Here is a 236319-nt window from a genome sequence, read left to right as displayed (position 1 = left end):
TTAAAAAACTCAGTCTGTACCTAATTAATAGAAAAAATGAAAATAAAAAATAAAATATCTTAATAAAAGAATTTTTAAACCGGAAGTAGCTGTGGGAGCCATTTTTTAATTATGGCGTAAGCAGTTTACAGAAGAGCGTTTCAGAATTTAATATGTTATCTTATCACCATATAACTATAACAATATAAAAAAAATACATGGCCAGATAATAATTAACTGTAATTTAATTTAAAATACTGATGTATCATATTAAATAACATTTTATTATCAAAATGTGAATGTCAATCTCTAAGTTCAATTTTATAGGGATGTCACAGTAATTGACCTTAAAATTTCATCATAATTTTCAATCTTGGTAATAATTTGTTTGTTTACGCGAATATTTATATAATACTTTATAACATAATTTAAATTGTTTATATCTTATACAAAATTGTGTTGTATTAATGATAAACATTTGATATTCAAACTTAATATGACATAACCTAACAAATAATAAATCATTTTTATATAAATATCAGTGTCAGGCACTAGGCAAATGTCGGTGTTAGAAACTAGGTCTTCAAACATCACTTTTTGAAACATTTATTTAAATTATTAATTAGCTCCGAATAATTTTTTTGCGCTTATGATCTTATTTAAAAGTTCTAAACTTGTTAATTAGATGAAATACTGTTTATTTAAATGGAATTTTATATCAGTTATCATAGAAAAACTTCAGCTGTTTCTTTTTTATCAGAAACAGGGTCTTTTACGTTCCCTTATTAAAAGAAGCGATTTAAAGTAATTAAAAAAAAACTAATTTTAAATACTTTTGAATACTTTCGAATCGCTCTTCTTATGGAAATTTAACATTACAAATCATTTAAAATCACTTTTTTTAATATGGGTTACTTGGAAAAGGTTAATATTATTTTTCACGCAACTAATTAATTACTTATCAAGAAAATTGTAAATAAAAATATTATCTTCTTCACTTTTTTAATTTGTTTATTGATATGCCAACAATGAGCTAATTTGTATACATTTTTTTTTATAATTACAATTTTTTAGGAATCGCGCAACAAATTATAGAATTGCATACTAAAAGTTCGTTATTTTTTTTATTATTAATTATTTTTTAAAATTATTATTTTATACAGTACATAAAATTTATTTAAAAATTAAATGTAATTCAATTAAAATTAGTTCATCAGAAGATATTGACTGTTGTCGATGATTTAATTTGCGTAATTAAAATAATGGGTTAATTATTTTTTTTTACTTAACGAAAAAAAAGCAAAAGTTTATATTACACAAATTAATTTTTTAAAAATATCAATAGCAATTGCGAACGTTATACATCACAGTTTATTTATGTTTTTTGTTGCTTAACTATGCAGTAATTACGTATTTAGATTATTTATGGTAATATATTTATATCAATTACGTTTTTTTTATATTATACTAATTACAATCTAAACATTTATTTTTACACAATTTACATCAGTGTTTATTAAAAAAAAAAAAATTTTTAATATTTATTAATTTATGTGATATTAGTTATTGCTGATTTATTTTTAATGATTGCATTTTTTTTGTTAATTAACATTGAGAGATGTCTAGGAAAGACGGACCTCTAAATTATAAAAGTGAAAATTTTTTTATTGATTTTTGTTTTTAGGAGTAGCGAAATTATCCGATTACCATTTAGACTAAAATGTATACACTGTAAAAAATCGGGAGTGAATTCGGAGTGATTATGGATTTTATGTAAATCCGAATTCACTGTCACTCAGAGTTCCAAAGTTTTTACAAAAAATGAATCTACATACGGAGTAAATAGGAAGTTTTTCTTTTTAATGGAGTGATCTGGATTTTGTTTCAATCCGCATTCACTCTGATTGAGAATTTTGATATTACAAACTCCCTTTTGCATTAAATCTTACTTTCCCTGGCGGATTTAAATTACGGTAATTTACTATAAAGTACGGTACATCTACGTTAAATTTGCCGCAATTTACTTTAATACATGGCAATTTACAGTAATTGACTGTAATTTACAGTAAATTATGGCAACTTACCGTAATTTGCGGCATTTTTACTGTAAGCAACGTATGTTTTTTTTTATTCTTACAGTGTTTACAATGTAATGCTTTACTTTACGGTAAAATACCGCCGGCTTTCCACAATTTTACGTTAGGTTACCGTTCCCTTTCTACAAATTTACGGTAACAATTTCCTTCAATTACTTATGATCGAACGTAGCAAAGTTTTATTCATTTCTTTATATCTTAAAAAAATTCTTAGATGATCGATTTTTCGTAGATCTCTCATTAATTTTTTTATTAATCTAATTCATATTAATCGTTAATAAATTTATTAACAGTAACCTATCAATAGCAACAGCTTAAATTACATATATTTTTATTGCCGTGAGCACACAATAATAATTATAATTGTCATTATTATTAATGTTAATTTTTCATTATATATATATACGTACAACAGTGTATAGTACAAATTTAATAGTCATATTACATTACAAAGAAGTCAACAATTCATCATGAAAAAAGACGAAGTATATATACATAAATTTTTTTTTCAGCTAACCCAGTAAGTTATGCGAAGTATTTTATTTTTTACATACTAGGCTTTGACATTAACTAATTGATAGTAAGGGTGTGCGAATAGGGTTCGTCATGAGCGAAACCCCTAGTCACTAGTGTCTTTCTACGTATGGGTCTTGCGTAAGATCATGTAGCAAGAAATTGTCGTCAAGACTTGTGCATGACTTGCTCAAGATATTGTACAAAAGAATATTGAAGATATCTTAGATACGGTGCAGTTTAAAAGTTTTTGGTGCATTTCTCGCACCAGTAACTTACGCATGGCTTGCTCAAGATCTGCTCAAGGCTCAAGTCAATTTTAAGCCTTGCGCAGATCTTGAGCAAGCCATGCGCAACTATCTTCAACTATAGTCTTCCTCCAGAAGTGAGTTATAGTCTTACACGAATTTCTTGTGCAAGGCTTGCACTAGACTTGCTATTGAAATCCAGCCACAACTATCTGCAGCAAGACACAGGTAGGAAAAGACACTAACGTTTATCGAACTTAAGACCAGGCTTGCTCAGGCTTGAACAAAATTGTTGTATGGGAAACAGTTCGTAAATTTGATATACATACTCGCACATCTCTATTCAATACTTAATTCATTTTTAGTGATACATATTTTGTTAACGTTACGTAATAATTTTATTCAACTTTTTTGTTTTATTTTTTCACAAAGGGTATAAAAATATATTTACATCAATAAATTATTAATCACTAAGACATATTACATTACATGTTAACATTTGTCTCAGTGATTGTACTATTATTTTATTTTTTCATTCATTTATTTATAAGTTTAGTTATTTATTATACAATAGAGGCCACGAGATTGACATGTTTACAGAGTATTTATAAAATAACAAAAAAAAAATTAACTATGATTACTAATAAAAACACCCTGAAAATCCGGAATGCATTTTTTAATTCATAACAAAATATTCTTATCGATGCTCTCTATCTAAAAAATGGATTTATTTATAATTATCAAAAGTATAAAGACTTTTTCTTGTTATAGTGTAGGCCTCGAGTACAAAAAAAAATGTCAAGGTAAAATTTAATTCGTAGTCACAGACAATAATTTAATAAATCACATAAACGACATTTTTCTTTTTAAAAGAATAATCCTTACAATTAATAGACAATCATATTTGCTTCGTAAAATTATCTTCTTCAATTACATCATAACAATAATCACATTTTAAAAAAACATAATGCATTAATAACTTAGAGCAATAAATGTATTGTCAGCGTATCGTAATTTGAGCATCGCTTTTTAAGTCTAAAAATATTTGATAATATAAGCAAAAAAAAAATTTTGTATTCAAGGGGACCGCAAGTTTATAAAATTTTATACTCTTATAGACTATTAAATATACTCACTTTCTTTCTGGTAGAAAAAAAAGTTAATTTGTAACAGCATTCGTATGAGCGGTTCGTTAGTATAAACTTTCAGGTCACGACTCGAGAGTCCTTTTATAAAAATCCTTTGGAAATAATATAAGTAGAAAAGAAAGGAAAAACATTAAAAATTAAAAAGTATTACTAAATTTTATTTCAACAGTGTTGTATAATTGTAAAATTATTTAAATATATTATTAAATGTTTCTGCCGTATTTTTTTTTGTCATTGACGAACCATGTGCATTGTATCGTAAAAAACTTGTCGGAACACTAACCTATAATTGTATTTTGCTCTTTAGTTTAGGCGCCTTATGCATTGATTGAATTATTTTTTTCAACAACTTTTTATGCAATCGACTCTTCATTGGCAGTTTTTACCAACACGGAAAAAACTGAGAATAAAAAGTTAACTAATTTTTATTATGCTGCCAACCAAACTTAAAACAGGCAAATGAGTCTTCTAATAGTATATTTCGTAACTATAATTTGAATGTGACAGTTATGACGGTTTAAAAACTAACGGTCTCCTTAAACTTGAAAAATACATAAATATATTTTTTTACGATTAATAATTGATGGTTAGTGATTGTCATATTACTAAACCGCAATTCATGAAAGTCTTACAGTAGATAAGTAACGTTTATAAATTTTTTTTTCCACATTAGAAGGCATTTAGAAGTGAAGACATTTTTTTATCAATGGCTTTAACTTATTTACTATAAACAATGTTTTCAGCTTTAACTAACAATTTTTTATTCAAATTGACAATTTAATCAGTATAATTATTATCAAATAATAACCGATATATTTATTAAATATTTAGATTTTAATTATACGGCTCCTTTGTACAAGCTCGTTGACAATATTATTACAAAACTTCTTTCTCTCAAGGTTATGTTACATTATCAACGAGAACGAGTATATTGTCATCCCAACAAGAGAATGGACTTCGTGTGTCGTCGGTTTTTACTCCCACTCTGGATGTTTTATGTGTTAAATGTTCTCCCACTTTTTTGTGCGCATGCGCAGTTCATAAATGTTCGGTAGTGGGGACGATTTCCGAGGTCTATTCTCTTACTGGAACCATAATACATCTTTCTCACCCGAGAGAAACGACATTAATAACAAGACTAATTTTTTATAACAAATATAATTTTTCCAAACTATCAGGTAATATTTTCAGTCGTAATATAGATTTTCTAATTGCTATGTCAAAAAAAAAATTGCTTTGTTGGAGTAAAAAAATGAATTTTTTCAAAATTATAGTAAACAGGTTTCAGGATATGTGCAAAGAGGTTAAATAGTGTGTTTACAGGAAATTATCGACAATACGATTGTCCGGAGCGAAACAGTCATTCTAAAATTAATGAAAGAAATATTTTTCGTCATTATTTATTATGATAACAAAGCATCATTTGTTTTAGTAAAAAAATATTATTTGTTGTTGCAACGAAGGTTATTTGCTAAGACGACAAATGCTCTTTACAAAAACAAATTGAACTTTTTTTGTTTCGTCAAACTTGTTTGTTACTGTAAGCTATTCGATTTTGTTATAGTAAAACGATTTTTCATTGTCCCGTTATTCGTTACGTTGACGAATTTATTTTTTTCAATGCAGTTATTTAAAAATTACATTATCCCGAAATCGTAGATGTCAGGTTATCTTTTTTCCACACCGATCAAAGCGCTACCCGAGTAGCCAAAATTGGTTAATTTTGTGAAACAGGATAACTTTCTACTAAAACCATGTTATTTTTTGAGTTAAAAAGCCTAGTTATTTCCTAGTTATTGTATATTAAAAATGAGTTTCGAAAGGCTAATTGACTACTCTTCGGTAGGTGTCACTATTACATTATGCCTCTCGCAAGTAATTTTCATTGTTTGTTTCTTTATATAATATCTCTAACGCTCTTTGCAATGTACTCAGACAAAATGTATAAATCGTTAACTCGTTAACGGGTTGCATGATAAAATTCAATGTTACGATACGATGTTAATTCATACGATTTCGGGTATATTGAAAAATAACCCCTTAATGTTAAATCGTCATGGGTCACAAAAGTGAGTCAATTTTTTGCCTCGCCAAAGGCCCCAAGGGCTAAACCGTTGATAATATTCTCTACTATTACATATTAAAATTAAATTCCAAGTTATAAATTTTATAATTAGAAAAATTATTAAATACTTAATTTCATAATTAATTGAGTTTTTTTATTGTTATAAAAATTAATCAATTATTTTTTTACTCTTCAACATCAAGGACAATTTCATTGTCATCGTCACAACTTTTGTCGATGAATTTTATGGTATCATCGTCTTCATTAAAAATATTCGCGATTTTATTATTACTGTTACTATTATTATTATCATTATTATTATTGTTATTATTATTATTATTTTCTGCTGCATTATTTTCTAATTCGGGCTCCTCGACGAGGGTAAATGGCATATCAACGTCATTAGGATACTCTTCAATAGAGACGGTGACACTTACTTGATTTTCTTTGACATCAGTACCATGACTATTGTCGGAAACAGTTGAACCTATTTCGTCTTTGTCAAAAGAATTCGTGTCATAATACTTGAGCTCGTATTCTGGACTACAGCCTTCAACGACAATAGGTACATTTAATGAATGACGGCTGATTTGTGAATCACGGCGATTTCGATCGAATGATGTACGTCTATTATCATCGGATCTTGAATGATATAATTTTTGTCGCTGTCGAATACTGTCTGTTGTATTTGATCTTTCTCGTTGATCAAGTTCTTCAATAAAATGTCTTAAAAAAAAAAAAAAAAGAAAAATTATTAATGATAATTACTAATTTAAAAAATTATAAGCAAAGTTGTTTCCACGGAACAAAATTCGAGTAAAATTTACGGTATGAACATTGTAATCGTGAACTATACTTTCATTAATATTAATTTTCATGTCTTATTTTGAAATTTACTATATTTATAGGTTATATTTTTTTACTACTTAACATCGTAATTTCAACAAAGGCTGCTTCAATTAAAAATTATTTTTAAAATTACAATGTAAGCATCGTAACTTATACTAAAGAGCTTGAAACTTTGTGTTATTTGTCCGAAGTATTATTTCTTAAATAAATTTTACAATGCTCTATTGTAACAATTATGATTTTAAAGGTATAGTCCCCCGTATGAAATTAACATATATGGTCAAAATATATGATAAATATCAGAAAATATATGTGGCGAATTTAACTATATTTTCTGATATATTTTTTTTTATATTAAAAAATATAATATTCATCATATACATGTCCGCATATGTTTAGCATATTTTTGAGATGACTGGATTCAAGTTATGTACAGATAAAAATGTTTATATACTATAGGAAATAGTACTACCAGGCCTATGCACAGATGCCTAAGCATCTCTATAGGTATATGTATGTATGTATATATGCATATATGTTATAACCTGGTAAATAAATAGATAAATAAAATAAAAAAAAAAACATATATGTCAATCATATACAAAAACTATATTTTTGTCATACATACAAATATATATTTCTATCACATACGAAAAATATATTCTGATCATATATAAATACATATATTTATATTGTGTATGGAAAAAAAAAGTTTCTTATTCGTATGAGTCACTCCCATTAAATTAGATCTAAATTTTAATATACTCTTTAAATTGCAGATAAAATTTTCAAAATTAGTTAATTTGAAGCGAATATATAATATACCCATATACATACACATACACCGAATAAAACATATGCTTAAATATAACAGAAAATATATGGTACTGTATATAATATAAATTATATGCTACCACTACAATGATCAATAGGGAAAATTATGATATTAGCATCATAAATTTAACTGGAATTTTTTTCCTGTATATTTTAACAAGTAAATATTATTTGAAACAAACCTAACATCAAATCTCCGAAAATCAGGACTTTTTCTAAAATCGAGACTAGATTTTCGTAATGTCCGATCGGGACGGCGTTCGCTTCCACTCGTCCTGTCAAAGGACATATTTCGAAAGTTAGACGAGGATGACTTTCGAAAGTCCCGGGGCGAAGTGTTGCCACGACTTAGTAAGCCAGTTGTTCCATGCTCGTCGGTTAATCGCACATCTATCGAGGCTCTTTTACGTGACATAATCAGGTCCACGGGTAATTTCGTGCATGCACCCAGCGGGTAAGCTATTGAATCTGCAATATTAATTATTATATGAGTTACTTTGCGTTAGTTTAATATTTAATGTCTTGTTTGTATACATTTATGTCAATAACAACTGTACTCTTGCATCACAAACTGCAATTATAACTTTCATCATACTCAAAACAAATATGTCATCTTGAATTTTATATATTTAATAAGTATACATGAATATTTTATACTTAGTACAGCAGCTAGAGCAGACTATTTACTTTATTTAAAGGTTTGTTTCAAATGTGCTTTAAAAATGTATATCTTTAAAGAATTTTTGTATTTTTTGTTATTTTAATACCTTATCATTTTAATATTTCATTTTTTTCATCCGTGATTAAAAGAAACGATTCGAAACGATTTGCAATGTTAAAAACCCATAAGAAGATTGATTCAAAAGTTTTCAAAAACATTAAAAAGTATTTAAAATTTTTTTTCCTAATCCTTTTAAATCGTTTCTTTTAATAAGGAATTAGGAATCTATATATAAATATATATATAATCTATAGATTAAGTGATATAAAAATTACCAGAATGTTGTTTTCTTCTTGCGAGAATTCGCTTGGCTTCTTCTTCATCGAGATCCTCAATTTTAGTTTGCCGTAATAACTGATGTCGTCTAGCAGTATCTGATCTGTCTTTAACTTTGAGCGTAACAGGTCCTTTGTTAGGGATGTAAAGATCCATAGCCATTGAAACTTGACTGCCATTCATTTTATTGTGCTCGAGACTCTCTCTGCTGACTCGTGGAGGGCTGTATTGTGGATTGTCAACTGACAAAGCGTGTCTTTGAAGTAATTCCGGATTTAAAAGCGCACAACCAGAAAACTTAGAGGCTTTTCTTTTAGAAGGTGATTTCTTCATCACCAAAGACGGTGCACTTGGACTTTTTTTCAGCGGGTGAGTTGGCGATCCCTTGTCGTAAAGATTTCTTGAGAACCGCATAAATTCCGCTGTCAATTGTTTACGCGCTATCTCATGGGCACTTGGACTTGGGCTGCGATTCACGCGAAATAAACCTAATTGATGATCCCAACGCGTCGTTTGACATGACGTTGAACGACGTGGTCGTGGGTTCCGTGAATATTTTATTGATGAGGAACTTTGATTGAAGCGATATCGCGCCGGCACAACTTTTGCTGCGCTATCACGAGCTTCAAAGGTCATCACACATGCTGCCACTACTATAAAACCTAATGGGTTGAAAATATTCATAATTAATAATAAGTATTTAAAATTTTCCTTTGTTAATTAAAATTATTTAAAAATCAATTAAATTAACAATAAAAATTTCATTTTATTTAATTGCCCACAGCAGCTAGATTGTATTTATTCACAAAAAAAATATAGTAAAAGATATTACTTTTATAATGAAACAAAAAAAAAAATTTTTTTAAATTTCTCACTAAAATAATTTTGAAAATATTATTTTTTTTTGTCAAAAAATGTAGTCGAGGCTTATAAGACTTTTTTTTCGCCTCTAATTCCATGTCAGCCTCCATAGCTCAGGGGTTAGAGCACTGGTCTTGTAAACCAGGGGTCGAGAGTTCAAATCTCTCTGGGGGCAAACTTTTTTTTTTTTTTTTTTTTTTTCGATATGTAAATTTTTTATTATCTACAATAAGCCATCGCGTAATTAATGCAAAGATGAACTTGGTTTTGTATTTATTAACAATAAAAAAGCAGAGTTATGAATTTGAGTACGCGTTACATCGCATACTATCTGTTGAATTAAATCCAAAGAGAGACGGTAGAAAATCGATTATTCAACGCGTCCCAGTTGCATTTTCATCTTCGCTTTTTATATTTGATGTTTTTTTGTTTTAGATAACTGTCTCTCTGCCTGTCGATTTATGCTATTGATTTTATCGACAAAAGACTGTACATAATGCTCTATTATTATTTATACATACATTTACATATTCATCATGCTGTACTGCTGCACAGACAATGTAATTTATATCATTCTATACACTGATAATAGTTCATTAAAAATGATAATAATAAATTCAATAGACAATAATAACAATATATAATAATTAAATAGTAATTATATTAAAATTAAATGAGTTTTCTTTATTTTTTTTTTATCAACTATTACGACGTATAAATATGACTTTTATTATTTTAATTACATTTATTAATATTGTTTTAATGAATTTTAATTATTTAACTGAGATTAATTAATTATTATATATATATTTATATTTTGATTATATATTTATTTATTTGTATTTTAAAATCGTCGTTGTTTAACTCTAGTAAAAATACTTCTGCACATGTCTATTTTTTTTTTTAAAGGAAGTAGATTTTATTTCAGCCCAGATTCACTCCAATCCGATTTTTCAATGTTGAAGTTAACTCACTTCGAAAGGACTAAATAAAAAAGATATCTACTTCAGATTTAATCCGCGTTTATTTCAAAAATCTTTACAATGTAGTGAGATAATAATTAGTAAAGATATTTTTTCAAATAATCTGTAAGAGGCCATCTATAAAGTAGGTAACGCTATTATTTATACTTTTTGATAGTCCTCTAACCATTTGATTTGATAATAGATTGCGACCCCCTCCCCCATCTCCTCTATAAAAAAGCAAAATTGACTTTTTAAATAGAATAGTACTTAAAATACGTTTTTAAAATAATATTGAAAAGATCTAAATTGTGATAAGATTTCACGTTCAACACATAGTGGAATTTATATGAGATAACTTGGGGATTGTGATGGCATACTAATATTTAATTATTACAACTATTTAAATAAATTTAATAATGTAAGTCTTAGGTTCGTCAAGTTGTTACAGAATAAAAACACTGTCACTCAAATAGCTGCACTAGATTCAAATTCAAAAAATATTTTTTATATGCCAGTCGATAGAGTTTGTCAGCCGCCAATTTTTCTGTAAATTTTAGATCATTCGATTAAATAAATTCTGAGAAAATTAAGCTCAAACCCACTATTTATTATAAAATATGTCTTCAAAAAAAAATCTATATTAATATATAACTAACTTATTTTTAAAAATTACAAAAAATAAAATATGTTAAAAAATTTATTTAAACAAATTTTTATTATTCAAAATAAGTACGAACTGTTTAAAAAAAAATATATGTATATATAAAAAAATAACAAAACATTGCACCCGACGCTTTGGTTCGAACCCCGAGTGGTCAATGTGTACTACGAATTTTTTATGAAATCGTACATATACTTTTGGCTTATATATTGATATTTATTTTCACTCAAAAACGTAAACATTATAAAATATTTATTTACTTATATTTTTTGTTGATATAAAATATAAATTTAATTATTTAGTCAAAGTGAAAAAAAATTAACTGCAAAATATAACAGATAAAGCCTCTACTGGTATCAAAGTTATACTAAAATGAATAGTACAGACCAATAGGCAGCATGGCCGAGTTAAGTCATAGTGTACAAAACTATATAGATCCAGACCGACTCAAGCTTATGATTCAATTTTCATTGAAAGCATGCCTCCAGAATCATTATATATACACATGTATATTTACTACATATATAATTTAAAAAATACGTCCGTTTTAATTCACATGAATCGAGAAGACCAATTGATGTCAAAATAGAATACTGACGGTTACAAATCGAATAATTTTTTGAAGAAGAATTTTATGTTCATTTAGCAAACTGATGTCATCATCACCACAATAAAGTTTTAAATTGACCGTATTATTATTAGTTTTATAAATATATTATATATTTTCTTTGAAAACTTTATTTCTCCACCGTAAGCCCTCTGGCACAATAGATACCGACAACGCGGAAAAAAATTAAATTAGATTTACGGTGTCTCAATTCTTCACTCAACTTTTATTTATAATAGTTCTAGTATTATTCTACTTTATGCTAATCTTTGTAAATCTACATTGATCAAAGATGAAAGAGACAAATAATCAAATTGTGAAAATTGAGAAATTCAATTTCACCCACTGAAGAGAAATAAAACGAACTGGCGATGCTTAGGTTAAAAAAATTATTAACATTTAATTATTTTTAACTTAAACAGATACTAAGTACGTCAAGTTAACCAAAAACAATTCAAAATCAAGTGTGTCTGTTAAACATTTTTTACTTGCTTTTAGCTAACGACCTACTTTCTATCCATTTAAGTCAAAATAGTCGAATTTCACAAGGTTTTGATTTAGGCGATTCAAATTTAAGCCAAACAAATCAAATTTAAATTAATTTTTTTACCCGGATAACTCCTATCTTATCTAAGAAACTATTTTTATCTCTAAATATAAAAGTTTATCATTCTTTTATATTATACAGTAAAAAACGAATCGTCAAAGTGTAAAAATCTGCGTAACTATTCCTATCGGAAATCGTAATTTCTTTTGTCCAAGAAAAAAAAAATATCCTGACAGTACAATACAATATTATGATTCACGATACTCGATTACCTATTTGGAGGCTTGTGAGTAGTGCAGGTACGTACGAGGAAAAAAAGGATTTCTTGACGCAAAAAATTTTTACTCTCTCTAAGAAAATTTTCTATGTTAATAAAGTAAACTTTTTCTATTTATAGTAACTGAAATTCAAGATGTAGATCGCAGCAATTAAATATTTTGTATAAAATAAAATCTGTGTAAAATGCGCAAAATTTAATGAATAATGTCATTAAAATATTGCAGAGATTTTAATCAGTATTTGTATTTCACAATAAGCGAGGGTGTCTTTCTGATTTTAAAACTACTTTTAGTTAAATTTAAGTAATTAAATACGTTTCAATACCGGCACCAATTAAGATAAATCGATAGACTTTACCCGAGATTAAATATTTCGATAATGAATTTTCCGATATGCAATACAAATTAGTTATAAGCAATTTCAATCGCTTTAATTACTCTCACGTACATTTTATCTAATCTACTAAATTAATCTTAAATAGTAGTGAGACAATCAATTACTCATCACATACATGTTAATATATATCAAATATACTTATCAAGTACTAAATAAATATCTTACATTTCATATGTATATATATTTATCCAAAACAATAAAAGGAACAAAAAAATTAAAAATTTTTAGTGACTTATGATTTATTTTTTAAAACCTTTAAAGTATTCCATTTTACGCCTAATACTTTATTTTGTATTATATTAATCCCTTACAAACTCTGAATTGCAAAAAATTTTTTTTTTAAATTTTTGGGAGGTTCAAAATTTTAAAACCAAGTGCTGACCCACCCACTAATCAAGGTGTTGTATTCGAATGATGTTTTTGTATGTTAAAAGTCTATAAACCCCATAATTTTTTAAAATGTATTTCAATAGTGTATTTATTAAGCCTAATAAACCCTACATGTATATCTTTATTCATAATCGCATTAAAAATTCATAAAAAATAGTCTTTTTTTCGAGCGCTCAAAGTAGAATACTGCTTCAACATCTTTTCATAGTATAAATAGTTCAAAAGAGTATTTTTAAAACTTGAATAGTATTAAAAATTTATTTTCATAGTGAAAAATCGAATAAAGAAAAAAATTTACCACCAACTCCCATAACAATAGGTCCAGCGTAACTGAGATTATTGAGATGAAACCCTCTTGATTCATTCTTCACTCTTACCGTCATGTTACCTCTAATCTCTTGCGCTACGGATAACTGATCTGCGTAGTAGCCTGGAATAAATGTGTCACTGATATATATCTATATAATAGTATACATCGAGTTAATGTACTGTATCCTGATTACACTGACTAAAATTAATATTCTCTTTGTACCTATATATCATATATATGTGTATGTGTGTGACTGTAACAAATTATGAATATATATATATATACCTATATATTTTCATAGTTATAGAAACACTCACCGATAGTTGCCATACAAGCTCCTAAAAGCATCAGCAGTAATCCAATTCCCAAAGCTCTACAAGCGTGCCACAGACATCTTGTGGTCACTTTACCACGTACAACCTAATTAATTTTAACTTGATTTAAATAACTTTTATTATCGTTCATCACTGAATATTATTAGCGCACATCTCGAATACCAAAGCTTCGAGTGTGCTTTGCTGTTGAAAAGCCAAAGCAGCACAAAGCACTCTCGTTAAATTGATTCTTTTATTTATAAAGCGAAACTAATTCATTTGAGTTGGGCATTCATAACAACAGTAAATTCTGATGTGATGAATGTGTTTCTAGATTGATTTACTCTAATCTATATAGAAAAATGCGATTAAAAGTATAATTACATTTTATATATAGTCAATTTTGCCAACTTTTAATTGTTTTGGATTGTGTTTGAATTATTCCGAATCAGATTTTTGAATCAGGATTTCTACACTGAAAATTACCATTAAATTTTACTATGGGTGCATTGTAACACCGGACCATAAGAAAACTAGTACAAAATTTACAAGTGTCTGTAGTAAACGCATGCGCAGACGACACGATTGGGACCTATGCGCATATGGTTTACTATGGGACCCTAGTAAATTTTGTACCAGTTTTCTTATAGTTTGGTGTTACAATGCACCCATAGTAAAATTTGTTGGAAATTTTTCACCGTGTAACTAAAATTAAAATTACAACACTTCTAATAATATTGATTATTTTATATAACATTATATGTTATAACAATCTCTTTTAAAACTTCTGTCAGTATAATTATTTTTTTTCTTGGTTAGTTTCGCTTGTTTTCACATTCTGTCAAGATGCGCGCGCATATCTGATGCTCACAGTGTGATTCGTGTGGTTTAACCGTCCCCGAGAGTACTGGTTCAATTGACCCCTTATGATTTTATTGAAGTAATTAATTTGAAAAAAAAAAATTCAAGAACTATTTTACTAGAAGTAAAGTTAGAAATTTATGACTAATATATGTAAGAAGGTATTACAAAAAAAATTTTAAGATTACATGTGAAAATTAAAAAATTATTAAACAAAGTCAAGAGCTGAAAAACAAAGTTCAGATGCCTAAAAACACAAAAACTTGAATTTTTTAAAATTAAATCATCATATTGGTTCGAAATTTTGGTCAGACTAAGGTTTAGTGTATTAAAATATAATTCCAAGAGGACGACTCATTTGTCTATTTTTTTCGATTTTTTAAGCTTACTGGTTCAATTGCCCCATGGTTCAATTGACCCTACTCTCCCCTGCTCTTTTAACTCGAATATTAATTTAATGAAATAATAAAATACTTAAAATTGGTTCAAAGGGTTATTATGAAGCCTATGAAACTTTGATGACTTAACTTTGTCTCATTAAATCGAACTTCAGTAGTTAGATAAAATAAAAAAATTAATTAAAGAGAGTAAAAGGTATCATTAGCAAAATTGAAGTATTTGAAGCATTAAATAAAAAAGTGCATTAAGAGCTTTTGGCAGAGTATGCGGTGGCTGGATGGTTGAAAATAAATCTAATTAATTACATGAGCCGATGGAAGCATAGGGAGATATAGAGATGGATGGAGCAGTATATCGTGTTCCTGGCTGTGGCAGAGATGGGAAAAGATGACTAGTTTTATAAGTATGTAAAAGCCAGACTTAATTTACCTGAACATTCCACTGCGCACCAGGACCGCAGGCTCTCCTTTCAGTCCCTTGCCAGTGAATACTCCCCTGGGGCATCCTGGACGCTCCTGAAACTTTAATTGACGATCCACTGTTACTTGAAATAAGTCCAGTGATAAGCCAGCTTATTTATTTAATTAAACGTTGTAACTCCAGCGTGGTAACGAACTTTTAAGTGACTCTTCTGTACCTGTTTTTGTTTGTTATTTTTTTAATTAAAAATGTTTATCTAATTTTTTTTCATTTTAAACTTGCCTTGGTAGTTACATTTTATTTTTCCGTAAATAATAATATATTAATTAAAAATACAAAAAGTATGAGCGAGGTTTTTTTTTTTACTATAAACAGAACGAGTAAGCAAATAATTAGTTTATTCACAAAACTCATAAAACTTTTGTTCTAAGTTAGTTTTCTAAAAAAAATTTAATTTACAAATAATAGATTGTTTGCATATATTTGTTACGAGTTCAACTTTTTTTTTTTTTTAACAAAAACTTTTTGAAAATAACAAAACTGTTGCGTATTTGAATAATCTCATTATAAATATGTTTTTTATCATATTAAACTTTCTTTCCACATTTCCAAGTCTAATATAAATTATATGATTATTTTGCCGAGTTTCAAGTCGGTAAACGAAATTTTTTTTACATTTGTTTTGTCAGATTATTCGATTGAATAGTTATTGTTGCAATCGAAAAGTTTTATCGACACTTTTCTTATATGTATATGAATATCAACTAATAGTTTTCAGATTTTATATAAAATAATATATTGTGTGACAAGGGATGAAGCAAAATGATTTTAGACTAGGGTGGTTGGCTGCCGAGCCGTAGGCGATCACTAAATCTTTCATTTTATTACGCAAATTTTATTTTTTAAGAAATAACTTTTTTGAGAGGTCATTCATATCACTTATAAACTACAAATTGAATGAAATGTAATTATGACCATGACTACAGTGACACTTTTATAAAATCTAGCAAACGAATATCTGCACTTAATATAATTGTATTTAATATTTATAAAATATTACTGAATGCAAATAAGATTTTATTAAGTGCCCATAAAACAATCTTGTTCAAGACTTGAGCAAGCCTGGTCTCAAGTTCGATAGACGTTAGTGTCTTTTCCTACCTGTTTCTTGCTGCAGATACTTGTGGCTAGATTTCAATAGCAAGTCTAGTGCAAGCCTTGCACAAGAAATTTGTGTAAGACTATAACTCAATTCTGAAGGAAGACTATGGTTGGAAATAGTTGCGCATGGCTTGCTCAAGATCTGCGCACGGCTTAAAATTGACTTGAGCCTTGAGCAGATCTTTAGCAAACCATGCGTAAGTTACTGGTGCAAGAAATGCGCCAGAAACTTTTAAACTGCACCGTATCTAAGATATCTTCAATATCCATGTGTACAATGTCTTGAACAAGTCATGCACAAGTCTTGATGACGATTTCTTGCTACATGATCTTGCGCAAGACCCATGCGTAGAAAAAGACACTAGTGACTAGTGGTTATGCTCAAGGCACTGGCGCCAGAATCTTGCTCAAACATGAGTTATTTGGGTATGAATCAAATTTTAGCTGCGATAAATCTGTTATTTAGAAGAAATTAAATTTATTTGTATTTAATTAAATTTGTAGTTGTATGAAACAAAATTTATTTATATACAGCATGTATTTCTTCGAGCATCCAAATACGCCTTTGTACTTGTCGTGAATAAAGTTGTCTCTCAGTGTGTTAACTTACTAAAAAAACTAATTAACGAGTATCATAGTAAGTTTGCACGCTTAAAATTTGATTTCAACAAAAAACGAAATAAATAAATAAATAGTTATTATTTAAAAGTACCAGTCAAATCCAATCTAAAATGTATTTTGAACGATGTCAATTAATCACACTAAAAAAATTATTGTTCCTTAACTCCGACCATAAATCATTTGAATCTAAAAAAATTCCGCAGATGATATCTCATTTTTTATAGTTAAGAGTGTTGAAAAATAAGAGTTAAAAGAGGGATAACATCGAGAAAGAACGTTTTAAGCCAAGACCATTAATTATAAAACCGTGGCGAATTAACGTTCATGTAGTAAAACGCAAAAAATCACGAGAAGCACTTAAAAAACTTATTCTTCTATTCTGTTACAACTCTCGAGAACTCATTTAATTTCCTCCCTTATCCCGCGTTCATTTCCTTTATTTCTTATCATGTCTTTTATCTCATATTCTTGAGATTTTCTCATTTTTTTTATATACCTTTTCCTATGTAAGTTTTCAGTTTAACTCGGAACACATTCTTCCTCTCCCCACAGCTTTCGTTTATATATGTATATATATATATATATATATAATATATATAGTACATATATATAGTTACAGTAACATAGTTCCAGATTCTACTCAGGAATGTCATTTGCCGTCGATGTATTCGACATACAATGAAACTTGGATTGTTTTCTGTATATTTTACGTTCACCAATACTTATATAAATATATATAACTAAAATTACTAATACATTCAAAATAGATACAACAAGTCAAAAGATATTAGACTTTTCTTCATATATACATACATACGTATATATACTAGACTTTGTATAGAAATACAAGAGCTTAGTGTGAAATGCCGCTTCATTGTTTCTAATATTCTTCTCTTTCTACATACATATATACATGTGTGTATGTGTATTTTTATTTTGCTGGGACGAGTCACCAATGTAGTGGAAATGTCAAAAAACTCAATTCTTAGTTTGTTTAAATAAAAAAAATTCTACGTTTTATTGAATCATAAAATTTTTTCTGATTTCTTAACAAACTCTTTCTTCAGAAATATTTTTAATTGCTCGAGATTTAAAGTTTTATTAATTATTTATTGGAAAAAAAATATTAAAGTTAAATAGTAATTATAAATAGAAACTTATTTTTTATTGAAGAAAAAATATTAAAAGAGTTCAATAATTATCGAGTTCTTTTCAATTTAAATTTATGAAAGAAATTAATTATAGAGAAAAATATTTTGTTCGATGTTTTGAGGGTTAGCGTAGCGAAATAATTACATGTTTTTTAGATTTTATTAATTATTATTCGTCGATTAATTTTTAGTGAAAACAGTATTTTGTGATACGTTTTCATTTTTAGTGGAAAATGCTAATATTTATGTTTTATTTCATGTTTTTTTTTTTTTTTATTTATTTTATTATTAAATCGATACAAAGGTTATTGATAATAAAGATAATAATTAATATGAACAAAAAATAACTTAAAATTTTTCCCAAAATTAAAAATTTTGTTTTATGTTGTGAAATATGTTGTGAAAAAAAAAAAAAAAAAAAAAAAAAAAATAAAAGAACGGAAAAAAAATTTACATTTTACAAAATAATTCATTTATAAATTTCAAAAAATTAAATTTAAATCATACACAGAAAAAAAAGATTTCTTGGTGCAAAAAAATTTTACTTCTCCCAAAAAAATGTTTACGCGCCCTAAGAAACTTTTTGTATTCCCTGATTAAACAACTGAATTCAACCGAATTCAAAATTTTAATTCTATTATTCTGTCGAATTCTGCAAAACAGAATTCAACTGAATTGGAAACTTGAATTTGAATTAAACAGAATGAAACCGATTTAAAAATTTCAAATTCGTTTTAATTCGAATTTAGAACCAGAAATTGGAGAATTATTTTCGAGTTAATCAGAATTAAACCGAATAGAATTATTTAAATTCGTCTTAATTTGGAACAATTCTGGTTTTCCTGCCGAATTAACAGAATTTATCTGAATTAAAAATTTAATTCTGTTTAATTCGATCGAATCCAGTTGTTTAATCAGGGTTATGAATTATCTGTTTAAAAATATTGATTGAAAATAATTAAAAAAAATTCGAATTCTTTTCAATAATTTTAATTCTTTTGTTTGTATGTATAGATATACAGTTTGCATGGAGTTTCCGCTTCTAAATTATTTTCAAACAGTATTTTTAACCAGGGTTGGAATCGAAAATTCGAGCCAAGAAATTTTTATTTTCTTCGCAGTAACAACAAATTGATTTAACAGCTCGAGATTATTATATTAAATAACAAAGCGGTATTATTTCTAGAAAAATAATTTAATATTTAAATCATAAAATATTCAGTCGAAAACAACTGAGAGATAATATAAATTCGTATTCGTGACAACGAGCGTATTTTATAAAATATAAGCATTTGTTTCCTAATTTATAAATTGCTACTCATGGTTATACTACTAAACTAATTGAAATTTTTTATTTTATATAACCAGAGAAGAGACAACGTTATTTAGTAATTATCACAGTTACGTTGACGTTAACCAGGCAACATTCTGTTTGTCAAATTAAGGAGAGTGGTGGCATAAAGTTCATTACTAATAACTTTATATATATATATTTATATATATATATATACATATATATAGAAAGAGGTCTTATATTGATTAGAGTGAATTTATTTCAGTTAATTGAAAAAAAAAAAAATTTAATGTTTGAAAAATTAAAATTCGAAGTGAAAAAAATAAAAAGAATAATAACATGGATAAAACATTATTAAGCAATTAGTATTTTTTTTAAATTTTGTTTTATGCTATTTTTATTGTAATATCAACAATGCATATATATGAATAACCATATGAAATCTTTTCTGAAATAATATTAATATTAACACTCAGTTTTAAATTTTTTGTCTCAACAGAGGTTATTATTTTCGACTTGCAAAAATGTTTTTATTATGCTGACATGACTCCACTTATAGCGGCCTCTAAAAGAACTTTTATGAGAAATGAAAAAATGTTAGATCGCTTATTTTTATTCGTTGGAAGGTTTATGTATTTTTTTTAGTACTGAAAAATACTTTATCAAACATATTTATGTGATCACTGAAGTATTTATTATCGATAATTTTTATGATTAATACACGGTAACAAAAACCGGGTTAAGTACAGCCGGTTTAGGTCTTAAAATTTTCGGTGTTAAATTTCAACCCTGAAAGCAGTGTTAAAATAATACCGCTGCTGATGTAAATATTCATTATCAGTGTTAAAAAAATTTCACAGTGTTAAAATATTTTACTTTGTAAATATTTTTACTTATTCGATCACTACAGTTGAACAGTGTTTTTATTAATTACAGTTAGAAATTTTGTGTTAAATTCAACACAAATCGTGTGTTGCAAATGGTCTACACAATTTTTGTGTTAATTCAACACATTGCCTTTGTATTGATCTTTCACACGAATTTTATGTCAAATAATTGAACACATAAAATCTGTGATTTTAATAGAAAATTTGTGTAAATTTAACAGGCTTCGTGTTAAAATTAACTAATAAATATAAGCACATAACCTAACCAACTCAAGTATACTGATCTAACCTTAGTACAACTTATATCAATTTAGCAAACAATTTGTTCGATTTTCATTGATTTTTCTAAAAAACGCAGCTATGAACTATCCTCCCGTAAAATGAGAAGAAAAAAATCATTGAACCTGATCATAAAAATATTCAAGTTATCTATGGTTATATTTAATTGTAACTCAATTACAATCCAAGTTTTCTTGTAAACAATGCTGCTACAATGCTTTGCTTGGTTATAGTAATGAAGAAACGCGCGGGAATGTTTAGCTAAACAATACAAATTTTGTATTAATTTTGGAATAACACAAGAAATGTCTTACATTCCATAATTTCTAATTTAACATAAAAAATCTGTTACAGTAAAATACCACAGTGCATAAAAAATTATTATTTGTTAATGAAAATTATTATTTTTTTTTTGGATTACATTACCAGAAAAGTGGATTTATATTTCCGTGTAATTGACAAAAATTATTAATTTAAAATACTCAATAGCTGTCTAGACTTGCTTTAGAGAAGACGAATAAAGTAGTACAGTTACCTTCGCTATATCGATTTGAGAGCGATATAATTTATTCACACGGATTTTGAAATTTTACGAGATTTTCCTAACAATTTGGTTTACTTTGCTCTAACAATTTAATCCCGTCGTTAATTTAATCTGCGTTTTCCATGACCCTTCTAGTGAGCTCATGAAATCAAACCCCGAAAGGTTGGAACAACGATTTTCAGTATTTCGTTATTTAATGATACTCGGCGATTGATTTCGGGTATCATTAAAATTTAAAAAACCCCATGCGCAATGTAGTTTTAAATTTGACTGAATTTTTACTTAATTATTAAACTCTTTTTTTTTATTTCTTCCCAGTTTCATTTCAGTAGATTCATAATTAATTAATTCTCTTACCGTAGCACAAAGAAATAAAAGTAAATGAAGAATAAAATTCATTATTTAATAAATAATTTTATTCATCGTAACTTTTTATATTTAAAATGTTAATTATTAAAAGATCAATTTACAAACGAAATAAAATATTTACCTTCACAATTATTTAACAGTTCTCCTTTCCTCTTAAAAACCAACTCAATAATAAAAAAAAACTTTTTAAGCACAATTAATACGTGTCACAACATGTTACCCATAAAACTATTTGCTGTTAAAAAAAATTCCATCAGTTCCAATACCAGCATAAATTCCCTTTGAACTTTTCTGTCAATAAAAAAAACTATCCAACTTTAGCTCTTTTTTTTTTTTTTTTTTTTTTCAAAAAAAATTTACTCTCGAAACTTGCAACTTAAACCAAAAAAAAACTTTGTAGAATTTTCATCTCTCGCATTCGTTTTTCACTATATACATGTATAATAACAGCTCACTAATTAACATAATTACATCCTCTACAGTATCATCTACGCACACCATAATAATAATTAAAATAAAATTATAAAAGTCGTTATCATAATCATAATTATCATCATAAAAAAAAAAAAAAAATAAATAAAAAAGCGTTATTTAAAATAAATATTTTTTTTTCTCTTCAGACACATATTCATCATATAGAAGCTCAATCGTGATATCTTCATAAAAAAAAAAAAATGCCTCTCATAAAAAACTTCGCAGTACTTGACTTCAGTTTTACTACTTTTTCATATTTTTTTTTTTTTATTCATAAAGTCCTGCACAAGCTAAAGCGCGGTACCCTTGGGAAAATTAAAAAGGATCTAATCCCACGTGGATCGATTCTGTCTGCAGAAAATATTATTATTTTGACTTAATCTATGATACTTAACAATCAACCACTTTAATAAATTAACAGTCATCTCTGTATAAATATATAAATATATTAAAATAAATGAAACTAATATATAAATCACTTGTCACATTTTTTATAAAATAATTTCGTCACGTCTAAATGCTTGATCACTTAAATATATTAACACATAAATTATAAGTAGTAAAAGTTGGACATAGAGTTGATGTAAAAAAGCAATAAAAATGTGGGATAAACAGGTAAAAAATATAAAACAAGGATGCACTTATTGAGGATGAAAACACGCGTGACTTTTGGTAACCTTCGACAAGAACCGTGACGTTGGTGTTCAAGAAAGAAACAAGTCCAAGGGAGTGTCTCTAGCATCACCTGTTGGTTCGTATCCCGGTCGCGACGACGCTTACCCACCACGTTATTTTTGTCTCTCTCACGCGATCACCCACTCATCTCGTTGTTGAGGTATATTAAAGCTACGGTTGTAGAGATGCTGGTTAGTATAAAAGAGATGAGGGTGGTGGAGATCTGGAGGTGGTTCAAGCTGAAAATTTTAAACCAAAGCGCAGAATCCGATTCACAGATCGATGTGTATGTTATATCGTTATTATTTTCATCTGGAATACTACAAGACAATTTTACGCTAAGGCTTTACTTTTATATTTATTTTTATTCTTATTATTATTATCATTATTATTATTGTTATTATTAGTATTATTATTATTTCGGTTATTTTGTGAGTACGAGTGTTAAAAATTGGTTCGTAGTAAGATGAAATAAGAATGAGAAAAAGGAAACAATATTGTCATATATTTTTATCGTGGAAATTATTTTCATATATTTTATTGTAGAACAATAATTTTTTTTTTGTTATAGCCAAATGAATCACTGACTGTTATTAATTATAATGAAGATGATGCTAAATTAATGGTCGAGTTTAATGTATGATTTAATTGCGTAATAGACCGTGTGGTCAATTATTAAATATTGATTAATTGTTAGCAATGAAACTTTTTTTATTTATGATGCATTAAATAAATTTGATAAATACATTGTAAAAAATTGAGAGTGAATTCGTAGTGATTATGGATTTTAATTAAATCTAAATTCACTCCATGACGGAGAAAAAAAAATTACTCCGAATCAGGGGTTTGTTTTTGCAGCGGAGTAATTTCGGAGTGATCTGGATTTCATTTGAATCCGCATTCACTCCGATTTTGAATTTTAATATTAAAATGAACTCCCCTTTGGAGTTAATTTTACTCCAAGTAGATTAAATAAATAAACAGTCATCCGCTTCGCATTAATTCCGCTAATTTTCATAAAATACATTCGCACTTATAGGGGAGAAGGGGTGTCACCTACTGTGACAAGGGGTAGGGAGTCTGAGGAAATGTGGCGTTCGCAGCTTATCAAACAATTTTGAAAAATTTTTCTCCCGGGTTTTTTTAAATTTTACTTTTTTGTTACGATAAGAAGTCATTTGTTACATATTTATAAATATATCTATCATTTGTGAGAAAATATTGATAGAGAGTTCGCAGAAAATGTGACATAGCGTGACGAAGGGGAAGAGGGTCTAAAAAGGTAAAATTTTGCATGCCGTATTTTATGAACGACTCCTATTTAGTAAACTAACTAATAAAATAAATAAGATTAAATAAATATATATCGGAGTACTTGTAATAAAATTAGACATAATTATTTTTTGTAAATAATATTTATTAGATAAGTGCTTACGTATTATTTAAATAACATAAAATGTAATCTAAGGTCCTTCATAGAAGGTGTACAAATCATTGTTCCAGCAATGTCCACGTGGTAACACAGATATCCCCATTTATGCAATTTTTATATTTTTATTTTATTTATTTATGTTTTTTGTTTATGATTCTGTTGTGATTTAAAAATACGCGCTAAATATAAGCGTATAAATCCCATGGTTTTATTTTTATATATATTTTTTTTCTTTTTATAGGGATGTAAAGGATGTGTCGAAATACTGCATTACCTCATCATGATAATTGATTATCTACTGCGTTCATGATAGAAAATGATACTCTAATTATTTATTGATAAATATAAAAAAAAAATATATATATTCCATTTAATTAAAAAAAAAATATTTTTTATTTATCTAGCAGTCTTTAATGACTTTACACTAACAATTTTATAAATTATTGTTTATCAAGTAATTTTGTACTCATTTCTACTTTGATTTATAATTAATTACTTTAAATATTAGAGCTGTGATTTTATTCAAATTATTTTAATGATTGTAAATATTTTATTATTTAAATAAATTTAAATAATTGTTTGTAAATAAAATATATTTTAAAATCATGAACGCTTGAGAGTTAAACATTTCAATTTCAGCTGAATTAATTACTTTTATATCATTAATATATCATTTCATCATCATAATTATTAATTACAGTATGTAATCATACACTCCCAATTTATTTGCAGTTAATACATTTTTTTTTTACAATTTATTACTTTAAGATTTTATAAATTTAAATATTATCGACATACATTTAAGTTTTTGACAGCGTTATCGTAGATCAGATTTAACGATAGTCGTTAGTCATTAAATATCTGTGATTATGAGTGATTTATACGGAGCAGTTATAGATAAATTTATCTGATAACTTTTGAATTATAATTTTGAAAACAATTATTTTCCAATTCATTTTTAGTTCGACAGTATGAGAGTATAAATGAGATTCATAGATCATTGACATTTTATTTATTTATTTAATCAATGATTAATTAGTGTTCAAGTATTACCCATATTACCCATTCATTCATAGAGTATTTTAGTATCATTTATTCACAAAAATTGTATAAAAATTTTTTTATGTTTTTTAGTTTATTCTTTTTACTTCACACCAGTTACTGATTCGTGATTATGAAAAACACTTTAATTATTGGTTTTTTTCATTTTATTATGCATTCAATTGTTTTATACAAATCACATTCAATTGATTATAATTCACATTGATTTCGTTCACATGATATTTTTTTTATTTATTGTTAAATAAAAACAATTACTGTAATATAATTAATTTTTGTAAATAATTGAATACTTAAAATAATTAATTTTGTTTATATCATGTGCATTATTTTTCACTTATTATTAACAGCAATAAAAATAAAATAGTAATAAATGTCGACATGATTACTACTCAATTATCACTTTTTTAATAACAATGCGTAAACACCCTAGAGGGTCTGAATTACGGCAATACAGTATTTTACCGTAATTTACGGAAAATACGGTAAATTACAGTAAAATATTGTAATCTAATGTAAAATCTTCGGCATTTTTACCGTGAAAGTACGGCAGTTTTACCGTAAATTTGTAGTAAGAGCGGGGGTACTTTGCTTACGGTAAAAATGCCGAAAATTACGACAAATTGCTGCGTTTTTTGTTGTAATTTACTGTAAAATACTGTTTATTATGGTTAATTACTGCATTTTACCATAATTCACCGTAAACACGATATTTCTACGGAAAATTTTGTCGCAATTTTCGGTAATTACAAACATTACGGCAATTTACAGTAATTTACGGCAATTTTACCGTAAAAGTTTTACGCCTATTATTCTCACAGGTTTTACAGCGTAATACTTTTTTACGGTAAAATACCACAGGGTTGTCGCAATTTCGAGATAAATTACCGTTGTTTTATGGAACATTTATAGTAAAAATACTGTACTTTTGCCGTAAATACCATTCGTTTACCATAATTCTTCTGAATACCGTAAATTACTGTAATTATTGCAATTTACCGTGATTCGAAACCGTCATGGTCGGAAGAAGCTAATTTCTGACCAATAGAGTTGCAAAAAATGATGCTGTATTTAAAATACGCGTATTTAATTAATTTAATAAAGGAAACAATAGTATTTTATTAATATAGTAATTTTTTTTGGAATTCGTATCGGTTTTTAAATTTTTCAACACATTATTGTCAGTTTGGTTGGTAATTACAATGACATATATATTTAAAGGTTTGAAATAAACAAATGTCATGACAGAGATGAAATGAAGTCCGGAAGTAATTTAGCGGGCAAAAACTAATGAGTTTTATCCCTACGAAAGAAACTGATCAGTGTCTACCCACTAAATCACATTGATCTGAAATTTGCTTGTTTTGACCGGCAAAATAGACGTGGAAATTCGCATTTTGAAGTCGGTATTATTAAACATTTATAACTTTCGATAAAAGAGTAGAATAACATCATTAATTATTAATAATTAATAAGCAAAATATAAAATCAAAACCCAGATAAAACGAACAATTAAAAACTGAGTTAAAACTTAAACCAAGAACATTGTCTTGTTTATTAATAATGAGCATCCATAATGCATTACTTTATAAGAGATTTAGTATGTCGAAAATTTTAAGATAATGCAGTTTCTCGTTTCTACTGCCTAAATAACTTAATTAAAACTTTGTCTAGTATCTTTATCTTTGTTTTCCATACAATATTCTTCTTCATCCTCTCCACCCGTACTTTCCATGCTTTTCGTCTTCACCTTCTACTCCCTTTTCTCACCTCCTCATCGTCATCATAAAGTTACTTTCACTCTCTACTCACTCACGTGATACACATTCACGACGTACCAAATAACGTTCATAATATGAAAAGTCATAATATAATTCAATTTATATTTTTCTTCTCCTATTCAATAATTCATTTAATTTAATAGTTTTATTAAATTTTTTATTTAAATTTAAAATTTAAATTGACAAATAATATTCATCACACTCTTCATCATATTTATTTATTTACTTATATATATATATATATATATATATATATATGTATGTATATATGTATATATATAATAAATGTCTCAGACATATTTTAATAAACAGCAGCATTGAATATTTGAATTAATTAAACTTTTGAATTTAATTTCTGTTGCTAAGTTAAATTTTACTCTTCACGACTCATTGCTAACTTTGTTTTATTTATTTACTCATCATACATATATATATATATATATATATATATATATATATATCCCAGTAACCCATGCTTGAGCAAGATTCTGGTGCTAGTGCCTTGAGCATAACCTCTAGTCACTAGTGTCTTTTTCTACGCATGGGTCTTGCGCAAGATCATGTAGCAAGAAATCGTCATCAAGACTTGTGCATGACTTGTTCAAGACATTGTACACATGGATATTGAAGATATCTTAGATACGGTGCAGTTTGAAAATTTCTAGCGCATTTCTTGCACCAGTAACTTACGACTGGTGCTTACGCATGGCTTGCACAAGATCTGCTCAAGGCTCAAATCAATTTTAAGCCTTGCGCAGATCTTGAGCAAGCCATGCGCAACTATTTCCAACCATAGTCTTCCTTCAGAATTGAGTTATAGTCTTACACAAATTTCTTGTGCAAGGCTTGCACTAGACTTGCTATTGAAATCTAGCCACAAGTATCTGCAGCAAGACACACAGGTAGGAAAAGACACTAACGTCTATCGAACTTGAGACCAAGCTTGCTCAAGCTTTGAACAAAATCGTTATATGGGTATATATACATGTATATATTGTTTCTTTTCCTTCGCTCTTACTTTTTAAAGTTCAATTTCAATATCTAAATGAATTATTTATTAACCTATTTTATTATTAACTTTTTTTGTTTTCTTAAATAATAATTTATATTTTTTTTTGCCATCAGTTTGATTTATTCATTTTAAACAGTTATATTTATTAACAAAGTAAATTTATATTTTCATTTTCTAAATAGTTATAAATATAAATGAAGTATTAACAAGAACTAATTTGCGAATCAACAAAAACTTCGCACTTATCAACATTCTACTTTCACTCGTACTCCTAAAAATTTCTATTTTATTTTAATAATCATATTTATTTATTTATTTATTTGTTAAGTTAAATTGTTTTATTTATTTCATATTTTTTTTTTTTTTTTCCTAGTGAGGAGTCGTCTATTGGTTGAAAATCCAAAGAGCGACGTATATAAAGTGTCCTAATAATTGTCTTATTATTATATATATATTTATTTTATTTATATCATATAATTTATTTTTTTTTCTATTTTAATTATGTTCAATGGCTCTCTGTACACACTTAGCCATTAAGGTATGCATATGTATATTATATATTCATATATGTATATATTAATTTATCAATTTTTTATTTATTTATAAGTGGATATATTTAACCACAGGAATTAAAATGCAATTATGAGTGCATGGTAATTATCGTACACCAATTAGAAAACATCATTTATTTCAATATATAATTTATGTTTATTTTATTTATATAATTTTCATTATTTATTACTCATATTTGCATTATTAATTCGGGGTAATAAGTCTCCAAACTTGACTTTTGTGCGTTTGGACTTGTTAATATTATTTGTTTAATGTTTATTCTGAGATCTAGGCAGTTGTTTGTTGTTATTTATTTTTTTGTTAATTTTAAAAAAAACATTAACGATAAATTTGTATTTAAATCATTGCACTTAACTGTTAAATAATTTTTTGTTAATTTTTAATCAGACAAATAAGAGTTTTGTTATAAAAATTTCATTAAAAATTTAATTTAACACTAAAAGAAAAAACTTAATTATTATAATATTTTTAAAATGTTTATTTAAAATTTTTTTTTAATCCTAATATCAATGATTCTTTTTTGGTTTTTTATTGGCACTAGTGTTGAACGAAACAATTATTTTGGGCAGTTTTTATTGCGTGTCGGCAAGTGTGTGAAAGCTTTTGTTTAATCGTATTTTTTTAAACTAATTGATTTTGGTTCAAGTGGACTGCTACCTTTTTAAAAAACAAAATACATTCTTTTTTTTACATTCACAGGAAATTTCATTTGCAACAAGAATATAAATGTATTACGTATCTTTAAATATCTTTTAATCTCAAAAAATTTTTTTTTACGCAGTTAGAAATTTTGTGTTAAATTCAACACGAATCGTGCGTTGCAAACGGTTTACACAATTTTTGTGTTAATTCAACACATTGCGTTTGTGTTGATCTTTCACACAAATTTTATGTCAAATAATTGAACACATAAAATCTGTGATTTTGACAGAAAATTTGTGTAAATTTAACAGACTTCGTGTTAAAATTAACTAATGAATATGAGCACATAACCTAACCAACTCAAGTATACTGATCTAACCTTAGTACAACTTATGTCGATTTAGCAAACAATTTGTTCGATTTTCAGTGATTTTTCTAAAAAATGCAGCTATGAATTATCCTCCCATAAAATGAGAAGAAAAAAATCATTGAACCTGATCATAAAAATATTCAAGTTATCTATGGTTATATTTAATTGTAACTCAATTACAATCCAAGTTTTCTTGTAAACAATGCTGCTACAATGCTTTGCTTGGTTATAGTAATGAAGAAACGCGCGGGAATGTTTAGCTAAACAATACAAATTTTGTGTTAATTTTCGAATAACACAAGAAATGTCTTACATTCCATATTTTCTAATCATTTAACATAAAAAATCTGTTCAAGTAAAATAACACAAGCGGTTTGTGTTGAATTAACAGATTTCTGTGTTGAAAATCAACACAAAAACTTAACCAAATATTTTTTCAACACAAATACACAAAATTTTTAACTGTGCATGACAGCCTAAATGTACATGTCGAGTTGTGAATTTCAACTTTGCCACCTATTTTTTGAAAGCAATATTTTTAAAAGTTTAGTTACACTTCCCTCGAAAATTAATTTTGACAATGATATTCATTATTTATCAATCGAGTGTAAAATTATGAAAAGTATCTAATGGCCATTTAATTTTAAAAAATCTTGTTTAAAGAACATGGCCAATAAAAATATAATCCTGAAGTTAGCAAACAATTAACTATTTTCGGATTTTTTTTTCAACACATCAATTACGAAAAAAAAAAAAAAAAACTAAAATTATGCACTTGGAGAAAATTGAAAAGGCTACAGGTGCAATTTGTTTAATATTTTTTTTTTTTATAATTTATTGTCTTTAAAAAATTCGAAAGTCGATAGACGTCAGTTAACTTCAGTATCATAATAAAAATTTAAATTTATAACATTTTGCTTAACAACAATCTTTTGATCCCTGTATGAATTATTAACAATTAAATTATAAAAATTACATTGAGCTTGTGTTGTCAAGGAATTTTTCAAAAAAAATCTACAACCCGAACAGAAAACTAGAGCTATTTTAATTTCTCAGAAAAGTGTAACCCAAGTTAGCGCGAGCATCAATTGCATAAATTTGAATATTAATTCTCAAGCAATCATTTAATCGAAACTAATTATCTTATATTAATAAGCTGGCGTTAAAAGTACGCAATTAATAATCTTAGAATGCATATTGTTAATTAATTATATTAACGCGTTGGTCATTAAAAAAGTACTCTTAAGACAATGCACGTGCTTTCTTAATTTAAACTGTTCAAAAAGTAGCGGTCCCTCAATTTATGTGTTAATTTCATCAAACAACAATATATTCAATGTAAATAAACAATGAAATCTATAATAATAATGATAATAATTATAATTTAAGTCTATTAATCTCTAATATTTGTTTATCCAGTTTTATAACACTGTAAAAAATTGGGAGTGAATTCGGAGTGATCATGGCTTTTAATTCAATTTAAATTTACTCCGACCCGAGTTTTAATATTCAGTGTCTCCCCTTCTGGACAAACGGATCCTGACGGATTACCTGATGGATCCGAATTACCGTAAAGTACATTAATTTACCGCATTCTTGCATGATTTACCGTAAAATACAGCATTCCTACGGCAAATTTTCCGCAATTTACGGCCATTTACAGTAATGTACGGTATTTTACGGTGAATTACAGTAGTATACGGCAATTTACCGTAATTTATGAAATATTTACCGTGGATACCACATACTTTTTTATTTTTACAGTACAACACTTCATTTTACGGTAAAATATCGTAGGCTTGCTACGATTTTACTGTAAATTGCCGGTAATTACTGCGAATTTGCGGTAAAAATACCGTACTTCCGTTTACCATAAAATGCTATATTTTATCGTAGATTACAGCAATTAGGATCCACCAGGATACTCCAAATGGATTAATTAAATAAACAGTCATCTACTCTGTATTCACTCCGCTAATTTTTTCCAGTGTAATTTATGTTATCTCATAAATATCTTATTTATTCTTATTATTGGAACTCCGGCCGTTTAACATACTTTCAATTCTACCTCTATGATCGTAAAGTTATACATTACTTCAGATGTCTAACATAAACGTCCTAAGCATACCTGAGGAATTGATGTAAAGCAAATATTATTTCAGAAAGTGATTTCAATTTTTTTTTTTATTATTATAATTTTTTTCTATTATAAATTTTCCTCTATCATTTTGTTTAACTAGAGTCTAGAAAGAGTGAGCTTGGAAAACACCTTTTATCAAGTTTTAAAAAAAAAATTTTTTTTTAAATTTTCCTTTATTTATTTAATTGATAATTAATAGATTTAAATTAATAATAATAATTATAATTAATTATTAATATTATGAATGTCTCGTTGCTTTTTCCACGTGAATTTTAGCATTAGGATCTGGCGGACCGCGATAAATTTTGGGAATATGTCCGAGATCAAGGAATCCTGGTACTAGTGTCCTTAAAGAGGATCAAGACGCGCCGTATGCACAGGCTGAGTTATCTGGTGGGCTTATTTTTTCAATAGGCAGCACTGCTGCTTTATGCCATTCGTCACGTACCTAAAAATAAAAGTTAAATAAAACTAAGTATATTGGCTTTATATAAAGTTAGTTAACAATTAAATAGATTAGTTTAACCTCTTCGACTCTTGAGAAAACTCTCAATAGATTGAGGCCAGCGAGTTTCTTTATGTCCTCTTCAGTCCACGTTGGATCCTCGAGTAAGGTTGCCAACAGTTGAGGATATCTTGAAACATCTTCCAGTCCAGTTGGTGTACTGCAATGCCAATAGTCGCATAATATAAAAGATATCCAATGAGAGATAGTTTGAAAAATCAATTGCTATTGTTAACTATTGATAAAGTTTGTTGAATCAAAGTGAGTAGTTTTATATAAAAGAAATAAGGTCTCGGTCTTTATCAATATATCTATTAATGGTTTTTCATTTTCCCAATGGTAACATAAGAATAATTTAAAGGTTTTAAGATTTACTTTGCTAAGTATTTGAGTTTTCAAATTGATCTCAATAAAAGAAACGTTGAAAAAAATTTTTCAATCGAGTGCGATTGGATTTTAATATTTAGATTTTAATGTAAATTTTATTTTATATTTTAAATAACAAAAAGTATTCGAATTAAAGTTATGATTATGATTATTGGGTTTTTTTTATAATGGAAGTAATAATAAATCAACTTACAAATTTATTCCATCAAATCCTGCTCCAATACCCACATGATCGATACCTGCTACTTTTCTTATATGATTGATGTGTGCTGAAATATTACAATGATTGATTTTATATTTTTTTATATAAAATACGTTTATTGTTGTTGTTATTGTTAGAGTAGAAAAAAATTATGATAATGGCGTTGGTTTATAGTATATGGAAAAATTTTCTTACCAATCACGTCTTTTATTGTTGCAGTACTGTTGCATGTTATGAAGTATGTGTAAAAAGGTACCATAGCGATTCCACCGTTTTTAGCCTGGAAAATATTAAAATAAATGGGATTAAAAAAATTTTATTATATTAATTTTTAGTTTTATTTTTATTGGACTTTAGTTGAAGAATATTGAATTTTTGTTTTGAATTTTCAAACGATTCGATTTGATGGACACGACCTGAAATTTTCAATCGAAAAATTTTGAGAAATAAAATTCTGTTTTTGATTTTTTTTTCAAATGTGTTTTAAAATTTTTTTCATATATTTTTTACTTTAAATCACGATACTGTACACGTATATTTTATTCATTTATTTATTTTTTCCATTTCAGACAGTCAAAAGGCTTCACTAGCACTCTAACTTTTTCAATATTATAAAGGCGGCAAAATATATAATTCAAATATTCATAAAATGTGATCTATGAAATGAACTTTGAAGACTTACATATTCACAAATAAAAAAAAAAATTTTTTAATAATTTAGTGTTATTCAAAAAGAATAATTAAGTTTTATTTTACTTTCGAGCATTTCCATGACGCCCGTGTAAATAATTTAGATTTAAAATTTTTTTATGTAAAAATTAAATGAAATTACATGAAAAAAAATAACTAAGTGATGGAACATGATTTTTTCATGTTACGCCAACATGAAAAAATCATGTCAGATCAACATGATTTTTCATGTTGTAGTAATATTACATGATTTTTTCATGTTACTATAACATGGATGTAATATTACTGCAACATAAAAATTCATGTTGTCTTAACATGATTTTTTCATGTTGCTACAGCATAAGCGTCATGTTCGGACAACATGATTTTTTCATGTTCGCGTAACATGATTTTTTTATGGTGACCCACCTAGACTTATTCATGTTGCACCACCTAGTTTTTTTTCTGTGGACGAAAAAATTATTCTCGTTTGAAATGCTAGGATGTCTTAATAAAACTGGACCATGTCTATCTGCAAAAATTAAACAAATACTAATTTTACTATGGTCACAGTAATTTCTTCACGCGTTTATTTAAATGTCCGTCAGATGGCCACTACGGTCCGGCTCTACTGTGATACCATAGCATTTCAAACAAAAATAATTTCTTCGTGTATAAAAAACATAAACTTTCTTAAGTCCGATTTCTAAGAGAGCCCACTTTCCCCCACATTTTGAGCTTTTAATTCCTATGACTGGGTCATACCGATAATTACATATTCAGGAACTAAAAAAAAGTATAAACAGTGAAAATAAACTCATGATTTGAATTTTTTCTTAAGAGACCCATTTACCCTTCCCCCTCTCTTCCTCAAGAAAGTTTTCACACCATGTTGACAAAAAAGCATCTTAAAAAATTTTTAAAACAGAATAAATTTACGTAAAAAAAAAGTTCTTTATACAGCAAATCCTTTTTACGTCTGACTAACAATCGATTTATCTACTTACTATTCCTCGTCTGTCTACTCACTTACAAATTTAAAAAATATTTCCTCCTAACTTATATATATTTTTTTTTTCCACCAGTACTTTTTCAATATATTTACGTCGGTTTCCAAAGTATTGAAAACTTTTTCACCGCGCTCGTACAAATAATAATAAACAAATAAAAAAAAATAAAAAAGGTAAATAAAAGTAAAAATCCACGATATGTTAAAATAAATAAATAAATAAATAAAAAAAAAATTATTTGGCAATGCGCATATTTGATGTACAAGAGTTTGTTGTCTTCTTTGAAAGCTTGTGCACCGGAATCGAATAATTCTCATGCCAGCCGGATGTCCGACGAAAACTTTCGACTAACCTTCCTCCGGAGGCTTTCCGTATTTGCATCCGTCGATTCGTTTGGGGATAGTACGGGTTTGAAACTAGTCAAACTACTATACCGCGTTTGTACCAAAGTCCTATAACTACACCACTATATATACATTCACACACATATCTATATATATATGTATATATAGTATATATGAGTTTGAGTAAAATACCTAAAGTAAATCGGCACGGGAAGTGCCACTGAGAATTCTATTCTATGGTATTAGTTCACAGACAAATATATATAGTGTGTATATAATATAAATATATATGTCAACAATTGAATAGTATAGATAGTAAGTCTAAATTCTACTAAACACGTTACAAATCTAAATTTCCGACAGCATAGATCATTGATCCCTAAAGGATATTGTTATTATCGAATTTATCACAGTATTATAACAATTTAAATATATATGCAAATAGATAGTTAGAGAGTGTGAGTTGTTGACAAGTTTAAACGTCATCTGTGTTGGGTGAAAATTTTCAAAGTTTCATAATAGCTCATAGGAACGTGCCACAGTGACCACAACCGCAATTTACTAATCACCCACGGTCATGATGATGATGATGACACTGGAGGTTTTCATACCAATTTGATGCTATAAATTTGATTATAGATTTATCAATAACGCTTTATATGCAGACTCTATTATATTACAATTATTATATGGTTTTAGATAATTGCTTCAGGGATAGTTTCATTTTGCTTATGAGTAATTATGTTTCATTAATTTGTATACTTTGGGTTTTTTTCTTAAGATTTAAATAAAATTTTAAGCAGAGTCTGGTATATTTATGAAATGAATTTTTTGAAAAAACTGGACAACCAGGTGACATACTAACAATTGTACGTCAATTGATGTCAAAAATTTTTTGGTCAAATTTTCAGTCAGTTTTTATAAAAATAATTGTCTGAACACCATTCAATATAAAAGTATTTATAATTTAAAAAAAAAAATGTGTAAGAAATTTTTCTGTCAGTTTTGGATAAAATACTTTCTTTGGCAGGGTTGTCATCGCGAAAATTGTCATTTAAATTAAGAATAATCATTGTCAATTTTTTGATGGTAAATTGACATCAATTGTATGACAATTGACATCAAATAAATGACAATTGACATCAATTATATGACAGTTAACAAAACAATTCTTCTGCCTCATATCATCAATATAAATACTAGAGATGTGAGAAAAGTGTTCGAATAGAATATTATTTTCCAATCCAAACATTTATAAACTAATTAACAAAAACTGTTTTCTAGCTGAGGACATTAATTAATTTCCCGACAGTCCTAGAATGGAAACAAATCAATAAATTTGTCAACAAAAACAAAAATTAATTAAATATTTAAATGTAAATTAAATGTAATCCTTAAAATAATGATTTAATCTTCACCTGATAAATAAATTTACTCATCAAGTAAATAGAATAATGTGATTTTGATGGATAATAACGACAATAATAATAATAATGAAATACTTGATGCCATTGTAAATGTGTTAATGAGTGACTTTGAGTACTTTTATATCAATCGTCTATCAATGGCACCTACTCGACCTTTCATAAAGCTCGAGGGTGTCTAGCAACTAGCGGTGGATGATCGTATTGACGATTTAACCACGCTCGACTATTTCGGTGCATAGCTCGGCTAATTGGTTCGGTTTGTTGGCTGATGTCCGATAATTACTGGGCACCAATCCAATTTCATCTTTTTTTTTTTCATTCTATTATTTTTTATTTTCTTTATTTTATTCTATTTCTGTTTCTACCTCTATCTCTTCATGGTTTTTTTTTTTTTTATTTTTTTCAGCTATACTATTACAATTAGTATTTACACCAAGTTTTAATTTCAGATTTATCAATAATTAACATCAAAATAATTTTTTTTTTATTAGATGATAAATAAGTTTACTAATAAAAGTTTATTATTTATTTTTCATTGTCAATTTAAGTTTATAATTAATGACTTAAATAAAAGTAATTTTTGTTAAATAATTGCAAGTATATATATATATATATATATATATATATATATATATATATATATATATATATATACTATTGCTTTATTGACATTAAAGTTTAACTGAAAGTTCGTCACTGTTTGAAACTTTTAAAAACCACTTCAGCTAAAAGTCTTCGAAAAAGTTAAAATGAACAGAGGGAAAGAACGAACGAAAGAATAAAGGGTAGAATGAAAAAAATATATAAATTTAGTGACTTTAATATTTACCTTATTTTACTCATAACTAAAGTTTATTTTATTTTTTTGTTAAATGGATAATTTAATTTTTTTACCAAAAGTTAATGCTCATATTTATATTTTTATTGTATATTTATATCGAAAAAATATGGTTGAAGATTAATTTCAAAGTTTGTTATGCTCTCAATTGACTAACTACTCGTGTAAAAGAAGAAAAAAAATGAAGCTTATATACGTAATGTAAATTTTCCTAAAAAGTTGCCTAAGTTGCTCTTGAACAAACAATTGAAACATTTTCAATAGCGCTCGAGTGCTAGCTAATGATGTCAAATTATAGTTAAATGTGATTTTAAATTATTCCAACATTCATTAGTGAGATAATTTTGCATCAAGACTGCTTTAATTTTCGCTTACTTGCTTATCATCAATATTTTTTTTTTTTTTTTTTTTTTCAAGTTTTACTTTCTATTTAAAGTGAAAATTTTTCGCTTTAACAAAAAACTAAAATTGTTGAAATCAGTAGTTCAATTTCTTGTGGAGAAATTTGACTGGAAGAAATTATATAAAAATAAAAGTCGTTAAGAGGGTGGTAATACTCTTAGTTTTAATGTCAAATTTTATTTTACGGTTAACCGAAGATCTCATTTCCGGTATTAATTACAAGCGTCATAAGAAGGCTACAAGACTCCAGAGTCTTTGCACACAGCAGCCTACGATAATTTTTTAACCTTCTTAATATTTAATTATTCTGACTGCTCAATCGGCTGAGTCAATCAAACTATTGAATGAAAGGAGAAAGAAACGCCAGGAGGTATATTAATGGACTGAAATAAGTGAAGCAGCTTTTGTATTATAATCCAGCAGTTTTCTACTTGAATAAATGAATAAAAATCGTTTTTTATTATCACCATCTCGTAATAGGGAATGATGACCATCTGTATGTGATAATCATTATCATGCTTTTATGTTAACTATTACTATCGGAGATGGTAAGCATTATTATCTAGATAATAATCTATCTTAGTAGATTCTATCTAAGAAGGCAAAATAAAAAAATTTTTCAGACAAAAGAAATATCACTATCAAGATGGTAACTATTACTATCGGCAATAGTACACGGAAAAAAATAATCGGTAGCTGCTACCGATTACTTTTTTCCGTGTAATTATTACTGTATGAGAAACAAATAGTTAACATAAAAGCATGACAATGATTATCACATACAGATAGTAATCATCCCCTATTACAAGATGGTGATAGTTAGCATTTTTTTTCAGCGTGTATGATATTGAATGTAATTAATATAAATATTAATATAAAAACCAAATTACATACACTGTAAAAAATATACGGAAAAATATAAATGTTATAAATTAGTGTTTGAAATTATTACCCGGAACCCGGATGTCAATATGGGGAATTTTGACATCCCGTATAATAAATTTTATAATACATGTTGTCAAATTTCTAAGTATCCATTACGATTTTTAAAGTTCAAATAGTAATTTTTCTTGTGTAGACAATAAATTTTCATTCTTATCCTGTAATTATTAACGTTTTAATCATAAATGAAAAAATTACCATTTAGAATGATAGTATTTACTAATCACTTTATTAATACATTACTTGTCGTACTCAATTTATGTAGTTCATTTTTTTTCGTGTAACTGGGGTAAGTTCAGGCGGTATATTTTTAGGAAAATTGTGTTTTTGGAAAATTGGATTCTCTACAAAAAAGGTCCTGTTTTTTAAGTAGCTTAACTTTTTCGTTCACGAAATATAGGGATATTATTAATTTTTTTTAAAATTCCATCAATTAACATCGCTACCGATGCTATTTTAACACCGTTTTGGGGTTGAATTTGACACCGATTACCTTAACATCCGGACAGCGAAGACTGATACCCATTTTTTTGATAGTGAACACCGTAAAAAATCGAGCATACATTCGGAATGAATACAAATTTTATTTCAATTCAAATTCACTCCGGATGTAATCCGTGTTTACAGCGCGAATTTTTAGCAGTGTAAGTAAGAGGAAAAATATATGTAAAATATTAGTGACATTTATTGTTTGTTTGCATATAAATACATATTTTTATATATTTATAAATCGCACATAAATGTCGACATGAATGTCTGCATAAATTTTTCTAGGTTTATCTGATTTAATATGCTAAGCATATATGCATAATTTATGATATATTTTATATTTAAAGAAGTATATGCACATGGATGTTACATTTCATTACCACAAATATATTTTCATGCGGGTGGAGCTTGCAAGCAATTAAATCAGTATAACTTTATCGTAAAATATTCAAAAACTGGTTGATCCTGCGGGTCAGGATCAGTAGAGTTCTCGTTGTCTGTGGTCTCAGAGAGAGATAAAGTTATAAATAAACATACATGTTTTCGAGCTCTCAGATTTGAAAAACAATTAGTAAAATTTGTAATTTAAGTTTATCCCTGATGGACGGAAATTTTGAACTATATTTATCGTTGCAAGTTGAAAATAAAAAAAAAAAAAGAAAATTCTTCTTGTGATAAAAATTTTCAATTAAGTTAAAATTGTTAAATTTAAAAAAGCCAAATAAATGATAATAATAATAATAAAATCTAAGTAAGGAAATAACAATAAAAGTAACATTTATTGTTAACATAAAAACACTCGACATTGAAGAATTTAACTTACCAGATTTTTGAGGACGTCGTCAGGCACGTTTCTGCTAGAATTGCAGAGAGCTCGTGCAGCACTGTGAGAGAAAATGACCGGCGCCCTCGTGGTTTGAAGCGCAGCTCTCATCGTTCTCGTTGATACGTGAGAGAGATCCACCAGCATACCAAGTCTGTTCAGTTCTCTCACGACTGCCTGGGTTGTTGATAGAAAAATACATTAAATGTATATATATATATTTATAGAGCATATCGACTATATATACGTCTATATAATCGTAAAAATAAAATCCATATCAAAAAAAAATTTAACTGTCTCGTTTTCGATTTTCTATCTATCTATATATATATATATATATATATATATATATATATATATATATATATATATATATATATATAGATAGATATATATATATTATATATATATATAAATAATAAACTCCTCGATATTTATAACTATCAATAAATGTCAATATTTTAATACGTTACGTTGAACCTTTAAAAAAACACTTTTCTTTTTTTTATGTAATCATACAACCGGTATATTAACTACTACACTGTAAAAAATTTTTGGATTCGGTGTAACAATTTCAGCAAATATAGTGTTAAATTTAGGCGGTGTGAATTAAAAATTTTTTCACTGTCAATCGTGTAAATGTCTAACTTATGGTAATTAAGAAAAATAATAAAAAATGTTAAAATATTCAAAATACTATTTAATATCTAAATAAAATCAATTTTGTTATTGACTAAGTAGATAAAAATGTTCAATGCTCATTTGTTGATCATTGATCAAAATTATACAGGGTAAAAAATTTTGCTGTGAAAATGGTTCCCGAAGACTTTGTCTGCTCGGTGTGAAGTTTTCTTAGTGTGAAATATTAAGCCGTGTACTTTTAACACGGTATGAGTTTTTTTTTACACCATTCGGTGTTATTAGTTCAAATATTGTCCGATAATATTATTTTCAAATAATATAGCAGAAGGGGAGGGGGAGGGACAAAATGGGCCCCTTAAATTTTGGGGGCCCATTTCGCCTCAGTCATTCGAGTCACTTCAAATTTTAAGCCCCCCTATTAGGGGAGAGTGGGGCAAAATGGGCTGACATTTATATTACATATAAGCCTACATTTCTTAAGGGGCCCATTTTCCCACTATCTCCTTTCCCTATAGGTTACAGCACTAGTATATCATTATTACTAATCATGTAGATTATTATAAAATAAAAATTAAATACCGTGTCGAAGTAATCGAGAGTTTTAAATAAATAACTCATACATTTACACCGTTGGTGGTGTGAACGTTCTAATTCAAACGGTTCATAATTTAACACCATGTGTCGTGTAACTTTTACACCAGCAGTGTTGAAAATTTAAACACTAAATCATTTACACCACACCACAGACTCAAAATTTTTTATAGTATAACGAGTAACATGGAATGGTGTAAAAAAGTAGGTTACACCATTTTTAAATTACATGGATAATTTATCTAGGATTTTTTACGCTCATTTCACGCTACGGCCGTATAAAGTTCTCGGGAACCATTTTTACACCAAAATTTTTTACAGTGCACTGTTTTAATGATTTTTCAATGTAATTTTTCAATGTAATTTTTTTCACCTGGAAATGATTTTTACTGATGTTAATTTAAACAAAGACACTCAAGATTTAAATTCTTACCACGCACCATTAAAGTCTCATGGTAAACCATCTGCATTTTTGTGAAACACGTTTTTTTTTATTTTCTTTTTACAATTTATATTTTATTTAAATCAATTATTATTCATCGCACATTTCTCGATACAACTTAACCATTAAATTCAATATTACAGTTGATCTAGTATAATAAAAAATAAAAATTCAATTTAAAATGAACCGGATACAGATAAAATAAAAATTTAAATTTATTCTGCACTTTTACATGAAAGAATATAATTACAATAGTATACTTTTTAAGAATTAAATTATGTTTCTGTAAATTAAGTCATTTATTAACATATTTATATTGAAATTTAAATAAATCAAATGTGTAGGCGTTTTTGTAAGATTCGTTTTTTACATCGTAATAATTCTAACAGAAAATTCTGATCTATAAAAACTTGCATAATAATTTCTGTATAAAAAATGTCTATAAAATTGTGTCCCTTGTGTAAATTATTGGAAAAATAATTTCTGTACAGTGAAACATTTTCACATAAAAAATCCATCATAATAAAATATCTACATTGTACAATCTTTTTATCTTTTTAGAGCTATATTCATGTTTTAGCTTTTATGAACTCATTCAAAAAGGATTAAATTGTTAAATTACAGTTAATTTTTACTATCAATATTGTTTTCAAGTACAGTAGGACCTCGTTATAAGACTACGCGTTATAAGACTCTTCCCCTCAATTTGTTAAAACTCGCTCGGAACGCTTCCCCTACCAATAACTCAATAAAAGTTTTGCGCCGAAACCTCGCTATAAGACTCACGACCAGTCCGACTAAAATCGAGATAAAATGTAAATACATAAAGATTTTAAATTAAATAATTTATTTTCATAAAAAATTCTTAACATCTCGTGGTATCACATAATTAATTAACAGAAAAGAACGACAAAATTCTGTTTATTTATAATTATACATGAAATAGATTCACTGTATATTAAAGTAGAGTTGAACCGAATACATAAATAAAACGCAAAACGGCGATAGTCTTATAGCGAGGTTTAGGCGCAAAAGCTGTTAAGCACAATAGTGGGTGTACCCCAGTTCCAAGAATTTTTTCTCCCACAGCCTCTTTCTAGTCTTATAACGAGGTCCTACTGCATCACTAATTGGTTTAAATATAAAAGAAAATGGGGCAAAATGAGACACTATATTCAAAAAAAAAAAAATTGGCCAACGGTAATTTTTTCGAAGATTTCATAAAAATCAAACCATTGTATTTGTCTTTATGACGCAACTCCAAAAATTTTACCATTTTCTGTATCAGCTAGTCGAGTGGATTCCAAAAATACAACTGGTTTAATAATTTATACATGTATTATTCAGAAATGTTTTAGGCTTTAAAATCTATAAGAAATGTCGAAAAAAAATTCTCCTCAATTCAATCTTATTTGAATTTAACAGCGGTTTTCGCGCCGACTTAATTTTGACCAGAAAATTATTTTATAAAAAAATGCCCGCGAAATATTTTACTATTTCTTTGTCCCAGTCTCCTCTACATTCAAATGAATAGGGTTAATTTTTAAAAATATAATTTTGATGATTCATTTTTCTTTCTATATTTCTGATATTAGTTGCAGTAACAATTATTGATAATTATAATTATAAACTAATTGTTAATTATTTGAATCAGTGAACAATTTAAAATAAATATTCAAGTGACATTTTTATTTGTACAAGCATTAAAATATTAACACTTAGTAACATCAAAGTACAACTGTAGACGAAGGGTTAATTCTCATTAAAATTTCATTAAACCATCAATTGATTACATTTAATTGTATACTTGATGCAATTAAAAGTTTTAATTTAACTCATTACTAGTATCTCGAGATAATAATTGTGATTTTTTTCTATTTTAATTAATTTGCCTCGTGAAAAAAATAATCAATTTCATCAGGATTTCTATTTTATTTCCATAGATCTAAACTATTTTTTTCAAACATAGAATTCATCATGAATTATTACTTTTTTCACTCGACAGTTATAATTTATAAGTAACTAAAGCTTGTTCTTTATAAGCATTTTTATGAGAAACTTTTCACTTTAGCTAAATTCTACTAACAACTCATGCAAAAAATATTTCATATCTTTTAGTAAAATTATTGTACAATAATTGTATGTAATTGCATTGTCTACAGTTGAACTTTACTGTAACCTTATTTAAAATATTTAATAATATAAAATCCATAAAAATAATAGAATTAAATAAATAAAAATACCTTGCCAAATTCACTAAGACCTGGAACATTGTCTTGTGTACCATTGGCTTCGCCAACTGAACAAACTGCCCTGCCGAGAAATAAAAAGACCGTTTTATTAGAAATATTTCTTTACATTTATTCATATACATATATATATATGTATTTTAATATTTTTTATCTCAATTTAGACCTTTGTACTTTTATTATTTCTTTTCTTTTTAATGCTATTAATATAATGAAAGATAGCGGACAGGATAAAAAGAAGAAGAAGACAAGCGAAGTAGAATTTTATAGAACAAGAGTAATAATAAAAAAAAAAAAAATATCTAAATAAAGAAATAAAATAAACATGAGGGTTATTTTATTGCATTACACTATAAACTCATAAATGTCATTTCAATGTAATGGAAAATGAATAAAAAAAAAAATTTGCTCACCTTTCTTTAAAAAATTTATTTAATACGAAGAAATAAAAGACTAGGGCTGCAATAATTTGCGACTTGATTCAGAAAAAATTTATGTGTTACGTGAGTCGATATTCACGAGTTAGTTATATTCTTTGTAACGTGTGCACGTATTTGAAAGAAAAAAAGTTAATAAAAGAAAAAAATGAAACACGAGGTTACAAAAGAGTTAGTAAAGTTATATATATATAATAGAGAAAGAGAGAGAAGTTAAAATAGTCTTGACACTTTATTTACGCAGCTGCACGGCCCGCCACGATCGTCTAGAAAGACGTGTAAAGTTCAAAGGGGGTTGTAAAGCTTGCTTGGACTTTCTGCTGGACAAGTAATTGCCTTAGAACAAGCTGAGCAACACGTAAGCCGCGCAAAAAGCTCATACGTTTGAGTTGAAAAATAAAATTAAATAAAAAAAATATATAAATAAAATAACAAGTGTATGTATCACACGTGCTGGGGAAAAAGAGCCTAAGGTTAAAAAAATTGTCCAATGAAACGTTTTCGTTATTTATTTATTTTTTTCATGATATTGCATTACTTTTTTTATAAGATTATCTCGAAAATTACATGTTGTTCTGTTATTGTTATTTTTTGTTCGACTTATATAGATTACAGAGCTAGTGACAGCACAAATAATATTATTGCAGTAAAAGGAAACATGAGAATAAATGTAGAGACAAGATGGATGTCAAAAAAATTTTCAAGTTGGAAATAATTTCAAATTTTATTATACTTTTTTATTCATGAAATGTAAAATTTACTAGCAGAGAAAGGTTTCGAGATGATACAGACCTCTAAAAATTTATAAAAAATTAAATTTTGAAATTAACGTTTTTCGAATTTTATGTCAATTTAAAATAAGAAAGATTATTTTGAAAATTTTTTAACTTTCATTTTTAAGGAGGACCACTGGTGTGAAATTTTGGAAAACTAAATTTTTTTTCCATACTTCGATAGTCTATATCTTCAAAAATTACACTACAATTTCAACTGCATATCTCGAATAGTTTTTGTGAATTACAGCTAATTGAAGAGTAGCTGCTTATCGGTTCTCGAAAATGCATTTTTCAAAATCGCTGCAGTTATGACTCGAAGAAAAATCATCCGGTCGATTTGATTCGAATTGCAGCTTTTTTTATACATGTTTGTACCATAGACCACCAGTTTTCCGATCGAATCAAAAATGTAATTTTGGCAGGCCTAAAATCATCAAATTTTCGCGGGAAATTTGAAGCTTTTTTTAAAAACCGCCATTTTGTTAAGTTTCAATTTGTTTCTTAGCCCGAGGGTCAAGGTACGAAAAATAACTTCTAGTTTAATCAACTTTTCGGTTTTTTTGATTTCCGGCACTGTGAAGTCGCTATCACTGCAGTAGTGGTGGGATTTTTTTGGAGCTTTGGGAGATTGCCAATAACTCGCTGAATTTTTAAATTTTTGCTCCAAAAATTTTATCTTATATTCATTATATTTTCAAAAAAATATCCTTAGAATATTAAAACATTTCATGCAGTAGTTTTCTTCAAAAAAAATTTCCAAAATCATCTTTTTTTCAAGCGGTCACACTAATGGTCCCCCTTAAGGGAAGGCTCAGCTAAACTAACATAAGAAAATTATGTACTTTTTCAAACTTAAGCAGATCAAATCATTTACTTATATTTGAAAAAAATAAGATTGTTTCATCATTAAAAAATTTTAATTAATTTTGGGCCAAATGCCGTCCATTTTACCCAAAACATTTTTTAATTTTTTTCAGTCCACCATATGAATGACAAAAAACGTACTTCTGATGGTATCAAATAAAATATGATTAGTTTCTTTATAAACTAATGATATCTTCAGGTGGTCCTTCCTGTCCGTATCTGTACATTAATGTCTTAACTAATATAATAAAATATCAAAAGTTTTACTGTACGTTCATTTAATTGTCCATAAAAAAGTGATCATAAATTTCTTATTGAGAAGTTAATATTTACAAAAACAATAACAACAACATCAATAATAATGATAATAATATTAGTTAAAAATATATATATATATATATATATATATATATATATATAACGATTTGAGTATTATGAGTATTCACAAGGTATAAGCTGTGAAAAGTGGTACTAGAAACGGTAACAAACAGGTTAAATGATCTAAGGCGTGTGTGCTACGTACTGAACGATCCTGAAGCTCGTGAAATGGGAATTTACGATTTACCTAGAGTGGCTAGGTGATTTTATGTCAGACATCTGCACCAACAGTGCTCCAGCTGTTTATTTATGGCTCCTGTGCAACGTCGACTGAGGTGTCAGGGGAGGCGTAAAAGCGAGGCCGTTGCAAGGATTGAAAACTCGACCCTTTTTCCAACTAACTTTATATATATATGTATATAAACAGCAAGAGCAAGAGAAAAAAAGCAAGAGCAAGTGCAAGTGGAAGGATACAAGTAGAATAGTTGAACAAGTTACCATAGAAAGTGTAAAGCTACTGCGTCACAAGTTAAGGCCAATACTTTTTCCTGTTTAAGGAAAATGAAGAAGCAGCGGTAAAAGAATACGAAGAATAAAAAACTAAAGAGTAAGAGGGTAAAAATAAAAATAAAAACAAGATGAAGATAAAGATAAAGAATAAGAGGACATTGGAAAAAGATACAAGTTTGTATGAGAGACAAAAGAAATAGGAGCAAGAGTTTACTCAGGCGTCGGCTCTACATTCTCCAGAAAGTCATTTTTCTAACGCACGAATCCCAGCCAACTTTTCACTTGCCCACTAGTAGTACGACTATATATATATATATATATTTATAGATGTAGTACAATCCTGAGTGTAGTAGTGAGAAAATGCTCATGGGACTCGGGGATATGTAATCACTCGACTTCTCAAACTTTTTTTATTTTTTTCTATCTAATGTTTTTACGTTAAAAATTGATTTCATTGTTAACATTGTGTATTTATTTATATTTGGATCAAGGATCCAGAGTTGAGATGAGTATATGGACTTTTTGTGTATGGTGTTAATGGAAGGATTAAGATGAATTGAGTATAGATTAGGGGATAAATAATGTACGGAGTTCGAAGTGATTTATATTTTTTTTTATGGGGAATGAAAAGATTTTCGGCGAGAGAATGATATCACCTAGGGGATTTCTAATACTTACCACGATGTGTCACACGCATGTGTCAATGTTAGATAGCGTGCTCCGAGACCGTAAAATGTCCTGAGAACGCCCAAAGAATTTCCGAGGGAGTGACCACCTTCGACGCCGATCAGGCTTGCGATTTTTCCTTCGCGATGAGCATCGAGCAGACCTAAAATAAAATTGTTTTTTTTTAAAGTTTCATGAGTGTTAATTAAAACTTGACCTTAGGTTTTAGATTTATATTTATCACAGTTGCGGTGGGAAAAAATATAAATTGTCTAGCCAAGACATCTATTTGTAGAACGAGGTTACTTTGACCTGCAGTTATTTTTTCAACGATAATGTAAGTAATTAATTGGTATTGAACAGCTGAGATTGATAAAATTAAGATAAACTTTTAAAGGGTCACAGTTTTAATTTGATTATTAACACTTTAATCGATACTTTATTCCCGTTTTAATGAAAACAATATTTGAGGGTTTTAAAATAACTTGGAAATTTATTTTTCTGCATAACGAGCATTTAAATATTATAGTTGTAACAAGTAAATTTGTTACTGATAAACAAGAATAATTAACAATAAATAAGATGAAAATTGTGGTGCAGAGTTTGGTAGATTCATTAAGTAAATGGATTTAAAATTATGAAATAACATTAAAGATCTCAAGTTTATCAGTCATCACGATAATCAAGTTTGTGCAGTAGATAAATATTTTTGTTTTCACAAACTATTTTACTGACTTGGTACATCTTCTATACTTTTAGTGGCTATTATTTCATAGAAATTTATATTTAAACTTAATGTTAATATATTCTCATAAGTAAATAGTTTTTAATTTTTGTAATAAAAATAAATATAAATTGTTATGTTTCATTGATTTCATGGGTTGAATGTTACTCTATTTACTGTATATTGTTTTTTATGAAAAAAAAAAAAAAAAAAAAAAAAAAAAAAATAAACCATTTTCAAACAATAAATAAACTACACAGTTAGAAATGTTGTATTGAAGTCAACACAAATCGTGTGTGCTAACGGTCTATACAATTTTTGTGTTAATTCAACACATTGCGTTTGTATTGATCTTTGACACAAATTTTATTTCAAATAATTAAACACATAGAATCAAATTATTTTGATAGAAAATTTGTGTAAATTTAACAGACTTCGTCATAAAATTAACTAATAAATATGAGCACATAACCTAACCAACTCAAGTATACTGATCTAACCTTAGTACAACTTATGTCAATTTAGCAAACAATTTGTTCGATTTTCAGTGATTTTTCTAAAAAACGCAGCTATGAATTATCCTCCCGTAAAATGAGAAGAAAAAAATCATTGAACCTGATCATAAAAATATTCAAGTTATCTATGGTTATATTTAATTGTAACTCATTTACAATCCAAGTTTTCTTGTAAACAATGCTGCTACAATGCTTTGCTTGTTTATAGTATTGAAGAAACGCGCGGGAGTGTTTAGCTAAACAACACGAATTTTGTGTTAATTTTCGAATAACACAAGAAATGTCTTACATTTCATATTTTCTAATTATTTAACATAAAAAATTTGTTAAAACAAAATAACACAAGCGGTTTGTGATGAATTAACAGATTTCTGTGTTGAAAAACAACACAAAAAATTTAACCAAATAATTTTTTAACACAAATACACAAAATTTCTAACTGTGTACGGACCAGTCACCTCAAATTAAATAACTTGGATCTAAAATATTTTCTACCTCAAAATGCTACAAAATATCACAAGAGTTACGAGAAAACATAACCAAAAATAACATAAATCAAAACATCCTCGAATTTTCTAAGAATTACAATAATACCATGTTCCCAAATTGATTAAGGCATTAAAAACTGGCAACGTAATTAATCACAACTCAATGAATTTAACTAAATAATAATCATAAATTTAAAGTTTATCAAAATATTTTGATCAAGTAGAATTTTCAGTTATATTGTGTCTAATAAATGTTTTATTCAACCAAAAACTTCAAACGCAAAGTAGAGAACGAGACTCGATGTGTAACTCGATAATCTATATCTTACGCTTAAATTTTAAGTTACTTAAGAGAACCTGGAAAAAGTTTTCATTTACTGCAACAAGGATAATACCGTTCGTCCAGTTAAGAGTTATAAAGAACAAAATGAGAGCCTTCTTATAACTAAATAAATCAAACAAAATATTCAAATTAATTATTTATAATTAAACTCTTTGTCAACGAAGAATTTAATTTGAAAAATGGCATGGCAATAAATTAAAAAATATGTTTACGAAACATTGTATTTTCATATTTAATACGCTACGCTTTTAATGCATGAGTTTTTGTCAGAATACCAGACTTGAGTTTATAATTAATTTATATTATTTTTGTAAGTTGATAAAATTAATTAGTATAAATATAAATAGGTTTGCATCAAGTTGAAATGGCATATTAGAATAGTTATCCGCATTGCGGATGCATATGCTCTCTGAACCATGAAACATTACCTCATGTATTTGTACATATATCCATTACACACTCTCTCGAGTTAGTAGTCTATACATTTCAAGTTGCTTTGTGTCACTTGATAATCTCTCATTCATCTATTGCAATTATTCATATATATATATATATATATATATATATATATATATATATATATATATCCTACGATATATATTAAATTTATACATCATTTATGCGTGAGTATATGTGATACAAAGTACTCTATCATTTTGTTATGAAGTACGTGAAATAAATAATCCAAATAAATATATATATACTTATAGATACATATGTAGGATAAGCAGCTTTTGTAAAAGATTCTTATCTCTTCAGTATTTGCTGAGTTGGCAAATAAAAGTGTAACGCAGCATTAAAAAAAAACTAAAAAATGAGGCAGAGATGAAGGAAAGTAAAATTATAAAAAAAAAAAAAAAAAAAAAAAAAAACTGTAAAAAGAACAAGTATTGGGGAAGGAATAAAAAGTGCTGGGTGAGAAAGAAAAAGCAAATTCAAAAGTTGGCGCACTATTAAGAGGCAAGTTCTTTGTAGCATATTCTTTGGTTTTAAAAATTGTTACAAGGCGAAAAGTTTTTATTCTCTTTCATGTATTAATACATATATAGAGAAAGAGATATTTGTGTGCACCAAAAATATATAGTAGTAGTTTTAGCTAGTGGATGATGCTGTTACAAAAAAATACTTTCTTTCTTTTTTCTTTGAAACATTTCAAATTTTTCGGTGTAATCTTTAGCTATCTTTTACATAAAACTGCTTCGCTGACGTTTTTTTTTTTTTTAATTTTTTTATTTTTAGATCATAACATTATTGGATCTATAGGGATTATCTTTTTATTTTTATTATTATTTTATTAAACAACTTTTTCCTCGCTGGTAGATTTTGAATAGTTTCTCATAATACAGTTATGGTTCGTAAAGTTTTTTTTTAAATTAAAATAATTTCATGAATTAAATATTATTCTCAGGAATATATTGACTGTTTTACTCAATGAAGAATTTTAATGCTTTGTTTTTTTTATTATCGCATTATTTTATTAAATATTCAGAGTACTTTTGTTTGGAAAATGTTCATAAGATTGAAATAACAATTTGGTTTTACTGAAACATTACAATCGTTTAAATAAATCAATAAGGAATAGAACACGAATGTGCAGCGACGAGATTTAGTAAACAGTTCCTGCCATAGCCCGGAAAGATCCTGAATGGTTGGTCGACATGCGAATAATTTGTTCCACATAATTTTCCCATTTTCTAAATTAAAATAGTTGTCCCACATGTCACTTCCTTGAGGATTTTGAAAATTACGTAACGTTAATAAGTTAATTAAAATAATTACAAAAGGAATAAAAAATTTCTTTAGACGAAAAATACTTGAAATTTTTTTTATAATTTAACAATCTAATTAACGACTCTCCTCGTTCTTTAGACAAAACCCAACCACTCGTAAAAATAAAATGAACCTCTCAACATTTTTTTTCATCAATGTGCCAAAAAATTTCTTTTTAATTTTAAATCACTTTTATGAAAAGAAAAAAAAAATGTTTCATCCTAGAATATTCAATTATCAAGAAAAAAAAATGCTATTATAAACAACGAACACATACCTTGTACAGAAGTTACAAGAGTAAGATGTTGAGCATTCATCTCAGCAAGTCTTCGTATCACGTCAATTTGCTCAAGAGACAACTGTACAGCGTTAAGTTGAGCTGCGCCGCAGGGTACATAAGCTGACCAAAACTGAAAAAAAAAAAAATGATTACAAATAATAAAACCATTGATGTATGAAAAGAAAAAAAAATAAACTGATAGTCACGTCAATATAAAGATAAAATAAAATCACCTTTTTGATTTGAAATGAAAATAAAACAAAATAACAGTAAAAAATTATTTGATCATTTAATAAAATTGATATAAAAGCTATCATATCTTTCCTGTCTATCGGACTGCATCAAGGATCAATAATCGATCTATTGGTCCGTGAAAGTGTAAAAATAAAAATCAGGTCAGGTAAAATAAAAAAAAATAAAACTCAAACACGTTGATTGGTTTGTCACGTAATCGTTTGTTGAATTGTGATTGTTGATCAGCTGGCAATTTACATCCCTTTCAAAGACATATATATATATATATATATATATATATATATATATATATATATACTCTTTTTTTTTATTCTTTACACTTACTCTGACATGAGATTTTCGGATCAGCCTTTTCACAAATTAAACATACACATTTTCACCTTTAGTATTTGTTTTATGAACTTGTATATATATATATATATATATATATATATATATATATATATATATATATATATTAGAGGCAAGCAAATCGTGTCCGAATCGAATAGTTCGATTTTAAAATTTTTGAATTATTCGTAACTTTTCAAATGATTTACGAATTATTCGGTTCTAAAATCGAATCGAATAGTTGGATTCGATTCGGTACGAATACTTCGTGAGTTTGAATTATTCGTACACCTCTGATGTTTATACCTTCATATATTTTGTATTGTTTGTGTTTCAATTAATACATAAATGTATATAGATGAGCAATGGCAAGGGACTATCAGCAGCGTCGAAAATCCGGATCACGGTGATTGTCAGATCGAATGAGTTTAGAGGCCGGCAATCGAACAATCACTAGACATTCAATTAGTCAGCTACAGTTGTATGTATTGGCACATTGTGCAATTGGTACATTGCATTGGATTGCTGAAGCTGCCGAGTAGAGCAATATTATAAGGGCAAAACGGATCTTCCGATTATGTTGCCCTGCTTACATCGCATTTCCTTTATTTCATATATATATATATATATATATATATATATATATATATATATATAGGTTGTGATATTGATTTTTTACTCCCTAAAACTACGGTACTAATTTTTGTATTATGGTTAAATTTTTATTTATTGTATTCTTTGGATATTAGCTTGAAGGATGACAATTATTTTATTGTGTAAAAAAATTGGCGTTTGAGGTTTCTTATAATTTTATAATTTATCATGTGTTAAATTGCTAACAGTAGTACTATGAAAAATTTTCAAAGAAATTCGAATTAAATTCTAAATGAATGCGGAACGAGTTATTTTTTATTAATTCATTTCTCGCGAAGTAAACTTTACTCCGAGGTCGAGGTTTATTTATATTATTCATATTTATTTATATTATTCATGTTCATGGACTGAACGAAATTAAATTATTAATTAGAGATGACGAAATGTAATGAAATACCTGAGGTATAATAGGATCTTCACAACTTTCTAGAAAAAGAAAATTTTCGTTTTTATGGAAAATTATGAATTTTGAGGGCATGATGGGGCACCTGAGAAAATTTAATGAAAATTATTGTAAAATAATGACAGAGTGATTTGAAATAGATAAACAATCATTTCATTACTCAAAAAACTCAAAAATCATTTATTTGCTTAAGTATCTCATCATGCTCCAGTTTCTTACATTGTAAAAAAAAACCAATGCAAGCCCTCGCTATCCCAGTGTTAAGGTTATCGGTGTTAAAATAACATCAGCAGTCTTAGAATTTTTCCCAGTGTTAAAAAAAAAAGTAGTTTTTTTTTTTTTTGAAACATCAAAAGTCAAATTATTTTTCAGACACAAAAAAAAATTTTAATTGTTTCAAAATTTAATAATACACCATAGTTGCGAATTTATGGAGAAATCTAAAGACTATTTATCCACAATGGTATTGTATAAAATTTGTAAAACAGATTTTTATGATTAAAGTCTTTTTGTAAACGAAATCAGCGAGAAAAATAAAATAAAATTATCAATGATTAATTTATCATCATTAAATCAGTTATTACTTTATGAAAAACATCAAATTTATGATTGAAATAATTACAATATTGTTCATAAATATTTAATTTGATGTGATCAAAAATTTATGCAATTCGTTTCAGTTTAATAAAAATGGCATTGCTTATTTTATAGGTAATAGAATTATTTTCATTTCGATTAACGAGAATTCCGTAATTTTAATGGAATATTATTATTATTTAAAATTTTCTGATCCTACATATAAGTTATTAAACAAAAGTTTTGAGAAACAAGGACATGTACGTAGTATTGGTTACAAATTAAGGCAATTACAATGCAAAGCCCTCTCAGAGAGTAAGTCGCCGTCTGTTTTTACCCCCACTATTCGAAAACAAATTTGCTCTCACGCCGTTAGTACATATTAACATTATAAACCGAAAATTTTCCGATAATTCCCGACGGCGATTTACTTTCTGGAAGGACTATGGTTGGCGTTTGCGATATTTGAGGTCAGCTAAATATCATATTTATTATCTTGTTTACATTAAATTAATTTAAATTTATATAAAATTATGTACAGAACCTGAAGAAGTGATAAATAGTTACGAAACGTTGTTCAATACGTCATTACACCCATGTAAGTTGATTTTAACTCGATATTTTCTATACTGTATGAAAAACCAATAAAAAAAAAATATTCGAATAATTGCATGTTTTCTTGGAAGCAAATATTAAAAATGAATGTTTATTAATGTTGATATGAAGTTTATGAAATATGTAACTTCAAAAATATTTCCCGTCCATCTGCATCATTATTAAAAATTTTTCACGTTCACATTACTTTCGAGTGCCACGTATACTTCAAATACTTTAAATTTTATATTTAAAATACTTTCATAATATATTCATAAACAACAGTAATAAAAGTTATAAGTTCTCACCCTCTTTTGCATAAAATTTTTTCAATTTTCAATCAGCGGAATAATTCATTAATAGCATGGTAATAAGAATTTCTGTACATATTTGTCGTCACACCTTGTTTCTCATTGAATGAACAATAAAGTATTTGAAAAAATTTATTTTCCGATCGAAAAAATTTAATTCAACCTCCGAAATTGAAAAGAAAATTCCTTATTTGAATCCTAAAATTAAATTTCAAAGAAATCGAGAGATAAAAATTAATAAAAAAATACATCGAAGCTTTAAAAGGGAAAGACAGGGGTTTGCACTTTTGAAAAATCGAATTTTTTTTTTGTGTTTTTTCTTATCGTTAAACATTTCTGTAGGGAGTCTACTCGATGGAGCTAGAATCTATGATTCAGTTTATACAACTTACGTTGTATGAAAAAAAAATTTTTTTTTCACTTTTTAAGCTTCTGAAACTTCCAACGTGTTTTTCTCGAAACCACTTTTCACAGTCTGTGTTCATTGCCATTTGAAAACTACATGACCGATTTATTTCAAACTTGGTACACACTTTCTACATATAAAATACCTCCCCCAACAGCTAGTTTGAGATTTTTTTTACATTTACTTTACATGAACACCAAAAATTTAGAAATGAAAGAAAAAATTACCAAAGACAGGTGGCGGAGGATTTGATTTTTCTTCGACTGAATTTCAAGGGTAATTGATTTCAGATAACTTATAGCTGAGATACAGTGAACACCGAAAATAATGTTTTTCCAAAAACGTTTCTGGAAAAGCTTTGTCATCGGTTTGTTTGTGGATATTTTCGCGTACAAATTTCATGGAATGTTCTTGAAATGATACTTAACAATGTACAAAAGGTTTAAATAAATTTACTCTATCCATATAAATGAAAAAAATTCACAAATACACTGACACCCTGACTCCTTCCGTATCATACAATAAATGGCATTAAGTGATAATAATTCATTAATATCCTGATAACAGTATATTCCGTAGAGTAAATGAGAAAAAAAATACACTTTGTAATTATATTGAAAGGTATAAATGACAGCTTATTTTCTAGACTTTGGCATGTCTCGCTTTTAATCATACTATGAATTTTAATTAAACTTTGTTTTGATATTAATTAATGTACAATATTGATTTTTAAGGTGCTTATTTGTCATTTTTAAACGAGTTTACTAATTCCATTGAAAATTAAACGTTATCAAGTTATCCATGTAAAAGTAATAGAATAAAATTTCAGTTTTATCGGTAACAATTTACGGAAGGTAATATGATAACATTTTTACTATCTTACAATAATAATCGTTTTTTTAAGTCTCACTCTAATTTACATTTATTTTTATAACAATAAAGGAATTATTATTTTAAGGGTAATCAAGTTATTGGTAAAAGGGACACTCGTAATTTAAAAAAAATTTATAATTCTCTCTATTTTAACTTCATCGCTACTGATATGATGACATTCGCTTCAGCATTTATCAATTGATTTATTCATGAAAAAAAAAAAAAAAAAAAAAAAAAAAAAAAAAAAACTATTGGTATCACATCCGAGCATTTAATACATTTTCAAATACTATAGTTCTGTAATTTAAATACTTTGATTAATATAAATAAATAATATGTCCCTATTTAAATTTAATAACTACGAAATTAAACTTATGTATTAAAGTTAACTGTTAGTTACAATCTGACATTGAATCGAAATTAATCACTTTGTACCTTAATGAACATTGATATTGTTTACTTTATTCTCCATTCTGTATGTTGTACTGTTTTATATTTATTTATTGAACTTAATTTTATATTTAATAACTTTCCGCTACGAAAACTAAATATTTTCAAAAAAGATAAATTAGCTTCGGATTTTCAATAATCGAGTTTCAATCAGATGTCAACGTTCTGAGGTCCTAGAAAGCTATTCTGATTATTTCCAGATGGATGTCCATGTGTGTGTGTGTGTGTAAACTTTTTTTATCCGACGATATCTTTGGAACGAATCAACCGACTTGAACGGTCTTTGCGGCCATCAGAAGGGCTCATCAAGATTTAAAGTTAATTAGATTTTGAAATCGGTCTGCTGAGTAGTTCCCGAGCTCGAAAAAAGCAGGAAGTTTCGGAGATGGCCCACGAGAAGTGTGTTCGGAAACACTCTAGCTCTAGCTCTAGCCAAGTATTGCCATACAGTGAGAGCTAAAGCTAAAAAATTTCCGAACGCACCCAAGGTCCGCATTTTCAGATTTTTTGAATTCCTTTAATATTGCAATATAATATATTATTTTTTTACATCAAAAGTTTTTAAACCCAGCCGACTAATTATAGTATCATATAACGAAATTTCATAAAAGCTTTGTCAGATGAAAAATACAATTTTTAGGTTACCTATTAAAAAAAAAAATAGTTCGTTCTATTGATAATATGTAGAAAAAAAATATATATATATATAAGTTTTAATGAAACTGATACATTTAATTTATCATTGAATTTTACATTATTATTTTTAAAATCTTTTTATTTTTATTCTTACAAAGGAAAACAATGTTGTTTGTCAATCAATAGAAAAAGAAAGACGAGCCAATCGATTTGTCTTGTTTAGTGTGTTAGTTTGAAGGCGCTTACATCTAGATTTACAGATACAGATATATATATATATATATATATATATATATATATATTTTTTTTTTTGTTATTTATATAATCGCGTGTGTGTGTGGATGAGAAGGGGGGTTTATATATATATATATATACAGATATTTATCTATCTCTATATACCATTGAGTAAGCTTCTCAAGCTACTTTTGCAGGAGCAAGCTTTTATCTATGCATAAGCGCCATGAGCGTTGAACTTTACCAATGCGGATTTTCTCCTCACGGCCTCTATTAATGCTACGTCGGCTTACTAGCCTCCTCACTTCTCATTCTACTACTTTTTGTAAAGCCTGTTCGAGAAAGATTGCAATATATGAACGTTGTGTTTCTGCGTATACCAGTATTTGCTTTTCTCGTAAATCATTTCTACTATTCTTTTTTTTTTTTTTTTTTTTTCAATTTATTTATTTATTTTTATTCTTTTTTACAACATAAAACAGTGGAGTTGTTAAAGATTCATGGATGAGATTAAATTTTTAGATTATTTATTTTCAAAAAAACTCAAGCGAGAATAAAATTGAAAACTTAAAATAAAATTTCGTTGGATTTATTTTTTATTAAAGTAGAATTTTTATTTATGCTTTACTCACTGTGAATACACTGTAAAAAAATTTCGGAGTGAACGTAGATTAAATTCGGAGTGAATGAGGAGCGAATGACTGCGTATTTATTTACTCTCCTTAGGGTAAAATTTACTCCGAAAAGGAGTTTATTCTAATACTCAAACTTTGTCCGCAATGAAATTAACTCTTAAAGGAAATTTGTTTTGATGTTAAAACACCGAACCGAAATTAAATGGAATTTTTAAAAAATCCAGATCACTCTTAAAAAGAGTAAATTAAATAACTTAAAAAGAGAAAATTTTCATCATGTACCGATTAATTTTTTATTTTCAAATGGTTCAAGTATTATTACACGTTTTGGGATTTCATCAATCATATTGAGAGGAAAATGGCAGAATAAAAAAAACTAAACATAAATAAAGAGAGCAAGCTTGTGAATTTTTGATATTCGTATGTAAACATCATGACATTTTCTTCCGTTTGCTCCTGGACTTTCAGAAGGTGCACTTAAGTGGATACTCAACAGTAAAATGAAATAAGAATATAATGTTAAAGAATAATGCTTTTTGCTAGCAGTCGGTTGGCAATGTAAAGAGAGCTATTTTCATTTTTTTTCAAGAAAGTAAACTTTAATATCTTGTAATATATTGTTTCCTGCAATTTTTCTTTTACAGAATAATAGTTAAATTTTGATTTTTTTAAAAATAATTCATTTACTTTACTTTACTTAATATAAATATTTATTTTTTTTTATTGCTTCCAAGTTTATTTATGCAAAGGTGCCAGCCGTATGGAAAAACAAAAATACATTTTTGAATAAATAAGTTTTACAATTCACTCAATTCAGTAAGTTACAGATATTGAAAAATTTCTATTCTACTATTGTATTTTCGGAAAAATAGTATAAAGTGCAACCTATGTAAAAAAAAAATTGTGATGAACTTACGTATGAACATTAGACGACTATGAAAATCTATATCTTAAATTTTTCATTGACATTTCACAAGGGCAATTGTAATGAAAATTGAAAAATTATAATCGTATCGATAACATTATTTTTGTATTTTGAACGAGCAAATAAATATTGTAATAAAATTAGAGAAACATATGATAATGTTTATTTACCTATATTAAATGCTCATAATAGTTATATCGGAGTTAATAATAATTATTTAATGAGCTGAATGCTCATATGCAATCAAAATGCCCGAGAAATGATAATTATCATAAAATTTTATTTTTTACATGGGCCGCAGTAAATATCAAGTATTGATATATTGCATAATTTTTAATGAAACAATGTATAATTATAAGTAAATATAGAGAAAAAAATGTATGATAGATTTATCCGAATCATTAACAATTGAAGGGGTTAGTAGTGAGGGCGTATGAGTGAGAAAAATAATTCTTTGACTGAAAGTGGTTTCGAATGCATGGCATTTTGCTTTTTCAGAAAAATACCTAAAAAACGGTTAAACCTGTGGGCCAATCCTGAAACTTCCCGCTGTTTTCAAGTCCAGAGCGAGAAGTTAAAAACAATTATTTTGCCACTAATATTAGGTAAAATTTTGAGACCTTCGAGCTCAAAAAACTGTTAGACGACAGAACATAGATTTTGCTGAAAACAAGTAATTTTTGTTCGACGATATCTTCGGAACGAATCAATCGATTTGCAGATGCGTTGCGGTAATGGAAAGAGTTTGTTGAGACTTAATTTGATCAAATCTAGAAATAAATCAGTTTGAAAATTTTCATTTTTCGCATAACTTGTAAACTACTCTATTGATCGACTTCAAAATCTAATCAATTTCAATTCTTGTAGACCAGTCGAGTAAGGCCTGAAAAGCAACTTCTCCTGATCAAAATTCCTAGCCGACTAATTTTTTCACAGAATGATTCCGAATATGCTACAAATATGACAACCGAAAAAATCCAACAAAAAAGTGCGTTGCAAATATGTTTTTTTGTAACAAAACACATGTGCTATAGTTTGTTAAATATTTGCGTAAAATCAGAATTTTACCATTTTCCGATAAAAACACATATTTGCAACCCAATATTTTTTATTTTTTCGGTTGTCGTACTTTTAGCATATTCGAAATCATTTTGTGAAAAAATTAGTCGGCCAGGAATTTTGATCAGCAAAAATCTTTATCTCGGCTGGACTAATCGTCGGACAAAAAAAGTTTACATACACACACGAGCGTCCATCCTGAAATAGTCAGAATAGCGTCCTAGGACCTCAAAACATCGACATGTGATGAAAACTCGACTATCGAACATCGGACCCAAATCAATTATTTCCCTTTTTTTCAAGATTTTCAGTTTTCATAGCGGGTAGTTAAAAAAATGTTACTCTAAAATGACGCACCCTAATATATATATATATACTTATTAATATTTATATAATAAATAGATGAATTAATACGAAGGCAAATGAATAAATGATTTCCTCGTTTCAAAGTATAAATTTACGGTAACTTCATTTCAGCATAAAATTAGCAAAAAACATGCACTGAAATAAATAAAAATAGTTTTGTTATTTTTTGCGCTATATTTTATACAAAAAGAAAAAGTTGCTAAAACCAGCATATTTATTTCCTTGGGAATAATTTCGTTTCGAATATTAAATCATAACTGTTTATATGCGTATCCATGGATGTTATTTATAGATACATATGTATTCACATATATGAATAGATATGCATGTAATGTTAATTTCCGTAAATATAAGAGCGAGTTAAAAAGAGAACAAGTATATTAGTAGTTACAGATGTGGTTGATGTGGGAAACTTAATGCACTTTTTCATTTCACTAAAATATGGAAATAAAAAAAATGTAATATACATTTTATAATATAAAATATGTATCGTTATAATTAATACTCTTTATGTTTTGTTATTCATATTTCCAACTCCGATTGAATTTATTTTTTATTTTTTCATAAATATCTGACTGCATATTTTATATTTCAGTTATAAAAATAATTTTTCGAAGAAAATCAGTGATTTTAAGAAGATGAAATCTAAATACAAACATTTACCTTCCAAATGTATGTATAAATATGAGGTAAAAAGTATTTGGATTGACAAAACCTGTATGAGTCTACTGAGAGTTATTCACAAATCCCGATTTTCTAAAAGTAAAACAAATATACATTGAACTTTTTTTTTTTTTATTAAAAAAATAAATTTTTTTTCATATAAATAAATGAATAAATAAATAATAATATAAACATATACATATATATTTATCTGTATTTGCTTGTTTGAATTTACACACATGAAAATTCAGTTTATTTATCTATTTATTAGCTAACGAGTCAATCAATTTACGTTTGGTATAATTAAAATATGTACTCAATAAATCATGCATTGCAAAAGTTAATTAAAAAAATATCGGAACGATGAAAAATCAGTTTTTGTGATTTTTTAAACCGTCAATTTATTGGGTAAAAAATTTATTTTTCTATTGAAATCCCTTTGACAAAATAATAACAAGAGTTTAATTAACAATTTTTTTGAAAGCCACCCATGTTTGGGACCAAAGCAAAGCCTTTGTTTAAAAAACTAAAGGATTATTTATAAAACATTTTTTAAATAAAAAATGACATCAAAAAGCTTGAATTTTCAATTTTAAAATATATAATAAAATAAAAATACAGCAATCATTTTATATATTCCAAACTATAAGTTTTTCTATCCATAAAAATAATCTGATATTTTTTCCATCTCCTGCCTGTAATTCGAGGCACTCAACAAAGCAAAAAAAAAAAAAAAAATATTCAGCATAAAAAAAATATAAAATTCAGGTTGAAAAAATAAAAAAAGGTTTTGTCGAGTTGCCAAATGGGATTGAGTCTTTAAAATGACCGAGCGGGAGAAAGGGGAGGCCTGTCTCGTATGAGATGCAAAGTGTATTGAGGATGACCTAATTATGGACTGGCTGTAGCGTTCAATCAGAGGGACTGTCACCGGAGTATAAATATGGCGCATTAACTGATCCTGTAGTTCTGCGAGTCGGGCAAGTGCGAACCGGGTTCAGAGAGCGAGTTTAAAGCTATCTAGCCATCTAGCCATACCAGTTCTCCAGCTATCGAGTGAAATAGTGAGCTGGCTTATGAGCTAGTGAGCTCGCTTGCTAGAAAGCAACCGACTAACTAACCAACCAAGAGAACTAGTATCTAATTCATCCTCTACTCCTTCACCCTCTTCATCATTATATCAGAATTGCAATCATGAACTACCATCTCTAACACACACCCACACACACACACAGACTGAACTTCAGCAGATTGGTAACCCAACCGAACGGACCCTTCAACGATAAAATGACGACATCATACAGCTCAGAACAGTAATGGCGATACGTGATTGGCATATCGACACCTGCCACCGTCGTGCTTTAGACTATATTTTGTTAATTGTGAAGTTCAGAAACTCCATTGACGTTACGCAATGACCTGGAATTGACCAACTTTACTTACTCCTTGTCTTACCTTCTCCTCTTACTTGTATAGCTGTAGCTATAGCCGTTAAGTAATATACCGTTATGTTGGAAAACGCCGGCAGTTACTTGATACGAGGGGTATGAGAAGATTGTAGTCAATATTCACTTGGAGAAATACCGAGGGAGACTTATCAAGGTTACATTAAGGAGGTATTATAAACTTTTAAACTTTTAAGTTTCAGGCCTCTTAGCATTTGAGTACGTGCTTGTCAAAACTGATGTTAACTAAATATGACTAAAATAATAATGTCATAGATATAAAATTAATGAGCAGAAATTTCTTTTTTCTTTTTTTTTTCTTGATATTTTGTTGGCCGAGTTAAATTAACTTGGGTTGACTTGGAATTTATACAGCAAAACGGTGAAATATTATATTCAGTGATATTGTACTTGAGTTAATAACTTTTAGTTAATTTTCAGGATTAAATATACAGCCAGATTTTTTTTTCTCCATACTTTTCAATGTGAAGAATAATTGCAGATAAAAACTTTGCACTTTTCGTTGGAAATAATTTTAGAAAAGTATTTTAAAACTATTTTTTCGCCTGCGGTCAATGAAAATAATTATTATTCTAATTGCACACATATATTTGCAAAGTAACGATGATGGAGTTGCTTTAAAATTAATTAATAATGCTCATAATAAAAATTTTAAACGGATACGTTTTTATTTTTATTGACAATGGCTATTAAAAAATTATTCATCATTTTCATTAAATATGATAAATTTCAAATAAAAAAACCTATTTCCTACAATTTTCGCATGTCCACATTGCCTCTCGAAATCTCATAACATGATCAACTACTTCATATAATATGAATATAATAAATATACACATACATACATACTATGAAACTGAAATGTAAAATGAGGCCTCAGGTAGTTTAAAATTTTTTTCGGTGGTTTAGGGTTACGCAAAGGTTGAAAAAATGAGGAAATTCGTAATAGTGAAAGGTAGTAACTTACATGGGTAGTACTATATGTAGAAAAAATAATATTGTAGTACTATAATTTATTTTCTCATGCGTCTGTTAAAATAATACGATTATTTTTTTAGGTTGATTTCTTAGACGTCTGGTATTATGTCTGACCCTTAATGATAACATGGAGTCCAGACCCCAGGCAATTTTAAACACGAAATTTCTGTCTATAATTTCTCGAATTTTAAATTCTCGATATCATAGGAATTATTGAGTTTTACAAAAAAGTACAGGATACATTTTTTGTAAAGAATTCCATGCAGTACAAAAAAAGGGTTCTTGCAATTTTTTTGATAACAATATTTATATTTTCCCTATCAAACCATTTATTATGCACTTGAAAGTCTCACTTTTTCAGAAGCCCGAATTTCATGTTTTGATGCTCATTATAAGCATCGCTAACTTTTTGTTCAAAACAAACTCCTTGGAATACGTTTTTGCAAATACATGGTACTTCAAATAAATAACATTTGCATGCAATTAACTTTGTTTTGATTCAAATGTATAACGCGCACATGTAGAACGTGTGCCGAAAATCAAAATATAGGAAGAGCCTAAATTTGGGATTTTCTCAATAATTTTTTTCCTCTACAATCTCCGACGGTTGCTTATAACGAAGTCGAACTAACTAATTATCATTGAATATTGTTATCAAAAATTAATAATGTGAAATATCTGCAGTAAAATTTGTTATTTGAATTTAGCTACCAATTAAAACGAGACAATTTAAGATTAATAAATATAAAATCACTGTTATTATTTTTTAATTTACAATAAACAATTACAATCCCGATAAGACTGAAATTTAGTTAAGAACTAGTTTATCATGTACAAACTAAACGTTTTCCGCTGCAGGAAAGGAACTGATGTTTTTCAACTCTCTAAATCGCATTGGTCTGAAATCGAGTTGTTTCAGCTGGCTAAACAGGCATTGAAGTTTCACTGCAGAGGGTATGAAAAGTTATTGAACACTCCAAGCACGAAACGTTAAGTGCATTATATCAATCTTCCCCCAAAATTCGCTTACTACAGCCACCGCAGTAGCACCTTGATTTAAGTCAGAACAAATCAGCCCGTCATCTAAAACTTTCCAATTATTAGTAATCAAAATTACCGAATATATAAAGTAGCACTGCTTCAAAAACTTGAATGGGAAAAAAGAGCGAGTTTAAGAAATTTTTAATAGAACCATTACAAAAATCTTACACTATTAACCTTTCTTTTTTAAGGTACCTGTTTTGCCCCTCTTTTCTTTATATTGTAATACAAAACTAACATTGGCGTTTATGTAAATTTTATATAACTGAATTCTATGACGGGAAACCTCTTCTATTGGAGACGATCTCGCCACCTCTAGGGACTTAAAATTTAGGACACTACTGGAAATACTTAACTCGGTCTCCCAATACCAGAAATTAGATATAAAAGCTGGGTCGCGGAATAAAATTTATTTGGTGCAGTTATCACGAATTCTTTTAGCTAAATTAGCGTTCGTTGTAAATATTTAAAAATTTCAGTCATTAATTTGTAATTTCAATTACGAATAGCTATTACTGACTAAAAAATAATATTCATGCAATTTATTGAAATATAAAATTTCTCATTGTTGTTTTGTACATTTTGACTGATACTCTTATCACAATTTAAACCCTTTAGGTATGCATTTTTAGATTTTTCATACTTTTATTTCGGTGATTTAAATTTCCACAACGGAATTCACTATTATTCCAATTTCGTATCTTTTGGCAATATTCAGGATTTAAAAATCTATTATTTCGATATTTTATAATAAAAACATTTATTCTCAATATCGCTATTCATATAACAGTTATATATCATTTATACTTCCAATATATGAAGTCTTCTTCCTCTTGTTCAATTTTATTTTAACTCTCATTCGCTATTTATTTTTAATATTTTATAGCGAATATTATTTTCACAACTCATAACCATCATATATTGAACTGCAGTTCAAAATACCACTAAAATTATTCCCCTTTTCACCCATGCATTCAACTTTTAATGAGCGAAAGATTCAAAGCTTGATTTAAACCACGATGATACCTACACTGCAATAAACGCGGTGTTAAAATTAACTTATTTTAACACCGGTGTTAAAAGGATGTACATGTAGAGTAAATCATCCGATACCATTCGACTTTTAACACTTGAAAAATATAACTAATATTTTATTTAACACCGGGAAAAAATTTAACACCGTTTTCGGGGTTAAATTAAACACCGGTAACCTTAACACCAGGATAGTGTAGACTTACACCTTTTTTTAGTGTATACACTAAAGAAAGTTCGAGCGAAACTAGTGAGTCAAAGTAGTGTTTGAATTTTTCCGTTTATTGAATTCTCCTACTAGTTATAAAAATTAATTATTTTAATTAGTAATAACATAACCAATTCATAAATTAATAAATATTACTTATTTGATGAAGGAAAGTAATTAAATGACTTGATTATTTTCGACTCATGTTTTTATAAAAAAATGTGGCAACAGCGCGCTCTAACTTCTTAAACATCGATATTCAAATTAGAGCGGGAAAAATTTGATTGTAATCTCGTTTCTCTTTTTAAGGTATTTCTATCTTTGTTTTTTCTCTCAGCTGCTTCCATGACGTTGCCAAACCCTCAATAATATGTATCTCTATCGATGAACGAGATTAAAAAATAAAGTTTAACTTCAATTATTCAAATTACTACAACGGTAACACTATATTGTTAAAATGGTATCATATTCTACAAATATTCAAGTTTATGATCTATGGCTTTTTATTTCTTAAGCTTGGGAGGTTAGTAATGAAAAAAATAGAGTAAGTCATAACGGAAGCTTGTCAACTATAAAAATATGTTTATCATAATTTTGAAAGTGTCATTTTTGAAATTTTTTTTCTAAGAAACTAGACGGTGAATCGTTTTCAAATTTTGAGAATACTCCGATAAAGTACTCATTTATATATATACTGTTTCAAATCTTAAAGTCGGAAAATCCTTTTTGTATTAGATTCGCTCGAACTTCCTTAATACTTTTCAATGTCACAAATTAATTTTATACAAAAAATTTCACTGAATGACACCTTAGCATACAAATAGCCTTAAACTTTTTATTTTCAACCAACGTCAGCACTTTTATTGCATTGAATTTTTTATTTGATTAAATTTTTAATGAGAATCGATACAGTCTAAAACGTACGCTATTTTAGTACTTGATTATTATCGAGTATCGAAATATTTAAACATAGCCATCGTCATCACCAACATCACTGAGAATTGTCCGAGGTCATTAAAGCATGAAATGTCACAAATACCAGATCAATAATAATAATAATAATAATAGCAACAGCAACAACAATGATAATGGCGAATAGTGTTAGTGGTGTTGGTGATGCCAATGATAATGATAATGATAATGGCGATAGTAATGGTCTGATGGTGAATATAGTGGTAGCATTGACAGACGATTGCACAGTACATGAACCCATCTAAGCATCATCTACTGCCTTGATAATCGTCAAATGTTAAGGCCGGTGAACGACGATTGTGACGGTTAGAGTTCGCAATAGTACATTCTGTATATATTGAGCCATACCAGTACCAAATGTAGTTCTAAATGCTATATTACTACACTGTATAGACAGATAGTGTGTATGTGAGTGTGTATGTGTGTAGAATGGAGAATGAATCAAATGCAATATCGAGACGTGCTTTGTCAATTACCGACATTCATGCCCAATTAAGTTACCGCTGAGTCGGCTGCTTGAATCATCTGATGGTTTGCTTCAGTTACGAATTCATGCTAGCTCGATAGCTTACTTGCAGCATAGATTACTATGTACTCTAGTTCACTTGTACCAGCTCAAGTCTCAAGACTGTCGAGTTCTTAATTAATGACAATGACAAGTTCATCTGATACTTTGGTGTTTATTAAGACTCAACTTATTCAAACTAAAAATAGCCTATCATTATTAATTAATATTATAATATTAAGGAGCCATTAAATTTCAAAGAAACTTGAAAAAGCTTTTAATGCATTGCCGCGAGTTGAGTATTCTTAATGAGCTCGTCAAATAATTTAAGTTTAAATTTTTAAGGTTCTTCCTTTTGAGCGGAAAGATAAAATAAAGAGACATCTTTATTGTTATTTATTTTTACTGGAAATAAAGTATTTGGTTTCGATAGCAAGAGATAGTGATGACATGGAAGACAGGATTCACGTTTCGATAAGAGTTAACGCTCACTTGTTGACCCGTTTGGATACTCGTAACTTATCACGATCCCGGGACTTATGTTGGACAAATTTATCTTAGGATCTGGCTGAGAGAGGCTGTTCTGCTATTGGGAATATGTTCGTTGGGGTGGCAGAGGTTGTTTTTGTTTATGTTGTTGTAGTTGTTGTGGTATACGCCCCTGTGTATACTATAACAAATATCGAGTAGTCGGAGTTACTATCAACTATCGACTGTGAAGTGGTAGTGGTAGTAGTAGTAGTAGTAGTAGTAGTAGTAGTAACAGAACCAGTACCAGCCATCGCGTATTATACTATTCCACTGAGAGTTATCGAGCTCTAAGGACTTGACCCGGTCATTTTTTACGAGTAACTGCATTCGTAAATTACTATCAACACGTGAATCATTTTTAATGGTCTGTCTTTTAAGCTAAATTATTTACTGGATAAATTTTTAGCTTTAGTTTTCACGATATTAATACCGGTATAATATTTTTTAAATTCGTTGTGGAAATTGACAACTTAAAAAAAAAAAAAAAAAAAAAAGAAGAGACGGTTATTGACTTTAGTTAGATTTTCGGAAATCGAGTTTTTAATGTTTTGAGGTCGCAAAACTATATGTTGAAAAAGAAGTTTTGTTTTTTGTTTAATTTTTAAAACACAACTATCAGTTTAGTTGGTTACTAGACTAATATAAATACTTAGAGGGTTACATTAAACACATACTACTCTGACAGGAACCGAATCAAGCCAGAAACTAATTTACCGAGGAAACCTAATGAGTTTCTTCCCCAAGGCAGAAACAGATCAGTTTCAGCCCGATAACTCGCATTGAAACTTAACTTTCAATGCAGGTAGTACGAAAAAAATAATCGTTGAGGTAATTATTAATATCATCAGTTTGAACAAACTTCAATTGATTCAGTTTGTATTATAATTAGAAGTGCACAGAAAACAAAACAGTAACCATTGCTGCGCATAACAGTAATTCAGCCAATAAGCGTGTTTGGGCGAAAGATTAAGTATAGTAAAAGCATATTTTACGATAGTTATATTTATTCGATTGACTGGATTACTGTTCTGCGCAGTAATGGTTACTGTTCTTTTTTCTCCGTGTGTGCGAATCGAATAATTTGAATTTCCAAATCTGATAAATTCAAAATATTCGAAAATTTTTGAATTGGTTGTAACTTTTTGATCTATTCATATATTTTCGAATTGGTCGATTCAAATCCGAAAATTTTGATCAGCTTTTAAATGTTTAATTAATCAAAAGTAATTATCTCGTAGATTAGTGTCTGAGTTTTATTTATCTTCCACAAAAAATTATTTAAAAAAACATCACAATTTAAATTTGTTCAAATGAAAATTTTTGGATTATTTATAAGTTTACAAATTATTCAAAAACTTGTGAATACTCTCTAAACATGAATAAGTGAAAAAAAGTGAATATTTATGTTTAGAGAGTACATCATTAAAAAAGTTTCGGATAATTAGAAAATTTACGAATACTAAAAAAAATCGGATCTCGAATCGAATAGTCCGATTTGATTCGATACGAATAATTCATAAATCCGAGCTATTCGCACACCCCTATTCATAATTTTCCCAATAATTAAATTATTTAACTCAATAACTTTTTGTTTTCATTGAAAATTATATGACGTTAAAATAATTAAATCACTTAATTGATTCAAATAATGATAAATTGGCTAATCTCTTAATTATATTGGTTGAACCACAGAAATTTCGTTAATTGAATCTCGAAAAAGGTTTCAATTAAAGACAGTTCAGTTGTCACAACTACGCCGGTCATTGAAAGAAATCCTACTTCTAAAGGCGGCGTGGCTTTCAGAGAAGCTATTCGTTTTATTCCCTATATCCAAATACCAGCCATCTTTCAGCCAATGACGGGTTTGTTCCTAGTGCTAACTTTTTCTCTTAGTACGATAAAAGTCAATTTTTTTACACATATAAATTCACTGATGAATGTCGGAAACTTCTAAGCTATTAACGTTACAAAAAAATAAAACTTCAATGACAATTTTAGTTGGAATTGAATTCTCTACAAAAAAAGTTCACATACAAGACAAAAGTTGATAATGACATTGCTGAACAGCGGTAGCATTAGTTACAAAGTTTGATTGTTTTTTTTTCTTTAACAAAACCAGAATTAGAATCGATATTTTTTGCAATCACTAAAAAAGGATCAATGCAAATATTTTACTACTATTGAACCAAATTGTTTTTCAATTAAAGTAGAGTTTTTTTTTGCATCTATCATATATTTATAACAATAAAAAATGAATATAAAAAAATATGAATGGAACGTTACAGTTTCATTCAATTTTTATTTTTTTACATTTTCATCCGAAAACTTTGCCGCAATCTAATTGTAGCATTGAAATAAATAATTCATTTTTTCATTCCGAGGATGCTAATGACCTATATTATTATTATTATTATTATTATTATTATTTTCAAAAATTACGAAAAGTAACATGACAATAACAGTAACGACAACAAAATGCTATTTAGCTATAACAAGTTTTTGAAATTTAAAAAAAATTTTTCTGTTTAACTAAAAAAGTAATAATATCTAAAAAGTAAAAGAGGTAAAGCAAATGTCAAAATATTCGATATATGTCTGTATATGTATATATAATGCCTGTACCTATGTATATATAATCTGGCTTAAAAAAGAATAAAGTAATTTCACCGAGACTTGATATTGAATTTTCATCCAACTATCAGGCATAACGAAGTGGACATCGTCAGCAGACACGGAAAAGCAAAATTCAATTGGTAATCAACTCACCTGAGCTCCAACAAGTCCGGCGCGCAATCTCGGAATATCCGTGTGACTCCAATCTGACCTGGCCCATGGGTCAACTCTCCCCAGGTCACTACTGAGATTCACCTCGCCCAGTTGATTGTGCACAAATTTTCTCACATTCCAGGGCAAGTCATTGTGCCTTGATCACCATAAAAATTATACAAACATAATAACCATAAATTAACGGACAAATTTATTTAAACATCAAAGTTTCATTGAAACGTTACTACTGCCATTAATAAACTACAGTTAGAAATTTTGTGTCTTTGTGTTAAAAAATTATTTGGTTAAATTTTTTGTGTTGATTTTCAACACAGAAATCTGTTAATTCAACACAAACCGTTTGTGTTATTTTACTTTAACAGAATTTTTATGTTAAATGATTAGAAATTATGGAATGTAAGACATTTCTTGTGTTATTTGAAAATTAATACAAAATTTGTATTGTTTAGCTAAACATTCCCGCGTTTCTTCATTACTATAACCAAGCAAAGCATTGTAGCAGCATTGTCTGCAAGAAAACTTGGATTGTAATTGAGTTACAATTAAATATAACCATAGATAACTTGAATATTTTTATGATCAGGTTCAATGATTTTTTTATTCTCATTTTACGGGAGGATAATTCATAGCTGCGTTTTTTAGAAAAATCAATGAAAATCGAACAAATTGTTTGCTAAATTGACATAAGTTGTACTAAGGTTAGATCAGTATACTTGAGTTGGTTAGGTTATGTGCTCATATTCATTAGTTAATTTTAACACGAAGCCTATTAAATTTACACAAATTTTCTGTCAAAATAACAGATTTTATGTGTTCAATTATTTAACATAAAATTTGTGTTAAAGATCAATACAAACGCAATGTGTTGAATTAACACAAAAATTGTGTAGACCAATTGCAACACACGATTTGTGTTGAATTTAACACCAAATTTCTAACTGTGTAATTACTTAACTGGAATGGCAAAGTAGTTAACGGTATTTAAAAATAAATCAATTAAATGAATTGATTGAGTATAAAATAGCTGAAAATTGAATAGAATAGAATAGAATAAAATAGCTTACCCATCAATCAGAGGCACTTCAGTGAGGATTCTTCGAATAACATCGAGCCTCTGTTCGTGATTAGCAGGGGCAGTTTGTAGTATAAATGGGAGACAAAGTCCGCCCAGTAATAGAGCACTTATCAATAGTAATATCGGTGCGAGGATTCGACATCTCCGTCGTGGACCTTGGTCCCTCTGGTCCTTACTACTCCCAGAGCTTGGTGACTCCTCGCAGGTTGGCGGTAAACGTACAGTCCCGTTACAAGGCGCAACGTCTGGCAGTTCTGTTAGGCACGTTGTCTGTAATACACCAATAATAATGGCTATCAACGTTAGATATAGTCCGGCAGTCAATAATAATAGTCAATAGTAGTCAATAATAGTTGTAGTTATATAGAGTACAATCGATAAACTGATGAATAGCTTGATAATAATACGATCATTCGGAACTACGAACAAAAGCCCAACGGGATAGACGCGAGTTTAAAGGGGTAGAATGGCTAGTAGTGGTTGTTGTACTAGTATACTGGGTTGAATTGAATGTGGCGGTGGTAGTACTGGGTTTGCCAGACGTGTTAACTTGTTATACAGCTCATCGTGTAATAGTAAATAGAGCATAATAAAGTGACAATTGAACTGGTGATTTTAGATTAAATCTTAGATATAGTTGTTGTTAAGGCTAACGTTCAATGAGAAACACCTTGCAATATGGTTGACTAGATGGAGGAGAACTTTGCTAGCTGATTAGTGTACGGAAGACTAATTCAACTAATCTTGATACAAAGCTAAGAGATCTAGTGTTGGGTAGTGGTGAAGCTACAGAAGGTAAAGAAGGTGAATGAGGTAGAACTAGGGGACTTGAGAAACTGGTACTTCTGAGGGCTTTGTTTCTTCTGTCACTCTTGTTCAACTAGTCAGTTGTTACTGCTGCTGCTGCTGCTATTGGTTTTATACGAGACCCAGCGATTTAATTAGTAAGTTGGAGAATATTGTGTACGAGATTGGTAATAAGATGAAAGCATTAATCTTAACGGAATTATAGGAGCCGTGTTTTTGAGATTGTTTCTTGCCAGTGGAAATTTATTACCGACATTGATTTTATTGTTTAGGGTTTAGTTTTTTTTATTGATTGAAAAGGTGAGTGCTGTTTGATAACGGTCATGGAGCTTAATTAAAGGAAATGTTGAAACATTTTTTTTCATGTCTCATGTTCGGGTTTTTTATAAAAAAAAAAAGTTGCAATTTATCATAAATTTTATTTTGTTATGAATCGCAATAAATGATGTAAATAATATTATGGGCTTTTGTATTTTATGTATCAAAGAGAATGCCTGTATTTATTCAACACAAAAGAGAATTGTTTTTTTTTTTTTAATACAAAGAAGATTTTAATATTCATACTGTAGAAACTTCAATTAAAATAAATATACAAATAACTATATACGTTGAGGTAAATTGCCCGTTTTGACATTCGATTGAATTTCATTTTATATTCAACGATATATCTAAATTCTGAATTATAAATATTTTTAATTATTTAAAAAATTGTAATTTCGATATCGTGTCAAAAGTATCACAAGGGTGTACACAAAAAATAACGTTGGTTCATATCCATTTCAATAATAATTATTGAATTTAATCACAGTTACAAGAATATAATTAGTTGTCACTAATTGATCATCATACAACGTTTCGTTGGTTTCCCAACTTTTTCAAGTACTTAATCAATAAAACATCAACTGTTTAGTAAATAATTATAAATTGAAACAATATGATAACAGTTTTCCTTTCTTATATATAACTATCATTCAAAATATACTAATATATATACAAATATTTTGTCGCTCATCAATATAGGGGACGAGTACCATTTTTGGTCACTTTAGGGCCAATTTTTGATACTTCAAAAATTTAGATGAAATAATTGGTCAAATATGCAATGACATGATTAATGTCTTAAGTATGTTCGAAGATACTATTTATCACACTTTTGAATCAAAAGTTTGATTATACTTTTTCAAAAATTAAAATAAAGTATTCAGTATCCAAAAATGGAGTAGTGGCCACAAATGGTACTTCTACCCTACTTTTCGTCGAAAAGTATCAAAATCGATATTTACGAATTTTAAATTATTTTTTAGACGTCCTTATGATTTTCAAAATGGGTACTGGGAACCATAGTGACAAGGGCCTGAACCAAAAATTTTTAATGAAATTTTTTTGGTTTTTACATTGTTATACTTCTAGATGAAATGTACATCAATTAGTATGATTTTTCAATAATACTTTTTGCTAAAATACACCCTCATAGAATCTAAAAATTACAGAAAAAATCGTTTTCTATTTCAATACAATCTTCAATATAAAACGGGCCTGGTCTTCTTTTTGATACTTAGAAAAATGAACGGAACTATCATTGTTGCACTCGGAAAGTAAATGAAATTTCAAAACAGTTGTTCTCGGAGACAAAATAGAATTTCTGACAATACGAAATTTTCTAATCTCAGTTAACGTTCTAGAAAACGCTGGACTCTATTTTAGGTTTCCAATATTCGTTTTTGAATTAAAGGGGATTGAAATTCGGTTACTGTTGTGCTTTAAAATTGAGTCTTCTATAGATGACATTTCAACGTCTACAAAAAGGTTTCTGACTTTAAGTTAGCATCAAAAAGTGTCTATGTTTGAACGAAATATTTGTTAGATGAATTTTGAATTTTCGTTGTTATCAATATATCTTATTAAATTATGATCTAGTTCACTTTTGAAATTAATCACCAAAACAGTTTTTATAGAAAACAAGAAAAAGAAAGCATTTGAAGAAATTTTTTTTTGTAATTCGAACTAAACTATTAGCTCTCAAAATTTAATCAGATCTGAATCTTGATGAACCTTTGCGATTACCATGAGACGCATACAAATTAGTTCATTAGTTCCAGAGATATCTTACGTCGAAAATGACGTTTTATTAAATTTTATTTAATGATATCTTCTGAACAAACCAACAAATTTGATTGGTTTTTGCTGTAATTGAAAGAGTTTATCAAAGTAAAGATCTTATTTAATTCAAATCGATTAGATGAGAAGTTAACAAAACAATCGGTCTCAGAATGAAATAAGATCCAAGTGATGATAAACTATTTCAACTGCAGAAGGAAAAGTTTAAAACGATAATTCCTTGTAAGATATCTCACTACAAAAAATAACTTTCTATATATTATTGGAAATATTCTTGTAATTATTATTATTCGTAAACTAATTGAATAATTAACATCAGATGCAGTATTACTTTGTCAAAAGTCGTTTTTACTATTTTATAATTTTAAGCATCGACTTTTTACACGCAGAGAAGTTTTTAGTAAAATTTAGTCAAAAAGTTTAGTACTGTCAGGACATTTGATAAACATCAAACTTTTTGCCACATTATAAAATATCAAAACCAAGTTTTAAACAGACTTCGACATACTAAGGTAATGAAAACCTCAATTTTTTCAGATAAAGTAAAAATCTCCTCTGACCAAGATGAATTTTCTTAAACAAAGACAAATTCTCTTTGTTCAAGAAAATTTTAACTTGATTCCCGAAAACGTTTGTTTTCCAAAATATTTCCTTAATTCGATAACTTGTTTCCGTGCAGAGTCAGCCCTTTTTTCACGTTTTTTGTAAAATTTGCCGCGTGTATTAGTGAAAATCATTTAAAATGAATGCATCGCATAACCTTGCTTTGTGTTTAATGTGTCCAATACTTTGTATCAAAGGCAAAAATTTATGTAACAATAGCTATTGATATTTATTCCTGTTAGAATATAGTTTTTACTTACATCTATCTATTAAGTATTAATAATTTTTTTTATGCAATAAATGATTATGTTTCATTGAATTTTCCAATAGAACATCATTTGCAGTAATGTCTATATTTATTCTAAAACAATGTTATAGATTTGAGAGATACAATTGATTGGTGCGGATGCTTGTCAATAATTAGTACGATAGCAAATTAAGCGAGTCAATAATTAGTACATTGACGCTAATTTTTGAAGCATCTGTATTATAAGTTTCAACAAAATGTAGTGTTAAAAAAATAGTATTATTCCACAATCCGAAAAACCAACAAACAAGAAATGTAAACATTTTTTTCCATTAAAAGTTGTTTATAAAACTATAAATAATATAGCAAGTAAACTTAGTTGTTGCAATTTCAACAATAAGTACACTCGCTTTAAAAAAATTGTTTCTTGTATAACTTGGTTGTAAATTATAAATTTATTCAGTAAGTATATTTTATATATAATGCTATATTGATGAATTATTTGAGTAATAAATGTTGATATACATTGTCAATAAGTTTAAAGAAATTGTTTTTCCAAGACGACGACAACAATTGACTTTATACAAACGATACTTGTTCTCAAAAGTATCGTCTTTTGCTGAGTTTTTTTAACTAAATAAAACAAGAACAAAGTAGTAGAAAAGTCGATAATACAAGACTATATAACAGATATATCATGTATATATGAACAGTAAAAATAAAATTATAGTAAAAAAATAAATACCAACAAAATAAAATAAAATAAAATTTGAAATACACAAAGTGGATACCACATTTCAAAGTGTAAAAAGGCTATAGCCTTATCGCTTGCATCACTTTGATCTATCAAGTGGTGTACAGTATCCTCACTAGTTTCTATTTCAATGCTATTTCAAGAGTATGGAGATCTCGTTGCATTTTTTTGCTACTTTTATTCGTTCATATATACATAGATCAGTGTAGACATATGACTATACAAGTTGTAGGAATTGGAATGTGTGGTGTGTTTTATATATTGTATAGAGAGTCTGTCGGATTTCATTACCAACAATGGAGACAGCAGCTTGCCGCAGCTCAAGTAACTCGAGTTTCTCGATATGACTCTTATTATTTTTTTTTTTTCCTTTTATTTATTTTTGTTCCTTTCTATTATCCGCTTTACAGTTTTATTTGTTCATTCAGCTAAGATATTTTTCTTTTTTATTTCGCTTTTGCTCCACTGATATTTTTTATTCCTGCAATCTGCTTTAAGTATTTGCAGATTTTATCCTCAAATTTAACTAATCATTTGTCGTTAATTGATTTATCGAATTCATTTTTTCAGCAAATTTAAGTTAATTATATGAGGGTTAAAAAAAATTGTCGAGTATCGAATACAAATTGAAGTTAAAATTCTATAAAAAAAAAAAAAAAAAAACAGTACATAACAGTAATTAACGAGACAGACAGTAACGAGACGTGTGTCTGATTTTTCTCAATTTACGAGATCGAGACGAGAGTTTAAAATTCTCGCCTCGTCTCGCCTGTATGAAGCCCTAAATCAGTAACTAAGCCATCTATCTATAGAAGTTAGAAAAATAGGGTCAATTAATCATTACTTTCTCAAATTAACCTTATAAATAATTTTTAATGAAAAATAATACAATTTGTTTATTGCCGTGAGATGGACGATTAAATGTAAAAAGGTTCACCTTAAGTTTACAAAATAAATTGTATAGCTTTGAATAAGTTTGAATTGGCGTACTTTAGTTACTTTGATCCCTACACAACTCAACACCATGTAAGTAGATGCAGAGATATACGTTACTATCTGTCTCTGTTTGTTGCCGGGCTAGTACTGTGAATTTCACCAACGTGTTTCGGCTTCATTCGTACTAGTAAAATTGGTCTAAGGCAGGATACATCAACATCGGTCTAGCTGATGGATCCGTTAATGTACTCGGGATGGAACCATTTATTTCACAGTATTCATGGTACTTTAAAACTTTTTTTTTATATCACCTGCATTGAAACTCGGTTTCAATGCCCGCTTTGCCAGTCAAAATATGCCAATTTCGAACCAATGTGATTGAGCAGGCAGAAACTAATTAGTTTCTGCTCTAGGGAAGAAACTCATTAGTTTCTGCTCTTGAAATTAGTTTCTAGCTTGATTTCGTCTTTGGCCGAATTGAATGTGTTTATTGTAAGTGTCTAAATATTTGTATTTATGTCATTGTAATAACCCACTAAACTAGTAATGGGTTGGATCATTTCAAAAATTATATTTTTCTAATAGTCAGAAATTAGCATCTGTTGGCTGGTTTCAGATATTAAGACTCCCAGTATCAATGCAGGTAATGTGAAAAATCTAGTGCGTGACATGGGATATGAAACACGATTTTAGACTTCGGGTCATGTCAGTCCTCACATTCGACTCGGGCAGTCGATTTCACCCTCATCTGAAATCATCTTGTTTTATCCTTTGCCACACAATATACTGTTAAGCCTGGTGGTTGACTTACAAATCAATTTATTTATAGGTCAATATTCTGTCACATTTAGCATATCGAGGGTTCTCCGACGCAACCTTGTATTTTTTCTGAAATACGAGGTTTGAACAGAGCACCCATGATATTGAACAATAAAAGCTTTGAAATTAAAAAAACCTTGAATAAGATTTTGAAAAAAATTTTACACACAAAATAAAATTTTTATATTAAATCACCTGCTACGCATTTGCTGGAGAAATTTATCCAAAAGCGAAGCATACAAAATTGGATCATTGCTATGTATTCAAAAATAGGTGAAGCAATGCACCGAAATAATTGCCATAATATTTTTTCACAATGTAATTGTATGGTACTTAAATAATGTTTTGTAAAGGATAAGAATTTGAATAAAAAATTTCTAAAGGTATAGATTTTATAGCACTAAGATCCGAGCGAGGGTGAAAGTTAATAGTCTGTAAAAATAAATTGCTTAAAAAAGATTAGCGAAATGTTCGTTATGGGTAGTTGGCAAATTTGAGACAATTTTCTGTTTAAATCTAAATTATTCTCAACCATTTTTATATATTTTAGATAATCAAAGTCATTAAAAGTACCCTTGTAAACAGAAGTTTAAATGACATTAATAGTATATGAAGGTAATCAAATTGTATGTTAACTATTAGAGAGGTTTCTTTAAACTTTCTTAAAGGCTCTTTTATACTCATTTATTTGAAGATCATCAGTCGTTTATAACCAACTTTATACGGACATTGTGATTTTTATGTGAACAAACTCCATACTACTTAAACTTTGTTAAACTTCTGTTAACAAGGTACGTTTTATTTTATCTTCATGAATATTTGCGGTACTTTTTTTTTAAATCTTCCATTTTGTTACAAACAAGTTCAAATCAAAGTTTCAACTTGTTTCTATTTAGATATCCACTAAAACTTTGATTCTTTGATAATTTATTACAGTAAAAATGTTAATTATATCAGACATTAATCGATTTTTTGTTTTTTTGTGATAAATATATATAAAAACTACACAGTTTCTGTACTTCTCACAAACGTTCTTTAAAATTCTCTTCCATATATTCGATGAAAATATTTTCAACAGATTATACAATCAATTTTTTCATATTTTAAATAAACGTAGTATTAATTGAAGTCTTATACAATGTATAGTCGACAACTAAAAATATTATGTATGACACGGTGGATAATATAGATATCTAGTCACTCATATTGTGACATTAGTCGTACAAAAAATGTTAATTTTTAGTTGCATGTACTATAGCTCGCGTGCGAAAAATAGTGAAGTAACTCGGGGTGTCCTCTTGTGACGAAATTTGTCATCATTTTTCAAGCGCTTTTTTCCTACGTGCGGTCGGTAACCTGCCGCCTATAGATATTCATTGGCGTATTTCTCGAGTATTTCTCACAATCCCTGATAACACGAGTTGATCGTGAAAAAGTTGGTCATTCATTAATTTCCGACCAACTTGACGACAAGTTATCGACAACTTCAGCTTTTGCGACTTTTGGCTACAAGTTACCGCCAACTTTCTCAGAAAATTGGCGCCAGTATGGAGCCGCAACTGGAATGCAAGTTTCTGAGAAAATTGAAAGGAAACTTACCGTCAACTTATGATTGCCAACTTTTGCCACCAACTTTCTCAGAAAGTGACAGTCAACTTTTTGGATTTACAATTTGTGCCACCAACTTTCTCAGAAAATGTCTATCAACTATTGGAAGTACCAACTGTTGGCGGCCAACTTGGTGTCCAGTTGCGGCTGCAAGTTTCTCGTCAGTTTCTTACCAACTTGGCTATCAGGGATACTAATGAAAACTTCGAGTACAATTCCATATAAGACGCTCGTTGTGTCGGTAACGTCGCTGTGACTCAGTAGCCAATCGTCACTCGCGTCTTTTACATTATCACACTTGATATGTAAACTACTATTTCACTATTTTCGCATATTAAAATAAAAAATAAAATTTTTATTATTTTTTATAAAAAAAATTTTTCTCACTCTTACTGACAATTTTTTAATAATTGGATAGTATATGGAGTATAAAATAATTATCCAGTGATTAAAAAGAAGTAGAAGTAATGAAAAAAAATTTGCGTAATTGAAATGTTTTTTTTTTTTATTTTACAGGGCCCCTATTCTACTCTCATTCTATTTCTCTATGAAATAACTGAATATACTGAACTGAAATATAGCAACATAGTCAATATTTCAGAAAGAAATATGTTTTGAAAAAGCATTTATAAGATAAAAATAACCTCTGAAAGAGATTATAAGTAATATACCATAACTTTAAAAGTTTTAAATAGTTTCTATAGATTTTCTGTATGAATAGAACTATTTTGCAGTCATTATCATGATTTACTTGATATAGGAGTAAAATTCTAGCTTCCGCAAATTTAATTTATCATTGATTAATTTCATGCTCTATAGATTTATCCGATTCTATTAATGATTAATTAGCTACTTTTCGTTATATTGAGAGTTATTATTAAAGAATTAAATTATTTGCTGAGTAATAGATAGTTCATTAGTGAGATAAATAAGTCATAAAAAAAGTTATCAATTGACAATTTGAGCCTTCGTAAAAAAAAGTGTTTTAATGTTCTTGTCTATTCTTGAAAGTATTATAATGGTAAAAGCTTTTTCATTAAAATTTCAATTTTTTTTTTTACAATATCTATATTGATATTTTATTAATTTTTCCAATCTTTCCATTTGAAATAATTCTGGAAAAGCTTCTACGTTCATTAGTTATTGTAAAATTTTGTAATCATCAATGCTAAAACATGTCGACACATTTCACTTCACTGTTATCAGAATAAAATTTATTAAAAAAAAAAAAACTTTAGAATATATAAAACAAATAAAAACTCTAACCAGATTTTAAAAACTGTATGTGTAAAAAAAAGTTGGCAATGCAATATTTTAAAAGGGTTTTAATGAACGAATCCTCTTGAATAAAAATAAATGGCAACAAACAATCAATTTTAATACAATACGAGCGTATTTTTGTTGGTATCCATAGTAATAAATAAAAAAAGTGTAATAAATAAAAAGGATTTGTAAATAATAAAAAATAAAAAGTAATGAATTACCAAGTGTAAACTGTCGTACAGTAATTTTTCGAGTGAATAAAGTTTCGTAGGTTTTAATATCAGTCCACCCACAATTCAAATGCCCCAATGTACCAGAGAGTGTACAATCGTAGCGAGAGTAGTATAGAGGAAACATTGGATCAATGTTTGGTTAAAATATACGAGCTCGAATTTCGTATAGTTTACTGTACTGTGTTGGTGCAGTACCGGTGCTGGTAGCAGCAGCATCAACAGTTGCAGCAGCAGCAGTACCGTAACAGTGACAAACATTCGACACCGAGGCCGAAGCATTGGATTTTGCTTTACGAGGAGGCATCGCGTACTAACTGACGCGCAAAATTGCTATATCGTGGATGACGTCCTGCATGTTTGTATACACATATATATGTATATACATGTAGCGGTCAAACGTGTAGCAATGAAATTGCTGCAGAGCGTAAGGGAACGTTGTGATAAATCATGCGGTCGTTTGTTCAACGACCTAGTCTGATCTGGATATTTTTGCTGCTGCTACTCTTGTATCTGCGGCTCTTTACAACTGATATGGGTGCCAGGTTTTTTCTTTCACTCTTTCTCTTTCTCTCTCTGACCAATTTTTTTTTTTTTTTTTTTTTTTTTTTTTTTTGGTACAATGAGAAAAACTATGTTGCGCCAATGACTGGACGTGAGATAGACTCTCAATGGATACAGCTAATGGCAATGGAAATAGCAGATGTTCTGTTGTTCTACTACTCTAGTATACTACTCAGGCCGAGGTAGGTTACGACATAACTGTTAGGATAAAAAAAAAAAAAAAAGTAAATAAATAAAAAAAAAAAAAAAAAAAAAAAAAAAAAAAAAAAAAGATGCGAAAAGTAAATCGATTCTAGTGAATCGCATGTCAAGTGATTGGTATATAGAAATTGAACATGGTTATTTCAACTGTTCGTTTCCGATCTGTTACGTTGGTTGAATGTAAAGAAGGATATAATGTCAAATGAAAATATATAAGATGTGAAATAGAGTAAAATATAAGAAAAAAAATAGAGGATAGGCACTCGAAGCGTGAAATAATCTTATCCTTACGACCATATTCACCTCATATTATTTATATTTGTATATATATGTATATAGATATGTAGTTATAAAAAAATATGCATGTGTAAGTAGTTTTATATATTTTCAAATATATGTGGGTGGGATGCAACAAAGTTTCTTGAAAGGGTGGAAAAGGGGGGGGGGTAGGTTGAGACTAGAACAAAGACGTAAGATAGGAAGTAGGGACAAATGGAAGAAGCATAAGATTTTCACGTCACCCTCGGGGTGGATTCGGAATTTCAATTTGTCTCTGCTCCTTGGAAGGGAGTTTGCCTTTAGCTCGAGTCGTCGTGAAGCTTGGCTCATCGAGTCTAGCTGCTTGTAAGGTCTACGTGCGGCTTGCAAGATGCCCTAGATCATCTATGTGCTTCAATTTCCTTTAACGTAAGCTCGCTTTCATTTTTTTTTTTTTTTTTTTTTTTCATTACTATTTTTTGTGGATCTTTTTCTAGTTTCCTTTTTTTCGTTCTCTTGTTCTGTCTGTTGACTTTTGTCATTTACTTTCTTTTATCATAATTTTTGTGTAATGGTTCTCTAATAGTAAAGCTTTTCTTTGCCGACTAAAGAATCTCATTTGAAATTCATATATTAGATAAATAAAAATAATAGCTTTGTTTTATGTTCGTTAAATAATTTATGCTGTATTTGTAATCAATTTGCGATATTCATTATTTAGGATACGGTATATTGCATGAGACGTTTATCAGGTCACTTGCATGTCTAAGAATAATTTTTTATAAGGATTTATGAACTTCAGAAATATTTAATCGATAAAGATCAAATTTGGAACGGAAATCAAAGAGGGTTAAGGAGGATATTGTGGGTAATATGGAATACCTTAAAATTTATATTAAAAAACCGGTGTAAGTACTCGAGTAACGATAAAATCGTTACTCACACAACCTTACAACGAACTTCGATTGGTACCACCCTCGTAAAGCTCACACTGATACGTTTCGAGACGGACTTTTGGGAAAGGGTTAAACTTTTGATTTCGGTAACTTCTGAGCCATATTGTACACTTCGAGAAATAATCCAAAATTTTATTCAGATTTTTTGAAAGCCTACATGGAAAAAAATAGTACTGGTTACTGTTTTGCGCAGTAATCGATGACAAGTATAGCAAAAAATACATTTTTATATGACTGATTCATAATAAAAGTAAGTCATTGCTTGACATGTACAATTACTTTTTAAACAGTAACCTGTGCTACACAGTACATGAAACATATAACTGGTCACTGTTAAAATAGTCATCGCTCATAGTTCAAGAGTATGCAAACCTCTAATCACAGCTCTTGTTGCTGTATAGAATACGAGAACTTACTATTTAGTGACAGGAATGGTTACTTAGGTCTCGTAGTTCTCATTAACCTCCAGAACAGTCCTCAGTCCTGTTTTGACATAAACGGTTACTAACTTCATATGTGTCTTTACTATTCGTTACACTACACAGAAAAAAAAATTATCTTGAGTCAAGAAAATATTTTTGAAGACAAACGTTTTCGGGAACCAAGTCAAGATTTTCTTGAACCAAGACAATATGTCTTGGTTAAAAAAAAATTCGTTTTGGTCAGAGAAGATTTCTACTTCATCTAAGAAAGTTTAGGTCTCCAAGAAAATTTTCTTGAATTAAGAATATTTACCTTCAGTTGAGAATTTTTTTTTTCTGCGTACAAACACGATGAGAAGTAAAATATCTAGAGTATAGAGAATCAAAAAGTCCTTTTTTTTTTAACATTAGCACTTTACTCGACCTTCCTCTTCATGAAATTAATTTTTTTTTAAACAGGACATTTTGACGTTGATTAAAATAATATATAACACATAATTAGTGTCATCGGTAACTAATTGATTTTACTAATGAGTAATCATTTAAATAATAATTAACTGATAATTAAATATTAAATTATCAGACTAATGTTAATTACTTTTAATTAATAATTCGAATATTTTCATATTATTAATTGTAAGTACTCATAATTAACGATTAATTAACTACCATAAGTAATAATTTTGAGTATATGGTAAATTAATACCTTAAATACATAATCATTTAATAAAAAATAATTGGATAGTTAATAATTAATAATTCGATGTGTTTTTGCCTATTGAATTAACTAATTTACTTTTTATACATTACGAAGAATATACTAATGTAAAAATGAATATGTATAAGTCGTTGTATAAATTAACTGCGAAAACGCGTGCTCTACTCTCGCATGAAAATTTTTCATTTATTACGTACCCACGTTAAATTATATCCACGGTACATTTAGTAAAATTCTTCATTTATTAAAGATGTTTTTAAAAATAAGAGATTTCAATTTTCATAATTAATAGACTAGGTTAAATTACTTTGATATATTTTTAGAAAAATAAAATTCAAATGTTTGTTTGTAGTCATGTTGGCCTGCTCGCCTATACGGTAACATGATAAAAGTGGTAATTTTGAATAATATAAACTATCTTTATTTTTCATTATGCATAAATTCAGCTGAATTCTATAAATGAGTTTTTATTGAAGACCTTCAATAGAATTCTCTGTTAAAAACATATTTAAAAATAATGAGGACTTTGTAAAAGCACATAGACATTTTTTGTTTCTACATGGAAAAAAATAACTGTTGCTGCAACAGGAATAGGCTCTGTAGCATGAGTTGCTGCTGCAACAGGACTAATGTTGTAAATACGACAGGGTTTTGCTGTTGCAACGACAGTTATTTTTTTTTTTCCATGTAAAAATATGATCAAATCTATTATTATAATGTCGTTGAAATCGTAATTTTTTCCGTTTACATATCGATACTGCTTTTCTGATACCCCTGATTAAAAAACTGAATTCGATAAAATTGAACAGAATTAAATTTTTAATTCTATTTAATTCAGATAAATTTTGTTAATTCGGTACCTAACTTAAAAATGAATTCTGTCTAATTTGGCAGGAAAACCAGAATTTGTCAAAATTAAAACGAATTTAAATAATTCTATTCGGTTTAATTCTGATTAACTCGAAAATAATTCTCCAATTTCTGGTTCTGAATCCGAATTAAAACGAATTTGAAATTTTTAAATTGGTTTTATTCTGTTTAATTCAAATTCAAATTGTCAATTCAGTTGAATTTTGTTTTGCAGAATTCAACAGAATAACAGAATCAAAATTTTGAATTTGGTTGAATTCAGTTGTTTAATCAGGGATGTCGTATCCCACATTTGGGAAATTTTTCAGAAAACGATAAAAACGTTTCACGGTCGGCAAAGAAAAATTATTCGTATTATGTTAACATTGGTATAACCTACAAATTTATTTTCATGTTTTCATAAAATAGACATTTGTAGTGAATAAATTTTTTTGAATTATATACTGTTAAAAGAGTCAAAAATTATGCATTATTATCTCCTTACTCATGTCGTTAATTGCTTTCTTAAAATTAACTTCAAATTAAAAATTTTTAGCGTGACTAAACCTATACGAATATGGGATGACATATTAGAATGCGCGAAAGTATGCGTGCGGGATACGACATATTAGAATATTTATTTAAAAATACTAAGTAAACAATTTGACCTCTAAAATTTTGACATAAGCTGCATAATGTTGCAATGATTCCATTTTTTAAAAAAATTGAAAATGTGTTTTATGGGATATGATATATTAAAATAGCAGTATCGATATAGAATTTTTGAAACGTTTTTGAAATTATTTACCCATCCATTTTTTCTCACAAGTTAATAATACTTAAATAATAATATTAGTTTCACGCATGAGTTGATCCATTCATTTTTTACGTCAATCAGATACGTAAATAAATAATAGTATAAGAACAATAAATTTATCTGTCACATTAAATTTAAGGTTAGCTGTCGTCCATCAATATAGTTGGTTAAAATGTAAGATTTGTGTCTCTCTCTACTATTTATTATTCATATTGCGATTTATTTTAAATGGAAAAAAAGTTTTGTTTAATAAAATATTCAGGACGGACTGGGAAAACGGAGACATTAAAAAAATATGGTATTTTTAATGACTTGAATAGGGTGGATTTCTTACTTTTTACTTGTAATTTTTTAAAGAAAGCAAAAGAAATTTTTCACTGTCGTAAGAAAATCTTGAAAGTGGATGATCCCGCAGGCCAACCCTATAACTTTCCTCTGTTGTCGAGTACATTGAGCTTTACAATATACATATACATTTAACACAACTTAAGAGAAAAAAAAAATGATTTATGTTGAAATTAAGAAAAACTGACATCAGTTGGATTAAAAATTTCGTTGAAGATTATTTTTGCATAAACATTCTAATTTGGATCGCAATCGCAAAAGATCGTTAATGTAACGAGTTTTATTTTTTTTTTTTTTTTTTTTTTTGAAAATAATTGGATTATTAGATAATGTATTATTCGAAAAAAACGAGAAGTTATTTTTAGTAATTACCATGAAACGATATCCTTGGAACAGATCAATTGATTGAAACGATTTACGCGGTAATCAAAGGAACTTAATGAATCATAAACCTGACACGATTTGGATCAATTGGATGCGCGTCGACTAGCCTAATGAAGTTCAAATTTTGATTAAATTTAAATTTTGATTAGCCCTTTTGAATCCCATAGTCCGATTTCAATTGATTCAACTCTCGAATTTTTATGAATTATTTAGTCGCATGTACAAACAATCACCGATTTTTTTAAATTGTTAATTTTTTTTTGCAGAAAATCAAACCCTGAGACTTGAAAAATTTCAAAATTATTATTTTGGTACCAATTACCGATTTTTTCGGTAGCGGCTACCGATTATTTTTTATGGGTATAAATCTATTACTTCAAATCGTTAAAAAATGATTACAGAAATGATGAATGTTGATCTAAAACCACTGTGATGAAAAAATTTTTTTTTTTACTAAAATTTAAGGATTACTTTGCGAGGCGCTCCCCTAATATAATAAGAAATATAAAAAATATAACAATGAAAAAAAGTAATTTTATTCCCACATTATTTCTGACTCCTTCAGCGATAATGGTATTACTATATTAAAATGTCACAGTTTTCGTACTTGGAGATGCTATAATAATAAATACTTGAAATTTATCAATGGTATAAATTCCATATAAAAATATAAAACATTTTATCATTATTGTTATCTAAAGAAACAATATAGCTTCGACTTATTCAATAATATTACTAATACAAATGAAAATTGTTGAAACAACATAAAAATTTGTGTGAAATTTTGTTCTACACACAGTTTCGTGTTAATTTCTAAGAATTTTTTTTACCGTACATGCATGTCCCTGTTTAAGAAATCTAATTTGGAATGATTTGAGATTACGTAACTCTTAATCATTTTGAATCATTCCAAATTGTCTAAATTATTTTTCATCGAGTGTAGATTTTGGAATGAATCATATTAAATCATAATGAATTAAAAAATAACGAAATATTATTTTATGATCTAAAATTATTTGAAATAATTTAAACGCTCGAATCATTTCAAATTAAATTGAATCATTCATGATATGAAACGATATGAAATAATTTAGATTTTTCAAATCATTTCAAATTAGACTTCTTAATCAGGGATTCTAACCTTAAATTACCCTTTGACAAAAAATATCCTAGTAATAAATGAGTTTCAATGATTATTAATAAGTTAAACAAAAAATACCAAGACTTCAATCATCAAAGAGTCAGAGTATGACTTTTAAATGGACAATAATGACTTGAATAATTTATTACTATCTCAAATTTCGATGCAATAAATATAGTCGGGTAAATTATAATTATTGCCGTACATTATGTAGTTGATTATTTTGATCGTTAGTAGTGGCTGGTATATGGCCATGAAGATAGTTATTATCAGCAATCATTGTCAATTAGCATCAAGCTGAATAATTTCAAATTAACTATGCCATATAGTAACCATTAAATGTTTCTGATGACAATCACTACCACTAAATTTTCAACGTGTACTGGTATTCTTATAATAATGATACGCGTCGTAAAAATACTTTTTTTTTCGGTACATTAATCATGAGCATGATAAATGTTATCTAATAAATAACGTTTTCAGATCTTAATGTGACTATTCAAGTGACACAAATTAATAATTGCTCTTGTTAGTATAAAATATATGTTGACTAGTATTTTTTGATCTTCCCCTATTTTGGAAGAAAATTGATTTAGTATATGAGGGAACTTTAGTTTCGATAAAAGAAATTATTACTTAATGATCAATAACAAAAGATTTCGTCATAGGAAACATATTACGAACTATAACAGCACAAATACTCTTAGTATCTTGCTAAGACTTTGATAAATGTTATACATAATATAATATTTAGTTCATTATTAACAAACAATTGATTGGATAATGACAAAATTGTAGAAAGTTCATTTATAAATGAATTGAATATTAGTTTTTGTTAAGAAAAAAAAAGCGAGTAAAAATATTTATTTATTATTTTTTTCAATTTAAGAGGCGTTTAGAATTAATCGGAAATTGGGCATTCTATGCCCGAGGTCATGATACAGCATTTTTGAGGGTTATCATTTTTTTTTTATATATGTTTTAGTAGGTGTTGAAAACAGCTTTTATATAAAATACCAATCCATTTATTATGGGGGAATTTTTCAATATTTAAAGTCCTTAGAATTTCTTATCGCAATATTTTTAGGAAAAATAAATTTTACTTTGAAATTCACTTTGGTAAAAAGACGCACTGAGAGAATAATTTATGAAATATTAATAAAATTTATCAATATTTTGTAAAGGGTTTACTTAAATTGTTTCCAAGTAAACCACTATCAAATATTAATAAACAATTTATTAAGTATTAATAAATATGGACACAAATATCAAAATTAGAAATATTTTTGCAAGTCCCATTTTCTTAATAACTCTTTCATAGCATTTTATTCTATATCTCTAATTATTATTTAAACAAGCATGAAAACAATTTGTTAACTCTGTAACATGTCTGTCAGTCAGTATGTTAGATTAGAAGATACGACATCTAAAATCCATACAAATCTCTCATATCAATAATTAATAAAAGTTTTCCAAATATTAATAAACTCATAGTAATTATTGATCAGCGGCCTATCAAATGTTAATATGAATTTAGTTATATTTAGTCGATGTAAAAATCAATATTTAATATTTTTACATATTAATATTTCATACATATAATTTATCAGATGTTAATAAATCATTTTATCAAATGTTAGTAAAATTTTTTCTCACTGCGTATAAAAGTATAAAAGTGTTTTTGAAATTAGTAACACGTCATGTACGTATGTACAGACACATACATTCGGGCATCATCTTAAAAATAAGTCGGAATAGCTTCTTAGGACCTCAAAATCGACCTGAATTACGGTAAATTACGGTAGTTACCATAATTTACGGAATTCTGAAGAATAATAATAAAAATATAGAGTTTTACCGTAAAACACAGCATTTTACGGCAAAATGTGGTAATTTATGATAAATTGCCGCATTTACGGTGAAATTGCGGCAGTGTACCGTAAATTAGCTGCGATACTGCGCTATTTTACAGCAAAAGTGCGGGATTTTACCATAAAATGATGTACTTCTGGATAAAATACCATATTTTACGGTGATTTGTGGTAATTCTTTCGAATGTCGTAAATTACCGTAAAATACGGTAATTTACCGTGATTCGGATCCACTAGGGCAATAACTTCCCTATTGAAAAAAATTTTCAACTTTTTAGCGGGAAGTTAGAAAATACTTTGATCATAAATACGAATTGACATTAAATTTTTTTTTTTTTCCTAAATAATAATAAATCAATATTCATGCTTTCATAAAGTCAATTTTCTTTTCAATTTTTTTTTTTTTCGATACAAATTTTTCAGTAAATAAATTTATAAAAATGCAAAGAATAAATTACGATATTGATTACACAGGTGATCAATCAGTCACAGCAGATACATAGTAAGTATAGTATGTATATATAATAGAAACAGAGTAGCTAGAGCCGGGGTAGGAATAGAAGCTGCCTATGGGACTAGTCATACTACAGAGAAAATCGACATCATATACAGTAGGTTGGAAGCTGCTTTATCAGTTCGTAGGTTCCCTTGTGAGTTTGTAAGCTCTTGCGAAGCATAACCAGGTGAGTGAGATCGAAAGCATACAGTGGAGAAGCATACTAAGGAGACAGTACTGTGAGTAAGTGACTGACTGAGTGTGTGAGTAAGTGAGTGAGTGAATGATGAGTAAGTGAGTACAAGTGTAAAGATAAAGGCACGTAAATGAGAGTAAGAGTGAGAGAGAAAATATACTAGGCCCGTCAGAGACGAGGGTTAATTGGACAAGGGTGGTAACGGCCGCCAAGGGGGTGAGTTCGCTCTACTTCAAATGCGACCCAGGAGTACTCTCATAAATTGCTATAGTACAACGATTCGCATGATGAACATTCTCCTTGGATCAAGTGTCACACATTTTACTCAACACATGTGTTATCTCTGTTATTTATAATATTTCACGTAAGAAATTTACATTTACGTGCTTCTACTGTTAATTCAAAAATATTTATTTTTAAAACTCTTTAAACATTGTGTTTAATATTTAAAATTTTTTAAATTATTTACTGGTAAAAGTAATTTAATTTATTTATTAACATCGTTTTATTTGTGATTATATTAGTGGATGTTTACGTTAAATTGTAGTAACTGAGATGACACTGTGCGGTGTGTGTACACATAAACATTTGGAATAAGGTACTGTGCTTATAGAGGCGGCAGTAATGTGTCTACATGGTATGCGACATAATGTAATGACATTCACGAGCACTCAAGTGGCAACTGATTCCTTTGATTTTCGTTGTAGCTCCTGGTTTTCCTGTCTCTCCTACACTACTAGTCGTTCTGACTGCTGATGAAAGCCGTGTTCTCTCAGACACAACCAATTTAACAAAATGACCGAGTCATTTTAATAAAAAATCAAATTAACTTTTTATTTTTTGTACTTCAAAGTTATATTAAAAATTTATTTTGTAGAATAACTGAAACTGGGATATTTATCTACTGTAATATTTATTTTTTTACTATCAATTTTTCAAGTTTAAATTGAATATACACTGTGAAATATATATATACATTTTTAAATATTCAATTTTGATTTAATGGTGGGCTAATAGCCAACAGTAATTATTTCGTAAATTCGTGTCTATTTATCTCCGATAAAAATTTGAATTATTCGAAGAAACATCAAAATATTGAGTCGCTCGAAAAAAAAATTTTCGAATAATTTGAAAAGTTATGAACTATTTGAAAATTTACAAATAATGTCAAAAATTGGAATTGCTTGATTCGTAGTTATTTTTAAAAACACTTTCTTGAATTTTGATTAAAAAAAAGTGACTATGATAAAGTTGAATTAAACCTCTTAATGGTAACAAAAAATCTTATAGCAGAGTAGAATAAAAGCTTTGAAAATCACCCAAGAAAACCATAAAACATTATTTTTCTCAATGGCGCACAATAGCGATAAAATGAAAAAAATAAGTAGTTTGACCTCAACTATTAAAAGACCGTGATATAAAAAATAATCCATCTTTTATCGTTAAATCTATTAGTACATCATCAATAAATATCATAAAAAAGGTCAGAGGGTCAGTAAAATAAGTATAATAGTAGCAGTAGAGTAAAGCATAAGAGCAGCTTTAGCACGTGAATGACATTCCGTAGGGGTTGAAAGTGGTTAATGATAAAGTTCGATAGATATTTAGTATCTGATACACTCTTATATGCTTCCCACACACTTTGTTTACTATGTTGACGTATAAAATACAAGTATTATCGAAAACTCATCATCGGCTCATTTTCCAAGTATAGATACACATAAATATATTAAGGTGTGCTAAAAAAATCAACTATTATTTATATTCATAATTAATTTCAAAATTTTGCCAGAGAATGTCAAAGTATAGATTAAGTTAAAATTTGAGCCCTCAATATTAAACTTAAAAGCTTTATTTTTTACCTTGGTAGTAATCGGCTGCCCAATTTCAAAACACAGTAACTGAAAAATTTTTCAAAATCGATTTTTTGGTATTTTTAGTTCCAATTGAGTCTCGTGAACTTGATTCAATGCCTTTTTCAAAAACTTTTTTTTTGTCAGTTACTGTGTTTTGAAATTGGGCAGCCGTAATGTCATATTATGAAAATGAGACCAGAGTATATTTTTGAAGAAAAACAAAGGCTTCGAAAAAAAAGTTTCTCATTATTGTATAATAAATCCAATTTTTCAAGAGTTATCTAAGGTCACAGTAGAATTCATTGTAAATTTAACTATTATATGACCTTTGCACCGAAACTATTACAAGTGTCACAAAGTCTCATTAGACGTATTTTGCAGATCATTTTAGTTTTCTCAAATTATCTTTGACAATATTTTCGAAATTCTGAAAACTCTTTAGTTATTCAAATTTAAAAGTAAATTTTTTTTAAGAAATTGTATTCTGGCCGATTATAATTAATGATTTTAATATTAAGGGCTAAAATTTTAACTGGCTGTATGTTTTGATTATCTAGTTAAATTATGAGATCAATCATAAAAAAATTAGATCGTTTTGGCAAACCAATATATATATATACACATTAAATTGTGCTTATACCCAGTGTAGGTTGTCAAGGGAATGTCAAGAGATGCCAGAGAGTTTAGGTCACGCGTCTATCTAATCGTCATCTAAATATTTATATATATAAATATATACATGGTTTACTATTCATAAGCATCAATAGAATGTACAGCAGCAATAGATAGCAATGTATATTGTTATTATTGAAGGAATGAGTATGTGAGTAAGGTAAAAGGTACAGGGTACAGATTGAGTACATGGATAAGAGGCATGAATATAAAACGAAAAGAAAGCTTTGGTTTTTCCAGAGCTTCGAAAGAGCTTCTAGGAAAGACGTGAAACGACAAGTACCCTCATGGAGAATGTGACAGTCGAGTCATTTAATAAATTCACACCAAGTAAACGATCGTAAATATACCGAGCAAGTAAATAGAATCGGATTGGCAGAGGGGTGTAGAGAGGCTGGAAGTTTTGTGAGAAAAAAAAATAAAAATAAAAAATAAAATACTTGGCATTTAAATGGATAACGGAAAATAAAAAAAAGAGGGTAGTGGGTTGAGGAGTTGAAGACTGAAGAAGGTGGAACTAGAGGAGTTTAAAGCTGGAAAACGATGGCCATTGAGCCTGTATATCGATTAGAGTCGCTCTTCACCAAAGAAAGCGAGGAAATGGAAAAGAATGTGATGCTTTGAACAATATGCAACCACGATCAAAATATCTAATGTATTGCTTCTCAATGATATACGATTTTTACTTACTATGTTTTTTTTTTCTTTCTTTTTTATCAGACATTTTTTCAATGGCTTTCAAGGCATTGACATCGATATAAATTTTAGATTTCAGTTAAGAGTATATTTTTAATGGAAAAATTTAAATTTTCTCTATAAATCTCTTTAGAAATTCTACAGCATTCAGTTTATTTCGTTTGGAGATTTAACTATTGTAAGAAGCCTCATGATAGATTTCACAAAATTTTCCTCTGATATGATCAGTTTAATAGACTTTTATAATTTCGTAAGTTTCATGACTCACAAATAGTGATGTGAAGCTGACCGTCAGGTAATTTTTTTGATCGTCGCGTAATGGTCACAAGACCGTTCCTAAAATGACGGATCGTCAAAATTGTGGCAGCATCTTACAAACGTCTTTATAACTTTTATACAAATTCAAATTTTGAAACCGCCATTTTTTTAAAAATACCACGAGATAAAAATACGAAGGGAAAAATAAATTTTTCAATCATTTACAAACAATGATTGCGTCCAATCATCTAGCTAGATGCGACTGACCAAATTAGCGATAAAAAATTTTGTGACGATCCGAAATGACGGACCCTGACCGAAAAATTTCTGATGATCATTTGCATTTGAACAGGTTCATTTAGGATCATCGGTCACAAGACCTTCAGCGGACCGTCTTAAGATTGAAACTCAAAATGACGGTCATTCTGTATCACTATTTAACATACAGGGGGACCCGGTTCAATTTGAAAATTTTTTTCCATTTCAGTAATTTGTATCTGAATTATTTTATTGAGAACTTAAAAATATGTCTCTAAAGTAAAACGAGTCACTATTGAAGAGAAAAAAAATTTTTTTGCTGAAATTTTCAGAACATATTTTATGACAATAAAGTTTGAAACAATTTTTTCACATAAAAGTCCTTAATTACTCAATTAGTACTAAATACGGACGATTAAAGTTTTTCGTTAATAAAAAAGTTCATTTATTTGATAAATATAATTAGTTCAACAAAATCTACTTTCCATTCCGGCTGCCGGAAGGCTTATTATATTATTATTATTATTGATATTCTTTTTTTTTTTTGTAACTAAAGTTATTTTTTATTTATGATTATAAAGCTTTTGCTATAGCGATAATATCGTGAATAATATAAAGCTTATATATAAAAAGAATCAATGAATTTTATTTAAAATATTATTTTCTTGGGCTCTGTATCCATCAGTTTAAAAGTGATAAAGGTGAATAAGTCTCAATAAAAAAAAAGAACGGAAAAAAGTTACAGGAAAATCAAATGAACCAATCATCTGGTCTATGCACGACGAAGTGACTAGCAAAATTGTGACCCGTAAAATTCTAAAAAAAAAAAAACTCAACGAATTTTTTTATTTTTTAGTTCTAGGGGTGCTAGAACGAGTGAGAGAAGAAGAGTGAGAACTATTAATTTCCCACAGCGACACGGATTTAAAGGCCACCAGCATCGCCGAAAGGGTGTCGTGCTTCACGATTTTACTTTTTTTTCCCCTATTATTTTTTTTACTATTGTTTACTATTTTTATTTTGGATTTAACTTAAACATTTTCATTCTATGATTTTTCCAACATGTGTACTAGGTTGACCGACAGACAGATCATTTTTTTTTTTTACTTTTAATACTAATTTAAAACGTCATACAGTGAAAATAAATAAATAAAAAAAAATGGTTTTTTTAAAATTGAAATCCATTTTAATTAAAATTCTCTTTGTAAACTGTGGTTTATTTATTTGTCAATTGCATTAATTAAAGTGACAAGCTTAAATCAATTGAAAAAAAAAAAAAAAAAAATATATATATATATATATATATATATATATGTATATATTTGGAGTGAACTAGTTCAAATATGGCGCAGTTACCGTATGCTCGGTGATAGCAGTGGTAGTTAGTACTCAGTGAAGCTGTTTGTGTATGCAGACTGTCATGTGTGGGGTAATTATAGGAACAAAAATAATCTGCTGAATGTATTGAATCAATATATGATACATGTCTGATCATATTCATGATAATACTTATGCGTCGTACTCGTTGTAATTACAAAAAACGCTTATCACTACTACGATGTAATAATTTATTATTGTTCAATAAAATTGAAAATACTAAATTGTATTTACAAAAACAAAAAAATACTCGAATATTTAAATCGTATTGATTCTGTCACTGACAAGTATGAACTAAATTTTCTCTATTTATTTGAATCATTATGAATTTTGCAAGGTAACCGACCTAATGAACTTCGAAAATTGAACTTGACAATTTGAACTTCGGCAATTTAAACTTTTGTAAATTTGAACTTTGGTAAATTTGAACTTACCTTTTTTCTCAGGTTTTGTAAATTTGAACTTTTGAAAATCTGAATATTTTTTATTTCCACGCACACAAAACCTGAGAAAAAGCTAAGTTCAAATCGCTAAAGTTCAAATTTACAAAGTTCAAATTGTCAAATTCAAATTTTCGAAGTTCTTTAGGTATGGAATCATGTTGCAATTACAAAATTTGGAAATCGATTGGTTCTGTAGGCCAATCCCAAAACTTCCCGCTGTTTTTGAGCTTAGAAAGTTTGAGCGTTATTATTTATACTTTTGGGTTCTTTGTAGTTCGAAAATGTTTACTTTGTTGTTTAACCAAAAAAAAAAAATACAATTAGTTAAGAAAAAATTAATTTTTGTCGTATGATAACATTGGGATGAATCAACCGATTTGGACCTGCTTGGCAATTGAAAGGGCTCATCGAGATTTAGATCTGATTCGATTTTAAAATCGATCGTTCGAGTAGTTTATGAGTTATATGAAGAAAACCTTCGAAAAAAAAAATTTAGTTTTTATTTTTCGTGTTGCTCGTAAACTACTCGATTGATTTCAAAATCGCATCAGATCTGAATCTTGATGAGCCTTTTCAATTGCCAAGCACGTCCAAATCAGTTGATTCATCCCAAAGATATCGTACGATAAAAATGAGTTTACACAAATATCCATATGTACACACACACACACACACACACACACACACACACACACACAAACCTAGACGGACGTCCACCCGGAAATAGTCAGAATAGCTTCCTAGAATCTAAAAACGTCGACCTGATGAAAGCTCGATTTTCGAAATCTAATCGAAACCTATAAAGTCGCTTTTTTTGAAAATTTTTAAATTTCATAAAGGAAAGTTAGAATTAAAAAAAAACTGCTAGGAAATTTTTCGAGGTAACGAATGCTCGCATAATTTTATTAGAGGATTTTTTTTTCCTCTTATGAACTTCATTCATTTTCATGAATAAGATAGATGATTTTTTAAAAATATTTGTTCGGTGGGTGCATGATCAAAGCGTTTCCGTTAAACGACAAATTTAATCCTCTTAAATGAGTATGAGGGTGGACATTAGTTGCCTCATTTTTAAAATTTGTCGGTCTGGAGCTGACATTAATTCTAATAAAAATAAGTCTTTATAAATTTTAGCTGAATCAAATACTTTTAAAATGTGGCTAAACTTTTTTTATTTTATATAAGTGTAATATAGTTTTTTTTTTAATGCTTAATTAATTAGCATTAGCATTAATTAATTAATTTTTTAGCTTAATTAATTTTTTACTTTTTTGTAACTCTGGCTATCATTCTAATGGAAAATCGAATTATAAGTAAAAAAAAAGTTAGTGAATGATTAAAAAAAAATTTTAATGAAAATAGTTACAAAATAGAAAAAGAATCAACGTAAATTTATGGAGGTTTTTTATTGAGATAAGAATTAACATATTTTAGGTTGGAAACGATAAATTCGACAAAGTAGGGATTTTATTGTCACGCAAATGAGTCGACGTTTAAATAAGTAGAGCAAATTGTTAGAAATGTATTACAAAATCTTCTTACATACCATTAAATGTACATATATATGCACTAATTCAAAAAATTAAAAGAATTAAAAAATTTTAGTAATTTTTGGAAGGCTATGCTTCGTGAAAAATAATAATATCAAGATTAAAAAAAAAAAAAAACACTTTAAAGCTTAGTCTCTAATCATGTAAAATAGTGCGAGACACAAATTTTATATTTGGCGAATTAGACAGTGATTTTTCCGATCCAATTCTATAAGTTCGTCGCTAAATATTTATAAGTATAATATATATACACAAGTCCATACATTTTTTTTTTATTTTTACTAATTTTGATTAATCTAAAATTTTTATCCATTTCGACCTCTTTCTATTCATCCAGGGTTAATGACATACATGATTATTGTAACGTAATGCATTGAAGTACATATAATTCATATCTATATTTATGCTGCATTAGTATACAATGGTCACGGAAAAAAAGGTCCAATAGGAATTATTATTTGGCTAAGCAAACAAGAAACGTTTAAAAATACAGTGTTTTCTACGATCTCATAAGTTAAAATTACTGTCATGAATAAAAATTGATATAAGTAAAAAAATGAGCTTCATGAGTAAAATGTTACTTATGACTTAGTAATTTTTTCGATTTTACTTATTACATTCATTTTTTACTTGTGATATATATTTTGACTATGTCAGTAATTTTTACTCTTGCATTAGTAGGAAATAGTGTAGTTTTTAGCATTTTCAGTTTGCTTTGCCAAATAGTAGTTTTTGCCCAACTTTTTTACCAATTTATAAAAGGGAAAAAGTGATTAGTGAGTTAGTGCCCCCTTTATATTAGGCTAAAATTTATTTAGTAAATTCCGTTTAACTCCTAATTGATAACAACTGAAATTTTTTTCAAATTTATATCCCAACGAAATTTTAAGCACATTGTCGTTTTTATTAATCAATGCTTTAATTTTTTTTAATTATTTAATACATTTGTATTACGGTTATGCCAGTTTAAAGTCATACAATTAATTTTTGAAAAAATGGAGGATACTTTAATTTGTTCCAAAAAGATTCCAAGAAAGTTGGATGTATGGAACTTCTAAACTTGAGATAGATTCGAATTCCAAATGGAACTTTTTATTAACGTTTTTTGATTATGATCGGGATATTGGTTTCTAATAGGAACGTTTTCAAATCGACGATAACATTTTTTGACTTAAAATTCGCTCTTATAAAGTCCTTGATAAACATTTTTTTTATAATCAAAATGACAAAAGTTCAAAAAAAGTTTCACTCGAAATTCTAATCAGTCTCAAATTTAGAAGTTTCACATGTCAAACTTTTTTGGAATCATTTTGGAACCAATTTTTTTTACACGGGCATATCATTTTTAAGATCAAATTTCAATTATAATTCAATTGATTCCAAATTACGTCCCCTATAAACGTCTAACTCGATAAATCATTACAAATAATTTTGACAACACGTTATTCAGAATTTTTCAGATTTTCCGAGCTTTTAGTTTTAAAAATAGAGGTTAGGAAAGAAGGTACAATCGTAAGCGCCTTTGGGGTTTTCGAATCGTTAAATCTATAAAAATGAATGTAAAAAAATGTTATAAAAATCTATCTATCATAAGCTTTTATTTTATACCATTATGTTATTTTAGTAAAAAAAATTTTTATATTCTTATAAATCTGACTATACATCATAAAAACTCGGGTTTTTAAAAATTTATTTTATTATGAGGAAATATTCATAATAATCTATTGAATATTTTTAACGGATTAACGTCAAAGTTTTTATTTTTTAGTTAAATTTATTGATTACAAATGTTGGTAAATACTTTGCATGGCCCGATGAAATTAAAATCGACAATCTAAATAAATTTTTTACCGTACACTTCAAACACGAAGCGTAAAGTGAGTTCTATTTTCGACGAACCATCTCTACCAGTTACCGCACCCTCACGTTATGAAAAGTACACTAATTTCAAGGGATACTATAACAAACAAACCTGATGTTTTTATTATCTAGCTGAGTAAGAGTTAATGTCAAAAGGGCCAAAAAAATTTAATCCTCGGTGCCCGTTAATCTGTCGCAAAAAATTTGTAAACAAGAAATCTCTAGAAAGACTTGATTAATAAACCTGTCATTTTTTGTATCATTTTCACAATTGTGCAGAATAGAATTTTTCTTAACATCACTTCTGTAATCTGTTTTAATTGGTCATAAGAGAAAATGTTTGCGACTTTAACGCTCAATATTTCTGAATGATACGTCATGATTCAATTTCATTTGTAGTATGCTCTAGCTAAAACAATGAACTTCAAATTAGATTACTATGACTATATCTAAAAATGTCAACTTGATTTATGACGAAGTTCTAATAGCAACTGTATGATTTATTATAAACCAATCGAGCCTACTAGTCACGATAGCACCCACAGTTCTCAACGGATCTTATTAAAAACTTGGCACACAAACTTTTACGGTATGATATATCTTGATAAAGATAAAAAGTTAACTAAATCAGTCACACGGAGAAAAATGGAGACGAAAAATGGACGAATTTTTGTTATGCTGTCAACCAAACTTGAAACAAAAAGGCTCTAAAAATTTTGTATTTTCTACTATGATTCCTAATTTACACAAATAATATTCATTACAATTTAGCATAATCATTTTTTGGCAACTCAACTTCTTGTTTCAAATTTGGTCGACAGCATAATCAAAATTCATACATTTCTTGAGTTCATTTTTTTCCATGCAATTAGTTCGAAAGTAGAAATTTGAAAATTTACAGATTTAGGAAAAAAATAATTTTTTGCTGATTTATCTATAAAAAACTTTGAAACCAAAACCCATAGTGCATTACCATTGAAGATATTTTCAAGTATATCTAATTAGTTCGATTTTTGTTACTTAACTTGACATTCAGACTATTTCTTTATATAGTGAGATGGTCTTAAAATTGATGAAGAATGTCGAACAAAATTTGTTTTAAATTTGAAGTTTATTAAGAAAGCTTGGAAATAAGTGAATAAATAATGAGAAATCTACTTCTATTTCGGCTGACGAATGGCATTTTTTTCTTATATTGGAAAACCGGAACGTTTTTCTCGGAACGAAAATAAAAAAACGAAATGAAAAGTCAAAAATCTATTGAATCTAGATTTCTGAAATTTTTCGCATGGATGCTAGTATATGTTAGACGAAAATTGCAGTCGCCCCCATTACCCCTCAAGTCACCTTTAAGCGGTCAAATTACATAATTTTTTTTAATTTTCATTGCGCGAAAAACGTTCTGGTTTTCGGGTACGTTTGTTTTCTAGTTTTCTATCCTTTCCATTTGTACATTGTTGAGTTTTCTAAAATTCAAATCATCTCATAATTGAGACTAAAACGACTTGTTTTATCATAAATAATTCTAGTTACATATAATCGATATAAAATATGAGAATTTAAAGGTTTCTATCGTTCCCATTCTGCGATAAAAAAATGAATAAAATAAAAAATAAAATAAAAAAATTGAAACGACAAAAAGATATAGTGGACGGGGAAGTGATAGTAGAAAATCTAAAAACGTGACAATATGATAAAAAGAAAGTTAAAAAAGAAATAAAATAAAACAAAGTTGAGGTTTGGAAGCTGATGGTAACGATTCGATCCTATTGATTTCGCTTGTCGTCCACGACTCGACCGAGATGTAAGACCTTGACATCAATACCGAGCATAACAGCAGCATCCCCTGCCGATGTTCGCAGCACCAGCTTGTTCTCTTTCTGTCCCTTCCTCCCACCCTCCATCTCTGACCCCATCGTTGCCATTTCCCGCGGCCTCTGTCTTTCTCCTATTCGCAGTACACCAGCCCTCCATAATACAGCAGCCTCACTGCTGCAGCGTTAGTTATGCTCCATCGCTTTCTATGCGGCGACCCTCCCAATGGTCCCCTTAACCGACCACCCTCAGCCAGCCTTACCCGTGAATTTCACTCGCGGTACTGACGACCAACTTTCTCAAGAAAACTCATGCTCTAACCGTCCGTATATTTTTTTTTATTCATTTTTACTTTACCCCTATACTTTCTTTAACCAATTGCCAATTTCACGGCAACCGTTTACTATTCCTTTCACGGTTTTTCCAGATGCCCTCTCCCTTGGGTTAGTCATTTGACAGCAATCTGATTTCTTTTTATTAAATTACACTGATGAAACATTAAGTCATATATTTTTAATATTAATTAATTTACTTTCCATATTTTTAATTTAATCATTTACATTTGCTTCTACAACATTAAAAATTTGTATATTTTACTGTACATTTTATTTACATACCGATTTTTTTGTGACGTAAAAAAAAGAAATATTTATTTCTGATAAAAAATTTAAAATGTACTCATGAGTAGTGATAAGAAATAAAGCACGTAATGGTAAGAGAGATAAATATATAAACTTTGTTTTAAATAAAATTATTTTTTTAAATTCTAGTTTGTCTGATAGAGATTAAAATTTATAAATCATGAGAAAGTTGGAGGTGGGGGAAGGGGCAAAACGGGTACTTAAGGAAATACTAAGCTTTCAGGGACTCAAATTATAAATAGAAACAATTTTTAGCTGCCGTTAAAAAAAAAATTCGTTTTTTTTGCAAGCAAAATGGGATATCCTCTAAAAAGGTGAAAAAAAAATTTTGCGACAATGGTGAAAAAAAAAACTCAAAATAATGCTCATATAAATTTAAAAGAGTGATTTTTGAATGTTTAAAAAATATTTAAAAACAAAAAAATTTTTTTTTTAATTTTGGGGGGTACCCATTTTGCCTCACTCTCACCTATATTTGTTCAAAGTTTTTAATAGTGTAAAATTAAAGAGGGGAGGATTATATCACAGCGAAATACAGTTTTCAAGTTAAAAAAATATTCTTGTGTTAAAAATGCTTAGTTGCGGCTTGCAAAAAAAATGGATGTTGATCCGGGTAGTGTGCAGCCAATTAAAAATTTTTAGTGTTCGTTATCTGGTAATTAAAGGTCATTTTGATAATTAGATTAATGAAACACCAAAGTTTTAATAATGGCCTATTGTACCTCATAGCTTAATTTCTTAGTTTTCAAAAAATAAATCAGATTTTTTATTTAAAAAATTTTATCCCGAGGCAAGATGAAAATAATTTTTTTTATTTCCATAAATCTCTTAGGTGTCCCTATTTACCCCAAATAGTTTGTTTCACCATGATTTTTGGAGGATACGTAGATTTTATTAAACTAAGCAATAAAAAAGTTCTATTTAACGAAATTACCGGGGTATCCCTTTCTGCTCCAGACTTCGCTAATAAGCTAATTAAATTATGGTGAAAATTTTTTCCCAAACAAAATAACCCTCTTTGGCTCTCCAAAGACCGGGGAATGATAAAATTACATTCACCCAAGTAGTTATATCTTATTTAATTTAATACTATTTCGTTGCTTCGAAACATTTGATTATGCCCGAAAATATAAAAAAAGTCATTAAAAATTTCGAATATACATTTCAGGATAATGACAGCTATTACTAGCCTTAACAATTTTGGCACATCCTGAATAATTACATTGTAATAAATGAAGACAAAGTCACGGCTCAATAAGTACATCGTAAATATTGTAAAAATTCAATGACTCACATTAATCAAAGTGTGGACATTTTAAAGAACACTTAGAAAGTGCGTAATTTTTTAATTTTCAAATGGCAAGCAGGAAAATTATGTAAATAGTGATAAGATTAAAAACACGAATAATTTTTTTGTTTAGGTGACAATATCGTTTATGGTCTTTTCTAATAATATTCCTGTACTTTCTGCGTCAATAATATCAAGAAGTTGGAGAAAAAATGTTGATAATAAAAAAATGAAGTTAATGTTTAGTGAGCGATATTAAAAAGGTCCTTGCCAGATAAATTACATTCTTGGACGTTTTAGAATGTTTTATTAAAGAACATCCAAATTAATAGGTTTTCATTATTGTCACCCTCATTTAAGATATTATTTAATTTTTATTGATAATTTTTTTACTGCAACCCGACTTAAGACCCCCCTCCCCTTTCCTGACCCCTCGGTCCCTATATGCTTAGTTGCTAGGTTATTTAATATAAATAAATTAATTGAACCAACTAATTATGTTAAATAACATTGTGTTTATCGAACGACGTGACATAGTAAAGATAAAAAAAGTAATTCTGTATAATGCAAGAATCCGTGCTCAATTTCACTCGTAAGCGCTTAATCCATAATATCCCATACGAATAGGATAGAAAAGAAAATATAATAGAAAACCGATAATGATCGATCCGGCTACGAATATTGCCGAATAAATTGTCGATCGCAGTTTCTGTTGCATTCGCCACATACATACACTAATAAAAACGGTGCAAGTTTGTGCTATCGTGGTGTTAACACCGATTGGATAACACCGCTAAGTAGCATTGCTACACCAGTGTGTTAATTTGAACACCGCTTTTTTACAGTGTATATATAAAGTATCAAATAACTGGACTTGTAAATATTTTTGCTGTCATAGAAAGTTTAGAGGCACGAAAAGTTTTGATAAATTTCTAAATTGTTTTAAAGAAAAATAATATAAAACGAAAAATAAATTATCGTCTCAGTATTTATTGTTAAAATGTTACGAAAATATTTAATAATATCTTAAATATTTCACTCACGATGACACATAAATCAATATCCCATTTTAATAATAAATCATTTTAATTTTATTAAACAACAAAAAATCTCAACAATAAATTTAAAAATCACTGATGATTAATTTATAAACCACCGAGCTATAAACTAACGTTTAAAAAAAATATATATTTATCTCCAACTCACCCCCCGCAGAGTTTTTATTTGACGTAAGAAAATACTTTCCCGCCGAGTAGGTAGTGAATATTTGACACCCTCCGGCAAAAGAAGTTACTTTCCGAGACGAAGGGGGTCTCCACTTTTTATTCCATGTATATTTATATATACCAGAAAAAAAAAGCAGACATAGAAGTAGCAGACGAAGACGAAGAAGAAGGGTTGCAAACAAAAGCTTTACCTAAGAATCCTTACGAAATAGCATGTACTCTTTCGACCTTTCACCATCCACCAGGGATGGCTCTGGGTATTCTCACTCGACGACAAAAAATATAAAAAAAAAAAATCTAGTCATGACGTTATATACACTGTGGTCATGATAAAGATGAAAATGTACTGAGAGGTAAAGCGTGAGGGTGGACCGTAAGTTTTTTTTTTCTCTTTATTTTTTTATTCCTCTGAAGAATAAGTACTCTCGTCAGACAGTGTTTTCCTTTTTTTCTTTTTCTTCCTCCCTCTGGTTTATTTTTTTTTTTTTTTTTTTTTTTTTTTTTTTTTTTTTAATACGCTTTTTCAGGAGGCGTGAACGAGGGTCAAAGAGACCGTAGAATGGAACTGGGAAATTACTTTTTGCGACGGAGACTTTGATAAAAATTTATCGAGTGAAAAATTCATCTGCGGTTTTAGTTTATACAGATACGTACGCGTTATATATTTATATGGTAGTTGGTATATTACCGAATCGATGAGCTTGAAATATTTTAATTGGGTTTTACGTTCATTTATTTGTGATTGACAATGTGAAAATACGAATTTAATTTTTTTTTTTTTTATTCTTTTATTTATTACTTTTTTTTATTGTTATTTTTTTTAATTCAGTAAGCTTTTGTAGTAATTATACATTTTTAATTAAAGTTTGTGAATAGCTGAGCAGTAATAAATGCGATATTTTTGTTTATTCCGCGTTTCAATTTACTTTTGAATATATTACGCTGTATTATTACTCTTGCTACCGTTATTATTGTTATGTTCTTGTTTATAATGCCTGTATTTTACAACCTTCAAAGCTTTAATTTAAGCTCATTTAATCGTAACTCGAATTTATTTTGTACGTATATTTTTGTTTGGAGATATTCGGATTTATTTAATAGAATTAATGCATTAAATATTTTTTTTTGACAAGTTTAAAATTTTAAGTAACGAAATTTTATTTACATTTTATGAATGTTAATTAAGATGTGACTTCAGATTTTCAATTTATATTTATTATGGTCGGGTGGGAGAAAATATAAATTGTCTAGCCAAGACATCTATTTGTAGAACGAGGTTACTTTGACCTGCAGTTATTTTTTCAACGATAATGTAAGTAATTAATTGGTATTGAACAGCTGAGATTGATAAAATTAAGATAAACTTTCAAAGGGTCACAGTTTTAATTTGATTATTAACACTTTAATCGATACTTTATTCCCGTTTTAATGAAAACAATATTTGAGGGTTTTAAAATAACTTGGAAATTTATTTTTCTGCATAACGAGCATTTAAATATTATAGTTGTAACAAGTAAATTTGTTACTGATAAACAAGGATAATTGACAATAAATAAAATGAAAATTGTGGTGCAGAGTTTGGTAGATCCATTAAGTAAATGGATTTAAAATTATGAAATAACATTAAAGATCTCAAGTTTATCAGTCATCACGATAATCAAGTTTGTGCAGTAGATAAATATTTTTGTTTTCACAAACTATTTTACTGACTTGGTACATCTTCTATACTTTTAGTGGCTATTATTTCATAGAAATTTATATTTAAATTTAATGTTAATTTATTCTCATAAGTAAATAGTTTTTAATTTTTGTAATAAAAATAAATATAAATTGTTATGTTTCATCAATTTCATGGGTTGAATGTTACTCTATTTGCTGTATATTGTTTTTTATGAAAAAAAAATAAACCATTTTCAAACAACAAATAAACTACGGACCGGTCACAGCAAAACACCGAAAATCAAACAAGTAATAGAATCGAAATTTTTTTTTCTACTTCAGAATGCAACAAAATATCACAAGAGTTACAAAAAAAAATAGGTATACATTCATAACATAAATCAGAACGTCCAAGATTCCGAGAATTACAATAATAAATCGTACCCCTCTCAATCACATAACTTGATTTAGATTTTTTTGAATTAATTAACTTGATTTTGACTGCTATAGTTTTTTTGACTCACATTTGAATGTTAACTTGATTTTGGCTTCACTCACTCTCTTTAACTCGAATATGACTTTTTGAACTTAAAAATTCAAGTTAAGTCTGATGTGGATTTGACTTGAAAATTTCAGTCAATTAAGTAAAATTAAAGTCACGTTAACTTGGATTTTACTTGAATGACTTGAATTTAAGTTAATTAAGTCAAATCAATTCTGAAAAAAAAAATCAGTAGCGGCTGCCTATAGGCAATCAGTAGCCACTACCGAAATAATCGGTAGTAGCTACCAATTATTTTTTTCATTGCAAGACCAAGTGACTTTAATTTGACTCAGTTGGTGTAAATCACTAAGCAACTTGGTAAAAAGAAACTCAAAACCAAATATGTTTCTATATCTTAAAATGTTTTTTATTTTTTAAAAAAAGAACTTAAATTTGACTTGATATTTTTGTTTGGCTAAACGCTTTATTTTCATTTTTTAAAATTACGCCAAAAATCGAGTTATTTTTGTGACCCGGGTATTCCCAAATTTATCAAAGCATTACATTTGACCTAAAAAACGATAACGTAATTACTCACAACTCCATTATTGAATGAACATAAATTTTAATATTTAAATATTCAAGTGAAAATTAAATAAATAAATATCATCCAAGTTAGTAATCGAGTAATAAAAATTAAACCCATATTTTCCAGTACGTTTATAAATGATGATTAAATTTTTTGTTTGTAAATAACGTAGTTTAAAAATTATCATAGCAATAAATTTAAAAATATTATATTTATTATTTTATTTCCATGCTTAATTTTCTACGCTTTTAATAGATGAGTTTTTGTGGGAATACCAGACTCGGGTTTATAATTTATTTATTTTATATTCCAAAGTGGATAAAATTAATTAGTATAAACATAAATAAACTGAAAATATAATGAATAGTTTTTCCGTTAATTAATAAAGACTAAATATTATTTCTGCCTGTTAAATTTAAACTACTCGATTACTAAATTTTCAAATTATTGTTAAATAAATATTCTAGTGATTTCAATTAACCCAAAACATTTAACTCATCAATGAAACTAATCACAAACGTCCCGTCGACATATTAGATGTAAATTGAACGTTCTTAACGTTTTCAATGTTTTGAACGTAAATTGAACGTTTCGGACATTAGCAACTCAATTTGACTTTTTTTTTAACTTATTCAAAATGTAGATTGGACTGCCACTAATCCAAAACGTAATTACAGCCTATTTATACTTACAATAAGCAAATACACGGAGAAAAAATTATAGTAACTGTTCCTAGTACGTTTATAAAATATCATCCCATACCGTTGTGGTAATAATTACTTGGGATTATGGGATATAAACCCATAGTTTCTGGGAAAGTTTCCATAAGTATGGGAACAATTCCTATCATTATGGTAACAGTTCCCATATCGCATGTGAGAGAATCATGGTAATGATTACTATACTCATAGGAATAGTTCCTATAAGCAAATAGGAATCAATCCTATAACTACATTGTAACGGTTCCTAAGCGTATATGGTAATGGTTACCATAATACTATGGTAATCATTCCCATAATATTATGGTAACTATTCCCATAATATTATGGTAACTATTCCCACAATATTATGGTAACTATTCCCATAATATTATGGTAACCATTCCCATAATATTATGATAACTATTTCCATAATATTATGGTAACGATTACCATAATATTATAGTAACCATTACCATAGGTACATACTAACGATTACCATAATTCCATAGGAACTATTCCAATACCATAAGGGAATTATACCCATAATTATAGGAATGATTACCATAATATATATGGGTGTCGTTCCTATAATCAACATTTCAAAAAAAACGGTTACCACGCAGTATGGGAACCATTCCCATAATATATTGTTACTGTTACCATAATTTTCTCTCCGTGTATAAGCATACCAAAAAATTTTTTCATCAATTTTGTACTCCTGGATTATAATCATGTCAATTTTAAAATTTTTTAATACGCCCTTTTAACTCTTAAGGCACACTGATAGAAGAATTTATTTGAACCAAATAAGATTTATTAATAGTTAACAAATGATTTATTAAATGAGATTTATCTGAACCAAATAAGTATTTTTCAATAATTAATAAATGGCTTATTTGAATAGGAAATGACACATAAAGCTAATTAAGTAGGGTTATGACAAATAATTTACAGTCCAATTTAAGTTTATTTTTTTAAAGAAAATAATACGCACAGTAATTAATCCAAAACATATTCAGCATTTTTTTTATTTATAGAATAATATTTAGTTGACTATATTTTGAATTTGTTACACTAGATAATATACTGAAAGGTACTGTAAAGAGAAAGTGGCGCCGTACTCAAAAATCACAGTGATGTTCACTCAAATATGAGATTTATTAACTATAAATAAATATATTTGAGTCAAATAAATGCTTATTTCAGCCAAATAAGGCTCAAAAACTGTTTCAAATAAATACTTCTATCAGTGTATCATAATTAATTAATGTTATTGTTAAATTAAAATCATAACTCATTAACTTACCAGTTTTTTATGAATCAAAATAAAAACAAAACATTGAATTTACGTTAAAAACGTTTAATTTACGTCTAATATTTCGACTCGGGGTTTTATAATAAAAACACATTTCTAGCATCCGTTAACATTTATCATTAAACTTGTCTATGAAAGCAAGTTTGCAACAGTGATTATGAATAGCGCGCATAAAATAAACGTAGCGTTAAATAAAATTCTGAAAGCAACAACAGCAATTGTAATAGTAACAATAAATAATAATGTAATTCAGTGTGTGATGTATAATGTAGATCTGAGAGTACCGTAAGCTTGACAAGGATCAAGAAGTTGATGAGCTTACGAGTTAGCCGAGGAAAATATATAAAGTAAGCTGGCGACACTGAGTTGTATATGCATATTACGTAAAAAGACATAAAGCAACTAAACGAAGAACTGAGGGAATAAAAATGAAACATGCGCCAGAGGGCATCGAGCCACATCATTCTCCTTTTCTGTTCTCAGTACAGCATAGCTCACAAATACACAACATGTATAAGAGCCAGTGGATCCTTGCTCGGCGCTTCCAGTTCCAGTGTAACAAGGTTACGACTACTAGTGGTGCACACACCACTTTGTTAAATTTCTCACAACTGCAGTGCAGTAAAACCAGTTGGATAACCGTTCCCGTCATCTCCGCGCTTCTCCGAAACCAGCATCAACGACTACCACTATTTCTAGTTTACTCATACTCTTTAAGCTTTTCCTCTACTCATCTATACTTGGGTTTTCTCCTCACTCACTACTTACTCTATATACTACTCTCTGCTCTTTACTCTTTACTCTCTACGTTCTACACTCAACACTAGCTTTCGTGGTTTCATGATCCACCTTCTGTGTGTCAACCTTTTTAAACTTTTTAGTCAACGCTTTCTCATAAGCTTAAATTCGATACAACTTTTTTGTCGCTCAGCAACTTATATTTTGACTAATATATATATATATATATATATATATATATATATATATATATATATATATATATATATATATATATAATATCATTATTATTATTATTATTATTATTATTATTATTATTATTATTATTATTATTATTATTATTATTATTATTAAATATATGATGTAAATATCATAAGACTGAGACCGGGGTATGACGGCCTGACCTCAAAATTTGGTAAAAAAAAAAATTATTTGTCAATAATTTTTTCATGGTTTAGAGTTTACTAAGTATTCATGAGCAGAACAAAAAATTTGGAGTAAGATAAAATACCCAGAAATTCAAAAAAACTAAAAATATTTTTTATGAAACAATAATTTTTATTTCACACCTCGAACGCGAAGCGGAAGTAGTACTCTACTATCGTCAATTGTCAAAGCAGGATTGTCGTCAACTTAAATCATCTCTACTAATTTTATATAGCATTTAACAAGAAAAAAAATGCAGCAATGTCAAGAGGAAATTCCAATAAATGATTTTAATATAATTTGAAGTTCTTTTTTTATAATTTTTTTTTTGGAGGGATAAATTGTGCTCATGAATAAAAAAATATTTTTAAAAAAATATTGACAGATCATTGGAGAATCATTTGAGGAAAGTGAAATTCAAATTCAAAAAAGGTAATGAAAAAGAAATGAATTATGAAACTACAAATTTTTTAAAATAATTTTTAGGGGTAGGCTGTTATGCTCTTGAGAAAAAAAAAGTTATGATAAAAATTATTAAGTGATGATAAATTTGTTTGAATCAGATCAAAGCACTTTTATTCTCGAAGCTCGAAAGTCACAAAAAATAATCACTCGCTTAGGGGGGTTGTTATACCTCGGTATCTATATCTATGTATGTATGAATATTTTGTTGAAAGTATATGTGTATTTAAATTTAATGAGTAAATATGCCAAAATTACACAGCTATTTTAATTGGAAATTTGGTTAATATTATTAAATTCAAATATTTATCAATATCGTCGTTTGTATTAATTATTGCAATATGATCAAAACACAGTGTAATGTGCGTAATAGTATTAATGTTAATTTGTTATTGATTTTGTTCCAAAAATAAGTCATAATGACAATCATAATAATTACGTGATATAATAATTCGATGCCAAAGCGGTTAGAAGTAATATTTGTATTTAATTTAGCAATATGAATAAAAAAACATATTAGTAGTTTATCATTCCTCAAATAGTCTATATTGATTATTTTTGTTAAATAATATTAATAATAATAATAATAATAATATTAATGAGCGACCTACAGTCACTACGTGACTGCCAAAGTATTGCGACCAAATTTATAAAATATGATTTGAATTTAACTATTTATTAAAATCTATACTCTATAATTAACTTTAGAATCTTTTGTTTATTTTTGTTATCATTTAAATTTAATGAGACAAATCTCATCATTAACTCGCAAACTTATTGATTTCGATGATTGTATAATCATGGGATTCTTAAAAAAAAATCTACACACGGTCAAATTTTTTTTTATTAGTCATCTCATATATTTTTTTTCACTGATACCCAATTAAATCTGTTTCATTTTTATTATCATAGAAGACATGTCATAGACTAAATTTTTCTTATTTTCTCTTAACTATATATATAACAGTTATATATATTCAGTGATATTCAGTGACAGAATAATTAAAATATTAATTTATTTAAAGAAAATGAATACGATCGTCTTTTTTCCCGCGTAATTTAAATGTAATTCGAATGATATAGATAATTTTATTTATCTCGATACTCGGCAATATAAAAGAGTTTAAACCATGAAACGGCACAAATTCTAGTCAAGACCTTTCTAATAATTCCAAATTTAATAACATTAACTTATTCTATCATATATATATGACCGGAACACAAGTTTCCTTATTCTTTTAAAAATATCCATAATAATATAGATAATAATAATAATAATAATAATAATAATAATAATAATAATAATAATAATAATAATAATGACGACGATAGTGAAGAAGACGAGGATAATAATATATTGATAATTATGTATTGTGAATATATAATAATAGTGTCCGCATAATTATTATTATTATGATTATTATCATTATCACTCTAATGGATGAATCCAAAATCTATTGATAATTTGACCGTCGTTTTGTTATTAATCTGTATTTGAGTGCAATTAATTAATGAATTAACAAGACCATGGACGTGTTCCGATTATTGGATAATTACTTGGTAGAGGTTACGACGGAAAAACATTATTCCTTTTTGTTTAATTGGAAATAGAATAATGCGCTAGATTTTTTTTTTTATTCATTTCTTTTGTTCTATCTTTTTTTTTTTTTTGTTCATTTTGTGGATGGATTGTTATAGAATCTACTTTATCAGAGTGGAATTGAATTATAACAATAATAAAATGAATGTAGGGTAAAAAAAGTATTTTATTCGAGATGGATTATTTTTTTCCATATGCCAGTATTTTATTTATATTTTTTTAATTAATTAGCGCCCGCTCAATTATTTTTTTCAATTTATATGAAAGAGATTTTATCACAATAATTGGTGTAATTACGAAACACAGAATTTAAAATGTGATTGATAGCATTCTCGATAAAAATATAAATTTTTTATTTTTTATTTTTAAAATTTAATTTATTGAAGATTTATAAAATTCGTTTAGCATTTAATGTATGAGTGATTATGATTTATCTCATATCTAGTAATTCAAAATTTTTTATATTCATTATTTATTATATTTACCGACCAATGTTTATTCGTGGCATTCACTGAACCGAGTACTGGTAATTAAAGAAAAAAACTACATGCGCACAAAATAGAATATTCTGCACTTTCTTTTTCTTTTGTTGTGTCTTTTGTTTTGATAAAAACCGAGGATAATATTGTAGAAAAATATTATAACTTTTTCCAATTCAAACATCCCGACTGCAAACGATGCCACCAGAAAACATTAAAACTAGTAAAAAAAGGAAAACCAAACCAAAAAGCAAAGTGAAAATAAAAAAAAAAAAAATGTAAAAACGACGCCTAAAACTCTTTACGCTTGACTAATTTTTTAATATTTTTTTTGTGTTCATGGTTTGCGTTCGCATCGGTAGAACCAATTGAATCGACAAAACTAAAAAAAATTAAAAAAAAAAAGCAGGAAAAGAACGATTGCTAAAAAGAAATTCTGGAAAGCGGACAAAAAATATCGAACCAGTTATTGAATAAATAAATGATAATAGTGGTAATAAATACAATAATAATAATAAGAATAATAATTTCCTTACCTGATAGTCCATGTAATTTCCATAGCCCATGTGATTGCAGGTGCAAGCGCATGCTTGTATATGTCGTCGCATATCGAGCTCGACCTCTTCACCACACATGCCTCGGGCACTTGCCATCATCGTGTCACCCATACAATAGGTACCAGTACAGTACATCCGCGGATCGTTTTGGTCCAGGTAACCAACACCGCTAATGCCACCCCCGCCGCCTCCCCCACCACCGCCACCTCCGGTGTCATCGTAGTCAAGTCTACTAGGACACCTCGAGTCACTTGGGTACCCACCCACTCGTGACTGCGGACGATCCTCGAAACCCACACGAGACTGTGGCCGGTGCGAACTCTGTGGCACTTCCTGAAAAAACGTTTTTTAAAAATAGTTTGTAACTGAGTCAGCTTCAATAACGTCAACCATTTTTTATTTCATTTATTTTTATACTATACTTAACACGACACTCTAAACATGTATATAATGGGGATTATGGTCCAGCGAGTGGGTAGCAGACAAGTAAGTAGAAAATGAGTTGCAGCATCAGCCCACGCGGGACTTTTTATGCTCTGTTTTAACGGGGTTATGCTCCATTTTAGTCGGACGGTATTTTTTTTTTACGTTTTTTTTACACTTTACTTGTCTTATTTCGATTGTTTTGATTTTTTTTTTTTAATAAATAATTTATAAGTAAGCGAATGAATAAATTTAGTGATTAAAGACGGTTTTAGTCGGACATTTTTTAAATTAAATTCGTACCCTATAAAAAAGCGTTATATATTTTAAAAACTATGGTAATATGTATGATCATTATGACATTATATAAATTACACGACTAGAAAGTCTTACACTGCATTATTTGCAATGTGTGGCTTTTTTATAAGGGATATTATTATCAAGTGCCTTAATTTGATCTAATTAACAATATTATAATCATAATAGAAAATAGTATATTACACTACAAGGGAAAAAAGTTGAAATTCCCGCCCTGTGTGATAAGATGCCCGAGGCGAAGCCGAGAAATATGAAAATCGAAAATAATTAAAATAGTAAGGATTAAAAAATTCAGCAGATGTAACTTTTGTAAAACGTGAAATAATTTCAAGGAACAAAGTTTTAAATTTTTGAATAAATATTTTATCATAATTATAGTAATGGAACTTTGAATCAGTGAAGTGAATTGAAAATTTTCATTAAAATTTATCGAATTGAAAAGAAAGTGGGAAAAATTAATGATCAGTTGAAAGTTATTAAACTTTACAGAAAAGTCATACTCAATAGCCTTTTGAATGCTGAATAGATAATGATTGAAAATAAAAATGTGAGAGATTGAAATGGTATAGTATATACAATAGTGGTTGAATTAACGAATGAAATCAGAACTCCGTGATAATTAAAACAAGGTCTTGGTCCCAGCGGTACGTTACACGTTGAATAATCTCAGAGACAACGGAATCGATCGCTCTGCTAACAGAACTTGTGTAATTATGTTAATTAATGTAATTTCGGGCTAGGTAACACCATTGAGCGTGAAAATTGAACGCTTAAACTTGGCTAGTTGGATTTCTCAGTCGTCAACACCGTAAGATCAATAGTTTCCTAATTTACTTGTTAAATAAACTACAACTAATAATTACATAAGTTGTTTATTAACTTAATGATTATAAATATTGTAAATTTAATTAAAAAGAAGACAAGTCACTAATTTTCAAAAATTTAGTTCTCAATAGATGGCAATGTTTTGCGGAAGACAACGACCCTGCATCAAGTAGAAAAATGAATTACTATTATAACCATACGCATTGCTGCTATAGCTGCAAAAAATGACTTTCGTAACTGAATCCATTTGACAGTTCAAGAGATGACTTTAATAGTAATAATTTTTTATCCGGTAGTAAATCAGCCCCAGCTGTACAGATAAGTAGGATAAGCAGGAGAGATAAAAAATATGAGAGTGGGTGAATTAATAAAAAGCGAAAGTGTGGATATAGCAAAAACTCAAACTATGTTAGGCGACGTCAAGTTGATACTTAGGGTCTTGAAAATCCTAACCTATGATCCGAGCGAAATTACCATTTATCTACCTAACTTAATAAATTAATCTTTAAAATTTTTTTTCATCATTTTCAGTGGAAAATTGCTTAATTCCATTTTTATAAATTATATAGAGCTCAAAAATAGAAATCATTTTTTCAACTTTAAAGAAAAAGAAGAGATTCAAATAGACATGTTATGAAGATTTTCCTCTTTAGGATAACTTTTCCTCTACACTGTAAAAAAAATGGTGTTTAGAAAGCTATATGCCCTTTTGGTTTTCAAATATTTTTTTTTTTTTTTTTTTCAATTTTTAGCTATAAAATAAGTTTGCAAAATGATTGGCAATGAAAAAGAATTATACGCTCTTTTGGCTTTAAAGAGTTTTCTAAAGCCGAAAGGGCGTATAAAAATATGTCCTTTTGAAATTAGTGACGCGATATGTTTGAAGCTATTTTGAAACTGAAAAATTTTACAAAGTATATGGAGCATGTAAATTTTTTGGTTAGTGGTCATAAAATAACGTCTTTTCAATTTTTAATGAAAGAATAATTAATTATTAAATAAAAGGCAACATAATTAAATATTTGAACTATATTAAGGAAAATAAATGGAGTAATTTAATAAAAGATTCTGTTGAGCTGAAAATTAAGTTTAAATAGAGTTATTTAATAAATACGAGGAAAATGTAACTGCATGCCGTAATCTGGAATGACCCTCTCAATGGCCGTAGAATGCGGTACTCTTTGTCTTGCTTACTTCACTGCCATTAACAATAAACTTTCCTTTAATAGGATTTTGATGAGGCTATGGAACAATACTACAGCCATCTTCCAAATACTTGATAATGTTCCTTTACTCAGACATTCAATGTTTGCTCTTTAATATCATTATGTACTTGCTACTGTCGCTACTGTAACTATTGCTATTGTTCTTGTTTTTTTTTTTCCAATATTTATTTATTTTTTTTTATCCATTCGCTTTATTAGAAAACAGTTTTGAATGTAAGTTTATTAGTACTTATACTTTTTAAATGCTAGTATATATTTTTTCCGGACACGAGAATTTCGTTTCGTGGAAAATTTAAGTCTTAAATTTTTTTTTATTTCACTGTAATTGTTATTACCTTTTTTTACTCCATTCATTGAGGTAATATTTTTTTTTAAGAGTTATATAGCTACATAAATTACTTTTTTTACTAGTTAATGAAATTTTTTATTACTGCTGTTAAAAATACTTTCAGTTATTTGAGATTCAAATAATTAATTGTCGAAAAATTAATTTAACCTATTCAAGTATGAAAAAAAATTTTTTTTTTCCAGTTTCAAAAATTAAACTGCATTAATTTTTATAATAATAAAAAAGTTGTCTTAGATCAGAAAATAAATAAAAAACAATTTTCATTATCTAGAAAAAAATTTTTTAACAAAACTGATTAACTTTAGATACAAAAAAGAGATCATTACATCAATTTTCAGTGGTCAGCTTAGGATTTTTAACTTCTAGTTATGAAAATTGAAAATTTTCAAAACAGGAAGTTATTGATATCTGTCCGATTTTCGAAAATCGAGTTTTCATCAGATGTCGACATTTTGAGTTCCTAGAAAGCTACTTTGACTCTGTTTAAATGGACATTTGCGCGCGTGTGTCTGTGTATACATGTATATAATAGTACATTGTACAACTAGTGCGGTAAGTTGTCGATTGGCCACGAGAACAAAGTTGAGCTCACGGAGTGTTTACTTGTCTTCAAATTTACTTGTCGCACGCAGACAATCGTATAACACACACAACTGTCGTGGAAACAGTTGAATGGACAAACAGTTATTTGGCGAACAAAAGAGCGTGCGCTAGCACTTATATTGCATGAATCATAAAAACTAATTTTTGTCATACGGTATTTTGGAATGAATCAAACGATTTGAACCTTCGTTGTGGCAATCGAAAGGGCTCATCAAGATTTAAAGTTGAATAGATTTTGAAGTCGATCAGCGGAGTAGTTTTCAAGTTCAAAATGTAATCAAAGCTAAGTCTCAAAATATACTTTTGGTTCCAAAGATATCGTCGGACAAAAATTACTTATTTTCAGCGAAATGTATGTTTTTTTTTGTTCAAAAGTTTTATGAGCTCAAAAAATTCACAAATAATTACATTATCGAGCTGGCCTACAGGATCAACCGTTTTTTCCTGACCTTAACCTGTCTGACTATAGGCCGACGTCACTACTGCAACTGGACACACATAAATAGCCTATCATTTCTGTATTTATTGGCCTTGGCAGCACAAATTAGTATAAGAAATAGAATTATGGATCGAATGATTAATGATCAACTCTCATTTACAACCCAACTTCGCTATAAGACATCAGTAATGACTTTTCAATTTATTACAAATTATCTGCAACGTTTACCCTCACTAATTGCCTTAAACTAACTTAGAGTATGTACCAAGTAAAGTCAATCTCTCTTTTTCAAAAACAAAACATCAATAGTCTTATAGCGAGGTTAAACTGTACATTACTTCATGTTGGGGAAGTCGGGCATAATTTCTCGTGAATAATTCCTAGGCACAAAACACCTACTAAACAATATTGGATCGTTTACTGAAGACAAATAATCTCTCTAACGCTTTACGCTTTGTAAGCTTCTCAACAATAACAAATCCGGAACATGAGCTGTTAGATATTATCATAAATTTATTGAAACGTTAACTTGATAGTCCATTAGAAGTTATACTACAATTTTCATTCCATTTATGGTTGATCATCTTTATTTTACTGAACTATGGAAATTTAACGGATGTAGTCTTTTAAACGATCGTTATCACGCTTAAGTTTATTAAGGTATCGTGATAATTATATGTAATAGTTTTCATTAATAACTCTTTTCAGAAAAATAAAACTTTAAAATAACTTTAAAATACCAATATTCGCATGGTCAATTAAAGGGCGGCTTTAAAAACTTGAATAAATTTCCTACAAGTAGCTCGTAGGGGGTCAAGATTAAGAAGATGTTCCAAGTTAATGGAATTCGACTGTATTTGGTCTTAAATATAAAAGATGAATTGAAAAAAAAAACTATAGAAACAAAAAAAAAGATGCCTCATTAAATTAATTAATAATTCGTAATTAGAATAAAAACAAAATTTAGCCGTAAGCCTATACTAAGTGTCTAACTATATATTTCTGTAATCACGTTAACATGGCTCTCCTTTTACCACGTGGCAGTCTCTGACCATCAGCACTCTGACCGTACATCCTTCAAGTTACAAACCGTTGAACCTTTGAAGTGTATCGAAGCCATCGTACGGTATAAATTAATATTATACTTTGAAATAAAAAAAAATACACGTGTAATAATATTAGCATTAAAATCAATTCAAGTGTAAAGTGGTTGTGTAAAATGAATGTTCACATAAAGTAGATTATAGACTCTACTGTTTGATAATAAGCCAATAATAAAGTTAATTAGGTAAATTGAACTGGATAGAATTCAGTCATTGACTGTTCATATAAATGCCCGGAGCACATTAAATTTGTCGTTGGTGACAGGCTTATATATATATTTAGATATACATGTATACATAAAGTGAGATTTGAAGTATACTCATGTTCACATCATATGATACGAAGCAACGTTAATAGACATTTGCTCGCTGGAAGAGGAATTCGGTGTGTTTTGTACATCGACAGCAACGAGTGCTTTCGTCGTCTGCCTCGAAATAACCGCTGCAGAATAGGACGGTACTTGTCTCACTTGAACGGTGAAGAGTGCCTAAAGCTCTTGACTTCCTCATACCATTTAAATGCTACCTAACTTACTCTCTTTTATCCTGCATCCTTTATCCTTCATCCTTTGATCTTTTATCTTTTATACCCTTTTATTCCTTAACCTCCACTCTCCTACTTTCCACTTTCAAACCCTTTCTTTTCCAGCTATTTCTCTTCTCACTTATCATAATTACTACCCCATTATTTAATTAAAATGAAAGAAAAAAAAATGCTTCTTTACATTAAAATTTCGGCATAATAACATCAAAGTTAATTTAATTACTATTTTTAATAATATTTAATATTACTATTACTATTATTATAATAATAATTATTATTATTATTATATGAGCTTTGTAAAAAAATTTTATGTTAAATTTATGAGATTAATTTAATTATGCATTTATGAAAGTGCTGCAAATAGAGTTTCGAATAATTCTCACATATTGAAAATGATTTAATGACATTACATTTTTTATCATTGTTAATCAATGCTATTCAAATATATGAACATGTATATATATTTAAATGTAAATTTTTTACTCATTAAATATATATGTAATTAAATAATTATTAATTAATAATAATTATAATAGTAATATGGATGATTGTATTTGTTTTAATTAAAATATTTGAACAATTATCAAAGTAATTAACAACTAAATTAATAACTTTAAATCTGGCCATATTGACATTTACTTAAAACTTATAATTATTAATTAAATTATTTATTTTAAAAAAAATATTAATGAAAATTGAAATGTTTTTCACTATTGCGAGCAATCAGTATTATTGCACTAGAAGAGCACCTTCTTATTGGAAGAAAGATATATCTAATATACTAGTGTTTAATTTTGAGATGCTTTAAATTTAGGAAGAGCGTTAAATTTTCTACGAAATTATCTCCTGGGCTTATCTGTACAATGAGCCATTGCCGAGGTATAAAATTCCAAATTTAAAAATTTTTATCCCATGTTATTTAAATCAGAAATAAAAAATCCCGAAGCGACATCTCTTAGTATTTATATTAAGAGCTCAAACTATATATTGAGTATAAATCTACATAACATATTAATGAATTATTAAAAAAAAATTTATCTGCCCGTTCATTATCATTATATAACAATAAAAAACAGTACAAGCTGGAAAAAATAAATAGTAAAATAGTACCTGAGTATTTTCATCTGGATAAGGCGTTCTTATACGGCAGTCCTCAAAACATCTCGTGTCATAGCCACTAGGTGGTCGTGGGTATGGATCCTGAGCCGCAGCAGCTGCCGCAGCAGCGCAGCAATCCGGTATAGGTGCATGATAGCTCTCATACGGGCACTTAGCATCTACACTTGTGGCAGGGGTACCCGAAGCTCTCGACACTTGGTGGACACGTTCTTGTGGACCACCACCACCACCGCCACCACTATTCGAATAACCGCTAGTACTATGATGCATTCTGTTCTCCAGCACAAGTCTTGATCTCTGGTGTTTTCCCACGTCCTCCTTCTTCGTATATCTCCTCTTTCACTTCCCCCCTTTTCCTCCTCCTTTAACACACTCAGAAAATTAGGCAGGATGCTTTAGTGGTCAATGCATCCGCCCTCTATAACTCTGTCTATCGGTTCGGTAACTACCAATACTTGGCACGGACAAACCGAGGACATGATCGCATCCTCTTCATGTTGCTTTTCCATACCAATAGCAGCAGTTGTTGTAGCAGGAATACTTGCATCATTTCCAATTCTATCTGTAGTGGTTCCTGTAGTTGTAGTTGTACTTGTAGTTTCAAATGTAACAGTTGTCCTAATAGTAGTATTCATCGTCGAATCCTCCCACGCAATTGTATGGTCCATCCTCCAACACATTTAACTTGATATGGACCCACTTGTTAATGAATAACAGCAGCCTTACCACTAACACCTGCTACATAATATTATTATAATATATGTCTTTATGGCAGCTACACCTGCACTGTTTCCTTGTTTGATTTGATATATCTCCTCAATCAATCGTCAGTTTTTATTTATTCATAATTTATTTTATATTATTACAGCGTTTAATTGTTAATTATTGTGGTGGTGCGATGGTGATGATTTTTTATTTCCTTGTTGTTCGATTTAACTCTCAGCAACACCAGTCCAACTGCAAAACAAATAATTGAATCAGTCAGGCTTAATAGACGCTTGATTTCCCTTCTGCACTCACAACCATCCCTGCGTCACGGTTTTGTTACTCGCGAATTATTATTATTATTTTTTTTTTCTTTTTTTTTTTTTTTTTTACAATTATTATTGAATGCCGCGCCTAATATAAAGGTAATTTTAACGCTCGGTGGGTCTTTAGTTCATATACCACGACGACATTGTGTGCCATTTTATTTTAATTTTAAATGTTCTTTGTTCGGAGATTTTATTCAGTTTTTTTTATTATTAGTTATTGAGAGGGTGAATTTTTTTTTTCATCGATTTTATTATTTTTTTCTCAACATTGATTTGTGAGAGATGTATATGAAATGGAGAAATTGTTTTTTGTTGGTTATTTGGTGATGTGGATTCGTGTGGCAGTGAAAGAAATTTTTTTTATTATTATACTTTTTTTTTATTTTTTGAATAATCAAAGTCGCGGTGTTGGGTTTCCTGATAGATATATCGATTTTCGATAATGCGAACTATGTAGCTGGTAAATTTTGCAGGTCTCTAGCTTTGTGGGTTCAAAGGCTGCGAGCCTTTGAACGTGAAATCACGTCTCGGAAGTGAAAAAATTTCTTTTTTTTTTTTTTTTTTGTATTTTGGTTTTGATAAGATTTTATTTTGGTCTTTTTATTTAAAACTTGGAATTGATTTATAATTTTAATCAATACTTTAATAATAATTTAAATCTACTTACAATAAATAAAATCAATGCTTGAATACCTGATATCAAAAATTTGATGGTAAAAAAATATACCAATTTTAAAATTCAATTAGACATCCAATATTTTAATTGCGTATTTTTTTTCAACCACCCGATGTATAGGTAAGAAAAAATAGGGTAATTAGGAACAGGGGGTTATACTGTAAAAAGATAGCTCTTAAAAATGGGCTCAAATTTAACACCACGGGATGTTAAAATGAATAACACCGGTGTAATTTAGCGGTGTTAAAATACCGGTGTCAATTCGATGTAAAAAAAAAAATTCCACGCATGGAAATTAGAAAAAAAAATATAAAAATTTGATGAATATTATCTGGGGGAAATTTCAATTTCGGTATGTACTTATTTAAATAATTATTTATGTCATACGCAATTTATTTAAAAATTACACAACTTTCCGCCCACCATTTCAATCACCATAAATTTAATTAATTAATAAAAATGATGTTAACTGTATAATGATCGAATAATTAAAAATATTCACAAAGTAAAATATTTTAACACCGGAAAATTTTTTTAACACTGGTATTTACACTGGCGGGGGTATTTTTTTAATACCGCTTTCGGTGTTAAGTTTTAACACCGAGAATACTGAGAATTTCTATAGACTTGGTGGCATTGCTTATTTCATAAGTGATAACTTTTTTTTCCTTAGTGAACGATAATTTTGTAATTTTAACGAAATATTATTTTTTTTTCGTGATTCTTAGATCTTAAAACACTTCATATGGCTAATTCCAAAAAGACATATTTTTGTACGTCTTTTTGGCTTAAGTCACTAAGTTTAAAACCAAAAGGGCGTACAATTTTTTCCTTAATGCCAATCGTTCTGTAGACTTATTCTAAAGCTGAATATTCAAAAAAAAATTTTTTTTGAAAACCAATAGAGCGTATAATTTAAGCTTATGCTCTCTTGGCTTTCAAATTTTTTTTTTAAATTTTCACCTATAAAATAAGCCTACACAACAATTGGCAATTAAAAAAAAATTATACGCCGTTTTGGGTTTAGAGTTTCCTAAAGCCAAAAGGGCGTGTAAAAATATAATTCCTTTTTGAATTAATAGCGCGACTTATACTCACGCTCTTATACTGCGTTCAAAGTAAATTTACTTTGCATGTACACCGTTTCAACACCGAATGGATAACACCACTAAGTAGCACCACTTCACCAGTGAATTCATTTTAACACCGCCTTTTTTACATAGTATAACTACGATTAAACAAATTATTATTTTTTTAATGGATGGAATATGTAATGAGTCTAATTTCGATTTAAATATAATTCAGTTTGTGAATGAATCGCTATTGACTTAAAATTGCACAGAGAGTATATTATCATTTATTCAACGCCCTAACCAAAACGCCAAAAGCGAAGCTTCAGTTAATGATTATAGGTCGATAGAGTGGTTTGCGTTATTTACATTTGTAACCTTTAAGCTCTTTATAGAGAAAAGCACATACGCTAGCAGCCGCTCACTATTGGTCCTAAATTATCTTGTTTATACTGATTCCATGGTATTAAAACTTGACTGAAGCAATACTGCTAATTATGAGAAGTTTTGTCGCTCAAAGTGAACTATATTTGCACACCGTGTCAAGTTAGTGGCCGCTTTATACCAACTTGACGCTATTTCACTTCTTTCTACACAATATTCTGTTCTAAAACTCTTTAATTTTCCAGCGCAATGTTGACTTTCGTCTGAAATTTTCCTACATTTAATGTACATTATACATCAATGATGTTAGCAAATAGTTTTCAACGTAACTTTTTTTACAACTTTGCTTACTCTTGAATTAACAAATAATATCAGTAAAAACTTTTTCATTCTTTGAAAAGTTTGATGGATTTTTAAAATCTAGATTTCCATAAAAAATAAAAAAAAAATTTCATGTTTCACAATAAAAATGGTGAAACATGAAATTACAGAAAATGATGAAAAATTAGCTTGAGAGAAAATCTTATGGGAAATCTAAAGAATTAATTTTTTATGAGAAGAACAAAATTTTCTATCGACAAATAATGTTTCCATAAAATAAATGAAGTAAAAATGAAAAAAATATATGAAGATCGAGTGAATGAAAGTGCTTATGAATCACTTGTACTGATAATGTAGTACACTGGCCCCGAGAGACTAGACTGACTGGCAAAAATTCTAAAGAAGGATATAATACACACGTTCGACTCGGATGTTACGAGCTCATATAGTATTGAAGCCATAATTCCCAGTGGAAATAGTATATATATACCTCGGAATATAATATTTTTCTCGTATGCCATATCAGCAATCATTGTCATGGGTTTCCACCCGTTTCTACGTCTGATCCCATGGATAAAAAAAAGTTCAATACTCCGCATTCTCGGCAACCACTGGTCGTAAAATTTGAAAAAAATTGTAGAAAATGGAAACCGTGAGAAAATAACTAACAATTTTTTTTTTTCAATAAAAGTAAAATCATGAGTCCCAGCGCAGAGATTCATGCACTTTATTTTTCTTATATTACAATGCTCAAACAGCTTTTCTTTCTTTTGTCATTCCGTCACGTTGGGAAAGAGAATTCTCATGAGTTTTCTTCTCTGGTATTTTTATTATTTATTTTATTTCATACAACCTTACACCTTTCAGAACCTTGACTCGATTTTTACTGACGACATTTATATGCATTTATCCTTTGCTATCTCATTCATTTTATTTTATTTATTTCACTTTCTGCTTTGTGTTTTTACATTTTTTATATTTTTTCCTTATCTTATTTTCCTTCTTATCCTTTTTTTTATTTTATTTAATCTCGAAAGTACTTTTTATTTATTTTTTATTTTTTTCATTTTCTTTACATCTCTGTACAATCCTTTCTTTTATTTACTCTTTTTTAAGTTTTTTATAATTTTATTTACTCACAAGCTCATTCACAAACCCACCGCTGCAATAACGAACCTCAAATCCTGTGTACATAACTATGTTAAATATATTATCCACGATCTCATGATATAACAAAGAATATAAAAGAGTATAATAAATAACTATGCAAAAAAGTTTTATGAAATAAATAATAATATAATGGCTCGTAATAAAAATTATCACTATCTTTTACCCTTAATAGTGTTTTCAATTATTTTCTCTGCTATCCTAAGAAAAATAGTTTGTTCAAAAGTTTACAGATATTATTTCAGTAATGAATAGAAGTAGAAGGGGAAGGGGCGAATAAGCTCCTTAGAAATCTTAGCGATCACGTAATTTTTTCACTATTGTTACTTTTTTTTCCATCATTAAAAAAGTAATCGATTGCAATAGCACTCAATAAAAAAAAATAAAAATCAGAAGCAAAATAAGTTTGATTAGAAAATAATGATTTTGTTTTTTTATTATTTTAGACTTTTTTGAGAAAATAGGAAGGAAGATATGATAATGGGCCACTTGAAAAAAATCAATTGAGTTATTGGGAAATAATTGAACTTTGCTATAGAATTGATAAAAGAAGGTCAATTTTTGAAAAAGAATATTCATTTTAGTAAATGAAGTGAAAATTTTTTCATTGATTTTTACAATTATCAAGAAAAGAGTGTGATTGGATTTTTGAAATTATTTCTATAAATATTGAGTTATAAAAAAAATTGTAAGACCTTAACCCTTAACGGCCACACGAGGTAACTCCCTTTTTTTGAAAGTGTTTTGACCAATTTATTTGAAAAGTATAAGACCTCTAACTCAACTTTTTTTAACCCTGGGGTAACTAATCACCCCATGAGGCCGTTAAGGGTTAAGATGTTTTTGATCGTATGTTGACTAATAAAAACAATAGGCAGCAATAGTTTGATTTTGGTCTGGATAAAAACAAAGAAGACAATATAGCATAAGAAAAAAGTATGATTTTGATCTAGGTGACCAAAACCAGACTAAAAATTATTGAAAACAAGTCTGAAAATAGTCTAAATAAGGAAAAGTATAAGTAAAACTCGATTAAAGTTCACATAATTAAATACAAGAAAAAGTAAAATTGAATATAAAAAACTTGAAATTTTTATTTGATTTAACGCAGCTCAAATTTTTCGACCCGTTATTGCAACACTTCAAATTTTCTTCAACAAGGTATCTAAGACTATTTTTTGAAACAAAATAGTTGTCAAGATATTTTGAATTTGAAATTGCATGGGCTTTTTTGGATCCCATGTGGCCAATAAGGATTAAGTTTGACAGCCGTCTTTCAACAAAGATTCTCTTGTGTCAGATGTATTATTTTTTTATATTAGAGTAATTTCTTAATAATTCAAAATACTCTAGTATATGATTCAACTTTATCATCAATCCTCGTACTCTTTAAACATAAATTGGTGAAATAAGTGAATATTCACTAATTCATGTTTGGAGAGTAAGAAATTAATATTTACGAAAAAGTAGCTATATAGAAATGTTTATGTTCACAAAACATATTTCGATATACTTCCCCAATATTTGACGTTAACTCAAATTAAATTCGGTTGACAACTATCATCAAGTTACACAGAAATTTAATTCACTAAAATGTTATTTCTTCATGACAACTAAATATTTATTTTGCCATTATCTAAATATATGTTATTTATAGCAAACAAAAAAGTTTTGACCTAGAAAACTTATTATTCTACATTATTTTACGGATCAAATTAACTTTATCAATTTTTATAAAAAATACTCTGACATCGAATACTCCGTATACATAATTAATACAAATAACAATAATTGTATTTTTAAAAAAAATTTACAGCGATTAAATAACTCGGGTGTGAATTTAAGTAAGAGATAAAATTGTGATACAACTGACATTAACGATTGAGTTGACAAGGTGTAAATTTGTCACTCCGTTAGCTCCGGTTCGAAAACTGGCTTGGGTACTCAATATTAAGAACCCAGTAGTAAAGGAGAGATCACTGGTAAAGTGAATGACTGTACTGGTTGGGATTTCTGAAGGTTTTCTCGTTCACACTACGATTGCACAATTGCGGGCAAATGCGGTACAGAATAGTAAATTGGCTCCAACCGCATGGGTAAGTAGGGAACTTTGGGAAAGAGAAAAGGAATAGAGAATACAGGTTAAGACGAGGTGGAAGTCGGAATAACAGATCTAAGGTAACCAGATTATTATTAATCTGTAATATTACTTGAAAGAGAACTCGTTAAATAGACCATTACGGAGAAAAATAAAACAAAATATATATGTAATATAAGTGATAACTTATAAATTATTATCACTTATATAAGAAATAACAGCGCGACAATTACAGAGGTGGAAGAAAGGCAAAGAAAATAATGTTTATTTAGACGCAAGATGTTGGCTGTTTATAAACAACACTATAGTTGTCAATATCTGACTGACTCTAGTCGCGTCTCTATTCAATAAAAAGAGGGCAATTGTTTCGAGATATTTTTAAAATCAGTTTCACTTTCGTTACAGTATTTATAAATATAAATCCCATACTTCTTAGTGTTTAAAAAATATGTGTGAAAATAATAAATTATGATTTAAAAATATTTATTAATAAAAATTTTTTAGGTACCCATTTCTTCTATCCCTCTCTTCTAATGACTATAGCAGATATTACACGGAATGAAAATTATGGGAATAGTTCCTATGGTTTTATGAAATTTTTTCCTATACCATTATATGAACTACGACCATAATTATAGGAACAGTTCCTATAATTATAGGAATTCTACCCATAATATTATACACGGAAAAATAGAATCGGTAGCTGTTACCGATTAATTTTCGGCAACAGCTACCGATTATTTTTGGAGCCGTTACTGATTGCCAATCGGTAGCTGCTACCAATGATTTTTTTCAGTGTAGGAATGCTATCCATAATATTATAGGAATGGTGCCCATAATATTATAGGAATGATTTCTATAATTATGGAAATTTTTCCGATAATTTATAGAAAGGGTTCCTATACTATCATAAAGATATTAATTTTAAGAAAAGTGTAAAAATTACTTCTATAATACATAAAGATATTAACGAATAAAAAAACATAATTTCAATTATTGAAAAAAAAATTTGTATTTGACAAAAACATTCCCCGTTTATTATAGTTTTCATCATAAACTTGAATATTTTTCATTTATTCGTGCATGAAAGTGATCCCTGTATAGTAAGGGTTATTATAAGCTTAATCTAGTGTTTCAATGCAAATTTATCGTCGAAAAAGCTTTATTCAAATCTCTCCATGTCATGATAGAAACTTTACTATTTTTTAAATAATTTTTTTTTTTAATTTAATGGAATAGTTCCCATAACATATGGCCATAGCTCATATATTATAATGGGAGTGATTCTTATCATATTATATGAACTATTCCCATATATTACACTGTGAAAAATTTCCAACAAATTTTACTATGGGCGTATTGTAACACCGAACCATAAGAAAACTGGTACAAAATTTACGTATCCCATAGTAAACGGTATGCGCAGACGACACAATTGGGACCTATGCGCATACGTTTACTATGGGACACTTGTAAATTTTGTATCAGTTTTCTTATGGTCCGGGGTTACAATGCACCCATAGTAAAATTTAATGGGAATTTTTCACAGTGTATGGATACCACCACTATCTTAGTATGGAAACGATTCCTATATCTTTATGGGAACCATTTCCATAATTTACAGGAAAAGTTCCTATAATTTTCTTTCCGTGTACCATGTTAATACAGCTATTGAAGATTTGATCGATTTTCAATAATTAATACGTTATTTTCGAAATTTAAATATCAGTCATGTGGCTTGTTTGATTTCATCATACAAATAAATTAGTACATTCAATATTATCAAACATTATATATGTACATAGTTGTTATTAATTAAATGATATCATTAAAGTGTATAAAATAGCTTTGTTGTTGATAAATCATATTATTTTACACATGAATAATTTTAATACTAATAAACTCAGTACATTAATACAGCGGTTTTAAATGTTGTTACAAATTTTGAGGTAACGTTCAGTTGAGAGTAAAACTCGTGGCGTATTTAACATTATTCACACACACACTCACACTCACAAAAATCTTCCCTTGGAAATCGTTTTCAAAAACAAACCATATCTAAGTGGATGCTCAGAAACATAAGGAACATTCGCTTCAAATTTCAAGCCCGCAGAACTTAGAGTAAAAAAATCGGAAGTATTTTTATTTTTGACTCGGCTACAACCCCTTTTAATAATTTTTTTCGGCAGATATTCTCTCATCATGGCGGATGCTTGTGAAGATAAAGAACATTCGCTGAAAACGAATTCGAGAACCTCAAAACGTCAAGATGTGTTAAAAATTCGATTTTTGAAAATCGGACTGAAACTAATAACTTCGGTTTTTTTGAAAATTTTTATAGCGGGAAATCAAAAACAATTTAAATTGAAAAAACAAAAGTATTGAAACGATATAAATAGATATGATGGTAAAAAGGTTTTTAAATTTATAGGAATTATAAATATTGAGTAGACGATTATAATATTATTAAAAGTTATGATGTAAAAAATTTTCGCTTTAAGTATAAGAGGCTAAAGTGAACGAGAATTAAAGAGAAGTGTATGCAGTAAAAAGTGTGAGGAAAAAAAATAAAAAAAATTAAAAAGGGAAAAAAAAGGTGAAAGGAGATATGTTAGAGCCGAAGGAAAAGCCGATGCAGCCGTTAAATCTAACCCTCCAACTACTCTCTTAACGAAGATATAGACCATGCACGTTCTCACACTTGGTCAACCTTCCATTCCTTCATTTCTACGCTACTTGCTTCTAAACTTAACCTCTTTCTCTATCACAACCTTTACCCACACTAATACCCGCACTCGCACCCACATTCACGTTTACCAGCCCTTCTCTTTATACTCCATTTCAATTTAATTTGGTTAACGTAGTTTCCAGCATACTTGCGTATGTTTCACCCCCTTTACAACAAGTTTAATTGTTTCTAGACGCACAGGCTCTCATCTTAAACAAGTTTAATGCGTGTTTAAAATAAAAGAAAACATAGACATTAAACAATTGTATTTAATTAAAGAGATTAATTTTTCAATGTTCATCTTTTCGTAATAAAATATTTTGAATAAAACCTTATCGACTTTTAAAAATTTATGTAGACCTATTCAAAACGACTACTTTTTTTTTTTCAAAAATTCTACGGAAAATATTGTTCAAGATGATGAAAAAAAAAACACTGTTAAAGTATGAGCTCTTGGTATTAATATTAACAACCGCCTCATCGCAATTTTCGATTTCCCATTTAAAAAGCGGGGGAAAATTTTATTTATAAATTTTGAATTTTATCACCCATCAGTCTATCGGAACAATCAGTAAACATGCTTGTAAAGACGATTTGACATATGGAATTAGTCGAAAAAATAATTTTGATCGTAAAGCACACAAAGCGCGTTCGACCTTAAGGTGTGCAAAAATGTAATATTGATCGTATAGATAAGAAAATGTACCTTGAAGCAACATATATTTTTTTTTACTTTTTCTTTCATCCTTAAGTGCGACTGGAATGATCCAATTAGAATTGATCTCGTGGGAATACGACGGTCTCTTTGAGGTGTACAAACTTCGTTAGTACGCCTCAGAGTCTGTTAAACTCTCTCTACTATCGCCCCGCAAGTACTTCCACGTTTTAGCTTGACAACACAAAATAAGACATAGAACGAAGAAAATTGATGGATTAGTCATTTGATATATTATGACAAGATATTTATTGCCACTACTAAATTCGATTTTCTTTTATTTTTTTTATGTTTTTTTATTATTCTCGGTAGTAATATTCTCACCTTTTTCAATAAGTTTCTACGAAAATTCACCGTTTTTTTTATTGATAATTCTCAATCATCATTTTTATTTTTTTCAGAAAGCTGTCTTTTAAATTTATAAATTTTTTTTTATTCCAAGTCGGGGCAAAATGAACAGCTGAAAAATTTTCATTTGAATTGAGATTTTCTTACCGTTTGTGCAATAAAACAGTAATATAGTGAAAATAACAGTATGTAAGCAAAATTGATGTCAAATTATGAAATGAAGTTCTTTAAGAGTTAATTAAAAAATAGAAAAAAAATCAAAATCTGGCCAAAATAGAAGAAAATACTTGCATAAAAAAAAATTATTGAGCAATTTGAACTGTCCTCGCATAATATTTCAAAAATTGGGCTACAAATGGACCACTATAGATTATATTCTTCTGGTTTTGTTAAAAATCGGTTTTTTAATGTCGTTTTTAGTATATACTCCATTTTCCCAAGAAATTAAAAAAAAATGTTTAGGACAATTCGAAATTTGTCTGATGTTTATAAATTTAAGTAAAAAGTAAAAGACAGCGTATTGAGGAAAAAAAGAAATAAATTTTTTTTAGTCTCCCTTGTTTGGCTGACCCTCTCCTATATACATTTATATATATATAAGTACCATTATTTTTTTATTTATTGTCATAATACGATTAAATATTAATTTATAAATTTTTATTGCATCATTACTATCATTTTCGAGATGAGCTATCTTATATATCCTTAATCTGTATTAATATATATATATATATATATATATCTGTTAATTCACATATATATATACATAGGTGGATATATATTATGTACCCAATTTCACATTGATTCCATTAATCTTCGATTCACTTGGGGATTGAACGTGATCATCGGCTTACACATTCATCCCTCCTACACCAGACGTAAATATTTTATGAACTTTTGACCTTAAGACGCATATTGTCAAAAACATTAGAATGATAAAAGATAAAAAAATAAAAAGAACGAGTCTTTCAACTTTACTTTAACCTGTCACTATAACAACAACATTTTTCTTCTATTAAATCCACCCTTCATAAATGTATTCTCTCATTCATTTTATGTACACGTCTCACTCGTCATCTCTTTTATTTTGCAGTTTTTATTTTTTTTTTTTTTTTTTTTTTTTTTTTTTTTTTTTTATTTTGAAGACACGGTTTGTAAATAAGATATTTATTTCACGCCTCGGGAGTGACAAGAAACACTAGGGTGAGAGTTTGCATTTTTTACCGCCATCATACGTTTATCACACACTTATTTGTTCAAGTTGTTTGCGTTTAATTTTATGACACTTTTTAATTTTTTTATTTTATTTTAATCTCTTACTTTTCCTACCTATTACTTTTTTTTTTGTTTTCTTTACTCCCCAGTGAGGTTTCCTTTGATACTCTGTAAAGTGAGATAATCTAAAATTGACATTTAATTCGTCTATGTCGTTCCAGTAACGGTAAAGTTTAAACCGCAAAATGAAAAATTTGTTTTGAATTTACATAATTTAGCTATTTATCAAATGTAATTTTATGTTTTGATTTTTAAATATTTTATTTGAGTTTCATATAAAATAAATAATTATAAAAATACCTGAATCCAAATTTAAACCATAGATTTAATGTACTTGCTATTGAAATCGCAAATTGGACCTTTATAGACGCAAATGAATATTAAAACCTACTTTAAATGTATTCGACGTATAAAAACGTACATAAGACGTTCGCAATTGTAAAATGTCGATAGAACTTACACTGCAAAAAAAGTCTGAGCAACCTTTGTCTGCGTACGTTTAAAATACGGCGTAATGATCATTTACGTCTTTAAAAGTTCAATTTACTATTTCAACGTCAATTACGTTTGATCTACCATTTAAACATCGACTAGAGAAGTAACATTAAATATTTTATATATTTTTAGTTTGATTAAATATTTCAATCTCTTGTTAATGATCTCTTTGATCTCATAAATTTTTATTTCACATATCTCGAATAAAAATTTAATATTATTTTAGCATACATTCAAAAAAAATCAAACATATGAAAGATGAAAAATAACTCAATTACATTAAAATATTAATATAGTTCAATTACTATATATTACAAAATTAATCATACTAATTAAATTCTTCAGTATTTAAATTTTAACTCAATCAAACATTTATATCTATGATAAAAAAATCTTTTGAAAGAATAAAAAAAAATACAGGTTTATTTAGAAAGAATTCATAAGAAATTTTATGCACCCCCCCCCCCCCCCCACACACACACACACACATGCGCGTGTATATACATATGTCGAAAAAATGAATTTTTTATTTCCTATTCCAGCGTATGTAACCTATAAAATGAATTTAAGTCCCAATAGCTTTTTGGGTGGGCTCTTAATAAGATTTCTCGTAAATAATCACAGTAAGATCCCTGACTTGGCATTTGTAATCGGGCAAATAAGCTTCAGCCTGATTAGTTGCCTGTTTGGGCTTCCAACAATATGGTTCCGATATTTGCTTTCGATTGAGCTTCTGACAATGCTCATAAAATTTGGGCAATGTATTTAATCCTGGCTAGTTGCCACCTCCAGCTTACGACAATAAGGAAACTGGAGCCTGTCCTGACAGGGTCCTTCAAAAAAATTATATAATCGGGCCTTCGTATCCCTCCCCTACTCTCTAAACATGAATAAGTTAAATAAGTGAAAATTCACTTATTTTTACTAATTCATGTTTAGAGAGGATCGGATGCTGTTTGAAAATCAGGCATTTAGAGATATTTAAATCCTATTTCCGTTTGAGGTTCCAAAAATTGCTTATAAGATTTTAAATTATGTAGACTGAATAAAAAAAAATTCAAAACTATTATTGACAAAGAATCCAAAATAATTTCTGTTGAATCGGGTAAGAACAGTATTAAATAGTGTTTTTTAATTTTTGAATATTTTTTTCTGAAAGATGATTAAAAAAAAAAAAAAAATAATCCTCTATTGAATAATCATCTAGATTTTTTTTTATTCGTGAAAGTTTAAAATTTTAAATATCATTTTGGTTAATTTTTAAAAAAATCGTTAAACTGAGTATTGATAGAGATAAGAGGCTTAAAATTTATATAGGAGCTTTTTCAACACATACGATAATAAATCGAAAAATCAATTACATTCGAAATAGTCGAAGAAAAAAACGGTTGATTCAACCATATATATATATATATATATATATATATATATTTACGTAAATATTTCTATTAAAACACTCAGATATTGAGTGTTTGAGTGACATATTAATTAATATAGTTGAAATAAACAATGCATGAGTATGTATGTATAAATAAATTTAGAAACTGTTTATACAATAATCCAAGCATCGATTCTGGTCGATTTATTTTTCTGCGTTAAATCTATATGTCGTCATGAATATACTATTCGGAATGTTGAACGCCTGGTTGTAATTTGCTTATCACACGGCAACTCACACAATATTTGTTGACTTGCCTCTATATCCCGATTCGTGTTTACCTACCGCTTCAGGCTTCGATATATTTTGTTTCTCTCCCTTTTTCTCTCACCCACATGCACCGAAGCTCCCTTTCTATATTTTTTCACTCTTCATCCATTTAAATATTTATGACGGACAATTTAATCGAGACATTTGACCACAATGAAAGTTTAACATACGTGATTTAATGACAAAACCCCATGCAATTAGTATTTAAATTTTTTATTATTAAAATGATATCATTTGAAAATTTAATTACTTTTTATTAATTAATGTTTATTATTTTTTTTTGTTCACTCGCATATAAATAAACCTATCAAATAATTGATCTTTTAGAAGGATCAAAGGATGTTACATAATTGTATTAAATATAGAAAATTTAACTGCCCCAGAATAAATAATATTTTTTAAATATTTAGAAATCTAATCAAGTATATGGTTTCGTAATAAATTTAATTTATCAAGTTCAATTTAATATTTAATGGAAGATAAACTGGCCTTTCAAAGGATAAGCGGATGAGCTGTTAGTAAAAAATCTAATTTAAAGTATATAGATGGATAAAAAAAAAGAAATGGTTGACCCTAGAGGTCAGACTTGAAACTTTATGCTGTCGTCGAGTTCACAGAGAAAAAAAAATATATATGTATACGGTGGAAGGGCGGGAAAAAGAAACCGATAAAGAAATGATGAATTCTTATACATTTGAATATGGTGAATCATTTATTTTTTTTTTTTTTTTTTTGACTTTCATTTGAAGTAATTAGAGCAAATTTCTAGTTGCCATAAAAAAAAAAAATTCCCGGGTGGCCAAAGCGAACCATCCCCGAAAAAAAGTCAAAAAAAATTTTTTTTTTTTATTTAAATACAAAGATTATACGAAATTTTTTTTTATCTAATCTAATTGAAAAAAAAAATTTGCAATACTTTTAATAAAAACATGCCGGAAAAAAAATATGAAAGATAAATAACTTTTATAAAATTTAAATATAGTGAAAAAGACACCACATGTATTTTTTGTGGCCGACAATTCATTAAATCGACTTTGAAAAAAATTTCAGCAAATTTTTAGTGACCCAACTTGCCCACCCTTTTCATAAATGCCTTTTTGCTGACAAATTTTGTTCGTATTTATTGTTAAAAATAATTTCTCACAAACGAAAAGAAAAATTTTTCTTGAAGTAGAGTAGACATAAAATTACAAGGTCACTCGGAACTGTTTGAATATTTTTTAAAAAAGTACAGATACAATTATTCTGTTTCATTTATTGTTATTTTTTACTATCAATAAATATTTTGATGGACTTATCGATCGTTTAAACGCTATATTGTGATGTAGAGCGTAGAATTATAGTCAACATGGGCAACTTTGGCCTGTCAGAGTATCATTTTCCGCTCCAAAAAATAATATTTAGACATGACATAAATAATTTTTTTTTATTCACGTAATCAGTATTTTTTTGCACGTACGTTATACAGTAAATTACGATTGAAAGTTAAATAAAAAGGAAAAAAAAATTGGGATGACCAATTTCACTCCTATATTTAATAGAGTTCCTAAATAATAAATGTTGAAATATACATATATATTTACGTATAATTTATAATAAAAACCAATGATATTATTCAATTATTTTCATAAATAAAATATAATTTCAAAAGAGTTGAAAATTCTAAAGATCTTTTCATCATTTTTTTAAATTTTCTGAAAAGGTCAAAAACTAGGCCATGGTCAATTACTAGGACTTATACTTTAAAGAGAATGAAAAAATAAATTGTAATGAAATTTTTTTTTTTTGTATAAAATTTGTTTATAAATATTTTTAAAAAAAATTTTACTTTTTTTCTGAAATTGAGAAAAAAATAAAAAATTTGATTGACTATTTATAAAGATAAATTTTTATGTAGCTTGATAATTGCTCTTTTAAAATGATATATTTTTTATTCATATTGTGTAGAAGAGGATTTGAAACAAATAATAATCAAGTAATAGGAGGATACACTAAAGAAAAGATTTTAAAAAAGTAAAAATGATTGTGTAAGTTGTCTCTACAATACAACAACGAAAGCTTGTTCTCGCTGTCGGATTAGATTCGACGATGAGAGCAAAATGAAAACTTGAAAGGCAGAGATGCAATAGTCTACTTGAATGAAAAAATCCCTTTTTCTTTTTCTCGAGTTTTATTTTGTAATAAAAAATTTTCACTTCTCTACATCATATTAACCCGAATAAAAAAACAATACGAATAAATTTAACTTCTATTGATATTAATGAAAGAAATATTTAATCCTCTTAGTTTCTGAATCATTAAAATTAAATTAAACACATCTATTCAGAATTTTTATCTCAATATTTGCAGATTTCAATGATTTCTTTTACTGTAACATTATTTTCAACTTCCCGCCAAAAAATTGAAAATTTTCAAAAAAAGGAAAGTTAGAGGTTTCGATCTGGTTTTCGAAAATCGAAGTCCTAACAGATCTTGACGTTTTGAGGTTCTAGGAAACTATTCTGACTAATTTCAAAATGATGTCTGAATGTATGTACGTACATGCGAGTGTAAAAATTCTGTAACTTGAACAAATGAACCGATTTGGGTTTTTGAGGTGAAGTTCGAAGGGGCTCATCAATTCTAACAACTGAAAAATTGAGCATTGGTAGGACACTTTCAGAGGTATTTCAAAAATAAAATTTTTTCAAACCTGATTTTTTGGGATAATCTGTAATGTACTCGATGGATTAATTACAAAATCTAATCAGCTCTAAAACTTTATAAGCTACATCGAATGCGACCTCAATCATCAAAATCGGTTAATTAGTTCAAGAGAAACCGTTATCGAAAGAATTACGAAAAAGTCTTTTTTCTAATCAAATTCAAATTGTTGAGCTAAACCCAGTTTTCAACAGATCTCGACATTTTAAGATCCTAAAAAACTATTTTAACTATTTTCACGAAAACACCCAAGTGTACATATGTGTGTATGCACATACGCACGTTTTTCAGATTTTTTTTCTTCAGATAAACCTGGTGGTAAACCAAAAATATCTCATTTCTCTACATTAACATACAAATAAAAAAAATTTAAGCTTGAAGTATATTATTTAAATCTGCTGTAATTAAGTATAAAGAAAAAAAATTATAGGGATGGTTTCTATGTGGTTCTAAAAAAACCATTCCTTTGCGGCGGTATAGGATTACACTCAAAAAACAAGTGTGTTTTTTAATCACATCTAAGTAGGTTACTTTTATAGAATACATGAGCTTAAATAAAACTAACTTATAACACGTTATATGGTCATATTAAGTCCATGTATTTTGAAAAAGTACATGGACTTTTGAATCATGAAATATACATATATTTTTCCAATTGTAATTTTTTGCTCTATATTATTTGAAAATTATGTTATTTTAGTAATAAAATTTGCTTCTTTCCCGACTATTATGTTAATTTTTCTTTTCGTTTTTTTTACAGTGTAACAAGAACATTTCGTTACAGATGAAGAAAAAACAGTATGTAGAACTAGAAAAGCTGGCGAGGCATCTCAATATTATCCGCGTGTTTGCCGCCCCCGCCTATGACTGCGATAGACAATTACGCACACGGGTTCAAATGTTTAATTTTTAGTAATCTACTATTGTCGAAAAGCTTTTATTGTGCAGAATAAATAATTATTTTAAAAATTTAACTGAGTTATTTTTGATTTAAAAAAATTCAAACTACGCATAATATTTATTTCAACCAGTAAACAAACCATTGAAAATGCATTTGAAAAATTCCATAAGTCTATTGATCGTAACTTTTTTTATTGAACCTAACATGTTATTTTATTATTAAAAATAAATTCCAATGTAAATTTATAAAAAAAATTATCCATGAAAATTGAAATTTCCGCTAGATTTCAAGAAATTAATTTTACTCCTGTATCAACTTTTATAAGATAATTAATTAAAAATTTTATGACGTATTTAAGTTTCATTGAAATTAATACGTACAGAACGATCGTATAAGAGCTCCATCACGGAAACCCTAAAAATTAAAAACTTTCATGTTTTGCACGTGATCCACATGAAAATACGTTACTTGAAGTTTTAGTTTCAATTATAAGAATAATAATAATAAAAAGTAACTATAGAAATAAATTAAATAATTTCTTAATTACACTAAATTTTTTTCTATAATCTAAATATTTAATGAACATTCATATGAAAAAACATTAACTTTTAAATTAGAGATACAATTGACTAATTTTAAATGCACTTTTAATCTCACAACACCACATGTAATTATTCTGTTATATGGTTCTTTTCATAACTTTTTTGTACTACTGTCACTTGTGGTTTTACTTTTATTTTATCTTGCTCAGCTTTCAGTATTAAACATAGCGAAAAATCTTTCAAATTAATTTTAATTATACGCGTTTAAGTTTTTTATTATAATTACAACAGTAAGTAACATGATTTGTAAAATTTTATTTTTTTGCTAACCTCAGTAATTTTTTCTCTATCAGAATAATATACCTCCCTCTCCACTTAAAATTATACTCAGGCGTTTTTTTACTATAGTATATTATATACCAAATCTGATACTTTTGGCCATTAAATTATCTACTGATTACGTTTGTATTAAAAAGAAACTAATTATCCTACATGTTATAATTATTTTTTAAGATGAACAATATGTTACTCCAATCCACCTAAATTTACCCATGAATTAACATTACAATGGGTAAAATGGGTCCCCGACTATTTTTGTTTTTATGGTATAGAAGAACAATATAGTACTGGGGGAATTCAGGCCACCAAAAATTTCGTACAAAAAAATTTCAAATTTAAAACAATTAAAATTTTCAAATTGTTTCGGGGAACTCATTTTACCCGACATTAAAATTTTTTTCAATTACTCAATCATATTGTTACACGATAAAAAAATCAGGAGTGAACTCGCAATTTGTTTTAATTCGCATTCATTCGAATCCAGAGTTTTTTATGTAAAAATAAAGTCCTGCGAGGATTAGATAAATAAAAAATCACCCCTCCACATTCGCTTTAAACTTAATCCATGTTTACTCCAAAAATTTTTTTGCAGTATCAAATACTTATTCAGGGAAATTGCTGACATTTTTTTGCAGAAAGCCCATCCCCTTCCTACCCCCTCCTTCATTTTTTCGTATAAAATTTACAATTAAATAATTTATTCGTCTGCTCGATAATAAATTTCGAAAATATATGAAATTTTTATTGTAAAGCCTAAGCTGCGAAATATAAAGTTTGGATTCCTCTCAATAGTAACGACCTCGCATAAACACCCCTAACACGCTTGATGACACACTTATTTCCAGAGTGTAGTTACTTGAATAATAGGATTTACTTTTACAATATCTAGGATCTTTCTTATCCCCGTGGGTATAGTTGCTACGTTATATTAATATTAAATTATGAGAATAATTCTTATGATACCTTGGAATAATTCATATCTATCAGACTGTAATATTATAGCAACATTTTCTTTCACGCTTACTCTTTAAAATTTTTGCTTCTATAAATTAAAAAAATTGAAAATTGAGAATCTGTCATATAATTAATTTCTCAAACAATAAAAATTTTATATTGTATTTAAAATAAAATTCGAGTACTGATACTTGAAATATTAAACTACTTTTTTTTAACATGGCTCAACACCGAAAAAAAAACAAACCGATAGCGGTGTTATTTTAACACCAATAATCTTAAAACCGGAGCAAGGTGAATTTAAACCTATTTTTTTTTTTTTACAGTAGTCATCATAAAAGTGTATATAATAATAATTTAAATTAATGATATCAGATAAATTAAATTATACTATTAATAACATAGAACTAATTGAATTGTATTATTAGAATAGTGAGTGATGTTAAAACAAAAACAACAATCGCTCAACAAAGTAAGAAAGATAATAGTAGAGTAAGAATACAAGAGAGTAAGAGTGAGAATGAGTAAGCGAGTGAGTAAGTAAAGACACTGACAGTGGTAATGAGAGAGGAGGACAAAGAAAGATGATGTGCATTCAACTCGTCCGATCTTTACCGTGAGAGCGCACAAAATGCCGTCGTCGTTTAGCGTTAATTAATTTGACGAGAGAAATAAGCGGCGAGGATACTACTGTCATGTTGTAGAGACTGTTGGCTGGGAAAACAATAGCTTAGTATATTATATATATATACCAGTATATAAGTTTGATCAAATTCATTATCTTGAGTAACATCAGCACTATTCAATATTCATGACATTTTTTTTTTTTTTTTTTTTTTCAAATAAAACGAGTAAAAAATCGTTCACTATTAAAAAAAAGAAAAAAAAACAGCGTTGACTATTTTAAAAAGCATATTGAGTGATACAGACTGTAACACGCGGTTCGATCATGCATTAACTTGCACTACTAGCTCATACATTTTTATATTTATAATACCATCAGCCTACGCTAATCAATAAAATTTCCCGTTCATTAACAACAAATTTATTCAGCTTTGTTTAATTATTATTTTAATATAAACTAATAGCGTCATTCGTTTTTATAAATAATTTAAAAAATATAATTATTTTTTTATATATTAAATAAATTAAGTCAATTAACTTTTTTTCCGGATGAAATTGTTTCCTATTTTTATTAATTTAAATAATTTGAATATTTATAATAATTTAAAAATAAATTAAAAAATTAAATTAAAAATTCATACATTTTTTCAGCTCAATTATTTTTGATAAATAATTTTTGAATAATAATTAAGCCGAAAAAAAAAAAAATAAATAAAAATTGTTGACACAAAGTCATAAAGAAAACAATTGAATTTTCTCTGATATCTAGTTTCTGGTCTCCAGTATCTAGTATCTAGCAATCCAGGTTTTCATTTTACGTGTATTTCCTGGGCAAAGATGCCAAAGCTTCGAAGAAAGGAAGTTACGAGGAAGTATAGCCGAGTGAATTGCAATAACGGCGTCGAGACGTCTGGAGCGTAATGCCTGATAGCTAAACCACGTCTCAATAATTGTGTAATAAAAAAATTTATATCACAATAATTAATTACCATTACAAGTGCCATCATATAATTAACGAGTAATTCACCATATAATTTAACAATAATATCAATAATAAAGTAACATTTGAATAAATATTTATGATAAATCACAAAACACAAACACACCTTTTTGAATAGAGTTCACACTTGGTTTAATAAAATTTAAAAAAATTTTTAATAAAAAATTTAATTTATTTAACTACTTAATATATTTATGTTTATATTTATCCCGTAGATTATTCTCTTTGAGTGCGTCGCACAGGATTAAAGCTTTCTCGTCATCTCATCCTCGACTGGGTGAGAAACTAGTGCCAGTGGGAAATGCAGAGGCGACGCGTGGGCAGTGAAACTGACGGTGCGGATATTGTAAGGATAACGAGTACGACATACCAAGGACAAACATTATTTAAACTACTTTATATATATATATATATATTTTTTTTTTCATTTTTATTTTAATTTTAGTAAAAAATTTTGTTTAAAAAATTTTTATTAAATTTCCTCGGTATCTAAATTGTTTATTTTAAAAATTTATTTAAATAAATGAAGTATTTATTAAAGTTTAAATTTATAACAACAATAATAACACGTGAGTAACACAAATAGCACGTTTAAAAAATGTTCACATAAATATAAAATAATTTTATCACACAATTCACACACGCATAATCACATGCACACATTGCTTTTTTAACGGTAAAAAGCAAACCGAAGCGCGCTTAACAGTCGCCGCGGTAAAACTACTGGGGATTTCTGGTGCTTTAGAGACCCGGCCGGGTAGCTCCCATGGCAACCCTACTACCCACCGAGCATTTCTCCTTTTCTATCCACCCCTACCAGCATACATTTGCTATCCTACTATTCTCACCCCTGCGATGTCTCGTTTACCCCCACCCCCTTAAATTCCGGTAAGCATTTTGGCCCCCACTATGACAACAAACCTTATCCCCACTGTACGATTCAACAGAACCCTACTTTTCATTTCTAACGCATAACGGACAAACGAACGAACGAACGACATAAACGCCATCTGCAATCACAATTTAACCTGCGCGGTAAATTCACGCGCGCATGTGTGCCAATATGTGGATATGTATAGTAATATAAAATCAAGTAGAGGTGATGAAGAAGATGATAATAATAAAGTAGAAAAATAGGAAAAATAAGAAGATAGAGTAGAAAAAAAAACGAAATTGAAAAAAAGCTCGTGGCGGCATTCAAACTGTGAATCTAGCTCTCGTATATTCGCGAGCTTTCGTGTGTCTATGCATCACTAAAGCCATAAGAGCTTTCATTGACCTTTGCAGGCAGGCAAGCGAGCGAGCGAAAGCTTTCACTCACCACGCGTTTTCAAACTCTTGGGTTTTTTCCAGCGGCTAAACTTATTTATTTTTAGGCGGTTTCCTAGTGAAGCGTTAAGAAGTTTTATAAGGGCGAAGAAATACAAGAAATTTGGGGTAAATGGGTGGCCAGGAAGTAGAGAAAAGTAAAAAGAGGAGAACGTTAAGAAATGGAAAGAGATTTTTAACCCGATGGCGTACACGTTTTAGTTGAGAAATTCGTTTTTTGGGTTGATGATGTGAGTAATGATTATGGCGAGTGTTTTGTTACTTTCTTTACTCTTTGTCAAGTTTTTCTTTTCTTTTATTTGAATGAGTGGCTGCCGGGTCGTAAAGTCTGCCTAAGAGATACGTCTGCGTTCATTAGCTTGAAAAGTCACATGCAGATTGTTGAAACTTTTTTTTTTTTTTTTTTTTTTTTTTTTTTTTTTTTTTTATATATTTATGCAGAAGGAATTTTTGTTTTAATTAACACAAATTGCGTGACATGGTCTAAACTGGTTTAATGAAACTTTATATGTCTAACTAAAGTTAGATGGATTAAAGTGTCTGGAATAATTTAAAAAATGCATGAAAAAAGTTTATTACTCTTATACGTAATTATTAACAATTTCAGTTTATAATAAAGCCATAGGTTACTAAAATTTGACAAACAGTATTTTTACTTTTGTTAGCAATTTTAAATAAAGACTAAAGATAGTGAATCTATAGCAGCTTACACTGAATCCATGAAAATAATCAAGAAAAAAAAAATTCCAGAGTACCTTAATGTTAAATAATAACAGCCTCTAGCTGCCACTCAATCTTTTATTTGCAATTCTGTTATAATTGATACCATTACTTTTTTATTTATCGATAAGGGAAGGATAGGCAAATCGAGACCGGGCAAAATTACCACTGAAAATTTTGTAAAAAACTTGTTTTTTTTTCTAAAATTCTTCTCAGCCGTCATTTATGACTCTTAACATCATTTTTTACAATTTCGAGTAACTCAAAATTTTTTCGTATTTTTCTCAATGTTTTTTTTTTTATCTAGAAAATTATTCTTCATCAGTTTTTAGTTTCAAAATTATTTATTACATAGCCTGAAAAAATACAGGGGATGTCTTTTCCACTAAGTTCAAATTTTAAAAAAGTTATTGATCTTCAATACTTTTTTTTTACGTCTTTATTTATTAACTGAATTGAAAATCACTATCTTCAGTTAAATGAGGTATAAACGATTTTATCATATTATTTAAAAAAAAAAAAAATGATTTTCATGGCAACTGGAAACTTGCTTTAATTACTTCGGCATATTTGAATGCACGAAAATCCATAATTTTTTTAGAAGTCCCATTTGTCCGCCTCTCCCCTATTCATATTATTATGTTAAAAAATGATTGATTACTTTATAAAAACGATTGAATGTTTTCATTTTTAATAAAAGATAATCGATATTTATTTTCATTATTTCCTAAAGTTAAATAATTGTGAAATATTCTGCAATTTGTTTAACCCTAGAACCCCAAGTTTTTTTTTAGGTCATGTTCCAGCAAGTATTTCCATGTAGAAGTTTTAACTACCGATCGCATTAGAAGTGAGAAGTATCTAGAAAGGACTTATGCCATAAATGTCATTATTCATGTACGCAATGATTTATTTTGTACATTATTTTGGGTCTTGGGCTTCACCTAACTCTGGTGTAACTGAGTTATATAATTGATGAGATTTTTTAGACCCCGGTTTATTATGTACAGGTATTAAATGTTTCTAAGACCTTGACATTGATTTCTAATTAAAGTTTTTGATTTTTTTTTTTTATTAATCAGTATTGTTAGCAAGTATATTTTTTTATCAAATCTACATGTATATTAAACCACTTTAAAAATGTACAAAACATAAAAAAAAAAAATGTTTCTTTTTTTTTTGTTTAGTTACAGATTTTATGCCCGCAATAATAAGTTTTTTTAATGGCAATAATTTGTTTTATTTTCTTTAAGCATCAGTATAACATAATAGATTCAGATCACCAAAGTCAATAAAACTGCGTGATTTTATTAGTCCCCTTTTTGTTCGAACATCCCCTATATTTAACGATTTAATAGTACTAATTCAAATAAAAAATTTCATTAAACGAAACTAACAAAATAATTTATTGATGTAATTAAAAATTTATTATGCTCAAATAAAATAAAATTTTGACTGAACTTAATTTTTCTACGATTCTGTTTTTTTCAAAAGTTCGCGGCTGAAAATATAATTTAATTTTTTAAAAAATAATATTTGTGCATAAATTTGATACATAACAAATTATATGTATATTCATGTACTAGTTAAAGAAATTTTAATTCAGACCAGTAAATTAAAAAAAAAATTTGTCAAGGTTAACGTACACTGAAAAAAAGTGTGGCTATCATAACCATCTAAAGGGTTGTCATAGCAAAATGTATCGTTAACTTGGCAATACTAGTTGCTGCATCAATTCGTTTCAATTTCAATGAAAAGTATTCTTAAGAGCATTTTCAGACAGTACCTCTCACTTTTTAAAAATATGCAATGACTTTCAACTGTCAATTGAAAACAGGACCACGTAGTCGTAATTTCGTTGAATAATAAAATTTAAAAAAAATTACTGACAGTTGTTATCAATTGGGAGCTAAACGAAATTTTTTTGAATAAATTTTAGCCTACAAAACATGAAAATTCGAATTGTGAAATTGACAGGAAAATTTCACTGAAATTTATTCAAAAAATTTTGTTTAACTCCTAATTGACGTCAACTGTAAGTAATTTGTTTTTTTTTTTCAATGAATGCTTTAGTTTTTTTAAAATTAATTTACAAAATTTTGATAAACTTATGACAGTTGAAAATCATTGAAAATTTTTAAAAAGTGGGGAGCACTGTCTGAAAATATCTCTTGACAATCTGCGATTTTTTAAACTCTACATGGTTACTAGAACCTAATGGTATTGTTCTTACAGCAATTTTTTTTCTATTATTGTCGAGTAATTAAAGTATTTTTTCGATTTTTATATTATAAATTTTAAAAAGATTTTCAGATCGTTTTCGAGGGAAAAAATTTCATTTCACTTTACCCTACATTATAAATTTTTTTTATAGCTGATTCATATCGTTATTAAATACTCGTTTGATGTTTAGTACAAAGTAAAACTAATTTTAAAAAATGAATCTCTTGAAATTTTTAAGGAGTGAACATTTTCTCTACATTTTATAACTGGTTTACATAAATATCAGAAATTCATTTAGAGACTAAATAAAATTAAAAGATATAAGCAAAAATTCATACTATTGATAATTTTTTCTCTAAGGGTTAAACCCTCCCCTCTCCATTTCTTTTTTTTCCGAGTTTATTTACTGTTATTGCTTTATAATTTGTTTGTTTTTTATAAGGTTTGATATTATAATACGTAAGATGACTTTGAAGCACCATAAAATAATTCCAATTTTCTGCAGTTTTATGGTAGCATGTAATAGAACACTACTTATATCAATATTGGCATTCTCTAAGTTCTCACGTTGTTTAGATGTCTTTCTTGTTTATTGTGGTAGATGTACTCACATATAAATATATATATGAATACGATAGTTTTTTTAAAGGGCATACATAAAGATCTAAGAGAGGAGAAAAATACCAAGTGAAACTTGAGGAGAAGGTCGATGATACTCGGGAATGAGTAACTGGGAGAAAGAAAAAAAATTATTGTCAGGTCAGATTACTCGGTAAAACTTGTGGAAAATGAAAAAAAAAAAAAAAATGTTATAGAATAAAAAAAGTAACTGAGAAAAGTAGAGGAATGAGGTAGTAGGATAGGGTCAACGGTTGAAGAGTCCTAAGTGGGAAAAATGGAGTCGCTTGAGAATAAAAAAAATATTTGAATCACATGGAAGTTGTTGAATCGTACATTGAGTATTAGAAGAAATGGGTTGAACCTTTAACTTGCCAGATGCTTGGTTCTTTCTTTGTTTTTGATCTATTATAGCTTTCTTCAGTTCACTATCAATATCTATTTTTAAAAATGAGTTATCGAACCCTCTCGAAGTTTAATAACTTTAAATGATACTCTAATTTTATATATATTTTTTTTAATGTTGCAGCATTTAATTTATTTGAAAGTTCTATAGGGGAAGTGGTAGCAAGTTAGACCACTTGAAGATTTTATAAGTTTATAAATAATTCAATCGTGAAATTCTATAGATTTTATCGAAAAATACAATCTCAGTGATTTATATCAAATAAAAGGTTTCAAAAATCTAAACTTTGGTACCAACTTTCATGAAACAAATTCGTAAAAATTCTCTATTTGTAACAAATTTTGATAAATACGTTTTAAAAGAGAAGACGAATAATAAAAAATATGAAGAAATAAAAAGTCAATAGAATACGTTGAATAAAAAGTATCAAACTGTTTTTGTCTTACGTTGAATGAAGGAATGCGGACTGATAAAAACCGCAGTATTAATTAGTTCACCGCATTTAATTTAATTGATTTGAAAAAAAATTAAATTAAAGGTACGACAATGACATTAACTACTAAAAATTATACTCTGTGTAAGTAAAAAATTTTACACAACACAGCGCTAGCTAGAATCGGGCTGATGACCCCGTAGCAAGTATAGCAAATCAAGACGTTTTCTCTGGTATTATTATAAAGATGCTAAGTACTTGTAACTTTTAAGCACGTACAGATAAAAATTATGATATACTTTTGTTGGATCATTAACTAAGCATATATAATGTTTAATGACCAAATTTAATACGCGTGATTGCAATTATGAACAAAATTGGTCAATTAAATACTGATTTTTTAAGTTAATCAAAATCTATTACTTTTGAAAGTGGAAAAAAGAAAATTTGGATTATGGGATTAAAAAATATGACACTGACAAGTTAATATACATAGTTTTTGAAAGTGGTTAACTTTAATAAGACTTTAGATTTGAGTTTTATAAATAAAATATCCTATTTTATAAAATTTTAATTTGAACATTATCAAAATTTTGGAATGTTTGAATATTCAAATTTGAATTATATTTTTTACTTTAGTGTTCAATTTATTCGTATAGTAGATTCTAAAAAAATTTTCTGAGATTTTTGCGATCATTCACACGAATGCAAGTTGAATTATGCATGGTTTGAATTTAAAAATTTTAAGCTGTCATTTAAAGCTTCAAAATTGTCAAAAATTTATATGTTTAGATTGAAAAAAGTTTTTGAAATCATTTCTATACCACAAGTTTTTAAGTGATAATTTTAAATACAATAAATTACGGTTCCGAGAATCTCACGTAGTTTTCCTTATATTCTATTTCTCAAGCGACTGTAGAGAGAGCGGGTAAAAAGTCCTGTAGGGGAAGGGCGTAAAATGGGACCACTATAAAGAAACAATGGATTTTTGTGCATTTAAATCCGGTCAATCTTTGTTTATTTCCGTTCGTAATAATTAAACCATTGAGTCCACTGAAAATTTCAGAAACAATTTTGGAATAATCAAAATTGCACAATAAATATGATAAGCGCCAAAGTTACGGTTTAGAATAATTTTGAAAAAAAAAAATTTCACTTAATTTTTTGGGGGATTCGTTTTGCCCTCCCTTCCCTTACATAGTTTTCAATAAAAACAAAATGATAATAATAACTGAATAAAAACTATTAATGAATTTAATGAAAATCGATAAAGTGAATAAAAAGATACTTGAGAATTTGAAATATCATTGAATATATGTCTGATCCAATATATATAGCCACTAACATGTCGTTGCAGCACTACAAGGAATAAAACAAGTAATAGTAGTAGTGGTAGTTGTACGAGCAGACATCAAGTAGTAGCGTCAATAGCAATCTGTCGAGTAAGTACGTCAGTGAATAGCGTCGTGTATCGTCGACTGCTGGATAACTGACAGGGGCTAGTACAAGAGACCGTTGTAAAGAAAAAGTAGAAAATGAAAAATAGATGAAATGAAATAAAAAAGCGAGAAAAGTTTTATAAATAAATGCTATAAAAAAAGTAGAATAAAAAAAATATATATATCCTGTTAAAGGGTTGGTATAAATCTTTCAAAGCAGTTCCGAGACGACGTTCGAATCTAGACGATCCGGATGCGATTCGCCCGAGCACGGACAACGGATCTGAAAGCTCTTTCAAGAGAAATTTTCTACGAGTAAGACTACTTAGATAAGATTCTGTGATATGTTGTATACTAGTTGCATATATATTTATATATGTATACATTTGTTTATCTGATAATTGAGCTGAATTAAAATTTTTATCCCGATTCAAATTTGAATTTAATTCTAAATCTATTTTTTTCTGAATTAAAATAATAATTTTTTTTCAATCTATAAATAAAAAAAAGTTTGACGCAAGAAGTTAATTAAGCATTAACAAACTCGCTTAGAAAATAAAATAAATCAATAAATTATAAAATTTTGTTGTTTTATTTGAATCTCACAAAAACTTCTCAAATAAAGTCACGGGGTCACGAAAAAATTTTAAGATAAATGGGAAAAGGGTGAAATCCGCTGAGTTTGCTGGAATTCTGTAGTTTTTATTCGGCAATACGTGAACTATGCTTTTGCAAGAGCTGAAAAATATCCATTGTAATTTCAATTAAAATAAAAAATAACCCTTATAAATTAAATTTCCTTTTCTGGCAAAAAAAAAAGGAAGAAAAAAAAATCTGAACCTTTCTTAACAACTTTCTCTTTCCCTTATTATTTTACAACTTAATTTCTAATCAAATAAATCAAAAAAGAAAAATATATCAAAAACCATAAAAAAAGGTATATAAAGTTTGTCGAGTTTGCAAGAGTCTAGTCTTAAACAATTACTCAAGTGTGGTTTGCCAGCTTAAAAAAAAATCTTCTTTGTATTCAAGTTTAAAAATAAAAAAAAAAATTCTTTTATATTTTTTCATTAAAAAAAAAAAGTACTTGTAATACTTTAGAAAAATTCATCCCATAATAATAATAAATGTTTAAACCAAGTTTAAAAATAATAATTAAAAAAAAAAAATTAGCTCAATGAAAATAAAATAGAAAAAAAAATAAAAAAGTGTAAAAAGGATGATCGAGATTATCACACACAAAAGAGGGTGAAAAAGAAATATATGGGCACGTATTCCTGACCCTCTCATTTTCTCATCCTTTTATTATTTACTCATCCTTAAATTTTATTCTCTCCTCTCTTTTACTTTCTCACTCTCTAACAACTATTCACTTACTCATAAATTCATAATCAATCGGTGAGTACGTCGTCGTACGTAGTCGCAACGCTTATTCGACTAGTAGAATGACATTATATATGATAGAAATCCGTCAACCACGGTATAGGGAATTCAACGTGTTGGTTTTTGAGGTTGTGGATGAGCTTTAGTTCCATACTGCACCAACCAATGAGTGAAAGAGATAGAGAATTAGAATTATAACGTACAGAGTGTTGTCAAGTGAATGAGATGGATAGATAGAAAGATATAATAAGAGAAGGACAAGAGCTGATACTGGTACTGGTACTAGTTTTGGTACTGGGACTGGTACTGGTACTAGTACTGGTTCTAGCCACTATTACTATTTCCATTACTATTACTTGAACTAGCAGTAGCGTTGATGATTGTGCTTGTGCTTGAGCTTGTGTTGGTCCTGGTCCTGGTGTTTGTGCTCTTGCTGGCTCGGGATCCGGGTTAGCTGGCCTGGCCTGGCTCTCCCTTCTCTATTCTCTTTCGCTTACTGCCGGTGTGGCTCAATGTTCTATATAGAACGTCGACGACCGTGAGGGACAGAGAAGAGGCATTGACGTGCGGCTAAAGGGGCAAAGAGGTAGACTACGAAAATTTGGAACGGGTCGACATGAACGAGCGAGATGCCATAACAAACAAAGAGACTGTAGTTTTGAGTATGAGTGAGCGAGTCAACCGACTATGGAGACAGAAGTACACAAAGAAAGAGAAAGAAAGAGAAAGGAAGACCGATGAACCGATTTACTGGATCCGTTTTATGGTGAAAACAATGCGGAACTGGCACAGTTATAACTCAAGACCCGCATTCAAGTTTTCGACTTACAATTTTTGTTTTATTTATTTTCCTTTTCTTCTTTTTTTTGTTATTATTATTTGCTTATATAGTTTTTCCCAATCACCTGGATGGCATTTAAAAGTTTTGTAGAGTGTCTATGGAACTATTTAAAGCGCGTTATTTATGAGATAAATTTTAGTCGTTCGAGAGTTGGGCGGAATTATTTAATCTTTTTAAGTGAGTTTAATTATTTCATAAATTATTATTATTATCATTAGAATTTCGAAGCTTAATGAAATTTTTTTCAAATAAATTAATATGGTGATATTTAGTAAGAAATTGCATGTAATTTTTTTTAATGCATGGAAGAAAATAGTTTTGCAAAATTAACCAAATATTTAATAACATACAAATATGCTCATGTAAATTCAATTATGTTAAATTTACACAGGTGTCGATAATGGTTTTACATTAGTACATTATGAATAGTGTGAAGATAGAAATGTTATTTTCATAAATCGCGAAATTATAATTTAATTAGGGGAATGGAGGTTTTTCATTAAAAATAATGTTGATCATACAAAGCGATACATATATGGATATGTAATGGATGTAATGTAAAATTCATACTTCTTACGAAAGCTTATTATCAAAAGTATTTTTTAAATAGAATATGTTATTTTTAACGAATTTGGGAAACTGAATTATTTTTTCATGATCTTTTCATTTTACATTTGAAAGACTAATTACAGTTCTAGGTAAGTTATTATATTTTATAAACTCAACAATATAATTTTTTGAAGAAAAAGAAACCCTTACTTTGTATATGGTTTTTTGAACTTACAATTCAAGTCAATTCAAGTTAATTTAGGATAAAACTATGTAAGCAATTGTTATTTCCGTAGCACAGGAAAAAAAAGTTTATATCCGGTACTGAGTGTAAAAAAAATCTAATACACGGAGAAATATGTCAAGTGAATATGCATGGAAAAAAAAATATTGTTCCTCGAACGATCTAAAGTATAGCAACTCGTAGATTGTTACCACAACGATACGTATACTTATGGTAAAAATATCGTATCGTTTCTGTAACTATCTATTAGATAGCAGTGAGCCCTATACGACTTTTTGTAATCGCCATCTTGCACGCCACCGTCTAACCTAATTAAACATCCATTTTGGCGCCTATTTTCAAATATAATAATTCGAGTTCATTTTTTTTAAAATTTGTTAACTATCTATAACCTTACTGATTATTTACCCAATGATCAATCTAATAAAACTGCTATATATTTCAATTGTGAAAATTATGTAAAAATCAATTTAAATTAATTTAATTAATTAAATTTATATTATATTTAAATATTCACATATATAACCTCAAAAATTAAAAGATATATTTGTATTTATATTTTGAATTTATTTAGGCTGCAAATGATAAATCAGTTTTATAAATTATTTTATTTAATCAAAATTATTTATTAATCATTTATTTATTAATGATAAAAATTTCCAAACGTGTGTCAGATAAGGCTCAGAACGATATGGTATAGGTCTCAGAGCTATCTACCGTATTGTTGTCAGAACGATACAGTAGATCGTTGCAGTAACAATCTAGTAGATAACTATTGCGTATTGTTACTGTAACTATACAGTATACTTCTCAGAACATTATTTTTTTCTCCGTGTCTATGCAGCACAGTAATATTTGCATTACTCTATAGTTTGTGTCCTGTCACTTTTATACACAAACTATAGAGTGACGTAATTATTACTGTACTGCATAGGCATATTTACTTGACATTTCTTTCCGTGTAGGAATACACGAATTATTTCTATGATAATTTAAGAACCATTTTCCATTTTCAATGACCTGTAGCTTTGTAAGATAAATTAAAGCATTAAAAGAACCGGAATCACATTAACGAAGAAGTTCAAAGCTTAAAAACGACTTTTAAATGACTTAAGTTTACAGTCTTTGGAATTTCAATAATTTCATTTAATGAATGTGAAAGAACGTTAAGCTAAATGGGAAATACTAAGGAAATTAATCATTTTTATTGACTTTGATAAACTGGATATCTTACTTATTATAAATGTAGATATTGACTTCAATTCAAATTATAATTTAAACCGAACAATATTAAGTTATCGATATTTTTGGTATTCCCTACACTTTTGAATAATTAGACTACGGTTCATTAAAACGTAGGGTAAGAAAGGTACACGGAAAAAAGAGCAGTGGAAAAATTACAGTTTTTAGAGGAAAAACGGTTCGCTCGTTAAAAAAAAAAAGTATTATAGTTTGCAGTGTGATAATCAAGACTACATCTTATAATAAAGGAATCACAATTATAGAAACCAAATTTTACATGTTTTAATGGATTTTTAGTGAAATAAAACTTTATTATGAATGAAACGCTATTAAGAACTGAAAAAAGTCTTATATCGAATGATAACCACGCAACCAATGGGACTGTCAGATCGTGAAATCAAACCTAATCTTGCCCGATCTAGGACGACACGATATATTCGAATACGTGAAGGTCAGAAGGTGAGATACAATATATGAGAATATTTATTTAAAAATAGTTAATGAATTTTCGACCTTCAACACTTTAGTAAAAATTGCAGAATATTAGTATGAGTTCACTTTTTATAAAAAGTAAATTTACAAAATTTCGCGGGAAATTTAAAATTGTCGATATTGATATTTAAGTCAATCAATAATTGAACTTAATTTTTGACTGACTTATGGGTCTAACATGTCATTTTCTCATTATAAATCAATATGATTAATCAATAGCAATTTGAATTTATTTAAATTACGATAACAATTTCCTTGATGAAAAAATAATAAAAATTCAATTTTAAATGAAAATAATGAAACCTTTGGGTTTGCTATTATTTTAGTAATAGTGACACTAAAAAATAGCAAAATAAAAAATTTTATCTTAATTTGAATGGGAATCAATAGACATGAAATAACAAAGACTTGAATTGCCTTTACTGGTTAGTTTGTGGAGGGAAATTGTCCTCGAGTCGGTCACGTAATTTTGAATGCCATTCCTCGCGTCCTCAAACTACTGAATGTGATGTATCTATAAACATAGTAACACGCCTGGTTATCAGAACTATGTAGGCCCGCGAAATGCATGAATTGCTGAGTGTCGGCTAGTGTACCACAGAAGCTAGCTGAAGACCGATTATTGCCAGCCGAGTGCCCAGAGAGAATCGGGTGCGTTGCAGGCGAATAGAAACTCTCTGCTTGCAGCACCATATAGTGAGAACTAACTTCGAGGCGAGTGCACGTATATCTAGTATTAAACCCTCTGAAGCTACCAGCCACCTTTGCCCAGATCACTATGACGTTTAACAAAAAAATATTAAAATTTCGTTATTCCAATCTAATTGATGTTAGTCTTTTTTATCAGCTATACTCGATTGATTTTATTAACTGGTTTTTATTTAATTTTCATTCAATTATCAACTATTGGTTCTAGTTCACTTGCCGATCTACTTTTTTTATTACTATCACTTTTTTATTATTTTTTTTTTATCTTATCCAATTTTACTTTGCAAAGATAATTTAAAATTTAATTCCTTCTGAGCTTACTTCGCTAAGTTTTTTTATATTTATTATTATAAAAAGAGAACGATGAGTTGAAACGATTGACACAGAATTATCTATATTAAAAAAATTATTTTAGGTTTTGAATAGTTAATTGTATATATTTTTTAAAATTTATATTAACATAGATAACATTAATAAGTTTTTATCGTTTTAATTGTTTTCGGTCTCCCAACTAAAGATCTTTCCAATTTATTCTTTGGTAATTTGAACTTGAAAATTAATACTAAGAAATCTTTTTATCACTATGTATGGTAATGGTTACCATATTTATATAGTAATGATACTATAGTTATATAGTAACGATTATTATAGAAGTGTGAGTATTATTACTACAATTTTATAGGAACTATTTAGATATTATATAGGAATGGTTACTATAATTTGTATAGGTGCCATTCCCATTATCGATATTTCAAAAAAATAATTTACCATACGGTATGGGAACCATTCCAATGATATATTATAATGGTCACCATAAATTATTCTCTGTTTACAAATGATATATATATATATATATATATATATATATATATATATATATATATATATATATATATATATATATATATATTTTGTTTTCAAACTTGATTGGCTGTAAAGTCAATAAAAAATTTCTATATCGAATATACTAACTACATTATATGTCCATATGCATATATTACAATATACATATAGATATACATTATTAGTATGGTTGAAATAATTAACCAAAAAACTCGCATATTCACTTTGACTACTCGTTATTTGTTAAGGATACCATGAATCTACGTGGTTCGGTGGGTTCATTAAAGTCCACTCGACCGCAAACAGAACCAAACGTTGGTAAAAGCGACAAGAGAGTATGTTGAGATTCGCTTACTCACTTTTATATCTCTACATACATTTCATATATTTAGGGGAGCCTGGGGCACGAAGGCCCCCTTAAGCCGGTTTTTTCTTTTTGTGGCTTTTAACCATAAAATTCACTTATTTTCCGTCGATATCGAAAGAATAAGTAGAAATTTTGCAAAAAATCGAAAAAAAAATTTGTTTTTTTTCTGGGGCACGAAGGCCTCCTCTCCAAAAAATTATCAACAAAAATTTTTTTTTTATTTCCCGTTAAGTTATGACCTTTATAATGTTTTTATGACGTTTTAGGCCAGTATGTGATGTATGAGGTAAAATGGACCATTAAAAAAAAAAAATTGTCACAAAAAAATTAACTTGACGGAAAATAAAAAAAAAATAATTTTTTCTTTATAATGTTTTTTTCGAGTTGTCCGTTTTGCCCCTCATATCACGTATTGACTTAAAATATACTAAAAACATTATGAAGGTCATACTTTGACGGAAAATAAAAAAAAAAAATTTTACCTAATTTTTGAAGAGGGCCTTTATGCCCCAGGGGGGCCTTCGTGCCCCAGGCTCCCCTATTCACATACATATGCATATATAAGTACATAAATTTAATATACATATATATATATATATATATATATATATATATATTTGCTAAGTGGAAATAAGTAGAAAGTCAATGGTAGAATCAGACAAAGCTAAAGTGGAAACGTTTTTCATTTATTGGAGTTGTAAATTTGGGTAGTATTGTGTAAGACAAATAGTTAACAACGACACGAGTGTGTGAGTTAGAGTAGGTTGTATAAATAAACAAAGAACAAGAATAAGAATAAAAGTAAATAAATGTAGATAACACATTTACAAGGCAAGTATAAGTGTGTGGCGATGGAAGTGTAAAGACAGAGGATATTATCAAGTGCGAAAGGTCTGTCTGGAGAAGGAAAACAGAGAGAAATGACCATATATCATTATATAGTCTTACTTTGTAGTGACCACTTGAAAACTCATCAACCACGAAACTAACTACACAGACTACTACTTCAGCCTCTCTTCGCTTCCTTTCTTGTTGTATTCAACCACCCTCCCCTTATTCTACTGGTGTTTATTCTTACGCTACGCTGCATTATACAACTTTTATGAATTATTCATTGTATTATGACAAGATCATGAAATATATAAATAATCAATTTTTGTTTAAAAATAAAAAAAACTCGATGAAGAAATAAAAAAATAAAATAAAATTGTAATTTATTTATTTTTTTATGGTGTTGAGGATTTTAGATATTCTAGTAGCATTCATGAATATATTATTATGATGTTTGTACTTTAAGGTACTGTATTTTTGATTGAATAATTTAAATAAATCGATGAAAAATTTTTCCAAATGAAAAAAAAATTTTTTTTTATCACAATAAAATTTGATTTATTATTTTTCTAGAGTGTAAGTAATGGAATATTTATGAGATCACTTAGATGTCTGTTTATCAATCACAATAAAAATTTCGTGTCTCTGGAGATATTTAAAAGATTATTTCGCACTTTTTTTTTATTGAATTGGCTATTGCCAAGATTTATTGAAATTTTTAGTATGCTGTCTATATAACCCTGATCGAGAGTTATCATTGTCAAGATCACGATGAAATATGAGGAATATATCAAAGTAAATATATTTAATATAGACATGCAGTTGAGTGAATAATCCTCTGAATATAATTATTTAGATGCGTATTTTCAATTTTTTTTGTAAAATGCATTCTACGAAAAGAAAAAACGAATTATAACTGAGACCGAAATTTCTAGATATTTTATTTTGCTCAACCCAATTTTAACACAAATGTACTCGTAGATAAACTAAGACATTAGTATTAGATGGTTGAACATTTTAAACTGCATTAAATACCAATTTAATAAATTTCACTATGAAATTTTTTTACACGACGACTTATTTTTTGCAGGTGTGACCATGATAATCTTTGACCCATAAGAAATGCTCAACGTTCTGTGTCATAAAAATGAAATGAATTTTTTGTAAATCCTCTGACCTTTACTGAATATATTCTCTCTACTAAAATATTAACTTGGAAAACTTTAAAATATTCGAAATTTTCGGAAAGTGATAAAAATTTTGATTTAAAATAAAACAAATCTATCGCGTTTATGACAAATATATATATTAAGGCGGTCATTAAAAATTAAATTTCCTCAGACTCGCCATGAAAAGCTTCTTTTTAGTTAAAAAATACATGAGGAATTTAGTTTTTTCGTTTTAAGTAAAAAGAACACGTGTCGAAGGACGATCAAAGTTCATTTTTCGATACAATCGCAGTTTTTCTTAAATATTTCATGAAATATGCAGATTAAAGGAAAAAAACCATAGGAACAATTTTGTAGGAAATTAAATTCTTGATAAAAAAGGTCATGTTCATTTTTTCGAAAAAATGTGTATTTATGAAGATATTTTGAAAAACCTTTCTCAGATCTGATGAATTGAGTGTTTTAAGGATTACAAATTCTGAAAATAACATTTTTCTTAGTATACAGAAACTGTAACAAGCCTTAACAATTGATATGTTACAAGCTACTAAGTTGTCTATATTCATGAAAACACGTTGTTTTTAACATTAGTTATCCTTAAAATGCCCAATTGATAAGATCTAGAAAAGTTTTTTTAAAATATCTTCATAAATACACATTTTTTAGAAAAAATGAACATGCCTTTTTTTTCAAGAATTTAATCTCCTACAAAATTGTCCCTATGGTTTTTTCCTTTAATCTGCATATTTCATGAGATATTTAAAAAAAACGCGTTTGTATCGAAAAATGAACTTTGATCGTTTTTCGGCACGTGTTTTTTTTTACTTAAAAAAAAAAAAAAAAAACTATATTCCCCACGTTTTTTTTTTTTTTTCACTAGAAAAAAGCTTTTATGGGGCACCTGAGAAAATTTAATTTTTAACGACCACCCTGATATATATATATATGAAATTATTGTGATAGATAATAAAATATAAACTTAAAAAAAAATAACAATAACTATTTTAAAATCGATTATCATTGTCGGATACAATGTAAAAAATCAGGAGTGAATTGGGAGTGATTACAGATTTTATTTGAATCCGCATTCACTCCAATTCGGAGTTTTAATATCGAAATGAAATTCTCTTCGAAGTAAATTTTACTTAGAAGGGATTAAATAAATAAATAGTCATCCGCTTCATATTCACTCTAGATTTAATCCACGTTCACGCTGCAAATTTTTTACAGTGTAAAAATTAAACTTCATAATTAAGTTGCAAAAATTTTTTACCAACATAAGATAAAATCACACTATTTCAGAATATTAATTATTTAACGATGACATTCAAGTGATAATGAACTAAATTTACGTAGGAACAAACTTAAATTGTGAATGCTGACTCAAGTATCAACTTATTGGCTAGTAATTTATACCAAAACTTTTAATAAAATATTATAAAAAGTGTCAATAAATTTAAGCTATACTTTATTTTGAATAATGAATGATAATAGTGATAATTTACGAATTTATTCAAATTTCATTTGAAAATATTTTTATTTTATAACCAATAATAAAACAAGTAAAACTCAGACATAGATTCAATCTCGATCGGAATAAAATCTCACGTATGAAACTATAAATCAACGTAACATGTGGTAAATTTTAAAAGTTTATCGGAACAAAAAAAAATATTGATTTAAAATGGAAAAAGATAAAAACTATAAAAGTTAGGTCGTATAAGATGAGATCGATAGATTGCATTTGAAGCGATTATTAAATTCGGGTTTTGAGATAGTTACTCGTACGTCTCAGAAGGTTGTCTTCGTCTTGGATATGGTCTTGGTTGTTGGCGACGTTACCGTAGTGTAGAGACGATGTCTGGGCTTGGGCAAAGTATAAGCAAAAGCATCGTGGCTGAAGATAGACGAGAAAATAGAGGAAGCAGGGCAGAAAGTAGCAAGGTTGCTCGACGACACGGGTCGTAGACCTTACTTATGCCCGTCCGTCGTCTGCTCTTCATACTGTACGGTTATAACTTGATCTACCTTTGATACGCTTCACAAGACATAATATTATTTTCGGTTAAGAAAATTTCTACATATATTTTTAATATTATATGTGTGATATTTATACAAGTTCATATTTAATGATATTTTTATAAAAAGCTTTTGATTATTATCAAATACTCCATGAAGATTTTATAGCTGATGATTGCTATCAGGAGTTTTAAACCCTAGTAAAACAAAAACATTCTTGATCTAAGAAATTAATTCATTTAAAATTTGCAATAAAACTGTTTTTCGACAAAAAATTACAATCTCTTAGGCAATAATTATTGTTGAATAAAAGTTTGTTCATTACAAAATAAAATATTAAAAATTTCTTCTATTTAAATTTCAAATTTCTAATGACAAAAAAAATTTCCCACGTCTACATATTTCATTAGTTTAAATTATACAATTTTTGATAGTAGAATTTGTAAATGAATTATTTTGGATATTGCACACCTCTAACGCAAAGCGGAGAGATCGAACTCTACTGTCGAATTTTTTAAATTGCGCATTTCACTCACATTAAATCGTATTTATTTTTGTACACCGCACTAACACTTTGTGGAAAACACATTAACAGAAACACTAATGAACGAGTTTGATGCTTTATTTTTAATCGAACATGTATTATTGTGAAAAATCTGAAAAACGGTTGACCCTGCAAGCCTGCCGCGAAACTTCCCGTAGTTTTCGAGCTTCTTGAAAGTTAATTGAAAATTTTCTATAAATTATTTTTCTTAAATCAAGAGTATTTTATTTTTTTAAAGTATTATTGCACACCTCGACTGCGAAGCGGATTGTCTCTCTGTATACGATAAGTATAGCTTATTGTCGGAAATTTTTAACTACATGTCCTTATTAGACAAATAGTATAATTTTTTATACTATTTAATTATCACAACGCAATCTAAAATTTTCTGTTAAATTTTACGGCAAAATTATCTGTGTACCAAACTTGTTGGAAAAAAATATTTGTGGACAATAAAAGACTGATATTTTAAATCTTAAAGTTTCTTGCCTTTATCTTTTAAAACAAGTAATTTTTTCTAAGTTACCAATTCTAGTTAATCACTAGAAATAGCAACATGTAAACTTTATAAATATTTTCTTAACTTTTAAAAGTCCTGAAGCACTGACAAAATTTATCGCTTACTCTTGATGTTTTGTACACTTAATTTATCTTTTTTTTTTGCATTATTTTAAAGTGGTTGAAATTAATAAAATAAAAAAATATACATATTTAAACACTGAAAAAAAAAAATTAAATGAAAGCCGAAACCTCGAAAAACCCCAAAAAAAGTTTTAAAATATATCCTATTGTTAAGCGGTGTTAGAAAAAGTAGTTTTTTTTTTTTAAAGTATCAGAAGTCGAATCGTATTCCAAATACAAAAAATTTTGTATTGTTTCAAAAATTAATGATACAACAGATTTATCAATTTATTGAGAAATCCAAAGAGTGTTTGTCCACAACGTTATTGTATAAAATATGGAAAGAAGATTATTATGATTCAAGTCTCTTTGCAAACTAAATCAGCGAGAAAAATAAAATTACAGTACCAATGAATAATTTATTATCTTTAAATCAGATATTACCTTATGAAAATTATCAAAGTTATAATGAAAATAATTACAATATGCTTCCTAAATATTCGATTTGATGTGATCAAAAATTTATGCAATTTTTTCAGTTTAATGAAAGTGTCATTTCTCATTTTATTTGTAATAAAATTGTTTTTATCTCAATCAAGAATAATTTTGTAATTTTAATAAGATATTATTATTATTTTCATTTTTAGTTTTGTAGATCGTCAAACACTTAACTAACTCCCTCATATATTCAAATCAAAATCAATTTACTCCGTATGTACACCATTTTAACGCCGGTTGAATGATACCACGAAGTAACACCACTACATCGGCGTGAGTTCAATTTAACACCGTTTTTTACAGTGTAAAATAATATATAAATGTACACAATTAAGAGTACGTTTAAATATTTACTATTTAAAGTTCATTGTTATCATGAAATGAAGTTGTTTCTCATTAACTTTACTATTAATTTACAACTGGTACTTAATAATACTTGATATCCGTGAGAGATAACGCTCAGAGTAAGCGTAAACGAAAACGTGTAACGTTTGTTGAGACTTGAAATATTATTATGCTTGTTCGTGTTATTACTTCTACGCGGTATTTTACAAAACAGTGCATTTACTATTGTAACGTTTAAATGTCTCATGAGTTGTTAGAGTTGGAACGAGTTTATTTTAATAAATTTACGAATAAGAAATTACTATTGTAAATCTAATACAGTTTGATAAAATCCACTTTAATGTTACCTAAATGTGAAACAATCCAATTTAAGATCGAGTTATGGTGCTAGTACGTTTGTTTGTGGGTTTTGTAACGTACAACCACTATTGTAAATAAATAAAGGTGATTTTCGACCTCAGCTCTATTGTGCGACGCCGTTGATTCACCGGATACCGGAGTTCAATATAAGAGATAGAGGTAATTACGATTAAACAATTAATTTAAATAATAGTGAGATATCGTGAACGAAGGATCAAAGATAAATAGTTCAATTGCATATTTCATTGAATTTTTTCGAAAATTTCGAACAAGATTGCATAATAAACATGATTAATGAGAGAGGTGATACTCCTGGAGGTTTATTGTCATGCTAGGACACCTGACTTGACTCCTATTATTCAACTACTATGAAACTTATTTTTAATACGTATCACATCATTTTCGGTTTTTTTTTTTTTTTTTTTTTTTTTAATTAATTAGACCCGTTAGTACAAAAATTGATGCGTAGTGGGATGACAAATATTATTTAAAAATAGTTAAAAAATTATAAACAAAAAATAATGATATTGGTTCATATTTTTTTCGATTTATCTATAAATTATTCATTAAGATCGTTTTTCCCTTAGAATGTAAAAAATTTGCCGAGTGAATCCAGATTAAATTCGGAGTAAATTCAGAGTTAATGTGAAGCGGATGACTGAATATTTATTTAATTTCCTTGGAGTAAAATTAACTTCGAAGGGGAGTTTATTTTAAATTGAAACTCCAGATCAGAGTAAACTTCACTCCTAAAAAGAGTTAATTTTAACTATTAATTTTAAAATTCTGAATCGAAGTGAATTTGGATTGAATTAAAATCCATAATTACTCCGAAATCCCTCCCAATTTTTACAGTACATCTTGTCCAATACCCTCATATCTTAATTCTCTCGCGTGAATGTACTTAAAAGGATGAAGAAACGTTATCTTATAAGAAAGATTCAGACTTCGGTCTTGTTACATTAATTAATTACCCTAATTCTCTTTCGTAAACCGTGAATGTTGGAACGCTCTCCGTAATGTGTGTGCGCATGAACACATACTTTCCTGTTTTACAGCATTATTCAATGTAATTTTGTGACTATCTCTATCTTTAATTATCACGAAATATATGGGGCAAAAACATTGCCACAAATTTTATTTGTTTGAATTAAATGGTAACGGCAACCAATTTTGAATTTACTATTGAAGGCTTAAAAACCACTTAAAAAAATTATTAAGAGATAATGAATTAATCGACTTTTGAGCTTAATGATTAATAGTAATGAATAGTCAGAATTATTATTGATATCAAATATTAATAGAGACAACTCTAAAGAAATATCGTTAAAATTTGAAGACTGAAAAATTTTTAGTTTCGAAATTTTTTGTTTTACACTCTTAGAGTCACCTAATGATAACATATAATTTAAAAAAGACTAGACATCTTAGATGTTAAAAATTTTTGAGACCCATTTTAAGCGATACAAAAAAACTTTTCAGCTTTTTGTAAAGTTAAACTGTGTAATCTTATGATTGCTCGTATTGCAATGATACTGAAGTGAACAGACGTCTAATAATTTTTGGATTTTTTTTTGTGAAGATAAACTATAGAAAAAAATATTTGAAAAAATTGCACCTGTAGTTTTTAAAATTTTCAACATATGCATATTTTTAGTTTTTGATTTTTTGTAATTGATTTGGAGAAAAAAAAAAATTCGAAAATTACTAATTGTCTGCTAACTTGAGGATCATCATATAGCAACGAATTGTCTAATTAAATTATAAAAAGTAAATATTTTGTTAGAATCATTACAAATTATTTTCTCATGAAATTTTTATTTTTATAATAAAATATTGATGTTATTATAGAATTTGCGATTGCTCGCTACTGTTTCCTTGAATTTAAAATTAAATATGCTAATAATTGCAATAAATTATTTATTGGGTACATTCAGAAATGTGTCTATAGCCCGTATTAGCAACAAAAGCTACAACTACTCGAAGCGCATTTCAGTATACCCATTATTTGAAATTAATTATTATAAATAATAAGTGGTTGTTTGATCATAAAGAATCAATGAATAATTATTTATGAATGTGAATGTAGTAGATAATTGTCAATTTAAAAAATTTTAGCATATATACATAAAATGTAAGTAGAATAAAAATTGAAAAATACTTATTTAGATATGACTGTGAATGTAGCAGACATCAAACAAATTTTAGATTATAAATAAATAGAGTAAATAATTAATAAAATAACATTTTTAAAAAATGCGCACACAAAAAATTTTGAAATTAATAAGTGCAATTTTTATAAATATTATTTTTAAAATTATTTCCTCTATTTATTTATAATTTTCAATTAATCTGATGTCTGCAACATCACACTCGTATTTAGATAATTCAAAAATCAGCACATGCATTTTTTAAAATTTATTTATTTAAAATTTATAAATTGTCTGCTTTATTCACACTCATAATTATTTACATAAAAAAAAACTCACCATTCGTAGTAAATTCATTGCAGCTTAACTCAGAGACGAAATTTAAATAACTCAATAAATCTTCACAATAAAATACACTCATTGAATTTATAACACAAACTGATCACTGATATTAATTATAAAACACAATCACATAAAACACGATTCACAATTACAAAAAAAAATGATACTGAAGTTTGCCGACATTTAATAATTTTTAGAATTTTTTCAAAACCATAAATTAAAAAAAAAACAATATTGAAACAATTTTTACAAAATTGCACTTATAGTTTTTTAAATTTTCCAAATATGCATATTTTTAGTTCTTTTTTTTTCGTAACTTATTTGTTGGAAGAAAAAATCCGAAAATTTTTAACTGCCTGTCAACTTCAGGATCATAAAAAAAAATTTTCAAACAGACGGCACAGAAAATTATAAAAAAAAAAAAAAAAAAAAAAAAAAAAAAAATTCTAACACTGATCACTTGATAAAAATATTAACAACTGTACACATCACAGATAATTTTAAAACACTTTTGTACAAAAATAATTATTTCATAAAAATTATTTAAAGTGATTTTTAATTCAAACAAAAGAAACGCAAACGAACGTCGGCAGCCGGACAATAGAAAAAATTCCACGAATTATTTGTAAGTTTTTTTTGTTACTTATACTTTAGATACCGAGTAAATTATTATCACAAAATGTTCGTTGTATGACGATAAATATTTAGAGACACGAGTTTTAATTTATTTAAACGAAAAAACAGTAAATTTATTTATTTATTTTAATCGCGAGTTAAAAATGTCCGAGTACGCGTCACTGTAATGGCGGTAAGATGAAGTTGGTACTGAACGACTGAACACTTGCGCAGTTGTAGGAGCGGTTGGAATGCCATGCGCAGTAGAGATAAAATTGAGACGCAGTTGCGCAGGAAGCTTTTGGAAGTATCCGAAGTTAGCCAGTCTCCCGCTTAATCCAGGCTCGCGTCGTCATTGTCATCTAAATCCGTTAAAATAACTCGTTCAATTATTGTGACACATAATTAAAAATGTATTGTTGTTTTTAAATTATTATTTCTTTAATGAGAAACGTTTTGAGATATTAAATTATGTGTATCAGAGAATGTAAGTTTTCGAATAAATTAAATTCAGTGTCGGCTTAACTCTCGTGTTATTTTACGCCATGTTAGTTGTTGAAATTTTTAAGTGCAAATAAAAGTATTTGAGTGACCAAGTTTTATTTAAAATAATATTCCTCAGTGATTATGGGAGTTTAGTGATTCATTATAGTTACATTAATTAAATTTATTTAGTGAGTGTTTATATTTTTAATTCATTTACTTGTGTGCTGGTGATGTACGAGACTTAGTCGCAAGGAAGAAAATGGCGGGACGAGTGAGTACATTTAAAAATATTTTTAACGGCTAATTTTTTTTACTTTCATTTTTTAACATAAAAAAATTCTTTAGCAATTAACTTTTTATGATGATTGTGATTTTTATTTGGTATATAAATATTTATATGATACTGAAATTAATTGACGTTTAATACCTTTTGGATTTTTTTTTTGAAACGATACATTATAAAAAAAATTATTTTTAAAATTGCACTAATAGTTTTTGTACTTTTTTACACGTGCATTTTTTTTTGTTATTGATTTGTTTACAAAATTCTGAAAATGTCTAAATGTCTGAATTTTTGAATGATTCTGAAGTAAGTAGACATTTACAATTTTTTCTTAACAAATAAATTACGAAAAAAAAAAACTAAAAATATGAAGATATAGAAAATTAAAAAAACTTTAGGTGTCATTTTTTGAAATATTTTTTTTTTTATAATTTATCATTTTGAAAAAAATTCAAAAACCAAGATGTCAAGTAACTTGAGACTCATCTAGTAATTTAGTTGATTGGAAAAATCAAATTTTAAATTTTCCCGCGTATTTTAAGAGGAGACATTATTCAAAATGGCGCAACTGTAAACAAATCTGATGTGTGCATTTATTAAAGACTTTATATAATTAATTAATTTACTTATAAATATAAAGTAATGAAAACAATTACTGATGAATAATAAGGAATATTTAATGGAAAGCATAAATATTAATAGTGAATGGAAAATTATTTTTGGCGACAATTGTTAATTAAAGTATTGTCAATTGACAAAATTATAGATAAATGTCAAGTAAGTTGTTCTCGTACATCTCGCACAAAAAATTGTCATGTTCATTTAATATCTTTTTATACAAGCTTGCATTTTTAAAAGTTTTAAGCCCATCGATGGATGATAAAAAATTAGGTATTAATTAAAGACACAAATTATTAAATAATTTACTAAATTATTTAGTAAACGTAAATTTATTATAAATGACAGCAAAGTTGGCGGACATCTGACAATTTTTAAAACTTTAAAATAATAAAATAAATTCTTTTTCCCATAAAATTGAAAAATTGACTTTTAAAAAATTTTAAAATCAGTAGACGTTATTTTTTTTTTATTTTATTAATTAAATTGATTAATTTTTTGTATGTAATCTAAAAATTGTCTTATATCTGCTACATTGCCACTCATTATTATACTGACACGTGTCATTTATTATTTTTATAGAATTTACAAAAAAAAAAAATAGAAAGACATATTTTTAATTAATTATCATGAAGTTAGCAGACAATTCACAATTTTCGGATTTTTTTTTCATTAATTTAATATGAAAAAAAAAAAAAAAATTGAAAATATGCACATATAGAAAATTGGAAAAACTATAAGTGCAATTTTTTTAAATATTTTTTTTTTATAATTTATAGTTTGAAAAAAATCAAAAAATTATGAGACGTCGGCTAACTTCAACCTCATTTTTAATCAATGAGTTTGAATGTAGCAGAGATCAGATAAATTCAAAATTATGAATAAATAGAGTAAATAATTAATAAAATTAAATTTAACAAAATGCGAATTAAAAAAATTTTAAAATCAATACGCGCATTTTTCGTAAATATTATTTTTTCAATTATTTACTCTATTTACTTATAGTTTAAAATTTTTCTGATGTCTATACTACATTTATACCCATTTTAATTGTACCATCAATTCAATTGATTTCAATTACAACTGAATATATATTTTTAAAATAGTAACTTTGCCTTATGCTCAGCACTTGCTGAATAATATAACAAATCATGAATATACTATAATATTGAATCATGTTTTTTCCCGGTGATTTTTTTATGTGTGCGCAAGAAGAATTATTTTACTCTTTAATATATGTTATCAACTTACTCTATTTTACAATGTCCACTATAAATTTCTTGAAATAATTCAGATTTAACCTAAAGCCGTCACACATAAAGTTTGTCGATGTGACCTAGTGTTCCGCATGCACAGCGAGTACGCCAGTAACTTTTCACGGTAAATTCTCTCCACGTGCACATGCAATTGTTGCAATAAATAAACAATTCTAAAATAATAAAAAATAAATACTTGCATGGTTTTAGAAATAAGAAAACCCAAGTTTCAGCTCTTAGTATTAATATCATCCGTGTTTTATTCATTAATAATTGAATTAGTTACGAAGTGAAGAAATTGATATTCACGAGATATCGGGTACCGAGGGCTTTTAAAATATTCCTCGGGTTTGATCTTTTGTATATACACGGAAAAAAAAATTTTTTTTATTTTATTTTTCAATTTTATCGAGAGTCTGATATTGGAAATAAATCCATTAGGTAATGGTATTAAAACGCAGAAGTGAGGACGGTGGCGGCGGACTAGGATAGAACTATATATCAAGAAACTAACGTCTCCGTTGGCTATATAAATCGAAGCCAGCTTCTTGAGACAGTTGAGACTCGGAACATTAGCATGTAATCTGCTCTTTCTCCTCTATCTCCACCCTTGTCACCACCTTCGCCGCCACCTCCTTGACTTCTTCCTATACTCTATATACTTTCATCTTTATATTTATCCTCATCCTTTGCTCACATTTATTTAACCTGCACTCGCTATCGCACAACTATCTTTTACACTCTTTCTCTTTCACCTTTACTTTTTTTTTCTCTCTGTGATCCTCTCTTATTCTCTAAGACCTTTCGGGATAAAAACGAATTTTCAAGGAGTTTATACTTATACTACTACTACTACAATTACTATTATTATTATTACTACTACTACTACTTTAAGGCTCAATCTTAACTGTCAGCGATGCTGCTACTGCTGCTTTCTTTCCCAACCATCCACTATCAACGATTTTCCAAGCTCCGTGAGATCTCATTAACTGACATTATACACGTAATTATACTTTATGCTTTCATTTACATTTTCTCTTATACAAATTGGTCAAGGATCGTTGTGATAATCATTTTGAGCAAAGGGTTAACTTGGAAAAAAAAGTCTTTACAATTTTTATGTTATATTAACATACTTCCTTTGTGTAAAAAAAAAAAAAAAAATTAAAAATAATGAATCTACACTAAAAATCGGATTTTATTTCAATTTAGATTCACTCCGTCACTCGAGTTTCGGAGTTTTTAAAAAAATCACTTTGCATGTGAAGTAAATAGGGATTTTTTTATGGGCAGAGTGATTTTAGAGTGACGGTGATTTTATTTCATTCTGCATTCACTCCGGTTTGGAGTCTTAATACTTAAATAAATTTATATTTAATAGAAATAGCTGTTAATTATTTCGATAAATAATTTATTCAGAAATTAATAATTAAACTCAAAATATTATGCTTTCAATTCATAAAATGTTTTAAGGTAAAAGACCCGGTGCCTGATCAGGGTACTAGGACCTGATCAGGTACTGGTTCTTACTTTAGTAACTCACTAAATTATAATTTCATATATATATACGGAAAAAAAAATAGTAGTGGCTACTCTCTGGGATAGTACTGAGTACTTTCTGTAAAAAAAAAATTTTAGACCCTACTGTATGCTATCTAGACTATATCCACTACTCTCTCGATAGTACTGAGTACTATCCCGGACAGTAGTGGGTATAGTCTAGATAGTAGTGGATACAGTCCAGATAGCACACAGTACTGTCTAAAATTTTTTTTTTTACAGAAAGTACTCAGTACTATCCCAGAGAGTAGCCACTACTATTTTTTTTCCGTGTAATACATAAGTGAATATATTTAATTATTGATCAGCTGCTTATAATTTTTAAAATCATTTCGCGCGAAAATAAGAACAGGGAGCTCGTAATTATTTCCGTACTGAATTTGAATCTAAAAATATCAAAGACCTAAGCTCACTATATTAGTAATTTTTTTTATAATTAATATTTTCCGAAACTATCCTTTAGAGTGAAATTCACTCCGAGGGAATTAAATAAATAAAAAGTCATCCACTCGGTGATAACTTCTATTCGGAGTGAATTCTACTCCAAAGGGGAGTGAATAAATTTAAAGTCATCCACCCCGTGTTTTTTCTGGATTCACCCCGCGTTCACTTTGCAGATTTTTTTGCAGTGTATGTTGAAAGTATAGAAAATAAATGATCAAATTTATTAAAAGCGAACTATAAATTTTAATACGTTTGAATGCTAACTGCAACCTGTAACAGAAGTAAAATATTAATTTCAACATTTGTTTTCACGTAACTTTGACGCTTAAATTGACGTATTCAATATTTATATTAATTGAAAAACAATTCATATACAGCAATCCAATTAATGTATGGAAAACAATTATAATTTTATTGATCATATTTAGAAAAATATAAAAATTATTTTTACGATTAAACATAATTATATTTCAGAAAATATAAGTTTAAAAACTTAATATTGCATTTTAATTAATAATTTGTAGAATAAAAATCAAATGCAACTAATCTATTTACCGAAAAATTCCTAGTGCTAGTCGTCCAAATATTGAAGTTACATGTGTTATAAAAAATAATATCTAACTTTTTATATGACAACAAGTAGAAATAATACACACAAGTCAGTATTTGAATGCTAATGTACGTGTGTAGTATTTTCCGCATGAAAACAACTGAGATAATATTTGAAACTCATGACCGATGTGACATCAACACTTATCTTGTCTTACTTCAGTGAATCAACACAAGTTCTACCTCAAACTTACATTTGAAAAGTGTCATTTTCATTTTTTATTTTCCGAAAATTATTTTGTAGTGTTCAGATGTACTTTTATAATAAATTTTGTGATAATTTGACCGTAACATTTTGAAAATATTATTTTCGTATTAAATTTATTTTTTTTTACTAAAAAATAAATTGATCTGAACTCCCAAGCAATCTAATAGGGATTTGATAAGTTTATATACAAAGATGTTAAATATTTAACATGAACTTTTGTTTACTCAATTACGAGAAATTTCTTACTGTGTATATAAAATTAAGTACATTACTAAAATTTTTTTAGTAATGTACTTTATAATGATGAATTATGACGTAGATTTTTGAATTAAAATAATATGCAAATATTAAAAAAAATTATATTTTCATTTACGTTTAAATGAAGATGAATTATTGTATTAAGAGAATGAAATAGGTGATTTTTAAATAAACCGTTTTCATAGATAAAGAACCAAATCATGAAATAAAATATTTATTTGCTAATGTAAGGGTAACAAGGATCGTTTCGTTTGTTCACATGTGTGTGAGAACGAGAATAGATGGCATATCCTCTTAAATTATTATTATTATATTGGAGTTATATTTAAGAATATCAAATAATTATAATAATAACAATAATAATAATAATAATAATAATAATAATAATAATAAAAAGTATAGAATATTATTATTTAATTATTAAGTTGATAGAAACTTTTTTTTCGTCTCTTCAAAGATTATAATCCATAGTATTTTTATTTTTCTTCTTCAACTTCTTATCCACGACTCCATGTACTTTATTACACACAATATTTTGTCATTTTCTCTCTAAAGATATCGTACACTATATAACCAGTATCTCAGGATCTCATTATCAACTTCAAATGCTATAAAGCGTTGAGGAATTTCTCGAATAAGAAACTGACAATCACTAGTCACGTTATGAAATTCCACTTTTGAACTTTAACATTTAAATTTAATTATTATTATGTATATATATATATATATATATATATATATATATATATATATATATATTATTTCATATCAAGACTGCTGTATTTCGCATTTACTGCTTTTATAAGGTAGAATACTGAACTATTATATAGATAAGTCTCGGGTGAAAATTACGATTAAAATTTCTAAATATAAAGTTAAGTTAATCAGAGAGTGTAGTTTTAATATTTATTCATTGAAGGAAGACATTAAGCTAAGCTTGCGTTTTTGCTTGTTGAGTTAATTGCCGTTTCTTTCATATCAGAGCCCAGTGTAAATTTTTTGATAACTAAATTTAATTTACCTCAAACTCACAGTTCAAATGATTTAGTCTTTTCAATGAATAGGTACTAAGAGTTATGAGGTTCATTTTCATAATATCTAAAAAAAATTTCCTATTTTTATACGAGCAGTTCCTACGATATTGCTATTGAATTACGAGAATGCTGTTATACTTTTGTTTTAGAGTAGGCTCTATATAGGGTATTGATTATTTAAAAGTTTAAATTTATTAATAATTTGTTCCATACAAATTTTTTGTTGACTCAAATACTGTACAAGAAATCGCTATTTAATTTTTTTACATTGTGTTCAACATTCAGGAACAAAAATATTTTTATTTCTGCAATTTAAGTCACAAATGTTCTGAAATTTTTAATCATTTAAAATTATAATTACAAGCTGTACTTCTGAGACAATTTTCTTTGAATGTATATTAAATGTTTAGGAACACTAAACATGAATCCAAAATGTCGGTGCATGTGACATATTTAAAAATATATGAACTTAAGTTGAGTATAAAATATCCATAAATATTTTAAAATGTCATTTTCTTTAAATTTTTTTTATGTAAAGTAATTGCCATCGAAAATGGCATTTTAAACTCAGTCAAGTGAAAAGAAAAGCCTGAAGCAGATACGAAATTACATATATTTATTTACATAGGTCTTTAAGGCCGAAAGGAATGTCCTGGCGACGTCTATTCGTGTTCGCCAAAAAGCAATATCTTAAAACACAAGGACTGGCTTTGATCCAAAACAGAGCCACGCGTGCTTGTTGTGTGCACCTTTTTTCTTTTATTTTCCATTCTCTCCTTTATTTATTTTTATTTTTTCCTTTCTTGTTTTCATTTTACTCTTTTTAGTTTTATATTTCCGTTCAAACTCTCAGCTACAGTTGTCTTCCTGCAGGTCGTTCGCTTCTTTTGTTGCGACCTCCGGACTCGCGATGAATTCACAAAAGACATAGTAAAGTCAAAAAACATAAATTGAAAATTCTAGTGCATTGTCAAAAAATATATAACAAATAGAAAACAATAAATATTCAAAATACTTTAGAATTTTTTATATTATCCATAATTATTAGTTCGAAAAATTCAAATAACTTTAGCGTGTTGAAAAAAAAAATAACTTCCCTTACTTTAGTATTTTTATTTTATGATAATAAAATAAAATTTTTTTAATATATATTTTTTATAGTTACATTGAGTAATAACAATATCAAATGGATGAAAACGTAAACTTTATAAAACCTGTACGTTAGAGTAATAATAAAAAAATAATAAAAACGTAGGAATAATAAAATAAAAGAGTAAATTGGTATCTGAGTAAAATTACTCAATGTTGAATCATAACTTTTATATTATATTGTGTGGCAAGGGATGAAATAATACAATTTCCAACAAGGGTGAGGTTGACATCAAACGAAATCTGAAATCATGCTTTATTCCATCGTACACTGTATATTTTTTCATATTACCTGGATTGAAGTTTTGAGTCTCGATGTCTGCAGCCAGTTGAAACAGGACAATTTGAGGTTATTAGCCTATGTATAAACTATCATGATGATTGATTAAAATCAAATTTTCACCATACCTACACCGAAAGCTTAAATTCACCCTGGTTAGCGGGAAAAAAGTCGTATTTTTCCCTTACGAAAATACAAATAAAATAGTATATTACACACCTAGGGAGGAAAGTAGGACATTCTGACCTGGGTGTGTAATTGCCTACCCGAGCTGAAGGCAAGAGTGACAAACACGCAGATTGTGACGTCCTACCTTCGTCAGTGGTGTGTATCCTATTTTTCACCAGATTTGCACCGAAAGTTTAAATTCCTGCTCTGTTTAGAGGGAAGAAAGTTGTTCTTTTTTCTTATGAAAAAACAAATGATAAAAATCAGCGCATGCGCCATTCTTCCCGCAAACAGAGGCACAAATTTAAACTTTAGCTGTAGATTTGATGAAAAATAGTATACACACCACGGAGAAAAGTAAGAAATCTAATTCCCGTGTTGCAATTCTTATCTTGGCTCGAGAAGACAATGACACACGAGGGATAAAATTTTCTATTTTTCTGCTTCGGTACATGATATACTCTAATTTCAATTGAAAATCTATCTAAAAAGTAAAATATTCAACAGACTCAAGATAAAAAAAAAATAGAACTTTTCCTCAGCGTTTCATTTTGTCTTGTTCGTCCCTCTATTTTACTAGTCGTATTTATCCTATTCAAAGGAGGAACAGCAGAATTGTCATTCGAATATTTAAAGAAAAAACAAAAGTACTTTGAAATTTTTTTTCCCAGTTCTATAGATACACATTTTTTGCAGTAAAAATTATTTGTAACAAGAAAGTGGTTATTTTGATAGGAATGTTTGTCTTATTTTTGTGGTTTAATTTTGAAAATGATAATTATTGTAATTATTAAGATGCTAGTATTCATTTACTCTGTATCTATCTGACAGTTTCATTTGCACTTTAAATTTACTTAAGTAATTAATGAGATGTCAAACCCATGATCAGATTTAGTATTTTCATCGCAATTATGTGTGACATCATAATTAATATTGATAGAAGCCACTATGTAATTTACCAAAATGTACACAATGGCCAATTATGACACACAATATTGGGACCTTTAGTTCACTTTTTTTTATTCGAAAAAATATTAAATACACCCATGGGTATTGCTGGTCTGTCTTCAAGATCTAACAGACTGGCAAAGAATGAGGTGTTATGCCATACAGGCTATGATTTAACCTCTATCTTGCTCTTCCTCGATTTGAAATAGAATATTGAACATCGAAAAAATATTTAAGTTCTTCCATTAAATGTTTTTAATTAAATTAATTTCCAATTATCGTAATTGATTTAAAATATCATAGGAAATGCATCACATAAAAAGTATTGAAAAATGATTATTATATTCCACAGTTGATACATAAATATTATGGTTAGAACCATAAAATTTATATAGACAGTAAATTATCTAATTTATTATAATAAATGTAAATTATGAGAATAGTAAAAATAAAGGTATGTGGAAAGATATAAATGATGCTTTTTCTTACACGTACTATTCTACCCTTACTATCCATCTATTTGTACGTTTGGTGTGTGTCTAATCAGTGACTTGGGTTTGCTCACACTTAATGAGTTTTACCTTTTACTGCTACTCCGTACTCTCCATCAGAGTTATGAGTCCGGAACTTTTTTCTGCTTTTCCTTCTTTTTATCCCCCTTTTTTTTTTTTTTTAATTAACGAAGATCTAAAATAAGGTATCCAAGAAATCGAGTAAAAAAATTATTTTTATTTCAATTTTATTTTACTCTATTAATAGATAAATTAATTATTTCTGTGTTAATTTGTCAGAGTGAAAAATATTAAAAAATATATGTTGCAAATTTAATAAGTTTTTACAATAATTACACTAAAAAATTTGAGAAAACTCTGCACATTAATTAATCTCTAGATTATTTTCAAAGCCATTTTTAATAGAAAATTGATAAAGGCTTTGTCAAGATTCCTTAAAGTTGCACTAGGAGTATACTTTAAAGCCTTTGTAAAAGACAAATTGAGTATCATTTGTCTAGGGCCTTGATTTTTCCTTAACATCACCTTAGTTGCGATGATACCAGCGCTCGCTATGGCATCAACGGTAATAATTTCAGGATTTTGACTAATGCTTCATAAGCAAAAAATAATAGTAAATATAGAATGGATATTTACTTCATTGAATCAGGGCCAGTTTTTCCATCTGAGATAAAATTGATATATATATTATCTCTATATATTCAATATTTATACCTATACATATCTCAGACTAAAAAACTGACCCTTCAAAAATAATAAAATTCTCCAATTTGATGATTCCAAAATTATAATTAATGAATGTTCTTATTCGATTCAAAATTCGTTCATATAAAATTCGAAGTTAATTAGATTTTTTACTATGAAAATCATAGAAGTTAAAAAATTGAACTTGAAGTTCTAATCTGTATCAAATTTAGAAGTTCTATGCGTCGAATATTTTTGGGATCCTTTTGGAGCGATTTTTTTTTACACGGGGGATAGTAAAAAGAAAATTATGTTTTTAAGAGGATATGCCATCTATTCTCTTTCTCACACACATGTGAACAAACAAAATGGTCCTTGTTGCACTTACATTAGCAAATGAAAATTTCAAATGAGCAGTTCTCAGATATAAACTGAAATTTCCGAACGAAGGAGCATTTTATTCGATAAATAATAACTAACGCATCGAACGAAATATTTTATTTAATGTTTTAGGTATTTGTCTATGAAAACAGTTCATCTGAAAACCGCCTATTTCACTTCCTCAAGATTAATATTTTAATAATATAGTAATAGGTAATTGTTCTTTTAGTATTGAAAATTGTAGTTTTTGTAAACAATAAATCCATTATAAATATATGAGTTTCCTCTTTCAAATTACAAAATTATTAATCGTAATAATATTTATAATGAAACTACAATTTTAATTGCTATTTAACCTTTAAACTGTAACAACGGTTTACAGATCACTAATCAAACTTAAAACCAGCAGAACTTTTTTTAATTTCATGGAATCGATTTTAACTTTTAGTAGTTCTCTAACTTCTCAATTCCAACCGAAACATCATTTTTTAAATTTTTTTCAACTGTTTTTTCCAACTCTCAGTGATCTGACAGATCGATGGTTACTGTTAATATAACTTTTTATTTTTACGTGCTTGAAAGCATGATATTGGATGCTATTACAAAACCTATATCAAAAAATACATTCAGTGATGAGAAAAATCATAAATTTTAAATTTGATTTTATTTTCCTTTACAAATCGGTGATCATGGCCGAGCGGTCCAAGACTAAGACTTAGGCCTCTCGAACTCGATCACTGACCAGGCGTGGGTTCGAATCCCAGTAGAGCTAAAAGAATTTTTCGCAGTCAAAGTGTGAAGTCTTTCGCTCGTGAGATTCGTTCCGTCGCCGACCTTTGAATTTGATTTGGTTTAAAGTGGATTTCATTCAATATGAAAATTGAATTTGAATTTGAATTCGACTAACTTGGGCGGATATGGGATAGCTCGAGGTTTAATAATATATATATGCCTTTAAAAAAAAGAATAAAAATTTCTTTACAGTGTCTTGATTTAATTGAAGACATTTCAAGACAATTTTAACTAGGATTACTTTTCTGGGAAAAATCGCCTAATAATAATGAAAATATAACTTTGAAATTTGAAAGTATTCGTTTATTTTTACATTTTTGAAAAATTTTTTAATTACTGTTTGTATATAATCGCAATAAATGTCGTAAAACAAAGATTTAAAAAATAATTCTTTGCACCGAAAGCTTTCATGTACTTTCAGTAAAATTTTCGTTGTTATATCCATCTCAAAGTCAATTACTGTAATTATTTGTTTTTAATTCGAATCTAAAACAAACTGTTGAGCGATTTCAATTTGAAATATGATAGGGTATTCAGCTGTTTGCTCTAGCTGCTCAGAGCACATACTTTTATCATATGTTGCGTCTTTGTTTTGCTATACGCTGGACTATGCTTTAAATTGACTTAACACACGAAGAGATATGTACTTTGAGCAATCAGCTGAATACGCTATCAGCGAAATCGAAAGATAGCCTATGAAATTTGAATATATTCTCATTAAGTCCAAAAAATTGTTTACATAACTTTTTTCATATTATATACATTGGAACTCAAAGTTTCAGTGCTTGATTAGTTAGCTAAAATAAGGCAGTGGGATCAATGTGATTTAATAGGTTGAAAATGATTGTTTACTTCCCTAAAGCAGAAAGCTCCTAGTTACGCTCATTAAATTAGTTTATGATTTTGTTTCAACTCAGACAGAATTTCACTTGATCATAGCAAACGTCAAAATAACAATAAGTTATTCTAGCCGATCTAATTAATAGTTTAATTAAAACGTATGTTATTGATCTTGAGTTGTATAGTTTTGACTGACAAGAGACATTAAAACCTAAAATTCAATGCAACTAATTATAAAAAATTTAAAAATATACCCTGTGTTTCGAATTCAAAACGATTCAACTTTACTACTATATAAATATACATTCATCATTAAGTGAATCATTTTGTTTCATTGGGGAGTGACCGTGAGTCCTAATTAACCGAAAACTACTCACCAACGGAGGGTTAAGCCTCCGAGCCTGAGAATTACTCTACAGTTTGTATAAGCAATCACATAAGGGCATCGTGACAAACTATAGAGTAATGTGATTATTACTATGCTGCATAGGCATATTTACTTGATATTTATCTCCGTGTTACTCGTTGTCCATAGTTATTTTTATTACTCGGAATTTTATGATGATATTGGACTTTTTATTCGAGTCCTCGATATCCTTCTTGTAACCATCTTCGCTGTTGGTTTGGAAAAAGTGCAAAAATGTTACTTTTTATGGGTTTTTCACTCAACCCTGTTTAGAAAATCTCATAGGTATGAATGTGTTCTTTGAGAAGTGCTATAGTTAAGTATAGGGCCTTATACATACAGCTATAAGAATCTATCGGGTTTTTTAAGCAGGAAATTTACTGTTATTTTTTAAATAACTACTAAAGCATAAGAGTTGTCAAATATTTTCAAAGTTCAATGTACTTCTAAGTTTTACTAAATTTAAAGTGGTTCTAATTTTTCGATAAGTTGTTCTGATTCTTCAAAATTACTAAAGAAATACGCCAACGTTAATAGGAAATTATCTCTTTAACGTGGAATGTCTTTTTATCAAATCAAAAGTAATTATCTGAAATTTTTTTCTATTATTTTCTTTGATTTCTCACATTTCACGTCACATCATTGCTTATTTCTTTTCTATGTAATTATTTGTGAATTACAAACTGTTTTGTTATTATTAATAACTTATTAACACAGTATTAAAATCGATAACGATGTAATTTTTTACTTTGCCAAGAGTAATATTTCTTCCCAATTATTTGAAATATTTTATTCTTTTTTTATTTTCAACTTTCTATTTATATTTATCTCTTGCCTTTTGATTTCTCAATGGTTCGATAAATATTGACGGAGAATACGAAGCTTTTCGATTTACGCGGTAATGAGAAGTCAAAATGGATTTTGAGCTTAAAAAAAATATGAACATAGTACAGAAATATATAAATAATTGGAAAAAAAAAAAAATAGTATAATTATATCTGCAGATGCATAAATACATAGATATATAAATATATTAAGTGAAAAGTCAGAAACGAATGAGAGAAGAGATGAGACATAGAGTACTCGTCGGTGTTGCATTGTTAAAAGCGATCTTGTTAACTGAAAGTTTTGCCCTGTAGCTTTGCTAAGGTTGAACACGCGCAATTGCGGAGTCAGCTTTCTCAGGAGAATGAGTAAAGGTCGTTCTTATTATACTATCGTCTTTGTTTCTGATTTTCAACACTGCATACTCAGCCTGTAAATGAACAGCTGAAATAACTTTTTAGTTGCATTTACACGCTGAATAATGAGATTGTGAAGCATAAAAGATTTTTTTTTTCATACTTATTATTTTCATTGTTAATGTTCATTTCAATTTTAATTTTTTACGATTTCTTATTACCGGAAAAAAGTAAACATCATTCTTTTTATATTTGTTCTTATAATCTTATGAACATAATTTGAAAATGAAAAATATATTTCAAGCTCATTATTAATCAGCATTTTATGTAGAGTATTTTTGGTGATTCAGTCCTACTTAGTGGCTTAAATTTTTCGCGCTTTATCATATGACCGTAAATTATGTCCGTCAAGAGATGTATCAATTAACTTTGTATACTTTTAAAAAAGAAAGTACGTGTCTTACTCAGGTTGTAATGAAATTTTTTAAATTGTCTAGGTAATAATAACAGGAAATATTTTGCATTATAAAGAAAGGAAATTACTCCTAATTTTTATGTCATAAAGCGGTATTTTAAAAAAAAATTTAAGTCTTGATTGTATATAAATACTTTCGTAATTACTCATTAAAATATCAACATACTATTTTTAATTTAATTTTTCAGAGTAACTAAATAACAGAAATAATCTGGAAAACGGTTGACCCTTCAGGCCAGCCACAAAACTTCACATTGTTTGTAAGCTTCTTGAGCTTAAAAACATAATTGTGAATACATTTTCGAGCTGAAAAATACTCATTCATACATTGGTTTTTTCGCTTTCATTTATAAAAATTCAAAACACTAAAAATAATTTGAAAAATCATGTTAATTAGTATTTTCTGAATTTTTCGTCATCGATATTTTTTGAACTAATTAACCGATTTTGATGTCCACCCTCTTAAATTTGAAATAGTGAAAATAGTGACTCTTCACTGTTTATTTAGTAAAAAATATGTCACTAATTAAAATAGTGGTATACTCTTCACTGGCAATAAATGAGTAAGTATTCAATGCCAAATAGTGATTTTCACTAATTCGTTTTTAAAGAGCAATGCAGCAATCAGTGCAGTTTTTTTTAACTCTAACTCGAAAAAACTTTTGATAGTCAATCAGTTCAACAATTCTACACTGTGAAAAATTCCCATTAAATTTTACTATGGGTGCTTTGTAACCCCGGACCATAAGAAAACTGATACAAAATTTACAAGTGTCCCATAGTAAACGTATGCGTATAGGTCCCAATTGTGTCGTCTGCGCATACCGTTTACTATGGGATACTTGTAAATTTTGTAACAGTTTTCTTATGGTTCGGTGTTACAATACGCCCATAGTAAAATTTGTTGGAAATTTTTCACAGTATACTGTTATTCGAAAAAACACTTTTTTTAAATTTTTCGGTTAAAGATATCTCTTACTTTCAATGTTTGAGGCCGATTGGAACCAGTTAATTTCAAATTTATGGTGTGGGAAGCTGTTAGCGTATTTTCAAATAAAAAATTACAATTAAAACACTTACATTATAATAAATTTGAATTTTTCACCATACTGAAAAAATAAGTAAAAAATTCTTAATAAATAATCGCTAACATTTGACGCACGAAACTTTGAGTTAAAATAAATAATTATGAATGTCAGCTTGTAATTGAGATCGAATATGTTGATATTTCATAAATTTATGTATTGTAGAATAAACAAGAAGGATTTCAATAATGACATTCAATAGGGTTTTATTTTACGATAATCTAAAGCTAATGCCAACGGAATTAAATCGATTGATTTTGTATTTTGGGCGTTATCGTGAGTACAGATATACGAATGTACAGACGTATACAAACAGAGAAAACGATGTCAGTGTAATGAAAAATTAAATTACATTTTTTTATCCGTATGGATAGAAAATGTTTCTTTTTTTTTCTTGTATGGTTTATTCATTTATTTAATTAATTGATTAATAATTTCATTCATCGCGTTATTTAATGTTTCATTCAAATTCAAATTGACATTTTCATTATAGTAACAGCCTTTGAAGATTACGCATTTACACATTCCAATTTTTTTTTTTTTTATAAATTAACAATTAAACCTGATGTTTTTATGGTTGAAAGAATAAATAATTACTTTTATTGATTTGAATAGTAATAAAATAGAAATAGAAAAACATTTGCATTTTTTTAATGGACGTTAAAGATTACGGTAGAATTACGTGGATAAAGATAATTTATCTATCGAATCGGAATTCTAAACCTACTCGACATTTGCGGCTACCAGATAAAAAACATTTCGAATCGATTATCGAAGACGAGAGAAAGTGAAATAAAAAAAAAAAAAAAAACGAACTTTTAGTTATCGCGATGAGACAATTTATTTTTTTTTAATCAGTTAATGAAATAGAAGGACGAAGAAATAAAATTAAATACTCTCGAAATGAGATTCTGAATATTCTATAAAAATAAACAATAAAAGTCAATAAATAAAAAAAAAGTAACGCCGAGTTGAAAAGTTTCTTACATGATAGAGTCTATTAATCTCGTTCAAGTCAACCCATTTTAACCAAATAAATGACATTATTTTTTTTAACGACAAAAAAAAAATTATATTAATGAAATAGAAACTTTTATTTTAAAATTAAAAATTTTTTGTTTTTATTGAACTTTTTTCATTAAAAAAAAATTTTTTAAAACAATGTGTTTCAACAAAAGACGTAAAAGTAATTTAAAAATTTTTTAATAAAAAAAAAAGTTTTTTGTATTCAATAACTGTCGAACTATTCTGTAATTAAAATTTCATCATGGCCATTTTACCCACGTACATTTCATGAAAATCAAACATAAAAAGCTTCTTTAACTTCTTCGTTTGGTATATATATATATTTTTTTTTTATTTTTTGTTCATTTGTAGGTTGAAAAAAATTCGTAAATGGCAAAAATAAAGTAGCTAAAAATGATTGCGAGTTTCACTCGTTACAAGCCAATATAACTTGGTTCAATTTACCAGAATGAGTCGGTAGAAAAAATTCCCGAGAGTCAGAAGTACAAGTGGTTGAGCATACAGACACGAATACACTCTTTTATATATATACATTTTATGTACACAGTGTACAGTAGCGTATATAGACACTCACACATTTGGAGATTGCTAAAGCTCAAATAGAGCAAGAGTGTGCACCTGTTCATTTTGTTAGCTGTAACTGCTAACTCTCTTTCTCTTTACATATGCATATATATATAAACAAGGACATCCTAGGAGCGTACAGGAAACTCATCTTCACGAGTAGAGTAGTAGAACCTGAGGATGCCCGGTTTTCTCCAAGTGGCAAGCTCTACGCCCATCGGTCGTGCATTGTTAAACTCGAACTTGTTAACTTGGTTTTGTCCTCTCGACTCACTCGAGTATACCAACGGCGGTGAAAGGTCGTCGCCAGAAAATTCAAATAAAAAAATTAAAATTAAAAAAAAAATTAGACGGACTGACAGCAGTGGTTGGATACTACTATTTTATTCGGGCTTTGCCGCCTGTTTTTACATTCTCTCTCTACGGCGTATCTACTGCTGCTTCTAACCATTCGACTACATTTATTTCTATTGTCTCTTTATTTCTATTGTCTCAAAATTTTATGTGATATTTAAAGGCTCATGCGATAATCATTAAAACTGAATTTAAATAATTTATTATTAGTTTTGTAACTCTCGGTATATTTACACCTTCTTAGCTAAGCGCCAGTTGTTTAACCTGTAGGTAAAAATTGACTAATGGGGGATTTTAAAGTGTCCTTAATTTTTATTGTACACCTCGAATGCGAAGAGGAGAGGTAGTGCTCTATTGTCGCCAAATTAAAAATCCGGGTTTTGGTAACCTTAAATCATCTCCATCAATTTATGACAGCACTTGAATAGGGAAAAAATCCACTCATGTTAAGAGGATCGTTAAACGGAAAAAATTTTAGGATACAAAGAAGAAATAATCACTTCGATAATTTATAAAACTAAATTGATTATTAAAAATATAATATGAACGTTTGAAGTGTGCACTTTTGAATTCTCCAATTTTACTGTACTATAAAAATTAATCGAGCCTTACCGACATAAAATATGAAGACATACAGCAGGTTTTACCGCGTCATAACCTTAAATTTTATGAAACAAATAAAATATAAAAATGATAAAAAAAAAATTTTACTGTTTCGAACCCAAGATTTGAACTTGCGATTTGTAACAATAAAATTTTTAATTTTTTAGTTAAATTGAAGTAGCATCAAGTCTTTTTTTAACGTAAGATAAAATAATTTCTACTACACGATAAATTTTAGTGTGACGCACCTGAAAATTTATCGCTATATATCAAAAGGGATGATATAAATAAAAAATAAGCTGAAACCTTCTTGGAAGCATGTTGAATTTTATAGTATAAATTTTATGTAAAATGTAAATATATTGAGGTTAAAGGTAACAATAAAAACATCTCATTTACTGAAAAAGATAATTTTAAAATAATAAATGCGTTAGATTGAACTTGATATATTATTATTATTATTATTATTCAGTTAACCTAAAAGCTGATATTAATATTGGACTGTAATTATATTGAAAGTTCAGTAGAAGTAATGAAGATAAAAAAGTAGGGAATGTAGGTAGGATAATAAAATGTTAAAATATTGATATAATTTTTTAGGTTATATAGACGACCAATTGCTCTAGTTTTGCATCTCTAGCGGTACCGGACGTAAATAAGGGGTAGTGGAGTACCAAATATACTGGTATAACTACTACACGAATGATCAGAGTCGACCCAGATGAGAAAGAGTTGGGTCGAGGTAAGCAGAAAAATAAAAAAGAGGGATAGAACTGACAGACATGGTTGTTGTAATGATGGAAGTGGGATGAGAGTTTGTGAGGGTTCTGAGGGCTCTGTAAACACTGATATAAGAGTTTAGTTGTGTGTAGTTGTGGTAATGGTAGTGTGTATAGTAGTGGTGGTGGTAGGCTGAAAGGATATAAAAAGAGGGATGGAAAATACAAAAGTGCATCTTCTCTGAGGCAGACTCAGACGAGTTGAGGTGAAACGAAATGCTTTATGCAAGCGGTCGCGATGAAAATCCAATCAAGGTGAACGCCTCAGGCACAAACTGAGACGACTTAAGTACTCGTGGATAAGAAAAAGGCTATAAAAAAAAAATATAAATAATAAGATAGAAACTGCAATCACTTTAGAAAATGCATTTGAATGGAATTTCGTATAATGATATAAACGAGATGTAAAATTGGAATAAATCAAAATGAAATTTATAATGAGATTTTTAAAATTAAATTGATAGAAATTTTAATTATTTTTTGTTTTTTGGTAAATAGTTAATTTTTTTTTATTGTTTTTTGTACATTTTCAAATATTCTTATCAACGAGTTAGAAAAGTGTTGAAAAAATTATCATTAAAAAATTTTTCCAGTTTTCAAATTAGATGTAATGAATTCAGAGACTGACAAGTTAAAATTATGAATTAGTTATCAAAATAGATTTAGCTAATTTTTCTAAAATAATTGAAAGGATTCGGCAGCTGAAATATTGATTAATTCGAGGTTTAAACGCTAATTGTAATAAAATCATTTATTCTTTGCAAACCCTGCTATGAAAGTGCAATTTTTGAGAAATAAAAAATTTTAAGTTTATTTTAAATCAAATTTTCCAAGGAAATAATAATTTTCAACATAATTTATAATTTATGAGTATTGGTTTTTTTATTCCCGTACCGATAAACTTACAAAGTTGTCTATCGTATACGACACATATCACATGAGTGACAGAAAGTAAAAAGTAATGCGTTGTCGCAACGTGAGGTGGCGATTCACTCTCTTCAAGTACAATTTGTCATTAGGTATAGAGAGCAAATTTATATAAATTCATTCGTCGCGGCATCTTATTGCTACGTTAGTATAGTAAAGTTAAAACTGTATAGTTATAGGTTATTTAACGCACAAAAGCAGTTAAGTAAAATGTATAGGTAAGGCTGAATATATTTGGCGCTTTCGACACGACTTACAGCGTTCGAAAATTGAACTTTCAAAGCAGGTGTTGCAAAATAGTATATTACATATCTAGGCCAATAAAATAAGAAAAGTCTCAGAGCACGTGTAATTGTTGGCCGAGGTGAAGCCAAGGCTGACAAACACGTGGTCTGAGGCTTTCCTTTTTACTGGCCAAGGTGCGTATACTATTTTTCTGCTTGACGAAGCCCGAAAGTTGCCACTTTCCGGCCGGAGGGCAGAAAAAACTTGTATTAAACGTGAAAACACGATACTTGTTATATAATATTATAACATTTTTAAGAATACTAACTGATATCGAAATTAGAAAAACTTGATGATCTGAATTGAATCTGATTTGAATCTTGCTAAAAAATGTAGCCATTACTTTTTTTTTAAAATTCCACAAAAAGTATTTATTATATAAAGTAGCTCGCACGATCATTGCTCAATGTCATAAAAATAACTGATTACTTCAAAGGAGATATAATGTCAGACTTACATAAGTTCTCAAACTTTTACATTAAAAATGATAATAAATAATTATGTTAGTATCCATAAATCATAAAACTACTGGATTGCCTCATTCTACTTATGAACGGAATTCGTTTATTAGCCATCTGTTAGCACTCGTGTGAACTATTATGAGATGCTTGCATAAATTCTGCATATATTGGCTCATATATAAGGAAGGTTAAAAAACTTTTTATTTCATTTTTTCGCTATCAAGCTTCAATGACAAAAAAAAATTCTAACCAAGTACGTACATATAAATATATACATTTGTATAAATCCTATTATTGAATCGATATCATCGCGAGCGACGTGAAATCCATCAACGAGATATTTCAATATTTAATCACTAAAAAGTTCATAATCTAGTATAAAAATACAGTCTGCAGGAAATTAATTCTTGAAAAAAAAAAAAAAAAATAATAATAATTTTTTTACTACGAAGTTTTTTTTCTGATCATTCTTTCGGCATGTAAAACACTTATATTGAAATACAACGACTATTTTTTCCTTATCAAGGATAATTATCAGCAGTTTTTGTTATCAAGAATAATTGAAACTTTAAATAGTTGGCAAGTTTAATTACGTAATAATTAATTTCTCAAAGTTTCGAGATCTATTATTAACCAATTGAATGAAAAAAGTTTTTAAATCGAATTTTCGGCACAAGCTCCAAAAAATTTTACTAAAGTATAGAATTGATTCTCATGTAAAAAGTGAGTAATGTAATTTAAAATGGAAATAAGTCTTGAAAATTTGAAATTACTCGAAAATAGTTGTAAAAGTACAAAATTACGATTAAGAATTAAAAGAAAAATTAATTTTTTTTACAAACAATAGATACAAAAGAAAATATAAATTCTTGGCAAACAATTTATCAAACTTTAAATTGTAATTTATCGGTACAAAAATAAATAATAAAAAAAAATTTCAATCTTAAAAATCAAACACAAAGCTCTTACTTTTACGTTGATCGTTTGACAATGTCATTCGTCGATCTTATACAACACACAATTCCTATTTATTTTATCTCAAGTTCTGTTCTCAAGAAATGAGATTCTTGGAGTACAATCAGCGACAAACGAAAGAGAAAAAAAAATGAAATAACACAAACACAAAAAAGTTTAGTACATTTTTATACAAGTACAAACTAAAAAATATATTAATAACCAAATGCAGATGTAAATGTAGATAGCAAAAGTATGAGTATATATACAAACAGAATAAAGTAGTAAAATATAAAACTGAAACAACATATAGAAAGAAGCTTATACGAGATTTCCGGTAAAATCTTCAGCCTTAGGTCATTCAAGGATTACTCGCTTATGACCAAAGGAATGGCCAGCAACTCGTATAACTTCTGTCATCGGTTATCCTCCGTCTCCATCTTCGTACTCGTTCATCTTTTAAACTAACCGTTATATCAAGACGATACGTAACGTATTTTATAGTATTTATAGTCTATTGGACAATAAAATTTTTTTTAAAAAATACAGATTTATAACTCGAAGATACATGTATCTATCGATACGAAGAACCATAAGTTGTGATTAAATTTTATACTATTTTAAGTCTTACATATTTTAGATTTTATATATAAAATATTTTATACTAAATCTCATAATAAAAATACGGTATAAAAACATACCACGTTAAATAAAATTGTCTCAGAAATATACTTTCATTTACTGATAACGGAGATTGTTAACGAAATTTATCTTTTTAAAAACACGTATTTTTTTTTTCGGAAAATGAAAAATTTATTTTTTTTGTGTCTCAATAATAATGAAAAAATTTACTTATCAAATAAATCTTCATTAAATATGTTTTAAACATATGAGAGATTTTAGAATATAGTTACACTAAATATAGTTATAGAAACAACTCGGGTCAAAATATCCAGCCTCATCGAACCCAAGTTAGCCTCACTGAGTAAAAAAAGCATTCTGAGCCTCAAATGATGGTCAAAAAGCCTTAATGAGCCTCGAATGATACTCAAAAATCGTCATTAAGCCTTGATAAGCCTCAACTGGGCCTAGTCTTGACTATGTAATTTAAATCCGATTATTAATATTTGAGGCTCTCTGATCACCATTTGAGCCTCATTGAATCTCTGTGAGCATTATTTGAGCCTCATTGAGGCTTTTTGAACATCAATTGAGGTTAAAAATGTTTTTTTTTACTCAGTGAGGTTGGATTAAGGCTTACTTGGGTTCGATGAGGCTAGATATTTTGACCCGGGAAAGGGTTTAAATTTAATGCGTAAATGTTTGCATTGACTTACTACCTTCTTAAGGTCGAAAGCATTGAAACTAAATAAAAAATTTATTATAAATTCCGAATATACACTCGAGAATAATCACAACAATTACTGGCCACGGCAATCTTGAGATATACATTGAAAAAAATAAATTGCATAGACTGCACAAAAAGTACAATATTAGTTATCATTCAATCTCTTATCTCTACTGTCTTTCGGGAAAAATCGTAACCTCGGACGAACGGACGGACTAACCGATATATCAATCAAATTAAAAATGAAATTGAATTTTCAATAATCAATACTCAATTTAAATTATTTTAAATAACTTTATTTATTTTTATTAAAATGTCCTTTTTCCAATAGTGTGCTTGTCATACTATACTCGTAGTATAGAATATAAATTGTAGATGAGATTATATGAAAGTCAATTAGTGAAAAATTTTCAAGTGAAATCACAGCTTCGCGTTCTAAATTTGCAATAAGTACACTGTGGAAAATTTATAAAAAATTTTACTATGGGTGCATTATAACACCGGACCATAAGAAAACTGATACAAAATTTACCAGTGTCCCATAGTAAACGGTATGCGCAGACGACACGATTGGGACCTATGCGCATACGTTTACTATGGTACACTTGTAACTTTTGTACCAGTTTTCTTATGGTCCGGGGTTACAATGCACCCATAGTAAAATTTAATGGGAATTTTTCACAGTGTAAATATCAAAGAATAACAAAATGTAACCATCAATATTTATTTCATCTCTACATAGTACTCATTTTTAATGGCAATATTATCCCATTGTATGTATGCTATAATTATTGATTACATATTTGAAACCACAAGAAATCATTATTTGAGCGGGCCGTCATGCCTTAGTCCCTCCATTAGTTTATCCCCTACCCCATACATTTCTAATATTTAGTATCTTATTTTTTTCAGTAAATTACCTGCATAGAAAAAAATAAATGTTATAAATTAGTGTTTGAAATTATAACCCGGAACCCGGTTGTCAATATGGGGAATTTTAACATTCCAAATAATAAATTTTATAATATATGTCGTCAATTTTCTAATCATCAGCTAAGATTTTTAAAGTTCGAATATCAATTTTTCTTACATAGACAATAAATTTTCATACTTATCCTGTGAAATTATCCTGATTAAAAGAAACGATTTGCAATGTTAAATGTCCATAAGAAGGGCAATTCAAAAGTATTCCAAGTATTAAAAAGTATTAAAAATTTTTTTTTTCTAATCGTTTTAAATCGTTTCTTTTGATAAGGGTATTCACGTTTTAATGATAAATGAAAAAATTACTATTTCCAATGAAAGTATTTACTGATAACATCATCATTATATTACTTGTCGTTCTAAATTTATATAGTTCATTTTTTCCGTGTATTATATAAAAGGTACAAATATTTGTTTATTAATTTGTCAATAATGAGTAAATACTTATTAAAAATAATATATTTACGTATTTATTGGAAATAGAGTTATTGACTATAAAAAAATATATAATAGGATATTTAGGTTGGAGAAATGTATAACGTAGCGATCGATCAGGTTTTTTCCATTCGAAATAGCCTTATATCAAATGCAGTAGAGTATCCAAGTGGTTACATCTCAAATGTCTCCAGCATCTGCTGTCTCGTCGTATACTAATGGTAAATATCTATATATATATATAGAAAAACATGTCCGTCATACTGAAGTACAAATTGTAACATTATAGAAAGCATCACGATAAATATACAATTTCATATATATATATATATATATATATATATATATATATATATATATATACATATATATATATATATATATATATATATATATATATACGCATAAGTTGTATTGGCATCTTTGTGTTGTAAAATTATCTCATTGTTATGCAGACAGCAGCTTTAGGAACGAATGCTGTGCATAAACTGGGTAAAATAAATGCGTGTGTTGTGTATGTACGTACATGGATACAATAAGTCTACTTAAGCGTAAGCAATGATGAATGTGTTGTGATCTTAGAAATTTCATTTGTTTGGATAGTATAAATATATTGGCGTATAGCCGTGAGCAGTGTACATTGTTGTACCTGAGATTAATAATACAGAGAAACTCCTGAACCCTCAGAAGCTTAAAGCTTGAGCTTTACAACCCTTGTTTTGTGTACGTAATTGCGGTAATACTTATTTTTGTATTATATCTCTACATCATTTATTATCCTTTAATTTATTTGCTTGTTTTAGAAAATCTACTCGCTAAATATTTTCATTTTAATTTTTGGTAATTTTTTTTCTTTTCATGTTTTTTTTTTTTTTTTGGTTTTACACTTGGCTTCACTACTTGAAACGTAATATTTAATATGATAAAAACATTTTTAGATATTCATTTTATTAAATTACCTTTACTTTTACGTTAAAGTATAGTTTAATTAATTTAATTTAATTATTAAATTTATTTTATTTAAATTAAAAATTATTTTACTGGAAAGTTATTCTTTTTTTCCTTTTCATATTTTGTAAATCTGTAATAAGAAAATTAATAGAAAAATTGTTTATAAAAATATAAGTAAATGTTTATGTTCAGATAAAATATTCAAAGTATTAACTTATATTGAAATAAAACGAGTACTTGAATTTTATTTTATCGCTCTTGAATATAATGCGATGAATTTGAAGGGGTTAATGATAAAAGGAAGAGAGTAAGTAGGTGATAGATTTTATGTATTCAGCGGAGATTCATATCCAATCAGGTGGTTTATGACTGTCGATTTAGCTGGTAGATAAAAAAAATGTAACAGTAATAACAATGATAAAAATAAAAAATTTTCTTTCTTCACAAATATCTTGTCTGTACCCTCAAGCACTTTATTCGATGGTCGTCGAGCTGCTCTCTCGATGGTTATCACCGCTTTATTACCCGCGTCAGAAAACTCTTACTTGCATTTGCCTGGCTGCTGCTACTGCTACTGGCGTTGACAGGCTTCCTCCGGGCGTCCCACCGACAATTGATGTCTGCGGAAGGCAGATGAATGCTTTGGGAATACGTAATTCGATCGGGGATTTATGTCTAAGATCCTCCAGGATCCTGCGAATTTACAATTAAATCTACATTATCCTTCTTACTTTCTTTTTTTGTTTACAAATTTATCATCCACTCGCGTTTATGTGTTACAACAAATAAATGTCATCATCTATCGTAAAAAACATAAATTTTTAAAAAATTTGGAAAATCCAAAAGTGCAGACTTCAAATGCTCATGTTATTGTTAATCATTACTTTTATTTTATATTACGATTTTTTATTAAACTTTTAAATTATTAATTTAATTTTCTTATTTTCAGTTGAATTTTTTTTAAATATCCCGCCTTTTTATCTTAGATGTCGCTTTTTTTCAATCACTGTTACGCTAGTGCTGCTGTCAGTAGTTGGTGGAGAGAAAAAAGGAAAAAAATAATAACAGTAGAAATAAAAATGGCAGCTTAATTTTTCGTGAATAATCAGTTTTACGTTTTTAATTAATTACAATTAAACTAAAAGGATTTCGAAAGTGATTTTCAATAGGTTTCTTATGATAAAAAATATAAAGATAATAAAAAAAAATTTAGGCCGATTAATTTTGTCTTTCGGGAGTTATCGTATCTACTAATTTCATACACGACAATTGACAACTCGTGTCTCTGGGATTTAAGTAATTTATATTAATTAATCGACTTAGTATTGGGTTGAAATTATTCTTTAATAGATTGTCTTTGTATTAGTATACATTTTAACCAATTTTTGTATAATCAAAAGAGTGTTGAAATAATTCAATGTGAGCGAATGAGTCAAAAATAATAGATCAATCATAAAGCACCCTAGCGCGTTCGCGCTTGAGGTATGCAATTAATTTATTTATTAATCAATTTTTGTTTAATTAAATAATTTATTTTGTCGCAGTCTATTAAACTACGTACGTGTCTACATAACCCTTTAGATTAAAAACTAACGATGAAAAAAAAAAAAATTTTAAGAAAAAAATCGGACAGGTGGGTAATCCAAACGGTGCTATTAGGCGGATCGTAATGGCCACAGTGTTTCCCAGGGGCGACATATGCATGTACCTCTTCTCTACTTCTAACTCTTTTAAAATTTTTTTTTATTTTTACTGCTTCTTTCTTCATCTTGAAGTTTTTTTTTTCTTGAAAGTATCCAATCCCTTAGGATTTTAAAAAAATGTTCTTGTCATTGATTTTGCCATTGGTGTGACTGATTGATTGTATAACAGAGCCGCGGGTTATATTACGACAGTAGACAACGACTAGTGAAAATGTTGAGGACTAATTTCAGTCAAAGACCACTGGTGCTATTAGTACTGAGGCTGGTTGTACCTTGAACGAGAATAAAACAAGACGTAGTGAGACAGTGAGTTAGTAACAAGAAGAAGAGAAAAGCAAGAGGAATAGAAGTAGGTGACAGTATGGTCGAGACAAGTTTTCGTTGTCGTGAGACAGGTGGAAACGATGTGCTCATACTGCTGATGTCTTTCAGTCCTTTTGCTCTCTACTCGTCCTCAAGTCCTCTTGCTTCTACATCACCATCATCATCTCTTACTTTTTCATCTTATCTTATATTCTTTTATACTTACAGCTCTTATACCATTTCTTGTTCTTGTTCATGTTCTTGGTCTTACTCTTCTTCTTCTTCTTCTTCATCTTGTTCTTGTTGTTTTCTTGCTATTTCTCTTATCATATTCTTTCTTCATCTCTCATTCAACGTAAGTATAACGAGGCTGACGTGACGATCTGCCCGAGGTGCAAAACACGATCAGCGGGTGAGTCATGAGTATGAGTGAGTGCTGGAAAAGTATAAGAACGTGGTAGGTACTCTTACTATTACTCTTACTCTTACTCTTACTCTTATTCGACAAGAAGTTGTAGTAAGAGTAGTTGTAAATTTTTTAGACATAGATGTAATTGTAGTGGATATTGTGTAGTATATATTGTGTCGTCGTTGTAGCAAAACCAAAGTGTTTGACGGCTTCTTTTCTAGTACAGAAACTGCTCTCTGGTCTTTTCTTTCTTTCTCTTCCTCCATCTCTTTTTCACTTTTTCACTATCTCTTACTTCCAATTGGTTCGTTATCGTCAACAGTCGAGAGCAATTGCTCTAGTTTGCTATAAAGTAATTAATTTCAAATAAACTGGTCAAATTAAAATTATAAATGATTTCTATAATACATTTATTAATTAAAAAATTTTTTTTCAATTAGTCAAGTAGGTTATAAAAATCCTATTGGCCCAAAAGATATCATATATACTAATCAGACATTTTATCACATATAAAGATCACCAAAAATATTTACTTTCAGTCGAGAATTTTTTTTTCTGTATACGAGCTTGTGTTAAAAAAAATTTTTTTAACGTCACTTTTAGTTGATAATAAACATTCAGTTCTTACAATTAAAAATTGTGTGATTAATTCATGGAAAATAAATACACAGAACATTAAGTAATTGTGCGAATGATGCTAAATTTTGAATTCCAATTGTCTAGAATGATTGGAACGCTTTTCAATGCAAAAATAGTTAGTTTTATAATTTTTTTTAATAGAATTAATAATTATTGGATGATAACTTCTGCAATAAATTTCGTAATAGTTACTATCAGGATGGTAACAATTACCATCAAGATGATAACAGGTACAATCAGGATGGTAATATTCACTATAAAGATGATAATATTTACTTCTGCAATAAATTTCGTGACAGTTACTATCAGGATGGTAACAATTACCATCAGAAAGATAACAATTATTATCAGGATGGTAATATTTACTATCAGGATGGTAACAATTATAATTTCTGATGGTAACTGTTACCATTTGGATTATAAATGTAACTATTTAAAATAATAATAATAATTAACTCTAGTTAACATACAGGATTGTAATAATTATCATAAATATGGTGAATATGACAATCTCAATGATTTATAAAATCATCTAAATAATATTTACTACTATCTGATTGATGGTGGAAATTTTTACCATAACTAGATAGTAACTCCTACTATTTAATTTTCTGAGTGTAAAACTATATCATACACAGAATTTTGTGGCATAAGTTTCATAAAAATATATTTAATAATTTTCGCTGTTAGTAATTGCAGTAAAATATGTATCCTCATTCATAAGTAGATTAAGCGCCTTGCTGGAATTAATTATAACGATATGCGTCCAACCAGGCGGTCTTCGTTTATTTTTACTAGGGATTACCAAGTAACCAACTTCAAATGGTCTAAACTTCTAAAGATGAATATCCTTGAGCTTGTAAACTTTAGATGAACTTTGAACTTGAAGGTCCATCTTGCAAACATTCAATAGAATATCAATAGAAAAAAAATACCCGAACTAGTTTGAATAATAATATCTATTTAAAATTTTAAGCACCAAAAAGTAGATTTCAGGAAAAAATATTATTAATTTAGCGAAATCTACTTATCGTTCCCGCTACGATGGGATTTTTTTTTCGTACTTAATTTATTATTATTAAAAAAAAAAGCTTTAAATATTTAATATTTTACTTAAAGCAATACTAGAGTATTAAAAAAAATGTTTAATATATGGATATATATATTTATAATGATACAATTTTCTTTTTTAGATAATTTTTTATTACACGCATGAAAAGGTCTGGGCTGAATTTTCGCGACAACGCCGGGATTAAAAGACTCTTAGGTGGTAGGGAAAGAGGGTAGGAAATATGATGCTGGCAGTGCGGAAATTTTGCAATTTAGACGGCCTTCCTGGGTGGTTGTACGCGGATTTCATGTATAACCTTTTTTTATTTATTTTTTTTTATTTCCCTTTTCTGGGTACTAGTAAAACGAGATGTGTCAACCATTCTTCAATAGTATACGCGACAAATCATTTTTTTCACTTAGAAAAAAAAAAAAAAAAAAAACATACCATAATAATTATTTTTATACATGTCTAAATTAATTATTAAATAATTAAATACGAGTACATAAAAGTGATTAAAAATCACCAAGAATAGAAAAATATTTAAAAATTAAAATTATGAAATATTAACGAAATAAATTATTTACGAGTTGAAGGAAAGAAGAAGCAGTATAATATGAGAACAGTTAAATATATAGAACTCTTTTCGTAACGCGTCTAGTCTGACAGGTGTAGAGAGTAAGAGGAAGTGATACCGTCATGTATATCTATGGTTATAGATAAAGATGTATGTATGAAGAGTGAAAGAGGACAAGAGGATATATAGGGTAAATGTAGGAGTTGTGATAGAGGACAGAGCGACTGCAGGATCAGGCTGCCCGGAAGGCCTGGCTGACCCGAATACGTCTTGCTTTGGGGCACAATCTCTGAACATTTTCTTCCGGTAATACTTCATGCGAATGCTCGTGCCAAGAATTCGCTTATATATATGAATGACAACCAAGTGTATGTGAAAATTTTAGCGCTACATAATGCTATATTATTTCCGTGCTCTCAATTTATAATACACTTATTTTCATATATTTATGTTATTCTATTTAGTTCAGTTCAGATAAAAATTATTTCAATATCGGTTTTATTTTAATTAATCATGATTATGTTGTAGATAAAAAAAATCTATAAGGTTAGAACAGAGTTTGCTCATTAACTTTTTCTAGAATTATTTTTATTCCAGAAAAGAACCCAATTTAGGGGAAACCCGGTTGAAGAAAAAAACTTTTATGTTAATGTCTGTAATTAGCAGTTTTTTAAATTTATTGTCTAATATTGTGGCAATAACTTTAAAGTTATTTTTATAAATACGTACAGTCAGCATGAGTAACTTTGGTAAAGTCTTGGTACCGCTCGAAAAGTATATCAAGACTTTTTTTACTATAAAAGAAGGTATCTTTGGTTTCGTAACTTTTGGTGTAAAAGAAAATTACTCAAGTCATATCTTGATGTTATTTTTTCGGGCGCACAATGTGACGCTGATAGGCCAAAGTTACCGAAATTAACCTGTAGTTATTTATGATAATAATTGCTTTCATCTAAAACAATTATAGTCTCAAATATGACAAGATGAAATTTATATAGGAAAAATGTCTAATTAGACGAGATTAGCACTGATCGTAATTAGAGTACTAAACAAACATTTTGATAAAAGAAAAGTCACTTATTTAGTAAAAATATTTTTCTATTTTTAAAATTATTGTTTAACCCTCTCGTCGTTCCCGCCGTTAAGAATTTTCTAGTGTCTCATTTGTACCCAAGCGACTTTCAACAGTTTGAGTTGTATTCTGTCGGGAAATCCCTCATAGAGGGACAGCAAGAAGGTTGAGGTTTTTTGTGATGCACGCGAGTTGAATGAAAATTCTTTATTTAAAATTTTTTTGTTTTAATTAAAACAATGTTTATTTTATATATAAATAATTTTATAATGATTAAAATTTTTTCTTACTACTTATTCAACATGTTTAAAAGACCCTCGCTTGGATACATATTAAATATAATTAAAAATATGTTAGACTACATTTTTAATAATATAATGTACACAATTATGTGGAGGTGACGAAAGGGTGATAAAAGTCTGCTTATGGGATAGGACATACAGTAGAATCTCTCTATATTTGACCGCTCTCTGTATTTGACCGAATTCTCTCTCTCTCTATTTAACAATCCTGTCCCCCACTACGATTTTTCGTTCGGCCAATCCAAAAAAAAAAAACTTATTGGCGGGTAGATTTGAATGTTCTTGGGTTATAAATACAAACATTAAGTTCTATTAATCTAATAAATTTTAATCATTAACTTTGAAGATATATAACATATATAAGATATAACATTTAAACTTATCTTACAATTTTCTGAATTAGTTGACATTTTTTATTGCACAATACAATATTCTGTTTGATAATTGAGGTTATATACAGATAAATCATAGAAACTGTTTATGCACACTGCGCATTTAACCGCGCAGACCTGCGCATCATAGACAATAGTGTTGCTGTAGTGGGGACGAATAAGGACATTTATTTAAAAATACTAAACAAACAATTTGACCTCTAAAATGTGTACATAAACTGCACATTGATAAAATGATTCCATTTTTTAAAAAAAGTGAATATATCAAACTTTGTGAAATATGACGTATTTGAATGGCAGTATCGATATATGGAAAGTTGTGAATTGTCGAATTTCGTTACTTCAGTCTTGAAGAAATATCGTTTTTTTATTGAAGCGTAGCTGAAATTTATAACGGGACAAATAGCCTCAAAATTAAAGATATGGAAAAATAGGGAAATTATAAATTGAAGCAATCGAGAATGCTGTCGAAATAATATCGAGATAAAATGGGTCTTCACAGCCCGGTTGTATTTGTATCAACTCCGAAGTAAATCTTATTTTTAAATATTTATGAAAAAATTTTTTTTAACTGTATGGCATTTTTATTTAAAATAAAATACGGACATTTGAGGAATTTTAGAAGTGTTCTAATACGAACATACTAAAAACGAAACATTTTCATAATGATGTACGAGAAAGTTTACTTATATAATAACACGATGAAAAAAACCTCACGTGTATAAATTTAGTATAATGTAATTAAATATTCTAATTATCTAAAGTTTGAAATTTTCGTTAACAATGACGACCACACATAAACGTTTTCATTGAGTAAGTTAAATTTCGAGTTACAGAGACCCTACTAAATTTCATTATATATTTGGTTATAATTATAATTAGTTCTTTTGAATAGTAAATAATTTTTTGATTTTTGGAATATTTTGGTAAGATTTTTTTCTATGAAAATTACTGTTTGAATTGACGTAATCAATTATATGGATAATGAATGTTGATAAAATATTAAAAAAAGATTATATAATTAGTTTTGATTGATCCCGTGATCATATTAAAAAAAAGTAGTTAATAACTGGTAATACAAACTAATCTATAGCTATATGATAGACAGGTTATTTAAAATAATAATTTAATCTGATCGATTTGAAAAGTGAGGTATTAACTACTTATGTCATTTTAAAAACCTAAATATTCATTTTTTTAAAAATAATATTTTAAATTTTATCAATTATTTAACTAGGTTACATAATTAAAAAGAAAAAAAAAAAGCTTGACTAGTCGAACTGTAAAATATGCATAAGACAAATTTGAACTTTTGTAGAACTTCTTACAACTATCATATAGATTAGATCTATTCAAATGAGATTTTTTTTATTTGATAAGTTTTGAAAAATCGAAAATTTCATACTTTCTTCAACTTTAATACCGATTAGTATGAAATAAATACATTTTAGGTTAAATCCGTGTATACATAGAAAAAAATAAAGGTGACTATTACTATAGCTATAGATTAACTAAAAGTTATTTAAAAATATAGCAGATATGAAGACCTACTTTTTTTTACGATTTCCTCAAAACATATATAATGTATAAAGAATTCGTATTCCGGTTAAGAAGTTTCGAGTCAAAAAAATAATAAAATTTTTTCGCGGCCCGAAAATGCTAGACAAAAGCCTCAAGCGATGAAAATATTATCGACAATCAGCTAGGCATAAAAACCGCCGAAATTTAGCCAATAACTAGGCCTAAAAATGTTTGAAAATTAGGCCTATGAAAGGCTAACTAAATTGATCGGCCTATTTTTGAAGACTAATAGAGTTTCGGTGTGTTTTTGGCCTCTTTGAATATAATTCTACGGTTTCGGTATGATTTAGCTCAAATTTAGTCTTTTCGGCGAAATATTTCTACCCGCGATCATACATTGATAATTAAATTCATTAAAAATGATAAATTTGAATAGTATTGAAAAGAGTATTCTCTGCATCATCTATTTCGTCATTTTTTCTAATATTTATTAATATACTAGTTCGAAAACTTAAGATTCTTGTACTAAGTATAAGGAAGTGAAAAAAAACGTATTAGTAATATTGTTTATAAATCCGATTTTTTTTTTATTTCAAATTCGTAAATTTCTAAATAAATCTGATTCTATTTTTTTTTTTTTTTTTTTTTTTAAGCTAAAATCAACTCAAAATGACCTCTGATTGTTGACAGCATATTGATTTATACTTCCCAGTAATTAATTTATAAAATAATTAAATATCATGATGAAAAAAAACTACAATAATAATTCAATAAGTTGATTTTTAAATTGATTGACTGAATAAAATTAAAGTGAATAAGTAAATAAGATTATTCTATCGAAAATATTCAATAAATTTTTATTTTTTTTTATTTATACGCAATTGTACTTTTTTTTATAAGCGGATCAAAAATATATGTCATTGTATGTAGTGTTTGATGAGTTTGCAAATTAAATCTTCAAATTTTTAATCAATCAAAAAAATCCCTTTTAATTTGAACAAAAAAAAAATAACAAAAATAGTTTAATTACAATTGTAAATAAAAAATAAAATTTTATCTTCATACATGTAACGAATTTAATAAAAAATGAAAATATACTTCGTCGTAAATCACATATTGTGAAGTTTTGTTTTATCGTACAAAAAAATTTATAGGCATATTTATATTTTCAACGGATTATTTTTTCAAAACGGAATAAATAAAACAAAACTGAACTAAAATTAAAAATTTAAATTAATCAAAAAAACAAAGAAAAAAAAATAGTGTGAAGCACAAGTGTCTTCATGTTCACTATCTTATTAAAATCAATATTGTAATTTACCATCTATTATCTGTATTGACTATACAAAAAATTTTTTATCTAATCTAACAAAGATGTGAAAAAAAAACAAAATTATTGAAGTTAAATATTTTATATAAAATTTAACAATGGCGAAGACGACACTGTCTATATTTTTTGTGGCCATTAATACATCGAGTCCACTGAAAAATTCCTAAAAAAAAATTTTTTTTAAATAATTTCGGGACACAAGAATTGTACAAAAAAATCTGGGCAACGGCTGGCTTTTCGATCTCAAAAAATAGCTGGATCGAAGATTTATACATTTTACTGAAAAAAAAAAAAAAAATAATAGATTCGGTTCAATTCGAGGTACATTTAATAAATCATTCAGAGAGTTATCCTGGGAAAATGAGGACAATTGTTATTTTTTTAATATTTCATCGCCGATACCTTTTGAACTAAAAAAACGGCTTTGACGTTTGAAATAGCATTTGACGTAGTTTTTTAGTCTCTAATATTAAAAATTTTTTGGAAATAATCAATGGAACGTTTTTGACTTCATTAAAAAAAAAAAAAATACTTTTTTGAAATTTTTTCGTTAACGAAATCTCTTGAACAAATGATTTAATTTTGATGGTTGAGGTGGCATTCGAGGCGGCTTATAGAGTTTTAGAGCTGATTTTGGAATCAATCCATAGAGTAAATTAAAAATTATTTCTGAAATATCTCTGAACGTACCGTACCGATTATGATCAATTTGATAAAAATTGTTGGAATTAATAAGCTGCTTTAAATACAACCTCAAAAAGCCGAATTGGTTAATTTGTTTATCCATACACTCGGACATTCTCTGGAAAATCGTCAGAATAGCTTACTGGGATCCTAAAATATCGAGATCTGTTGAAAACTCAGTCTTAGAAAATCTGACCGAAACCAATGACTTTCTTTTTTTTGAAAATTTTCAATTTTCTTAGCAGGAAGTTAAAAGTGACAGTTGAAAACAATTTTGGAAAAACAAAATTTTTCATTAAATTTTTGGAGTGGTCCATTTTGCCTACCTAGTCTCGATTTTCCTGCACTTCCCCTTCATATATATATATGAGAAAGTGAAAATTTAACCATTGACAAAACGCAAACCATGTGCATTTACGTAGTTCAATGAAAGTACGAATCATAGGCATGACCACAGCCCGAACCCCGACCACTTTTCCACCAATTGAGCAGACCAAAATTACTCCATCTCTATTACTACCCCATCTTTCATTTTTTCAGATATTCACAAAACCTCTTATTATTATTTCCAGTTACCTTAAAATCCGACACTTGAAATAATTATCTAAAAGCATGTTGTAAAAAGAGAAAAGAAATCTGACAAATGCTCTGATAAAAACGTAGAAAAGAACTTTAATTAAAAAATCGTTAAAATTCTAGATGAAAAAAAAAACAATAATAATAATAATAATAATATAGAAAAAAGAAGAAAAATTAACTTAGACAATTATCCACATTAAAATAACATTTGTCAGTTGCATGTCAAATTTATCAGTTAAAAATGACGACAAAGAGAAAAGGAAAAAAATAAAACGGACAAAAAGGTATAGAATCTGACAAAAGAAAATGTGGCGCTTTGTTCTTGCCAATAAACGCAACGAAAAAAAAAATTTTTTATTCCCATTTTTCCTTTTCCTTTTCCTTTACTTTTTTTGGACGTACCACCGGCGTTAACGAGTGCATGCTATACGAATCGAGATTTAAGAGAAGATGAAAAAGACAATGAGTAAAAACGATGACAATCATGAAGGAAAAAGTAACCTAGAAAAAAAAAATGTTACCAAACGAAAATCAAAAGACTGTAGACAAAAAAAAACGTCAAGGAAGCGATAGGATATGATAAAAAAAATGATTATGATAATAATAATAATGATGACCATGATGATAATGATAATGACAGTAATAACGTGAAAACAAAAAAGAGGTCTAAAAGTTTTGATAAAAAAAAGTAATGTGTGCGTGTGTGTATAAAAGAAAAGTAGTGAATAGAAAAAGGGCTGAAGAGGGTACGAGAGCTTAATATGGAGGGAAATAAAAAAATATAAATAAAAATAAAAAATCAGGGATGCTGAGAAGAAACAATAGGAATGGGAAATGGGCTTTCGCGTGGTATGTTGGCCGGCGGACGAGTGTAACACTAGTTTCATAGGACAACAGAGGGATAGGGGTGAAATATAACAATATATGTATAGAAGGCTGTAAACGCACATAGTACTGTGAATGTAACACCCGTGTAGTAAAGTACAGAGCAAAATAAATTTATATATCCATCTTTTTTTTATGTATATATATGTACATATATATTTTTTTTTATTTTATTTTTTTTATGGGTTTTTTTTTTTACGTTGTACCACACACGTTCTTGTGTCTCGTGTGGTCGGATACGAAAATTCAATTATAGTATGCTCAAGGTACAACGAACCTACGTTATTAGTGTGTCAGTGCAGACGTTAACTTTACGTTTAAATCGCACAATTTATTTTTCTTTTTTTTTTTTTTTTTTTTTTTTTTTTTGATACCTTGGAATCGTTAAAAAAATATGTGGCTCATTTATACTAATTTTTTGGTTAAAAAAAAAAAAAGAGAAAATTTATAGTAGTTAATGGCTACGGTCTGATTTCTGATAATAGTGAAAGAATCGTATTAGATTGATTGCGAAAAAAAAGTTTTATGGATTTTAATGTTATTGTTGAGATCAGAGAACTTTATAATTGTTACTGTTTATTTATTTATTTTTTTTTTTATTAGTATTTTATTTTGTAGAAGTATAAATTTTATTCCTGCTTTATAAAAAATCAAGGTGTTGGTAATTTTTTGAAACGATTAATATTTAATAAAATAAAAAAGACGGTTTAGCGTAATCTTACATTAAAAAATTTACGAAATGAACGAGGAATAAATTTAGAGTGAATGCAGAACGGATTTATTTAATCACTTCAGAGTAAAATTCACTCCGAAAGAAAATTTATTGCATTTACTCTATAAGCGGAATGAAGTGATTAGATTTTGAAGTCAATCAGTCAAGTAGCTTACGGGTTATAAAAAAAATTTTCAACTTTCCGCTAAGAAAATTTAAAATTTTCAAAAATTCGAATTATTGGTTTCGGTCCGATTTTTTTCGAAATCAGTTTTCAGTCTTGGTAAGCTCTTTTGATCGCCTCTAAGAATCTCGAATTAGTTTATTCGTTCCAAAGATATCGTCAGACAAAAATTATTTTTTTTCAGTGAAATATATGTTCTATTGTGTCTAAAAGTTTTTTCAGCTCGAAGAGAATAATTTTTTTTTCATTCGCTTCTATGTGCTATCGTTTTTCTGAAAGACTTGCCTGATACTCCCAAGGGCGCCAAACATCTCACGGACGCCTTAATTTTGATCAGAATCGCCACCTAAAAAATTCTATAGAAATTGTATAGAAAATCTACTCAGGGCTCGGTACTGAAAAAAAATTTTTTCCTTTACTTCTATCTGCTAGGGTTCTTCCAGAAAATTTGCCTGATATCCCCGAGCCTTTAAGCATCCATCGGACGTCTTATTTTTGAATCGCTGTCCAAGAAATTCTGTAGAAAATCTAGACTCGGCTCCCTTTTCAGTTAAAAAACGGCGGGAAGTTTTTGGGTTTTCCCCCAGGGTCAAGCGTTTTTCGGATGTTTTTATAAATTAAATTGAATAATAGGCAGCGGGTAAATCTCTTTTAATTCAAATGTATCTAAAATTTTGTTTTGTAAAAATGATGATAAAGGATAGTAAGTTAAATATTAAAATTTATATGAGATGAAAAATGAAATACAAATAAACGTTAGCCATTAAATATATTATTTTCAGAGTATACATTAAACAGCAAATGTGTTTTAATTGCATATAAATGAGTTTATCTTGTGCACATGATGATTCGCAAGAAAGTTAATGTATGTATAGTGTAGAGTGTGTAAATATAATAATCTGAAATGTATATAATTTATTAAACTGTCACATATATCAAAACACACGATGCTTTTATAATATGTGTAGACTTAAATGCAATGCAATGTCACTATGAAAGTACTAGGGCGTCATCAGGTTATACTCATATGGCCCAGAGGTATAATTAAAGGAAACTGTTATAAGCGGAATTAATAATGAAAAACATAAGGTGGCTGGAAACAAAGTTGCTGCTGCAGAGAACTGTGAAATAAACTTAGATATATCTGTGTGTTGAGAGAAATAGAGAAAGACGATAAGAAAGAGTAAGGGGAAAGAGGGATGAGACAAGACGAGCACGACTGAACCATAGCCTAATCAAGAAACTCCCGCACTATTATGCGGTTATCTATATAACTACCGACCATTTCTCCGTTAATTAGATTCACAAGAAAGCGCTTCGATGCATATATATGAATATATATATATATATATATATATATTGTATACCAATGTATGTGCATACAAAATACACATAAGGTTAGATAATGACTCTGCAAACGTTTTAATTTTATCATCAAATCAATCGATTACGAGCGCTGATTAAATTCAACTCAATTGATCAATAAAATTAATTATCTCTAAATATACATATCATTAAGGTATAAATTCAATTTTCACCCTCAAATTCGAAATATTATGTTAATTTAATAAAATTATCATTTTTGAATTTTTTCATTATTGATATCATCCGGCATTTAATAAGGCTTAAAAAAAATCTCCTGAGAAGAGTTGCCCTTTTTTTATCTTTTGCACTCAAATAGATGAATAGTACTATTCTTATTGCGGTTGCACAGTAAATTGAACTTTTTTCCGTTTTTTTCTTTCAACAAATTTAAATTTTCTAAAAAATTGAAACGTCGATTGCTAAACACTGACCAAATTTTAATAAAATTTGAAAATTTCTTTTTCATGATTAAATTAAAAAGTAATTAAATATGAATTGACACCCACAATTCCATTGCATTCGCATTAATCAGTAATTTAAAGTGTAATAGATTGAAAAATAGCCCAAAGTCGCCGAGCTTCGAAATTTTCTGATAGATCGGCTGATGTCTGGTTTGCAATGATTGGCAAATAAATGGCTGACTATACTGGCCCGTACACGGTGAATCATTGGCAGCCGTCTTTTTGCTTATAAAAGCAGCGCACAATTAACCGCCGTTCGTTGGCCAACGGTTTGATCAAATGCTCTTAATACCAAGCTTTGGCCGTTGATTGATTGCCACGATTGGTCAATGCTTGTGACTGCCATGCTAGGCATACTGTTATCATCCGATATTTAGCCGATCTTCGGCCGATGCTTGAAAATTAGCAGCCGTTCACGACCCAGCAATGGGCCGATTATTTTTTTTGTATGGGAGTCTGTGGCGTGAATGATTTGGTGTTTAAATTTTCAAGACTGCCGGTGTTGTACAAACACCTAGTGACGTAGTAATCGTAAGTTTTTAATAAATAACTCATACATTTACACCATTAATGGTGTAAACGTTCTAATTCACATGGTCGAGAATTTTTTGCAGTGTTTTTTATAAACATCAGGATTTTTGATGATTCAAAAAAAATTTATTTAATCTCAATACAAAATTTTGTAATAAATAGTTACATACTTTTTAAGATATTCAACATTTGTTAATAATAAGAAATAGACATTTAAAAACTAAAAGTTCCCATTGCTGTATAGTCAGTTCCGAGGCTAAAAATTTCTTATTTCAATCTGCTTATTTGAATTGAGTTCATTTTACACTTGACTACTTGTCAGCTTAACATTAGTTTGCTATTAACTTGAGAGAAATCATAGCTGCAGTATCATATTTTAATCACTGAATCTGCTAGTAGTCAATTTCATTCAGTTAAATGTAATACCATTAGTCTGATATTTAATTATTTGAGCTGGTATACTATTAGAGACATTAAAACTTTAAAATTCTTCTCTGATAATTATGAAAAATAAAGCGTTTGACTCGGTGAACCCTCATCATATAATATAAAATTACACGAGGAACAAAATTTACTTGAATTTCGCAAGATAAATTATCGTGACGGGTTATGAACACGGAGAACTAAACTAAATTGCATTTTTTTTTTTTCATTCAAATTGTAAGTGAAATAAAACAGCGCGCGGTAATTTCTCAAGCGCACTTTAATTTTTGAATTTCAATAATGTGGATTCTGAAAAATTGAATTCCGACGCCTAGATGATTTGAAGTCAGTTATTTTTTTCTAGAATAGAGAATATTGAAGTGAATGTAATAAAAAATACTTTTTGCAAGGACTCAAAAATTAAGATAAAAATTTCAAACTTTGATTATCTTCGTTTTCATCAATCCAATATGATTGTATAGTTATTATTAATGATGATTCCTTTGATGTGAATCAAAACACATTACTTTAATGTGCATTTCGATAGTACCAGTTTTCAATTTTGGATGATCAAATGAACTTCCAGTAATTCTAAATCTAACTCCCGTAACAACTTTGCCTTCAGGTGCAATCACCATCAAAATTCATTACTTCTGGATGTCCATAATCAACTCCCACTTCCAACGGTTTCAAGTGTTAACTATTTACTTCGAAGAGATATCGAGCAAAGATATCTCGATGAAAAATTGTCTTTTCTCATATTTTTTACCCCTGTGATCATTCTATTCAGCATTTCAAATAACTTATTAAGTATCATGTTTATATTATTTTCATTAATTTGATAGAAAACGTACTAATTGCTCGCAAGTTATTCATCTGGTCGTTTATTTACTTCCTCAATTATTTACAATCAATATAAATGCTTAGACAGTTTCTTTCGCTATTCAGGTACTCAATTAAATTAGTTCAATTGCTTGGAAAAAAGTGTCATCCAGCCATACTCGTAATGGAAACATTGATTGCTTATTTTATCATAAAATACAAATTAGAAATAAATTTTAAAACTGTAATAATTATCATCTAAGATAATTGGAATTCCAGAAAAATTATAAAAGAGCCTTCAAAATATTTTAGGATCTCAAGAAATATTCCGAAAAGTTGAATAAATTAAAATTTATTACATGAGCGATGACATACATTTCACAAAATTTAGTAACGATGTGTTATTTAAACTCAAAAGAGGAGGCAGCAGATGTGTTATTTTTTGTTTTTTTTTTTTTTGTTTTCAATAAAGTATCTAATTTTCAAGGATGTTAAAAAATTCAAAAAAAAAAAAAGAAGTTAAGGAACGAAAATCAAAACGAATCGCATAAGCTTTGAGATGCATCAAACAGAAATGGGCTATCACTTTTTACTTAAAAGTTATTCAGAGATAATTCAATAAAAGTTGATTTTTATGGAAATCAATAAAATTTCAAGTGTTCTTTACTTCCAAAGTAATCGAACAATTTTGCTCTTATTCGAACTTGATCAAGATATTCACTCAAAGAATAAATGGATGAAATTTTATTACGATCCGTTAAAAATTGTGGACGCTCTTAATGACCCGGCGCGTTATATGTATGAAAGAAACGGGCAAAATGGACCACCCCAAAAATTTATTAAAGCATTTTTTTTTTAAATTGGCTTTTACAGTCTTCTTAGGTGTCTATGGGAATCAAATAGTATATGGTCACGTTTACCATAATGACATGGGAATCATTACCATAATTTTATAAAAGCTATTCAGATATATATATATATATATATATATATATATATATATATATATATATATATATATCTTACAGGAATAAAGCCCATATAGATAGAAATAGTTACCATAATTATTATGTTTTTTTAGGGTTATAAAGTTAAAAACAAAATATTATTTTTTTGTAAGTATGAATAAATGAGATAATTAATGGAGTCATTAACGAGATCAAATTAAAGAAAAGAGACAAAATAAAAATAGTAGATTGTTCTCTCTCATCGGCAATGCGACGAGTCATAGCCATTTAGCAAACGGGAGTATTTCCGCAGGTACTCTGCAGGTATTGCGACTCAGTGGGAGTATAACATCAGTAAGTAAGTAAGTAAAAGGAAGTAGCAGAACTAGTAGTATAGAAGTAGCTGTAGCTTGACCCAGTAGTGAACTCAGGTATGCGAACCGACGTGTTGGCCTATGTCACTGCGTCTGCAGCAGCCTCTCTTTTTTCCATATACTGCAGTGGCACACGCTTCAAGCTTAACCCGTGGAAGCTTAATCTATCTGTCGTCTCTCTTTTTCGCATTCTCACTCTTATCCACTGACTCCTTCGTCTAGCTCGCTTTTCCGGTCTCATCGTCCACCTCCTCTAAAGCACCAGCCTCATTTTCGTCCCATTCCTTTTCTTTACTTTTATACTTCCTTTCCTCTTTTACTTCCTCAACATACACTTGTTATATATATATATATATATACATATACATATATACAACTACTGTACTCGAGACTTCGGGATCTCAGGAAAGAGATATAACAAGCATGTACCACACTGTGAACTACACGTTTGCGGTCGGCTTTACTCCAACATGCGAATCTTGAAATTGGATCCTGTTTAGTATTAACCGATGTGACAAGTTACTGCTACTTCTACTCTACCATCTGTATAAGATGATACTCTGCTTTTATGCGTACATAATATATATACATTTATACCTATATATTCTTTTTATTCAAGTGACACTTAAAGTGTCTATTTGCATGTACGTACGTATGTTATTCATTTTTTTACGACCGATAAAATTTTATTTCACGGTTTAATATCTTTCGTAATTAAAATTTTAATTTGAGTAATTCAAGTTAAATTTATTTATATATTTTTTTTATTAATGTTTTCTTAATGATGATTAGTATTTCAAAGTTAATAGGGAAAACGGGAAATACACTTTTGAGCTCTTCAAGCCCGAAAATAGTAATGTCGCACATTCCATTGCAAAAAATCATGTCATAAACAATAACAAAAAAAAATAATGAAGTAAATCGTAATTTTTTTTGTTATATCAATAATATCTTTTGAAATAATGAACTAATTTTGGCATTCGAGGCGATGTTCGACACAATTTCTTAATTACTGACGTTCAAACAAAAACTTTAATCAATTAGCTCAACAATTTGAATTTTATTAGAAAAAAAAAAACGGTGACGTGACCGGTTACCCTCGGACAAAATAACCTGAACAACAATAACCTAAAAAATTATAAATATTATGTCTTGTACTTGAGAGTTAATGTCATTCAGGTTATTTAATAACAAAGTTATTTTTGTAACGAGGTTATTTTGTCCGAGAGCAATTTGTTACGGAACCAAAAAATACTTTTTCAAAATTCTTTCGACACCGGCTTCTCTTGAACTATAAACCGATTTTAATAGTCTGGCGACAGCCAGGTCATAACCAGGTGTTCGGCTGCTGAATTTAAAAACACAGTAACTGACAAATAATTTTTTTTTATATATGTAAGTTATCCAAAAAAATATTTTTGAGAAAATTTTATTTTTGAAATATCTCTGAACGTATCATAGCTCAATTTTTAAAAAATTGTTGGAATTAATGCGCCGCTTTAAACGCCACCTCAAAATTCCAATTCGGTTCATCCGTTCAAAAATTACAGAATATTTACATATATCCGTACGGAAATACAATGAACATACACTCGGATATCATCTTGAAATTAGCCCGATTAGTTTCCTAGAACCTCAAAACTTCAAGATCTGTTAAAAATTCAATTTTCGAAAATCGGACTGAAACCAATAACTTTCTTTTTTTTTTAATTTTCAATTTTCTTAGCGGGAAGTTAAAAATATTTTTTTATAAAAATAGAGAAGCCATATACCCCAAGATTTTCATATAATTAAGACAATAAAACTTAAGTGATTTAAAATGATTTATTATATAAAAGGTATTATCAGGTGTGCTTACGATCTTCATTAAATAACTTCAGTTGGAACAGTTAGTTACATAATACTTAATCAGCTTTAGAATAAGTATCTCGTTACCGTAACGATTACACATAGTTAGAGGTATTTGTAATAAAATGTCTGAAACTCTGGGAATTAGATATGTAAAAAAAATCCCTAACCTCTGAACTCGAATGATTAACATAAAGGATAAGCTGGAGAGAAAAGTTATCGTAGATTAAATAAATGTAAACAACTGTTGAATACTAAATTACTTTGTGTTTGATATCAGTTTATAATTCACTTTAAAAATAGAAATATATTTAATTGGTTAATTATACAAGAATTATTTTTTATGAATCGATTTAAACTAGAGCTAAATCAAGTCAAACTTTTAATGTATTTGTTCCTTCAATTATTTCAAACTGGTCACGGCACGAGAGAATTAAGAGCTATTAATTAAATTAAAGTAACGAAAAAAAAAAAAAAGGAACTAAATGAAATAAAAAAAAACAATTAATTGACTTTAAAAGTCTCATTGTTAAAATAAAAAGTTAAACGACCGAGTAAACAATTAACCCCATGGGATTTAGATACTGTACTCTCGCGTGTGTGCATTTGTGCTAAAAGAAAATTGCACTGGTCAAAATAGATTGGCTGAGGTTTTACAGAAAATTGCAAGAGTAATTTTTGTGAATGCCTTCTTGCTGAGCCTCGCGTTTTACCAATTTCATTTTTTTTTTCTTTTTTTTTTTCACTTTATCATTCTTTTTACAATAAGCAATCTTGATTACGAGAGCTAAAAAAGATATATATATATATATATATATATATATATATATATATATATATATATATATATATATTTCAGGTTAAACGAAATGTCTGATGACTCGCGACTCGCGTCTTACCCTCATTCTTAATGCAGCTATATACTAAGACTAGGTTACCAGAATTTTTGTGTCATGTCTGTCTGGTTTAGCCATGCCATTCATTTTATTTATACATTTTTTTTTAAATTTCATTTTATATATATATATTAGGGATGTGCAAAACGAGTTTGAATCGAATCGATTCAAATTTCCGAATTATTTGTAAATATTTGAATTATTCATAATTTTTCAAATAATTTAAAATTTATCAACTAATTCGAAACTATTTGAATCTTTTCGAATTATTCGTCAAATTTATAATTATTCGAAAGTTATTGAATTATTTGTATCTTTCCAAAATCTTTCAAATATTCAATTTATATCAAACGGAGAGTTTAGCTTTTTAAAGTACCCGAAAATAATTTTTTTGTAGAATCGTGTCCAAACTCTGTTTACCTCTAATAAAAATTCCAATTATTCAAGAAACTATTACAATTTTAAGTCGTTCAAAAAAAATTTTTTGAATTATTTATAAATTTGCGTATAATTAGAGAATTTACAAATTAATTAATTTGATTCGATGCATATAGTTCGTAAGCTAAAACTACTCGCACATCTCTAATATATACATATTTTGTTATTATTATCACTATCACTATATATAGAGGGGATGTTAAGTAATTTAGGTGGGTTTATTCTAGAAATAAAGTACAGAAGATAGTATTTATTATAGAGAGAAAGAGAGAGAGAGAGGAGAGCAGAGTCAAAAGATTGAAATAGGTAAAGGCGTCGAGACGAGACGTGTCAATGCAATATTCATCGATGCTCCAAGCCACATTGGGGTTGCGGTCGTCTTGCTTGCTTGCTGAATAATCAATGCCAGATGAAAATGATTACCTAATGATTACAAATTTAAACGAGCTGATGCTGATTTTTTTACTTTTTTTATATTCTTATTTTTTTTTTTATTGCTCTAGTTGAACGTGAATTTATTTACGTATTAATGAATATTGTATACAGTACGAACTAATTGATGTGATTACTTAATTTGTTGATTACTGATGAATTTAATTGCTCAATTAAATCAGGTTATATATATTGCCTGATTTTTATTGTTCACAGTATTATATAAAAGTATATTTTAATGATTCATTAATGTTGTTGTTTTATTATTAAATTTTAACTATTGTCTGTTTGATTACTGTTGATTAACTTTCTGTATATATATATATATATATATATATATTGTGAATCAATTTTAATTAATCGATAAACTACTTTCGTAAATATTTATGCGCTCGAATATTCCATGCTATATTACAATAATTAATGTTAATATTTCATTAACTTTTGATTATTTGTTAATACTTTGCCATTAATTAGTCAAGCTGATAATCTAATTATTTACTCTTTCATCATAAATAATAGGACTGAATGAATGAAGATAAATTATTTCATTTACTTTATCAAATTTAACTCTATTTACTATAAAAAGAGAATGAAGTCAAATAAAATTTTTATTCGTTTTTCAAATTTTTTTGTTATTGATAAAGACGTGTGCTCTGATGTATTTAAACTGTGAAAATTAAATTTTTAATTCGACATAAATTTCAAAACTTAAAAAAAAGAAAATTTTTTTTTTATTCTAGACCAAAAAAAAATATGATTCTAAGTAGATTCTAATAGATCTATAAAGATTGCAATGAATGTGAAATTGTTAAAGCACGAGATCTAATTAGATCTCATTAAATCTAATTTACATTCTCTTAAATACCTTTTCTACTTTCTTTATCAAAAGTCTACAATAGGATCAAGTATCAATTTTTAATTATTTTTTTAATAACAATAATGTAATGTTAAACTGACGCCATCATGAATCTGAGACAGCTTACAAGATGAGGGTTTATATAGAAGCATCAAGCTGCCTGAAATTCAGACCGACGAGCACAGTCAGTTTTTGAAAATTCGTACCATTCGATAGCGTTGGTAATTAATGTAACATATATCTACTTAACTTAAAAATGCCTCTAAGCAAACGTAATTTGATATAATCTATAGTCATTAATAAGATATTTAATATTTAAAAACGAAAATTTCCATCCATGTTATTTAAATAATCTATAGATTGATACTAATCGATACAGATTCATAAAGATCTACTTTGTCAACGACGTTAAACTTGATAATTTAATATTTTAAGACAAATTTTTTTTTTTTTCAATAATAATTATGATGAAATATTTAAGAAAAATTAAGAAAAAAAATTAAAATTAATTACATGTTGAACTTTAAACTCGAATAACTCTTAAAAGAGTAGACTTAGAAAAAATACATAAGAGACAATTTATTTATAGCGTTCAATTTCCTTCAAAAATATGTATCTCTCACCCCGATATGTTAATTTCAAAATAAGTTGTAAAATTTTAAAGTTAAAAAATTTTTTATTCCATGTTATTTAAACTTAAAATAGAAATTTACGATGAGCGACCTTTCAAAATTGATATTACGAGCTCCCGTTTTCTTAGGCTTCTTTTTCGTGACTAGGAAGATATTTCACTGTTTGAAAAAAAAAAAAAAAAAAAAAAAAAAAAAAAAATAGTCGATTTTTTTTAACCGGTTTAATGCATACATCATCTTACTGAATTACTACCTATTCAAGAATAGGAAGCTCTTGCGAAGTATTTGAGACTGAGGTTTACTTTTATCACGCCTAAATAAAAAAAATTTTCGAACTTAAATTTGAAATTATTATTATTTTTTTTTTTTTTTTTTTTTTTCAAAGCTTGAAAATAATCTGAAAGTTAAACCGAGACCATGTCGACTACGCGTTGAGTGCTATTTCAGATGAGCTATCCGAGCTTATGTCATAGTCCGTTCAATCTAACTGTATGCAAAACATTAAAAAAATTAACCGCGAAAAATCAAAATTTTAGAAAATTTATTAATGATTTTTTTTTACCATACCTATATCGAGAGTTTAAATTCTTACTATGTTTGGAGGAAAGAAAGTTATTTTTTTTTATGAGCGAACAAGTGATAAAAAGCAGTGCATGTGCCATTATTCCTACAAAACAGAAGCAAAAATTTAAACTTTCAGTTTGAGATTTGGTGAAAAATCGTATAGGCATCACGGAGAAAAGTAGGAAATTCTAATCCGAGTGTTTGTCACCCTTGTCTTTGGCTCTAATAGGCAATTAAACACTTGGTTTAGAATTACTTACTTTCCTTCCTTCCTTGATGTGTAATATACTAATAAAACGATATAAAATTCAACCACTATACAACTATTTACTATACAATAATATCTATATATATTAAATACAAATAATTTCATATAAGAAGTACCAATTATTAATTATACTGTTAATAGAACACGAGTGATCTAAAAAATTCTAATATACAGACAATACTTTTTAGTAAACGAAATTTTATCAAAAAATTATTATAAATTTCACTATGAAGTTAAAGTTACGTAAAAAATAATAAATTCTTATTAGTAATTGTTTATTAAATTAAATTAAAAATAATAAATAAATACAAATTTTTATTAGTAAATAATTTAATTTTTTATTTAAATAAATTCTCTAAAACTATACATAATTTTATAAATAAAAGGTCTTAAATTTATTTATCAAAAATATAAAATATTAACTATTACTTATATACAGTGTAAATATAATTGATTGTCAGTCTCGATTATTTAAAAATTTTGTACTTATAACATTAGCTCTATTATATTTACAAAAAATTGATATTTTGATTTTTAACTTAATTATTTTATAATTAATAAATTTAAATTTTTTATATATTATTTTTAAATTACTTAATAATAATTAAAATATTTCCATTAATCCAACGAATAAAATTTAAATTATTTTTACAATTTGTACAATGGTGATTAACTTAAATATGAAATTATAAATAATTTAATTTAATTGATTCATAAATTAATATATGTCACACTATGGCTAAATTATAAACAAGATAAAAAAAATTATTTTACAAAAAAAAAAAAAAAATTAAATTTAAATTATAATTTATTAAAGATAAATTTTAAATCTTGAATTTGATTTTGGCAAGTTTTACTTTCTTCCCAAGCCCATAAAATGTCATTGACATATAGCGGAAAATCTGAATATTTTCTATAATTTTTTAAATCGTAAAATAAAACTTTAAGATATTTCAACATCTCAGCAGCCAAATTTGGTGTCGTAGTACATTTTTGTCGGATAATTTTATCTACCAATATCAATATACCCAATTTATTAATAGGTTTTGCTATAACAAAAAAAAAAAAAAAAAAAAATAGTATTTATAATAATTTATTTATACGTAATAAATAAATAAGTAAATAGATAAAGATAAAATTACTTACCATTTAAAAATTCTGTAACACAAACAGTAGCTATTTCTTCAGAATAACGTTGAAACGGTACCAAAAATGAATGCACATTATCAATCATAATTAAATACTGAGGTGATAAACAATTTAATTCTGATCTCAACCAATCTTCGAAATGAAAAAATGGTTTTCCGTTAAAATAATTCATTTTCTCTTTAATATAATTTGAAAAATTACGAATCACTGATAAATCACTTGAAAAATTCACAGTTATCACAACAGCGAGAAAGTAAAATTCACAAATTTAGTTTATGAAAATTTGAACGATGTGCACAAGACCAGAGCAAAATCACAAATGTACTATGCTCAAGTTGTAATGAAGAGTCTTACAAGATACCTAAGTACCAATGAGTAACTACCAATCATAAAATTCCCCAAACGTCCACTATAGACAAAAATTAAAAGTCTGCTTCTCCACGTAGGTGTATTGGGATAATCCTATACCTGACGCTTACGGATAAGGTAGCGCCTATATGTGCAGATGTTTGTCCAGACACTAATGTCCAGGTATATTTAGACAATATATCATAATATTTAAGATAATCTCTTAACAATACAGATAAAATTTCACCTCATTATTACTATCCTGAAAAATATTGTCAAGTTAGAGCAGCTATTAATTTTATTGGCTTATAATAACAGGAAGTAAGATATTCAAGTTATGAATTTATTCATCTTAGATAGAAATTATTTTATAAATATCACTTATGATGAAGTTGTAATAATATCGAAATATTTTTTCTTATGCTACTGATTTTTTTTCGGCCTAAAAAAAATTTTTTTCAATTAAAAATATAAAAAGCCAAAATTTTATTAGTTAAACGAAAAAAAATCCTTAATTCAAAAAAATTTGCTACACGAAAAAAAATAGGGGCTGCAACAAGACGCAGTCTTGTGGGAGCAATAGGACAAAGTCCTATGTTACCAACAGGATTTTCATGTTACAGCAACAGGACGAATCCTGTTGCAACAGCAGGATGTTTTCCGTACGATAAATAGGATAAAGAACAAATTTTTTTATTCGTAAAATGAAATTACAAAATTCGAAAAAAATTTTAATTTTTTTTAAAGTTTTGAAATTTCATTATACGAACAAAAAAAAATTACTACATGAAATTTGTTCTTTATCTCATTAATTCCACAAGAAAAATCCTCGGCTGCCCAATTTCAAAACACAGTAAGTGGAAAATTTTTAAAAATCGATTTTTTAGTATTTTTAGTTACAGTGGAGTCTTTTGGACATAATTCAATACATATTAAAAAAAAATTATTTTTCTGTCAGTTACTGAGTTTTTAAATTGGCCAGCCGTCCTGTTGCTTCCACAGGACTGAGTCCTTTTTTAGCGCATATTTTTTTCCGTGTATGAAAAATCCTCATTTAGGTCTGCTCAAGAAAATCAAGTTCTGAAATAGGTCTATTCAAGTATATAAAGTACCTAAAGCCCGACACGGATATAAATAAGAACAGTTCAAAATTTAATAATAAGTAAATTGACAAATTATGATGTACCTCTAGTTCAGAACGTTTTTTGCGCAATGAAGAAAAAAAAATGGCACAGTAAAAAATATACTGGATAATTATATTTAAAAAATATTTCGCATATAGATGCTGATATTGTCAGCCGAAAGTCTTGTGTCACTCTCAACCGCAACTGTGCCTTAAACAGTAGAATTAAATAAATTTTTTTTTTTTTTTTTTTTTTTTTTTTTTTTTTTTCATTTTTACATAAATTGTATTATTTATCTATTTATGAATGAATTTTTTGATATGGTTTTATGCATTGAAAATGTTAACGTTGGTTATTAGTATTTACTTAAATCAAAGTATTCTTTATATCTATCACCTCCCGCTTCTCGCTTACTTCCCTTTCCATTTTTGTATTTTCAATGGTAAGAATGGCTCATGAAATTTTAGAATCAGGTATCGCATCCTCAGGATTCGTCAATAATTATCTATAACGCCCATTACTAGACACCTTTTGCCCCACTCTCATTTTCTAGTTCAGTAGGTATAACATCATAACTACAATTGCAATAGACAATCAGTTTTAGAACAATCTTCAAGCGAGTAAAATCGTAAAATAATATCCAGTAAAAACTTGCGATAGCCTAAAAAAATTCATCATTTCCGTTTCACAAATTGTTTATATTTAATTTAAAAAATGAGTGAATCAAGTGAGAATTGTAGTGTCTGTGAATCACAAGTGCAATATCCAGAAACCTATTGGATTTTTAATTCTGAGGCCAAAAAATGTATTAAGGTAAATAATTTATATAATTTGTAATTATTTGAAAAATTTTCATGAAATATATAAGGTATGTTATTCTAAGGTGTAATATTTATTTATTAATTTATTTATTTAGCAACAACTTGCAACCGACTTTCCGATTTTGGAAACAATGCTCGAAGAACTGGAATGTCATTCAGATATTGCGATCTTAAGGAGAATCGCATCCAATGCAATGTTGCCAGAACTTGAAGAATCAGTAAATACCGCAATTAATATTATCATTCGAAGTATTGGACATCCACGGGAAAAAGTTAAAAGATTGCGAAAAAAATTCAATCGACTTGTTAAGGGAACACTACTAATAAATATAATAAACGATATAGCGCTAAAAACAGAGGTAAATATTCTTATCATTAACAAAATTTATTAAAAAATTTTTTATTAACGCAATTTATTAATTAATTTTTAAATATTTATTCCAGATGGAAATTGAATTGTTGGAGTCTGAAAGCGCCGGCTCAATTTAAAAAATCTTCTAATAATTAAATTGACTGTACATACGTTTTTAAATCTTTGATAATATTTTTGTAAATAATAATAACAATGTACTTTTTTAATAAAATACTCTTAAATTTTTAATTAAAATAAGATCATTTCAAATATATTTTAGCTATAATATTAATATCCTCCTTTAGTACAGATAGAAAAATATTTTCAATTAATCTAAAAAATAATTTTTTACTTTTCAATACCAATAATAGAATAAAATATTAGTTTTAACGAACATTCATTAATTCGGTAATTAGCGCGTTAATTCACTAGATGTTCTGACTATATACTACAACTATTAACATTTTTTTTTAAATTTATAATAGACTGAAAAAAAAAAAAGTTGATTATAAATTTGCTAACTAGAAATTGAATTCAAACTATTATAGGAAAGTCGTTAAGTTTTTATTTTAAAATAAGAGAAAAATTTATTAAAGAATAAATAAATATTGTCATCATAAGTTAAATATTCTAAAAAAAATAATAATTTTTATATATAATGTTTTTGAGTTTAATACTTTAGTTAATAAATTTTTCTCTCATCTTTCCGCATGCTACTTACACGTAGTATATATAACGCATCTAAAGTAACTGATTATTATTTCATAATATATTTATCTGAACAAATTAAAAAAAAAAATTAATTTAACCACCCATTTATTGTTCATGTAAAGTTATTTAAGAAACTGCCCTCTAGTTTTTAAAAATATTCAATAAATTTCATCTGTTATAATTGTATTAAATTTTTATACAACAATATATTATTTTTTATTATTATTTCTTTATATTTTACTATAAAAAAAGAAGTTTTAAAGCATTAAGTTAAAAATAGAACGTTAGTTAGAATTTCGCTAAAAATATTAGATTTTAAAAGAGATTACTTATAGTCGTTATCAATAAGGATTTGTTAAAAATGTGACGAATGAATTTTAAACTACGAAATTTTTTATATTCTATCACAATATCGTCATAAAGATTTTAATAAAATTTAATTGTTAAATTAGACTTAACTCCAAATTAAAACTAACTGTTAATATTTTTTTTTTATTTTATTATTCAAATTTATATCTCGACTATACAGCAACTATCCGTTATTTTTTTTTAAATTAATAAAATTTTAATATTGAGCAGATGTAAGTGGCATTGTCTAAGAATGTCCTTTAAATAAATTTTTTCTAATAAATTTTATGAGTTTGGATTTAAAATATGATTCTAAGTAGATTATAATAGATCTATAAAGATTGCAATGGATGCGAAATTGTTAAAACATGAGATCTAGTTAGGTCTCATTGAATCTAATTTACATTCTCTTAAATACCTTTTCTACTTTCTTTATCAAAAGTCTACAATAGGATCAAGTATCAATTTTTAATTATTTTTTTAATAACAATAATGTAATGTTAAACTGACGCCATCATGAATCTGAGACAGCTTACAAGATGAGGGTTTATATAGAAGCATCAAGCTGCCTGAAATTCAGACCGACGAGCACAGTCAGTTTTTGAAAATTCGTACCATTCGATAGCGTTGGTAATTAATGTAACATATATCTACTTAACTTAAAAATGCCTCTAAGCAAACGTAATTTGATATAATCTATAGTCATTAATAAGATATTTAATATTTAAAAACGAAAATTTCCATCCATGTTATTTAAATAATCTATAGATTGATACTAATCGATACAGATTCATAAAGATCTACTTTGTCAACGACGTTAAACTTGATAATTTAATATTTTAAGACAAATTTTTTTTTTTTTCAATAATAATTATGATGAAATATTTAAGAAAAATTAAGAAAAAAAATTAAAATTAATTACATGTTGAACTTTAAACTCGAATAACTCTTAAAAGAGTAGACTTAGAAAAAATACATAAGAGACAATTTATTTAGAGCGTTCAATTTCCTTCAAAAATATGTATCTCTCACCCCGATATGTTAATTTCAAAATAAGTTGTAAAATTTTAAAGTTAAAAAATTTTTTATTCCATGTTATTTAAACTTAAAATAGAAATTTACGATGAGCGACCTTTCAAAATTGATATTACGAGCTCCCGTTTTCTTAGGCTTCTTTTTCGTGACTAGGAAGATATTTCACTGTTTGAAAAAAAAAAAAAAAAAAAAAAAAAAAAAAAATAGTCGATTTTTTTTAACCGGTTTAATGCATACATCATCTTACTGAATTACTACCTATTCAAGAATAGGAAGCTCTTGCGAAGTATTTGAGACTGAGGTTTACTTTTATCACGCCTAAATAAAAAAAATTTTCGAACTTAAATTTGAAATTATTATTATTTTTTTTTTTTTTTTTTTTTTCAAAGCTTGAAAATAATCTGAAAGTTAAACCGAGACCATGTCGACTACGCGTTGAGTGCTATTTCAGATGAGCTATCCGAGCTTATGTCATAGTCCGTTCAATCTAACTGTATGCAAAACATTAAAAAAATTAACCGCGAAAAATCAAAATTTTAGAAAATTTATTAATGATTTTTTTTTACCATACCTATATCGAGAGTTTAAATTCTTACTATGTTTGGAGGAAAGAAAGTTATTTTTTTTTATGAGCGAACAAGTGATAAAAAGCAGTGCATGTGCCATTATTCCTACAAAACAGAAGCAAAAATTTAAACTTTCAGTTTGAGATTTGGTGAAAAATCGTATAGGCATCACGGAGAAAAGTAGGAAATTCTAATCCGAGTGTTTGTCACCCTTGTCTTTGGCTCTAATAGGCAATTAAACACTTGGTTTAGAATTACTTACTTTCCTTCCTTCCTTGATGTGTAATATACTAATAAAACGATATAAAATTCAACCACTATACAACTATTTACTATACAATAATATCTATATCTATTAAATACAAATAATTTCATATAAGAAGTACCAATTATTAATTATACTGTTAATAGAACACGAGTGATCTAAAAAATTCTAATATACAGACAATACTTTTTAGTAAACGAAATTTTATCAAAAAATTATTATAAATTTCACTATGAAGTTAAAGTTACGTAAAAAATAATAAATTCTTATTAGTAATTGTTTATTAAATTAAATTAAAAATAATAAATAAATACAAATTTTTATTAGTAAATAATTTAATTTTTTATTTAAATAAATTCTCTAAAACTATACATAATTTTATAAATAAAAGGTCTTAAATTTATTTATCAAAAATATAAAATATTAACTATTACTTATATACAGTGTAAATATAATTGATTGTCAGTCTCGATTATTTAAAAATTTTGTACTTATAACATTAGCTCTATTATATTTACAAAAAATTGATATTTTGATTTTTAACTTAATTATTTTATAATTAATAAATTTAAATTTTTTATATATTATTTTTAAATTACTTAATAATAATTAAAATATTTCCATTAATCCAACGAATAAAATTTAAATTATTTTTACAATTTGTACAATGGTGATTAACTTAAATATGAAATTATAAATAATTTAATTTAATTGATTCATAAATTAATATATGTCACACTATGGCTAAATTATAAACAAGATAAAAAAAATTATTTTACAAAAAAAAAAAAAAAAATTAAATTTAAATTATAATTTATTAAAGATAAATTTTAAATCTTGAATTTGATTTTGGCAAGTTTTACTTTCTTCCCAAGCCCATAAAATGTCATTGACATATAGCGGAAAATCTGAATATTTTCTATAATTTTTTAAATCGTAAAATAAAACTTTAAGATATTTCAACATCTCAGCAGCCAAATTTGGTGTCGTGGTACATTTTTGTCGGATAATTTTATCTACCAATATCAATATACCCAATTTATTAATAGGTTTTGCTATAACAAAAAAAAAAAAATAGTATTTATAATAATTTATTTATACGTAATAAATAAATAAGTAAATAGATAAAGATAAAATTACTTACCATTTAAAAATTCTGTAACACAAACAGTAGCTATTTCTTCAGAATAACGTTGAAACGGTACCAAAAATGAATGCACATTATCAATCATAATTAAATACTGAGGTGATAAACAATTTAATTCTGATCTCAACCAATCTTCGAAATGAAAAAATGGTTTTCCGTTAAAATAATTCATTTTCTCTTTAATATAATTTGAAAAATTACGAATCACTGATAAATCACTTGAAAAATTCACAGTTATCACAACAGCGAGAAAGTAAAATTCACAAATTTAGTTTATGAAAATTTGAACGATGTGCACAAGACCAGAGCAAAATCACAAATGTACTATGCTCAAGTTGTAATGAAGAGTCTTACAAGATACCTAAGTACCAATGAGTAACTACCAATCATAAAATTCCCCAAACGTCCACTATAGACAAAAATTAAAAGTCTGCTTCTCCACGTAGGTGTATTGGGATAATCCTATACCTGACGCTTACGGATAAGGTAGCGCCTATATGTGCAGATGTTTGTCCAGACACTAATGTCCAGGTATATTTAGACAATATATCATAATATTTAAGATAATCTCTTAACAATACAGATAAAATTTCACCTCATTATTACTATCCTGAAAAATATTGTCAAGTTAGAGCAGCTATTAATTTTATTGGCTTATAATAACAGGAAGTAAGATATTCAAGTTATGAATTTATTCATCTTAGATAGAAATTATTTTATAAATATCACTTATGATGAAGTTGTAATAATATCGAAATATTTTTTCTTATGCTACTGATTTTTTTTCGGCCTAAAAAAAATTTTTTTCAATTAAAAATATAAAAAGCCAAAATTTTATTAGTTAAACGAAAAAAAATCCTTAATTCAAAAAAATTTGCTACACGAAAAAAAATAGGGGCTGCAACAAGACGCAGTCTTGTGGGAGCAATAGGACAAAGTCCTATGTTACCAACAGGATTTTCATGTTACAGCAACAGGACGAATCCTGTTGCAACAGCAGGATGTTTTCCGTACGATAAATAGGATAAAGAACAAATTTTTTTATTCGTAAAATGAAATTACAAAATTCGAAAAAAATTTTAATTTTTTTTAAAGTTTTGAAATTTCATTATACGAACAAAAAAAAATTACTACATGAAATTTGTTCTTTATCTCATTAATTCCACAAGAAAAATCCTCGGCTGCCCAATTTCAAAACACAGTAAGTGGAAAATTTTTAAAAATCGATTTTTTAGTATTTTTAGTTACAGTGGAGTCTTTTGGACATAATTCAATACATATTAAAAAAAAATTATTTTTCTGTCAGTTACTGAGTTTTTAAATTGGCCAGCCGTCCTGTTGCTTCCACAGGACTGAGTCCTTTTTTAGCGCATATTTTTTTCCGTGTATGAAAAATCCTCATTTAGGTCTGCTCAAGAAAATCAAGTTCTGAAATAGGTCTATTCAAGTATATAAAGTACCTAAAGCCCGACACGGATATAAATAAGAACAGTTCAAAATTTAATAATAAGTAAATTGACAAATTATGATGTACCTCTAGTTCAGAACGTTTTTTGCGCAATGAAGAAAAAAAAATGGCACAGTAAAAAATATACTGGATAATTATATTTAAAAAATATTTCGCATATAGATGCTGATATTGTCAGCCGAAAGTCTTGTGTCACTCTCAACCGCAACTGTGCCTTAAACAGTAGAATTAAATAAATTTTTTTTTTTTTTTTTTTTTTTTTTTTTTTTTTTTCATTTTTACATAAATTGTATTATTTATCTATTTATGAATGAATTTTTTGATATGGTTTTATGCATTGAAAATGTTAACGTTGGTTATTAGTATTTACTTAAATCAAAGTATTCTTTATATCTATCACCTCCCGCTTCTCGCTTACTTCCCTTTCCATTTTTGTATTTTCAATGGTAAGAATGGCTCATGAAATTTTAGAATCAGGTATCGCATCCTCAGGATTCGTCAATAATTATCTATAACGCCCATTACTAGACACCTTTTGCCCCACTCTCATTTTCTAGTTCAGTAGGTATAACATCATAACTACAATTGCAATAGACAATCAGTTTTAGAACAATCTTCAAGCGAGTAAAATCGTAAAATAATATCCAGTAAAAACTTGCGATAGCCTAAAAAAATTCATCATTTCCGTTTCACAAATTGTTTATATTTAATTTAAAAAATGAGTGAATCAAGTGAGAATTGTAGTGTCTGTGAATCACAAGTGCAATATCCAGAAACCTATTGGATTTTTAATTCTGAGGCCAAAAAATGTATTAAGGTAAATAATTTATATAATTTGTAATTATTTGAAAAATTTTCATGAAATATATAAGGTATGTTATTCTAAGGTGTAATATTTATTTATTAATTTATTTATTTAGCAACAACTTGCAACCGACTTTCCGATTTTGGAAACAATGCTCGAAGAACTGGAATGTCATTCAGATATTGCGATCTTAAGGAGAATCGCATCCAATGCAATGTTGCCAGAACTTGAAGAATCAGTAAATACCGCAATTAATATTATCATTCGAAGTATTGGACATCCACGGGAAAAAGTTAAAAGATTGCGAAAAAAATTCAATCGACTTGTTAAGGGAACACTACTAATAAATATAATAAACGATATAGCGCTAAAAACAGAGGTAAATATTCTTATCATTAACAAAATTTATTAAAAAATTTTTTATTAACGCAATTTATTAATTAATTTTTAAATATTTATTCCAGATGGAAATTGAATTGTTGGAGTCTGAAAGCGCCGGCTCAATTTAAAAAATCTTCTAATAATTAAATTGACTGTACATACGTTTTTAAATCTTTGATAATATTTTTGTAAATAATAATAACAATGTACTTTTTTAATAAAATACTCTTAAATTTTTAATTAAAATAAGATCATTTCAAATATATTTTAGCTATAATATTAATATCCTCCTTTAGTACAGATAGAAAAATATTTTCAATTAATCTAAAAAATAATTTTTTACTTTTCAATACCAATAATAGAATAAAATATTAGTTTTAACGAACATTCATTAATTCGGTAATTAGCGCGTTAATTCACTAGATGTTCTGACTATATACTACAACTATTAACATTTTTTTTTAAATTTATAATAGACTGAAAAAAAAAAAAGTTGATTATAAATTTGCTAACTAGAAATTGAATTCAAACTATTATAGGAAAGTCGTTAAGTTTTTATTTTAAAATAAGAGAAAAATTTATTAAAGAATAAATAAATATTGTCATCATAAGTTAAATATTCTAAAAAAAATAATAATTTTTATATATAATGTTTTTGAGTTTAATACTTTAGTTAATAAATTTTTCTCTCATCTTTCCGCATGCTACTTACACGTAGTATATATAACGCATCTAAAGTAACTGATTATTATTTCATAATATATTTATCTGAACAAATTAAAAAAAAAAATTAATTTAACCACCCATTTATTGTTCATGTAAAGTTATTTAAGAAACTGCCCTCTAGTTTTTAAAAATATTCAATAAATTTCATCTGTTATAATTGTATTAAATTTTTATACAACAATATATTATTTTTTATTATTATTTCTTTATATTTTACTATAAAAAAAGAAGTTTTAAAGCATTAAGTTAAAAATAGAACGTTAGTTAGAATTTCGCTAAAAATATTAGATTTTAAAAGAGATTACTTATAGTCGTTATCAATAAGGATTTGTTAAAAATGTGACGAATGAATTTTAAACTACGAAATTTTTTATATTCTATCACAATATCGTCATAAAGATTTTAATAAAATTTAATTGTTAAATTAGACTTAACTCCAAATTAAAACTAACTGTTAATATTTTTTTTTTATTTTATTATTCAAATTTATATCTCGACTATACAGCAACTATCCGTTATTTTTTTTTAAATTAATAAAATTTTAATATTGAGCAGATGTAAGTGGCATTGTCTAAGAATGTCCTTTAAATAAATTTTTTCTAATAAATTTTATGAGTTTGGATTTAAAATATGATTCTAAGTAGATTATAATAGATCTATAAAGATTGCAATGGATGCGAAATTGTTAAAACATGAGATCTAGTTAGGTCTCATTGAATCTAATTTACATTCTCTTAAATACCTTTTCTACTTTCTTTATCAAAAGTCTACAATAGGATCAAGTATCAATTTTTAATTATTTTTTTAATAACAATAATGTAATGTTAAACTGACGCCATCATGAATCTGAGACAGCTTACAAGATGAGGGTTTATATAGAAGCATCAAGCTGCCTGAAATTCAGACCGACGAGCACAGTCAGTTTTTGAAAATTCGTACCATTCGATAGCGTTGGTAATTAATGTAACATATATCTACTTAACTTAAAAATGCCTCTAAGCAAACGTAATTTGATATAATCTATAGTCATTAATAAGATATTTAATATTTAAAAACGAAAATTTCCATCCATGTTATTTAAATAATCTATAGATTGATACTAATCGATACAGATTCATAAAGATCTACTTTGTCAACGACGTTAAACTTGATAATTTAATATTTTAAGACAAATTTTTTTTTTTTTCAATAATAATTATGATGAAATATTTAAGAAAAATTAAGAAAAAAAATTAAAATTAATTACATGTTGAACTTTAAACTCGAATAACTCTTAAAAGAGTAGACTTAGAAAAAATACATAAGAGACAATTTATTTAGAGCGTTCAATTTCCTTCAAAAATATGTATCTCTCACCCCGATATGTTAATTTCAAAATAAGTTGTAAAATTTTAAAGTTAAAAAATTTTTTATTCCATGTTATTTAAACTTAAAATAGAAATTTACGATGAGCGACCTTTCAAAATTGATATTACGAGCTCCCGTTTTCTTAGGCTTCTTTTTCGTGACTAGGAAGATATTTCACTGTTTGAAAAAAAAAAAAAAAAAAAAAAAAAAAAAAAAATAGTCGATTTTTTTTAACCGGTTTAATGCATACATCATCTTACTGAATTACTACCTATTCAAGAATAGGAAGCTCTTGCGAAGTATTTGAGACTGAGGTTTACTTTTATCACGCCTAAATAAAAAAAATTTTCGAACTTAAATTTGAAATTATTATTATTTTTTTTTTTTTTTTTTTTTTCAAAGCTTGAAAATAATCTGAAAGTTAAACCGAGACCATGTCGACTACGCGTTGAGTGCTATTTCAGATGAGCTATCCGAGCTTATGTCATAGTCCGTTCAATCTAACTGTATGCAAAACATTAAAAAAATTAACCGCGAAAAATCAAAATTTTAGAAAATTTATTAATGATTTTTTTTTACCATACCTATATCGAGAGTTTAAATTCTTACTATGTTTGGAGGAAAGAAAGTTATTTTTTTTTATGAGCGAACAAGTGATAAAAAGCAGTGCATGTGCCATTATTCCTACAAAACAGAAGCAAAAATTTAAACTTTCAGTTTGAGATTTGGTGAAAAATCGTATAGGCATCACGGAGAAAAGTAGGAAATTCTAATCCGAGTGTTTGTCACCCTTGTCTTTGGCTCTAATAGGCAATTAAACACTTGGTTTAGAATTACTTACTTTCCTTCCTTCCTTGATGTGTAATATACTAATAAAACGATATAAAATTCAACCACTATACAACTATTTACTATACAATAATATCTATATCTATTAAATACAAATAATTTCATATAAGAAGTACCAATTATTAATTATACTGTTAATAGAACACGAGTGATCTAAAAAATTCTAATATACAGACAATACTTTTTAGTAAACGAAATTTTATCAAAAAATTATTATAAATTTCACTATGAAGTTAAAGTTACGTAAAAAATAATAAATTCTTATTAGTAATTGTTTATTAAATTAAATTAAAAATAATAAATAAATACAAATTTTTATTAGTAAATAATTTAATTTTTTATTTAAATAAATTCTCTAAAACTATACATAATTTTATAAATAAAAGGTCTTAAATTTATTTATCAAAAATATAAAATATTAACTATTACTTATATACAGTGTAAATATAATTGATTGTCAGTCTCGATTATTTAAAAATTTTGTACTTATAACATTAGCTCTATTATATTTACAAAAAATTGATATTTTGATTTTTAACTTAATTATTTTATAATTAATAAATTTAAATTTTTTATATATTATTTTTAAATTACTTAATAATAATTAAAATATTTCCATTAATCCAACGAATAAAATTTAAATTATTTTTACAATTTGTACAATGGTGATTAACTTAAATATGAAATTATAAATAATTTAATTTAATTGATTCATAAATTAATATATGTCACACTATGGCTAAATTATAAACAAGATAAAAAAAATTATTTTACAAAAAAAAAAAAAAAATTAAATTTAAATTATAATTTATTAAAGATAAATTTTAAATCTTGAATTTGATTTTGGCAAGTTTTACTTTCTTCCCAAGCCCATAAAATGTCATTGACATATAGCGGAAAATCTGAATATTTTCTATAATTTTTTAAATCGTAAAATAAAACTTTAAGATATTTCAACATCTCAGCAGCCAAATTTGGTGTCGTAGTACATTTTTGTCGGATAATTTTATCTACCAATATCAATATACCCAATTTATTAATAGGTTTTGCTATAACAAAAAAAAAAAAATAGTATTTATAATAATTTATTTATACGTAATAAATAAATAAGTAAATAGATAAAGATAAAATTACTTACCATTTAAAAATTCTGTAACACAAACAGTAGCTATTTCTTCAGAATAACGTTGAAACGGTACCAAAAATGAATGCACATTATCAATCATAATTAAATACTGAGGTGATAAACAATTTAATTCTGATCTCAACCAATCTTCGAAATGAAAAAATGGTTTTCCGTTAAAATAATTCATTTTCTCTTTAATATAATTTGAAAAATTACGAATCACTGATAAATCACTTGAAAAATTCACAGTTATCACAACAGCGAGAAAGTAAAATTCACAAATTTAGTTTATGAAAATTTGAACGATGTGCACAAGACCAGAGCAAAATCACAAATGTACTATGCTCAAGTTGTAATGAAGAGTCTTACAAGATACCTAAGTACCAATGAGTAACTACCAATCATAAAATTCCCCAAACGTCCACTATAGACAAAAATTAAAAGTCTGCTTCTCCACGTAGGTGTATTGGGATAATCCTATACCTGACGCTTACGGATAAGGTAGCGCCTATATGTGCAGATGTTTGTCCAGACACTAATGTCCAGGTATATTTAGACAATATATCATAATATTTAAGATAATCTCTTAACAATACAGATAAAATTTCACCTCATTATTACTATCCTGAAAAATATTGTCAAGTTAGAGCAGCTATTAATTTTATTGGCTTATAATAACAGGAAGTAAGATATTCAAGTTATGAATTTATTCATCTTAGATAGAAATTATTTTATAAATATCACTTATGATGAAGTTGTAATAATATCGAAATATTTTTTCTTATGCTACTGATTTTTTTTCGGCCTAAAAAAAATTTTTTTCAATTAAAAATATAAAAAGCCAAAATTTTATTAGTTAAACGAAAAAAAATCCTTAATTCAAAAAAATTTGCTACACGAAAAAAAATAGGGGCTGCAACAAGACGCAGTCTTGTGGGAGCAATAGGACAAAGTCCTATGTTACCAACAGGATTTTCATGTTACAGCAACAGGACGAATCCTGTTGCAACAGCAGGATGTTTTCCGTACGATAAATAGGATAAAGAACAAATTTTTTTATTCGTAAAATGAAATTACAAAATTCGAAAAAAATTTTAATTTTTTTTAAAGTTTTGAAATTTCATTATACGAACAAAAAAAAATTACTACATGAAATTTGTTCTTTATCTCATTAATTCCACAAGAAAAATCCTCGGCTGCCCAATTTCAAAACACAGTAAGTGGAAAATTTTTAAAAATCGATTTTTTAGTATTTTTAGTTACAGTGGAGTCTTTTGGACATAATTCAATACATATTAAAAAAAAATTATTTTTCTGTCAGTTACTGAGTTTTTAAATTGGCCAGCCGTCCTGTTGCTTCCACAGGACTGAGTCCTTTTTTAGCGCATATTTTTTTCCGTGTATGAAAAATCCTCATTTAGGTCTGCTCAAGAAAATCAAGTTCTGAAATAGGTCTATTCAAGTATATAAAGTACCTAAAGCCCGACACGGATATAAATAAGAACAGTTCAAAATTTAATAATAAGTAAATTGACAAATTATGATGTACCTCTAGTTCAGAACGTTTTTTGCGCAATGAAGAAAAAAAAATGGCACAGTAAAAAATATACTGGATAATTATATTTAAAAAATATTTCGCATATAGATGCTGATATTGTCAGCCGAAAGTCTTGTGTCACTCTCAACCGCAACTGTGCCTTAAACAGTAGAATTAAATAAATTTTTTTTTTTTTTTTTTTTTTTTTTTTTTTTTTTTCATTTTTACATAAATTGTATTATTTATCTATTTATGAATGAATTTTTTGATATGGTTTTATGCATTGAAAATGTTAACGTTGGTTATTAGTATTTACTTAAATCAAAGTATTCTTTATATCTATCACCTCCCGCTTCTCGCTTACTTCCCTTTCCATTTTTGTATTTTCAATGGTAAGAATGGCTCATGAAATTTTAGAATCAGGTATCGCATCCTCAGGATTCGTCAATAATTATCTATAACGCCCATTACTAGACACCTTTTGCCCCACTCTCATTTTCTAGTTCAGTAGGTATAACATCATAACTACAATTGCAATAGACAATCAGTTTTAGAACAATCTTCAAGCGAGTAAAATCGTAAAATAATATCCAGTAAAAACTTGCGATAGCCTAAAAAAATTCATCATTTCCGTTTCACAAATTGTTTATATTTAATTTAAAAAATGAGTGAATCAAGTGAGAATTGTAGTGTCTGTGAATCACAAGTGCAATATCCAGAAACCTATTGGATTTTTAATTCTGAGGCCAAAAAATGTATTAAGGTAAATAATTTATATAATTTGTAATTATTTGAAAAATTTTCATGAAATATATAAGGTATGTTATTCTAAGGTGTAATATTTATTTATTAATTTATTTATTTAGCAACAACTTGCAACCGACTTTCCGATTTTGGAAACAATGCTCGAAGAACTGGAATGTCATTCAGATATTGCGATCTTAAGGAGAATCGCATCCAATGCAATGTTGCCAGAACTTGAAGAATCAGTAAATACCGCAATTAATATTATCATTCGAAGTATTGGACATCCACGGGAAAAAGTTAAAAGATTGCGAAAAAAATTCAATCGACTTGTTAAGGGAACACTACTAATAAATATAATAAACGATATAGCGCTAAAAACAGAGGTAAATATTCTTATCATTAACAAAATTTATTAAAAAATTTTTTATTAACGCAATTTATTAATTAATTTTTAAATATTTATTCCAGATGGAAATTGAATTGTTGGAGTCTGAAAGCGCCGGCTCAATTTAAAAAATCTTCTAATAATTAAATTGACTGTACATACGTTTTTAAATCTTTGATAATATTTTTGTAAATAATAATAACAATGTACTTTTTTAATAAAATACTCTTAAATTTTTAATTAAAATAAGATCATTTCAAATATATTTTAGCTATAATATTAATATCCTCCTTTAGTACAGATAGAAAAATATTTTCAATTAATCTAAAAAATAATTTTTTACTTTTCAATACCAATAATAGAATAAAATATTAGTTTTAACGAACATTCATTAATTCGGTAATTAGCGCGTTAATTCACTAGATGTTCTGACTATATACTACAACTATTAACATTTTTTTTTAAATTTATAATAGACTGAAAAAAAAAAAAGTTGATTATAAATTTGCTAACTAGAAATTGAATTCAAACTATTATAGGAAAGTCGTTAAGTTTTTATTTTAAAATAAGAGAAAAATTTATTAAAGAATAAATAAATATTGTCATCATAAGTTAAATATTCTAAAAAAAATAATAATTTTTATATATAATGTTTTTGAGTTTAATACTTTAGTTAATAAATTTTTCTCTCATCTTTCCGCATGCTACTTACACGTAGTATATATAACGCATCTAAAGTAACTGATTATTATTTCATAATATATTTATCTGAACAAATTAAAAAAAAAAATTAATTTAACCACCCATTTATTGTTCATGTAAAGTTATTTAAGAAACTGCCCTCTAGTTTTTAAAAATATTCAATAAATTTCATCTGTTATAATTGTATTAAATTTTTATACAACAATATATTATTTTTTATTATTATTTCTTTATATTTTACTATAAAAAAAGAAGTTTTAAAGCATTAAGTTAAAAATAGAACGTTAGTTAGAATTTCGCTAAAAATATTAGATTTTAAAAGAGATTACTTATAGTCGTTATCAATAAGGATTTGTTAAAAATGTGACGAATGAATTTTAAACTACGAAATTTTTTATATTCTATCACAATATCGTCATAAAGATTTTAATAAAATTTAATTGTTAAATTAGACTTAACTCCAAATTAAAACTAACTGTTAATATTTTTTTTTTATTTTATTATTCAAATTTATATCTCGACTATACAGCAACTATCCGTTATTTTTTTTTAAATTAATAAAATTTTAATATTGAGCAGATGTAAGTGGCATTGTCTAAGAATGTCCTTTAAATAAATTTTTTCTAATAAATTTTATGAGTTTGGATTTAAAATATGATTCTAAGTAGATTATAATAGATCTATAAAGATTGCAATGGATGCGAAATTGTTAAAACATGAGATCTAGTTAGGTCTCATTGAATCTAATTTACATTCTCTTAAATACCTTTTCTACTTTCTTTATCAAAAGTCTACAATAGGATCAAGTATCAATTTTTAATTATTTTTTTAATAACAATAATGTAATGTTAAACTGACGCCATCATGAATCTGAGACAGCTTACAAGATGAGGGTTTATATAGAAGCATCAAGCTGCCTGAAATTCAGACCGACGAGCACAGTCAGTTTTTGAAAATTCGTACCATTCGATAGCGTTGGTAATTAATGTAACATATATCTACTTAACTTAAAAATGCCTCTAAGCAAACGTAATTTGATATAATCTATAGTCATTAATAAGATATTTAATATTTAAAAACGAAAATTTCCATCCATGTTATTTAAATAATCTATAGATTGATACTAATCGATACAGATTCATAAAGATCTACTTTGTCAACGACGTTAAACTTGATAATTTAATATTTTAAGACAAATTTTTTTTTTTTTCAATAATAATTATGATGAAATATTTAAGAAAAATTAAGAAAAAAAATTAAAATTAATTACATGTTGAACTTTAAACTCGAATAACTCTTAAAAGAGTAGACTTAGAAAAAATACATAAGAGACAATTTATTTAGAGCGTTCAATTTCCTTCAAAAATATGTATCTCTCACCCCGATATGTTAATTTCAAAATAAGTTGTAAAATTTTAAAGTTAAAAAATTTTTTATTCCATGTTATTTAAACTTAAAATAGAAATTTACGATGAGCGACCTTTCAAAATTGATATTACGAGCTCCCGTTTTCTTAGGCTTCTTTTTCGTGACTAGGAAGATATTTCACTGTTTGAAAAAAAAAAAAAAAAAAAAAAAAAAAAAAAATAGTCGATTTTTTTTAACCGGTTTAATGCATACATCATCTTACTGAATTACTACCTATTCAAGAATAGGAAGCTCTTGCGAAGTATTTGAGACTGAGGTTTACTTTTATCACGCCTAAATAAAAAAAATTTTCGAACTTAAATTTGAAATTATTATTATTTTTTTTTTTTTTTTTTTTTTCAAAGCTTGAAAATAATCTGAAAGTTAAACCGAGACCATGTCGACTACGCGTTGAGTGCTATTTCAGATGAGCTATCCGAGCTTATGTCATAGTCCGTTCAATCTAACTGTATGCAAAACATTAAAAAAATTAACCGCGAAAAATCAAAATTTTAGAAAATTTATTAATGATTTTTTTTTACCATACCTATATCGAGAGTTTAAATTCTTACTATGTTTGGAGGAAAGAAAGTTATTTTTTTTTATGAGCGAACAAGTGATAAAAAGCAGTGCATGTGCCATTATTCCTACAAAACAGAAGCAAAAATTTAAACTTTCAGTTTGAGATTTGGTGAAAAATCGTATAGGCATCACGGAGAAAAGTAGGAAATTCTAATCCGAGTGTTTGTCACCCTTGTCTTTGGCTCTAATAGGCAATTAAACACTTGGTTTAGAATTACTTACTTTCCTTCCTTCCTTGATGTGTAATATACTAATAAAACGATATAAAATTCAACCACTATACAACTATTTACTATACAATAATATCTATATCTATTAAATACAAATAATTTCATATAAGAAGTACCAATTATTAATTATACTGTTAATAGAACACGAGTGATCTAAAAAATTCTAATATACAGACAATACTTTTTAGTAAACGAAATTTTATCAAAAAATTATTATAAATTTCACTATGAAGTTAAAGTTACGTAAAAAATAATAAATTCTTATTAGTAATTGTTTATTAAATTAAATTAAAAATAATAAATAAATACAAATTTTTATTAGTAAATAATTTAATTTTTTATTTAAATAAATTCTCTAAAACTATACATAATTTTATAAATAAAAGGTCTTAAATTTATTTATCAAAAATATAAAATATTAACTATTACTTATATACAGTGTAAATATAATTGATTGTCAGTCTCGATTATTTAAAAATTTTGTACTTATAACATTAGCTCTATTATATTTACAAAAAATTGATATTTTGATTTTTAACTTAATTATTTTATAATTAATAAATTTAAATTTTTTATATATTATTTTTAAATTACTTAATAATAATTAAAATATTTCCATTAATCCAACGAATAAAATTTAAATTATTTTTACAATTTGTACAATGGTGATTAACTTAAATATGAAATTATAAATAATTTAATTTAATTGATTCATAAATTAATATATGTCACACTATGGCTAAATTATAAACAAGATAAAAAAAATTATTTTACAAAAAAAAAAAAAAAAATTAAATTTAAATTATAATTTATTAAAGATAAATTTTAAATCTTGAATTTGATTTTGGCAAGTTTTACTTTCTTCCCAAGCCCATAAAATGTCATTGACATATAGCGGAAAATCTGAATATTTTCTATAATTTTTTAAATCGTAAAATAAAACTTTAAGATATTTCAACATCTCAGCAGCCAAATTTGGTGTCGTGGTACATTTTTGTCGGATAATTTTATCTACCAATATCAATATACCCAATTTATTAATAGGTTTTGCTATAACAAAAAAAAAAAAATAGTATTTATAATAATTTATTTATACGTAATAAATAAATAAGTAAATAGATAAAGATAAAATTACTTACCATTTAAAAATTCTGTAACACAAACAGTAGCTATTTCTTCAGAATAACGTTGAAACGGTACCAAAAATGAATGCACATTATCAATCATAATTAAATACTGAGGTGATAAACAATTTAATTCTGATCTCAACCAATCTTCGAAATGAAAAAATGGTTTTCCGTTAAAATAATTCATTTTCTCTTTAATATAATTTGAAAAATTACGAATCACTGATAAATCACTTGAAAAATTCACAGTTATCACAACAGCGAGAAAGTAAAATTCACAAATTTAGTTTATGAAAATTTGAACGATGTGCACAAGACCAGAGCAAAATCACAAATGTACTATGCTCAAGTTGTAATGAAGAGTCTTACAAGATACCTAAGTACCAATGAGTAACTACCAATCATAAAATTCCCCAAACGTCCACTATAGACAAAAATTAAAAGTCTGCTTCTCCACGTAGGTGTATTGGGATAATCCTATACCTGACGCTTACGGATAAGGTAGCGCCTATATGTGCAGATGTTTGTCCAGACACTAATGTCCAGGTATATTTAGACAATATATCATAATATTTAAGATAATCTCTTAACAATACAGATAAAATTTCACCTCATTATTACTATCCTGAAAAATATTGTCAAGTTAGAGCAGCTATTAATTTTATTGGCTTATAATAACAGGAAGTAAGATATTCAAGTTATGAATTTATTCATCTTAGATAGAAATTATTTTATAAATATCACTTATGATGAAGTTGTAATAATATCGAAATATTTTTTCTTATGCTACTGATTTTTTTTCGGCCTAAAAAAAATTTTTTTCAATTAAAAATATAAAAAGCCAAAATTTTATTAGTTAAACGAAAAAAAATCCTTAATTCAAAAAAATTTGCTACACGAAAAAAAATAGGGGCTGCAACAAGACGCAGTCTTGTGGGAGCAATAGGACAAAGTCCTATGTTACCAACAGGATTTTCATGTTACAGCAACAGGACGAATCCTGTTGCAACAGCAGGATGTTTTCCGTACGATAAATAGGATAAAGAACAAATTTTTTTATTCGTAAAATGAAATTACAAAATTCGAAAAAAATTTTAATTTTTTTTAAAGTTTTGAAATTTCATTATACGAACAAAAAAAAATTACTACATGAAATTTGTTCTTTATCTCATTAATTCCACAAGAAAAATCCTCGGCTGCCCAATTTCAAAACACAGTAAGTGGAAAATTTTTAAAAATCGATTTTTTAGTATTTTTAGTTACAGTGGAGTCTTTTGGACATAATTCAATACATATTAAAAAAAAATTATTTTTCTGTCAGTTACTGAGTTTTTAAATTGGCCAGCCGTCCTGTTGCTTCCACAGGACTGAGTCCTTTTTTAGCGCATATTTTTTTCCGTGTATGAAAAATCCTCATTTAGGTCTGCTCAAGAAAATCAAGTTCTGAAATAGGTCTATTCAAGTATATAAAGTACCTAAAGCCCGACACGGATATAAATAAGAACAGTTCAAAATTTAATAATAAGTAAATTGACAAATTATGATGTACCTCTAGTTCAGAACGTTTTTTGCGCAATGAAGAAAAAAAAATGGCACAGTAAAAAATATACTGGATAATTATATTTAAAAAATATTTCGCATATAGATGCTGATATTGTCAGCCGAAAGTCTTGTGTCACTCTCAACCGCAACTGTGCCTTAAACAGTAGAATTAAATAAATTTTTTTTTTTTTTTTTTTTTTTTTTTTTTTTTTTTCATTTTTACAT

The 236319-nt window shown here is 27.8% G+C and overlaps 2 protein-coding genes and 1 non-coding gene across 3 annotated transcripts; 1 reads left to right on the top strand and 2 right to left on the bottom strand.

Moving 5' to 3' along the window:
- Positions 1-5301: 5301 nt before the first annotated feature.
- LOC103580750 (uncharacterized) lies at positions 5302-15823 on the bottom strand. Its single transcript, XM_053737798.1, has 7 exons — positions 15749-15823; positions 14063-14165; positions 13734-13865; positions 8729-9391; positions 7864-8191; positions 6487-6775; positions 5302-5349 (listed from the first exon to the last, which is right to left on the bottom strand). The coding sequence occupies exons 1-7, from the start codon at positions 15821-15823 to the stop codon at positions 5302-5304; spliced, it is 1638 nt and encodes a 545-aa protein (XP_053593773.1).
- On the top strand, positions 9693-9765 carry Trnat-ugu (transfer RNA threonine (anticodon UGU)). Its single transcript has one exon. It is a non-coding gene; the product is annotated as a tRNA-Thr (tRNA).
- A 16560-nt stretch (positions 15824-32383) lies between the features above and the next one.
- Positions 32384-164512, bottom strand: LOC103580640 (dipeptidase 1). The gene is made up of 13 exons (XM_053737246.1): positions 164119-164512; positions 120315-121280; positions 113354-113707; positions 71811-72091; positions 70726-70882; positions 51854-51986; positions 47749-47899; positions 44160-44229; positions 40242-40418; positions 33493-33577; positions 33289-33364; positions 32730-32868; positions 32384-32651 (listed from the first exon to the last, which is right to left on the bottom strand). The coding sequence occupies exons 2-13, from the start codon at positions 120591-120593 to the stop codon at positions 32562-32564; spliced, it is 1992 nt and encodes a 663-aa protein (XP_053593221.1). The 5' UTR covers positions 120594-121280; positions 164119-164512; the 3' UTR covers positions 32384-32561.
- Positions 164513-236319: the final 71807 nt, after the last annotated feature.

This window comes from Microplitis demolitor, chromosome 3 (assembly GCF_026212275.2).
Source record: "Microplitis demolitor isolate Queensland-Clemson2020A chromosome 3, iyMicDemo2.1a, whole genome shotgun sequence".
Lineage (NCBI taxonomy): Eukaryota > Metazoa > Arthropoda > Insecta > Hymenoptera > Braconidae > Microplitis > Microplitis demolitor.
The sequence above is the reverse complement of the archived record's forward strand: the minus strand, read 5'-3'. Positions and strand labels throughout refer to the sequence as shown.

Coding starts and splice junctions, on each gene's coding strand:
- LOC103580750 (XM_053737798.1), bottom strand. CDS start 15,823: ATGCCCCAGGGGAGTATTCACTGGCAAGGGACTGAAAGGAGAGCCTGC. Junction 9,392..13,733: donor TATTGTTATGGGAGTTGGTG/GTAAATTTTTTT, acceptor TCAACCCATTAG/GTTTTATAGTAGTGGCAGCA. Junction 6,776..7,863: donor TATACAGGAAAAAAATTCCA/GTTAAATTTATG, acceptor TTTTTTTTTAAG/ACATTTTATTGAAGAACTTG.
- LOC103580640 (XM_053737246.1), bottom strand. CDS start 120,593: ATGCATCATAGTACTAGCGGTTATTCGAATAGTGGTGGCGGTGGTGGT. Junction 33,578..40,241: donor ACGACGTCCTCAAAAATCTG/GTAAGTTAAATT, acceptor AATATTTTCCAG/GCTAAAAACGGTGGAATCGC. Junction 33,365..33,492: donor AACAATAAAAGACGTGATTG/GTAAGAAAATTT, acceptor GTAATATTTCAG/CACACATCAATCATATAAGA.